The sequence below is a fragment of the Macrosteles quadrilineatus genome, unplaced genomic scaffold, assembly GCF_028750875.1.
Source record: "Macrosteles quadrilineatus isolate MER2022 unplaced genomic scaffold, UCM_ALF_1.0 Scaffold_9__3_contigs__length_116548681, whole genome shotgun sequence".
In the NCBI taxonomy this organism is placed as follows: Eukaryota; Metazoa; Arthropoda; class Insecta; order Hemiptera; family Cicadellidae; genus Macrosteles; species Macrosteles quadrilineatus.
The window spans coordinates 43544278-43790079 of NW_026542602.1; the positions used below are offsets into that span (position 1 = coordinate 43544278).

The 245802-nt window shown below is 35.0% G+C and overlaps 8 protein-coding genes and 1 long non-coding RNA gene across 21 annotated transcripts; 6 read left to right on the top strand and 3 right to left on the bottom strand.

Annotated features, from left to right (window-relative positions):
• The first annotated feature begins 31191 nt into the window (after positions 1 to 31191).
• Positions 31192 to 79706, top strand: LOC129004279 (chromodomain-helicase-DNA-binding protein Mi-2 homolog). 5 transcript variants are annotated; one of them, XM_054432797.1, is made up of 38 exons: positions 31192 to 31389; positions 34924 to 35006; positions 35880 to 36005; positions 37717 to 37849; positions 38604 to 38749; positions 40056 to 40196; positions 40799 to 40984; positions 43824 to 44075; positions 44769 to 44965; positions 45512 to 45635; positions 46419 to 46601; positions 47195 to 47355; positions 48556 to 48730; positions 49148 to 49260; positions 49793 to 49924; positions 50571 to 50694; positions 51456 to 51764; positions 52266 to 52505; positions 52998 to 53120; positions 54238 to 54425; positions 55117 to 55293; positions 55886 to 56009; positions 56747 to 56935; positions 57534 to 57686; positions 58352 to 58601; positions 59648 to 59689; positions 60098 to 60195; positions 60614 to 60705; positions 62130 to 62325; positions 67805 to 67999; positions 69653 to 69787; positions 70505 to 70750; positions 71489 to 71682; positions 72201 to 72366; positions 72611 to 72805; positions 73367 to 73547; positions 74299 to 74433; positions 79268 to 79706. In XM_054432797.1, exons 1-38 carry the CDS (start codon positions 31353 to 31355, stop codon positions 79273 to 79275), a joined length of 5949 nt encoding a protein of 1982 aa, XP_054288772.1. In that variant the 5' UTR covers positions 31192 to 31352; the 3' UTR covers positions 79276 to 79706. The 5 variants fall into 5 exon arrangements, with proteins under 5 accessions (XP_054288772.1, XP_054288774.1, XP_054288773.1 ...); XM_054432799.1 differs by having other exon boundaries at positions 62139 to 62325; XM_054432798.1 differs by having other exon boundaries at positions 43824 to 44072.
• Positions 79707 to 80721: 1015 nt separating this feature from the next.
• LOC129003137 (solute carrier family 25 member 35-like) lies at positions 80722 to 92564 on the bottom strand. Its single transcript, XM_054431379.1, has 4 exons — positions 91738 to 92564; positions 85325 to 85543; positions 83651 to 83768; positions 80722 to 81475 (listed from the first exon to the last, which is right to left on the bottom strand). Exons 1-4 carry the CDS (start codon positions 92110 to 92112, stop codon positions 81252 to 81254), a joined length of 936 nt encoding a protein of 311 aa, XP_054287354.1. The 5' UTR covers positions 92113 to 92564; the 3' UTR covers positions 80722 to 81251.
• Positions 92565 to 120331: 27767 nt separating this feature from the next.
• Positions 120332 to 125239, bottom strand: LOC129004462 (uncharacterized). 2 transcript variants are annotated; one of them, XR_008491719.1, is made up of 3 exons: positions 124877 to 125239; positions 121879 to 122023; positions 120332 to 120481 (listed from the first exon to the last, which is right to left on the bottom strand). It is a non-coding gene; the product is annotated as an uncharacterized LOC129004462 (long non-coding RNA). The 2 variants fall into 2 exon arrangements; XR_008491718.1 differs by having other exon boundaries at positions 124797 to 125238.
• A 434-nt stretch (positions 125240 to 125673) lies between these two features.
• LOC129004443 (gastrula zinc finger protein XlCGF58.1-like) lies at positions 125674 to 179728 on the top strand. Of its 8 annotated transcripts, XM_054433032.1 has the most exons (9): positions 125674 to 125997; positions 130468 to 130543; positions 135393 to 135464; positions 156551 to 156622; positions 171561 to 171739; positions 174829 to 174957; positions 175665 to 176437; positions 177568 to 177724; positions 179241 to 179728. In XM_054433032.1, the coding sequence occupies exons 5-9, from the start codon at positions 171597 to 171599 to the stop codon at positions 179401 to 179403; spliced, it is 1365 nt and encodes a 454-aa protein (XP_054289007.1). In that variant the 5' UTR covers positions 125674 to 125997; positions 130468 to 130543; positions 135393 to 135464; positions 156551 to 156622; positions 171561 to 171596; the 3' UTR covers positions 179404 to 179728. The 8 variants fall into 8 exon arrangements, with proteins under 8 accessions (XP_054289007.1, XP_054289008.1, XP_054289010.1 ...); XM_054433033.1 differs by lacking the exon at positions 156551 to 156622; XM_054433035.1 differs by lacking the exon at positions 135393 to 135464.
• Positions 132214 to 134032, top strand: LOC129004445 (gastrula zinc finger protein XlCGF8.2DB-like). Its single transcript, XM_054433038.1, has one exon. The coding sequence runs from the start codon at positions 132241 to 132243 to the stop codon at positions 133417 to 133419; it is 1179 nt and encodes a 392-aa protein (XP_054289013.1). The 5' UTR covers positions 132214 to 132240; the 3' UTR covers positions 133420 to 134032.
• On the top strand, positions 157743 to 165227 carry LOC129004341 (zinc finger protein 493-like). Its single transcript, XM_054432900.1, has 6 exons — positions 157743 to 160765; positions 161028 to 161040; positions 161247 to 161519; positions 161721 to 162018; positions 164516 to 164703; positions 165195 to 165227. The coding sequence occupies exons 1-6, from the start codon at positions 157839 to 157841 to the stop codon at positions 165225 to 165227; spliced, it is 3732 nt and encodes a 1243-aa protein (XP_054288875.1). The 5' UTR covers positions 157743 to 157838.
• Positions 179729 to 183337: 3609 nt separating the features above from the next.
• Positions 183338 to 191174, bottom strand: LOC129002671 (ATP synthase subunit d, mitochondrial-like). The gene is made up of 3 exons (XM_054430658.1): positions 190956 to 191174; positions 184679 to 184847; positions 183338 to 183695 (listed from the first exon to the last, which is right to left on the bottom strand). Exons 1-3 carry the CDS (start codon positions 191075 to 191077, stop codon positions 183462 to 183464), a joined length of 525 nt encoding a protein of 174 aa, XP_054286633.1. The 5' UTR covers positions 191078 to 191174; the 3' UTR covers positions 183338 to 183461.
• Positions 191175 to 196027: 4853 nt separating this feature from the next.
• LOC129002634 (uncharacterized) lies at positions 196028 to 226026 on the top strand. Its single transcript, XM_054430584.1, has 13 exons — positions 196028 to 196401; positions 200415 to 200611; positions 202085 to 202388; positions 203170 to 203386; positions 204249 to 204485; positions 211742 to 211973; positions 212622 to 212731; positions 213290 to 213388; positions 216854 to 217001; positions 217528 to 217616; positions 218246 to 218361; positions 219055 to 219245; positions 222283 to 226026. Exons 1-13 carry the CDS (start codon positions 196193 to 196195, stop codon positions 223335 to 223337), a joined length of 3204 nt encoding a protein of 1067 aa, XP_054286559.1. The 5' UTR covers positions 196028 to 196192; the 3' UTR covers positions 223338 to 226026.
• Positions 226027 to 228919: 2893 nt separating this feature from the next.
• On the top strand, positions 228920 to 230800 carry LOC129003360 (uncharacterized protein K02A2.6-like). Its single transcript, XM_054431652.1, has one exon. The coding sequence runs from the start codon at positions 228920 to 228922 to the stop codon at positions 230798 to 230800; it is 1881 nt and encodes a 626-aa protein (XP_054287627.1).
• The last annotated feature ends 15002 nt before the right edge of the window (positions 230801 to 245802 follow it).

A 245802-nucleotide genomic window follows, 5' to 3' on the forward strand; every position in this document is an offset into this window, starting at 1 on the left:
AATATATATTATTTTTAGAATAAACAGAAAAGAGTCTAGAAAAGAAATATACGAAGAAACACACAAGACTAATACAGACTATATCCTATTAAAAAGAAGAAAAAATAAATGGTATCAGCAATCTGACACATACTTTCTACCCTCCTCTAGGTGGGATTAACTATGATATTTTAGGGAAATTCCCAAAAGTTGCAATAGCTTTTGGACCGTAAATTTATTATTTTTATTTTATTTGCTTATTTATTTATTTATTTGACGGTAACAACCATTTACCAATGGTTGTTAAGCGCCCTTCAACCAATAATATGCTTATATGCTAAAAACTCTAACAAAACAATACATATAAAACATTTGATGGCTAACATTGGTATGGTGCGTTAACATCATGACATGGTAATGGTATGTAATGGTTACAGCAATGGGGGGGGGTTGCTTTATTTTGTTAAGAATTATTTGGACCATAGCACATTATTTCAATCAAAACCAGCGTTTTTCTTAAAATCCGATTTGTTGTTATTTTATGGTTTTTATGGGAAAATAACATTGGAACTGCAATTTTAACGGAAATGGAATTTTGTACCATTTTGATAAGAACTTAAAGGACCATAACATACTAAAATGCCATAAACCTCATTCGATCCATTTTTGAGAAAATCATATTTTCCATTACTGTATTTTATGGGTTTTTATGAGAAAATCACTACCTATCAAAAATTAAAATTAAAAAAAGGAAAAAACGCCTGGAAATAACATAGATTAGTACCTATTACAGTGAAATATACCACATTTCATCAAAATTTGACTACAGGTGTGGTCTGTAGCTCTGTACACACACAAATACAGTTATCACTTCGAAACCCACTTTTTGGGTTCAGGGGGGCCCAAAACTGATATATCCACTCAAAACTCAAACTCGAATTTTTTTACGAAACCAATATCGGGGGAGAAAGTATCAAAGAAAGCAAAAACAAGATTTATTATAACCAATTATTTTGTTATTCTTTAAATTAGAGTGGAATTATCTATGGTGTACGGTTAGGCCTAACTAAAGATATCACAGTTTCTGATAACGAACTATATAAAAAAATAGTTTCTAAAGGAAATATAAATTACATAAAATATTAGGCCGTAATACATATTTCATCCATACCGATGTTTAGAATTTTACGTTTTACAAAATATGTGAATTAAAACTAAGAGTTAAATAAAATATTCGTTTATGCCTTATAATGTGAAGTAAATGTGAAAATTTGTATGATAAGTCGTCAGGATCCTTCCTAACCGTATACTTTGGTACATCTTGGTATCACCTATTATTTTTTATTTTATTAATTTGAACACTATTTTAATTAAACTAGTGTACCTATTACTCAAATTCGAGCAATTGCTAAGTATTACAGGCGTTATTTTAAAACGAATAACAGTCATAATTTCTTATGACTTTAAAAGACTCGACTCAAAGATTATGGAAATACTCAAGATGTACGTAGCAAATCGATATAATTAACATTTATATGTACATATCTTATCATTTTTCAAAAGTTGATCTGGTTTTTAGCGTTTTCTGCAAATAGCATTACTCGTAGCCGCTAGGTTGTCCATAAAAACGATTATAAATTCTAAAAAAACTTTCTATTTTCTTCTCCTTGGTGGTGTTCTATGACTTTCCTATGTTTACATACTTTAAAAATCGACTCTTTCAATGATTACTAAGAAATACAGCACAGTGTAATTCAGTTTGATTTTTAGTACATATATCAAATTATCCAGGCTCTCTCGCTTTTTCCCATCGTAATATTTACGCCAACCCAAATTTAAATAGTAAATACTTCATTTCAACTAAGTCTAAATGTTTGTAGCAAACTTATTGACTGTTTACAATTAACATATGTTTTCTCACTTATAATTTTTGACAACAGCTGGAATTTCGTTACAATGTTTGTTTACTATGTTAATCTTATGGAGAAATACGAAACTTTAAACCCAGGGCATCACTCAATAATTATTTTTAAAAACCCCGTTACGTTACACTCTTTCCAATGACACCAAAAACATGTCAATCGGTTCAGTAGTTTCGTAATTGTCACAAAAAACCTGCTTGCGTATTAAATAAGTACTAGTGTGCATGTTGCTCGAAATCGAGCAATCGCAAAGAAGTAAAGGAGTTATTTAAAAACAAATAACTTATTTAAGAACAAATATAAGTCATGAATTCCAATGAGTTTAAAAGAGTCAACTTAAAGATTACGTGACAAATGATAATACTCACAATACATTGTACTTACTTAGGGCACAGAAAACATACTACTATAACCCTACTACTATAAGGTTATAGTAGTATGTTTTCTGTGCTTAGGGCCAACAATATAATCAACATTTCTTGTAAATATTTTACCATTTTTCAAAAGCTGATCTGGCTTTTAGTGTATTGTAGAAATGTTTCCCACTTATAGCCGCAATAAGTTGTCCATGTTGGTCTTTGTCAATGATAATGTAGTCTGCATGGTATCACCCATTATCGCCAGTACGTTTACCAATTTCAATCTTTATTTTAATAGCACCAAATAACCATTAACTACCTGATTTTCTGCATAACCTCTCTGTCACAATTTTTCAATTAACATATTTTCTTCTTCTCACTTTTAATTTCTGACAACAGCTGGAGTTTCATAACAATATTTGTTTCCCATGTTAATCTTATGAAGAAATACGAAACTTTAAAGGGCCCCAGGGCCTCACTCTCTAATTATTTCCGTAAAAAGAAAGTTTCCTGCACAACTTCACGTTACGCTCTTTCCAATGACACCAAAACATGTCAATCGGTTCAGTAGTTTCGGAGGAGTAATTGTCACAAAAAACCTGGTTGTGTATTAAATAAGTACGAGAGGTCGTCCAGTGGTCGAAACTCGACCAAAAATATGTAATGTACTCACTTATCTATTTTCACCCCACACTGTAAATAAAACATGTGATTGGAGTTTCCTCCATTTGTTTTGATTTTCTGTTTATATTTCGTTGTTATTTCGTAACCAGCATAGCAACGCATAAGATCCATGTTAATCTTTTCAAATTTTTAAACTCATTTTTTGTGCTTATCTTTGAGCCTATTTAAATTTATAAAGGGATTCTGCACACCTACAGGAAAATAGCTTTCCAACGGTATGCGTAGATTTTCCCTACGATTCACACGAGCTGAGAAAAAAGGTTTTAAAGAAACATGCTTGCCTATTAATATATAGATAGATAGATGTTCGATAATTAGGTATGTTAGTAAATGATTACTTGACGTTATAACACTTTAGTAAATCACAAACTTTAAATATGCCCTAAACCAACAAAAGATAAATATTTAGTTACAGTATCGCTCCAAAATGCAACCGGACATAAACAAGCATAATAATTGAAAATGGGACTTGAAGCCTGCTTATGTTAACAATGTAAATAGTTAATACGGGCTATTACATTTTTTCTTTTCAACTAGCACTTATAACTTTTTATCGCACGGTTTTGAGGACACATAAAAACTGACTGAAATAAATTATTAAGAATACCTATACAACTAATTATCAAAAAACATTAAATAATTTATTTTTGAAAAATACACGATTAATGTTTATGAATTAGACCTACTACAATACTTTTATCTACTGAAATAACTGTGTTACGGTTCAGCCCGATCCGTTCGATAGTTTGCGTGTTTACTATATTATATATATATATATATATATATATATATATATATATATATATATATATATCAATGAATGCTTATCAATCTATTGTAAAATTGATGCAATTGAGTGCATAGCCTATAATTTCAATATGAATGCAATGTGAGTTTAGAATGAAGTGAGACACGTGTTACTAACTAAAATCAGCTGATTTCTAGGTGAGTGGTGGCGCCTTCTTATGTCGGGTAGGTGATTTAGCTACACCCCTACTGAGCGGTTATTGCAAAAGTCGACCTTCATGAAACCTCTAAGAACTACACTCAATTTACGTGTGCAACCTTTATGTAATAAATCTTCATAGTAATACTAGTATCACCTAAAATATTAATATTATAAAGCTGAAAGTCTGTTTGTTTAGGGCTCAATCACGCATTAACCACTGGTGGGATGCACGATTAGTTTTTCAGGATTAATTTTGCCAACAGTGTCATTTGGAGGCTTCTGATTGACTATTGAAGGTTTACTAATAGAAAAATTAGTTCTGTTCATTAAATACAATTATAAATGCCTCAAATTCAATTTTATATTTTTTTAATCATGAAATTAAACTGTCATAACCTAACCAAACTAACCAGACTTGCTGATAATGAAAAATCGAATGAAGGTTTAATCGAAAAAATAGTTCTGTTCACAAAATAAAACTATAAATGGCTCAAATTCAATTTTATAATGTTTTAATTATAAAATTAGAAGGTCATAACCTAACCAAACCAACCAAACTTGCTGATATGAAAAAATCCTAGACAAAAAGAGCTCTTGGATGGACTCGAACCCCGCCCTCCCGTACAACGGCCCAGCTTTCAATCTACTACGAGGTCGACGATGGGGACTGTATCGTTCCGGTAATGGTGTTCCCTCAGCCAATCAGAAGCCTCCATATGACACTTCGCAAAATTAGTCCTGAAATAAAAATTCAGCTGGTCGCACTGGGGTGACATATGGCTTGATAGATTGTTTATATTCCCCAATAAGGCTTGTTGATATTGAGTTTCACATGTTTACCAAATGGGTAAATTGAATATGGTTTTATATAGATCTATATTTTGAGGATAGGCTTAATGCAGACAATATTAAGCAGAGGGTGTTGCCTTAAAGCTTATATGTTGGTTAGAAAATTCAGTAAGTAGATGCCTTGTCTTAGATAAATGATTCAAAGAATATTTTTTATTTTACTTCATCTTATGTTACTGTGCTTATTGCAAACACTTAATTATTGTTCAAAGGTTTATTACGGACATTTTCCATCACAATGGTAAAAAATAATACACAACGTTTCGGGATCTGGACCTGACTCCGTCCTCAGGTGAAAAAAAACTTAACTAACAAATTGCTACAGTGGAACCTCGATAACAAGTCACTCTTGATAACAAGTGTATTTTTCAAGTCCCCTAGAATTTATTTGACATAGTTTAAACACATGTACAAGTTTGCAGCCAGAATGTTATCCCCTCTGTAATGCTGTTACATCAATTTTGCTCAGAGGGATAAAATTCCACTACCCCAACGTCCCCAACCCCGCTATTTCTCAATACTCAAACACATACATATGATTTATTGAGCGGAGCGAGCGAAGCGAGCGAAGCTCTTATACTACACTCCTGCTTTTTTATTACAAATACTCCTCCTGAACGGCTGAAGCGATCTGCATTAAATTTAACACAGTCATAGTAACCAACCATGGGAAGGTATAAGTCTGAAACGGTACAAATCGGGCCATAGGACTTTTCCCTACATGAATGCAAACTTTTGGAAATTTAACATGGGCCTTATGGGTTAATTGGTGGCCATGTCATTATTTGCGAGTAAACACTAAAAAGTAAACAAGAGCCTCATAAGACATGGAGGTTCAAAATTAATGAAACTAAATCTGTCCACACTTCTTTTACTCTAAATCAAAATTCTTGTCCTCCTGTCACAATAAACAACACCCAACTTCCCGAAGTAACTGAGGTTAAATACTTAGGTATCCATTTAGATAGGAAGTTAACTTGGAAAACACACATTTGGAGAAAACGGCAACAACTAAATTTAAAATCTAATCAGTTAAATTGGCTCATCGGAAGAAAATCAAAACTTAGTCTAGAAAATAAATTGTTGCTATATAAAACTATATTGAAACCAATCTGGACATATGGAGTTCAACTATGGGGCTCAGCAAGTACTTCTAATATAGAAATTCTCCAAAGATACCAATCGACAATGCTGAGGAAGATAACAAATGCACCATGGTATGTCAGCAATAGAACACTACATCAAGACCTTAAGATGCCTACAGTTAAGGACGAAATCATGACCATGAGTGAACGATATATTACGAAATTGGAATCTCATCAAAATCATTTAGCTCTTAACTTATTAAACAACATGGATACAATTTACAGGCTTAAGAGGCCATCAATTCTGGACCTGCCCTACAGATTTTTGTAAAGTGTTTTTATTAAAAAAAATTGTTGTTGAGAGTGCTTAACAGCTATTTTTAATGTTCCAAAGTCAATTTTTCGTATTACATAGTAAAGGGTGTCCCAATAAGAATGCCGGATTTGAAATGTTAACAAACCATATATTTTCTCGCTAAATTTACAATATGAAACATGAATCTTAAAGCATAATATCTCCGATTAGTAATTGAGTATTATGTCTTGTAAGTGCCAACCTGCTGAATACTGACAAGCTCGACATCTCTTGACAAAGTTTTCCATCACTTTTTCACACACTTCCTGTTGAATTCCATTAATGGCACGAATCATTTCCTCCTTCAAGTCTTGGATTGTTTGAGGGTTATTGGCGAAAACAAGCGACTTTAAATATCCCCAGTATAGAACTGAGCCAATTTATTCGAACTTATAAACCAATCTTCGGACAGATGGATCATTTGGTGCATTGTCCCGGCCGTAAATAGTGCGCAGCTTCCGTACTTGTAGTGCACTTTAACTATGACCACGCGTTGTTACGTCGTGTAGCGATTCATGACTACAAATGGGACCTAATACGGGTAACATCGCTGATAATTTGGGAATTCCTATTGAAATACAGATAAGGATAAGACGCTCCTCAAATCCGGCGTTCTTACTGGGACACCCTTTATTTACTTATTGTTCCGTATATAATAGAACAGATTGTAAAGTAAATAAATAAATAAAAAAAAAAAAAAACATTAGTCAACAAATCTACCACATGATAAATACAGTACAAAAGAAAAAATTGGATAATACTAAAGAGCATATTATAGTATATTGTATGTAATACGAAATGATTAACAATCAGTTCTATATTGAGTGATTAAACTCCATGCCGTTTATATTTAATTGTAAAATGGTTCTGTTCTTTTTAACAACAATGAATAGTTAACTAATTAGGCCTAAGTTTATGTTGCTTGGAGAAGGAGAAGATAAAACGAGGTCATTAAAAAACACTACAACATAATTATACCAACAAAAATCACACCGCCCTTGATTTGCAAGAAACTTTGTAAAAAATGTTCTTGTAGCTAAAAATACAAAATCGTTTTACGAAATGAAATCACAACCACGTGGTTTACAGGTAAGGTTTAATACTAAATGGTGTAACTTAGACAATAAAATAGTTGTATTGATAAATTTTATTGCACAATAGGGAAATTTTGAAAGTGGTTGACGACAATTTCTTACTTTTAACTGCTAAAATAAAACTAGACCTAAGTTATAGGCCTATACTAAGTGAGGCTAACCCCAATCCCTCACAACAATAATACTGGTAAACAGTTATTGAGGTAATTGAATTGGTGAGTTTTATGAATGTTCAATGCAAATAAGTCTTCTGTACAAATAAATGATTCTTTTTTAATAATGAAGAAAGAAGACATTGAAAAAAAATAAAGAAAAGCACATTCTACATACAATGGGTAATAATAATATAATAATAATCGTTATTGCCTTTTAATAATACAGGTATTGCTTAGGCCTACCATGATTCATTTGCAGTATCGAAATTATTGAGCGGAGTGAAGCGAAGCTCTTATACTACACTCACTGCCTTTGTTTTACAAATACAGGTCAGGCTCCACCTGACAGGCTTAAGCGATCTGCAGGAAATTTGGCACAGTCATGTAACCAACCATATGGGAAGGTATAAATCTGAAATGGTAATATTCGGACCACAGGACTTAAACCAATAATAAGGGTTGCCGGAATTAGGCTGATGCACCATATTGCGTTTGGAATCTGTAAATAACTTACAGCATTTTTGTTGAAGATCAATTCTAATGTCCATGGAAATATTGTTCAAATGTATTTGAATTAGAACATATGGTATTATTTCATATGTTAAACATTATTAATAGTGTTTGTTCCAATGATGTAAATAGTTGTTGGTTTCAGTATCCCATTTTTGTAAGTATAAAACTAAACCTTTAATTCCAAGACTTAAAGTTTCCTACTAATAACAGGTTATGGGCTACTAAATTGAGGATAAGGTTGACTTGGAATGGCAATGGGAACTCCAATTTTGGTATTGAAACCTTTTGATGGACACAATTTTAGTAATTGGCTGTTCAGATTAGAGTTGGTATTGGAACAGTATAAAGTCCTAGATGTCTTGACTCAAGAAATTCCTGAAGAAGAAGGGCCAAGGTCTGCCTTCATGGAAAAAGATGTCAAAGCAAGAGGTCTGATAGTACAGCATATCACGGATGATATCATGTCGACCATCAAGGGCCAGAAGACAGCAAAAGGGATGATGAATCTCCTCAAGAGGACGTATGGAACGACTGGCATTGGAGAGCAAGTACGAATAAAACAGGAACTGGGTAACTTAAAGTTCAATGGTGAGAGCTCATTACTGTCTTATTTCACAAAATTTGAATCTTTGGTAAATGACCTTAAGTCTGCTGGTGGAACAATGGACAATCAGAAAATAATAACGACACTTTTGTCTTCTATGCCCTCAAATTATCAAACAGTAACTCGTACTGTAGATATTTTATTTCACCAAAATCCTGATGCAATTACTTTAGATTTTCTTAAAAATCAGTTGTTATCTGAAGAAGTACGCATGAAAGGTGAGTTTGGTTCAGTGGTACACGATACTGCTGTTTTTGTTGGACAAAAGAAACAAAAGTTCTTTAAGAAATCTAAATTTTCGGTTAAAGAAAGTGAAGAGCGAAACAAACCGTTTAAATTTAGATGTTATGAGTGCAATGAAAAAGGACACCGTAAAGCAGACTGTCCTAAGTTAAAAGGTAAACAGTTTAGATCTCATATAGCAGATAATGACGCATGTTTTGTAACTGAAGATGACGTAGCTCAGAGTAGTATCCATAGTAGGACTCTAGTGAATTTTGTAGTAGATTCTGGATCAACACATCATCTTGTTGATTGCAAGACTGGTGTAACAACCTTGCAAACAACCATGTGATGTGTGTCTCAGGGGAAAACAAACTCGAAATACGTTTTCTTCTTTACCTATTGCAAGAAAACCTAAACGAATTCTTGAAGTAGTTTCCAGTGATGTTTGCGGTCCCTTTGAAAGTCAAACACATAATGGTATGAGGTACTATGTATCATTCTTGGATCACTACTCTCATTTCACCCAGGTCTATTTAATGAAAACTAAAGACGAAGTTTTAGACAAGTTCAAGTTATATGAAGCAACAGTATCTGCTCATAGTGGGAGCAAAATTGATCGTCTTAGGTGTGATAACGGGGGAGAGTACATGTCGAATGGGTTTAAAGTTTTTTGTCAGAAAAAGGGAATAACTTTGGAATACACTGTACCGCGCAATCCACAACAGAATGGTTGCAGTGAACGCAAACAGAACCATCTCTGACTGCATGCGCTGCCTTTTATTTGATTCAAAGATGTCAACCGAATTTTGGGGTGAAGCAGTACTTTCTGCAGTTTATATTATTAATCGAAGACCAACTACAACATTGGCCAGAAATGTTACACCTGCAGAAATTTGGTACGGATATAAGCCTGATATCGCAAAAATCAAATTGTTTGGTTGTGTGGCATACTGTCATATCGATAAGGATCTTCGTAAGAAACTTGATGATCGAAGCTCTAAAATGATTATGATTGGCTATGCAAGCAATGGATATCGATTGTGGGATCCATTAAAAAGAAAGGTAGTCGTTGCTAAACATGTGAAGTTTTTCGAGAATGACTTGTATTTTTCTGAGAAAGATAAACAAATTACTCAGCCGTTTGAAAAAACTGAGCAAACTATCTTCATTGAAGAACAAGTAGAGGACACGTTGCCTGATAGTGATAACCAACAAAACTTGCATGCTGAGGAAGATCAAGTCATACAGGAGCCAGGTCCTAATTCTAATGAAGCTGAGCCGGACAATTATGGGAATGACCTGAGAAGATCGCAAAGACAGAAAAAGATTCCATCGTGGATGGATGATTATGATGCAAATTTTTCTACTGCTTTATTGGTGGATGAACTTCTACATGAAGGTCCGAACTCCTACGAGGAAGCGATTCAAGATAATGGATGGAGAGAAGCAATCAACGAAGAACTAAAAAGTCTTCATAAAAATGAAACTTGGGAACTGGTCGAAACTCCAAAAAGTGAACAGGTAATTGATTCTCGTTGGATTTTCAGGGAGAAATCAGTTAATGGTGTTACAATAAAGAAGGCAAGATTGGTTGCTCGTGGATTTCTTCAGGGGGAGAAATCTTATGAAGAAATTTTTGCACCTGTCGCAAGGATGGTAACTATAAGAACTTTATTGTCAATTTTGGTTGTACATAACTTATTATTTTGTCAGTTGGATGTTAAATGTGCTTTTTTGAACGGGGTATTAAGCAGTCCAGTATTTATGAAACCCCCTAAAGGAGTAGAAACTAGAAATGGACTTGTTTGTAAACTTAAGAAGTCTTTGTATGGTTTAAAAGAAGCTCCTAAATGTTGGTATTCTCGGTTGAACGAATTCCTAATTGGTATTGGTTTTGAACGATCTAAATCTGACCCATGTTTTTATTATTGTAATTTACGTTGATGATATGATAATTTTTGCTAAAGAGAAGAAAGATTTGTTAAGTGTTAAATCTAAGCTGATCTCCACTTTTGAAATGAAGGACTTAACTAATGAAAATCACCTAGAGTTCCTAGGTATTTCTATTGAGAAATGTCATGAGGATCTTAAGCTTCATCAATCGAAGTTGATTGAGAAAATAATCCATAAATTCGGGATGAAAAATGCAAAACCGGTATCTTTGCCAATAATACCAAAACTTCAGCTGGTAAAAAGTGACAAATGCTATACAAATTTGCCGTACAAACAACTTCTTGGAAGCTTAATATATCTAATGCTGGGAACTAGACCTGATCTGTGCTATTCAGTTACATACTTCAGCATTTTTCAAAATTGTTATGATTGCACACATTGGAAGCATCTAAAAAGTATTGTAAGATATTTGATTGGAACAAAGGATCTCTCTCTTATGTACACTAAAGAACACTCAACAGGAAGGGATATACAATGCTACTGCGACTCTGATTTTGCAAATGACGTTGAAGAGAGAAAAAGTATCAGTGGCTACGCATTTAAGGTGTTCGGTAACACAGTTGCATGGAAAACAAAGAAACAACCTGTTGTTGCTTTGTCTAGTTGTGAAGCTGAGTATATCGCTCTTGCAACTTGTGCTACTGAATGTGTTTTTATCTCCCGCTTGATGTCTGAAATGTTGTTTATAGAAATGTCACCAGTATTGGTTTATGAAGATAACCAATCATGCATCAAGATGGCCACAACTCTGGAAACAAAGAGGTCAAAACACATTGATGTACGATTTCACTATATCAAGGAACTCATAGCAAAGAAGATTATTGAAGTGAAATATATTGCAAGTGAAAATCAAGTTGGTGATTTTTTTACTAAAGGGCTATCACTTGCCAAGTTTAAAAAGTTCAGAAAAGAACTGGGACTTTTCTAAAAATTTGTTTAATCAGTTGTTCAATGGAAATATTGTTCAAATGTATTTGAATTAGAACATATGGTATTATTTCATATGTTAAACATTATTAATAGTGTTTGTTCCAATGATGTAAATAGTTGTTGGTTTCAGTATCCCATTTTTGTAAGTATAAAATTAAACCTTTAATTCCAAGACTTAAAGTTTCCTACTAATAACAATTTTATGTGAGCAAGACGTGCAATTAATGTAGACTTTGAATATCTATCTGATTGGAACATGTTCAATTCCTATTTGCAGTCTACAAATAGGAATTCCACTAATGTGAACCAAATATAACACAATTCGTTGACTTGAACCCGACGTATCATTGACTTTGAATACTGCACATAGACATCCCATATAAGTGAAGCAGAAGTAGGCCTAAGCCTACCATTGACTTCGGATACTGCAATTAGGCATTTTATTTATGTGAACAAGATAAATGGACCATTGATTTATTGAGGATACTGCAAGTAGACTATTCATTTACATGTACCATTGGGTTTGGATACTACAAGTAAACAATCCGTCTACGTGAACCATATGTACTATTGACTTTAGAATCTGTAAATAGGCATTCCATTTATGCGAACCAAATATATCATTGGCATTGGATACTGCAAGTAGACATTTAATTTATGAGAACCAGATGAAACATAGAATACGGTTCCTGCAAGTAGACGATTCATTCACTTAATCCTGACTTATGATTGACTTTGGATACCTCTGCAAATAGGCATTCTATTTAAAATGCAAAAAAATCAAATCATTGATATTGAATATGCTGGCTCCGCTCAATATTGCAAGCAGACAACTGCATTGTACACCTAGTAAAGTTATAAGCCAATCATCGACCTCAAAATAAGTTCGAGTTCGACTTTCGGCTTTTCAAATAATGGTTACTTTGTTGACCAGAAAGTGATAAAATTAAGTGAAAGGCCAAGGGGGTGTGATGTAAAAGCTACTCAAAAATCACTGCGAGAGTCGTAAACCAAAACAGCTGATTTACCGAAATTCCAGAGCTTTAAATGAAAACAGTTGAGGAATATCATTGATTAATAACATGATTATTTATTTAGTAAAGGTAAATTTGGTTTATTATGCTAAAGGCAATTAAAATTATGGATGAATGTCTAAACAACGGACAGTGGATTGAAAGTTGGATATCAGCGTTACCTAGCGGTGACGAGACGAACTGTGACCAACGTCGATGCTAGAGACACCTAGCGGTAACTGGGCGAACTAACATCAACGTACTAAATTAGCAATCTCAGACACTAAAACAAGCGGTAAACGAATAAAACTTTTATTTTCGTTTGAGGATTTATATTTTTGTGATTTTAAAGTTATCTAATACATCTAATAAAGTTATATTTCAATCCGAGCCAAGCTCGGTCTCCTGGCACTATTCTAATAAAATTTGTAGAATACAGTAAATAACAATATTGTTTTTTATGATTTTCTACCAGTCGCTATACCAGTGGGATCAGAACGTAAATGAGACAATGCTAGTTCTTTTAAAATGTCGTATTTGGTTTTACAAATTTAGAAACTAATTTCAACTATAAGTTATCTTAATAAAAGTCAGAGTTAATTAGCTCATGAGCACTTAGGCTACCTGGGAGTACACAAAAGTGGTACCGATTCAGCTATGAAAATAGTGTATGTTTAAACCTATATTTTATGTTTATAAGATACGCTCATTAATAACTGTACATTCACTTTTTTATATTAATATTGGAAGCAAATTGTGAAAAACCCGAATCCTACAACTAAGGGTTCTGTAGTGTATAAGAAATCATTGATTGTTATTAATTAATCTATACAGAGTGTTTGGTAGTCAGTGTCAAATATTTTAAGGCATTATTATGTACGCAAATTGCGATAAAAATACGCAATTTGGATAGTTATATCTCACTCCTACTTCCAGCAACAGCCATTTTTAGATTTTTCTAAATTGCTTGTCATTGCCTAATAAAATCTCATATTTCTCAACTTTTAACCTACATAATGATATTTTCAATTGTCATTACATTTTCTATCAAAACACGTATAATATGGTACAGCTTAACCCATTCAAAAGTTTTTAAATTTGACTTAAAAAACAAATTATGAAAAAATCAATAAAAAGGGCGCTACAACTCGCTTAAGAAAATTTTTTATCGAGTCGTGTTAAAAACTGTCAAATGGAAAAAAAATAATACCCAACGTTACAGGATCTGGAATCTGATCCCGTCCTCATGTGAAAAAAAAACTTAACTACCACATTACAACTGACAATAAGTACACAAAATCCCAACCTAAGTTGGAATACTTAATTATTTCTAATAACCTATAACAAAACTAGACCCACCAGTAGAAACATGTTATTACTGTACTGTAGACCTTCTATGAGATAACAAGAAATTTTAAAAATAATCTTAATACTGAATATTAGTACAATACAGTGTATTGAATGGTATTGTGAGTTACTATGTTAATAACTTGTTAAAAAATCTGGAAAATGCTCAATAATTGTTTTTTATAAGTGCGTAAAACTGTCATATATTGTACACGATATATATGCAGTTTATTTGGTTCAAACACTAAGTTATTAGGTTATTTTGCACAATATTATGCCCATATTTGCACTTACGTTTTTACCCCTAAATGAGTCTCAAAGATCGATGAACAATGGATTATTTTGTTATTTGAAATAGTGGTTTTCATCAATAGTAAAGGGTTAGGTTAGGTTAGGTATAGTTTCAAATCGCATTACCAAGCGATTGAATACCAAAAAGAGCCACATTCGTTCCGTGTTATAAACAACTATTGTCATTATACTGTGGAAATAACGTATAATCTTTACACAATTAAACCACGTAATTTGAGGTTATACAAAGTCGTCAACAATGTTTACATTTCTGTTGATAAACGTAAAATTCGTGTGATTATAAGCATTTTCATAATGCAATGTTGAGGTTAGCGAACAGAAAAAATACCATACTGTATTAAAATTGGTATTGTAAAGGTTCAATGACTTAGCTGCGGCGGGGTCAATATTTGTACCATTGGCAATGTTTCATAAAATAAACAACTTTTGATCGTAACGTACGTTTTAACCTCTAACAAGTAAGTAACACCTCTCTCTCAGGCTGCTATAACATGCACATGGTAGGTGGAATATACTAACAGTAACAACAACAAGCCAATCATCGCCCCAAGAATGAGGTCCGATTCTCGGCTTTTCAAATAATATTTTTCTTTGTATTTGTTACGGTACCATTAAATTATTATAAACTCCGACGCAAAATGGGGATGTGATGTAAACACTACTCAAAAACCACTACGAGAATCGAAAAGCAAAACTGCTGATTTAGCAAAATACCAGAGCTTTAAATGAAAACAATTGTAAAAAAGCAGTTATTAATAACATGATGATTTCTTTAGTTAAGGTATTTTTTGTTAATTTTACTAAAAGCAATTTAAATTATGCATAAATATCAAAGCGAAGGACAGCTGATTGAAAAATGATATCAGCGTCACCTAGCGGAGGTTGGACGAACTGTTGCCAACGTCGGCGCTACCTAGCGGTAACTGGTCGAACTATCAACAGTTGAATAATTTACAATATAGTAACCACAGACAATATAATACTTTAATGGTTTATTCCATTGTCTGTGTAGTAACATTCTTACTTGTGGAAGATTTGTTAAATAAAAATTTTTACTTTTCGTGTTGTCAGTATAATGTTCTTTATACACATTTAAAACCTTAAAAGGTCATAATCATTGTGTTAATGATGGTTAAGTGGGATGTTCTTGAAATTCATTTTGGTTAAATCAATCCAGTAATTGCTTGATGGTGTAAAAAAAACTAACTTACAATCGCATTTATACTATTTGTAAGGAATCGTTTTAATTCATGCCGTTGGATCATATGCCTTTTATTATAAACCAACACCATGTACTACATCAAACACCTTTTAATTATACATTATTACTTTGTTGTTAATATTTTTATCTTTTAGTCAATATTTTGTGTTTGTTAAGTTGTACATGTTTGGTACAGTATGATTTTGCTCATAACCGACTGGTTTCATCTTTATACTGTCTCCCCCTACATATAGTATAAGGCGAAACATTGTTTTTTTACTTCCACCCCCTATAAATAGAATAAAGATAAAGTATTGTTTTCGTCATTTTTTTTATTTTGAGTTTTCAGTAAATATAACCGTTTTGAGTAGCCTGAACCCAAAAAGTGGTTTTCGAAGTTATATCTGTCCGTGTGTGCGTGTGGATGTGTACAGAGCTACGGACCACACTTGTAGTCCGATTTTGACGAAATTTGGTATGTAGGAACCAATCCATGGTATCTCCAGGTGTGTTTTTCATTTTTCCATTTTCATTTTAATGATAATTTTCCCATTAATACTCATAAAATAGCGAAAAATAAATGTTCCTTGAAAATATCCCGAACTATTTTTTTATAAAAATGTATTATGTTATACAGGGTGAATTTTAAATGAGTTCCCCCCCTACTTTTTTCTACATTTCTTCAGATATCAACTCCGGACCACGTCAGATCATTGTAGAGTAGTAAGTACTTCATTTTGACTGGGTAAACATTTTTGGCCGCCATCTTGGATCCGCCATATTGGATACAAAGTTTTTTTTTCAAACGTAAAGGTAGGGTTGTGACCAATTATTCCAAACTAGGATTTTACGCTGATTACAATGCCGCAAATAGTTTTTTAAAATCTTTATCCGTTCTAAAGTTATAAGGACTTTTTATAGCTTTATTTTTAGCCCATTTTAACATTGCGCATTTACAAACTAAGACCATAATGTCGAAATAGTGCTAGATAGAGATAAGTATACACCACCATTCATTGTCGACCTATTTTCACTTGGTTATGACGAATGTATTTTTTCGGCCGCCATCTTGGATCCGCCATTTTGAAATGTGACAAATTAATTTAAATATGAAGGTGGTGTTGTGACCCATCATTTTCAACTACTTTTTTATGCTGAATTCAATGCTACAATCAGTCTTTCATTTGCATGTTTTGTTTTTGAATTATTAAAATTTTAAATAAGAAAATTTTAATATTTCATCAAGAAAGCTTGATAACCAAAAACGGATTGCGGCATTGAGTTCAGCATAAAAAAGTAGTTGAAAGTGATGGGTCACAACACCACCTTCATTTTAAATTAATTTGTCACATTTCAAAATGGCGGATCCAAGATGGCGGCCGAAAAAAGTACATCCGTCATAACCAAGTGAAAATAGGTCGACAATGAATGGTGGTGTATACTTATCTTTATCTAGGACTATTTTGACATTATGGTCTTAGTTTTTAAATGCACAATGTTAAAATGGGCTAAAAATAAAGCTATAAAAAGTCCTTATAACTTTAGAACGGATAAAGATTTTAAAAAACTATTTGCGGCATTGTAATCAGCGTAAAATTCTAGTTTGGAATGATGGGTCACAACCCTACCTTTACATTTGAAAAAAAACTTTGTATCCAATATGGCGGATACAAGATGGCGGCCAAAAATGTATACCCAGTCAAAATGAAGTACTTACTACTCTATAATGATCTGACGTGGTCCGGAGTTGATATCTTAAGAAATGTAGAAAAAAGTAGGGGGGGAACTCATTTAAAACTCACCCTGTATAGTCCATTAAATTCTGTTAACTCCTAAGCTGTAAAAACTATGGTTCAAAAGTTAGCTTATGTTATTTTTTCATTTGAGAAAAACATAAAGTAGGCCTAACGGAAAATAATTTTTTTTAATAACTGTTTAAATATATATTTGTATGTTATGGTTCTTATAATTTTAAACAAAATAATACAACACCCCATTGCTGCAAAAATTACGGTTTAAGTTAGTGCATCTTCTGTGATTTTCCCTATAAAATATCACACTCTCACCCCTTAAAAAGGTTGTTGACAACCTAATGAAAGAAAGAATACTCGTATGTGTCAGATTGATGATAACGTTTATTATAAAGTTTTATTAAATCTTCTATGCCCTTAAGAGTCCAGAATAGATTTTGCTTCAACTTCAATGGTTAACTTAAATGTATGCCCTGTGTTCAGATTCCACTACTCATCGCTGTATACATTTCTGACTATTTATAGGATTTATTGTTGATAAACTAAATGGTAAATAAAAACTATATACTGCCATTACTGTGCTGAACAACAAATAGTTATACACATTGCTTACTGGGGTCACAACATTCTGTTCAAAAACAACCGGTGTATACATGACTGTAATGAAAATTTGAGTTTTCGTTTTTCTTATGTCATGAGACTTAAGTACGCCCACAAAGTTTAGGTGGTTTTAGGAAATGTTTCCACGATACTTTTTGCTATATATTGCAATAATGATTGACGTTTTGGCGAACCTCAGCTGTTGAGCTTTTTTAAGTAGGATCAAGAGCAGGGGATAGGCTTCTTCCCCTAGAACAGCCTAAATTTTGTGAACGAAGTATGGTAGTATAATGTTTTGAACCGGCTTGGCCAGTGGATTATGTAAGAAACAACACGTCGTCTTTCTTAGATTTTAACATTTTTACTTCACACAATAAAGAGTAGATGTCTTGGTCATTTTGATGTCTTCTTTTGCTAATTTGTTATTTATTTACCTTCAATCAAGTTTCAACAATCAATACAAGTGGTCCATTTATTCATTTCCATAAGCTGTTTTGTTTCTTGTTTGCAATCTGACTAAACATTCAAAGAAAGGATCAGCTATTTATTGTAATTCACATGTAAACCCATAGAAAGTTGGTTAGCATCACCGAATCTTGGAAAGAAAATTCTACAAATAAATCTAACGCTAAAACATGGTGCTGCACCCTGTTGGTAAACCATATAACCTTTTAATGCTATTGAATATCATAGAAAAAATTGTCTAGTTGAAACAGCTGGCAAAACAATTCAATTTCTTTTAAATATGAATACTCATAAGGTTAACATGGGAAACTACAGAGCCACTGGGGCGGAGCCCGAAAGGATTTTTGAGGTAAGAATATGTCTATATGTTAATCGGTAATGTGAGCTATCATCATACCAAATGTCAACACAATCCGACCAGTAGTTAATGCGTGATTGAACTTCAAACAAACAAACAAACAAACAAACAAATAAACAAACAAACACACAGACTTTCACATTTATAATATTAGTATGAGTTATGGCTTGACAGGGGGTAAAATTCCTGTGGTAAAAATCCGAACTCATGAAGGGGGTAAAATTCTAACCAGAACACTAGTACACTCTAGGTTATATAACTTTATTTGTTGTGATTAAATTCACAATCGTGAAAAAATTCGTTCAATTCCACCTTTGATTTATTCACCTCCACAATATTGTGCAACTCAAAAGTTCGCGGTCAGAACTTTATCCCCTATGCTGATTCAAAGTTTTGCTCAGGGGGATAATATTCCACTCCGCTGACCGCTACCCAGCTTTTTCTCAATATTCAATCACATGCACAATACACAAACACATGATTGATTAATCACCAATCAATTGTCAATAGATCAATTGTTGTTATAAGCCAATCATCGACCCCAAGAAAGAAAGTTCGACTTTCGGCTTTTCAAAAAGTATTCGAATGCATACAGTAAAACCTTAATTAATGCTAAAGGCCAAGTGGGGTGTGATGTACAAGCTACTCAAAAAACACTGCGAGAGTCGTAAACCAAAACAGCTGATTTACCGAAATTCCAGAGCTTTAAATGAAAACAGTTAAGGAATATCATTCATTAATAACATGATTATTTATTTAGTAAAGGTAAATTTCGTTTATTATGCTAAAGGCAATTAAAATTATGGATAAATGTCTAAACAACGAACAGTGGATTGAAAGTAGGATATCAGCGTTACCTAGCGGTGACGAGACGAACTGTGACCACCGTCGATGCTAGAGACACCTAGCGGTAACTGGGCGAACTAACATCAACGTACTAAATTAGCAATCTCAGACACTAAAACAAGCGGTAAACGAAAAAAAACTTTTATTTTCGTTTGAGGATTTATATTTTTGTGATTTTACGTTAAACATCTAATAAATTTATATTTCAATCCGAGCCAAGCTCGGTCTCCTGGCACTATTCTAATAAAATTTGTAGAATACGGTAAATAACAATATTGTTTTTATGATTTTCTACCAGTCGCTATACCAGTGGGATCAGAACGTAAATGAGACAATGCTAGTTCTTTTAAAATGTCGTATTTGGTTTTACAAATTTAGAATATAATTTCAACTATAAGTTATCTTAGTAAAAGTCAGAGTTAATTAGCTCATGAGCACTTAGGCTACCTGGGAGTACACAAAAGTGGTACTTCTCACCTATGAAAATATTGTATGTGTAAACCTATATTTTATGTTTATGAGATACGCTCATTTATAACTGTACATTCACTTTTTTATTTATATTGGAAGCAAGTTGTGAAAAATCCGAATCCTACAAGTAAGGGTTCCTGAGTGTATAAGAAATCATTGATTGTTATTAATTAATCTATACAGAGTGTTTGGTAGTCAGTGTCAAATATTTAAAGCATTATTATGCACTTAAATTGCGATAAAAATATGCAATTTGGATAGTTATATCTCACTCCTACTTCCAGCAACAGCCATTTTTAGATTTTTCTAAATTGCTTGTCATTGCCTAATAAAATCTCATATTTCTCAACTTTTAACCTACATAATGATATTTTCAATTGCATTTTTTGAATTGTCATTACACTTTCTATCAGAACGCGTATAATATGGTACAGCTTAACCCATTCAAAAGTTTTTAAATTTGACTTAAAAAACAAATTATGAAAAATCAATAAAAAGGGCGCTACAACACGCTTAAGAAAATTTTTTATCGAGTCGTGTTAAAAACTGTCAAATGGAAAAAAAATAATACACAACGTTACATGATCTGGAATCTGATCCCGTCCTCATGTGACCACTACGAGAATCGAAAAGCAAAACTGCTGATTTAGCAAAACACCAGGGCTTTAAATTAAAACAATTGTAAAAAAGCATTTATTAATAACATGATGATTTCTTTAGTAAAGGTATTTTTTGTTTATTTTACTAAAAGCAATTTAAGTTATGCATAAATATCAAAGCGAAGGACAGCTGATTGAAAAATGATATCAGCGTCACCTAGCGGTGGTTGGACAAACTGTGGCCAACGTCGGCGCTACCTAGCGGTGACTGATTGAACTATCAACAGTTGAATAATTTACAATATAGTAACCACAGACAATATAATACTTTAATGGTTTATTCCATTGTCTGTGTAGTAACATTCTTACTTGTGGAAGATTTGTTGAATAACAATTTTACTTTTCGTGTTGTCAGTATAATGTTCTTTATACACATTTAAAACCTTAAGAGGTCATAATCATTATGTTAATGATGGTTACGTGGGATGTTCTTGTAATTCATTTTGGTTGAATCAATACAGTAATTGCTTGATGGTGTAAAAAACTAACTTACAATCGCATTTATACTATTTGTAAGGAATCTTGTTAATTGATCCCGTTGGATCGTATGCCTTTTTTATATTCCTCCACCATGTACTACATCAAACACCATGTATTTCTCCCCCTATACATATTAATAGCTGGCCCGACAGACGTCGTCCTGTCCTAATGTGGGTTTATGTCCAATGCTCGTTCATTTTCAAGATGAGCTCGTTCGCATGGCTCAATCACGTCCTGGTTGAAGTTCGTTTGCTACGCTTACTCACCTTTACGTTAGAGCTCGTTCGCTGCGCTCACTTGCTCACTTGTAGATTTAGCTGGTTTGCTACGCTAACTTGACTCCAGGTTGAAGTTTCTGAGTGCTTTCAAGTGTGTTCGCGGGCAGAATTTTACCCCGTGGATTTCGGAGTCTGAAAATAGACAGTGCATGATAAATTAGATTATAAATAAATCCGTATACCCCTAGGCCAGATATATAAATACTTACTTAAACTGCGATTTTTTCAACCTCTAAAACAAAAGTTTTTAAAATCCTAAAAACAATTACACGGAAAATCTGTTTAAGAATCACGTACAATTTTCTACTTGGTAATCAAATTTACGGTGCATGATTAATATGCTTCAACGTGAACGCACGTTTTCGCTGATCGGCGCTAGGACAACCACTGTTTAACCTGGCGGATCTGACGGATATGCTCCCAGCGAGCAGGAACTTCAGAGAAGTGGCGCGAGTCGCCACAGTCAACAGGACTTGGACTTGGGACTCAACAACAATGCAACACTATTGAATTAATTATTGTTTTAGATATATTTTTACGGAAACAGTAGGGAAACTTAAGTCTATACATATTTTTAATTATTTTGATATTTTGTATACAATTTTAATTTGCCTTTAATAAAAATCGGTAAATAATAGTTGACGTCTTTCTGTAAAAACACTTGAAATAGTTATTTGTGCAACTAGTGAGAAAAGTGAGAAATTGACTCACTCGAGAGAAAACTTTCTTACTCACGAGCCGTAGGCGAGTGAGGAATGGTTTCTCGAGTGAGGCAATTGTACTTTGAACTCGAGTTGCACATTATACTTTTCCTACGGTTACCATAAAACAAATAAATTGGTGAAGAAACATAACCTATTTTTACACAGAAGTGAACTTTTAATATAACATTTAATGTGAAGTGGCAAATACAACAGTACAACAGCTGACCAGCTGATTACAGCCAGTGCTGCCAACGTATTTCGCGCGCATACGACGTTGCCTGCATGTTACGCGCTCACTATTTCGTGCCTTCACGTTGCAAATCTGGAGTGAGACAATGTAATTAGAGTGAGACAATGTTAACATTGTCTCACTGATGAGCGAATTGGCAACTTTGCTTTCTCAAATCAGTGAGAGAACATGTACATTGTTAGGTAACTGTAGGAAAAAATATTTATCCTCACCAAATTTATTTATTTATATCTTGATTTTATATCTTATTTATATCTTGACAGGGGGTAAAATTCCGGGGGTAAAATCCGAGCCGTACATTTATAGCTTAACTCATGAAGGTGGTAAAATTCTAACCAGTACACTAGTACACTCTAGGTTATAAAATTAAATTGTTCTGATTAAATTCACAATCGTGAAAAAATCGGTTAATTCCACCTTTGACTTTATTCAACTCCACAACTCAGATTGTGCAATTCAAAAGTTCACTGTCAGAACTTTATCCCCTATGCTATTACATTAATTTTGCTCACCAGCTCAGGGGGATAAAATTCCGCTACCCCGCTTTTTCTCTATACACTCAAACACATACACATTACACATGATTGAAGTTGATATAAGCCAATCATCGACCTCAAAAGAAGTTCGAGTTCGACTGTCGGCTTTTCAAATAGTACAATAACATTTATATCAATGTATTTTGAGTAAAGTGAAAGGCCGAGGAGGTGTGATGTAAAAGCTACTCAAAAATCACTGCGAGAGTCGTAAACCAAAACAGCTGATTTACCGAATTACCAGAGCTTTAAATGAAAACAGTTGAGTAATATCATTAATAAATGACATGACAGTTTCTTTGGTAAAGGTAAATTTTGTTGATTGTGCTAAAAGCAACTAAAATTATGGATAAATGTCTAAACAACGGACAGTGGATTGTAAGTTGGATATCAGCGTTACCTAGCGGAGACTAGACGAACTGTGACCACCGTCGATGCTAGAGACACCTAGCGGTAACTGGGCAAACTATCATCAATGGATTAATGACAATCTCCTTTACACTAAAAGCGCGTTTACGGGAAATAGTACAGGTAAAATAATACAAAAACACTTGATATAAACAACAAAATTTGTACATTCATGAAATTTCACCGGTGAGTTACTAATAATATGAGAAATGAATATCCGATGAGTCCCCAAAATTTTGGGCGTCCTAAGGCCCTTTTTGGGGCCCTTTTTGTTCCGAAGGACCTTTGTTCCTGAATAATTTTGTTTTTACGTTTAAGGTCGAGTGAGGTGTGGTTTTCGATGGTTTTAGTTATTTTAAATCGATTGGGACTAGTTTTAAGTGTATTAAACCACTCCATACAGGGTGTTTCAAAATATTATTACTTTACATGATATTTAAACATTTATTCATAAAGTGATAAAATTAGTTACCTCCATGCTCTATATAAAAGGGGATTATTGAAAATAACTGCAATTCTTTACTATAAAAGAGGGAAGGATCACAAGGAGTTTAAGAGAAAATATTAAATACCCCCGTCACAGCAAACCTGCAGACTAAGCGAATTATCTTTTGCCCGATTTTCAATTAAATCTAAAATAGCATTGAGTTTAATGAATACTTGGGTTTGATGCTACAAGGAGGCTAATAAAGTCTGTTTATAGTAAAATATTAATAGCCTAGTATAAAACAAATAAATTTGACAAGTTTTATCAAGACATATCTATAAACAAACAAACAAAATCATTTTACACTATTCTCCTTAAGAATAACATGGAACTTTAAATTTTCAATTTTAGAATTTTATTCGTAACTAATACACTTGAAAAACACGCTAATATACTAAATTATTTGTTTTCTTTAAGCTCTTTAAAATGATCTAGAGAAAAATTGGGAAACTTTGTCTTTTGAGGGTCAAAGATTATAAATTTTTACCACATAAAACCCTGTTCCATGGACCGATTATGCCGGTTTCGTTAAAATTCAACCAAAGTTACTCGAGTTATCATGTTTACGGACACGTATATAACATGGATATATTATATTATATATATGTATATAAGCACATATACAATATTTTGAGTGGATGGTGCTTTAGGCTTCTGGGGGCATCGAAATGAAAACGTAAATCGGTTTCGGGTCTATGTTTTACCATAAGACCTTCGGTAATAGCTTATCTCCTATATGGCATGTTCGCTAAAGGGGATGGATTAAGTTTTTATTAATTACATTTATTAAAAATTACAACAATTGTATTTGTATAAAACCTTACATTACATATTAAAATGAAGTACTTAAACTAAAGCTATTTTTCTACAATTTCCGTAGTATCTCTCTTTACAATATCATCATCACAATAATTATTCTCAGACGACTCATTAACAATTTTATTATTCTTAGCAACTTGTCCATCTTTACTGATTTTGTCCAAGTTGGTGTTCAAGCAGGATTCCCCTTTACAAACCTTGCATGTTGCAGAACAGGCAACACCAATCTTAAATCACGAACAATGTAGTGCAAAAACACCTTTCATACATACTGACGTTTGCAACTTGTATCTTAAGTTCCTCAAACTTATTTTCAATCAATTAAAGTACGGTTATCTTTCTTGGTTATGACGACCAGGACAGCACTAAGACATCAGAACAGCATTTTCGGTACAAGCATTTTTGTCCTGAACAATGGGAACGAGGTTTAGGGGTTTTCTTATTTACTTTACCCTCAAAACACAAAGTTTCCCAATTTTTCTCTAGAACATTTTAAATAGCTTAAAAACAAATAATTTAGTATATTAACGTGTTTTTGTATGGTTTTTAGTTACGGATAAAAATACTAAAATTGTAAATTTAAAATTCCCATGTTACTCTTATGTAGAATAGTGTAAAATGATTTTGTTTGTTTGTCAATAGATATATTTTGATAAAACTTGTCAAATTTATTTGTTTTATTCTAGGCTAATATTTTACTATAAACACACTTTATTAGCCTCCTTGTAGCAGCAAACCTAGGTAATCGTTAAACGCAATGCTATTTTAGATTTAATTGAAAATCAAGTAAGTAAAACGGAAATTCGCTAGGTCTGCAGGTTTGCTTCGACGGGGGTATTTAATATTTTCTCTTACTCCTTGTGATCCTTTCCCCTTACGTAGTAAACAATTACAATTATTTTCAATAATCCCCTTTTATATAGAGCATGGACGTAACTAATTTTATTACTTTATGGATAAATGTTTAAATATCGTAAAAAGTAATAATATTTCGAAACACCCTGTATGGTGTGGTTTAAATACACTTAAAACTACTCCCAATCGATTTAAAATAACTAAAACCATCGAAAACCACACCTCACTCGACCTTAAACGTAAAAACAAAATGATTCAGGAACAAGGGGCCTTCGTAACAAAAAGGGTCCCAAAAAGGGCCTTAGGACGCCCACAATTTTGGGGACTCATCGGATCTTCATTTCTCATATTGTAAGTAACTCACAGGTGAAATTTCATGAATGTACAAATTTTGTTGTTTTTAAAACCCTATTTTACCTGTACTAAAAGGAAAAACTTTTATTTTCGTCCGAGTATTTATATTTTTGTTGTTGAATATAGGGTATTTTGTCACTAGAAATAGATTGGAGTTGGTCACGCGGCTGGGAAAAATTATGTTTTCGTTCAACAGCCCTTTTTTCCTTGAAAGTGTCCATGTTGTCGTCAATACCCTTTTGTAGCTACAGTTAAAAAACAGCTGATACAGATTATTTTTATTGTGATAATTTGATTTTACGAAACGTAGTAATAATATAGATCGATGTAAACATCTAATAAATGTATAATTCAATCCGAGCCAAGCTCGGTCTCCTGGCACTATTCTTTTAAATTTGTGGAATACAGTAAATAACAATATTGTTTTTAGGATTTTTACCAGTCTCTATACCAGTGCTTACAACGGGACCAGAATGTAAAGAAAACAATTCTGGTTCTTTAAATGCCGTATTTGGTTTTACAAATTTAGAAACGAAATTCAACAATAAGTTATCTTAATAAAACTCGGTGTTTGTTAACTCATGAGCACTTAGGCTACAAGGGAATACATAAAAGTGGTACCGATGCACCTATGAAAATATTCTATGTTTACACCTATATTTTATGTTTATAAGATACGCTCATTTATAACTGCACATTCACCTTTTTATATTAATATTGGAAGCAAATTGTGAAAACCCCGAATCCTACAACTAGGGTTATGTAGTGTATAAGAAATCATTGATTGTTTTTAATGTCACATAAAAACCACACATACAAAAATAATAAATACAAATAACACAAACGCTTCAATTTACTATGGCTTCCTTTAAATACCTTAATACTTTTGAATACTTTTCATTGAAATGGCGTCCATTCTAAGTAGGTATTTTAAGCCATGTTATGAATGGAGATGAGTGTAGGATGAGTGGCGCGATCTTGTGGTCTTGTTAGTGACTAAGGCCGAAAAATTCCTTAGAAACAGCTGTTATTAATAGCCCAAACAGCTAATAAAGGCAACTAAGGGACCTAGTAGTGGAATTCTAACCACATTCTTGACTTTGGTATTAACAAATTATCAGGACAGTACTGCGGATAGTCGGAAGTACTCACTAGTGCGGACGTTAATACATGACTAGTGTACATGTTGCTCGAAATCGAGCAATTGCAAAGAAGTACAGGAGTTACATATAAACAAATGACTTGTTAAAAAACTAATAACAGTCATAATTTCCGATGATTTTAAAAGAGTCAACTAAAAGATTATTAACTAATGGAAATACTCACAATTTACATAACAGTCCTATTCCAGTTTAAAGGGTTATTTTTTAACTATCAAACTGCCCATGGACGGGAAATGGTAAGCTTACAATTTAAGTCAAAATAAAAAGTCTGTCAGCTTTTATAATGTACTGTACCTAAGTTATTTAGCCAATTTGTAGACAATAAGGTGTAGGTCATATTTGGGTTAAAATACGCACATAGTGGCGTCCCCATCTTAAATAATTGATAATTGATAATTGATAATAGGCTACAAACTCTACAGAACTCTCATGCTTCCATGGGGAGCAACTAATTATTAATATTTAATTCCTGACAACAGCTGGAGTTTCAAAACAATGTTTGTTTCCCGTGTTAATCTTATGGAGAAATACGAAACTTTAAAGGGTCCCAGGGCCTCACTCTCTAATTATTTACCTAAAAAGAAAGTTTCCTGCACAACTTCACGTTACGCTCTTTCCAATGACACCAAAAACATGTCAATCGGTTCAGTAGTTTCGGAGGAATAATTGTCACAAAAATCCTGCTTGCGTATTAAATAAGTATAGATGATTGGTACTCAGTGTGACCAAACTTTTTTGGTGTAAGTACAAAGTAAATGAAGTGTGATGATGCATATAAAAGGTTCCAAGTCTAAAAATTAGCTTCCCAAAAAAATATTATATGTTTTTCAAAAATAACTATGTTCTTAAACTTAATACATCAATTTCTCAATTACCTGTGTATGGATTTGAGTAGATAATGTAATTTTCGTGTTCTACATTAAATTTTGAATAAGAATAATAGAAAATGACGTAGGATCAGTTGTAAAAACTCCATTATAAATAGATTCAAAGATAAAAATTAATATGTTTGATAAAAATCTCAAAAAACCTTGGTGTGTTGCATTTTTTCGCACCCTGTATACAAGAAAGTGTCCGGATATGTTAAAATCTGCGCCGTTTTATAAACTCTCCGGGCTTTACTAAATAAATAGTTTAAATTCTAGCAGGACCTGTAGCAAACAAATTCCAAACAAACACGAAAACATTCATGAGAAACGTATTAAATTGGATAAGACGAAATGTCACGGTAACTGATGAACTAAAATTGCAAACCACCTTATTACGGCCTAGTTTTGCTCAATATGTTTGAATAGGAACAAATTGTTCATTTGCTCAATTACGCAATCATGTCTATGTTGCTCAAATGGAGTCACTTATAAGAAATACTAGAAAATGTCTAAAATACGATAACTAACATTAGATTAGTTTGTTCCCAGTAACAACGGCAACCATTGTTGTTGTGTCAATCATAAAAATGCATCACGTTGTTTCTCTGTCATCTTTTCATATTTTTTTCAATGTCTTGATAGTTTATTTGAGCGCATTCATGAGGGATTATAATTTAACAACAATTTATTTTAGTACATTGTTGTGCGTGATTGCATGTTTAAGATTTTCTGGCATATTTTACAAATGTCCCATCACTCCTTAACATGGCAGCATGGTGGAAGAGGGATACTAACATGATTAATATTACAAGAGAATGAGAAGTCTTGGTTGTAGAGATATTCGAAGCCAACGGCTATAATATGTACAACAATAAGCAATGATGTAATGCGGCAATCTTCTATTTTACCTGTTTGTAAAAACAGCTGACGCAAGGTTGATGACCTCACTGCCTTCTCAATCACGCTGTTCTAGTCTTTCTCCTTTGTCCTCTATTCTGTAAGTTTCTAGCAATTTCTATGCGACGTTTCTAAGCCAATGGAAAATCAAATAAAAATTGGAATTGAGGCATTCGGAAAAGGAGTCTGCATTTTCATAAATTACTGAGTTCTTCATATTATACTATTTTCATAAGAAACGAAATGAAACAATTGGTCTACCTAAATAAGATTCGATACGGATGTTTAAAAAAGAATCATCCGATTTTGAAAAGTTTTAACTACTCAACTATGAATCCGATTTAATCGGACAATATACTGTTAGAAAGGGGAAGTTCTCGAGTTTCACGGAAAATACCAAAAAGTCCCATTTTCAAATTTTAATCACCCAAAAAATCCAAAATGGTGGACATCAGGATATGACAATCATGTGTTTTGTAAACTGCTATAACTAGAACGCGTTAAGAGCTAGCAAAGATTAGAAAGCATTTTTATGGTCAGGAATTAAATTTTTTACAAGACACTCTTCGGCGTTTATCGAAAATCGCACCCCTTCACCCCAAAAAATGCCCTACTTTCAAAAATTGGCATTTATTGTTTGCATTTATTTATTGTTTTCACAACTTTTTTCTACCTAAGTAAGTTTTTATTGCAAGTTGCACATGTGCTGTGCACCTTAAGGGGCCATATTGAGCGCCTGTATTGTAATCGGTACCTATGTAAATCGAGGATGGTTTTTGTGAAGTTTGGTGCAGATCCGTCAAAAGGGCTCCGCCCCAGTGGCTCTGTAGTTTCCCATGTTAACCACATGAGTACTCATAACCACAATCCGTTCAAATTCATATCATTTAAATTTCCCATGTTATTCTTATGGAGAATAATTAAAATGTTGTAGTTTGCTTGTTTATGAAAATATTTTGATCAAATTTGGAAAATACATTAATTTCTTCCTAAAATATTAATATTTTACAACAAAAAACACTTTTTTACCCTCACTGTTGCAGCAAACCTAAGTACTCGTTTAACTAATTCTATTTTAATATGGGTAATAAATGTTATTTTTTTAGGAGAAAGTCTCAAAGTAGGCCCTAAGTGTCTAAATAATAAAGACAAATTAATTAAATTAATTAATTAATTAAATTTTATGATACATATTTAAAAGGCGCACTTGGTTTGGAACTATGCATTATTTTATCTCATCAGCTTGCCGACAGGTGTCACACACAACGATCCTGATGACAGTATTGTTGTTTTGGTTTTGGTTTTACATACAGTAATACATTTTAACATAAATAATAAATTAAAACAGTGCGGTTCTAAATCTGTAGTTTTAAACTTCCAATTATTTACCGACGTAAACAATAAATTAATGCGCACTGTAAAACACAGAAAAATTGTGGCGCATTGTTAAAAGCTGATTCACTCATTCACTGCTTCAGTAAAATATGTTTACAAAATTACATTATAGGAATTAACAAACACAAGAATGTAGTTAAACTACAGTAATAGATATCAAGTTAACGCTTGAATACTATGTTTACACATGAATAACCAGCAATACTATGGTTAAATCCCTATCAAGTGGTATAATACGCTTCTTTTCTTACTTCTTGCATACATGTATAGCCTAATCTCATATAGTGCTAATGTTTTAATTTTTTAAGCCTATTCAAACTCTAAATTACCAACAACTAAAATATCAAAATTGTAAGGGCCAACAGCTTTCAAAATTTGTTGCAGTTAGGCTTATGGTTTAGTTTTCAATAATTAAATAACTTACATTGTTGATAAAAAAAAAAAAAAAACGCTTTCGTATTCACATTATCATTAGCAATACTGTTCTTGCAAAATATTTACAGCCTTCCTAAATTTATTCCTTAAAAAATGAACAAAGGAATGAGATCGTATTTGTCCATGTTCAAGGATAGAACATAATTTAGTTGTTATATTTAGAAAATATCAACAATGACGCATGTTTTTGAATCAGGATATAAATGGATAGAACAGCGAGTCTTATTTTGTTGTTATAATAATATTCCTTTGTCTTACTCCAGGTTCTCCGCCATCTTTATCATTGATCGATACTTGACCTGGATGTACATACACTTGTTTTAATAAGTAGGAAAATCTAAATTATTAAAATGCAACAAATAAATGACAACTTGTACAATATAAATACAAATTATATCGGATTATTTTATGGTTTTAAATATGGAAAACATTTACAGTCATATTAAACGTAAAATGTTCAAATATCAAAGACAATTAATAAGAAAAAACATTTATTTCCCAAGTTTCCAATCCCCCCTCGCTTTCCAGCATAGCGAATTATCCCGGGTCATCGGAAGCGACTCAATGCACATGCGCAGAACGCGAAACAGTCGCTCGTCTGTCGCTACTTCCTTGAAATCTGTTGTGATCATCTGTGTGTTGAGCAACTGTTTTGTGTACAAATACTGTCAGTTTGTGTTGGTAAATAATAAGTGTTACTTGTATGCTGAAATTAAGTTATAAGTGAAGTGATTTTTATTTAAATTATGGCTTCTGACGAAGAAATGGATGAATCTTATGCCGGTAAGTTGAAACGCCAACCATGCCTGTCTGTTTCAACCAAGCTCAAAGCGGAGTCAATTTCAAGTTCGTAACTTCTTCATAGTATTGCGGTTTTCACGCGAAATAACGTTTACACGGTAATTATAATCGTAATGTATGATTATTTTCCAAGAAATAGCTTGCTTATTTATTTTAAGAATGTTTTGTGTTCAGTAAAAGTGCAGGTTTTAATGATAGGGAGGAGGGGGGAATCTCATTATTTTTCCTTGTCAGTACGCGGGATTCCATGACCCTTCAACAAAATGGAGGACGTCTAACAAAGAAATCGGCATTTATTACTCAAAAATATTTTTTCCTGCATCTACTGTCACAGTCACTATTTTTCGAAATTAGGTTGGATTTGTGATGGTTGTACAACTTAACCTCTAAATTTGAACTTTGGCCTGTCCCATTTGGACGTTTAAAATCTTCCTTACTTATCAAAACATTACCTATGAAATAGGCCTCAGCTTGAATATTTTAACAATATTAGATATAGGTAAAGCCATACCGTTGTTACATGTAGTTATTAACAGGTAGATAGGGCCTTTAAGCCCTACATAAGTTACACTTTTTTGTTTCAATGATTGCCATAGCCATGGTGCCTAGCCTACATAAACTTTGTTTACTAGTAAGATAGCCTAGGTACCGCTAGGTAAGCTAACTTACTTTCATAAAAAAAAAACGTAAGTTAGACCTGGGCCTAAGTTTGGTCCAAGCAGGGTTGCCACCGGTCCCGATTCTACTGGGACAGTCTCCATTTCAGTTCCTTATGCCTGTATTTAAGCCAGCCGGTATGTTAATCCGGGGGGAGGAGAGCCATGTCCCGATATTTCCCTAACCTAAGTTGGCAACCCTGAGTCCAAGTAAGTTAATCACTGCAGATCGGCTAAGACTCAAGATAATAAACTCATTCTAATAAGTTAGGCTAAGTTAGGTAACTTAATAAACTTAAGTAGGCCTAGCCTATGTTTCATTCTAATGAAGTCATTTGTTTTAAAAATTCAAGTTTTAGGAAGCCATTGAATTTAATGGGCACTTAGGCTAGCAGAGGTTGTCTCCACACTTGCAAAGATTAAGCATACCGTAGATAAAACATACTCCCTTAGGTAATAACTTAATAGGCCTTACAGGCGTCATTTCAAAATAAATAACAGTAAAAATTTCCGATGACTCAATGATAAACTGAATGTACAGGTCACTCCACTCCATTTATGGAAACTGAAAATAAACTCATTCTGAAAACAAACGTTCTTGTATGTATCATGTGTTTACTAAGTATAAACAGCTGTAATTAGGCCTATAAGGTACAGTAATAAAAATTATTCGTCTGTTTAATAAACAAAATAATTTTTTTCATAAGAAATAGGCTACATTGGGATTTTGATGGTCTGTGGGGCAAAGCCCGAGGACTTTTATAACAGGAATTGGTGAAAGGGGGCGTCTACAAAAATAAAAATACTTAGGCCTAATTTTGACACATCGCTTGTAAAAATCTGTCCATTATTAACGGGAGCTCAGTAGTGTTTCGTAGAAATTGCCTTCACGTATTATATATAAGGATTTTTCATCCTTACGGAACAGCTGAGGCCAATTTTATTGTTAGTTTGTACGTCCAACTGTAGTGATCGTGTTTTGTTTACAATTTGTTTCTTGTTATTACAAGAACAGTAGGCCTAATTTAAAACCTCATTTAACCAAATAAAACTATATAACTTAATCATAAACAATAAGTGGTTTCCTAGTTATATAACGAAATAGTAAAGCACAAATCACCGAAATAACCCTAAAAAAAATAGGCTAATAGAAACAAAATTTTGTCTGCCCCAGCGATTAGGTGTGGACGTACGAACTAGACACAAAAAACATGCTTCAAAATTTACAATGGGATGAGAAGTCTAATTGTGTTGCTTAGTCTATGAATTAAGTAAAAATTTAGCCTATGTGAAAATATACATAAGTTAAAGCACCTTTTACCTTTTACCTAGGTCCTCTTCACTGTAGTCATTGAGACCAGGGTATTGTCATTCTTCTTTTGTTTGTGTATGTGTATGTGTGTATTAGTATAGGTTGAGAGCAGTTTGATGGTTTAGTCTATTTTAGATGCTTTGATCTACAAAAAATTCATTTAGGTCGTAGTATGGTTTGTTTAGCAAATATTGTTTTAGTTTTTTCAAGAAAGTTTTGTCATTGTGGATTAGTTTCAAATTCTCTGGTAACATATTAAATAGCTTTGATCCTTTTATTTGGGGTTTTTTACTAGTTTTGCTAAGTCTGTGTTGCTGCTAAATAAGTTTTGAGTTTCTTAAATTAAGTTTGTGGCAATCATTTCTGACTTTTGGGGGGTTGAGTTTCAGCATGCATTATAAGCATTCTGGTATTGAATGTATCCTTTGTGTATTATTTAAGATAGGCCTAACTTAACTTCCTTTCAATAAACTGCATGGTTCACATTTTATTTTCAGTTGGTAGGCTAACTTAGGGGACTTACGCTATGTTGATTTATGGGATATATAAGATACCCTGGTTCCACACAGAACCTGTGATATATTATTGATTTGAATATTGATATAAGCTAACTTATAGACTAGCGATTGTAGGGTAATCTTAAGTTAAGTCAGGTACCGTATCGCTTCAACATTTTTTTTCCGATTCAAACTTTTAGTTTAAATATGATCTGTTTTAAAATTTATCTTAAGCCTAAGCTTATTGTTTTTTTTTCAGTTTTGTTTATTTATTTAAGTTACTGGTATAACATATGCCTATATAATTAATTTAGGGCCTAATTTGAATTTGATGCAATAATAATATTGAACCGAATTATCAATAGGTAGGCCTACCTATATATTATCTCTGAAAATAAGTTATTCTGCAGGTTCTCTGCGGAACTGTATCCGATTTTTGTCAGAATGTAAGGGAGTTTTCACAAGTGGCCATCATCCACCCGATGAAGGGTTGAATTTTGAAAATAACCTATCAATTGTACAATCCTCAACTTTCCTCTGAAGTTTGATCTCACTGAATCAAGTTGTGGTTAAACTTAAGATTTTGGGCTAAATACTTTGAAGTAGGGGAAGGTAGAGTCTTCCGGTGTTCTCTACAAAGGGACAGATAATTTGATATAGGCCTAACATATTTTAATTGACTAACTGTCCAAATTTGACATGATTAAGCCTACAATTAGCGGCCTTGAAGTTCTGCCTCCCAGAAGGCAGTGATGTCAGCAAGGATTGGGTTAAATGCGTCGCCGCTCCTAGCTGCCACATGTAGTCCGCCAAGTATGTGTACAGCGCGTTTCTGCGGTTATATAAGGTTGGGTTATCAACTACCGGAGAATTGTTGTAAACACTGGCGAAATACAGGGCAGGGCCTACTTTGGTACCGTTATTAGGTCTATATAACAATTTATAATTGTAAGACTATTACTATTGTAATAATAGACGGTTCCAAATTCATTTCATGGTAGGCCGACTTCCGCCTAACTTAGCTTAACTTAAATAATTTTGTGATCTTTAGGAGATGAAGAAGTAGAAGAAACCCAAAGAAGGGATGGCACTGAAGAAAATTCTTTGGAGTCCGATGAAGAAAAACGAGTGGAGGTAAGTGGAGGTTTTAATAGCTACGCCATGCCAACAGAGGCTATCCAATCTCTGGCTCAAGCTTATGTAACTAATATTGTTATCCTTAGTACATAGGCCTACAAGTTTCTCTTCTAAACTACGACTCTCTCTACGTATTTCCTACGTTACTTGGAAAGTCTGGCCACTGTTTCTTACAAAATATTTTTCTTACAAAGTTGTCATTCACCTTCCGCTTCAAGTTTAAAACTCTATTTATTTATCAGGTCTGTGCGTTTGACATTACAATTTGTCTACCGTAACTAGTAACGGTTCCAAGGGTGGGCTATAGAGGCTAAAAGCCCCCATCGGCCCTGGAAATGTAAATGTAGGCCCCTAAACATTAATTTTGTCATAAAACTTAGGAGGTTTTCGGACACAGTTCTAGACCTTAAAATCACCAAACGGCTTTAAAAAGTAAACTTCCTGGTGGAGACTTTCCAGACCCAGCTCCTTGTGTTGAACACCCTCGGTAGCCCCCCTGTCAAGGTCGTGTAGAACCACCAATGACTGTTACACATAGCTTTTTATGAGTTTAGATTTTAATTTTTCTCGCTTTTACAGTTAGCAGTGTAACAAGTAATATTTAATGTCCCGTTCCTGCCTGAAAACACGTTGATTGACAATCCTAAGGAGATTCACATTGTAGGCCACCTTAATACTCCTAAGGAATCAAACGTGGAACAAAGTGCACTTAAGATGTAGTAAGATGCAGAAATAAAATTACCTAAGATACTTTATTTCTACTAGTAAACTTAAACAAGTAGGCCTAAGGTAAATTTATTTGTTCTATTAATTTGGTCAGATTAAACCACATCTTGTAGGTAGGCATTATGAGACAAACTTTTTTTCCAGGACGATGATGAAGATGCAGAAGTTGATGATGGTAGAAAGAAAAAGAAAGGCAAAAAGAGGAAAGCTCGGAGTGAGTCAAAGAAGGAAAAGAAGAGAAAGAAGAAGAAAAAAGCCGACAGTGCTGAGGTGAGTTATGAATGAAAACTATTGGATTAAACTTGATTGATAGTTTATTATCTTGGCTATTTTTATAGGTTTTTGTTGAATATATATTAAATTAGCATTACTAATTACTATAACTGTTCTTAAAAAATCTTGAAAAAATGCTTGAACAATAGAGGGGTTAAAATGGAAAGGTTATAATTTATACTGGACAATTTTACTTGAACACAGGTACTCTGGTAAATATAAGGAGATATCGTACCTCTAAGGCTTTTTAAAAATACCCCCGCACAGCAAACCAGCTGTCTAAGCGAATTTCCATTTGCCCGATTTGATTTTCAATTAAACCTATTTAAATAAAATTTGGTTTAACGACTACCTAGTTTTTCTGCTACAGGGAAACTAATAAAATGTGTTTTTTTGTAAAATATTTATAGCTTGGTACTATAAGATAAACTAATTTGCCAAGATTGGTAAAATATATCCATAAAACAAGCAAACTACAACATTTTACAATTTTCCCCATCAGAATAACATGGGAATTTTAAAATTTACTATTTAATTTTCTCTGTAACCAATCACTATACAAAAACACTTTTGATATACTAAATTATTTGTCTTATTAAAAGGTCTAGAGAGACGTTGGGAAATCTTGTGTTTCTCAGGGCCGCCCCGAGGGCGGGGCGAGCGGGGCGATCGCCCTGGGCGCCGTGGAAGGTTTAAAATTTAACAACGTTATCGGCCAAACGGCAAACAAATATTTTAGGGGAACTCGTAAACATGTAATCAATGACTATTCTAAAAAAAGGCAATCTATACCTTTACTTTTGTTTATAAAATAAATACCGTGTTATTTAATATAGCCTACAACTCGTACTATTACTACTTTTACGTCTGGCATGTGACTTGTTGGCAATACTGCGAGTCTGAGACAAACATACTGCGTATTCGCCCACACGCCCCACCTACACTTGCTTGTTTCTAACCTCAAAGCTCAAACTCTTACATACTTTTCTACTCTTTTCATTGACTGTATAACACTATGTCATAGTCTTTTCGTGATGTCCGTTGTGAGTCGTAAATTCAATGTTTTTAATAATTTAGTTCAGTATAGTTGTTACATTTATAAAAAAATACTTGCAAAGCGTTTGATATCGATATATTGGACGTTGGGTCTATTGACGCAAAATCCCCAAATACCTTAGTTAGGGGAGGGCCGGAGGGGGCGAAAATTTAAATCTCGCCCCGGGCGTCTATTACCCTCGGGGCGGCCCTGGTGTTTCTGAGGTTCAAAAATGAGAAAAACCAATTTTTACCTTATAATACCCTGTTCCCATGGTTCGATCATGCTGATTCGAGAACTCATCCAAGTTTATCCCGCCTTATTCCTTCAAAACAAATTTCATTATTGTTTTTTATTATTCATTATTATTATGTCGTGTTATGTTTGGTAATTACAGTATGGTCCAGGAGAGTGTGCAGTTGAGGGAGGAGCCTATTTACCATGTGACTTCAAATGAGCCAATGAGGACAGTGCGGTGTTGCCAAGTCTAATAATACCAGCTGATTTAGAGTCGAAAATTAGTGAACGATGTTGCAACGTTGCGCTAGTCCAGTCTTGCTATTGGCTGCCGCCAACTGCAGACTCTCGTGGCCCCTAGTGTAGATGTTTTATTGGTCCCATTAATGAGGAGTTATTGACATGCAACTCTCATTCTGACGTTGTTCGTTTCAGGAGAGTGACTATGGTGGAGGGGAAGAAGAGGGAGGGGACTCGGACTACGGCCGCAAGTCAAGGAAGCGAGGCAGAGACTCTGGAACTAAACACTCTCAGGCCTCCACTCCGCAGCCTGCTCAGGAAAACTCAGGTACATTGAAACATTTTATACATGCAATAACATTTCCAATAGATGCACTGTCAAACTTAAAATCAACCTGCAAAACTGTAAACATATTCTAAATGAAAGTGGCATAAAAAACTTCAAATAAAAAGTTTTATCAATGAGTTAGGCCTAAGTTATTGTTTCTTAAAATGGTTTTCCATTCAACGACTTTTAGCGAGGGAAGCACGTGGTACAATCTTTGCTCATTATACGAGGACAGTGTCTATGAGAGTTAGTCATGGTAATAATCCTTTGTAACCTGGATTTACCTAACGATTTTATACCAGTAGCATATCCCTTTAAAGTTTTGGCACCGGTACCTATATGTACATTTCACTTATAAACAACACAAATAAACAATTTTAAATGTCTTAATGGACACACAGTCTCTTAAACAAAAACAGATGATAAGGATCTAATTTTGTTTTGTAGGCTACTTAATTAAAATGTTTATCCCATTAATAAGTAACTATAAATTCCCAAGCGGAGTTTAAAACTGTTTAGATATGGTGTTAAAAATGTTTTGTCTTGAATGCCATGATCAAACACCTTTTGTCACTAACATAATTTGTCTGCAGTATCTTCGTTGAATACACAACAAAATTACGCATATAATTACGAATAGGCAACATGGAAAAAGTTGATTGTTGGCCTTTGAGTCGTGGAAGTCGACATACCATGGCCAGAAACGGATACAACCTAATCCAATACCATTCCATTAACCGGTGTATGTGTGTAGGTATGCCCACGGTGGAGGAGGTGTGTCAGACGTTTGGCCTGAACGACGTCCACATAGAGTACACAGACGCAGACTTCCAGAATCTCACAACCTACAAACTCTTCCAACAGCATGTCAGACCACTACTGGCTAAGGACAACCCCAAGGTTCGTCATTTAGCTCAGTCGCAGTAGGTCAAGCTAGTTCAAATCTTACACCGGAATCGTGTTCTGTACTTGTCCCACTATTATTCTAGTCGATCCCGACCCCTATGCCACAATTAGTTTTGTCGAAGTAAGCAAAAATCAACCTACCCGCTATGTATGTAGTTCTCATAATAATTGACTCCATTGTAGAAATCTATTATATTATTAAAGTGATACAATCAAATTTTATGTAAACGGTTAAGGTCATTTACCAAATAAAAACATAGACATATCTCACATCAAAATGAAGCTTAGAGTGTGTAGATTTGCCAAAAAGTATTGATATGGACAAATTTTCTGAGGGCTCTGCCCCACAGGCTGATTTCCAAAGAGCTTCGCCTGGCATATGCTTCTAAAGTTTACACTATTTTATTTTATTTAATTTAGTTAATGAAACAGCTGGTCAGTACAATGAACTGGTGTTTGTTTATTTACTCGAAAAAGATGTTTGTGAATGTGATGCTTTATATAGATTGAGGAGGGTTATGTTTGGTTGTATAAGTTTTGTATTTTACTTCAGTTGGTAATTTGTATAAATATTCTTTTTATACACATTTAATAAAGTTATTTCAACATCATAATATTTATCATCATTTGTGTAGGCATAGTTCAATTTTGTCAATGTTCAAGAAGCAGGTAATCTTATTTTGCAGTTTAAAGTTCTGCCTCACTGACTCAAGATAGCAATGACAACAACAATAGTGTTATTATTTTTACCAAGTTAATGAACAATAAAAAATTGTACTATGTTCGAAGCCTCATTAAGTGACAGATGTTTTGCATCTGCGCCGCTAGAGACGGTGCTATTGCCGCCATCTTAGCATCAGAGCGTTCCCACACTAAGTACCTACTCATACAGGCATGGGAACATGCATGTATAATACCACTTGTAGTTTGTAAGCAGTGGAGTGTTAAAATCAGCACTGTCATTTGCAAATCCCCCAGTCGTGAGGTTTCCTCTGTGATCAGTGTTTTTGTTGGTAAAAGATGAAAAGCAAACATTTTTTTAGTGAGTCCGTGAATCATTTGGTAGCATCATGGACATCGGGCCCAAGACAGCGATGTCGTGGGTTCGGATCCTGGTCACTGCCTAAAACATTTTATCAGTACAGACCACCTTTGTACTGGCCCACTCATTGCTTAGCTGTATACGATCCACTCACGGACAGTTAGTCACTGAGACCAGACAGGCCAATATTTTATGTACCTTTAATTTGTGGTTAACTTCATAAGTCAAATAAACTATTTTGTGTCACTCTGTGCGCAGGTGCCGACAGGCAAGATGATGATGTTGGTTGCTGCCAAGTGGAGGGACTTCTGCAACCTCAACCCGAACCAACAGGCAGAGTCAGACGGCGTCTCTGAGGAGCCAGACTATACTCCCAAACCTAGCCGGTCCCGCTCCAAAGTACGTCAGGCTACTAAATACTCAACAATGTGTGCTGTTTGTTACTAGTGAATAATTTTGTATGACATAATTATTATGAATGTAAAGGACTGTTAACACTTAAATATAAACATTTGTCTACACCAGTTGGATAAAAAGGTCGCAGTTACAGTAAAACCCCTTTTTAACCACACACTGTTAAACTAAAACTCAGGGTGATTGTAATCATAAAAGATTAAATTCAATTTGAAAATTAGATAAGCATCAAGTATTTTTAGCCCTTTTGTTGGCCCAGCTTGTAATGGAGCAGATGACAACGGGGATATGACATTGCCTGAGCAATAAAGTTTGGTGAAAGACCGTCGATTACCCTTTAGCTAGTATAAAAATCTGGACCGAAATAGCGTTAATTTCAACAATTGAACTGAAAAAAATAGATTATCCAAAACATCTGTTCCCCCCTTTTTTTCGGTTGGTCAGGGTTTTACTGTACCGTTTTTTTTTTCATTAACAGTTTTGCTCCTTGTTAAAATTTTCTTCATTCCACAAATTTTATTTAAACTAGTCACTCTTTTAGGGGCACATATAATTGAGTAGCTGTTAATTTTGAAATTGAATTACAGTCTTCCGTGGCAACAGAAGAAGCCCTAGAAGAGGATGAAGAAGATGTTGAAGAGAAGGAAGAGAAGAGGGGTCGCAAAGGACGACGAAGCAGCAAGAAAGGAAACAGCAAAAAGAACACGCCCGTCGCGACGACCAAAGTTCCAACACTGAAAATAAAATTGGGAAAACGCAAACAGGCTAGTTCAGTTAGTATCGGTGTCGTCTTGTGGTAAAACCTCTTCATTAGTGTTACTATCAAACTTGCAAGGAAATAGTTGTGGTGGGTCAAGGCACTGTAAATCAATTAATCGTAATCGTCAACAGAATTTAAACTGAAGAAACAACACAACTTTCAAATCACCGATTTTATGATAATCGTGAAATCACGAACAAACGTTAAAAGAATATAAAATAATTAGGGATGGACGGGATTGAATTTTTAGTTCGGGACGGGACGGGACGGGATTTTTATTTCCTTCCCGATTTTCGGGACGGGAAGGGACGGGATTTTTTTCTGTGCATAAAAAGAAAGTCTTGAGTATTGCAGTTACCAAAAAAGGCATACAAAATCAATCTTTACCGTTTGTGGCACTGATCTATAAAAACCAAAAAATGGGTAACAATTTTTCAGGTACCTATAGAAACTTGACACTCGCGGTCGAAAGGACTCGCGGTCACGGGGTGATCGTCGGTATGACTCGCGGTCACGGCATGATCGTCGGTATGACTCACGGTCACGGCGCGATCGTCGGTATGACTCGCGGTCACGGCATGATCGTCGGTATGACTCGCGGTCACGGCGCGATCGTCGGTATGACTCGCGGTCACGGCATGATCGTCGGTATGACTCACGGTCACGGCATGATCGTCGGTATGACTCACGGTCACGGCGCGATCGTCGGTATGACTCGCGGTCACGGCATGATCGTCGGTATGACTCACGGTCACGGCGCGATCGTCGGTATGACTCGCGGTCACGGCATGATCGTCGGTATGACTCACGGTCACGGCGCGATCGTCGGTATGACTCGCGGTCACGGCATGATCGTCGGTATGACTCACGGTCACGGCATGATCGTCGGTATGACTCACGGTCACGGTATGATCGTCGGTATGACTCACGGTCACGGCGCGATCGTCGGTATGACTCCGCGGTCACGGGGTGATCGTCGGTATGACTCCGCAGTCACGGCGTGATCGTCGGTATGACTCCGCGGTCACGACGTGATCGTCGGTATGACTCCGTGGTCACGGCGTGATCGTCAGTATGACTCCGCGGTCACGGCGTGATCGTCGGTATGGCTCCGCGGTCACGGCGCGATCGTCGGTATGACTCCGCGGTCACGGCGCAATCGTCGAAACGACTTCGTCTCCTGCGTTCGCGGACCTATCGCTCGCAATAGCGGCGTCATCGGCACTCGCGAAGCGGCAAAATCGCCGGCGATCGGACCAAATCCCGTCCCGAAAAATTCCCGAATCAAATGTAATCCCGTCCCGATAATCGGGAATATTTTTTTCCCGAAAAATTCCCGAAATTTCGGGACCCGTCCATCCCTAAAAATAATACCTAGCTAAACTCATCCATGGTTATATGTTCTTATAATTTTAAATACAAGAGGGAAAATGTTCAATATATTTCTTTGTTTTGTGAACCCTGATATAATTTAATCATCTAAGCTTTGTTTGCACTAGGGATTTTGTTTTGTTGTCATGTTAGATAGTTCATGACAGGTAGTTCATACAAAAGTATTTGAAATTTTCTCACTCTTCTTACATATCAGACAATACTGAGTTTTTGTGAAAGAACGTTATTTAGCTGACTCACCACAAATAGTTTTACTTTTGGTATAGCACATTTTTAGCAAAAAGCACTGATAATTTTAAAAAATGTGTGAAACCTTCAAAGTAAATCTCTTGAATGTTGCTTTGCACCAGTTTGGAATGTTGCACAAAACTGTTTGGTAATTCTGTGTTTAGTAGCTAGAAGCATGGTTTTTGTTTGCACATGTAGAGAAAAACAATTGAGTATCAAAACAGCTGTTGAGGTTGGGTAATCTCTGAGTTGCCTGAAAGTACGATCTAGTTTCCGAGCGGTATTTGTCCTATGCAATACATGAACTCTTCATGCCTAGGTCTCCATGAAATTATTAACTCTCTGTCGCTATATCAGTTCAAGACACATAAGTAAACACCGTAGATTGAGATTATAAACCTTAAACAGATGGTTTTTTCTCCAGACATTGCAAACATCAACTTCATCAACCTCATCAACACTTTCTCCAGTAAAAGTAAGGGCAAACAGCAGTTTTATCCGGATCTAAAATTAGTTTTTTTTTGGTTTTGTTAATATAGCTTCCAAGCCAAAATTTGTTGTAATTATTACTTTGATCGTAACAGTGGCCTCAATATTAGCAGAAACCCATAGCATAGCTAACTTCATGGAAAGGAGTCTACCTGGGCACAAGAAACACAATATTTGACTACTTAAACAGCATAAGATTTCACTCTTACATACAGCATTTTCAACCAAAGAAAGTTTGATTTGGAAGCTGGGCCTTCAGATCCAATCAATGTTTAACCATTTTATCTGAAGAGGTGTTTCTTACCAAACAAGTTGAGAACATTGTCAGTGGTCTCAGCTAAAATTTTAAACACCTTCCGAGGTCACGAAAAAATCAAGAACATTTTTGCGTCAAGGTAAAATCGTAAATGTTGCATGGTTACATCAAATTAGTGAACACAGCGACATCATCATTTTCTCCCACAATTGGAGCGAAACCGTAAACATCATAATATGCAATAAGGGTAACTGATAATTTTTTTTCACAACTCTGCAGACTCTTTTTGCAACCAGAAAAATAAAAAAAACAGCGCAACCTCTTGAGATTGGTCTGCAAATTATTTTCTGCCCAATTATACCTCTCGCCCTATTAACCCAACTCAACCCGAAAATATACAAGGACCCGTAGACTCCTACCTTAAACAACAGCTAGAAGCTAGTCTAGAGCAGTAGGTTGATGTGTTGTAACTATGGGATGTGTACAGGACGAGGAGGGAGACGAGAGCTTCGTTGGGTCAGACAGAGACTCTGACGCAGAGTTTGAGCAGATGCTGCAGGAAGCTGAAGAGGCCAGTGTGAAGGATCCGTCGGAGGACACGCCACCTGGAGAAGAGGTACAACCTGATGCACCCAAGAAGAAAGCCAAGACAAAGATTGGCAACAAGTCTAAGAAGAAGAAGAAGACCAAGACCACCTCTAAATTCCCCAGTGGGGAAGGCCAGGACGGTTACGAGGTAGGAGTGTTTATACCATTTTGTTATCAAGGACTGAATATTTGGTTCATTTGAAAGTGTTATGTGAGTATGTTTGAAAGTGAGTATGTGATGGTCAAGATTTCTTGACCAATGCTATAAATTTAGCTTAGCAGAGAGAGGGGCTTATACATGTTGTTCAAAGGTTTATTGCGGACATTTTCCATCACGATTGTAAAAAACAATACACTACGTTAATTTTTTTAGGGAATGTTTTATATTGAAAGATCAATTAAAGTAATGCGATATTGTGATTCATTCCTAGTATTTTTTTTTAAATCTGATGCCACATTTTTTGCAAGTTAATCAATGTGTACATATTTTTTACTCACAATGATATCAAATATGTAAACGTGATTAAAATGTGTAAACGTTTACCGATTTGTGTATAATTTTGTATCAAATTAACAGAAATTGTAAGAGAAATCACAATATTGCATAGTTTTAGTTGTGTCCAACTGTCCATGTAATATTAGGGAAAATTACTTGTTATTGGGCTGTCTAGTACCCCTCAGTTGAGCGGATGGCTTAGGACACAAACCCAACCCTTGATTCACCTAAAGCTGTTCAGAACTATGGCGCTCCCGCTGTACTCTAACTTTCTCAGGTTTAAGCCACTTGGCACTACGATTGTGATGTTGTACCCATTGTGACGTGCCGCTGAACTTTCCTTTACAGACTGACCACCAGGACTACTGCGAGGTCTGTCAACAAGGTGGTGAGATCATTCTGTGTGACACGTGTCCCAGGGCGTACCACTTGGTGTGCCTGGACCCCGAGCTGGAGGACACGCCTGAGGGCAAATGGAGCTGTCCTCACTGTGAGGCAGAGGGCACTCAGGAGCAGGATGACGATGAGCATCAGGAGTTCTGCAGGTAAACTTGATTAAGGTAGCTTGATCAAGAATGATCGATGAATTTTGTTCAAGAAAACTTCTGAATTGAATTTTGGGGTTGAATCTTGAAATAAAGATTCATTTCTTGTCGTATTTTTTTCTCCTCTGGAAGCATCCGGATGAGCTCTCCATCCGTGAACCCCTTCATTCCCCCCATATTTTGCATTTGTTTGCTTCCTTGTCTACTTGTAAGTGTAAAAATCACCAATCCTTAAAGACAGTGACTGTGGTAGTAGGATGGTTTGTTGATTTAGTCAGCTGTTTGATTTTATTCATTCAGTTCAGTTTATTTATTCATTAAAATTTTTACAGAGTAAACCGTGAGGAATATGATAGGCTGTATGAATACGAATGAATTAATTTCAAGATCTCTCAAAGCACTACAGTATTTTTTTTTTATTTTGCTAACCTATTCAGCTTGCTCAAACATATCCGAACCTTAAGTTAATCTTAAGCCGAGCCGATAAAGCTGTCGTTTGCACACCCCTAGTTTTGACCTTTACTACTAAACACCCTTTGTTTACAGGGTGTGTAAGGATGGAGGAGAGCTACTGTGTTGTGATTCTTGCCCTGCTGCGTATCACACTCACTGCCTCAGTCCCCCACTTACTGATATACCTGACGGCGACTGGAAGTGTCCCCGCTGCTCTGTAAGTGAACTATATCGCTACTCTTTCATAGTGAAGTAGCAGTTGTATCTTTTTACCTTGGCTGATAGTGATGATTTGGTTTTACTTCCTTAAATGTGTAAATAAATATATTATTTATTTATGAAAAGAAATGTATTAGTAATTTTTGTTGGTCTTTGATAAGTTACTTTATTTTATCATCAATTTAAATTTCCACCATTTGAAAATAACTTCTCCACTCAACCACTGCAGTTTGCTGATGTAACATAATGGTCTAAAAGAATTTCCTTTAACTGTCATACATCTTCATTTCCATTTACGTATTCTATGCTATTTTAATTTTTTAGGATTTTTTGAGAACATCTAGTAAAAATCTAGAATTCCTTTTTTTTAACAAACCATTGATTGATTGAATCATGTCGGACGTAGGCCCAGTTAACAGCAACTCAGATTTGACGGGCTCTAATGCACCAAGCTGGAGCACAAAAAGCCCATGCATTGGGACAAGGTTCGCCTCAAATCAGTCAATCAATGGTTTGTTCAAAAATATAGATATAACAAACTATTTATACCCCCCTTTATACTCAGCAGCCCGCCGAATGCCACTGGGGCCGCTGTTGCTTTTTCCAGTAATGACCAAAATAGTGTGTTTTGGTCTTTTCGGACCACATGTATCACATGTAGGGTTAAGCACTGTTAAAAAAAATATTATAAATTAAAATAAAAATGAATCATGAAAATATTAAGGGTGTATGCTCTACAGTACTAATTTATTTAATAACACAAGCTGCATATTTGTTGCAGGCGAAGCCACTAAAAGGTAAGGCACAGAAGATCCTAACATGGCGGTGGGTCACTCACCCGGAACCCAAGACTTCCGACGACCAAACAAGTACCAAGAAGAAGCGGCCGATACGTTCACGGGAGTACTTTGTGAAGTGGCATGAGAAGTCGTATTGGCATTGCGACTGGGTGTCGGAAATACAGGTGAGGCTAGCCAAAAAAAATTTCATAATAACAAAAAAAGTCTCATATGGATTATTGAATAATCAAATTTTGCAATAACGTATTGCATTTAATGCCAGAGGTAAAAATCTAGGGTGTTTGAAAATTACACTTGTTATCAAGGGCGACTTTTTATTGAGGTTCACTGTAGTTATGTACTTCTTCTCCACTTCCGTTTTCACCTTATCCAATTACTTCTAGGTCTTTCTTTTTCTCCTTCCCTCTACCGTTAATTAATTTCCTCTGAATTCTCTCTCCTAGCACTTGCTGAAAATGTCCTGTATGTTTATAAAAAAAAGCAAACAAATTTCTGTTGGAATTGTAAGAGAAAATGCATATGAAATAATTATTGGGTCTCATAGTTGGTAAGAATCGTAGAATTTTGTCCTTATAAGTTTGAAATTGAAACTTGAAACATTAAAAAAAAATTTGTATCCATCTGCACTTTGGCACTTTTTGTAAAGGAACGGTCTAAAATCTTGTCTTGTCTCCATATTACGCCAACTTTTTGTTAGATCATTAAAATGATGGTGCTTTTTAAATTTACTAGTGTTTAATTTTTGTTTTATTCGTAGATGGAGGTGTTCCACCCTCTGATGATCCGTAGTTACACTCGCAAGTACGACATGGACGAACCTCCCAAGCTAGAGGAGCCACTTGATGAAATGGACAACAGGATGAAGAGGATCAAGGAGTTCAGTGTCAATGAGACGGTTCTGGAAGAAAAGTTCTACAGGTGTGTGATGTTCATTTTTATAAGCGTAGGGTCCAAACCCTGGTTTTATACTGTCCAATTTAAACCTTTTATAACAGTTTATGCATCAATTGCGTAAAGATAGTGTTAACAATACTGTACAAGTAGAAATCTAAGGTACAAGCCTTGGCTTAAAACTTTTCGAGTGTCGTTAAGGTTATTTACGTGAGTTGTGTATACTACTTTTTCTACGACCGTTTTTTTATTATTAAGGATCACTACTCATAACTTCCTAGAGAGGTTGTGTTTTCATTTATAACCTCTCATTACCACTGAGGGTGATGCAACGAATCATTGTACTGACCACTAATTGAATTGATTGTTAAACTGTTAAACTGCATTAAATTAGTAAACAGCTGATTAGTTGAAGTTCGAATCATTACAATTTTAGGCTACATCTGTCCTCTCAAACCTTGAACCTCATTGGTCCGTAATCGTTTTGTTAGATAAAACATTTCTGTTTAGTATGTTAACAATGCTATTAGTATTAAGTGAATCTTTTAAATTCTAAAAACTGAACTGAACCGGCTAGTTTAAAAAACTGTCGTAGGTGAAGAATATTTTGTAGGATAGAAAGTTTACCTGAATGGGAATTAGTCAACACTAGCAAAAAGGAACTCTAAACTTAACTAATCCCTTACAAAAAAAAATTGAATGCAAAAATAAAAAAAAATGGTGCAAAAGTTCAAACCTGTTACTAGATCAACTCAACATTTTCAAATCGTTGAACATGTATTAACGTACCGATAAGTAGTTGTACTCGTTACAAAATACAAGTTCAAACATTATTTGGGGAGATTTAGAGTGAACTACTTGATGTAAGTTGACTAAAGGCCTCCCCGTACATGTACAAATTGTATCCGATAGTATTCTAAACCAGTCCATACATAAAAGTTTTATATCTTAGAAATATTTCAGGATAATGTTTTACAAGTAATCTACAGTAAAAATCGTACTTAGTAAAAATGGCTACATTTAGTGTTTTAGAATTTTAGTTGAAAGAAAAAAATTGCTTTTCATTGAATAGGCCTAAAGTTGTAATTTCAAAGAACGAAAGAACTTTTCTTTTTAGTCTCAGTTTGGAAAAAATCTTACTTCTGGACTAACTGAACTATAGCCTTACACCCTATGATGTGAATATGGGACGGTAAACAATTAAAATATCCTGTCTGTCCGTCACAGGTTCGGAGTGAAGCCAGAGTGGTTGATTGCCCACCGTATCATCAATCATCGCAACATGCGCGACGGTAGCATCTTGTACCTGGTGAAGTGGAGAGACCTTCCTTACGACCAGGCCACTTGGGAGGAGGAGAGTGAAGACATCCCTGGACTAAAGGCAGCTATAGAGTACTACCATGTAAGTTGTAGACTGGTGAATACAAAGTAGTAAAGAATATAAGTAGGGGAAAGATAATATCGGCAAAAGAAGATGAGTTATTAAGGGTAAATAATACAAAATTTTTGCGAAGAGTGAGAAATAATTTATTCGTAGAGAATATTTATGCATAAACAGTAAAGAATATAAACATTATTACGGTTATTAGACCTATTATATTATTACTTTTCAAGACAGACATAATGATAAAGGATCATTAATATAATTAATTTGTATAGGTAATGAATGGTTATTGTATGTGAAATATAAGTAGGCCTATTCACAGTATAATGAATCTATATGATTATGAAATAAAATACATAAGTTGGACTATCCACAGTCATATTTTGAAAATGTGTTTTTTGCCAAGTTTTGTAAACTCAATTTTTTATATTTCAGGATTTGAGGGCTGCAAATAGTGCAGATGGATCGAGAAAGAAGAAAGGAAAAGGAAAGAAAACGAAAGCAAAAGAAATTGCAGACGAAGAGTTGGACCGTGATCCTCGAATGCCGTGAGTTTTTTTTTATACTACCTATAGATGCACTTTAGATATAAAAACATGTTATATGTTACCATAGACTAAGCAACACAAGTAGACTCCTTATCCCATTGTTAATTTTGAAGCTGGTTTTTCATGTCTAGTTCATGTACGTCCACACTGATCGTTGGGGTAGACAATATTTTGTTTATATTATTTTAGGGTTATTTTCATGATTTGTGCCTTACTATTTGCTTATATAACTAGGAGACCAGTTATTGTTTATGACTAAATCATTTTATTTGGTTGAATGAGGTTTTAAATGACTGAAATAACAAGAAACAAATTGATAACAAAACAAAACATAACCTCTACAGTTGGACGTACATAACTAACAATAAAATTGGCTTCAGCTGTTCCATAAGGATGACAAATCTACTAAGGGAGTATGATTTATCTATGATTTTACTTACATTAAGTGTGTAACTTTACTTTTTGAATATATCCATGACATTTTATACTCTTCCGCCTTTTTATACCTTCAAATTTGTAACAAATGTTACAGACGAAGGTACACACCACCTCCTGACAAACCGATCTCAGATCTCAAGAAGAAGTATGACAAACAACCAGACTATATCGAACAGACGGGAATGATGCTTCATCCCTACCAACTGGAGGGGCTCAACTGGCTCAGGTGTGTATGATAGCGTACAAAGTTTTAGTGTTTATTGAAATAGATACATCATAAATATTCGTATTTAATCACTTCAGAACTAGTCGATATTTTGTATACTGAATCAAATTTTGTGAAAGATGTAGAAATTTAGTAGGTATAAGCTAGATTAATTTTACTTTCCCTGGGGCTCCAAAAATTGATTGTTCAAATTTTAAATGGAATCTGGGGAATCGTTTCTGAACTTGATGAATTTGGACTCAATTGTGTTTTGTCTGCAGAAACACATTCTAGATGTCTTCTGCAATCCTAATTCTGCACAATTTTAGCCCTAAAAATTACCTAAAACCATTCAGATCCTGGAAATAAATCAAGTCTTGAAATATTGATGAGAATTATTTAACCAACCTTCGGTTTTAATTTCGATCCAAATTGTGTTCACTGATTGTACATTTGAATTTTGCCTACGACCAACTTTGTATCTGAAATCTAAACAAGTGTTGGATTTGAAACAGAAAAATTAAGCCGTCACTTCATATTATCGCGGAAAACAATTCTTTCCTTTTCTAAATTCCTTTATGAAGTAGGGTATTACATAAACATAGCGTTTGCCAAGCTTTTAACATTGTAGCAAGTATATGAGTGTTAACACCACGTTTGTCCGCAGGTACTCCTGGGGTCAGGGCACCGACACTATCCTAGCTGATGAGATGGGTCTGGGAAAAACCATTCAGACCATCACGTTCTTATACTCCTTGTACAAGGAGGGTCACTGCAAAGGCCCGTTTTTGGTAAGTTTTAACTCTTTGTTAAAAAAAACATATTGTAAAAATAATGTTCATTAAAAATGCCAAAATAAAAAAAAAACAGTAGAACCTTAATAACAAGACCCTTGATAACAGGTGTAAATTTCAAATCCAATTGCATTTTTTTCAACCTTAATCAGATGTTTTTGCAAACCTTGATAAGAAATCAACCTTGATAACAAGTTTTGTTTAATAATCCCCATTAGAGTCTTTTTATCAAGTTTCTACTTAGTTTTTCTTATTCACATAATTCATAACCAAAGTAATATTAGATCATCGTGATTTTTAGAATTAAAAAAAAACTCTTGCGAACCTGTAGTAAAGTTTTGAAGATTACGAATTATTTTAAAATCAAACTCTCCCTCGGAAGCTGTCTTATCTGTGTCTCATCGGTTTTTATCCCACCTTGATTTGCTCTTTGTAGCTATTAAGAATCATAATTCTTCAGCTTCTATTTTGATCCATTCCCTCTCCTGGAGATTATATACTCCCCCCCGCCTCCCATGAGTAACTATTATCTCACATGTCTTTTACAGTGCTTTTTTTGCATTCACTGATATCTCCCTAATTCATAGTGCCTTACGCTGAGAAACACAACCGCTCATTTCCCCTATCTAACCTTAATCTCCTGCTTCATGTCTCAACACAATGATGTTACTTAAGCTGATGTAATGTTTAAATTTAATAACTTATCTGTCCAAAACTGAATCTCGATATACATAAATTCAAACTTTTTCACTTCCTAGGTGAGTGCTCCTCTCTCAACAATCATCAACTGGGAGCGAGAGTTCGAGACCTGGGCGCCAGACTTTTACTGCATCACGTACGTCGGCGACAAAGACTCTCGCGCAGTGATACGCGAGCACGAGCTTTCGTTTGACGAAGGCGCCAACCGTGGGGGCCGAGCCGGCCGCGTGAGGTCCAACAATCTCAAGTTCCACGTGCTGCTCACGTCCTACGAACTGATCAGCATCGACGTCACCTGCCTCGGCTCTGTGGAGTGGGCAGTGCTGGTGGTTGACGAGGCACATCGACTGAAGAGCAACCAGTCCAAGGTGGGTGTGGTGTAAGCTTAAGCTTGATGTTCATGATGATTATGAGCTCTTGTATTGGAATAAAAAAGTTGTATTCCCACAATTTGGAACTTTAAGATACACTGAATGGATTTTACTTTCATGGTAGTAAAATATGACGGTAAATAAAATCAATCAGAGACTTAAACTGAGCAGATAAGTATTATTTTATCAATTTTTTTTAGTTTCAGTAATGAATAAATAACAAAACATTGCTGCTGCCAGTTCAGGTTGCACTTTTGAGACCAGTAGAAATAACGTCAAAAACTAATTTCTCAAACCGTAATTTAGGCTACTTGTGAAAGATTGTGAAGAGTTTTAAAACCTTGACAGCATAATAAATATTCATTAATAGTCTGTACTGTGGGAATAAATTTTACCCTAACAAGCCCTCTTGCTCTTAAGATTCCCTTTTCGTAAATTAAAAAGGAAGGAATTGGTAATGTATCTGTTATGGATTGACCATCATGTGATTGTCCATAGTTCTTCCGTATCCTGGCGTCATATAACATCGCCTACAAGCTGCTGCTAACCGGAACCCCGCTGCAGAACAACTTGGAAGAACTGTTCCACTTGCTCAACTTCCTCACTCCGGAGAAGTTCAACGACCTCACCGTCTTCCAGAACGAGTTTGCGGACATTTCCAAGGAGGAGCAGGTCAAGAGGCTGCATGAGATGTTGGGACCTCACATGCTGCGGCGACTCAAAGCCGACGTACTCAAGGTACGAACTGTGTGTCTGCGTCTGCATTTAAAATACACAGTAGGCTATAAGCAAATTGACACATAATTTCTCCCATTTGTTTGACATACATTTGATTGAATATCCTACTTATGTGAACAAAAAAAATTATTACGATTATGCTAGTCAAGTGGAAGGGGTAACTGAGTTTTTACGGGAAAATCACACAACTGTTACTGTGTTGAGGGTTGTAAAATTTCAGGGTTAAAAAGACTGTAGTATACTATAATTAATTGAATGAAAATGTTTGAGCCGTTTTTGTGACAGTCAGATTTTCTGTTTTTCCATGGGGGTTTTTTATAGGAAAATCACAAATAAAAATGAAAATTTGAAAATAATTCCTGGAGATACCACAAGGTTTCTAAATGTTATAGTGTTAATCACTTTAAAATATACAGGAAATGTGATACACTTTACAGTTAGTAAGTATTATTCAGTACTCTATTAATGATTTATTGGCACACCATTTTTCAGAACATGCCGACAAAATCAGAATTCATCGTGAGGGTGGAGCTATCTCCACTGCAGAAGAAGTACTACAAGTACATCCTCACTCGTAACTTCGAGGCTCTCAACCCGAAAGGAGGTGGTCAACAGGTAATTAAATTAAATTAGTCTCTGAAAAGGTTAATCTGGTATAGTCAAATGTATCTTTAAGTTAATATTATGAGGCTATAAGTGATTGGCACTTCACAAAATTAGTAACACATTTTTTCTAAATACTTAGGATTGGGTTGAACCACAGAGAAGTAAGATATAGGGGAACACGCTTATGGAACAACAGTGCGCTTTTAGCTCTGGAATTGTGGGGAGGAAATATAGAAGTACCGAGCAAGGAAGAGTACAAACGGCTATTGTTTACAACATCAGTTAAAGCACACAGGCTGTTCCTATAGAGTGAGTGCTGTAGTATGTGATGGTGAGGGGGAGAGGAAAGCGGAAGGGTACGGCCAATAGAATTTGTACTAGACTCAAGCGACCGGTGCTAGAGACAACTTAAGTGTACCATTGAATGTTTCCTGAACTTATTGTTTGTGAGAAATATAATTAATGTTGAATTGACTAGACTGAAAATATTGTGTTCATCATCACTGAATGGAAACTGTTTTTATAAACTTGGTAGCACCACATTTACTTTTCAATTGTTAGCTTACCACCCTCGACTAAAAACACTTTTCTTTCTTACAAGATTTTTTTTAAAGTAAGTATGGTAACTACTTGGGCACAGATAATCTGGTACACTTAGCAAAATGGCTACTGATGGACCTGACTATAGATTATATTCTTTTTTTTATTAAAAAAAAAAACAATATTTTGTAGTAGACATCCAAACAAAAGTAAACTCTGTCGTTGGTTGTTGAACTTGGTATCCTAAAGGTAGCTTGCCATCGTAACTGAAACAGCAACAACCCACTAAGTATTTTTCTGTTTAGACTTTTGAGACCAAGTGATCTTTCACACCAAGCAAAATGGCTAGCCAATCACCTGATTAGCCTACAATTTACTAAAGCTGTAAGACACCAGGGTAATAACAATTTAGGTAAACTAATAAAGACTTCAATCAACTCATCAATGAACAAATAAGTAAAGCAAAACGTTTTACAAAGTAAAGTCTTTAAATTGAAACATTGAACTGTTGAGTTTCTAAGTTTCTTTTCAAGAATGGGAGGCCACAATTTTCAAAAGCATTCTCCTTAACATGGTTGTGTTTCAGGTATCTTTGCTGAACATTATGATGGACCTCAAGAAGTGCTGTAACCATCCGTACCTGTTCCCCGCTGCCAGCCAGGAGGCTCCTCTGGGCCTCAACGGGGCTTTTGAGCTGCAGAGTCTTATCAAGGCTTCGGGCAAGCTCATCTTGCTGTCCAAGATGTTGCGGAAACTTCATGACAGCGGCCACAGGTACAGTTTTGTCTATCAATTCTGAAGGATTCAATCTGGTTATTCCCAGGTGTGGGTTGATTAGGCTTCAACATTCTCTATCCTCCTACTGTTCCTTCCTCCATCCTCTCCCACTCTCTTTTTATCCACGTATAGCTTACTTAGTCTATCAATATATACATATCCAGTTAGTTCCATTCTGGTAACTCTGATGTGCTTCTTTCCTCCTATCCCTCCTCAGTCGCCATCTGCTATCACATTATTTTTCTTGACCTCATATTCATCTTTTAGGCCTTTTTATTAATTTTACTACATCAGGTCTATTGTACTTTGTTTCCAAGTTGTAGGAATCTACAGCCAGATTTTTTCACCTCGGGTCTGGTAAAATATGTTGACCTGCGGGTCTTGTAGCAAAATTAAGTTCCTTTAGAAAATATTTATCTAAAAATTAATTGCTATAGGTACTACAGCTGGTTTACATAATTTTGTTCTTTTATCTCCTATGGTCGTGGTGAAATTGTAAACCTCACCTGTATTTGTGGCAAAATCGTGCACACTGCACACCCCCAATATAAATTACCCGAACTAAGCTTGACCCATAATTTATTTCCGGTCGAGGCTTTTCAGGGCTTTAAAATATTGGACCAACACACCGCGCATGGGGTTTTCTGCAATAGTAGGTCTATTGTTGTAACTGATGCAATTTTTGCAGAGTTCTCATCTTCTCCCAGATGACCAAGATGTTGGACATCCTAGAGGACTATCTGGAAGGGGAAGGCTACAAGTATGAGAGGATTGATGGATCCATCACTGGTACACTCAGACAGGAAGCGATTGACAGGTTCAATGCCCCTGGAGCTCAGCAGTTCTGCTTCTTGCTGTCCACAAAGTAAGACTCTTGCTGAAGTAGTAAAAATAACGATATAAGTAAGGGTTCGGCAGTCACATCACTAACATGGTATCACATCCATGTTTTCGGCCACATTGCAGATGGCCAAAACGCAGTAACGTAGTTCCAGAATTCTAGCCTAAAGACCACACTCTTGTTAGAAAGTACTTTTTATCAAGAGTACTTGTAACAAAAAGATGTTTTAGTAATTATTGGTGGACTCTCTGGGATCAGTTTTTTTAAATTGCTTCTAAAATTATTTCATAATTACTTAACTAAGTTACAGTAAACAGAAATGTAATTGCAGAAATATCATCATAGTAATTAAAACTTCATATTTGATTTTCTGTGTTTCTAATTAAAAAAGTCAAATAGTTGTTCCTCTTTGCTCTGCTAATTAAGTAAAATTCCAGGTCCAGTATAGCACTAAGAATATTATGGGTTAAGAAATTTGCTGCTTTCAAAATTTAATAATGGAAGAAATGTTTGGAGATACATTCATTATCAAGCAACCATAATATTAAACTGATATCATATCTACTTTTTAGTGTTTTTTATTGGTTTTATAAAATGATTAAATATTGTTGTGTAGGGCTGGAGGTCTTGGTATCAACTTGGCCACAGCGGACACTGTCATCATTTACGACTCGGACTGGAACCCTCACAACGACATTCAGGCGTTCTCTCGTGCCCACAGAATAGGTCAAGCCAATAAGGTGAGTGATCGTCTTTAATCTTGCCTGACGTGGTTCACATGTTGGATCAAACATGTTTTAAATGTAAAATCAGTGGTTTGCCGTGTTACAAAATTAGGCAATCTTTGTTAAATTTGAATAATAAAAACAGCTAAAAATAGCAGTAGCATAAAAGAAAGTTAAGAAAGTTAAAAGAAGTACAGGTAGGTCATGAAGCATTTAGAAGACACATGAAAAAAAAACTTTGATGTCGTCGCAGACATCATGTCGTAAGACTTGTGTTGTATGTCATGAAATTTAAAGAGACATGCACGTATTTTGCATGTTAGAATGTTTGACCCATTCTTTGTTAACAAGCCAGTTTAAGACCCAACAACTTAAGCAACAACCTTACATGATATAAGAATATTTATTTCAGGATTGACACTATGATCAATTAACTACTCAAAACATCCTTTGTGGGCTACTGAATAACCTCATTGCATGGGGATGAGTGTCAGTGCGCATGCGTCAGACCTGTATGACATGTCACACCAATCACTGATCAATCGGTCTCTTGCGACAAATGACCGATATACAGATGATATCTCGGACATGGGTTGCAAGCAGTGTATAAGCTCTGATTTCATTACATTGCTTGGTTTTATGTGCGACATCCCTCGGGCAAAAATGATGTCGTAGATGACTGGGGAAAAATTGGTTTAACACCCTAAGGTTGCCTCAACTGAGAAGTATTTTAATTTCATGTTGTGTGACAGGTTATGATCTACCGCTTCGTAACTCGTAACTCAGTGGAGGAGCGAGTGACGCAGGTCGCCAAGCGCAAGATGATGTTGACACATCTGGTGGTGCGGCCGGGCATGGGCGGCAAACAGGCAAACTTTACCAAACAGGAGCTGGACGACATCTTGCGGTTCGGAACAGAGGAGCTGTTCAAAGAGGAGGAGGTTGGAGTTTTATTTAAGTTTTGGTCTTAAGCAATCAAATTTCATAAACAATTTTAATTAGTCCACCTACTAAAAGGTTGTGTTGCTTGCCTATTAAATTGGATAATGGAAGTGAGGAAGTTGTGTTAAATGTTTTTAATTTTTCTAAAATTAGTTTTTCTAATTTGTATCCTTAAAAGATTAAAGGCCTCATTTTAATTACAATTATCATGTAGAGCTCAAATTACATGATAAATGATTATTTACAGCATTCGGTAACTGAGATGAAGTGCTGAATTCACAGTATATCATGTCCCATGTTATCCTTATGGAGGATCATTCAATTGTTGTAGGCCTTATTTATTTATTTTATACGAAGATATTAAAATGTGATTAAAGAACACTTCATTAACTTCACTGTAACAGCAAACATAAGTACCTAATTGTAAAACCTAATGTTATTTAAATTGGGAATACATCTAACATGTTTAAGGAAACATTTTAGTAAACACCACTGCCTCAACAAACCTGCAAAGAAGCAAATTTCCATTTTCCTGATTGCCTGTTTTTAGCCTTATTATTTGGAAGAGTTGTGTGACAAAGTTATTTTTTGTTTCAGGGTAAGGAAGATGAGGCTATCCACTACGATGACAAGGCAGTAGAAGAGCTGCTTGACAGATCCAAGATGGGCATTGAACAGAAGGAGAACTGGTCCAATGAGTATCTGTCCTCCTTCAAAGTGGCCAGCTACGTCACCAAGGAAGAAGATGAGGTGAAAATATTATTTAAACTAATTGGGTCCAAATAAATCTCAGGGATCAGGTGATTTCTTGAAGCTAATTATGTTTAAGCGTTTGTCATCCTCCTTTAATCTTCAATTTGCCCTTTTGGGCCTTATGAATCTTGTGCCTGGACTCTACCAAGCAAAACAAGGGGTGAGCTGAATAGTAATAGGTATGAACTGCTCAGCTAATTCGTAAGTAACGGCCACTTTACAGTCCTGTATCCGTCATTCTACCGACTGACTCCTATAATAGGCCTACATTATTTACCTACCCTTTTTCAAGACCAAGTAATTTGCTAAGCCATGAAAATTCAGGAATCTTTTGGTAAATATTTGTTGCTATGTTGCTAGTCGTTTTTTAATAATTTAGGGAATTTTGATACAAAAATCTTGTAATTTTATTGAGATAGCAAGAGATAAGATCCTGGCATAAACAGTTTATAAGGTGAATTGAAATTTGTTAAAAGTCAACAATACTGTAGTAAACTTGTCTAATTAAAAATTTAGGATTGGATTTTTGTACGATGATTCCAAAATTGAAATTTTGGATTAGACTATCGCCATAGTCTAATCTGTTTGTCACTGTGAAATGCTCCAAGATTGTACTCTGACTTACAAAGCGTTGTCACAACGGATTCCTACTATTGTTTAAGGAGGAGGAGGTGGGCACAGAAGTGATCAAGCAAGAAGCAGAGAACACAGACCCTGCGTACTGGGTGAAGCTACTGAGACACCACTACGAGCAGCAGCAGGAGGACATCAGCCGTACGCTGGGTAAAGGCAAGCGAGTCCGCAAACAGGTCAACTACACGGACGGGGGCGTGGTCGAGAGAGAGAACGTGGACGCGTCTTGGCAGGAGAACCTCTCCGACTACAACAACTCTGACTTCTCTGCACCATCTGGTGAGTAAATTGGTTTGATAATGCAAGTATTTAAACTTTAATTACAGAATGGCCATTTTTTACCCAATGTAGAATTTGGCTGCACCAACAACAGCTCTCCATCTCTCTCTATCTTCTGCCTCTTCCACTGCTGCCCCGACTTCTCTTTATTGAGAGACTAACACCCCGTTAGTCTCTCAAAAGCTATGATAATGACTTTGGATACTTCATGTAAACTCCTCATCCTACAGTATGCATTGCATACAGAAGTTTTTACAAATACAGTGTGTTTTTCTTAATCACAATAATGTTATCGGTAGATTAATCCGCTGAGAAATGTATAATTGACAGCTACATTACATTGAAGTAATACTAAATATGGAGCTTAACATAAAATTTATAAATTCACTTTAAGTTAATGCCAATTTTTAGTGGCATAAAAGGAAAGTCTTTTTTTAATTTCCATTTTTTTGATAGATAAGGATTTTTAAAATGCCTACCAAATTACCCTTAGTATATAATACGTGAAAGCGATTCTACAAAACACTACTCCTCCCTTAATAATGGACGGATTTTTACAAACGATGTGTCAAAATTAAGCATTTTTTGTGTAGACGCCCCCTTTCACCAATTCCTGTAATAAAAGTCCTTGGGCTTTGCCCCACAGGCCATCGAACCCCAATGTATTTCATATGAAGAAAATTTACAAACCCAGATGTTATGCTTCGTTCTGCTATTTAATTAAATCTGTTTATTATGAAGATTTGTTTCTTCGTGTCATGTGCTCAATGAATTACACTTTTGCATATATTGCAATGCACTATATAAAGTGGTAAAACATTAAGAAATATGCATTTAAATAATTAATAAGTACGATTGAGCTTTGTCTATATGTTTCATTGCAAGTGTGTTGTTACTGTTTCTTATATTAGGTTAAAAACAGAATTATTCTTTTCTTTATTCTCACCCCGTAGCAAAGCACGGGCAGAGCAACTAGTTTTATTAATATTGTTGAATGGTGTTAGGTATTTAAATTGATTTTACCTTAACTATACATTTTGTTGCAGATGACGACAAAGAAGATGATGACTTTGATGAAAAAGCCGATGGTAAGTATATTAATACATTTGTTTTTACGGATGTTGAGGATGGTAAATCATCTGTTTAATTAACTTTTTATATTGGAATTCACTAGATTCATATACATAAATGTGTATCATCATCTCTCTGTGAAGGGTTTGTATGAACTTAGTAAAGAAAGGTGATTATTCAAACATCACTAGCCTAAACTGGCTCCTTTAGACACTAGTGTACAGTATGCTGATAATCACTATAAAAATGTGTTGAACATGTATATACTATGAGCAAAACAATAATGAACTATTTTACTTACACATTTAATAAAGTGTAAAGATGATTTCCATGAATTCAAAACTGCCATTTTTGCTGCAATGTAAAAACAATTGTTTTGTTGGTAATACTTCATGTTTTTACATATCTCCTCCAAATTTTCCCAGGAATTGAAGGTGGAAGGAAGAAGAGACGACCTGAGAGGAGAGAAGAGAAAGACAGACCTCTGCCGCCTCTGTTGGCTCGAGTTGGTGGTAATATTGAGGTAGGAAATTTGTATTAAACAAATTATAAACTATATGATGGTTTAGCTTGCATTCAATATTTATAGTTCAATAGAGAGTGTTTTCTTAGCACTATTGGGTAGTGCGTTTGTTGCCCGCTGGAAAGACCAAGTCTAAGATTAGTGTTTACAGGATTGTAATTATGAAATATAGTTGTGAAAAAAACACTAAAAAAAATTTAAACGTCCAAGTAACAACTTATCAAAAACAAGAGAAGATTTACTAGAGGATAATTTGACGTGGTGGAAGAAATTGGCTACTTTTTTGGGGCAAAAATTTGGATTGTATTTTTTTGGCCAAGGGGAGAGATAAGTGGAAAACAGAAATTTTGTGTGAGTTTGTTTAGGGTTATGTACCAAGTATACAATACGAGAATGTTAATTCATATATTTAATTCAGGTACTTGGATTCAACGCCAGACAGCGTAAGGCATTCCTCAATGCAATCATGCGCTACGGCATGCCTCCCCAGGACGCATTCAACTCTCAATGGTAAGTCTATTGTTGTAATACTTAGACTTAATATTCATTATTAAAATAACAAGGTTAACAACAACAAAAATTTTAGGGAAAATTTTTTCCAATCTTTAATTCTCAAGCAGACAATACTCCAGAACATATTTTAGTAGTCAATTGAAAATTGAGCGATAAGAAGTTACTACCAGGTCTTACAAGGCCCCTCACAAATAGGAGTTTGGCGAATGATAGGTAAATTGTTAAATACCTGTATTATTAGTAGGGATGGTCAAGTCTCGAAATTTCGGGAAATTTTCGGGAAATTTTAAATCTCGTTATACGAGACGAGATTTCTTTTTGGCCGAGATTTTTATCGAGACAAGAATAAAAAAAAAAAAAAATTAAAAACGCCTGCAGAAAGTCAATGCAATACCCGCAATACAGGAGCGTGTTGTAGTTGCGTTTCCTTTGCGAAGGCGTTCTTATTTAATTAATTCTTTAAATGTAAATATTACTTTAATTATTTTAATAATATTACTTTAATAACATTTGAGAAGTTTTGTTAAGTGTAAGCAGTGCGAGGAATGTTTTATTACTATAAAAAGTCAAAACAAGTAACTATTTTATAAAAATTAATATTGCTTTTATTTTATGATTTATTTTATTTTAGGATAAGTTGAACTCTATCCTAACTGATATCACTATGTTTCCTAATCGTAGGCATTTTTAATAAGTTAGGCGTGATTAATAAAAAAATTTTATGCTGATGTTTTTTAATAAAAGATTGTAAATATTCTTGCCTATTATCATTATTTTTGTATTTAAACAGTCATCTAACAATGTTACAAAATCAGGTAAAAATTTTGAACGTGCACTTCCCGTTGTGTATGAGAAGGGAAATCCCGTCTCGATCTCATCTCGAAATTTTATGAGAAATAAAAAATCTCGTCTCGTCTCGAACTAAAAATCCAATCTCGTCCATCCCTAATTATTAGTAATCATATATGGTTGCAATGACACCTAGATTCAGTTCACTAATCAACTAATAGTCTTCAATCGCAAGGACAGAAACATTGTTTCTCATAAAGATTGTAATTTTCTTACTCTGCAAACTCATAACACTTAACTAACAATTCACAAGGATGAAAAATAATATATTATTAATAATAAACCTGGTACTTAATAATATACCTGGCTTACCAATAATGCAGGTATTGAAACCACTTATTCTATATCTTAATAATTCAGAGGCTACCTACCTTAAAGATTTGGCAAAATTGTTTCCTGTTTGATAAATTTTATTATTAGCAATTTTAATATTTGTAACATTACTAAATTTAACTTATTTTTGTCTTCTGAGGGAAATAAATAATAATCAGTATAAAAATAGGCAAAATAAGCTAGACGTAAAGTATAGGGCCGTGTGTCTGTGTGTGGCGTGAGTGTGGGGTGACTGCTAGGTGTTCCAGGCTGGTCAGGGATCTCCGTGGGAAGAGTGAGAAGAACTTCAAGGCGTACGTGTCGCTGTTTATGCGTCACCTGTGTGAGCCAGGGGCAGACAATGCAGACACCTTCGCTGACGGAGTGCCTCGTGAAGGCCTCAGTCGCCAACATGTCCTGACACGCATTGGCGTCATGTCCCTCATCAGGAAAAAGGTGAGGATCTTTTCGTTTCCTTTTGTTTTGATTGTTAAGATTGTGTTGGATTACAAAAGGCTTATAGGTCAGTAAATAGAGGTTACAAACAATAATACAAGTCTACGATGGTAGGATTATTTTCTCAAATTAACTGAAACACTGAAGGTCTTCTAGTGACAAAGTTCTCCAGAAAAGTCTTAAGGTTTTCCCGTCCCTTTTATGTCTATTGATGTATATTCATATTTTTGTCCAACCTTCACATTGTAGGATGCCAGAGTCTAGCCCGGAACCGTTTTCACATTCCTTCAGGTTAGTTTCTAGAGTGTTTAAAGTAGGGGTGTGCGAATAGTGATTTTCAACCTTGAGCCGAGCCGAGCCGAGCTTTTTAAAATATTTTCGAGCTCGAGCTTTTTCGAGCCGAGCTTTTCCTAGCGTCACCTTATAATAATAATAATAATAATAAATCTTTATTGTCGTTTGGTAATATAAACATTACAATAGACAAGGTCAACATGTTTTGTTACATATGTTAAATAAAATATTAAATATTCTACAGAAAATGTTAAAATATAGTTAAAAGAATCTTAAAAGGATAAAGCATCAGTAATAATAAAAACTTTAAAATTAACAGGGAAAAGACCATAACAAGAACAAAGAATCATCAAGACTGCTTGGCCTCACATTTAAGCGTTAAAAAATCTTCATTCTGCAAAAACTCATCAACTGAATAAAAAGCACGACTTGTAAGCCAATCTGATAATTTTGACTAGGGGTGTGCGATGCATCGAAAATGCATCGAAATTTCGATTCGATTCGATTCGATGCATCGAATCGCGATTCGATTCAGTGGTGGTCAAAAAACGATTCGATTCACGAGGGAGTCAGTATCCATATACGAAAAACGCCTGCAGAAAGTCAATGCAATACCCGCAATACAGGAGCGCGTTGCTGTTGCGTTTCCTTTACGAAGGCGTTCTTATTTAATACATTCTTTGCATTAAATATAGCTTTAATTGTTTTATATTTTTTTGTTTTGACATTGCAAATGATTAGAGGTTTGTTTTTTGTCTTGATGTAAGCAGTGTGTGAAATATTTTACTACTGTGAACCTAGCCAAAACAAGGTAGGTTACTCCAAAATCATTTTAAAAATAAGTCTGAAAAATTGTTACTTAATACTTAACTAGTAAGATTAATGTTATAGACTGATTCATTTGGTATTTTTGTTAGGTGTCTGCCGGTCCCCGTCCCCGAATTTTTGTTGGGGCAAAAGAAAAAAAAAAGAATAATTTATTTCCAAAGAAACACTCTTATATTATTATATCTATTATTACAGAGGAATTAAAATGTTCAAATGAGAATTAAAAATTAAGTTGGCTCACGACCTTTAAGAATAAAGACACAACAGAGCAATTGCCGCACTGCCACTAGCCAGAGCCAGGTCTAGTCGTCTACTGATAAGAGTAACAAGACAAAAGCCGTGACGCAACACTAACAGTGCAAAGAAAACAAAGTCAAAAGAATAGAAAGACTATTTATCCAGACATACTAGTATAATCATTTATTGTTTATTCAATACCTAATTAAAAATATATTTTATTATTTTACATAATAAATTATAAACAAAAGAAATATCTGATATAGTGAACAGATCTGTATCTTGGTTAGATGGGGTTAAAAAAATATATTTCTAAGATCCAATACAATATTTACAACTCACAAATTACATTGAATTAATTTCTTTGAAAATCTCTAACAGTTTTGTGTTTTTGAATAAAGAAATATATTTCTTTGTCTCTACTTCCTTGTTTCATCACTTGCATTTTGTCAGCAATTGAAGCAACTGGGTAGCAACCGGGTGGTGTAAGAGGGGAAGGGGGAGGGTCTATGACCTTGAATTCACACATCGTTGCCCGGGCCTGGCTGGTGAGACTGATTCATTGTTTTTGTTGACATACTACTACCCTTCCTTAAGAGAAAAAGGCCCTGCTGTTCCAAAAACATTGAGGGTAGTTTAAAAACATTGACCTGTGTTGCCAAGGGCACTAGGCTAGAAGATAGCATTTAACTTTCTTGTCTCTTGATTTAATATTATTTTAATCTTCTATATATTATTTAAGAGTTACTTTTCGGGTACCTAATTAGTTGTGATATTGTTTGGCTTTATTTTATGGATTTTTAATTCTTTTCATTCATTAGCTATCAAAATCAGTTGTTTTAGGATTTTAATCTCTTGCAGTAGGTCTATACTACTGTATGACATGATATGCATTTTTTAGTCCTTATTAATTATACCATAAACAATGTTTGTATGTTATTTACTGTTTTTGAGTTTTATAGGAAATTAGTTTACACAATATCTTTTCTTCAATGAGTTCTCCACTTGACATGTTGCTTCTAGCCTATTACTATTTTAGGCCCTATAAAAATAATGCCTAGGTAAAGCTGTAGGCCTACTGATGCCAATAATAATTCTTTATTTATGATTATGTAACAAATAATGTAAGTGTGAGGTTATTATACTAAGGAGGTTAGGAGGCAGGGAATGAATGATACATATTGCATGGTGGAAACATATTATTTTTATTTTCTTCTTGCTTGCAGTCCTGAAGCCGGTCCACAGGCCCTAAACTTGTGATATGTAAATTTATTTCTTAATGGTCTTTTTATATTAAGTTCCATTCAAATTTGTTGTAATTTAGCTACCGGCACCTATTTAGTTATTTAAACAGTTATTAAAATGAGAATGAATGTCTTGATAAAAAAAATATTTTCTTCTTTCTTGCAGTTGAGCCAATTCAAGTAAAAATTATGAAATAGGCAAGTAAAGCAGCTCACTGGTATTTCCAGCAGTTATTCTAATACATATGATTGAAAATAAATATTTTTTCACCTAAAATTCATATGTTAAGTATGAAATAGGCCTAATACCACATCAACAAAAATTTGTATTACACAAATGTGATACATTTTAATTATTGTTAATCCACTCAATTGACAATTATGAATAGAAAAATACCGTATTGCTTCGAATCGAGTTGCATCGAATCGAATCGAAAATCTCTTGAATCGAATCGTTGCTTCGAATCAAAAATTTTTTGCTGCTTCGCACACCCCTAATTTTGACCTATACAAATTAATACTTTCCTGATTTCTAAAATGTATTGGAAGTTTATTAAATAGTTTTATTTGCAAATATTTATAACTTTTGATAAATTTTGATAGCCTGGCTTGAGGAATATATAAATCTTTTGATTGTCTGGTGATATACCCATGGATTGAGTTGCAAGGAACAAATTTATTCAGATTATCTTTAACGGAAACTAAATTGTAAAAAATTAAAATATTAGAGAGTGTCATGATTTTATTTTCAGCAAAAAATGTTTTGCAACTAACCCTATCTGGAATTTCAAACATAATTCTGAATTCTGAACATTATCAAAAAAATAAATTATTAAACATTTTTCTTCAAAAAGTGCATAATAATAATAATGTTCAGTCAATTTTTAAATAAACACAATATTATTTTAATATGTCTAAAAACATTGAGAATTGTCAAGACATCAAATAGTAGATAATCACGATAAGAACTGAACTGAACTAAATTAAGATGCAAGAAATAAAAGGATATGATTGAAGGCCTGATGAGATATGCAGTGCAGACTGAGCCAATCAGATTGTCTTTCATAACAGAACAGCGCTAACTTGAATGACAACAAAACAACTAGCAAGTCGATTAAATATGTATGTTGTAACTACTATGAATACTTTATTCCATTTTGTATAAATAAATAAATATAAAAACACGTGATTATTCTTGTTGTTTTCCATGCACAAAATATTTTTGTTTTATGAATCGTATTAATAAAAAAAAGAACATGATTGATTTGGATCCAAAAAGGTGAAGAGACAAAGTAAAAAGTAAAATTATATATTAAAAAATATATAATTGACATATAGAGGAAATAGACCAAAACACTAAAATTAATAGAATAACACACAAAGTAAACAAGAAATGAAATAATGAACACGATGATTTAACACTGTCACTAAATTCTGTTATCTAGAAGGGTCGGTGAACTAATCAATAAATAGCCAAAACCAGTTTCCTCCCCCATTTCTCTCTCAGTCTCACCACCACCCCTCCCCCCCTGAGCCGGGAGGCCCAGCACTTTGTCCTTGAAACACCCTAGCCTCTGAAACAATAAACCCTTACACCCGCGTTGCTGTTTTGACAACAGGGTTATGAATGCATTCACTATTTTTCATTTTCCAGGATTAACTATCAATTATTATTATTTGCAAGTTATAAATAGGAAACTACATCACATTATGGTATTCAATGACCCATGTATTATCAAAAATTAATAATCCATTACTTATTTTGATAATAAAAAGCATTCATTACAGCACGCACCACTTATTGATATTTAAATAATCATCAAAGTAACTGTTACTTTATACAAAATAAAATAGGTACAAAATTGTGTGGCCAGTCAAACTTTATAAACAAACATTTTATTCTATAAAATACAGATGGTAAATAGGGGTTGGTTTAAAGGAAATAAAATACAAAACAGATAATTAATTATTTTGATAAACATTAGAGAGGTTATGGGATTGATTGAACTAAAATAACCGCAGGGAAACTTATAAGTAGAAAAGTCGTCAACCACAATCTGTTCAATCAGTACATTGTTAGAGAGAGCAGAGAGAGATAGCAGATAGGGGCGTTTGATAAGGAATCTGAAAAAGTAAACAAACAAGGAACAACGACACGACACGACGATTGATACTTGTTTACAGCCTTATTGTGTCGCCCACTACATTTGCACACGTGACCACTTTTTGTTTCTTCCTTATCTTTCATCCGTCCCAAAATAGAATTCCTGAAATTGTTTGTTGGTATAATCTCCCCTCCCACACAAGGCGCAGTGCTCAGTGCGCACTGTAGGTTGTCACGGCAACCGTGTGTCGTCATAGCGACGAGCCAATCACGCACTCGCACTGCGTTGTATATTACGATACGAATAGCTGTGTTAGAAAGACATCGCGATAGGTGGTAGTTTGTCTCTTTACTATCTCCTCAAAATTACGATCGATAATCATTGCGTCTTGACTGAGCTGAGGTTCGTGCTTATCAAACCTTGAATGCTTGAACAACGTAGAATTGTGATAACATTGTTTCCAATTACGACCCAAATTAAGTGTTTTTTTTTAGTTTTGACTTAGTATTAAAAGCTCGGCTCGAACTTCGAGCTTTTTCAAAATGCCTCGAGCCGAGCCGAATAATGAAAAGCTCGACCAAAAAGCTCGAAGGTTCGAGTACTCGCACACCCCTAGTTTAAAGTATGCAGTTCTTCGGTCTGAGGCTTACGGTTTTCTCAAATGTTTGGGTTACTTATAAACGTTATATTGATTGGTAATTTTATACTGTAAAAGTGCTATCTATGTTCTCTGAGCTAAGCCTAAGTGTCATGTTAATGTCTGTTGCGTAGGTGCAAGAGTTTGAGCACATCAATGGCTACTACAGCATGCCTGAGGTAGTCCGCAAGCCAGTGGAGCCCGTGAAGGCAGCCGGGGAGGGAGGCAGTGCTACCCCCACTACTAGCACTAGCGCCACTCCTGCTACATCTGCTGCCCCCTCTCCTGCACCAGCCAGCGGGGCGGACGGCAAGGACAAGGAAAAGGAGGTTAGTAGATGTAATGTTAAGGATCATATGGTAAAACTCTATGTTTGTGTATAAGAGAAAGGGCTAATGAAATAATAATAATGAGCAAGTCTTTATTTGCTTTAGGGATGGACGAGATTGGATTTTTAGTTCGAGACGAGACGAGACGAGATTTTTTATTTCTCAAAAAATTTCGAGACGAGATCGAGACGGGAGTTTCCTTCTCATACACAACGGGAAATGCACGTTCGGAATTTTTACCTGATTTTGTAACATTGTTAGATGACTGTTTAAATACAAAAATAATGATAATAGGCAAGAATATTTACAATCTTTTATTAAAAAACATCAGCATAACATTTTTTTATTAATCACGCCTAACTTATTAAAAATGCCTACGATTAGGAAACATAGTGATATCAGTTAGGATAGAGTTCAACTTATCCTAAAATAAAATAAATCATAAAATAAAATATTAATTTTTATAAAATAGTTACTTGTTTTGACTTTTTATAGTAATAAAACATTCCTCACACTGCTAACACTTAGCAAAACTTCTCAAATGTTATTAAAATAATTAAAGTAATATTTACATTTGAAGAATTAATTAAATAAGAACGCCTTCGCAAAGGAAACGCAACTACAACACGCTCCTGTATTGCGGGTATTGCATTGACTTTCTGCAGGCGTTTTTAATATTTTTTTTTTATTTTTTTTTTATTCTCGTCTCGATAAAAATCTCAGCCAAAAAGAAATCTCGTCTCGTGTAACAAGATTTAAAATTTCCCGAAAATTTCCCGAAATTTCGAGACTTGACCATCCCTAATTTGCTTTATGCCTTTAAATCTTTGAAGGAAGATAGAAAGGAAATAAAGGTTGGAAAAAACAAAGAGTTAGTTGTATTGTTGGTTAAATTTTAAATTGCAACACGTAACTAAAATAACAGGCCAAAAAACAATAAAAATAATTTGTTACTACTAATACTACTAATAGTAAGGCACTTTTCCACTATGACTTTGAATTTGAAGGATTAGAAAAACCGTGTTGTTGTTTTATTTACTTAATAGTGTACCTGTTGCTCGAATTCGAGCAATTGCTAACTATAGTTTAAATATTTCATTTCAACCAAGTCAGTAAATGTTTGTAGCAAACTGTTAAATTAGCAAACTTATTGACTGTTTACAATTAACATATGTTCTTCTTCTCACTTTTAATTTCTGCCAACAGCTGGAGTTTCATAACAATGTTTATTTCCCATGTTAATCTTAGGGAGAAATACAAAACCTTAAAGAGGGCCCCAGGGCCTCGCTCTCTAATTATTTCCCCTATAAAGTAAGTTTCCTGCACAACTTCACGTTACGCTCTTTCCAATGACACCAAAAACATGTCAATCGATTCAGTAGTTTTGGAAGAGTAATTGTCACAAAAAACCTGCTTGCGTCTTAAATAAGTATAGACCCCCCCCCCCCCTAAGTATTATCTAAGTAGTTGGATAATATAGATTCTCTAGATTTGATTGTATGTAAACAAATCAATCATAATGACTACCAATCATAATTTTCAAATACAACTAAACAGAAACTAAAATGTCTGTCAAAAATTCCATTTCTAAATTAAATTTAAAATTACCAAACTTGTTTAAGTTGGCTAAGCAATTTTTATGTCCATTTACAGGGTGAAGAAACTGCAATTAAGACAGAGGAACCGAAAGAGGGAGCAGAAAAAGAACAACCCAAAGAGGAAGGAGAAAGCAAACCTGCCAAGTCAGAAGAAACAACAGAACCTACCACAGAAGTGAAGAAGGATGAGGTTTGTGCCAAGTTACACTTTTATTTGTTAACGTTATGTTTCAGTAAACTTTTGCAACATTTGAATTTTTAGAATTTAGTCAATCATGAGCAATCCTACTAATATTATAAATGAGAAAGTTTGGATGTATGGATGTATGTTTGTGACAAGTAAACGCGAAAAATACTGGTCGGATTTGGCTGAAATTTGGTATGATGATAGCTCACATTCCCGATTAACATATAGACGCATTCTTATCTCAAAAGTCCTTTCGGGCTCCGCCCCAGTGGCTCTGGAGTTTCCCATGAGTAACCTTATGAGTAATCATATTTAAAAGGAATAAAATAATTTTATCAGCTGTTTCAACTATCCAAGTTGGTTCTATGATATTGAATAGCATAAAAAAGTTACAAGGTTTACCAACAGGGTGCAGTACTATTATTTTTTTACATGTATGACAGCATCTACTATATCCTATAAAGGCCATAAAGGTTAAATTTTGTTTTAAAAGGCTTATGTGTAACTATTTTATCAACAGATGTAAAGATCAAAATGTTTCTATTTCGTGTTCTCTTCCCGTTGCAAAGCACGGGTACAACAGCTAGTAGATTTTTCATTTGTACATTTAAAAAAAACTAAATATTAAACCTTTAGATCACTCAAAAATAGGCTACATTGTTTAATTCCTTAACACTTGTCGATTGTCAACAAAGTATTAACTAACTTTGTTTTGCAAAGGCGAAGACTGAACCCGAAGCCCCTGTAGATAAACCTGAAGCACAAAAGCCAGAAACAGAAGAGCCGAAAGAGGAGAAGAAAGAAGAAGAAAAGAAGGAAGGCGAAAAAGAGGTTGTGAAAACAGATGAAAACATGGAAGTTGATGAATCTGCTAAAAAAGAGACTGAGAAGAAAGAGGATGGAGCAAGTGAAGTGAAGGAGGAAAAAGAAACTAAGGAAAAGGAGGGAGAAGAGGTTAAGAAAGAGGTGAATAAAATGAAAGTAGCTTTGTATATAATATGAGTTTGGGATAATATTCACACTCTAATGAATGTCCTTGTGCCTTAAAAATTGCATATTTTAATCACTTGCCTCGAGCAGAAGGGAATTGATTCAGTTCATATTGTGGAGGAGTGGTGATTATACGCTGGCTTCTAAAATTATGTAGTCATGTATTTTTGGGGAAATCCCGTGTGTTAGTGAGGCTGGTAGAGAGTTGTTTGAGAAAGGGATAGACTTCAGCCAGTTAACCTTAGAAATCTGAGCTTGCTAGAAATATTACCTTTCAAGAGGGAGATTCGCAAATAAGTCACAATCATAAATCTGATTATTCTTCATTATGTAAGTCCTCCCTAATTCAATTAAGTCAGTTACATATTTTTAGTGCATATTTTAATCTGAATAAGTGTAAAAATAGATTGAAGTGAGCTGATCTGTGCAGCTTTGTTACTGACTAAGACCAGCTGTTACTTGGCCAGGACCATTTTTGAAAGTCAACCTACTCAAACCAGCTTAGATAACACAAACTCTTCTTCTATATACTGGTGTCTATTATTTTTAAAGGTTATTTGGCAAAGAGGCAATAACAATTGATGGTACGAAAGATTCTTTTCCAGTAGTGATAGACTAAACCCAAGGTCTCAAATATTAGTAAATTATTTTTACATAATTTTGGAATTGTTTCTTAAATCTCCAATCCATCACTCTACTGGTTATTTTTTACAGAAGGCCGAGGGTGAAGAGGAAGTAGTAGAGAAGAAGAAGCCGGTAGGTCTGCCCGAAGATGAAGAAAAGGACAAGAGCAAGCGCAAGTTCATGTTCAACATCGCTGATGGAGGGTTCACCGAGCTACATACATTATGGATCAATGAGGAGAAGGCAGCAGTGCCCGGCCGGGAGTACGAGATCTGGCACAGGAGGTTTGTCTCCGTCTTATTACGAGTTTTCTGTATATTATGGTCTCCAACGAGATACTGTCACATAAATGTGAGTCGAGTACTTGTTGGTTATAATCAAACAGGTATGGAGTCGATTTTATGCATATCCTGTAGCACTTAAGTACTAAACTCAGTCAGTAGTTATGAATTTCTCGCTAAGTAATTCATTACGTTGCAGTTCCAAGTCCGATCTATGTGCTTTATTATACTCGCATGGTTTTCAGAATTACCACAACAAGTAAATTGTGCTGTATATCTGAATCCAAGTACGTGCAGAATTGAGTCGTAATAAGTTTCCAAGTTGTCACCCTGTGTCAATAGTCCCAAATGCCACTGTGTATGTGCAAACTCAAATCACTATAGTTCTCTGAGTAACACTACAAGTTACAGTGCTGGCATTGCCTAGAAGACTAGAGTATTCAAGTACTGGATGCAGAATCATGGACTTTAGTGTTTTCTCTTAATTAAATATTTATTTTATTTTATGTACTTCACCTCAGACACGACTACTGGCTGCTAGCTGGTATTGTCACTCACGGCTACGGCAGATGGCAAGACATCCAGAACGACATTCGCTTTGCCATCATAAATGAGCCATTCAAGATGGATGTCGGCAAAGGAAACTTCCTGGAAATAAAAAACAAGTTCCTAGCCAGGAGGTTTAAGGTGAGATATTTTTAAGTCTATTATATCACCATTATCATTTTAAGCTTCAGTCTCTTAGGTACGCTGATAAGCCTCTTCCATAATTTTCTTTCTAGGTTAAGCTCATCCCTTACTAATTTTTGGCTTCTTAGTTCTTAAACATTATTTCCTCTTTAATTCTGTGGTCTGTCAACTATTTTCTTTCCGTTTGTATGAGTTTCAACCAGATTTTTGCTCTTTTTTCATCCACTATTGTGTTGTGTAGTTGTTGGAGCAGGCGCTGGTCATTGAGGAGCAGTTGCGTAGAGCAGCCTACCTCAACCTGACACAAGATCCCAACCACCCTGCGATGTCACTCAACGCGAGGTTTGCTGAGGTCGAGTGTCTGGCTGAGAGTCACCAACACCTCAGCAAGGAGAGTTTGGCAGGCAACAAACCTGCCAACGCTGTGCTGCACAAGGTCAGTATAGTCTCTTTCCCCTTTTTTTCGATATAAAGCAATCAATCTCTATAAATTTTTATAATATTATGTACGGTAAAGGGTTTTCTTTTCACTCAATCCATAAATTTAAATGGTCAAAGGCCAGTTGAAAAAAGATTAACTCAGGACCGGGAGCGTGACAGTTAGCGAATAGACAGATATAAGAAATCCTGTTATAAACCTGTACAGTAAGTTGATTATAAAGTTTTGGAAGAAATTAACCCGTGTACAAGTGAATAATACATATTTATATTTACATTTCTTACCTATAGGAGTAATACAGTTAACTGTTATTTTGTATGTTGTACTTGTTTGAAATAATCTACCGTTGCGGGGTGATGGATGACAGTGACGCTTAATAGGGTGAAGGTTAATCGAGGTTCTGCTGTAGTCATGAGCGTGAAGGATTAATAGCCCTGCAATAATGGGAAATAAACTCAAGATCACATTTTCAGGGATGGCACAGCATAAAAAGCGCTGATAAAAATTTAGTTTTTTTACATAAATGCTACTCTTATTAACTTGCGACATGTTTCATAGGTGCTGAACCAACTGGAGGAGTTGTTGTCTGATATGAAGTCAGATGTGAGTCGTCTGCCCGCCACTCTAGCCCGCATCCCTCCTGTGGCTCAGAGGCTACAGATGAGCGAGAGGTCGATACTGAGCAGACTGGCAGCCACCAGCTCCTCGCCCAACACTCCTACCACCACGTCCCAATCAGGTACAGTCGACGGTCGCTAAGCCTAACAGAATGTCTTGTAAAAACAGCCATTATTGCAAGATTTTCAGCTGCATTCAAGAATTGAATTTCAAATCAATCTCATATTTAGTTTACCCATCAGGTTTATCTTGGGAATTAAATTTCTGGTTTTCAAACTGGATTGAAATATTCTAAAGGATTTGATCGCAGGAGATGATTACGGCGTCTGATTACTGGAAGGAGGAAGCAGGTCAAGGTCCTAACTGCTCCTCACAGTAATTTAAAGAATCCATTATTGATAATTTTCACTGAAGCGCCTTACACTTTTAAGCCCACTCTTTTCCCTAAAAGCGCTTTCTACGGGCATAAAATATGAATGTAAATTACTTGCTTTAAGCATACTAACCTTTCTGACTTTGTGTTTTTCTTTTTATAATGTAAAATTATGTTTTTACATAGCCTAAGTAACAAATTAAAGATATCATACCAGATATTTTCTTTCATTTTTATGAATTATCTAATTAATAATCTTCTTTCAAAAAATGTTTATTTGGTCAAAAACCTGATGATGAGCCCCATCAGTGCCTCAAGACTAATGCACCCCCAAGAGTTAACTTTAAAAAAAATGGATTCTATAATATTTTATATCTGTGTTTTGTGTAGTGTGTAGTTGTATTTGCTTCAGGCAATCGTAAGACAAATTCACCCATTGGTGTCTTAATACCGATGCACCCCCTAAGGGCAAACATAACATAATACAAATTTTTTGTAGGGATGATTAGCAGTCAGTTCCCCTCGGGATTCGCCGCAGGTCAACTGCCCGGCAGCTTTGGCAACGCTAACTTCGCCAACTTCAGGCCACAATACTCTGTTCCTGGACAAACCACAACTTCACAAGGATTCCCTGGTGAGTGCTACTAACTGCCAACACATGATTTTAGCCATGTTATCATCAGGTAAAAGGATCTATCAGAATTCTGAAATAATAAAATAAAAGAAGAAGAGAAGATGAAAGATCTTGTTTGCATTAGCAAAACTAAAAAAAAACCAGTTGGAAGTCGTTTTGAGAGGTATCTTTACATGAAAAGTATTTTTGTTTTTAACGTAGTTTGCTTTAAGTTCATCAAACAGGCTAATAAGTTTTAAAGTTTTTTAAACCTTAAATTTTCTGAGAAACTTGAGCTCTGGTCAAATAGAGTCACTTTACACCCTAGTGATAAAATATCCTTTTTTAACTTTTTCCTGCCTGTAACAAGTCTATTAAAATTGGACTAACTTTCAATCCTTCTGAACTAGGTGACATGAGAAGGTTTTGCCACAAGAATAAAAAAAAGGTATACAATTGATGAAAAGATGTCTATGATGAAAAGCAATTTAAATGTTTGTTGTAGCTAGCAAGATAATTTATAACATGTTCCATTTTGTATCAACCTTATTAACAAAACAATTTACCATATTAGTATCTTTGATTAAGCTTTGCTTTAGCCGAGCTTTCACCTTTTGTATACAGGGTGGAAAAAAGTCCCGAGACGGTTAAATAATCCAAAAAGTAATACAGATAGAGCTTCAAAACTCTGAACACAGTTACTGGGCTTTAGAATCATTTAACACATTATTCAGTGATGAGCTACCTCCTTGGGGGACGGCCCGCTAAGAAATCAGAAGAAAATCTTAAATGTAAGCATATGTTGATATGCACATCAAATAAAAGACCTTAACTAGTAGAATACAATGCCCAAAAATCAAGTTACGGACACACCTGTAATTGAAACATGCTTCTTGTGGGTCATAGAAAATGCCTACAATATGTGTTGCCATTTACTTGTAATATTACAGGTATACTTATCATTGTGTTGACATTTGAACCTGATGACCATCAAATCTGAGCTTGTTTAATGTTGGTAAATTGTTCTGTCCCAGATTAAAGTAAATTTAATAGTGAGAAGATTATTTTTTGTGTATAAACATAATGCAAACAAAACTTTACAAATTCATTTTAGCGAATTTCCCATATAGGGAATAAGCGAATAAGCTATTACCGTAAGTCTCATGGTAAAACCTGGACGCCGACCGATTTACTTTTTCGTTTTGAGGTCCCCAGAGGCCAAAAACACCATCCGTTCAAATTCATATATATATATATATATATATATATATATATATATATGTGTCTATTAGCACGATACTCGAAAAAAAGTTATCCAATTTTTATGAAATTTGGTGTAAACCTACATTTATTCGAACTTTCCAATTTTTGATCCTAAAAACATAAAATTTTGGAATTTCTTTCCCAACCATTTTATTGAGCTTAAAAAAAGAAATAATTTAGTATATTGAAGCATTGTTGTATGCCTAATGATTACAGAGAAAATTCATAAAACTGCAAATTTAAAATTCCCATGTTATTCTTATGGAGAAAATGAAAACTGTTGTAGTTTACTTGTTTATGGATATATGTTGATCAAATTTGGCAAATTTATTTATTTCATCCTATACTATTGACATTTGGTCAAAAAACACTGTTTACCTTCCCCGTAGCAGCAAACCTAAGCACTCGTTAAATATAATGTTATTTAAATTGAGAATATGTCTTATTTATGGAAATATTTGAGTAAATTTGTAATCAGACAAGTTGAAATTCGCTTAGTCTGAGGTTTGCTGCGGCCCGTATTCCTAATCGGTCTGGATCATCTTCAAATGGTCCAAAATCGTTTGGTCCAACAGTTAAAAACTCGTTCGTTTGGTCCAACAGTTAAAAACTCGTTTGTTTGGTCCAAAATTGTTTTATCCAACACTCTAATACGAGTTTGTTTGGTCCAACAGTATAAAGTATTGCGTCCCTCACATTGAAGGCGTTCAAATATCCGCCGTCGTATATAATAATAATATTAATCGTTTTGGAATTTTTGCTTTAAACATGCCGACTTTCTATGTTTTATTTATTCACTTATTAATCACTATTAATACACTGTTATAAAAATACATACCACCTCTATTATATATTTAGATAGAGTTAAGCCACAACAAATATAAACTATTTTCTTTTCAATAATTTATTCTTGGTTCTCATGGGGAGTAAACATGACATTTTGGGAAGTTTTACAAATAGGATATATCTTTACTGAGAAATTCACTTTATATTAGGGATGGACGGGTCCCGAAATTTCGGGAATTTTTCTGGAAAAAATATTCCCGATTATCGGGACGGGATTACATTTTATTCTGGAATTTTTCGGGACGGGATTTGCCGCTTCGCGAGTGCCGATGACGCCGCTATTGCGAGCGATGGGTCCGCGAATGCAGGAGACGAAGTCATTTCGACGATTGCGCCGTGACCGCGAGTCATAATGACGATCGTGCCGTGACCGCGAGTCATAACAACGATCGCGCCGTGACCGCGAGTCATAACGACGATCGCGCTGTTACCGCGGAGTCATGCCGACGATCGTGCCGTGATCGCGAGTCATACCGACGATCGCACCGTGACCGTGAGTCATAATGACGATCCCGCTGTTACCGCGGAGTCATACTGACGATCACGCCGTGACCGCGAGTCATACCAACGATCGCGCCGTGACCGCGGAGTCCTACCGACGATCGCGCTGTGACAACGAGTCATACCGACGATCACGCCGCAACCGCGAGTCATACCGACGATCGCGCCTTGACCGCGGAGTCATGCCGACGAATGCCGACGATCGTGCCGTGATCGCGAGTCATACCGACGATCGCACCGTGACCGCGAGTCATAATGACGATCGCGCTGTTACCGCGGAGTCATACCGACGATCATGCCGTGACCGCGGAGTCATACCGACGATCGCGCAATGACCGAGGAGTCATGCCGACGATCGTGCCGTGATCGCGAGTCATACCGACGATCACCCTGTGACCGCGGAGTCATACCGACGATCACCCTGTGACCGCGGAGTCATACCGACGATAACGCCTTGACCGTGGAGTTATTCCGATAATCACGCCGTGACCGTGAGTCATCCCGACAATCATGCCATGACCACGAGTCATACCGACGATCACCCCGTGACCACGGTCATTTTGACGATCGCACCGTGACCGCGAGTCATTTTGACTACGAGTCACAAGTTTCTACAGGTACAGTAGAGTCCCGCAAACTCGGCACTCAATAACCCGGCAGTCTGGATAACTCGGCCATCACCTGGCTCAGAAAATTAGTGATTTTTTGAGTCCGAGTTAAACTTGGGCTCAAGTTAAATCATTCGCAACTTGTACCAAGGATTTGTTGTACTATATCTAATGACTTCATACTGACTTGTAATATAAATATAAATTAATAAGGCAGCTAAAAGGAATAAAAATTGTCTTGTTCTTATTTTTAACCCTAGTTCCCGATAACCCGGCATTTCACAAACTCGGCACCCTTCCAGTCCACATTACGCTGAGTTTGCGGGACTCTACTGTACCTGTAAATTGTTACCCATTTTTTGGTTTTTATAGATCAGTGCCACAAACGGTAAAAATTGATTTGGTATGTCTTTTTTGGTAACTGCAATACTCAAGACTTTCTTTTAATGCATAGAAAAAAATCCCGTCCCGTCCCGAAAATTGGGAAGGAAATAAATATCCCGTCCCGTCCCGTCCCGAACCAAAAATTCTATCCCGTCCATCCCTACTTTATATATTTGTATTATTAACTACATGATTGTTACAAATACCATGACAAAACACACAACAAACATAGATTGAATTTAATATATAGATAAATTAAATAAACCATTCTGTTTAACATTAAATGCAAACTCAAAGCTAAGTCAATGTTTATCCACAAATCTAGGGAATTAAAACGCATTGTTTTAAGATTGACTGGGGATAAAAAGTAAACAGGACACAAGCACATTATATATAAATAAATATATGTATATGTACGTGTATATAAATGCAAACATATCAATTATTTAGAAACATAACATTGGGTTGACGACGTGACGGCGATTATTTGAACGCCTTCAATGTGAGGGACGCAGTAGTTCATACTGTTGGACCAAACGAACTCGTATTCGAGTGTTGGACCAAACGAACTGTTTTACAACTGTTGGACCAAACGATTTTGGACCAAATGAAATACTCCCCAACTGGATGATAAAACAATTTTGGACCAAACAAACTGTTTTACAAGTGTTGGACCAAACGATTTTGGACCAAATGAAATACTCCCATCGGTCTTCAACAGTTTCAAACTAAATGAAAACATTTATTTTTTATCAGCTGTTATTAATAAAGATGATTGTAGATAAGGAATTTTATTAGGGAATATTTAGGTTGTAACATGAGCACAACTGCCAATGTTTAAGGATTTAAGCAGGCTTATCTGAATAGGAAAGAGTCTAAACTGGCCCAAGAAACATGATATTTTACACTATATAGCAAAACATTATAATTGTTCACTCTCACAGACAAAATTTCAACTACGGATTATCTCTTCAACTCATACCTTTCCTAGTGGAAAATGATGTCAGTGACTGTGAAATATTCTAATGTTTTGTTTATTGTGTGAAGTTGTGTGTTTCTTGTGCCTTGTGCCAGTTTGGACTCTTTCCCATTCTGATATAGGTAAGCCTGCTATCCCCACAAAAAACTCCTAACCTTTAAGGTCCATCCTATTTAAACTCCTCAGTTTCATTTAAATGTAAGTAAGTTAGTAAGCAACCTTAGCCTTTTAACTATTTTTAATATTTTATTTTTCTATTTTGTTTGTGTTGCAGTGAACTGAATAACTCAAGAAGATCCATCAGAGCCGGTTTTTAACGAAGGACCACAGTTCTCGTTTGCTGTATAATTGCCAGGACTCATTAATCTTTAGTTAGTGTCGGATATATGTAGAGCGTGGGTTTAAGTGAAGGGATTTCGGTTTAAGGAGCCAAGTATTATATGAGTGTATTTTTAACGACTCGATATTTATGTAAAGTTAGTCCTACCTTCCCCCACTCCTAGCTGATCTCTTTTCTATTGTATATGTACTGTATTGTATTTGAGCGATATGTTTTATATGAAAAGTGATTTATTTTAATACGGCTTATTGTTTTAGCAAATGTTCGTTTACGAAGATTGGTGAAATTTTTGTAGTTTGGATTCTTACTCTTTCTTGCACTTGTATTTTGAGTAAAATTCCAGAAGTATTGCAATAAAGTGCTCAGAAACTGGTGTTGTCGTTTTCTTTACTATCCAAACTTGTGTTAACAAAATTTAAGACAGAAGTGTATTATGTGAACCTAAACTTCAACAGCGTGGTTTATAACACTTGGAAGACACTCAGTTGCTGAAAAAATCATTAACATACCATACAACTGAATACTGAAGCTTAAACATGAATGGCTGAAAACTGTTTGTTTGATATGAGCTGCAACCAAGAGACTTACAGTAACAAGGTTAGCTTGCATTGTAAGTGGTTGACCTTCAAGTAAAAATCAATAACTGAGAGGTTTTAAGATATTGTCTGTCTTTGTGTCTCTTTAGACAAAGGAGACAGCTTTGTGGTTGAGGGCTCAAATCCCGTCATTGTTGTGTGTTAGTGTGCAAAGCTCAACTCATGACAACTTTCATCTTGCTGTATTAGTTAGTGCCTGCCTAAGTGAAATATATAGCTGACTGGATCTGTGTATTCTTGAAACCTCCATTAAAAATTTTTTTTTACCAGCCTTATGGTGTAGATGTCATGGTGATAAACATTTATAACTTTATACAAAGACAGGTTAAAAACTTAAGAGAGGTCTGCAGGTTCTTAAAGTTTTTGGTTTTGCCAAGAAATCAGTTCAGACCAGGAGGGAAAAATTTTCTGGCTTAGCTCTGGTCGTGTAATTTATATTAAAAGGGCTACGAGTGGCTTGATTTTGGTAAGATTAATGATTAAGCTTACATTTTCATCATCGTAAAACTCACAATTTTGCCCCAATTGCACAGGATATGTTAAATTTTCACTGCAACTGCAGGAGACACTCGAGATTTCACAGTGACCATGGATGTTCAAGTTTTCATCATGAATGAAGGGGAATGACATCAGAGGAAATAATTTCTCTTAAATAAATACTTCCAAGGCAACTCAATTTCAGTCAAAAAACTGATGGACCAAAATTTTTATACAAACCAATCCAAGATAAAAAAAGTTCTGGCCCGCAGTCCTCTACTTTATGGGGTAACTGAAACTATATGATACAGTTGGTTGACTTACAAACATTTATTTTTAGCTAACAGTGTATAAAATATAACTTCATTCTAAATCTAATATAACAACTAACAACCAACAAATTACCAGTAAAGTTACAAGTATCGTCCCACCTAATGCAAGTCCCTTTATATTAAAAACATAACAGTATTAAATATACTACTTATGAAAATCAGTCAAAAAAACATAGCACTATGTTGTTGGTGCATTTTGGCATTATATAAATGATGCATGTAAGTACAGTCAACAGTAAAATATTATCATCTTCCAAAAGTGGAATAAATATTTGAAAATCATTTGATCATACGATTTTGCCCTTACAAAGTATCCAGTATCATATTTAACTACAATACTCAGGCAATTGGGTAAAAAATATAAAGTAACTTTTACCTTTGTAAACCAGCTGCAACCATAGGCAATAGATTGCATTTTACTGGCCTCTATTACATTTTAATCCCAATCTACTCTGGTAACAAAATTAGGTAACTTTCTAATTCTAGTCAATTGATTTCTAGCTGACTTAAGTTTTACACTGAATCTACTTCTAAGCTTTGGAATTTTTCCATGATAGCTTTTTGAGCATCTTTTAACAAATCCCAAAACACTAGGCAAAGCACTGTGTGAGGTCCAATCCTAGCAAAACATGGCACAAAACCTTTGTAAAGTCCTAGGAAACCTTCCTTGGCCAAAACCTTACGAACACAGTCCAAATAGCTGCTGTAGAGCAAGCCTCTTCCTTGGGCATCAACACCTGTAAAAGGTCAAACAAAAGATCAGCTTAAAACTGTTCATGCGGCCACAACTAAGGGGATTTTGGGAAAGGATACAGTGTAACAGGAAAAACGACTCAGGGTTTTTAAAAATAAAGTTCTAAGAAAAGTATTTGGACTAGCGCAACAGGGAGAAATGTGGAGGATTAGTAAAAACATAGAGCTAAGATTACTATATACAGTAGTCTACGATTTTTCCGGTTAAACCGACATCCCCAAAAACTTGTTATGTATCCTAAATATTTGACTTAAATTTAGGAGAGCATTGTATTTAGACACGTGATCACTGTGGTCTCAAATCTTTCCCACGAGAACCGTTTCAGTACGGTACCACCCACTTCCTGCCGATCTAGTCCGGTTAAACCGATGTGCTGATAAAAATTGTCCGGTTAAAGAGATGTCATTTCAACTTGTTGCACTGACTCAGCAGATACTTTGAGATTAGTATAGTCTGTATAAAAACAAAGATTATTCTGAGGTAAACATGAGAGTGCACCACCAGCATAATTTATATAACATAAAACCAACAGGGGACCAAGGATTGGCACCTGGGGTAGGCCCTACACCATATTTAACTTGTTCAGTTTAAGAAGAAAAGGTTAGGTTAGGCTAAAGTTGTGGGAAGGGAACCATTATATCTCTTTTATTTGTGTGTTCTGTTATCATTGTTTGTTTGAAGATCACCCTTATCTTACCTTAGATAGCATATCAACAATTATTTTTGTCAGTCATACCAAATAAGTAAATACCCCCGCCGCAGCAAACCTGCAGACTAAGCGAATTTCCATCTACACATCTGGAATTCCACTAAATTATTACCTTAACAATGCTTCAATAGAATAAATGATTTGTTTTGTTGAGCTCTACAAAATGGTTTAGAAAGAAATTGCAAAATTTTATGTTTTCAGGGTGAAAAATTAGAAAAACCTATTTTTACCCCATAAAACCCCCCATAATCCCCTGTTCCCATAGTCCGATCATGCTGGTTCGCAAACTCGTTCGAATAAATGTAGGTTTTCACGTTTATACCAAATTTAATCAAAATTGGATCATTTTTGCTCGAGTTATCGCGCTAACGGACACATATATATATATGAATTTGAACGGATGGTGTTTTTGGCCTCTGGGGACCTCAAAACGAAAAACTAAATCGGTCCCGGGTCCAGGTCTTACCATGAGACCTACGGTAATAGCTTATTCCCTATATGGGAAATTCGCTAAAAGCATTGTTGGATTAAACGGAATACTTTTTACACTGAGTGCTTACTGATGGGTAGATGTTTAAATTGTTTATCCTGGGTATCTGTCTTTGTCCAGAGAACTTTTAAAAGTACGCCAACCCTGTATGAAGAATGGGTACTCTGCTAGTTAACAATATTATGCCACTTTATTACGAAAGTTTTGCTTGACACTTGGATCAAAGTTGGCCATTAGGAGACCCCTTTCCCTTTCCCCCAAAGCAGAACGTTTTTACACTTTTCGCAACAAACTTGGAAACATCCAACAAATTTCTGCAGGCTGATAGTTTTAATGAATATTTGGAAATAAATAAGTTTTCAAATGCTCGTATTGGTTTAAAAACGCCTACGTTATTACATTGGATTGCTTTGGTAATTCTGTTATTGCGTTCTTCCTCACAATCATAGCACCGAATGTTGACTTCCCAGATTTTGTTTTTGTAATGCATGACGATTGGTTGCTTCAATGATTGTAGGACGGAGAATTTTTCTGCAGAAAATTAAGTTGTCAATTTTTTTACAGAAATATTTTCTGCAAAAAATTTTATCAACTTTTTATATAGAGCATTTTCTGTAGAAACTTATACATAAGTGTTAGAAATGGCCATGTAACTTTGCCTGTAAAAATTTAAAAAAAATATAAAAAAACAAATGATTTTAAAATAGGCCTATATAAAAAAAAAATACCGGTAAGGAAGGCTGGGCTTACTGCAACCCTCTTAGTCTTTCTGTGAATATGTCGCACTGTCACCCGTAATTCTGCCTTGGGTCCCCTTCTTCGTAGCAATTGATTAGGATTTTATTCTAGCCTCGTTGGTTAAAGTTAAGTAACAACTGACAAGACCAACAGAGCTCATCAAAATACATTGCAATATATCTTCACAACTGGAATGGTTGAGCAGCAAACCCGAAACTTACCTTGATTGTACAGCCTCGTGGAAATTACATCAAACGGAGTCATAAATATCCCTGCAGCTAGACCTCCCATAAAACTAGCCATGGTTGTATTCAGTAAGCTCTTCTCACTTGAAAGTAGCTACGGAAAGACAATACATCTATCAAACTAGACTCCACCAATGCATGGTACTTTATTTTCATATATTAAAAAGTTACGTCAAACAGTAATTTGGAACACTGCCCCTGTGAAACGAAGGGATTGATTTTAAATTAACAAATTACAGAGTCGTCAAAAGTCCGGGAGAAATTTTATTTTTTGAACTATTACAAATACAGTAGGCCTACTGCAACATAACTCAGAAAAATCAGAAATACTTTCTTGTTTCATATTGCCTTATATAGAGATTGCACAGAGTGAAAGATAACTTAGATTACGTATCTTACACATTACTTGTGAGTTATTTTACATGAAATAATTCACCCCTATGTCAAAGACCTGGTTTATGATTTTTTATTTTGTACAAATACAAGCCAACTCAAATATTAAATAAAAATATTGTAATATTAAACCCCACTTTTAACAAACAATGCCTTTAAAAACTTTAAATATAAATAAAAATTTTGAATGTACAAATAAATGTAATTTCTATAATTCAAGTATAACTGTACATGTACGGTATCACACCTAAAAACCTAACTTTCAAATCATAGGCCTATATTTTTCCTATCATACTGGAGAAGGTCCACAAGGAGTCTGAAGGAAATCTTAAATGAGAGCGCAAGTCAATAAGGGCTACTATAAATCAGAAGACTCAATTAGGAGAATACATTGCCACAAATTTAAACTCAAAAGGTTTGTCTGAGGCAAAACAGCAACAAGCACTTGCCATTTAGTTATTCATATCAACGCAGCTCTTACTGGAAGTGGTTTAGTTATAAGGTTTTCATGTTATGAATTAGTAAATCACAGCTCATCAAAAGCTGGCTTAGGGTGTTTACGGCGATGGGCACGATCAGCCTCAGGGTAAAACCCTTTCCTTTAAAATAGACAGTCACAGCGCTTCCCAATTCCTCAGCTAATTATATTCTTACTAATTTATTATATATTTCCATGTTTTAACCTTCATTTATTTACATAACTCTTTCATTACACAGACACACCCCACCCGTTAAAATTTACGGTTAATTGCAATCAATCACGAAAATATCTTAAATTCTTAATTCAAAAGTTGGATGCTTGTTACTACAAACAATCACCAAAGAAGATGTCGAGACTTTGATCAGACCTAACAATCCTTGACCCTTCGACCCCCTCGCGTCGGAATGTCTTCTGTCTTAGAATGCTCTAGCTTTGGTTGTCGTTGCCGACATTCTCTCATCGGCGGTAAAGGTTTTTCAAATTATTAACAGTAAAAAAAATCTCCCCAAATTCAATTTGTGTCCTTTAAAGACTGATAACATGTTGGCCTATCCCTTAAGCATGGCAAATTTGAACATACAAATGTTATACTGTAATGTTTCTATAACTCCTCTCTTTTTCAGTTCAAATTTAATGTAAATTGTTATGAATATACGTTTTTAATTTCATTTCATTCAAAAAGACCTCGTTTATTCCAGAGTATGTACTAGCATAATTTTAGTTATTAAATTTATCATCCAATTCTAAGCTAGTTCATAAAAATGTAATTAGCCTACCTGTGATTCCTCAAGGAACTCTTTACAAACATAGTACCCTCCGAGCTGGGAAGCGGACCCCACGGCTAGACGAGGTACGGACCCCCCCGCACCCCGCCACATGCCGATGACCCCACCTTGCTTGTAGATGGAACGGAGGGCATGTATTGTACCCTCATGTGTGTGCTGGTGTCCAACTGCAATGCTGGCATTGGACTTAGACTGTAAATGAACTTTAACCTGCAGACAAAAAATTTGTATTAACATTCTCAATTTCCCTACACAATTTTTAACAGGCTAAATAACTCTGGCTGGCAGAAGAATAGGCTAATTTTAGATATATTGTCATTTCAATTTTAGTAATCATTTGACTTATTTGAGCAACTTTAAGGTATTTTGGTGGTTCTAGAGTTAAACAATCCTTTGAAGTTAAGTAGTCAACCACTTATAACTTTAAAGTTGGCATTGATATCAAGTTATTGCACAGCCTGACATTTATGACTATATTGATACAAATAGACATCCCATTCCCATGTTAAAAATTTCACCAGTGTTTTAATCAAAATCAACGTAGTTTAATGTGAGCCACCGATAGATTGCGCTGATAAATTACTGATTTCTGTTGAATACATAAACATTTTTTCAAAGTCAAACTAATGGAATGACTTAGTGTGAGCTATATAGGGGTCTCAATCCCGAATTCCGGCCGATTTTTGATACCTAGAAATCCCGGGATTGGTGACTTTTAATCCCGGGATTAACGGGATTGCAAATCCTATGTTTATATTGATTTTTTTGTGAATTTGAGGACTTTTTACTTGAGGAAAAACTAATAAAAATAGTCCAATAACACTTGAAACACATATACTCTTTATTTTTAGGACGATTATACAAAATGGTATAAGTAGGCCTAATGATCTTTTTGATTGGAAAATTTAATTATAATTAAAATCAATAGGCGAACGAATGTAGACCTAAATATATGTTTAAGTTTTTAGACGATTTGGATTTACTTTCTGTAAATGTTATTACATTAGTTAGAACTTAATTACAGTAGGCCTACAAGTTATTTTTAGTTTAACTGATGACATCAAACGTAAACAACGCAATGCGTGTAGCAAACATAACATTGCAATCGGAAATTTAAGTATTATTTTCATTGATGCCATAAAATATAACTAACACACGATTATAATCTCATAACAGTATTAAGATTGCTTATATTTAGGGTCTATAGCTTTATCTTCGTATTTGGTTATAAGTGTGGTGATTAAATTTCTTACAATCTAAAATTACGTTTTTCATACACACGCTACTACATAAGCAGATGGTTTATTGTTTTACAGTATCTTATATTGTTTTATTGCTGTCAAAATAACATTTTAACGCTGCTATTCTTCCCATTTTATCTTTTTCTCTTAGCTATCTTTAATCTATCTATTAGCGTGACGTATCTAGGCTACGTGCAAGTGCGGTTGCTCGTGATTTTTTTTAAGGAATTTATTATATTCTAGAGTGACATATCAACATTTATACACTGTAAATAAGTTCAGCGTGGTTATATATAAAATAAAATCTCTTTTACTAATGATTTATTTACTTAGAAAACGGAAACATTGCGTAGTGTAACACTGGTAAGGCCAGTTTAAAACATTAAAGTACTCAACGAGGAGACTTCTCGCTCATTTAAAATGGCTAAAAAGTTAAAAGAATTTATATTATATAATCCCGGGATTGATCCCGGGATCGGCTGAGACGAATCCCGAAATCCCGGGATTGGATTGAAGGCCCGGGATTGAGACCCCTAGAGCTATAGCAACAACTGTTATGACCCATCTACTTGTCAGCAATCAAAAAAGGATAGAAAACAGAATTTTAGACACTAGCAAATTCTGTGACGCGCTACTCTATCTCTCTCTCTAAGCCGATTCTTTGTCTCACTCAGTCAGCTTACTTACTCAGACAGCACTACATATAAGTTAGCTACAGAGCTGCAAATTTTGTCATTCTGTTCGCAAATAATGCAAGTAAGAGGCGAGGAACCTCATTGCAGCTTACAAGCGAACTAAGGATTTATATCACTATCATTACCTATGCGAAAACAGTTAACTACTGTACCTAATAAAAAGTAGACTCCCTCTTATCCAGACTGCTTGGGACCGAGGCCAGTCTGGATAACGGTTTTTACGGTTAAACCAACGTCCCCAAAAACTTGTTAAAACGGAACGTTAAAATGCATACTGTATACAGTATGACTTAAATTTAGGAGAGCATTGTACTTAGACACGTAATCACTGGTCTCAAATCTTTCCCATGAGAACAGGCTTTTCAGTATCCCCCACTTCCTGCCGATCTATTTCAGTTAAACAGATGTGCTGATAAAATTTGTCCGGTTAAAGGGAGATGTCATTTCCGCCGAGTGTAGTCCGGTTAAACCGATGTACGGTTAACTCTTTGCTGCACGGAACCATCCCTAGTTCTGTGACCCCATGTTGCACGGAACTATGACAAATGCAAAAATGCTTGTTTTTAATTGTTTTGACCTATCACCTAGCAACGTATAACTTAAATAAATTATGGGAAAACAACTTTATATTGTATAACGAAACCATAAGTTCATTTTCCATTAAGAATAAGTATAATCAGTAATAAACTTACCTCAATAATCATGAAAGTATCAATGATAACAGTAAACACCAACACGATCACATGTGAACGTCTCTGAACACAATAAATAAATAGGTTTCCCTCAAATACCCACATACCCTATCTAGTGGTGATGTGTTGAACTACAGGGGAACAGTTCCGAAATAATAGCGCTGTGTGTCTGGTTGGAAAAAAATAAAACATGTGGTGTTACACAAAGTGTAACACTGTGAAACAATGGACAAACATTTGGTGTTACATTTACTGTAACACTATGCTGCAATGAGTTAAAAGGTGTCTGGATAAGAGGGAGACTGTAATGCCTTCATATAGGTAATTATTTCTATTGCTTTTTAATGTACCGTAATTTATTATTACCGGCACTGATTATTTAAAGACCTAGACCTGTGACCGATATAACTTAATTACAATTATTAACTTTTTAGATAATGGTTGTAAAGTGGCTGGGGTCTGTTTAGATCCGTCTAAAGCCTTTGACAGGGTCAACCATAGTCATAGTCATATAGTAATACCAGAAACAAAAGAACCCTGGGCCGTTTCGAGCCGCGCAGGTTTGAATGGTACGCCACACCTACCAGGCGAACCACGTCATCTTTTCGTTTCTGTGCAGGTTGTTTTGTTCGTGATGTCTATAGTCATATAAGTAATCTTTATTCAGGAGTAGGCCTACAACATGTTGCACCAGAATGGTGTTATACAATTAAATGATATTGTTAAAACTAGCCATAACTTATATAAAAAGGCTAAACAAAAATACAAAAACTTATAACTTACAAACTTACAACACAGTCAACCAAAAAATTCATCTAGGGAATAAATGGGCTTGGATAACATAAACGTTTTTAGCTGTTTTTAAAATTTATTTTTGTCTGTTATTTGTAAAATATTATCAGGTAGAAGGTTATAAAATTTAATCCCAACATGAAGGTTTATTTTCAAAGAATTTTAAGTTGTGATTTGAAAAATAGATTTTGTGTCTGTGCCTTGTCCCATAGCTGTGGCATGAACCCAAGGTCTCAAATTTTGGCAAATTATTCTTTACAAACAAGATCAAGTTCAAGGATATATTGGGCAAAAACAGTAAAAATACCAAGTTTTGAAAAATGTTCTTTAACTGAGGTACTCCAATCTTGAATGCTTAACATGATAGATACGAAGTGCTTCTTTTTGAAATAATAATATTTGTTCCAAATTTTCTTGAGAGGTTGCTCCATATAAAATTATGTCAAAGGAGATGTGGGAGTGACTAAAAGCAAAGTAAATTATTTTTAATGTTTCCAAAAGGACATAATTTGTAAAGTGGAAAGCGAAAAGGGACCTCTTGTTGGCGATGCAAAATCTTCAGTACGGCCGATATAAGTACGGTAATTAAGGTTAAAAATATCAAAATTCAGGTTTTTATCGATTGTTATTCCTCATTTATCATAGAACAGGACAGTATCGGTTAAAATATCAAATTGAAGACATAAAAGGTTGAAATAAATTATTTTGTTAGCTTCTGCACGGTCTGAGAAAAGGTACCTCTTGTCGTTCAATGTTATTTCACCATAACGACAAAAGGTCCCATTTCTAATATTCACTTTTTAAACAGATTTTTAGGCCAAAAAATGAATTGTCCTGCATTCTAGAGGAAATTTAGAGAACTATAACAAAGTTCAGTGTATGGAGAACAAAATATCTCACAAATTTTGCGGTCCCGACAAGAGGTACCTTTTCTTATCTTATGGAGAAAATCACAGACTTGCCGGATTGATATCCATGTTGTTCTTTATCTATCAAGTTGTAGGTTTCCAGAAATTCTGTTAGTTTTATACACATAGCTTTTTCATAGATCTTAGAAAAGGATGGTAGTAAAGATATAGGTCTATAGTTTGAAGGTATAGCGGGGTCTCCCTTTTTAAAGACTGGTTTAATCTTAGAAATCTTTAATTTGTTAGGAAAAATACCTGTAATAAAAGAAGAGTTTACAAGATGACATAATGAACCATGTGATCCTTGTCAATAGGTTAGTTGAGATTGGCCTCCTTTCATGGCTGACACTGCTGATAAACAGCTTTTAACCAATCATATTCGATATAGGGTGACCCGGGGCAATTCTGGCAGCCAGACGTGAACCTTAACTTTAACTGCTTGTACCGCGGTGAACATATTTTTCATTTTATTTTGACAATTACCATAGTAATTCTATGTTATTCCTCTAGTGTTTTCATATATTTAGACAACAATCTCAAACTCCCCTTAAGGGGGTTTGAGGTTTTTTTTTTTTGGAGTGTCAGATGCCAGAATTGCCCCAACCTTGGGGCAATTATAGCAATACCTTATATTTTCCTTATTGTTTAAATTGCTCTGACATTGGGGCAATCATGGCATAGGCCTAATTTAGCTGTTTAAGATGGTGTTTTAATTTTTGTTCTATCTCTATTTATAAGGAAGTTGTGAATAAACCGGTAAGACAGTACAAGCGTACAAGGGCCTTAACCTCAAAACTTCTAGCAACAATAAACAATAAAAATAATCAGGCTGCCATAGAGTAATCTAAGCAAAAGGTGTTTACAAAGCCATCCAAATGAACTGAAATGAAACATATTACACATAACACACGTTGTTATACAATTTATTCTTTAATTTATACATTATTTGTATAAAGATATATAGCTGCCATAATTGCCCCGGGTTCTTTGCCACAATTGCCCCATAGCATATGAAAATGGGGCAATTATAGCACCCATTTAAATTTAAATATCTTAAAGGGATAACTGCTATTACTATTTTTGTTCATGAAGTTTTAAGTCTGAACAATTATCTTTGAGTATAAAAAAAATAAAATATAAAATTCATAGGGGAAAAAAAATTAGCCGTGTGCGATGTTTCGATATCCTCGGGCTGTGGAAGAAAGTCCTTTTTTAATCGCTAATAAAAATTACTGCAAACATTTTATTTTTACAAAAATGCTTTCCTATATATAGGAGGTATATGCTGAAATAACAAATATTGCTTCACTGATCTGTAAAGCTGAAATTTAAAAAAAATATAGGCCATTGCTATAATTGCCCCGTGCCAGAATTGCCCCGGGTCACCCTACAGAGGTTATTTTTATGACAATTGCCTACTGTAAATTTCTTTGGGCATCGACTAGGCCTAAGTTACAGTATACAATAGGCCTACACCTCTAAGTTACATAGAGGTACTTATGTAGAGGTGTAGCCTCAACATAGTCAATTAGAATAGAATTAGGGAGGTAATTCTGAGCAATTACTTGGTCAACCCCAAACTTTTTCATATTTTACTACGGTCATAAGGATGTTCTCAGGAAATAAAAAACATATAGGCCTAATTCAAGCCCCGCAAGGCCATCGTACAGGTTGCCGAGCGATAAGAAGGTTCAAAGTCTACGCGATAACAGTGGCTTGAGGGAGACGTGCGGAGGGCCAGTTGTGACAGTACCGTTATGTTATGTTACGTTAGGTTAATTCATATTATTAACCTCCTAGGCTAATATAATTCACATACCGGTACCTCTAGGATCATTATGAATTAACCTAACCTAACCTTGCGGGGCTTGAATTATATGTTTCTTGTTTTCTGAGAACATCCTTATGACCGTAGTAAAATATGAAAAAGTTTGGGGTTTTTTAGCAGTTGAGTTTTAAAATGGTACGACTAAGTTATACAACCGTATTTACCTCAACAAATGATTTTATACCATCTTAAACTTACTTAAATCTTTATCTTAGGATGTGTAAAATTCTTATAGCCTATCAACTTACTAAATAAAGAGGACTTCCAGTGTATGCTCCAATTGCTCCAGCCGTAGAAGCGATAGCAATAGTGTTAGCCAATGAAACATCTCCATTGTCTTTCAGATGCCACTTCCTTTCTTCGGCAAACTGGTAAATACCAAGCCTTGTGCCATTCAAGAGTACTTGGTGAATCAAACTAGGTACTAAGCCTTTTTGTAGCGCTAATAAGCCATCTGTTTTTCCAATTATGTAAAATGCATGAAAGAAATTTCTGTAATGCACCGTGTAGTGTCCCTTAGCTCTAAGTTCCCCTTGCAATTGCAACCTTGTTTTAACAACTTCAAGGGGGTTGGTAAAACATGCAGCAGAAACAGCGGCTAAACCACCAATAACAAACTCCATAGTTAATTCATGAGTCAAACCAAAGTGACAATGACAATATAACTTAAGCTAGCCTAGACCAAAGGGATTTGGCTATTTCTAATAGGCTGTAAAGTTGGTTTAAGTCTGTACTATCACTGGTATAGAAAGAGTTACACTGTTACACTATTTTAAGATTCAAGTCATCATGCTATTTAGGAAGCACAAATTACGGTAGTTGTTCTTCACATGTCTAGGTTATGGATGGCATAAAAACATTCTAGGTTATAAACCTGAGCTATAAAAAAAACACAATTTTCACACTACGCGGTAATGTAGCCTATTCTTGTATAACTTAAAAAAAATTATTTTTAAAAGGCACAACGTAAGGTATGGTATGACCATTCAAAAGTCAAACTACACTTAAGTAACATTAACAACATTAATTAATGTGATTAATAGGCGTCTAGGCAGCCAGAGCCAGTCAGTGCGTGTGTGTGTGGTTGGTGTGCAGTGCAACGTGCACGAGACCTTGCCGTCAGACCGTCACCGCCTTTTTTTCGTCTGTCTAGAAACGGGACAGCGGAATTGAAATCCGAACTAAAGGTGCATTGTCCCTGAAGCGACTCTTGCGATAGTAGCTGAGCGACAGTAGCTCAGCGATAGTAGCTCGGCGATAGTAGCTAACCATGTCATTGTCCCTGAAGCGATTGTTCTAGAGCGATTTTGTTCATTTTGCTGACTTTTCGAGTGAATTGGTGCCATGAGTGCCATGACACCAGCTAATTTTAAAACGTTTTTATTAGCTCACTTTCTTGTCCGGTACAAACTTTGCAATCAATAACTAACTTCCCGACGAGCTTGAGAATTGAAACTTGAAACATAGCTCAAAAATGGATGATAATGCAATATTATATAATTTAATTTTCATATTTCCCTTGGGCTAAGCCCCATGGGCTTCCAAATTTTTCATGTTTACATTTTGGAAGAATGTAACCCTAAATATATCAATTGAAGTCAGCTGTAAATACTAAAATTATTTCTAAAATTAGTAGAAAATAATTACAAATAAAAATATTTTTTTAAATACCACGTTTTAAACACACTCAAAACTAAAAAGAATTAAAAAATATGTGGAGAGGATAAATACTTGTAAGATTTAAAACGAAAAACGTGGGGAGCATGCAATGGATAGTAATAGTTCAATAGGTGAAGATAATTCTAAATTAGCATGCGCCCCACGTTTTAAATCTTCAAGTATTTATTCAATACTTATTCTGTACTAACAGCTTTTCCTCTTATTCAGGGATAGAAAGCAGTTTTGTATTCTTTGAAGACATTACGACCAAAACAAGTCTACACAAAATACAAATCGCTCAGCGACTGCGACTCTGACTCCCCTCAGAGCAGACCCGCTACAGTCGCTGTGTTCAGCCGCTAGCCGCTCCAGTCGCAGTCGCGTCAAGGACAATGGTCCCATTTGAAACAACGCTAACCAGTACTCAGCTACTATCGCTGAGCTACTATCGCTCAGCTACTATCGCAAGAGTCGCTTCAGGGACAATGCACCTTAAACATCTGACCGCGGGTTTCTGCTTCTGTTATCACCGAGCTTGTTTTAAATTACGCGGGAACAAAGTACAGTAGCCGTTTAATGTTTATATAAGTCAATATGTTAATTGAAAATTATTTCTAGAATAATTATTAAAATTTAATTTAAAATAGCCATATAAGTCCAAATAAAGTAATAAAGATGAATTACATAAAAATCCTAACTATTATTACTTGATGTTTACACTGTTTAAATAACAAAAGTATAGAAAGAAAAAGTTTAATTCCATGTCGTTCTAAATTATAGCTTACAGGTAGGCCTATTTTCAGCTGTGAACATTTTAAAACTACCCAGACAGCACACTTTATCCCAGGGACATCCCATAGTAGTCCCATAGGTCCTGAGAATGTCTCGGGATATGTGCGCTATCCTCAGGATATCCCGCAAAATCCCGGGACGAGTACGAAATCCACAGGATATCCTACAATATACCGTAATGTCCCGGGATTTGTAAGTTAACCTCAGGATATCCTGTAAAGTCCCGGGATATGTACGAATGCCATAGGATATCCCAGAATGTCCCATGACATCCCGGGACATGTACAAAATCCACTGGATATCCTGTAATGTCCCGTAATGTCCCGGTAACAAACTGAAGGAAAAAAATACTACCACTGATGAAATGTACAGTATATCTAAATTTAAATGTTCAACAAGGCCAATATATAATAATTTGTTTTTTTCACTAGTGCTTTCAGAAACTTGGTTTCCATCTTCAGGCTGTGTTTACACTAGAACAAAAAGGAAATATTTACTCAATAAATTAATTTTAAACAAAGTTAAAACAGATGATTTAAAGGATATTGGAAAAATAAAAAATAATATTAGAAAAATTAATCTTTTGAATTTTGGATATGTTACAGTGTTGTTCTTGATGTAATTATTTTCAGTAATTCCTAATTTATAATTGGGCCGTCTTCATTATTTAACAAATAATTTTGGTCTGTTTTTTTTTCTAAAAATAAGATTCCCACGCATTAAGATGTTGAGGTTTTATAATTTATTTTAAAAGTTTAAGGTTTCCCAGATTGAAAATATGTCTTGTTAATACTATGGCTAGCAAGGGTTGACTTTACTTTACTGACATATTACTACCACGGAGTTCAGGAAAACTAGAGTTCTATCATAGTTGTGTGGAATGTGAATTTAATTCTAACTTTAAATTAATAAAACAACAAAAAACTAATTTTAATCATATAACAATCAATTATTACAGTGCTAATCTAATGGTGATTAAATAATCTATATTCAAATACCAGTATCCTCTCCAACTACCAGAAAAACAATTCAACTACTTTAGGCCTAAACAGATTAACAGAATCATATATAGCCTATACTGTAGTATCAAAAATATTTTAAGTACTGTATTGCGACCATTGCAACTGTCGGCTACTCTTTAACCACTTGAAAACACCCATAATCAACAAGCGCAGATAGCTCAGGAGGTAAGGTAAGAGGCTCACAAGGCGAAGGTACCAGGTTCGAAACCCGTCTGGGCCAAAAACTTTTTTCTCGTTTTTTTCTTCAAAATTTGTGTTTATTAACTATTTAATCAATTTACTAAACTTATAATTAAGCTTTTCATACTAAATCTATATTATTTTGTGTTTTTTATGTTCAGGCCCAGACCACACTTTATCCCAGGGACATCCCATAGTAGTCCCATATGTCCTGAGAATGTCCTGAGGACTACCCTGGGATGACCTCGGATGTCCCACGGATATGCGTGTGAGCTTATCCGTAGGACATCCCCGGGCGGGGACATTAGGCATTCCTGTGGATATCCTGTGATATCCCAAGTTGACCATAGGACCACTATGGGATATCTTGCATATCCTGTCGCAATATCCGTGGGATGTCCTGAGGAGAAAGTGTGCTGTCTGGGTAGTAACATACCTCGTGTTAAAATTCCTGATCTTAAAAAGCGACAATTTAACACATATTATATTACACAGTAACACACACAAATAATATTTACATTTATTTACAACATTTTCTTCATCTTGAAAACTGTAACAACAAAATTAACATAAAAATTAGGCTATTTTAAATGAGAAATATCTTATTGTGAATTTTCTATAGGCCTACTTGTTTATTTTGTTTGTTTGTCAGTGTCACAAGTTACTCAGCATGGGTCTACGTTTATGTTTGTAGGTACCATAGTATCTCTGTGAAAATATCTGGGATGTCAGTGTGTGTGTTCAAGTTCAAAAACTTTTATTTCAGTAAAAGATTTCACTAGCATACCACTGGGCCGAGTGAATACAAGTACAGCAAGTATTTACTTGCGAGTAAATACTTACAAGTATTCATCGTTCAAGTAATCTCTTGTGAATAAAAGCGACTCTTTACTTGCAAGTAAATACTTCCTAAATGAGATGGTATACTGATCTATCAGATATGAGGGTATACTTGCAAGTATGTACTCCATTTTAAAGTAAACATTATACAGTACAAGTATATATATATATATTATAGGCTATATATGATAAATATATATATTATTGAAGGTATAAGGCCTTCATTTAAACATGTAAAATGTGAAGGTTTTGCATTATTGAGACTTGTGGATGGATTTTCATTAACAAATAGCTTGAACATAACGAAGGAATACCACAAAGGTTCCATCTTCAACCCAAGCATTATTTTGCGGAAATCACTAGAGTCATACATAATTTAAATAAGTGTATTACACCATACTGAATGTGTTACATGCATTTATCAACAAGTTAACTTAAACAAGCATGGGTTACTGATAACTAGTTGAAAAACAAGTATTTACTCTTTAGGCAAGTATTTGCTGGTGGTTATTCTTATTCACACCAAATTTATAGGTTTCTGAGGGTATATACTTCCTTGGAAAGGCTTTTTAGAAGTACAAGTAAATACTCATGCTTATTCACTTCTGTTCAAGTAAATACTCAAATTATGAAAATTCAAGGCAAGTAAAAAAATGTGAAGTACAAGAACTTTAACTTAGAAAATAAGAATGTGTCAGCTGTTACTATTTCATTTAATTTATAATTGATGGTTGATTATTACCTAATGATTAAAAATTATTAAATATATTTTTTTTTACAAAGTTTTATTGGTTTTATTTACAATCTGTTTTAAATTAAATGATAAGTAAATATTATGACATTTATATAAATTAAATAAAAATTGGGGGAAAAATTATTAAAATGTATTATTAAAGAAAGATTGTATGGATTGTTGAAAGAAATTCACTCACAGCAGATTTATCTGTTCTGTTTGTGATAAAAAATGCACACGGAAATCCTTGTCTCATATTGTCAATTACCATAACGGTTACCACTTCAAAATCATAAGCGCCCAAACCGTGAGTACCGTCAATACAAATACAGTCTGAACCAAACTTTTTCAAAAGTTCTCCTTGTGCCTCAGTCATTATTGCAAGAGCGAAATCATTCTTGGCGAATGTGGCAGTTTCATCAACACCTTGTGGTTTATATAACAAAACACAGTCATTTTCACCCTTATGGCCTTGCACCCATGCTTCGACACTAATGGCATCGTTCGAATGACGCATAGTCTCATTAAGACCGAATTCTTTTTCAAATATTATACATATCTTGTTTCGTCAGTAAATGTATTCTTTTTAGCGAGTTTGGTTGCAAAGTTGACCGAACTTCTTCAAGTATTGTGCCAAAAGGAATTTTATTTGATATTTTTCCGGCGATATCTTGACGTTCATCAAAGGTCAATGGTTTGTGAGCTAGGTCAAAAGTGTGGCCTACATGAGTCTCACAGTACATTTACATCAACATTTACATTTTCAAAAAACGTTGCCTTTATTGAGGATGGACAGAAACCATTTATTTTGCAGGAACCCTGTATCTTTGTTTCCCTTTTTCTTTTGCCGGATATAGGCTTAGGTTCAAAGTTTCCCGATCTATTGCACTTAAAATAAATTCTCTTCTTACCAGATAGAATCCTCTGTCCTGTTTGTTTTGTGAACAACACATTTTCCTTTTCCTCCGTCTTGCTTTTCCAAGTGTGGAAATCTGACGCACTAGAAAAACTAAGAACTGACTTGACAAGTTGAATTTTGTGCAGATCTGCAAAATGTGTCTCTATTTCCGCTCTACTAAATGCACTGTTGCATACGCTGCAAATTGTATTTCTCGGTATATTCTTTTCCCCCTCAATGAATTCGTGAACTTCACGAAGGTGTCTAGACAAAACCCACCTATTAACAAAAGTCTTATCGCAAAACTGGCATACATTCATTGTTGACACCACGTGACCACGCGACAGACAGCATCGAATTTGACGTTTAAGTTCGGCACTGCTCGGTAAGATTCGGAAGCGTTCGGTACAGCGCAGTAGTGGGGGAAGCATCGTTCCGATTTCAAATTCCGCTGTCCCGTTTCTAGACAGACGAAAAAAAGAGCGGTGACGGTCTGACGGCAAGGTCTCCTCAACGAGCAACTCCGAATCCGTTCCGATCCGAGATCCGAGGAACGTCGTGTCGTGGGTGGATCAGCATCAGATCTCAGATCACGATCGTGATTCGTGAAGAAGAAGAAGACAGCTATCGATCGCCAGCGTCGGTATTTACTCAGGGGAGGTATAGAAGAGGCTACGATGACAGCTGTGGGCTTCGTATTAGCTGAGGGAACGCCATTACCGTAACAAAACGGTCGGTAGCCATCGGCATCGGCCTCGGTGGTCTATTGGTTAGCGTACCGGGCTGATATACTGTAGGTCCCGGGTTCGAATCTTGTTGGTTGCATTAACTTTTTGTCCAAGATTTTTTTATTATCAGCAAGTTTGGTTGGTTTGGTTCGGTTATTACAGTTTAATTTTATTATTAAGTTATTATAAAATTTTATTTGAGCAAATTCTAGTTTTATTTAATAAACAGAATTATTTTTCCGATTACTAAACTTTTGTTATATTATTTCTTTATCAGCAAGTTTGGTTAGTTTGGTTAGGTTATGATAGTTTAATTTTATAATTAAAAAATAATAAAATTGAATTTGAGACATTTATAATTTTATTTTATGAACAGAACTATTTTTGCGATTAGTAAACCTTCATTGCCAAAGTGCTCTCTACTACAGCGCTGTTCACGGAGGAATTTTGAACTAAATGCCTCATTCGTACCTCCCCTAAGTCAGACCCGCCAGCGTCGACCCCAGAGAGCACAGAATGGTCGACCCTACATTTTCCCCCCTCCCACAACGATTTCCCCTCTTCACCCTCTCGACCAATCAGATACCGCCTAGGTTTGAGCAGTACAGTCGATGCAAAAAAAATACCCCCGCCGCAGCAAACCTGCTGACTAAGCGAATTTCCATTTGTCTGAATTGATTTTCAGTTAAATATATTTTAATAACATTAGGTTTAACGAGTACCTAGGTTTGCTGCTACAAGGAAACTAATAAAGTGTGTTTTTGAGTAAAATATTGATATCTTAGTACAAAATAAATAAATTTGCCAAGTTTGATCAAAATATATCCATAAACAAGCAAACTACAACATTTGACAATATTCTCCATAAGAATAACATGGGAATTTTAAATTTACAATTTTTTTAATTTTCTCCGTTACTAATAATCGAACAAAAATACTTTTATATACTTAATTATTTGTTTTTTTTTTAAGCTCTTTAAAAAGGTCTGAAGAGAAATCGGGAAATTTTTTGTTTTGAGGGTCAAAAGTGAGAAAAACCAATTTTTACCCCATAAAACCAGGGGTAAAGCCCCGTTCCCATGGTCCAATCATGCTGGTTCGCGAACTCATTCAAGTTTATCCCGCTTTACACCTTCAAACCAAATTTCATCAAAATCGGACAAAAATTACTCAAGTTATCGTGTTCACGGACGTATATATATATAAAGGGTGTCCCAATAAGAACGCCGGATTTGAAATGTTAACAAACCATATATTTTCTCACTAAATTTACAATATGAAACATGAATCTTAAAGCATAGTATCTCCGATTAGTAATTGAGTATTATGTCTTGTAAGTGCCAACCTGCTGAATACTGACAAGCTCGACATCTCTTGACAAAGTTTTCCATCACTTTTTCACACACTTCCTGTTGAATTCCATTAATGGCACGAATCATTTCCTCCTTCAAGTCTTGGATTGTTTGAGGATTATTGGCGAAAACAAGCGACTTTAAATATCCCCAAAATAGAACTGAGCCAATTTATTCGAACTAATAAATCAATCTTCGGACAGATGGATCATTTGGTGCATTGTCCCGGCCGTAAATAGTGCGCAGCTTCCGTGCTTGTAGTGCACTTTATCTATGACCACGCGTTGATCCGTCGTGTAACGATTCATGACTACAAAAGGGACCTAATACTGATAACATCGCTGATAATTTGGGAATTCCTATTGAAATACAGATAAGGATAAGACGCTCCTCAAATCCGGCGTTCTTACTGGGACACCCTTTATATATAAGTCTATATTTTATTATTGTATACATCAATGAGGGCTACTTTAAATGTTACTAAGCAAATCAAAATACCACAGTACCCTAAAAACATTTTATTTTACATTACTTAGGTACATGTTTCGGACATTAATGCCATGATCACAGTACCTATAAGTAGATATAATATACGGGTTTAAAGTCACTTGGGGCACGTTTTCCCATAAGAAATAACATGGGATCATTTTTTGGCCACTAAAACCAAAAATCCTGATCTTTTGCCTAAATATCCCTATAAAATTGTCAAACCTTATTTCTTACTTATTCCCCATAAATATATTCGATATTAAGCTAAAAGCTATTTCTTATATTTATTGACCCTTACAAGTGTAAATGTAGAGTAGAGGCGAACTAGCAATATGACATCACTTTAGGCACGTTTTCCCCATAAGAATAACATGGTGAGCTTTTTTTGACCACTTTTTTAAAAATCCAGCTCTCGACCAATACAAGCCTATATAAATGATCAATACCATTGTATAACTTCATTACTATTTCAAATCCACATCCATTCACATGTATATTCTCAAAATCATCAACTTGACAGTGCGAGGTTTGTACGCGAACTCGGCTCATGGCGCGCTCCTGACCTATGGTCAGGCTTCTTGCTCCTGACTCATGGTCAGTCTTCTCGTCTCTAGTGGCAAATACTGATTAAGTCTTGAGTGGGTGACCTCCCGTTGAAGTAATTTCTAATTAAATTGTTTGAAAATTCTTAATTTCTAGCAAAAAATTTGAAAATTTCACAATTCCTGGTTAAAAATTTTTGAAAATTTCACAATTTCTGGTTAAAATTTTTGAAATTTTCGGAAAATCTATAAATAGAGGTGACATCAGCCCAAGTCCTCATTCCTAAACATGAAGCCGTCATGTCAACACTGCTCCGTGTCGCTCTCCACCAAAAGTAACCTGATTCGCCACTACAAGGTAATTCATCAAATGAATGTGAAACTGTGCAAGGTTTGTGATTTAATCTGTGATAATAATGTGGCTTTAAAATCACATATATTACAAAGTCACAAGACTTGTAATTTTTGTAAGAAAAATGTTGTTGGCCATTTTAGAAGACATATCAATTCTTGCAACAATTGTCCATACACAATGATAAAATTTGTTGGTGAATCAATTAGAGCTGAACTTGAAAATGCTCTCAAGTCTTGTCCTCTGCCAATAAAATGGACTTTAGTTAGGAGAATTAAATTTATAAAATATTCAATGGATAAAAATGGAAAATTAGTTAATGAAAAAGAATGTATAGCGGATTTTAGAAGTCTTACTACCTTAATTATTGAGAAAAGAGATTTAAAGCCTCAAATTAAAAATGCACTTTTAAAGATTGATGCATCCATTCACAAATATCAAGCCCAAGGCAGTGGTTGGATATATGACCATACTAAGTATTGGCAGCTGCATGTTTACAAGTATAAACCCCTAACTCCAAAGTCATATATCCCCACACCAGAGAGTATTCAATCAAAACATGCAGTTCTAAATATAAGAAATTTTGACAATAAATGTTTCCTTTGGTCGATATTAGCAGCTTTATATCCAAGGAATTGTATCAATGAAAATGCTAATAGAGTCTCTAATTATGTACCCTATGAAAGTCAGTTAAATATGACAAATATAAAATATCCCGTAAAAATATCTGATATTGATAAATTTGAAACACAAAATAATATAAGTGTTAATGTATTTGGAGTTGAAGACCAGAAATGTGTATATCCATTAAGAACAACCAAACTGAATAGTAATACCCATGTAGATTTATTATTATTACAAGAAGGTCGTAAATCACATTATTGTTTAATTCGTGATTTTGATAAGTTAATGTTCCATTGTACAAAAGATAACAATAAGAAGCATTTTTGCAAGCTGTGTTTGCAACATTTTTACACCAATGATAAATTAGAACGTCATATAACATATTGTAAGAATTTTGATGCGCAAAGAGTGGAAATGTCTAAACAAGATATATTACAATTTAAAAATTATAAATATCAAATTAAAGCTCCATATGTAATTTATGCTGATTTTGAATGCTTTATAAACTCCAATATACATATTCCATCGGGTTTTGCATTTGTCGTAGTAAAAGATTCAAAAATTATTTCTGAAGAGTTGTACAGTGGTATAAATGTTATGGATGTGTTTTTCGAAAGGCTATTTGAGACTTATGATTATATTAAAAATCAAATGGCAATATACATTCCCCTAGTAATGACTCCTGAGCAAGAGGTATCTTTCCAAAACTCAACACACTGTCACATTTGTGAAAAGCCCCTATATTTTGATAGGGTGAGAGATCATTGCCATTCCTCTGGGCAATACCGTGGAGCTGCCCACAATGATTGTAATTTAAACTATAAAGTAACAAAGAAAATCCCAATATTCTTCCATAACTTGAAAAATTACGATGGACATTTAATAATGCAACACTTGGGAAAGTTTAATAAACATAAATTAAATTGTATAGCTAAAGATATGGAAAAATATATATCATTCTCTGTTGATGATTTGATATTTTTAGATTCCTATAACTTTCTGTCCCTTCCATTATACAAATTAGCTTCCAATTTAAATACATTTAGATTCATAGACAATCCACTACTACAACGTAAAGGCGTATTTCCATATGAATATATGACGGGACCAGATAAGTTCGCAGAGTCTCTACCTCCAATTGAAAAATTTTACAGTACTTTAACTAAAGAACATATCTCTTCCAACGAATACGAACATGCTAAAAATGTCTGGACCCATTTTAATATAAATAATTTACAAGAATATCATGATTTATATCTTAAAACAGATGTATTGCTACTGGCTGATGTGTTTGAGACATTTAGAGACCTGTGTTTAAAGGATTACAAACTGGACCCCGTACATATGTATTCACTTCCTGGATTAACATGGGAGGCCTGTCTTAGAATGACTGGTATAAAATTACAACTATTTCAAGATATTGACATGCATTTGTTCATAGAAAGTGCGATTAGAGGAGGAGTCAGTATGATTTCCACACGTTACGCTAAAGCCAATAATAGATATATGGGTGAACACTATGACCCCAATCAAGAGAGTGTGTATTTAATATATTTAGACTGTAACTCACTATACTCTACAGCAATGTGCGAGCCACTGCCTGTGGATGGATTCCGTTGGACTAATGAGATAGACTACAAATACAATCAAAATGATGAGTTTGGATACATTTTAGAAGTTGATTTAAAATATGATAAAAGCTTACATGATTTACATAATGACTATCCATTAGCACCTGAGAAAATGAATGGCAAATTAATACCAAATTTAAATGACAAAACTAAATATATTTTACATTATAAAGCATTACAAAAATATGAGGAATTGGGTTTGATTGTTACAAAATACCATAGAATTTTAAAATTTAGACAGTCTAAATGGCTTGCGCCCTATATTAATTTTAATATTGAAAAACGCAAATGTGCTAAAACTGATTTCGAAAAAGACTTTTACAAATTGTTAAATAATAGTCTCTTTGGTCGAACAATTATGAATCAACGAAAGTTTCGTGATATATATCTCAAGGATGAGTCACTATTAACAAAATATGTCACTAATCCAAGGTTTGACTGTAGCAAAAAGTTTGATAACAATTTACATGCTATACATTTAAATAAATTAGTTGTAAAGTTTAATAAACCAATATATTTGGGAATGACCATTTTGGATATTAGTAAAGTAATAATGTATGATTTCCATTATAATTATATGTCAAAATTTAAGAACAAAAGATTTCTTATGACAGATACAGATTCTTTAATGTATTCTATAGTTACAGAGGACTTTTATAAGGAAATAGAATGTGACTTGCACTATTTTGATACCTCTGGATATAGTAAAGACCATTTATTATACTCTGATAAAAATAAAAAAGTCACAGGCAAGTTTAAAGACGAATTAGATGGTCATATTATGTATGAATATTGTGGTTTAAGACCAAAGTTATATTCTTATATTCCTCTAAAATGGTTATATGAAGAAGACAAGCAAGTTTTAGAGGTGAAGAAAGCTAAAGGAGCCGATGGTGCTACAGTTAAACATCTCCTCAGACATCAACATTATTTGAACTGTCTTGCAACTGAGCAAGATTACTATGAGAATGTGACAAGAATTAAATCTACAAATCATCATCTTCAAACTTTTACCATGAATAAGAAAGTACTATCCTTTGACGATGACAAGAGGTTCATTCTGGAAGATGGCATCAATACTCTTGCGCTTGGTCATTATAAAATTGATCAAACATAAATAGTATGTGTAGATATATAATAAATACAAATGTTAAAAAACTCCAGTCTTTCATTTATTTACCCTTACCATCCTCTTGATAGAATTGGTCAAACATAAATCTATATTTGCCATTATTCTTTGACCTTTCCTTGTCTATCACGAAAAAGCCATATTTAGTTTTATCCCAACATTGATGACAGAGATTTTTAAATTGGTCAAATGAAAAGTCATTACCAACATGATTGTGATATACATGTTTTAAATTTAAATCATCTTGTTTGAATAATATTAGAAAATTTACATTATCACGTAAATGTTTGTGTACTTTGCTGTAAGATTGACACAAGTAAAAACAGTTAATATTTTTATGTCGACCCATTGAGAAAAATTGTGTAATATTTGGACTATTTATGTCATCAAATACAACAACTGACTGTGATTTTACATCATTTGGTGTGATTTCACAGTCAGTAAACGTGTGTAATTTCACTTCATCACACAAACTAAATATTTCAATTATTTTTTTATATTTTTCTTGTTCTAAAGATTTAGATATTAAATATAAGTTTGTAAATTTTAATCCTTCCTTTCTTACAATTAAGTTATAAATTACAACCGTCTTCCCACTTCCACTTGGACCACAAATAACACATCGAATATTGGTAGGAAATAGACCCAACTTCTTTGGTATATTTTCCTTAGTATGTACTATTTTAAATTTGTGTTTTTGTTGAATAAAAGACATTTTTTATATAATAAAAATGGTAAAAAATGTTAATAAGAAAACATGTAAAAAGGGCAAAGGTTTATTCCTAAAGCCTTACAGGGGTCGAGGGTTATTGAATACTCTTATAAATAACCTTCCATTCCCACTTCACATACCATCATATCGGTACTGTGGACCTGGAACGAATATACGTGAGAATATAGCTAAAAATGTACCTCCAAAAAATAAACTAGACTCTTATTGTAAAGAGCATGACATATTCTACATGAATAATCCAGATACCGCTGCTCGGAACAAAGCAGACATGAGATTAGCAGACTTAGCTTGGACTAGAGTAACGGCCAAGGACGCAAGTCTTGCCGAAAGAGCTGCTGCTTATGCCGTGACAAATTTGATGAAGGCAAAAGCAAAGATGGGAATGGGATTAAAATTTAATAAAAAAGATGGACAACTACCAGCTGTTAGAGGCCGCAAAAGACGTGCCTCACTTCAGGGGGGTGTACCTAAAAAACGAGCTAAAAAATCTAAAACCAAGAGTAAAAGAGTGCGGAATAGTTAATTTAGACAGTTCATCTGGCACACATTGGACAGCTTATCGTAAAAATAAAGATATTGTAATTTATTTTGACCCATTTGGAATCCAACCTCCAAAAGAAGTAATTAAATATTTTGAGGGATATAAAATCTACTATACAACCGATCAAATACAAGATTTAAATAGTTCTATTTGTGGAATTTTATGTTTATCATTCATAAAAAAATATTTCTTTATAAAAATGGATTCATTTACTATAACATTTTCGGGTACAGAGCCAGAGCTAAAGTCAGTATTCTTTCCTCCCATAGAATTAAATGATGATTATGTAATTGGATTGGTAGATTTTCAAAGTTATAATTCCATATTTAATGTTAAAAAACCCCTAAATACTTTAACATATTACAAAGTAGAGAAAATTACATTACCAAAAGGAGAGATCTCAGTTGATGATTTAAACCAGTTATTAAATGGAAAACTTAAAGTTATAGTAGATAAAAATGGAGAAGCATTAATTAATACTAAATCCAAACTTTTATTCAAAGGGCTTATTCCAAAATTAAATCAACTTAAAGGCAACAAATTAACCATTAGAGAAGGTGATGATGTTTTCTATTATGACCACAATGCTCCAGTTACAATAGAAATTTCTGAAGGAACATATGAGGTGGTTGAGCTTGCAAAGGAAATTCAAAAGCAAATTCCAGACTTTTTCCTTACAGCTAATAATAAAACTATGAAAGCGACATTACTTTCTAGCCACGTGTTTGATTTTACAAAACCATGTTTAGGGTCTATTTTATTAGGATTTAAAGGTGTTTCTACTCCTGGTGTTCAGTTTGAATCTACAAATAAAATAAACATTAATAATGTAAATGTGATTAGAGTAAAATGTAATATTGCAAACGGGTCCTATTTAAATGGAAACAAATCACACACCATACATAGCTTTTATCCAGAAGCTCCTCCTGGCTACAAAATTATTGAAGTTCCAAGAAATATTATATATTTTCCTGTAAATAAGAGAAGTTTAGATGTTGTCAGTATTACATTTGCCGATCAACATGACAAGGCAATTGACTTTAACGGAGAAGAAACTACAATTACTTGTCATATAAAAAAGATATGAGAATTTATAAAAATTTATCTATAAGTGTACAAAATGCTAGGTTCCTAAAATCAATAGGACTAAAGTTAAAATTTTCTATTAATAAAAATGGAAGATTTTCTAGACGTTACAGGGAAATCCCAATTCGACGATAGTGTGGTTAAAATTACAAATCACTCCTATGTTCCCCACAACACTTTAGCAATAAATAATTCTGATGAAATTCGAATATGTATTAATAATCAAGATTTGCTAACTCTCCCATGTAGGAGTTATCTGTATATTAAGGGAGAAATTGAAAATCATGATAAAGGTCATTTTATAAATAATGCATTTGCATTCTTATTTGATGAAATTAGATACGAAGTTGCAGGTAAAGAAATAGACATTGTAAGAAACCCAGGAATTTCTAGTCTAATGAAAATATTGAGCTCTTACAATAAAACAACTAAATTGACAAATGTAGCATTTGATTCTGACACGAATTTAAAAGAGTTCCATAAAGGTGGCAAGTTTAGTACATGTTTGCCATTAGAGCTGTTAATGGGTGTATTCGAGGATTTTAATAAGGTATTAGTAAATGTCAAACAAGAATTGGTGTTGAAAAGATCCAAAAATGATTTGAATTGTATATTAACAACCGCTAGTGCTCCAGCCAGTGGCACTGCTGATTTGATTCCTAAAATTACACTTAACTCAATTCAATGGGTGATGCCACATGTGATACCATCAGATGGAGAGAAGTTACAATTACAAAAGATGTTATTGCAAAATAAAAATTTGCAAATTGCATTTAGAAGCTTAGAGCTGCATGAACTTCCATCATATCCCAATACCACAAGACATACATGGTCAGTAAAGACATCTTCAAGTTTGGAGAAGCCTAGATATATTATATTTGGTTTCCAAACAGCTAGGGATAATAGTGCACGAAAAAGAACTGATGAATTTGATCACTGTAAATTAAAAAATCTCAAAGTATTTTTAAACTCTGAATATTATCCTTATAGTGATTTAAATCTCGACTTTGAAAATGGAGATGTCTCTAAAGCTTATGAGATGTTTATGAGGTTTAGAGAGACTTACTATAATACTATCCCAGATCCTATGATTAGTAGGGCTGAGTTTATGAAGAAATATCCACTAATTGTAATAGACTGTTCTAGACAGAACGAAACCGTGAAGGAAGGAATTGTTGATATTAAATTAGAGATTGAAACTGCAGAAAATGTGCCAGCAAATACATCTGCATATTGTTTGATAATACATGATAAAGTGTTTGAGTACAATCCTTTGTCAAATGAGATAAATAAAATGTAAATAAAAGATGAAAAACATTCAACAAGAATTGGTTGACTCTGCAAATCAAATACGAGAGAAATATAGAGCTTTAAAACGTGGCAAGTTTCTAGAGGCTGAAGAGAGGTTCCAAACATTCCAACCTTTAATAGAGCCATTACAAGAATTAAAGAAAATCACATCTATTGGCAAAACAGAGAGTCCTCGAATGGAGATACTCCCAATGACTCCATCTAGAATATCAATGATACCAAGATTACAACCATTACAGCAATCCACTCCACAGAAATTAGATTTTGGTCTTTTAGCATCAGACTATTTAGGAAATTACCTCAGTAAAAGTAGTATGACAGACACTACATATGGTATTAGACGAGAAGCAAATAAATTTTTTATTGGAAATAAGGATGTTGATATTGCCAATGATGATGTTACAGTTGCAAATAAAACCTACAAGGGGACAAAAGGTTTGTGGCAGTTGTTAACTTTAAAAGAACCTGAGGATTATACTCAGGCTGATTTGCAAAATTATAAAGAGATTTTGGAAGCTACAAATGGACATTTAAAGAGTTACAAAGATGGTGCACCAATTTCAAGCAATAGACATACTAAATATCTTAATATAATTAAACCTCTTTTTAAATCTGTTGGTCAAGGTTTGAGACAAGTAACTGGTAATAAAATAGACTATATTTATTGGGATGATCCTAATGAGCTTATAGATAGGTTAAGACTTCTTTGGCTAAGTCGCCAAGCCGGTAACTCAGGAGTGGATAATGAAATAGATTCCATTATTGAGGAATTGAGAGAAAGTGGAATTATTTATTAAATAAAAATATGTTTATAGATAAATTTTATCGTTTATATAATCCATATAATAAACCTGCAGAACCCAGGGTTAGTAATGAACCTACTTTAAATTTACAAGACGATAGTTGGAATTGTTTAAACCGTAAAATTGGTAATGTTAAAGATGGGGAGTTTGTAGATGATGTATCAACTTTGGGTCAGACATTAACTAGAAAAGGTGATGTATTTTTACAAGGTAAAACTAAATATGAGTTTTTAGAATCTAAGAATAAAAATTGGAATGCTAAAAAACAGAAAATTACTAATGTGGAAAAGGGTGAAAGTTTAGATGATGTGCCCACTTTACAACAGACTTTAATACGTAAAGATGGCAAATTTGTACAAGACAATAATAATTTTGAATTTTTAGAATCAGAAAATGGTGTTTGGAATGCTAAGAAACGGAAAATTACTAATGTGGAAAAGGGTGAAAGTTTAGATGATGTGCCCACTTTACAACAGACTTTAATACGAAAAGAAAATGGTAAATTTGTACAAGACGATAATAATTATGAATTTTTAGAATCAGAGAATGGTGTTTGGAATGCTAAGAAACAGAAACTTAGCAATTTGATAGAAGGTACAGATAGTAAGGATGCTGTGAATGTTTCACAAGTTCCAAAAATGGAAGCAGGCTATTGGGATTTTAATAATAAAAGGTTAGTACGTGTTAAACCTGCCGTTGATGACACTGATTGTGTTACAAAAGAACAGACTATAACTTTTGATAAAAAAGAAAAATGTTGGGATGCCAAAAAACAATATATAAGAAATCTGCCAATGGGGGAATATTTAGATGATATTTGTTTAATGTCACAAGCTATGTATTATGATGGATCAAAATTTGTATATGGAGGAAGAAAATTTAATTTGATGGAATACAATCCTGATTTATTAGTTGCCGACCCTACATCTTTGAGTGGATTTAAGTATATAGATAATAGACCATATATACCAGAAAACTATGTATTTAAAAGAATGGAAGATAATCTATTGATTGGGGCTAATGGTAATATATTTACAGTACAAGGAAAGAGTGATGTTATAAAAAATGAATGAAATTGCATACGAACTTCATAAGCCTGCAAGAAAGAATTTCATTAGAAGGTCTTTTAAAGTATTAGGTATAAACGAAACTGTACAAATAGATTTAATTGATATGCAAAACTATGCTAGAGAGAATTCTGGCAATAAATATATTTTAACTTTAATAGATACATTTTCTAAAAAAGCTTATGCTGCTCCACTAAAGAATAAGACAGGGCTGGTGGTCACAGAAGCCATTAAAACCATTCTACCAAAGGGGGTTAAAAACATTCAATCTGACAATGGAAAAGAATTTTTTAATCAATATTTTAGCAAACTAATGAAACAATTAAATATTAATCACTATCACACATTTTCTACAACTAAGGCTGCAATTGTGGAGAGGTTTCAGAGAACTTTAAAGAATTGGTTATATAGGGAATTTAGTGCTCAGGGGAGTTATAAATGGTTGGATTTACTTCCAAAGTTAATTCGAAAATATAATAATAAGGTGCATAGATCTATAGGAATGAAGCCTAACCAAGTGAATATTAAGAACAGTAAATATGTGCATGAGAGGTTGACTTCTAAAGTAGTGCAAGTTAAAAAGCCAAGATATAAGGTAGGTGATAGTGTGAGAATTTCTAAGTATAAACATGTTTTTAGTAAAGGATATACCCCGAATTGGACAGGGGAGCTATTTACAATAGCAGAAGTAAAGAATACAAAGCCTGTGACTTATATCTTGAAAGATGAAAATGGTAATATAATCAGGGGAGGCTTCTATACAGAGGAATTGTTAAAGACCAAATATAAAGACATGTATTTGATAGAAAAGGTTATTAGAAGAAAAGGTGATTTATTATATGTCAAATGGCTTGGGTTCCCAAGTAGCCAGAATTCATGGATTTCCACTAAGGATGTCCAAGGGAGCACGCCATGAGCTGGGAGCACGCACGAGTTCACGTACAAACCTCGCACTGTCAAGTTGATGATTTTGAGAATGGATGTGGATTTGAAATAGTAATGAAGTTATACAATGGTATTGATCATTTATATAGGCTTGTATTGGTCGAGAGCTGGATTTTTAAAAAAGTGGTCAAAAAAAGCTCACCATGTTATTCTTATGGGGAAAACGTGCCTAAAGTGATGTCATATTGCTAGTTCGCCTCTACTCTACATTTACACTTGTAAGGGTCAATAAATATAAGAAATAGCTTTTAGCTTAATATCGAATATATTTATGGGGAATAAGTAAGAAATAAGGTTTGACAATTTTATAGGGATATTTAGGCAAAAGATCAGGATTTTTGGTTTTAGTGGCCAAAAAATGATCCCATGTTATTTCTTATGGGAAAACGTGCCCCAAGTGACTTTAAACCCGTATATTATATCTACTCCTATAGTATATAACCTATTAGTTTCTTTTATTTACAAGCATTATTAGATATTTCTTATTAAAGAACAGGTGATAATTTTTATGTTAAGGGAAGGAGGTGTTTTCTTTAAGATGTCCTGTAATCCAGCTACTAGGAGGTCACGAATTGTGGATATTTATAGGGATGCACTGTGGATGCGATGCTCACTGGTGTGGATTAACGTCCGCACTAGTGAGTACTACGACTATCCGCAGTACTATCCTGATAATTAGACCAATTCGTAAATTACAAGGAAAAATGTGGTTCGGATTCCACTATAAACTGTAGGTCCCTTAGTTGCCATTAGCTGTATGGGCTATTAATTAACAGCTGTGTCTAAGGAACATGTCGGCCTTAGTCACTAACAAGACTACAAGATCGCGCCACTCATCCTACACTCATCCTTCACTCATATTTGGGTTAAAATACGCACATAGTGGCGTCCCCATCTTAAATAATTGATAATTGATTGATAATTGATAATTGATGTATAATTTCATTGAATATTACGTTGTGAATATCCACCAAATGTATATAAGAAATCAGGAATTTACAAATTATCATGTAACAACTGTGAAAAATACTATATTGGTCAAACAGGTCGAACATTCGAAGTCAGATACAAAGAGCATACAGGCAATCAGATCAAACAAAATGACAACACAAAAATCCTCATACGCCGAACATATACTTCAGACCGACCATACATACTCAGAAATTAATAAAAATATGCACATTCTGGATGTTGAAAATAAAGGTGAAAAAAATGAATACAAAAGAAGACTTTTATATTTATACTCATCATATTAATGACAAAGACAATTTACTAAGCTTGACACAAATTCAAAATCAAAACGTAATATTCAATGAAATTATACATCTTAAAGAAAACACCTCCTTCCCTTAACATAAAAATTATCACCTGTTCTTTAATAAGAAATATCTAATAATGTTTGTAAATAAAAGAAACTAATAGGTTATTACTATACTGTGATCATGGCATTAATGTCCGAAACATGTAAGTAATGTAAAATAAAATGTTTTTAGGGTACTGTGGTATTTTGATTTGCTTAGTAATAAGTCTATATATATATATATATATATATATATATATATATATATACGTATATAAAAATTTGAACGAATGGTGTTTTTAGCCTCTGGGGACATCAAAATGAAAAAGTAAATCGGTCCCGGGTCTAGGTCTTACCGTGCCACCTACGGTAATAGCTACTTCCCTATAGGGAAATTCGCTAAAACCTCGCATTTGAATTTACCTTCTACCGATAATCAATAGTTTTCCGAACTAAAACTAATTCGCTATATTTTTTTAATTACATAGGAAATATTCTTAACATATTAAAGAATTATTAAAATCCAAACATATATATTTAAGCTAATTTGAACCTGAAGTCCAGCTAACGAATTTGTTCTCAGCGTACTAAGACTGTTCGGACAAACCTTAAACTATGTTGTAACTATATTGCACCAAATATTATCGTTACTTAGTTATTAAAATCTAAACATATACATTTAAGTTAATTTGAGCCTGAAGTCCAGCTAACGAATTTGCGCTCAGCCTGTTCGGACATAAATCTTATTAAGTTTTAAAGATATTCCACCAAATGTTATTGTTTTAAATTAAAGTACATTATTACGAAATTATTAAAATCCAAACATAATATGTTTAAGTTAATTTGAGCTTAAAGTCCAGCAAACGAAATTGCGCTCAGCGTAGGCCTACTAATCAAGAATCAAGAAGAAATGTTTGGACCTTCATAACACTATGTTGTAACAATATTCCACCAAATATTATCGTTTTAAATTAAAGTACATACATGGATGTATAACATATTAAAAACTTAATAAAATCTAAACATATATATTTAAGTTAATTTGATCTTGAAGTCTAGCTATTAGCTACCGAATTGGCGCTCTGCGTACTAAGAATGTCCGGACAACCATCTAACTATGTTGAGACAATATTCCACAAAATTGTATCGTTTTAAATTAAAGTCTACACTTGAATGTATAACATAATAAAAAATTATTAAAATCTAAACATATATATTTTTAGGAATTAATTTTAGCCTATAAGTTAGTCCATCTAACGAATTGGCGCTCAGCGTACCATACTACACTATACTACTATAACATGTACTATGTTATAGTACCTGCAGTATGTTTTCTGTGCTATATGACATAATACGTCATTTCATAAGTTTGACTTGGTAAAAACCGATGTAATTGGCAGAAATCAGTAGTTTGGATCAGCGCAATCTGTAGGTGGCTCACATAAACTAAGACATATTTTATTAAAAACCTGGCTACAACCTTAACATAGGGATGGAATGTCTAGTTGTTGTATTAATAGTCAAAGGTTTTATCTATGGTAGAACGTAGAACGTAATGAAGCCCCATTTGCTTAAGATGGCGGCAAACAAGCCGTTTTCTGGACTAAATTCTTGTGTGGGAAGCTCGTTAAAACTGTATAAGATAGTGTGGGTTAAAATATTTTTATTTAACTAATTTCATTGACTTTTGGTTACTGAAGCTAAAAATTCCATCCAAGGTCCAGCTTTTGCCAATTTTTATTCAAAAGAGTGCTATTGAATGAGACATTAACAGATTGCAAGTTAGTTTTGAAATACAAAATGCGAAGTTTAGTTTTAAATTCATTTTTTAAATGAAAGTCGTAACCTGAGTTGGAAGTATAAAGGAATTTAGTTTAATGTTTAAAGGGGGGGGGAATCTGAGTGAATCGATGCTTTAAATTATGTAAATGTAACTTAAGTTAATATGAAATATTTAATAAATTAAAAATTTTTAAAATTTAATAAACATCATAGGCTATGCAAAATCACATCTTTTAAGGCTAAGTTAAAAAGATTTAGTATGGATGGAGCATCTTGTAACCACAAAAGGGGAGATATATATATTTCACCGTACCGTCTCAAGAACTGCAAGCTTTAATACACTATACCATGTCAAGTCGAAATAATAAACATTTACATTTTAAATAAACAACCAATTTTAGCGATTTCACAATTTGGCAGACGACTACTACAACAGCCTTGGAAAGCAGTAATATATGAGAGTGCCATCAGTCATAGTATGACGTCAGTCATGGAACGTCCTTTCAGCGGGATCCCTTCAAGTAGGTAACCTTTCAAACTGGTGAAGGGACCTACCTGCCCGATATTGAAATCGGTCAGGTTGGTTACTTTTCAATTTGGTGAGGTAATGAACGCCCTCTTGCTCTTGTGGTGGGGGCATCGACTGCTCTCATTGGCTGCAAGGTTTCTGGGGGAGGGAGTAGTTGTTATGGGGTGAACAGTGCTGCCAACCCAAAAGTCTGGAGCAATAAACATTCCCATACAAGGGTAATGTGGGTAATTCCAATATTTACGGCTACAAAGTAGGCAGTATAAATGCCGAAGGAAATATATGTATAAAATATCTAGTTAGAACTTTTCATAGGTGAAATACTGTAAATAACAAAATACGATATTAAGTCCATCATCTTGCGAACCTGTTTCTCTCCATGCCCCTGGGTCACTGCTAGGCTACTTTCTCTTGTAACTAAATCTACAGTATTAACGGGTCAGATTTTAACTAGCTGTTGCCGTTGGCATCACCCGACATACTTTTTCGTCTTTTATTCTTTACTATAAGCCTGCTGAAGTTGTCACTGACTTCGCTACGGAACGGAACTACCCTCTCTGGAACAACCTAATGATGTTTTTACCAAAAATACTAAAGTATTCATATCTTCTTTCATTCATAATCATACTACAAGCCAAATTTTCCAATGGTACAGTTAGCTTTCTCTAACTTTATTGAAAAGTATTTCAGATAGTCTAAAGTAGGATTAAAAGTAACACAAAAACATTGTTTTATTTAGTGATATACTGTATATATGATGTTCCCCGTTACTGTCTCGGCATGCTCTTGATTTGATATTATTCTTGAATTTTGTTGTCCCTTCTGTACATTTAATAATTACTAGAGGGCCCATGCTACTCTACAACGTTGAAATGAAAATCATATTCGAGCAATAATCAAATTTATACATTTTTATTATTGAGTATCTTGGTCTTAACTGATTCAAACGATAAATAGCTCAAATTAAAACCTTTAATTAACTTACTATTTTGCGTCAAAATCATGAAAAAAAACATAAACAATAGTGGACCTATTGATTTTTAATCATAGAAAACCCTTATAAAAAAATAATTTATATGTTGGTTGTTCACATTGCAATTATTGCTTGTAGTCCGTCCGATTTGGATAACTAATTAATAGCTTAAATGAAAGCCGGCATTTCACTGAAGGTTCTTAGACCAAAGTATGTAGGATTATAACTGGTGAAATGCATCTTAAATTGAAGTAAGAATTCGAAAAAGTTTAATATATGTTTTTTGGACGAGTAATACAGTAGATCAATGTATATGCCGATGCGTAGAGTGAAATCTGTGCACACCTTCAATTTGAGACCTCAATCATGAAAATCGGTTAAATTTATTTTTGAATATAAGAAGATTGACTCTATTAACGTTTAACGAAAACTATCACCGTTTTACAACAAATTGTGTAGCAGTTCCGGTTAATGACAACCAATACTGAAAGCTTTTTAGAATAGAAGATTTCAAATGTTTACGGGAGCAAGCTCCTAAAATGTAATAATGTCGGTAGCTATACTTGCGATAGTACACTTGATAGGTTTTTAACAGCTTTTATTGATTTATGCATTATTATTATATAATAAATAATGCTATTTAATAAAATAAAAGATTTGGTAATCATATGGTTAAACGTACGGACACTGACTAGTTTTTAGGTGGCGGAACAAGCAAATTTTCACAGTTTATTTGAATGTAAACCTATTTTACTCGAAATATGTTTGAGATAGAAAAACACTCTTGAAATACAAAAGTTGTGGATAATTTAGTTCTACACTACCGATCTTCCATAAGATTTAAGATCCAAGCATTGTAGCTTATAAGTTACAGACCAAAATATAATACCTTGCATACTCGAATTTATTCTTAAAATAGATTTAATCCCCTAAACCACCCTTGAATTTAGAACTTTGCAAAACCCCCAACTTTGTACATCTACACCATATACATGGATTGTCGTCCCAATGCAAAATTGTATTATTCTAGGTCTTATATATGTTTTGAGATACATTATAGTGATCATTTGTCATCAGTGATATGCCAATCAATGTAAAAAGGTAGGTCAATGGAAAGCATTTATCTACGTGGTGATCGGATGCATAGCAGCTTCAAAACGGATACGTCACAAAATTCGTGTTTGCCTATTATATATATTGGGTATCTATATTTAATATATAGATACCCAATATGCCTATAAACATTCAAACTTATGGGTCAATTTGCTGCACACAAAATCCAACAAAGTCTTTTAATAATATAGATACTTATAAGGTTAAGGAAACTCCAGAACCACTTGGGTGGAACCCAAAAGTCAGATCAGGATAAAAACTACTTAGTTTTCCTATTTAATGCCTGAAGAATCAGTACACCAAATTTCAACGTTCTAGCTAGTCTGGAAGTTGGATTAATAATGAATCATTGAGTGAGGGCTTTTACTTTTATATGTTAAGATTATTAGCTAAATATAACACATATGAAAGGTACAAAATAAAATCCATAAGTTAAATACAGTAGTAGAATATATAAAAATGGAGCTCCAGACAAAGCTGTCTTTAAAATTTGAAATAGGTGTTGCTGCAGACTTTTAATTTTATTCAGCGAGATTACGCCCCTGAATTTAGTGTTACTCCCTCAATATGACAACACTGTTGGATAAATCTAGCTCAGTGGGATAAATGCAGGGATGCAGCAGGCACTTGTAGAGCGAAATTTCCCACAATTTCCATGTAACCGTTTGACTGGTTTTCAGGTTATGTGACAAAATCCAAAACACAATTGAACATAGGATGCACAATAAATCGGATGTGTTTACTTTTGGGCTATTGACTTAATTATTACATCAAACAATTAAATGTATTCTAACTTGTGTACCCGTTGCGAAAGCGTACTATAGCTAGCCGACATACCCGTGCTTCGCTAAAGGAGCGCTAAAGAGAATAATTTATTGTTATGTTCCATAGATCTGTTGTATGAAAAGTTAAATAACTCATAAAATAAATGCCTAACATTTGCATTTAAAGCATCAATCGAATTATTTTCAAAAACGTGTTTTATATCAACTAGACAGCTAGCTGTTATCCACGGGCTTCACCCCGTTCCGTTTGACTTCATAAGTATTAATAACACTATTGGATAAAATAAGTTAACTGATAATCATTTAGCGTTGAACTTACTAAACAACATCACAGATGCAATTTACGGACTTGAGAGGCCATCAATTCTGGACCTGCCCTTCAGATTTTTGTAAAGATCGAAAAATTTGTTGTTAACAGCTATTTTTAATGTTCAAAAGTTTAATGTTAAAAGTTTTAAAGTTCAAAATGGTACTTTGTTGTATTGCATTGCATATTTATCATGAAAACATCAAAAGAAATTTACAGATATTTTTAGTTGTACATATTCTTTAAAGACATCAAGAGAGTTATCAAGATCCCTTAGTTCGCTGACGATATAAATCTGTTTGTGGAAAGTTGCTTCCCTCTATGATTATGAGTAATTTTGCCTTAGGCTTAATACTTTAATTTGAAATGGCAACCATACAAAGTAGGTATTTTAAGCCAAGTACCAGTATGCATGGAGATGAGTGTAGGATGGATGAGTGGCACGATTTTGTATCCTTGTTAGTGACTAAGGCTGACATATTCCTTAGACACAGCTGTCAATTAATAGCCCATACTTTGGGCTAATGGAAACTATAGGGACCTACAGTTTATAGTAGAATCCGAACCACATTTTTCCTAAGTATAAAAAAATTGGTCTAATTATCAGGATAGTACTGCGGATAGTCGTAGTAAGGGCGTTAATTCAAACCACGAAGTATCACATCCACAGTACATGCCTATAAATATCCACAACTCGTGACCTCCTAGTAGCTGAATTACAGGATGACACCACCGTCTCAGTCTCTTAATGATATCTTAGCTAAGACTTGACCAAAGATAATGGTTGATTCCACCAAGAATAAGTTAAAAATTGTTGGCATTAACAAAATTCTCTGGATATTGACTATTTCCCAGATTCTTATTGACTTGCCATATGCGTTTGGGCTTTGTGCCAGACATTCAGCACATCTGCGCCAAGACCTCTGGCATTCTCAAAATGATCTGCTGTGCAAGACACTGTTTGAGCATCCATGATTTTTGTATCCATACCTGCTATATATCCAGTATAATTTTTATGTGCGGCAACAACTAGGGTCTTCGGTCTTACTGTGTATTCTGGTCGCTTTTACCAGCACAGCCTTTTTCAATGTCTTAGGCCCCCAATACGGGAAGAATGAGCGTACGCCTAGTATAAATTGTCCTTAAAGTAGTTCTCGTATGTCAAGAAGTTTACAACATAGATTTACATTGTAAGAAAGGGGATTAACCCCGTACCCACGGTGCTCATCTAAGCAGATACTCTGTTTACATTATACTTATAGTCCTCGCCACCCTAAGTTGAGGCAGCCCAAGGCCGCACGGCGTATATCTAGTGCGGCCTTTGGCTGCCTCAACTTAGGGTGGCGAGGACTATAGTCGACCAGTTGGTGTGAAGAGAGTTGAACAGTAGCATGAGTATCGATTTACAAATTCCTTTCCCAGCTGACGTGAGCTAGGCGATGACCGGTAGGGCTGACTTCCAAGAAACATCGTTAACCTATAAGTCAAACACCCAATCAGCCAATGAGAAGGGCTAATGAAGAAAATGGAGGGGTGAGGAGTCTCTCAGCTGGAGCTGGAGGACCTGAAGAAACAAATCGAGGAGTTCACCACGGGCCACTGGACCAAGAAGATCGAGAGTTTCGGAGTGTGTGTATCGGTGCGTGTGCTTCTGGGACAATAAACAGTATGTAAAAAGAATAAAATATATAACTAAAGTTTTGTAAAACAAACAAGTCATATAGTTTGTCAGTAACTCATTCTTTTAAATTTTTAATTGATTTTCTTTTCTTGTAAATTATAACGTTGTACATTTATTTATCTTATTATTTTTGATCTTTGCCTTTTCAAAGTTTTCTTTTGCTTTACTTTTGTTGTTTTTCTTAATTTAATTTTGTTCATTACACGTTGAGCAACACCCTTAAGCAGTCTTATGTCTCATTAACCTAACACCTCTAGACTATCAAGTTCAAACATTTATTCAGAGGAAAATTCTTGAGTGATTTTATTGGGTTGGCTAAATAGAGTTTTTGTTTCAACTTTTGAATTACTTATTTCATTTAAACATCTTTGCCACCAAGACTGATAATTGAATATAATATAATAGGTTACGTACCTTATTCCGTCTTCAGTCTTAACTTAGTCAATGCTGGATGACTAGTTTCGGGAACAAAGTCCCCGAGTAAAGTAAAGTTTAAATAAGGATTTGATAATGGGACTTTGTTCCCGAAACTAGTCATCCAGCATTGACTAAGTTAAGACTGAAGACGGAATAAGGTACGTAACCTATTATATTATACTTATTTCATTTTTACAGTACACTCATTAGTCATTAAACACCAACATTATTTTATTTTACTAGCTATATATTAACTTTGCTTCTTAAGATTGGCACTCGCATATATAATATAAATATAAATATCATTTTATCTTTATGTATAGTTATCTGAGACATGTACGAACAAGAACAATAAAAAAATATATCTAAAAAAAGAATATTTTATCTATAAAACTGTCAAAATAGTTAGAAGATCAAAATAAAATATATAATCATTTTTACATGTTTTCTTTACAAATTACAGAGAAGTTTACTGGTAAGAATTTTAACAAAATTAACTGCTATAGATAAATATAAGGTTTATTGGTGAAGTATAAAAACAGTACATAACAATAAAAGGCAACATATAATGATAACTATAGCTGCCCTCTACAGCGGCCAACCTTCTCCATAATATTTTTGTCCAGAGCTGGGGCTACATCTTTCTTCCTGAAACAAACATTTTAATCTTGGTAAAGAAAGTCACAATTTTAAAATACTCAGGGGTGCCAAATTATGCGGGTTGGTGTAGTTGGTAGTTTCAAATAAAAAGGTCTTATTTTACAATAAATTACCATAGGTACCCTTAACTAAAAGTTTTTAACTGGTTTATTCCGCCTACAAACGTGCGACACAAACTCGATCTTTGAGGGGCTTTCATTGCTTGTTAAAGACACATGTTAACCTCTTGCCACATTACCAAGAGTTATTCTTCTTGCTAGAAGAATAACTCTTGTTAATGTGGCAAGAGGTAGATATCTTCCTGAGGAGGATCTAATTGGGAAGCTACAGGCTTTTATCGGACGCCTGAACTTGTAACTTCAAGACAACAACTGTATGGGGTGCGCAATAATTTTATTTTTGGATGAAGTGCTTTATGGTCTTGGCCTGCCCCTGTTAACAGTTTTAACAGGATCAGCAACAGGTAAATTAAACATTTATATTTTGTCTAGGCCTATATTTCCCTGATCAAGTTAGTGCAGAGAAGTTTTTGTTGAATAATAGTTGTAAAGGCTTTAATTTCCTGAATTGAAATAAGTACCTGGGGACCGAGCCATGGCATAGTTTATTTTGATTGTAAAAGCAATATACAGGAATGGATGCTTTAGAAGAATTTGAAATTTATAAAACAATCAAAATTCAAGCTAACACATTATTAAACGACAAAATCATTTACAGTCTAACGCTCTGTATGATACTCTAATAAAAAAACAAGAACAGCTGATGAACAAAGAGCCGAGCTATACAAAGTCCACTGCCCAACCATCTTCCGCATCGCAGTCGTGACCCTCATCTGCAACTGTGCGCACAAGGTTGGGGTTGGACATTGTAAGTTTTTGTCAGTAAGCCTAGTCGTTTTGTTCATAAAACGTCTATGACTGTAAATAGTATATATGTCCGTGTTTCGCATTTAAACTCTTGATGACCCTTTCGAAGTTACAGTGTTAAATGTTCTTGTACAAGATCTCATGATGAGGACTTAAGTCCTTAAACCCCGTAATCTATAAGGACTAAACAGGATCAATCTGGCAGTACTGAGGTAATTTTATACCTTTAATAGTTGGTTCATTGATCTTGAGACAAAACAACTCAAATATGAAAATGAATATTATGTTATTGATATATTTTAACGTAAACAGTAGGGCAATTACAATGTTGGTCATAATTGTTTTTATACAGTAGGCCAACATTTGGTGGCTTTTGTTCATAAATTCGGACTACTTAACAACTGTTTGGATTAGGCGGTATAGTTCATCTTCCCGTTGCGAAGCACAGGCACAGAAGCTAATAAATTATTAAGTGATTTAATAAATAACTCTATATATAATATTTACAATAAACTATACCTTCAAAAACCTGGCTGTTTAACGGATGAAATGGCAGACATACACTTATCTCACTAGGTGCTCTTCCTTAAGTTCTTTTACGGAGTACAGCGGCCTATAATTAGTATTCCTTTCAGCGCCTTCTGAAGGAGGGTGCATCCATCTCCTGCAAATGAGTAGGCAGTTATGAGTTGTAGTTAATAGTAGTAGTAGAACGAGGATAGCTATTCTAGGTACGTTTGAGACGACAGCAGGAAAAGTCTATATTTTGTGCTCTTCTGGTATAGTACTCCTGCACCCCAGTGGCGGATCCAGAGGGGGGGGCTGTCGCAGTTTGGAAATATATGTCATATATTTTTGACTGCACGTAATACAGTAGTGCGTACAAATTGCGTACAATAATTTGTCACACTAACTTAGGACAAAGAAATGGTATAAAACTGCCATTTTTGAAGACTTAGTTTAAACAAATTTTTGGGGAGGGAGGGGGTACCCCCGAACCTCTCAGACACCCTGGTCCCCCCCCCCTTGTGACTGTTCTAGATCCACCACTGACTGCACGTCATCTTTTCTATGGTCAGGATATAAAGCACTACACCGTGAGTACCCTTAAGCTTCATTTCCATTCCTACAAGTCGCAGGCACAAGTCGAGGCACATGTCGAGACCATGACGAGGCATATGTCGCACGTAGTTTGTCATGCCGTTTCCATTCCAGGCACAAGTCCCGCGACTACAACTGGCAGACAAGGCAGTGTTCTCTTTTATTGTGATGTGGTGAGGTTCGGTGGCTGATTTTGATTATATTGTGTTATACAAATCACCATGGATGACATAACAGCCTCTGCTTTTTTATTTATGGCTGGTGCATACAATGAACTTAGAAGAAAACTACCTAGATAGTGGATAAGAAGTTTTTTTGGCTAAAAGAGCATTGGAAGGTGCATTTAATCAATTGATGAGAGATTTGCGCGTACAAAGTGGCTTTGAAAATTTCCTCCAACGGACTCAACGAAATTTGAGGTTATGATTACCTCTCATTTATGAGCATGCGGTAGTTTGGAGGACCTGCGCATGCGCGAGTTGCAGGCACATGTGCCCGCGGCTTGGGCACATGTTTTGTCGCGCAGTCGGCGGGCACAAATTTGTGCCGCGACTTGAGCCAGGATGTTTCCATTCCTACAAATTTGGAGATTTGTGCCGGCACAAATTTGCAGGAATGGAAACGTAGCTTAAGATCCTTTAAGATTGGCCGGCAATGATCCAAATGCCACACAACTGTAATAATCCTAAAGGTTCTGGACAGCATCGTTGTATCATCTGCAAATAATAATGTTTTCCCATTCAGATTAAGGCAGGATTTTGTATAGGTTAGGCCTAATACCCTTAACCTCATTGACGGGTAGGGCAGTCAAAATCGAAGCAAAAATTAAAGCCGAGTAGGCTAAGTTTATGGGAAGATTTCATTAGCTTAGTGTAGCCTAATGTTTTTAATATCATAAAATAAAAATGTCTTAAAATATTATTAGACTAGCCTAGGCTATTCATGGGGTTACAGCTCTTTTGCTTGATGCATTGAAATGGATTTGATGAAGTAGAACTACATATTACAACAAGTACTATTACCCCTGATCTATTTAACTGCACAACTATACTTATTATTTATTTTAATGTCTGTGATATATATTTGTTAGGCTATGCATAAAAAATGTGACTGTGATAATAGGCCTATATCGCTATTGATCAAGTAGCCTATATACCGTGAGTTAATGTGTCTCAGACGAAGTCTATAGTAATCAGTGATTATTCAACGACCAATAAAATGGGCCTACTTAATTACTTGATGTCTTTAAGATGGCTAAGTTATTTTGTTAGTAGTATCAACTAAATTTAGACTAACCTACAAGGTTTATTATCACACATAAAAATGTTTTGATGGCCGTTGCCCTGGCGGTAGGTTAGTTGCGCATTTGCTACCTACAAAATCCGGGCCCTGTAGGGTGGGTTATAATGCGGTAGAATGGCGATAAACTTAGGTTAGTTGCCCATTGACGCCTTGAACAATAGATCTCTTGAAATTGTAAAGAGCAATGAAGCGTCTGCGTAGTCCTAAGAAAAAGCCAGTCTACCAAAATAGGCAAATCATTATGAATTTAATGTGTACCATGTAACCTTGTAAGTTATAGCCATCCACCTCCACCTGTCACGTAAAGCCACAATAATCAAAGAAAAAATCTAGAGTGTAGTCTGTATTTACCAAATATAGTCTGTTTTCACCAATAGATCGCAGAATGTTTTTACCAACAGAGTGTAGTCTGTTTTCACCAAAATCACACTACTCCAGCTGCTGAGAGTATCAAATACGTATAGGCTATGCTATAAAATGCTAAAAACTCAATTGGTAAACTAAAACTGTCATACGAAAAACTTTATACTTTGTCAGCATCTTATAAAAAATAAAAATATAAAAAAAACTAGTGCACTTGTTGCTCGAAATCGATCAATAGTCTAGTACCGGAAGTTATATTAAAACTAATAGTCATAATTTTCTATGAGTTTAAAAATCCAACTAAAAGCGCAGTATGCAACTAATGGATAGACTAGGCCTATTTGATGTATCGATTCATTCGGTTAGCTAAGTTAGGTTAGGAACTTTACTAACCAAACTTCATATATTGAATGAAATAATCGATTTATTGATCGATATATTTATTCGAAAAATTATAGTGTAGGACGTAAGGCATAAAGTGCAGTTTAATTTTAAAATAGATATATTTTAAATATCGATTATTAATCAATATTTTCAATTTGATAGTTTCAATCGATATTAGCGAAGCCCAGGAAACTGTACCCCCAATTTATTTTATAGGCTACCAGAAACTAATTTGAATTTGCTTAAACGTTAATATTCTAATGACCATGTCCATGTCAATAAGTTACCTTTCAATTTTGTGATGACAAAAATGGTTCTTTTAACTGTAGTAGTTGTTGTAACTTAGGCCTAAATTGAAAATACACACCTAAAATACAAATTTGTATGACAATTTGACAATTGAAATTGACAAACAATAAATTCTCCAAAATCCAACCTCAAACTTAACTAGACAGAGCTAGCTAAGAAGAGCAGCAGCAGATCTAAGAAGAGAAGAAGAAGAAGAAACGCAGAACAGAACACGAAACGAGACGAAGGAAGGCTGAAATTTGGGTGGAGTAGAGGTAATTCAAAGAAGTCGCGGGAATTTTCAGAAGTGTAGAGGGTAAGCGACCGCACCGCGAAACACGTGACCACGGCGAAGCCACGCCCTTCCCCCAGAAGGGAGGGGCCGGGACCTAGCTGACCGATTTGAGTTGTCGGTACCAACTTGATATGTGATTTAAGTGAAATGGTACCTAGATGAAAGGTTACCTAAAAGAAGGCCTCCCCTTTCAGCCTTGCGGGAACTCGACCCAGAATTTAGTGGTGGTATGGAGGAAAATTGGGGACTTTCCATAGATTTTTATTACTTGGCTATATTGGAGGATTTTTCCGTTAGCTGGAATTAAGTGGCGATTTTTCTTAGTCGGGTGGGGAATTCTCATAGGTCCAGGGGCCCATTTCATAATAAAATAAAACTTGTAACTTGTTATTTCCATTAGATTTGCATTGGGCAATCAGCTGATTTAATAATAATATTAGTTTGTACTTTATTATGAAATGGGCCCCAGGGCTCAAGGCTGGCAACACTGCTTCAAATTCCGCCGAATTCCGATCCGATCTCCGACTCCGATCTGACTTCGACGACTTACGACTTCGTTCTTCGTTCGACTTAGTAGAAGACTACACTACATTGACTACTTCGACTTTCGATTTGGCTTTTTTACTACTAATAGCATAGAAAAGAAATAAATAGTGTTTTAGTTTTAGTTTTGATTTTGTTAGTAGAGTCAGTGTTATTAGAGTGAGAGCATTGTCAGAGTCGTCAAATTCAAATTAACTTAATTATTAACGTTAGCTTATCACATTTCGCAAATCTTCGGAAAATAAACAGGCCTACCATTATTTTAACCAACACTGTCCAGCCAGAACTAAAACTTTAGCCTAGGCCTACACCAAGGTACATAAATAGCATTAAAGGCCTAACATCTAGAGGAGTTGAGTGGTGTAAGTTCTATAATAAGTTAATATAATAATCTGTAAGTTCTTTATGATAAGTTCTATTCATTGACTTGGCCTAGGCCTATTCTTGGTTGGTATTTACTTACATTACAGATAGGCTGCATGGGATTTTTAAGTATAATTTCCATACAAAATAAATGAGGGGCAAGAAACTGTTGTGTTTATTAAAGAATAAATTCTATTAACTTAATGAAATAATTTGATTAAAGATGTTAACAGAAAACTAGGCTAGGCTAAACAGTAAAATCTCAACATAAACAATCACTAGAAAATAATTAGGTACCAGCTGGTATAGCAGTCCTCCCTCTTTAGTTTTCTTCAACCCTCCGAGCGTCACTTGTCGAAAAATTGACGCGCGACACACTTTGTGTAGTGTCACGCGTCGATTTTTTGACGCACGAACATCGTTTTTACGGCGAAGGCTCTATGACTGACTGAATCGGATTGAACTGGATCGAGTTAGGTATCGTTCTTTTCGTTATATTCTACGCTTTCTCCAGAGGTCTGTCTCTAAGCGCTTTATGTTCTCCGAGCCGATCGTAATTGTAGCAGACAGCTGACGTGCGTATTTGTAAGCAGCTAGGTTACCCTTGGACCGATGACTGATGTGTTTTATTACGTTTATCATTGTTTTAGTGTTAAAAATCAAAAGTAGTGATATACATGGTGCATTATAAGAAGATTTAGGCCTAAGTGATTTTGAAGGGCTGGTTGATGATCCTGAAGAAGTAGGTAGTGATATTGATGTAAATTATCAGCCAGATTCCTAGCTATGGTTAGGCTAAACTTATGCATTCTTAGCTAAACAAACGCTATGTAGGCTACTGAAATCTGTTTTTTGCCCATAACTTATTTATTTGCAAATCTACTTCCTTATATTATTATATATTTGTAATCCTCATAAAATTTAGAACAAAGTGGCTATTTTCAAATATTTATAGGCCTATGATTTATACAATTTCATTGAGCGCAAACTTATTTTTTTTTTGAAAATTTTCCAAAATATTTTTTTTTTACCTAAAAAATTTTTTTGAAACAAATGTTCCTTATGTTTTATGTATAATATTGAAGCCCATGATTTTCCAAACAAAATGGTATATAGAACAGTAGAATTAACATTGTTTTAAGCTTCTCAGATCCGTTTTAATAAAACCTTGCAAATGCGCCAAAAATAGGCGGACGTTAAGGCCTAAACTATGGACACTCGGAGGGTTAATTTACAATCTTCTAATATGGTCTAAGTTACATCTTTTCCATAGGTACATCTTCCGTTCGAACAAGGTAGATAACATTTCTCATTTCTTGCTCAATTTGATCAATTGTCCATTTGTTATTTGAGGTAAGAGAGTAGGCTTAGTCCCTCACCAGGACTCCTTTCCCTATAGTAGCCTAGTGATGGGATAAACCGAATGGTTTTCATGACCTAACCTAATACTTAATCAATCAGTTAGGCCTACCTATTTCTTGCGCCAATCGGTTATTTTTAGTTAAATGAATCACCAAATCAATTTTTAGTCATTAGCCTATTCACTTTCCCAAACCACAACTAATTTTTTTCTCATAGAAAACTAAATAGCATTTAGCCTAGTCATTAAGCGTCAATCGGGGATTTTAATTCAAACGAATCTCCGATTAAAATTTAGTTACCGATGATGTGACAAATTAAATAGGCCTATAACTAAATCCCCGAATCGCTCGGTAAGATTAATTTGACTGAATCAGGATAAAATAACCGAATTAGTCCAGTATAAGTTCAGTGTCAATTACTGATTGGTTCGGTTATTTTTATTCGGTGATTCCCACCACTACCCTATGGTAAAGAGTCTCTTTGTCACTTTACCTCTGTCTCTTTCAAAATCAGATTTTCAAATATCAATCATTGAGATGCGGACGCCACCAAAAGGTTTAATTGAAAATCAATTCAGACAAATGGAAATTCGCCACTCAGACACAACTCGCACGAGCAACCTGAACCGCCTCCGCACCGCGGCTCGAACTCCGAAAAATGCAGAGAAATGTCTTTGGTCAGACTAGTAGGTAGCAGAATAGGACAATAGACAATAGACAATCTTTATTCCGTTAAACAATATATACATTGCAATAGGAAAGGTCAGTACATTTAACACATTAAACTATATAATACAGTCATCGTTATGAAAACATTAAACAAAAGTTTTACAATTCAAATAATCTTTGGTGGAGAAAACGATCCACGCACGGGCGCTTAGTCTATGTGGACGGGCAAATGCAAGGTTAAAAGAGGCCGCCAACCTCTTTTTTTTTTTAAAAAAAAAGAAAGGCATTTGCTTTAAGGACGACGACGTCAACATCCCCTCCCGCGCTCGATTTCGCCGCGGCCGTTTGTCTCGATGATGATGTCCCCGTGATTGCAGCCCGTGGAAGATGTTGTAGAATTCGCAGCGGTCGCAAAGGTCGATGATGATGTCCGTGATTGCGGCCCGCATGAAATTTTCCCGATTTCACTGGGGCTGGGGGTATCAATGATGGTGTCCCAGCGAACCGCACATGCCCGAGAGAGCGTATCTGCTTTTACATTCTCCCTACCAGGTCGGTAAACTATTTCATATTGATAAGGTGTTAGCTCTAGTCACCATCTCATAACTTTGTCGTTTTTGATTCTGTCATGGTTAGAAAATCTTCGAATGTTTGTAACCAGTGCGTCCATTCCTCTGAGGCAGTTGGAGATTCCGGGTCAATGTTCCATTTGTTTGGTCTAAGGAATTTCTCCATTGTAATGTAGCACTAACTGAGTTTATCAATGAATGAATAAAATTGTTGTGAGAAAGACTTAGTAAACCAAAAGTATGGCTTTTATTCATTCAAAATTACAACCATGTTTTGGTTATGAACAAATACAATATTTACAAACAAATCAAATAATAAATATTATCAGGTGATAATGTTCACATTGTAAATAAATTCAAAAAGTAGCCAAATACAAAAACTAACCTAATCTAATGCGAACCACATGACTAAATACTGCAGTTATTAATTAAGGTACAGTATGTAAACATGCGTATTATAATTCATTACAGAAAAAGATATGATTACTAAAAGTCCAATTGTAATTACCTCTATGATTCTTTGATATGGAAAAGTCTAATTCGTTAGTACCTAAAACAATCATTCTGCCGGTGGAGTTGCAAATCAAAGTTGTTCTGCTAGTAACAGTTTGGACAGCAACCAGTTAGGTACCACTAAAGCCTCAGAGAAATAAGGAACAGAGGATGTAGCAGAGGACATTCAGTGGTACACTAAGTTGGTGTCTTGCATCAGTGCTGGTGTCTAGGATAACAATGCTCCCCACGCCATTATGTACCTACTACAACGCTCACGGTGGAGGAACTCTGAGCCCTGTACAATAGGAATTTCCACACAGTGATTGTCGTTCAGTCTCTTCCTTGCTCTTCACTTGTACATTTCTGCCCTAACATACCAGAGCTAAAAGAGCATGGTTGTCAAGGGCGGTCCTAGGGAGAGATTAACAATTATACCAGGGAAACTTTAATAATTTGTATTGCAAATCATTCTACCAAATTTGTTGTAGTTTTTACACTTGTGGCGAACGAAAGGACCATCTATACAGTCCAACAATTTTTTGTACGTTATGAAAAGTAGTGAAGATCGGCAGACGACGGACGCTTTCAGCCACATACGGCAACAGCAGTGTCCGATGCTGGCGTTTGACGTTCGGCCGCATTCTTCTTCTTATTTTAATTTTTCGGCATTTCAATGTTATCAATGTTGTATTTCAATGTTCATTTTAAACTAAATTATTGAAAACTTGAATTGGGTATTGGATAAAGAAAAGAAGTTGTATCAATAGTCAAAGCTTGCAGTATTCCTTCGTTACTAAAACCACAAGTCTCAATAATTAAAAAACATTACATTATACTTATTTATTTTTTTAAATTTCTTTGACCTTTAAATAAACTGGGAAGCTTGAATAAATAAACTGGGAAGCTTAAACACATTAAAATAGGACCTCAAAATAGCTTAAAACCCCTTTATTTTAGCACGTTATTTCCTAATTATTCCCGGGAGGGTACCCCCAGACCCCCCCGGTGGCTCCCCCGCCACAAAGTATATGTCTAGGACCGCCCTTGATCGTTGTCCCATAAGCTTGTATAACCTAAGCTATACAACACACAAGCTATACAGTATTGTAAGTACCTTACAGTACTTCTGTGGGGAAAGCTTAGCCTTTGTAATACTTTTTTAAAACATAGACAGATCTTCAATCACTAATAGTTAAAACGTAGACTTTAAATTACATAGCGTATTTTTCAGTTTACAGGCAATACTGTTAGTCTCATTGATATAAATCTTATAAAAATAAGCCAATAATAAATCCTACAAAAATGTTATAAAATCTACAATAAATCATTTGCTTACCCATACTCTTATCACTTGTTAACAAACTCATCTTTACAGGTCACAACGTGCATGGACTGTTTAATCGGAGTTCTTAATGCTGACTACATCTTATGTCTGACTAGGCAGATAACAGGTAATATTATTGTATGCTATTTTTAGCTGAGATTTACAACACATTTAACATTTATGTTTACATCAATCTGTGTTTAAGTTAATTTACCTAACTATTTGTTGGTGCTTTATTTGATGTATCAGGTTTTTAAATTTTAATTGGTTTATTTGTAATCCTTTTACAGTAAAATTAACTAAGTTCTTTACTTGCTAGCTGAGTTATTAAATCCAGGCTTCCTCCTCCTTTTCAACCCCAGTAAACTTTCTTTGGACGAACAAAGTGGGGTCATCGACTTGGGCAGTATGGAGACCTACTTGATACAGCCCCCTGCCTAAGTAGGTTCCTGTTTTCTCTACTACCATACTAATCCTTATTTTTTTCCTTCTCATCCCTCATTAAAATTCTCATGACCATTTTGACCTATCAACATGATGGGTTCAATTTTCCCCTCTGCGATTTGTCATCGCCACTGGTCAGCAATTGGTCGCCACTTGTTGTGGTTAATAAGTATTTTGTTTAAATTTTGTATGAGGTGGTCATCCATGCTGATTTAACAGCCATTTCTGGCCACTTGATATGCGAGGGCATTATACTTAGTGGACTCTTTAATTGTCTGTCTCAGGTCTCAGCCCCCCCCCTCACGGTATCCCTCACGGTATTATTTCATTTCACATTTTGGAGGTCTGATTATCAGACCGACCATTCTGAGAAACATATGTACGGTTTCTTTCCTCACTAAGGTCAATGCTGGAATGGTTCCCTCAAGGGTTGTACCCAACATGACAGAGTGTAAGACTAACTTGGTCTACTAATTCTGTATAATTTATCAAGTCTTGTAGGTAACATTAAAAAAATAAGCATTTTATTTAAAGGAAAAATCCACTAACCACTTCCTAACTCCTAAAAATGTACGAGTTTGATCATACGTGGTACCCAGTAAACTGTGAAAACCTATAAACGTGAATATTATAAGGATACAGAACTTTTTGTTTAAACAATATGTATATAATAGGTACATTACCATGTTTTTGGTGCTACATTGATTGTAATAGTAACAAATAATTGTTTAAGGTGTAGCCTAAGATAGAATCAGAGGCGGATTATGACCTCAGCCGCCCCTAGGCACATGTAAACTTAGCCCCCCCCCCATGGGCATCATTTCAGACTTTTAACTGGGATGGCAAGATCTACCGGGTGGTCTAGGCGTCTACCAAGCATCTGGAGGCCCTCCCCCAGGAAATGTTTAGAAACTGGCTTTAAATTTGTTAGATTTTTAAGCTTTATCAAACTATTTTTACAAGAATTTTATTTTTATTTTTCTGTCTGCAGCCCTTTGAGACCTGCAGCCCCTAGGCAGTTGCCTATAGTGCCTAAAGGGTGGTAATCCGCCACTGGACAGAATTAGTGATTAAATTTTAACCTTAGACGTCTTGCTACAAAAAAAAAGAAGTAGGCCTATTTGAAAATCTATAAATATTGTACTTATTCAGGTTAGGATACTTAATACAATTTTGTGCACAAAAATGAACTAAAAGATAACAATGAAAATAAAGTGTGATCTTTTTCAGTGACAAAAGAGGAACCCAGAATCCACAAAACTGCTTAACATTTAAAGAGTCTTACAAAAAAAATAAAAAATAATAAAATAAATTTACAAATAGAGATAAGCTTACAAGGCTTATTGACCCTTCTGATTTGTTATGGGATAAGTTTATCTCATGCCTTTCACAAAGATGGAGAGTGGAAGATTACAAATGTTAAAAAACATTAAAAAGCTTCCTCTTAAGTGTCCAATATGTGGAAAAATGTTTACAATTCGAAAAAGAATGAAGGAGCATGTATTAAATCACACGGGAGAGCGTCCCTTTAAATGTTTGACATGTGACAAAACCTACATTAATTTACATTATGTAAAGAGTCATGTGTTGACACACACAGGGAAGTCTCCTTATAAGTGCACTCTATGTGGAAAATCTGTTACATCAACAGGCAATTTAAGGTCACATACATTGAGTGTCCATACAGAAGAGAAACCTTATAAGTGCACTGAATGTGGAAAATCATTTGCATCCAAAAGCAATTTGAAGACACATACATTGAGTATTCACACAGAAGAGAAACCTTATAAGTGCACTGAATGTAGAAAATCATTTGCCTTCAAATCCATTTTGAAGTCACATAGATTGAGTGCTCATACAGAAGAGAAACCTCACAAGTGCACTGAATGTGGAAAATCATTTGCCTTCAAAAAGAGTTTGAAGTCACATACATTGAGTGTTCATACAGAAGAGAAACCTTATAAGTGCACTGAATGTGGAAAATCATTTGCCTTCAAATCCATTTTGATGTCACATAGATTGAGTGTTCATACAGAAGAGAAACCTCACAAGTGCACTAAATGTGGAAAATCATTTGCCTACAAATCCAGTTTGAAGTCACATATATTGAGTGCTCATACAGAAGAGGAACCTCACCAGTGCACTACATGTGGAAAATTCTTTTCATCCAAAGTAAATTTGAAGTCACATATATTGAGTGTTCATACAGAAGAGAAACCTTATCATTGCACTGAATGTGGAAAATCATTTGCCTTGAAATCCCGTTTGAAGTCACATACATTGAGTGTTCATACAGAAGATAACCCTTATAAGTGCACTGAATGTGACAAATCCTTTGCATGCAAAGGCAATTTGAAGTCACATACATTGAGTGTTCATACAGAAGAGAAACATCACAAGTGCACTACATGTGGAAAATCCTTTTCATTGAAAAATAATTTGAAGTCACATATATTGAGTGTTCATACAGAAGAGAAACCTTATCATTGCACTTCATGTGGAAAATCCTTTGCATCTAAAGGCAATTTGAAGTCACATACATTGAGTGTTCATAGATAAGAGAAACCTTATAAGTGCATCTCGTGTGGAAAATCCTTTGCATCCGTATACTTTTTGAAAAGGCATGTGAAAAATCCTATGGATTCGAAGAATTGTAAAAGACATGTATTAATTTTTGGTAATAAGCATCCTCTTAAGTTAACAACATGAAGAAAATCTTTTGCATCATAAAGCCATATAAAGGAACATACATTGTCTCATGACGGAGGGAATCCTTATATTCACTTTACAAGTAGAAAATCTTTAAATAACTGCAGTTACATGATGTCATTGATATTATTATTATATCCATTAATTCTAGTTAGGCTATAAATGTTGTTATTTATTGCTTTATAAAAAACTATGAAACCTGATCGCTTTACTCAACTGGCTTTCACTGTAATGAAAGCAAACCTAGTAAGTGTCTTTGTACTAAAACAGAATATCTGAGACTTATTATTTATATAAATATATAACCTTATATAATTGTTTTTGTCATAAAGAACAGTAAATGTACAAACCTTAGATAGTAATTTATCAGTCCAAAATCAAAATAAATACCACTAGTAATTTTGTTGAACTCCTTTAGACTAAGTATCACAGATTTACCACGACATCTATATAGGTAAATAAAATTAAGAGTTTTTACTGTACATTGCTCATAATTATATATATATATATATTTTTACATTTTATACATTAAAGAAGCCGAAACAAATCTTATCTTAATTTCTGTTTGTCCTCCATGACCTAGCTAGAGTACCGATCGTGATTATAATATGTAGTTTAATTGTATTCACAGGATTAGCGAGAGTGTCTTTAGCCATTAAAATATGGCCTCGCCATTTTGGAAATAAAATAAAGTAAGATCAAAAATACAGAAGAGTGTTGTGCGATTTTTGTCAAGTTTTCTCTCTATGTTTACTACATATTCATCTATGAAATACTACTCATCTGTTACACGGTGAACGTCATCTATGAAATTACAAACAGCTGTTTGGATAAAGATTTTTTTTCCTAGCTGTGACTGATATGTTTACACTAGGCGTACGCTCATTAAGGCATAACGATGGGTTAAAATCATGAGGTTTATTGAGCAATAACATTTACTCATGTTTTTATGTTGAAATCTATAATCTATATTTTTTTTTAAGAGGAAGTTTGTATAAATATATATATATATTTGAACGTTATGAGCTCGGCACCGTTGGACCAATTGCCACGAAACTTTGGTACATACGTGTAGAATTTCATGGAATAGGTATATACACCATCAATTTTGTGATCCGTCCAATCGCCCCAGTGGCTCTGAAGTTTCCCCATGTTAAACCTTATGAGTACTTGATTTAAATGAAGAATCTTAACAGCTGTTTCAACTAAACAATTTGATTCTGTGATGTTTAATAGCATTAAAAAGTTAATAGGTTTACCAACAGGGTGCAGCACTATTATTTTTTTAAATTTATGACAACCGCTAATTTGTACCAAGCAGAAAAAAAAGCTGTGGTACGATGCGTAGGCCTACCCCTTGGGCGCTCGTCAAAGTCAAGATCCCTACAGCCTACTCCCGTATAACCAATGTTAACCAATTTTGTAACGAAATTGATGTGTAATTTTGACAAATACTTTAAATTTCCTAACAATTATTTCTTCTTATAAACTTCAGAATCATAATGCTTTGGAGTTTTTTTTATCAACTATGACTATTTATTTTTATTTTTAGATAGCCTTGGTAGGTATAAAAAATTAACTCTCGGCCGTGCGCCCTCTGGTACCTTGCGCCCATTGGCCCGGGCCTAACGGGCCTATTGGGAAATCCGGCCCTGCAACCGTCAGTATATATTTTTTACTTGTCACAGATGGTATTGGCCCCTTAAAATCAATGTTAAGTCTCTCGAAAGGAGCAATTGCATGGATGAGGGTTGATGGGGTTTTTTGGTAGAACCGAGGTTTCACTTCTGCACAAACAGATTTGTAATCTTAAATCATTACAGGTCACAGGGTGCAAGGCATGATGAGAAGGAGCTCTTAATACTACGTCTTATGTCTGACTATGCCCATAACAGGTAATAACTACTATTATTGTATTGTATTATTAATTATTACCATGGAAGAGTATTGGGTTTATAAGTATTTTTTGTGTAGCAGACCTTTACATCTCATCAAAAGGCATAGTTCTAAAGAGGTTTAGGGTGTTTGGCCAGGAGACAGCACCTTAGATTAACTCTCTTTATCAGGTCTCAGGTGCTTTTTTAGGTTTCAAGATTTAATGGTGATTCAGTTTAAAATTTTGATCCCATTTTTAAAATTTTTTTTTAGTTAAAACAAAGGTTTAGCGCGAATATGTCTATTTGATCTTTATTACTTGTATACTATAAATTTAGATATTCTTTACCCCCTGAACATCAGTCCCTGGTACTGCTAAAGTGATACATGGGTTCTTGCAGTTTGGAATATAAACCAGTATCTTGTCTTAGGGGTCGGAAAATACCTTAACCTGTGAACCTTTTAAATATAAAACAATTAAAATCATATTTTGCACTGTGTAAAACCCAGTATTCTCTTTCATAAACGTAAATATTATAAGGCTACAGAAATTTTTTATTAAACAATATGTATAGTTTTCGCAAAACGTAGAGAGACACCTCCTCAGGTAGAACAGGCCGTCCTAATCCTCTGTTTACATACCCGTAGCCTTCAATAATGGCGTCCACCCCTGACTACCGGCATTCCAAGAAAATCTGATTACGGGTTTTCCATTAGCGCTCGGCAATATTTATAGTAAGTTAGGTGACAACTGCGTTATTATGGCAATGGTACATCGTAGAACTGTGATTAAAATTATTGCTTTTTATCGTCTAAGTAAGTCAAAAAAATGAGCCGTCATTCGTTTATGTAGGTCTAATGTATCATATGATTGAAAATTATACTGTGACACAGATTTTCTTGGAATGCCGGCAGTCAGGGGTGGTTGCCACTAATGAAGGCTACGAATATGTAAACAGAGGATTAGGACAGCCCGTTCTACCTGAGGAGGTGTCTCTCTACGTTTTGTGAAAACTTAATACAGGGTGATCAACTCAAAAAGGCAACCATTGGGATATCGGAATCGGTAAGAATTAGAGAAAACTTTAAACCGGGGTCATTCCTTTATTTTTGTGGCAATATGATGCAAAATGTACACCAGAAGTCATTTTTTTATAGGCTGTAACCCTAGTAGCACAAATGTGTATTTTATAAATATTATATATATTTAAAGTTTTATTTGATAGAACCTCGAATAAAATATATAAATAATATATCTTTAATAACAGTTTGATATATTTAATTATATATTTAAAATATTACCAAAAAGCCATGCAAAATATCAATTAAATATAAGTTTTGAATATATAAAATAGATCCATAACATATTGATAAAATAAGTATAGAATCTATAATATACATATTTTATATGTATATTTTTCCTATTAAATATTTAAAAATGTTATGTGTTGAGAATATTTTAAATATATATATATACTAGCAGAATACCCGTCCTTCGTACAGGGTTTGGGTTTGCGTATAAGTATAAAATGTGTATTGCAGTTATACTCATGTTTTGTGTTTGCAATGGAAGAAAACACGGTTTGAGAAAATTATGTTCTTTTAATTTGCGGAAGCTATAGTATAACACATATACCATAGCCATAATGTTCTACCACTACACCTAAACAGAAAAAAAAGGTAAATTATCAAATATTCGCCCAATATCAAAACATTATTTATAAATTAAAAACATAAACTTAACTGTAAACAATCCTACTTTAACAGTTCTCATTTGTGTATCACAGCTTTTTGTTAAATTAATAGTGCTACACCCTATTGGTGAACCTTATAACTTTTAATAATATTTAATATCATAGAACAACTTGTGTAATTGAAATAGCTGACAAAATGCTTTAATCTCTTTTAAATATGAATACTCATAAGGTTAACATGGGAAATTCCAGAGCCACTGGGGCGGAGCCCGAAAGGATTTTAGAGATAAGAATATGCCTTTATGTAAATCGGGAATGTGAGGTATCGTCATACCAAATTTCAGCCCAATCCGACCAGTAGTTAAAGCGTGATTGAACTTGAAACAAACAAACAAACACACAAACTTTCACATTTATAATATTAGTAAGATAAGATATAATATTTTTGATACTATATTATATATTTAAAGTATTTATAAATATATTTTAGATATATATTTTGAAACACGTCAGATATTTTTATAAATAATATATTTGTAGAATATATATAATCTTATCCATTATAATTGGCAAATAAATAATTAGCATCTTTTCTTGTTTTTATACTGTCTATTTTTGTATGAATATTGCGATTGTGAAAGCGTTAAAATTAAGTAAATAATAATAATATTATGTATGGTGTCACTCTATCATGCACGTAAAGAAAAAAATACGCATATAGTTAAGAGGCAGTATACATGGTCGACAGCTACAGGTGGGTCAAACGAAAAAGGTGTTGATGGGTTTTATTTTTTTAATTGCAATATGCGACAATGAATGTAACTGGACAATGAATGAATCCCTCTATACTCCTTAGAAGAATATATGTTAAATTAGTGTTTTTTTATTTCTATTAGACTTGATTTCTATATGTTAAGTTTTAGACATAGTTTTTGACGCCATTCCATGTACTGATTTATGTACAATATGATGTAAACTCACCTTAAAATATTCATTTTAGGCTAGGCCTATTCTATAAATGTTTAAAGTTAATAAGTTAACAAAGATAAGGATTACAAAAGGTGTTTTATTTAAACAAATGAACAATTAACATGCAATGAGAAAAGGCTTGACGTTACAATGAAAGGATTGACAATGGTGTATGGGGTTAAAATTAAATTGAAATAAAAGATAAATTTGAATAATAACTTGAAGGTTCAAATAATTTAGATGTGATCTATCTCAGGGTAGGGTGTCGTGCTGGCTTGAATGCTAATAATTAATAAATGTAATAGTGTCCAAATAGGCCTAATTAAGGTGTTGAACTTATAAATCCCAACAATGAAAAATCTAATTTTGGTGTTGTCCAAAAGGTAAGTCCAATTAGCACAAAATTTAAAAGAGTTTAAAGAAAAGGTTATACTTAATTTTGAAGATAATGATTGAGTTGAGTCCTCTTGAGGTTTAGGCTACTATATGATATAACTTGAAACTTGAAATGAACTTGATTCTTGATAAATGAATTTGATTTAACTTAGGTAAAAATGTTGAGTCCTTCTTCTAATAATTTCAACTTCTCAATGGCTTCCTTCTCTCTCAAATCCAATGTTCACATCACTGATTGTTGAACACATGGGATCACTTTCACTGCTTCTTAAATTTTGATTCCTTATGGACTAATTTTGAAATTATATTATAAGAAATTTTGATGTATTGCAATTCTCTTACATATTTAATAAATAATTAGGTTGTGGGTGTTAAAAAAAAAAAAAAATATAGGCTATGGAATGAATATTATTAATGATTAATTGAACATATTAATGAAATGATATAAATTAGGAAAATGAATATTAGGGCAGCCTTTCTGAGGAGTGATTATTAGGTGTATGAATAAAAGTTAACATTTAAAAAAAATTTAATACTAAATAATGAATGAAATGAAATGAAATATTACAATGAAATAAAGACGATTTGATTTGATTTGATTTGAATGTGATCATGGAAATCTCGAATGATTGGCTACAAAAAAGGGTGCTAGTGACTGTTGATCTTTTAAGAAACTGGTTGTATATGACGTTCTAAAAATAATTATTTGATTTACTTATGTCATAAAGTACATAACATTTGTTATAGTATTTAAATTAATTTGTGTAATTTACTGTATTTGTATTCGTGGACACTTCTCACTATTCACTACAGCACTATTCAACTCAACTACTTGATGCATAAACAGATTAACAGAATCATATTATACTGTAGTATGTAAGAAATATTGATTCTATTATTTTAAAAATGGCGGCCATTTTACAAAATGGCAGCAAACCTTAAAAGTGGAAAACTGTGTATTTTAAGGTATTTTATTGTCTTTTTGGAATGTAGATGCAATTTTAAGACTTATTTACTCTTCGCATTTTCGCTATAAACCTACTCGTTTAGGTGCTACTTGATGCAAACTGTACACCGGAAGTAATTTTTTCATAGGCTGTAACTCCTAAACGAGTTAGGTTTATGAAAAAATGTCAAGAATAAAAAATTTTTAAATTCCATTTTCTATCTGAAAATATTAGAAAATATAGGGTGTCCTATAACAAATTTCAAAGCCATATTGGAAAATGGCGGCTGAAATTCCAAAAAATAAATTCATATTTAAAGGAATGTCTCCTATTTAAAGTTTTCTCTAATTCTTACCGTTTCCGATATCCCAATGGTGGCCTCCTTGAGTTGATCACCCTGTATAATAGGTACATTACCATGTTTTTGGTGCTACATTGATTGTAATAATAACAAAGAATTGTTTAAGGTGTAGGATATAATCAGTGGCGGATTATGACCTCAGCGGCCCCTAGGCACATGTAAACTTAGCCCCCCCATGGGCGTCATTTCAGACTTTTAACTGGGGTGGTAAGATCTACCGGTTGGTCTAGGGGGTATGGAAATACCCTCCAAGGGTCTGGAGGCCCTCCCCCGGGAAATTTTTAGAATTGTTGTAATAATAATAATCCATGACTGCCTTTTTCTTTATTTAGATCGAACTAACATATGTTTTATTTTATTCATTATCTTTTTTTTGTAAATAATATCCAATTTTGTTGAATACATGTCTTTTATCAAGTCTATTAATTTTTTTTATTTTTAAAGTCTTGTCTACCTTTAATAATTTTAACATTGGTGCCGAAACCCGACTTATAAATTATGTCAAGAAATATGTCAATACGAAAGTCAGGGAGAGAGAAACATCCTCCAAATAGATATTCCCCTGAAATTGTAAATGATAAGAATGATGAAAGAGATAGTCAACTTCCAAAACCCCCTTCTAAGACAAAAACCACATCTTCAACCTCCAGCAAGCGGCGGTTACTTCAATTACAGCTAGAAGAAATTGAAGAAATGAACAAACTAGAAAAAATGCAGGCAGAAAAAGAATTGCAACGCCAAAGAGAACTTGAGGAAAGAGAACTAGAACGACAGAGGCAAAGAGAGGAGAGGGAAATGGAACGACTACGTCAAGCTGAAGCAAGAGAATTAGAACGACAGAAGCGTCTGCTGAGAGTAAGGACCGAACTTGAGTCTGCTTCGGTCTTGGGAAGTAATCAGTCCGCCTCAGTCGTCATTTGGAAGATAATGAAGACCCTGACAAGGTAAGCTTCAATGTTGCTACAGTTGAGGAGGACTCTAATGTCAAAGTCGAGAGGTGGCTAAATGAGGAACCGTCAGTTCCTTTGACATCGTCAGCCATCGTGTCCACGGCTATTGATAAACTAGCTGACTCCTTTTCAAAAGCTATCAATTCATCTAACCCCAACCAACCTGTCTCTTGCCGACAGCGTCTTCCGTCCTTCAGCGGGAAACCAGACGAATGGCCCATGTTCTATTCATGTCACAATTAGACTAAACACCTTTTTAATGACGATTAAAATCTTGACAGAATAAGAAATTGTCTGGAGGGAGATGCCTTTAAAATGGTAAAACCTCTATTTATATCAGGTAAAAATTTGAGTACAGTAATGAAAACTTTACAAATGCGTTTTGGACGTCCAGAGTTTATACTTGAGTCGATGTTGAAGAAGGTGCGCATGCTCCAACCAGTCAAGGAGGTTGACGCTGTCAGCCTTATTGAGTTTCCAACAACTCTTTTAAACCTGACCTCTATCGCAGAGTCGTTGGATTTGGAAATATACTTAATAAATCCTCTCGTGTTAAATGAACTTTTAAGTAGGCCTAAACTCCCCTATACACTGAAGTACAGGTGGGCTGAACATGTAAATAGCATGCATTTAGATAAACCTACTGACCTGAAAGTATTCTGTAACTGGCTTGATAACCAGTGTTCCATTATGAGTATTTATTTTTGTCCACCTGAGGAGACACCGTGGAAGAGAAGTGACCCTAAACCATTTTGACTAGTTTAACCAATGAAAACGTTTGCATGTTTTGCTTGGAGAGTCATGAAACCGATAAATGTAAGCTTTTCAAAAAAAGCAGAAGTCGCGCAGCGATGGAAGATGATAATTGAGAAAAAACTGTGTTTCTTTTGCTTCCGTCGTCACCACATCAAATTTTGTAAGTTAAGGAAACCTTGTGGAATCAATGGGTGTAAACTATCCCACCATCGCCTTCTGCATACTGACAGTGCCTCAAAAAATGCCCAAGAGATCAGCCAGGACAGAGTATAGAACACTTTTAGGCAGGAAGGTAAATCAAAAGAAGAAGTTATAAGCAATCACTCAGTAAATAACTGTGTTTTACTAAGAGTATGTCCAGTGACGTTATATGGTCCAAGCTGTCAGATCGACACATATGCACTTTTAGATGACGGTTCAACCATATCTCTGCTAGATTCGACTACAGCCAATAAATTAGGCGTCAGTGGTAGCATTGAACCCCTTACCACTTGTTGGTCAAATACAACTAAACATTAACGTCCAGATGAGTTGAACTTAAAATAAAAGGACTCTACGAAGAAGTTTTCACATTAAATAATGTAAGAACTCAATCACCTCTAGATTTACCCCCAACAGTCGATTGAACCAGTAAAGCTTCGTGAGAGATGGCCTCATTTAAAGTCAATCGATCAACTCGTCATAGTTTATATCATAGTTTATTTACTTATGTTGTTAACAGAGGCCGACGATGGGTTTCGACGTAAACTCGAAATATACCTACACATTTTTTTGTAAATTGTGTATAAATTTATTTATATGATGAGTAGCCAACAAATCAAGATTAACATAAATAATACCATCAAGAAAAAAACATACCGGAATGAATCAATCGATCAACCTCTACCAGCATCTCATGCCAATCCTACCATTTTGATAGGTCAAGATAATTATGACTTGTTATTGACCAGAATAGTTATCGAAGGTCCGCCAAATGCTCCCGTACTGTCATGGAGCGGCTACCTAGGGTGGTCAATGCATGGCTAGTGTCCGGAATTTGCTGGACGTGTTGACGATTTCACCTTATTGTCCTTTGATCACAACAGATTACATGATTTGGTGAAAGGTTCCTTTGAAATTGACAACTACGGTGCATCTCCAGTAGAAAACAAATCAATAAAACCGGTAGAAGATGAATGTGCAATGTCAATCTTAGAAAAAACAACGAGGAAAATTGGAGAAAGTTATGAATCTGGCTTGTTGTGGAAATCAGATGATTTTAAATATCCCTCATGTTACGATAAAGCTCTTAAAAGACTAAAACACATTGAAGGGAAGATGGCAAAGGATCCTTCCTTTAAAGATGAATACACAAATAAGATTGCTGACTACAATGAAAAAGGGTACATTCGAAAACTAAGTGAAGATGAGGCAAGTATTTTAAATGATCATACTTATTATCTAACTCATTTCAGAGTTGTAAACCACAATAAGCCCAACAAATTAAGATTGGTCTTTGACGCAGCTGCAAAGTCGAACGGTGTATCATTTAATGACGCTCTTCTTAGTGGACCTGACCTTTTGAATCCATTACCAGCTGTTCTCGTAAAATGTCGTCTGGGAAAATTTGCCGTTGCTGGTGATATTAAGGAAATGTTCCATCAGGTACGCATAAGGAAAGAAGATGTAGATTCACAGAGATTTTTGTGACTCTGTCAATTCTGAGGAAGAAGCAAAGACTCAAGTAAAAGAAATAATGGAAATTCACAAATCAGGTGGATTTCAAATTTGCAATTGGCTATCAAATTCCAAAGATGTTTTCTCTGGAATTTCTGAAGAACTAAAATCAAATTCAACTAAGCAATTAAAACATGTAGCAATCTTCCCACCGAACGAGTTCTCGGAATGTGGTGGGATTCAGAAAGCGACAATTTCGTATTCCATTGCAATGCAGAAAAGTTGCAAAAAATGGAATCAAGTTATCCAAATAAACGTGAGGTTTTGAAGGCCGCGATGTCTATTTTTAATCCTTTGGGACTAGTCACCCCTACTACAATCAAAGGTCGAATATTAGTGCAAGAGATTTGGAGAACAAAAACAACATGGGATGAAGTACTAACAACAGGACTAACTAAAAAATGGCAAGAATGGTTGGAAGATGTTAAAAAACTACAATATTTACTATTCCGCGATCAAACCCCTTATGATAAATGAGGTTGAGCTTCATGTCTTTGTCGATGCAAGTGAAGAAGCGTACTCTGCTGTTGGATATCTAAGACATAAGAATGCTAACGAGAATACTGGATACAACACTATGTTGGTTATGTCGAGGGCAAAGGTAGTACCTCTAAAACCAACCACCATACCAAGTTGCGTTATGGTAATTCAGAGGTTTACAAGCCGGAAACCTTGCCCTTCTGAGATGTTTTCTGACAATGGAACAAATTTTGTAGGAACAGACAATGAACTTCGAAATGCTGTTAAATCTTTAAATAACGCCCAGTTTCAACGGACAGTCGTCAAGAGTGGGATTAAATGGAATTTCATTCCTCCCCGTGCGCCACACATGGGGGGATGTTGGGAGAGACTGATAAGGTCAGTAAAAACAGCATTGAAAAGTGTCATGAGATCCCAGTACCCTAAAGATGAAGAACTGCAGACGTTTTTGACTCGTGTGGAGTTTATTATTAACTCACGTCCACTCACACACGTATCAATTGACCCGTTTGACCCTGAGCCGATCACACCAAACCACTTTCTACGCGAAGCCTACAAAGTAAATATTGATACATGTAGATAAAATAAAGTAAATATTGAAAGTAATATTAAAAACTGAAACTGAAAGTAAGTGATATTTAAAATAGATATTGAATAGGCTATGTAAGAAACAACTAGCCCGTGTAAGATCACTTTTGGCAGGGCCGGTTTAACCCATACGCGAACTACGCGGCCGCATATGGCGCCACTAAAAAGTGGCGCCGTGGCGCCAACGGAACATTTTTTTTTTATGTGAACAACGTAATTTTGTTTATTTTTGCTCAGAGTTCAAGTATTCATAGCACCACAATATAGGCATTTATTCTGTTTGTACCAACAGCACTTGAAAATTTTGTATATTTGTACAGCACTACAACTCAAGGACTCAATGCCATTTGCAGTTTCGATTTGAACTGAGCTGACAGCTGACGCTCGGCAGTCGGCAGCGTCAGCACCAGCGCGGCACCTATGATGGGTTTCATTTCATGACTCATGCTCGAGATAAGCAAGCGCGCAGCGCCACTTGTCACAACAAGAAACTTCCCCTTTCTTTCACTCCTTTCTGCCTCTGATCCTAGAGCAGAGCACTACGTTGTATTGCACGTAGGCCTATACCGTATCGGTATCGTATTGGCATTGTTTTGATGATTCATGATTGTTGATAAGCGAATTATTACGAGTGTTTTAAGTTTAATTTATAATTAGCGCATTAAATAAAAAGAAAGTATAAACTGAATGAATGAGTAAAACATATTATTGCGAGTCGAAACTATGAAAACAATGGCAGACAAAAAGAAACCGTCTGGCACTTATAAGGCGAATTTGGAAGAGGAAGAAAAAAAAAACCAAATCAATGAGTAGACTTTTGTAGAAATCATTTGGTGGCGAGTCCAGTCAGCCCAAAGAAGTCACGATAGAAGACGGCAATGACGTAGGTATTTATTTATTTATTTTCCAAGGAAAGATTAGAACAAGCAGCTGATCACAAACGGCAAACATTCCGTCATTGCCGTCTTCTATCGTGACGTCATGCTTGACGAGCATACATTACGGCCTGTTTTTTTAGTGTGTCCTTGGTTTTGCTATAGTTTATATGATGAGTAAAAGTGTATAAATGTCACATTTCTGCGAATAAATAAACAGCCTTTTATTGCAAGTTAGTACTCTTCTACCTAAACTTATAAAAAAAAAAAAATTCTTCCCAAAATTATTGGGAAAAAATTCACAAATACGGTTAAGTTATGTTCATGGGTTTGGGGGGGGGGGAATTCTAAGTGGCGCTGATTCGGGTGTTCGCTTAACTCTAAAAAATTCCTAGAACCGGCCCTGACTTTTGGATAGTTTTTGGAAGCGTTGGGTCCACGAATACCTGCACTGTTTATCAAGACGTTGCAAGTGGCACAAAATAATAGAACCACCTCAAGTAGGGGACTTGGCTATATTAGTAGAAGAAGATAATCAAAGAAATTCATGGCCTCTTTGACAAATATCAGCCATTTACCCAAGTAAGGATGGCGTTATAAGAGTTGTGGACATAAAAACAACCAAAGGTACATTCCGGCGCCCACTTACCAAGGTCGCAGTTCTTGGGGGGGAGAAAATGTAATAATAATAATCCATGCCTGCCTTTTTCTTTATTTAAATTGAACTAACATATGTTTTATTTTATTCATTAATTTTTTTGTAAATAATGTCCAATTTTGTTGAATACATGTCTTTTATGAAGTCTATTAATTTTTGTCTTTTTTAAAGTCTTGTCTGCCTTTAATAATTTTAACAATTGGCTTTAAATTTGTTAGATTTTTAAGCTTTTTAAAACTAATTTTACGACAATTTATTTTTATGTCTGCAGCCCCCTGAGACCTGCGGCCCCTAGGCAGTTGCCTATAGTGCCTAATGGGTGGTAATCCGCCACTGGCCGAATTAGTGATTAAATTTTAACCACGGACGTCTTGCTACAAAAAAATAAGTAGGCCTATTTGAAAATCCATGAATATTGTACTTATTCAGGCTAGGATACTTAATACAATTTTGTGCACAAAAATTTATTAAAAGATAACAATGAAAATAAAGTGTGATCTTTTTCAGTGACAATAGAGGAGCCCAGCATCAACGAAACTGCTTAACATTTAAAGAGTCTTACAAAAAAAAAGTTTACAAATAGAGATAAGCATACAAGGCTTATTGACCCTTCTGATTAATTATGGGATAAGTTTATCTCATGCCTTTCACAAAGATAGAAAGTGGAAGAGTACAAATGTTGAAAAACATTAAAAAGCTTCCTCTTAAGTGTCCAATATGTGGAAAATTGTTTACAATTCGAGAAGAAATGAAGAATCATTTATTCAATCACACGGGCGAGCGACCCTTTAAATGTTTGACATGTGACAAAACCTTTATTCATTTAAAATATGTAAAGAGACATGTGTTGACACACACAGGGAAGTCTCCTTATAAGTGCACTCTGTGTGGAAAATCCTTTCCATTAAAAAAATATTTAAAGTCACATAAATTATGGGTTCATACAGAAGATAAACCTCATAAGTACACTTCATGTGGAAAATCCTTTGCCTTCAAATGCAATTTAAAGTCACATACATTGAGTTTTCATACAGAAGAAAAACCTTATAAGTGCACTGCATGTGGAAAATCTTTTACCTTCAAAAACAAATTGAAGTCACATACATTGAGTGTTCATACAGAAGAGAAACCTTATAAGTGCACTGAATGTGGAAAATCCTTTGCATTCCAATACATTTTGAAGTCACATACGTTGAATGTTCATACAGAAGAGACATCTTATAAGTGCACTCTATGTGGAAAATCTTTTGCATCTAAAGGCAATTTGAAGTCACATATATTGAGTGCTCATACAGAAGAGAAACCTTATAAGTGCACTGAATGTGGAAAACCATTTGCCTTCAAATCCAGTTTGAAGTCACATACATTGAGTATTCATACAGAAGAGAAACCTTACAAGTGCACTACATGTGGAAAATTATTTTCATTCAAAGGAAATTTGAAGTCACATACATTGAGTGTTCATAGAGAAAAGAAACCTTATAAGTGCACTGAATGTGAAAAATCCTTTGCATCCAAAGGCAATTTAAGGTCACATACATTGAGTGTTCATAGAGAAGAGAAACCTTATAAGTGCACTCTATGTGGAAAATCTTTTACCTTCAAAAACAAATTGAAGTCACATACATTGAGTGTTCATACAGAAGATAAACCTTATAAGTGCACTGAATGTGGAAAATCCTTTGCATTCCAATACATTTTGAAGTCACATACGTTGAGTGTTCATACAGAAGAGAAATCTTATAAGTGCACTCTATGTGGAAAATCTTTTGCATCTAAAGGCAATTTGAAGTCACATATATTGAGTGCTCATACAGAAGAGAAACCTTATAAGTGCACTGAATGTGGAAAACCATTTGCCTTCAAATCCAGTTTAAAGTCACATATATTGAGTGTTCATAATGAAGAGAAACCTTATCATCATTGCACTTTATGTGGAAAATCCTTTGCATCCAAAGGCAATTTGAAGTCACATACATTGAGTGTTCATAGAGAAGAGAAACCTTATAAGTGCACTGAATGTGAAAAATCCTTTGCATCCAAAGGCAATTTAAAGTCACACACATTGAGTGTTCATAGAGAAGAGAAACCTTATAAGTGCACTCTATGTGGAAAATCCTTTGCATTCAAAGGCAATTTGAAGTCACACACATTGAGTATTCATACAGAAGAGAAAGCTCACATGTGCACTACATGTGGAAAATTCTTTTCATTCAAAAATAAATTGAAGTCACATATATTGAGTGTTCATACAGAAGAGAAAACTTTTCATTGCACTTCATGTGGAAAATCCTTTGCATCCAAAGGCAATCTGAAGTCACATACATTGAGTGTTCATAGAGAAGAGAACCCTTATAAGTGCACTGAATGTGGAAAATCATTTGCCTTCAAATCCATTTTGAAGTCACATATATTGAGTGCTCATACAGAAGAGAAACCTCACAAGTGCACTGAATGTGGAAAATCATTTGCCTTCAAATCCAGTTTGAAGTCACACACATTGAGTGTTCATACAGAAGAGAAACCTCACAAGTGCACTGAATGTGGAAAATTCTTTTCATTCAAAAGTAATTTGAAGTCACATATATTGAGTGTTCATACAGAAGAGAAAACTTTTCATTGCACTTCATGTGGAAAATCCTTTGCATCCAAAGGCAATCTGAAGTCTCATATATTGAGTGTTCATAGAGAAGAGAAACCTTATAAGTGCATCTCATGTGGAAAATCCTTTGCATCTGTTTACTTTTTGAAAAGGCATGTGAAAAATCATATGGACCCAAAGAATTGTAAAAGACATGTATTAATTGTTGGTAATAAGCATCCTCTTAAGTGCACTACATATCTTTTGCACCATAAAGCCATATAAAGGAACATACAATGTCTCATGAAGGAGGGAAACCTTATATTCACACTACAAGTAGAAAATCTTTAAAAACTGCAGTTACATGTCATTGATATTATTATTATATCCCTTAATTTTAGTTAGGCTATAAATGTTGTTTTTATTTATTGCTGTATAAAAAAACTATGAAACCTGATCGCTCCACTAAACTGGCTTTCACTGTAATGAAAGCAAACCTAGTAACTGTTTTTGTACTGTAACAGAATATCTGAGACTTATTATTTATGTAAATATATAGCCTTATTACATAATTGTTTTTGTAATAAAGAACAATAAAGGTACAAACCTTAGATAGTAATTTATCAGTCCAAAATCAAAATAAATACCACTAGTAATTTTGTTAAACTCCTTTAGACTAAGTATGACAGATTTACCACAACATCTATTCAGGTAAATAAAATTAGAGTTCTTACTGTACATTGCTCAGAATTATATATATATTTTTTTCATTTTATACATTAAAGAAGCTGAAACAAATCTTAACTTAATTTTCTGTCTGCCTGTTTGTCTGTCCCTCATGACCCAGCTAGAGTACTGATCGTGATTATAATATGTAGCTTAATTGTATTCACAGGATTAGCGAGAGTGTCTTTAGTCATTAAAATATGGCCTCACCATTTTGGAAATAAAATAACTCACCATCAAAAACCTAATTTTGTGCGATTTTTTTTAAGTTTTCTCTCTATTTTTACTATATACATCATCTATGAAATACTATTCATCTGTTCTATGAAATTACGAACAGCTGTTTGGATAATGATTTATTTTCCTAGCTGTTATTTATATGTTTACATTAAATGTTTTTTACGAATACTGCGTAATCACTTCCAATCACGTTTGTAAGCAAATCCAAAACGATGTGAGATTATAAACCTTGTGGCTTACATAACGGGTTTGATTGATCGCAAGTACAATAATATGTAGCTGTAAATAAAATTAAACAACTAGCCATCAACCAGGTCTGGAGCGGGAATCAGTGTTGTATAGTAATAATAATGTCCTATAATAGGTTTGCAAGCATATCTGGAAAAATGCACATCTTTTAAAATATGCAATCCATCTGTTGATCTGAATATAATAAGGTTTGAACTGACTAAAAAATGATCCCTCTACGTAGAACGGGCACACAGCTAGTAGATTATAAATACCAAATCAAAATGTATGATGTCCTTTGATTAACACATAAATCAATAATATTGAAAAATGTGGGGTTACAGCAAAGAACCTGTTTTTTATTATAGGATGAAATTTTAATTCAATTATATCTTACTCCATATAAATTTTGATGTTTGTCATGGGTCTTTCCAAGAAGAAGGCCACCCGCCACCCCACCATTCATTCACAGTGTGCTGCAGCTATTACTCATGAAAAAAGAGGGCATAAAATGTCACAATTACAAATTGATGTAGTTTGTCTCTTCAACAATCGTAAATAAATTTAGTCCAGTCAATCCGTTGTAAACATCGCCCTCTTGTGCTGAATGCAGGGACGTAACTAGGGGGGGGCACGCGGGGCATGAGCCCCGGGCGCCAGTTGTTGGGGGCGCCAACACGGGCTCAGATTTTTTCAAACAAAAATTGAAAATATTTTTAATCCATCTTGTGTTGCAAAAGAAAATCATAATTTTTGTTATTCTTATATAAGTCTAAGAAAGTACAAAGTGAAATTATTAATGCTATCTGACTGCTATTATACTGTTTACGAATCATGTTTACGGTCCGTGTGAACTTGTACGGAGAGAGTATGAGGATGAGCATACTGCGTTGTCTGTCTGTCGTCGAAGTGTCACTACACTAGGACGGCGCCGGCGCAGCGTCAGAACACTTCCACCCCCCTCCTGGCAAACACCTACCCCTCCACTCATCATCCCTCACACCAGTCACCACACTATGACCTTAACTAACTGCGTATGTTGTGCACTAGTGTAGTTGACAACAGTTCATACTCAATGTCAGTTGACAATCAATGTCAACTAAACTCTCTTGTAAAATGGCGTTTGCCGTGCATGTAATAAATAAATAAATATAAATACTTCATTCTACTCGTAATCAGTGGTTAAGGACACGAAATGTGGTTGCGGTGCTGTTTCTTTGCGTGTTACTAGCAATATTATTTTCGTGAATGATTTCGTTTTCAAATAAAATAATAAAATACGTACCAGTACCGTACAAAAATCAAAATCAATATTCTTTCGCTAACCTATTCAATATTAAAAAACAATTTTCCAAAATATTTTGTAGATGATTTTAGGTTTGTAGCTGAAGAAAGTGTTAGATACTCACTCCATGCATCATTAACTTTGCGTATGCCTCACCATAGGACCGCAGTTACGACAGGGCGTTTGTTGTAACTGTTTGTCGTCTTTGGAACGATCTCCCTTTATCTATTAAAACCCTTGATAGTCGTTCCTGGTTTGTGGCAGCACTAAAAAATCTCTATTTTGAACGCATGGCCATGGTAGATTTGTCCTAGGGGCTTGTGCGCATCGGCGATCATCGACACGTATGTGTGTGTGTGTATAAGTATTTGTAAAATAATATAAAATTTACTGATTTTTGTTTACAGTTTCTGTATCTATGATTTCTGTTTTGTTTAATTGTATAAACCGATTATGTTAAAATATTTTAAAGTACAGGTTAAGTGTACAGTAAGAAAGGGCCATGTGGCCCTAACTTTGCCTGTGTAGATAAATGATTTTTCATTTCATTTTCATTTTTTACCGTGCTGTATTCAATATTTTACCACATATATCTAGGCCTTAGTACTTTGAACTTGAGGTTAAGCATTTTAAGATCTAAATAGTATTAATGTATTGTAACGATGGACACACCACACATTTTTAAAGAAGATTTGTAAGGAATTAGTTTCAGTCCAATTGAGGGGGGGGGGGGCGCCAAAATAGTTGTTTGCCCCGGGTGCTGAATAGCCTAGTTACGTCCCTGGCTGAATGTAATAAATAATATTAGAGAGGTAGATTTCCATGGTCATGATTAACATTTTATTCATACAAGTTTATATTAACTATATCTAAATTTAAGTTCTTGATCAGCATCGTATGTGTTACTGTATTTAATTACCTGAAAGCACAAAAAATATGTTAAATAACACTTAACAATATATTTACACATATACTGTTTACTCACGAGACGGTAAATACATATAAAAGATGGTAAGTGGTGATCGATTTTGATTGGTCACTCCAATCATCATCAGACCCAATAGGCAAATCTTAGTATGCTTTATTATCTTAGTAACTCTGCCATTCACATATTGAGTCTGATGATGATTGGAGTGTCCAATTGAAATCGATCACCACTTACCATTTTTTATATGTATTTACAGTCTTGTGAGTAAAAAGTAAAAGTGTAAATATATTATTAAGTGTTATTTGATGTATTTTTGGACTTTCAGGTAGGCCTTATTATATCTACATAATTTACATAATTTACAAATTGTACACACAATCAAGTACTCAAACTCATGTATAAAAATTTGAACGAATGGTGTTTTTGGCCTCTGGGGACATCAAAATGAAAAAGTAAATCAGTCCTGGGCCTAGGTCTTACCGTGCCACCTACGGTAATAGCTACTTCCCTATAGGGAAATTCGCTAAAAGTTGTCAGACCATACACATTCCTGTTTTAATTAGATTTCTTATTCTTATTCTTACAGTGCGACCATGCCCGTCACACTATGTAACATTGAACTCAAGGTTTTCTGTGTTGGGTAAAAAAAGTGTTATTTATTTCTATACTAGCAGAGTACCCGTCCTTCATATGGGGTTGGCATATAAGTATAAAATGTTTATTGCAGTAATACTCAAGCTTTGCGTTTGTGTTATGAAAAGAAAAAGACAAATACACAAATTCTTTATTGAAATATTCCTAGAGAACATGCATGCATCAGGTACAACTATTACAATCATTTGCAATTACAATTTAGCATTTTTTTATAGTAGCTTATTGTTTAGAAATTCATCCTCTGAGTAGAACGGCCGGTCCATAAGCCATGTTGTCAGGTGCTATTTGAACAGATTGGGTTGTTCTCTCTTAAGGTGGTGTGTGTTCGAAATGTTTAGAAACCAGATTTATATAGTTTTGTTCAATTAATACATTGCCACATGAAATTCAAATATATGGTAACTTTCTACCTTGGAACCCTGATGACCAGGCCATAAAATATCTTGGAGTATGGCTGGACAAAAAACTTAATTGGAACTACCACGTTAATCAAAAACTGTCCCAAGGTTATGCACGCCTTGCAAAGCTTTTCCCTTTAATCAATAGGAAATCTACTCTGAAGCCAGCTTGTACAGTTCTAATCTATAAATCAATAATTCGGCCCTTGATTACATATGCATCTCCTATCTGGGGATTAGCTATATCAAAAAACAAACTCTTCAAAATTCAAGTGATTCAAAACAAAATTCTAAGAATAGCGGTGAATGCTCCCTGGTTTGTTAGAAACAGGCATATACATGAAGAACTAGGAGTGGAGTCTATCTCGGCCTTTATTGAAAAAACCACCTCAAAATTTCTAAAATCTTTAAACGATGTTCCTGGTGCATTAACTTTTCATCTTGGTGAAGCAACTGAGAACAGGAGGCTACGTCGAAGGCTCCCTCAAGATCTATTGGAGGAATGAAGCCTAAAGAAGATTAAATTATTCTCTAAATTTAAAAAGTAGGGATTTGAAAGGAAGTAGGCTTACACTTTTAAATCAGTTTATATTTTCAAACTAAATCATAGAGTTGCCGTATTTTAAAAGACACATCAGAATTACTTTAAGAGCTCTTTAGGTCACATTTTCTTCCCGTTGCAAAGCACGGGTATAGCAGCTTGTTTCTTATTAATTTTGTTAACACTTCTGTGTATAATGTCTACATTGAACCAGAAATAAATGATGCTGTAAAAAAAAAAAATCTGCTACATTTAAATGAGAGAATTAAGACAAACAGTCTTAAATAAAACAGCTGATGAAATATTTGACAGTAGAATAGAAATCATATAACATAACATTCACCCCTTTTTTTTATAATGTAATCTCTTAGATAGGTGGGAGGTCTTCGGACTCTAGTGGAACGATGCGGGTTTGTTTCTTTGTTATTCCTCACAGTCTCATGCAGAGGGGATGTTTTGATTTTAGATTGAATAAAGTTCCGAATTCCAGGTTGAAACAGGTTATATTCACGTCTCATGTCTTGAAGAACAGGATCTAGTTCTTGACTGGGATTTTCCGAAGTCCCCTCATGCTCATGCTCATCCTCTTGTTGGATAGCTTCAGGAGGTACAGCGAGATGTCACACCGATACCAGAGCCTCTCTACCATCTCTATACTTGATGCGAGCATAGCCTGGATTAGCCTCTATCAGCTGAGCTTGTTCCACTAAAGGTTCATATTTGTTATTTCTTACATGACTTCTCACTAATACTGGTCCTGGATTCATGAGACATTGAGGTTAAGAGGTGCCATAAAATGACCGTCTCTGGTGTTTTAAAAGATGTTCATGCGGGGTCTCATTCAAAGCTATACATAGTAAGTGTAACGAGCGTATACAATGAAACTCTTCTGGCAAAACATACTCCCACTGTTCTGTCTTCAGTCCCTTGTTTTTCAGAAGAAGAGATACAGTCTTCCAAATCGTTCCATTATATCGCTGAGCTTAAGAACTACCTCGAGGGTTATAAGGTGAAGATCGGCTAGTGGCGATTCCTTTTAAGTGTAAGAAATCACTCAGTTCTTGTGACATGAAAGCAGAACCTTGGTCGGAGTGGACAAAAGCAGGCATGGCCCCCACATTTAATTGTGGGCCCTGTTACCAGGATCTGGCTCGGGCCCCCCTACCAACCGGGGGGTCGGGGGGGTATGGAATACCCCCCAGCATAGAGGGGGGGGGTCCGGGGGTCCCCCCCGGGAAAATTTTGAAAATGTCATGTATTTTAGTGAGTTTTTAAGGCAATCTAGGTATTAAATTTGTGAGTGGTAAATGGCACTTTTGCAGCCTTTTTTAAGGAAGAAAAGAGTTCTTCAATGAGTTTTATAAGACTTAAAATTACAGGAATTCAGCAATTAAAACTATTATATCAATACACAAAAGCTCCATGCCTATTAATATTTTGTCCTTTTTATTTCCCTGTAAGAGGGTTTGGCTATCTTAACTGCTATAATTGTACTTTGTAATATGGAGTAGGAAAAAACTTACGTAAATTGAGTTTAACAGCTTACACCAATGAAATCATATTTTATTCAGTGACAATTTTCATCAAGAATTTTAACAATACTACATTTTTTGGGAGTGGATGCCTGAGCTGCCGAACTTGCGCCGAGTAGTCACGGAGAAAAACAAATGTGCACGAGTAATGCCGAGAATGACCGATGCTATCCAATCCATGCTTTAGTACAGTATTATACCGAGCAAATTGGGAAGAAAACTTAGGTCAAAATTATTAGGCCTACAATCTTTCATATTTTTAAAACTCCAAAAGTAAAGAATTTTTAAGTTTGTGTCAAATAACCTAGATTGCAATAATTATTAATTGAAATATTCCATACATAAAAGTGCAACCGGGACCAAATGTTGATAAAACAGGACAAATAAGCGTCCCGAGAGGATTTGTCGGGACGGACCAGTCCCCCTAAAACGGGACGTCTGGTCACCTTAGCTATGGTACATAGTACATGTCAATTTTTCAATGCTTTACAAATTTTATTTTAACTTATAACTATAAGGATTCATTCTTGAAACTATCAGTTCAATTATAAAACCAAACTTTGTTTATTATGGGGGGAATGAGGTAGGAGTGGCTAGGCGCCTGGCGGGAGGAAGGGGTAGAGGGAGTTTGTGGAGCCGGCCACTGGGGCCCGAGCTGGCTGTTCTGCTGTTGTATAGTACATACGCACCTACGCACCTATAGAATTTAAATATAAACTTCCTTAGAATCAAGAATTAATACATTTTAAATTATTTAACTTTGTTTTTTGTAAAATATTTAAATATTATTTTTTTATCTTCAATTTATGAGCTGTAAAGTGATCTTCAATGGGGAAAAAAATAAAAAACAAATGGGTAGGCCCGGGCCCCCTGAGGGCCCGGGCCCTGTGACTAGAGTTGCGCCAGCCCCACCCTTGTGGGGGCCATGAAGCAGGCATACCAAAGATGGTGAAGATTGATGTAAGTGCTTTGATGACAGAAGATGCTGATGTGTCTGACCAAGGAATAGCAATCCGATATCTTGAAAACTCATCAACATCCGTCAGTATATATTTACTCCTTGTCACATGACAAGGATGGTATTGGCCCCTTAAAATCAATGTTAAGTCTCTCGAAAGGAGCAATTGCATGGATGAGGGTTGATGGGGTTTTTTGGTAGAACCGAGGTTTCACTTCTGCACAAACAGATCATGAAGCGGTCATTCGTCTGACATCTTCGATAGAGTAAGGGAGATTTTTAATTTTTTCTGAGTATAGATCAGTCTGGCTTAGTCTGCAGTTTTGCTGAGGCGGGGGTATTAAATGAGAAGCTCATGGCTAATTCCCACGACATCATATCACACCACCTTTTGCAACGCTAAATAAATCCCCTATCTTCTAACCAGTCCATACGATGTCTTAGCCTGGTCCTCCTAACACCTATGCTCCTGTGCGGCCTTCTAAGCCGTGGTATTGTAGTGTGTTGTTATTTACAATAACCTACTGTAATTCCTGAGAATAGATCAATCCCGCTTAGTCTGTAGGTTTGCTGTGGCCGTTTGTTGTATTTTTACATTATACTAGCTTACGCTAAAGAATTATTTACAATCTTAAATCATTACAGGTCACAGGGTGCAAGGCATGATGAGTAGAAGCTCTTAATACTACGTCTTATGTCTGACTAGGCCCATAACAGGTAATAACTACTATTATTGTATTATTAGTTATTACCATGGAAGACTATTGGGTTTATAAGTATTTTTTGTATAGCAGACCTTTAAATCTCATCAAAAGGCATAGTTTTAAAGAGGTTTAGGGTCTTTGGCCAGGAGACAGCACCTTAGATTAACTCTCTTTATCAGGTCTAAGGTGCATTTTTATGTTTTAAGATTTAATTGTGATTCAGTTTACAATTTTGATCCCATTTGTTTTTTTTGTTTTTTTAGTTAAAACAAAGGTTTACTGAGAATATGTCTATTTGATCTTTATTACTTGTATACTATAAATTTAGATATTCTTTACCCTTAGTGTTACTGAAAGGACAGTTCTCATGGGAAAGATTTGAGACCAATGATCATGTGTCTAAATAAAATGATCTCCTGAATTTAAATCGAATATCACAGTAAATGGTCTGTTTTAACAAGTTTTTGGAGACGTCGGTTAACCGAAAAAACCGTTATCCGGACTGGCCTCGGTCCCGAGGAGTCCCAATAAGAGGGAGTCAACTGTTGGTACAATACCATGTTTTTGGTGCTATGTGATTGTAATAATAACAAAGAATTGTTTAAGGTGTAAAATAGAATCAGAGGCGGATTATGACCTCAGCCGCCCCTAGGCACATGTAAACTTGGGTCGCTCCATGGGTGTCATTTTAGACTTTTAACTAGGGTGGCAAGATCTACCGGGTGGTCTAGGGGGTATTACCCCTTGGGGGTCTGGAAACCCTCCCACAGTATATTTTTAGAAACTGGCTTTAGATTTGTTAGATTTTTAAGCTTTTTAAAACTATTTTTACGACTATTTTATTTTTATTTTTCTGTCTGCGGCCCCCTGAGACCTGCGGCCCCTAGGCATTTGCCTATAGTGCCTAATGGGTAATCCGCCACTGGACAGAATTAGTGATTCAATTTTAACCACGGACATTTTGCAACAAAAAAAAAGAAGTATTTGAAAATTCATGAATATTGTACTTATTCAGGTCAGGATACATAACTCAATCTTGTGCACCGATATTAATGAATAAATAACTGTGAAAATAAAGTTTGATCTTTTTCAGTGACAATAGAGGAGCCCAGCATCCACAAAACTGCTTATCATTTAAAGAGTCTTACAAAAAAAAAGAAATTTACCAATAGAGATAAGCATACAAGGCTTATTGACCCTTCTGATTTGTTATGGGATAAGTTTATCTCATGCCTTTCACAAAGATGGAGAGTGGAAGATTACTTATGTTGAAAAACATTAAAAAGCTTCCTCTTAAGTGTCCAATATGTGGAAAAATGTTTAAGATTCGAAAAGAAATGAAGGAGCATGTATTAAATCACACGGGAGAGCGTCCCTTTAAATGTTTGACATGTGACAAAACCTACATTAATTTACATTATGTAAAGAGTCATGTGTTGACACACACAGGGAAGTCTCCTTATAAGTGCACTCTATGTGGAAAATCTGTTACATCAACAGGCAATTTAAGGTCACATACATTGTGTGTTCATACAGAAGAGAAACCTTATAAGTGCACTGAATGTGGAAAATCCTTTTCATTCAAAACAAATTTGGACTCTCATACATTGAATGTTCATACAGAAGAAAAACCTTATAAGTGCACTGAATGTGGAAAATCCTTTACATTAAAAACAAATTTGGACACTCATACATTGAGTGTCCATACAGAAGAGAAACCTTATAAGTGCACTGAATGTGGAAAATCATTTGCATCCAAAAGCAATTTGAAGACACATACATTGAGTATTCACACAGAAGAGAAACCTTATAAGTGCACTGAATGTAGAAAATCATTTGCCTTCAAATCCATTTTGATGTCACATAGATTGAGTGCTCATACAGAAGAGAAACCTTATAAGTGCACTTCATGTGGAAAATCATTTGCCTTGAAATCCAGTTTGAAGTCACATACGAGTGTTCATACAGAAGAGAAAACTCACAAGTGCACTACATGTGGAAAATCATTTTCATTCAAAGGAAATTTGAAGTCACATACATTGAGTGTTCATACAGAAGATAGACCTTATAAGTGCACTGAATGTGGAAAATCCTTTCTATTCCAATACCTTTTGAAGTCACATAAATTGAGGGTTCATACAGAAGAGAATCCTTATAAGTGCACTGAATGTGGAAAATCCTTTTCATCCAAAAGTAACTTGAAGTCACATACATTGAGTGTTCATACAGAAGAGAAACCTTATAAGTGCGGTGAATGTGGAAAATCATTTGCCTTGAAATCCCGTTTAAAGTCACATACATTGAGTGTTCATACAGAAGAGAACCCTTATAAGTGCACTGAATGTGGTAAATCCTTTTCATTCAAAAATAATTTGAAGTCACATATATTGAGTGTTCATACAGAAGAGAAACCTCACAAGTGCACTACATGTGGAAAATCCTTTTCATTCAAAAATAATTTGAAGTCACATATATTGAGTGTTCATACAGAAGATAGACCTCATAAGTGCACCCTATGTGGAAAATCATTTGCCTTGAAATCCCGTTTGAAGTCACATACATTGAGTGTTCATTCAGAAGAGAACCCTTATAAGTGCACTGAATGTGGTAAATCCTTTGCATTCCAATACATTTTGAAGTCACATACATTGAGTGTTCATACAGAAGATAGACCTCATAAGTGCACTGAATGTGGAAAATCCTTTCTATTCCAATACCTTTTGAAGTCACATAAATTAAGAGTTCATACAGAAGAGAAACCTTATAAGTGCACTTCATGTGGAAAATCATTTGCCTTGAAATCCAGTTTGAAGTTACATACGAGTGTTCATACAGAAGAGAAAACTCACAAGTGCACTACATGTGGAAAATCATTTTCATTCAAAGGAAATTTGAAGTCACATACATTGAGTGTTCATACAAAAGATAGACCTTATAAGTGCACTGAATGTGGACAATCCTTTCTATTCCAATACCTTTTGAAGTCACATAAATTGAGTGTTCATACAGAAGAGAACCCTTATAAGTGCGCTGAATGTGGAAAATCATTTGCCTTGAAATCCCGTTTGAAGTCACATACATTGAGTGTTCATACAGAAGAGAACCCTTATAAGTGCACTGAATGTGGTAAATCCTTTGCATGCAAAGGCAATTTGAAGTCACATACATTGAGTGTTCATACAGAAGAGAAACCTTATAAGTGCACTGAATGTGGTAAATCCTTTGCATGCAAAGGCAATTTGAAGTCACATACATTGAGTGTTCATACAGAAGAGAACCCTTATAAGTGCACTGAATGTGGTAAATCCTTTTCATCCAAAGGCAATTTGAAGTCACATACATTGAGTGTTCATACAGAAGAGAAACCTTATAAGTGCACTGAATGTGGTAAATCCTTTGCATGCAAAGGCAATTTGAAGTCACATACATTGAGTGTTCATACAGAAGAGAACCCTTATAAGTGCACTGAATGTGGTAAATCCTTTGCATGCAAAGGCAATTTGAAGTCACATACATTGAGTGTTCATACAGAAGAGAAACCTTATAAGTGCACTGAATGTGGTAAATCCTTTGCATGCAAAGGCAATTTGAAGTCACATACATTGAGTGTTCATACAGAAGAGAACCCTTATAAGTGCACTGAATGTGGTAAATCCTTTTCATCCAAAGGCAATTTGAAGTCACATACATTGAGTGTTCATACAGAAGAGAACCCTTATAAGTGCACTGAATGTGGTAAATCCTTTTCATCCAAAGGCAATTTGAAGTCACATACATTGAGTGTTCATACAGAAGAGAACCCTTATAAGTGCACTGAATGTGGTAAATCCTTTGCATGCAAAGGCAATTTGAAGTCACATACATTGAGTGTTCATACAGAAGAGAAACCTTATAAGTGCACTGAATGTGGTAAATCCTTTGCATGCAAAGGCAATTTGAAGTCACATACATTGAGTGTTCATACAGAAGAGAACCCTTATAAGTGCACTGAATGTGGTAAATCCTTTGCATGCAAAGGCAATTTGAAGTCACATACATTGAGTGTTCATACAGAAGAGAAACCTTATAAGTGCGCTGAATGTGGAAAATCATTTGCCTTGAAATCCCGTTTGAAGTCACACACATTGAGTGTTCATACAGAAGAGAAACCTCACTAGTGCACTACATGTGGAAAATCCTTTTCATTCAAAAATAATTTGAAGTCACATATATTGAGTGTTCATACAGAAGATAGACCTCACTAGTGCACTACATGTGGAAAATCCTTTTCATTCAAAAATAATTTGAAGTCACATACATTGAGTGTTCATACAGAAGAGAAACCTTATAAGTGCACTGAATGTGGTAAATCCTTTGCATGCAAAGGCAATTTGAAGTCACATACATTGAGTGTTCATACAGAAGAGAACCCTTATAAGTGCACTGAATGTGGTAAATCCTTTGCATGCAAAGGCAATTTGAAGTCACATACATTGAGTGTTCATACAGAAGAGAAACCTTATAAGTGCGCTGAATGTGGAAAATCATTTGCCTTGAGATCCCGTTTGAAGTTACATACATTGAGTGTTCATACAGAAGAGAACCCTTATAAGTGCACTGAATGTGGAAAATCCTTTGCATTCCAATACATTTTGAAGTCACATACATTGAGTGTTCATACAGAAGATAGACCTCATAAGTGCACTGAATGTGGATCCTTTTCATTGAAAAATAATTTGAAGTCACATATATTGAGTGTTCATACAGAAGAGAAACCTTATCATTGCACTTCATGTGGAAAATCCTTTGCATGCAAAGGCAATTTGAAGTCACATACATTGAGTGTTCATACAGAAGAGAACCCTTATAAGTGCACTGAATGTGGTAAATCCTTTGCATGCAAAGGCAATTTGAAGTCACATACATTGAGTGTTCATACAGAAGAGAAACCTTATAAGTGCGCTGAATGTGGAAAATCATTTGCCTTGAAATCCCGTTTGAAGTCACACACATTGAGTGTTCATACAGAAGAGAAACCTCACTAGTGCACTACATGTGGAAAATCCTTTTCATTCAAAAATAATTTGAAGTCACATATATTGAGTGTTCATACAGAAGATAGACCTCACTAGTGCACTACATGTGGAAAATCCTTTTCATTCAAAAATAATTTGAAGTCACATACATTGAGTGTTCATACAGAAGAGAAACCTTATAAGTGCACTGAATGTGGTAAATCCTTTGCATGCAAAGGCAATTTGAAGTCACATACATTGAGTGTTCATACAGAAGAGAACCCTTATAAGTGCACTGAATGTGGTAAATCCTTTGCATGCAAAGGCAATTTGAAGTCACATACATTGAGTGTTCATACAGAAGAGAAACCTTATAAGTGCGCTGAATGTGGAAAATCATTTGCCTTGAGATCCCGTTTGAAGTTACATACATTGAGTGTTCATACAGAAGAGAACCCTTATAAGTGCACTGAATGTGGAAAATCCTTTGCATTCCAATACATTTTGAAGTCACATACATTGAGTGTTCATACAGAAGATAGACCTCATAAGTGCACTGAATGTGGATCCTTTTCATTGAAAAATAATTTGAAGTCACATATATTGAGTGTTCATACAGAAGAGAAACCTTATCATTGCACTTCATGTGGAAAATCCTTTGCATCTAAAGGCAATTTGAAGTCACATACATTGAGTGTTCATAGATAAGAGAAACCTTATAAGTGCATCTCGTGTGGAAAATGCTTTGCATCTGTTTACTTTTTGAAAAGGCATGTGAAAAATCATATGGATCCAAAGAATTGTAAAAGACATGTATTAATTTTTGGCAATGAGCATCCTCTTAAGTTGACAACATGAAGAAAATCTTTTGCATCATAAAGCCATATAAAGGAACATACTTTGTCTCATGAAGGAGGGAAACCTTATATTCACACTACAAGTAGAAAATCTAAAAAGAAAACTGCAACGTTACTTGTCATTGATATTATTATATTATATCCATTCATTCTAGTTAGGCTATAAACGTTGTTTTTATTTATTGCTTTATAAAAAACTATGAAACCTGATCGCTCCACTCAACTGGCTTTCACTGTAATGAAAGCAAACCTAGTAAGTGTCTTTGTACTAAAACAGAATATCTGAGACTCATTATTTATATAAATAATCAGCCTTATACCTTATACCTTATATAATTGTTTTTGTCATAAAGAACAGTAAAGGTACAAACCTTAGATAGTAATTTATCAGTCCAAAATCAAAATAAATACCACTAGTAATTTTGTTGAACTCCTTTAGACTAAGTATCACAGATTTACCACGACATCTATATAGGTAAATAAAATTAAGAGTTTTTACTGTATATTGCTCATAATTATATACTGTATATATATTTTTTTACATTTTATACATTAAAGAAGCCGAAACAAATTATCTTAATTTCTGTCTGTCTGTCTGACCTTCATGATCCAGCTAGAGTACCAATCGTGATTATAATATGTAGTTTAATTGTATTCACAGGATTAACGAGAGTGTCTAACCATAAAATATGGCCTCACCATTTTGGAAATAAAATAACGTACGATAAAAAATCCAATTTTGTGCGATTTTTGTCAAGTTTTCTCCTTATGTTTACTACATACGTCATCTATGAAATACTAATCATCTGTTACACGGTAAACGTCATCTATGAAATTTCAAACACCTGTTTGGATAAAGATTTTTTCCTAGCTGTGATTGATACGTTTACACTAGGCGTATGCTCATTAAGGCATAACGATGGGTTAAAATCATGAGGTTTATTGAGCAATAACATTTACTCATGTTTTTGTGTTGAAATCTATAATCTTCTATATTTATAAAAGAGGAAGTTTGTATGTATATGTATATTTGAACGTTAAGAGTTCGGACACCGTTGGACCGATTGCCACGAAACTTGGTACATACATGTAGAATTTCATGGAATAGGTCACCATCAATTTTGTGATCTATCCAATCGGTCTGCCCCAGTGGCTCTAAAGTTTCCCCATGTTAACCTTATGAGTACTTGATTTAAATGGAATTAGTTTCAACTAAACAATTTGATTCTGTGATGTTTAATAGCATTAAAAAGTTAATAGGTTTACCAACAGGGTGCAGCGCCATTATTTTTTTTTAATTTATGACAACAGCTAATTTGTACCATGCAGAAACAAAAAACTGTGATACATGGAATGGATGGATTTTTTACAGTAAATGTTTATGTAGCCAGTTAATACTAATAGTAAATTAATAAAAGTCTATCTACATACAGAAGATCTAGGGAACATAATATTTGTTCTATTTAGCGTTCTCAAGCTGCTTGCAATTATTTTAAAGGAACCAAAATTGTCTCTTCCGCATCTTGACCCCGTTGCAAGGCATGGGTATAGCGGCTAGTATTTTTTATAAAAATATGTATTTGTAAATAAGGTTATTTGTTTACATTGAAGCTCACTCCGCTCAATTGTCAGACATGAGGCATACCTAGTTATTTTTGGACCACCGATACAATGATACTTTTATGAATGGTTATAATTAACTCATAACTTACACTTTAACTTAGTCAACCAAAAAGTGTTGACTAAAGGCCCTGTACACATGAGGGCGGCAGCCGCCGCGGTGGCCGCAGCGGCGGCCGCCTAGGACCGTACACATGGCAGCGGTTGGAGCCGCGGTTACGCTGCGGTTGCGGTGTGAATTGACCGTCGCTCGACAGCCAGTACTGTATTCAGCCAATTATTTTTCTTTTAAACGCGTAACGCTTGACAATTCTTTTCAGCAAAAAACTCAACTAACTCTCGCTTCGCAATCTTTTTTAGTTTATGTCCTAAACGTATCTTCTTTCTGTACTTCTTTACTGAACAGTTCAGTGTCAAAGTTTTCTGGTTCCACAGCACCACGCATGGCCATTTTAAACTTACACAACGAGCACTACATCAACTCCAGCCACAGCTACACACTTCACCAACACAGAGAGCGATGTCCACAGGGCAAACGCGCAGATGTCTGTGATCCTATAGTAGCAACTGCAGTCAACCGCGGCGACTACCGCCCTCATGTGTACGCTCTCATGCCAACTCTAGTAACTTCAACCGCACGAGAGCCGCGGCGGTCGAAGGGAAATCTACGACCGCCGCGGTTTGTTGCGGTTGATTGGAAGTGGGCGGTTGCATGTGAACGGTCCCATTTGCTCCTTTGTACTTTCAACCGCCGCGGTTCCCGCGCAATGGCAACCGCGGCGGCTGCCGCCCTCATGTGTACAGGGCCTAATGTAAATGCTTAAAAGATTGACATACTTTTATCATACACTAAAATGGTGTATTGCATTTTTTTTTATTTTATCTTTGTATGGATTTTAAGCATTCACCTTACAAACATGAGTATTGATTAATAACTGTGAGGTAAAATAAGATGGGCCAACAAACAAAGGCAATAGAGTAGCAATATATTGTAATTAACTAAATACAATTAATATTAGGACAAAACTAAAATAAAAAATAATACAATATTAAAAATCCAGTCAATGTTCATGGCTCCAGGTACCGGTAACTTAATGTTTCAAAATGTGTGCAGACATTAGCAGTGTACGAAAGCACAGAGAAGTAAAATATTTCTCTGTGATGAAAGCAAGATTTCATAATAATCAATGACGTTCAATTTGTTCTTTAGTTCCTTATCACTGAATAGGCCTAACAAAATTAAACGATTAAAACATATTATTAGTAACATTTATGTTATTGAAATGAAATGAAATGAAATGTTTATTCGTCACATAAGTTTACAAGATTGTGATTTTCACATATAAACATATGACATGTCAATACCACTTTACTATCTAATAATACCTTATGCTAAATTCTTTGTTTTTATCAATCCATAAAACCTAAAGCTAAGTTTTTATAAAATCATCTAGGGAATAAGGACACAAGAGAATGAGATAAGATTTTAGTTTTCTTTTAAAGGATGACATATTTTCATCAGTTTTAATTTGATCTGGGAGGTTATTGTAAATTTTCCTACCCATGTACCATGGCGATCCTTCATACAGAGCTGTTCTATGCACAGGATATTGAAGATCATTCCTGTGTCGGGTGTTATATTGATGAGTGTAATTTTTCAACATAAATTCCTTATAATTTCTTTTTACAAAGATGCACAGTTGAAAAATATAAACTGCATAAATTGTCAAGAGTTTCATCTCAATAAAAAGGGGGCGGCAAGAGGAACGTGGTCTGGTATCAGCTAAAATTCTAATGGCAATTTTTTGTAAGATAAAAATATTCTTGGTAATGGGGGAGCTGCCCCATGAGATAATACCATAGGAAGACCTAGACATAAAATAAGAATGATACACAGCAAGAGCTGCATGCAAACCCGAAGACTTATAAACCACCCTTAGACCAAACAGTGCTTTTGCTAGAGACAAGCTAATTTGTATTTGATGATCAGACCATTTTAGATTTTCATTTATGTTTACACCCAGGAATTTAGTATTTGCAGAAGACTTTATGGAATCACCTGATTTTAGATTGATTGTTATCTCACCTGCCTTCAGTTGTGGATTATGGAAATGAAGAAGATGAGTTTTGGAACAGTTTAGATGTAGTCCGTTTTGTGCAAACCAAGTTATCATGGAATCTAAATCTCGGGATGCAATGTTAGTTGCAGAAAAAATAGAAGGTGCTCTTACTAGCATTGTTGTGTCATCAGCGAATTGAATAATATTGGAAGAAATTGAAAAAGACAAGTCATTGATGTAGAGGATGAACAGAAGAGGCCCCAATTTAGATCCCTGCGGAACACCATGGGTTACTGAGCTCCATTCAGAAAAATGTTTGACACCGGATTTATCTTTGATGACAACCTGCTGATATCTGTTAGTGATGTAACTAGAAAACCATGAAAAAGATGATCCAGATATCCCATACAATCTCAATTTCTCCAAGAGAATGTCATGCCTGACACAATCAAAGGCCTTAGACAAATCACAGAAAACACCAAAGGTTCTCTGTGATCCGTCCAAGGCCTCCACTGCCTCAGAAACTAGATCGACTATTGCATCAGACGTGCTTCTCTCCCTCCGAAAACCAAATTGATTCTTGTTCAATAAATTGTTTGATTCAAGAAATGGAACAATTTGTGAGAGAACAACCTCTTCAAATATTTTTGAAAACACAGGTAAGAGAGCCACTGGTCGGTAGTTTGAAATTTCTTCCGAGTCCCCCTTTTTAAATATAGGTATAATTTGAGCATACTTCAATTTGTCGGGGAAGACTCCTGTCAGCAGTGAAATGTTGATAGAATGAGTGAGTGGTTTTATAATTGAAGAATTACTACTACTTAATTACTAATTATTACTTGTTCAATACAATTATTGAATGATTAATAATACATTTTAATAAGTATGAACTCAAATTTTTCGGCCCCACTTGTCTCACGGGCCTCTTAGCTCGCCGTTTCCACTCACCAGTTCGTGAACCCCCATCGGCTCCTGCGCCCCCCCCCCCCCCGGATTGCTGGCCCTTTAGTTACGCCACTTTAATGGTATCAACTTTGATGCTTGAGCTCATGTAATGAGGACCTGAAGAACAATTCTCGCGCCCAAGACCTCCTTTCTCCACTCCGATTTTTTAATCTACTGCCGATGTCGTCGGGAGAACGCCTACCCTCCAATCATCAGTGAAATATGTTCAATCAACATCCCCATTGGCTCCCCTCTTCTAATCAGCCTCGAGAGGGCGTGGTTATTACCTGATGGTAAGCAGTTTTTGTTTTCTGCATGTTAACAACTCTCAGTAAAGCTGGGAACAATATTGTTTCTTTTGTATTTTTCCCATCGGTTCTGATTTTTTTAACTTTGCAGATTGAAATTCAATATTTGTCTGACTTGTTCTCAGCCAGGTTAGGTTAGGTTAGGCTTGGAACGTATGATCTTGCAATTTAAATCCATGTGTGTAGCCCCTGAGCTGTTGGACATAATGAAGACTAAATTATGATCTTGCATTTATTTAAAAAAATCCTTTACCGAAGTCAGTGTATGCTGGCTTCCATTGTTCTAAAGACTGTTAAGCGTAAAATTGTATAATCAAAATTTCCACATGTTTATTATACTATTATGATAAATTTAGTTTAGTATCTTCTATATATTATCATAGATAAAACATACTCCCTTAGTAGATTTCTCATCCTAATAGAACAGCTGAAGACAATTTTATTGTTAGTTCTGTACGGTTTATGTAGAGGTTGTGTTTTGTTTACAATTTGTTTCCCATTAATACAGTCATTTAAAACCTCGTTTAACCAAATAATACGATCTAATCATAAACAATAAATTGTCCCCTAGTTATTTAACCAAACAGTAAAGCACAAATCAATAAATTAACCCTAAAATAATAGAAAAAAAATTTCGTCGGCACTAGCGCCCAGTGTGGCGTACATGAACTAGACATGAAAAACGAGCTTCAAAATTTACAATGGGATGAGAAGTCTACTTGTGTTGGTTAGTCTATGATATTATTTAACAGGCCAACATGAATTTCGTGATAATAGTTTTAAAGCTGCCACGCATCCGATGACCATGTTTAAGGTGTCTTTAGATAGCTCGTAGTACGTAAATTTGCCATCAAACTAAACATTTTTGAAATTTCCACCAGGGCTCTGCCCCAGTGGCCTCCAAAGTTCCCACCATGTTATTCTTAGGGAGAAAATGTTCGTTTACATTTGAACAGATGAATACTTTGAAATTTACTCTAATATTAACACCTGGTTGTACTAAAATTTAAATTAATTAAGGATTATGTACAGTAGAACCCCGGTTAACCGAAATAAAGGGGGGAGAGCCGTTTCAGATAACCAATTTTTCGGTTAACCCATCATATGCTCAAATAGCCAATGTATCACCACAGTGTGTAGGAAAAATGAATTTAAGAGAATGTCTAATAATTCAGTATTTTATTTCAGCTACAAACATTTTACAATGGGATAGGAAATACTTTAAACCAGACAACTGAAGTTATTTAATACTACAAAACAGATGTTATGTGCAATAAAGAATTTTCATTTGTCATTTTAAGCATTTTACAGCCCTATATTATTTTTAGAGCCATTTCGGTTAACCAGAATTCGGTTAACAGGGGTTCTACTGTATTGGATTTGTTGAAAAGATAAAAAGTTACTCTATTTTTGTGGTTTAAAAATTTGTTTTTCACTGCAAAACACGTTTTAAAGGTTCAATGAATTTAAATCCAACTTACAACACAGCAGTTACACTATTTATGTACTGAAACCAAATAACAGGATCTATAAGGCAAGCATATTTCTTTAAAACCTTTTTTTCTCAGCTTGTGTGCATTGCAGGTAAAATCTACGCATACTGTTAGAAAGATATTTTTCTGTAGATCTGCAGAATCCATTTATAAATTAAAATTGGCTCAAAAATAAGCACAAAAAATGTATTTGAAAACTTAAAAAAATCATTAACATGGACCTTATGAGTTGCCATGATGGTGACAAAGTAACAACGAAATATAAACAGAAAATCAAAACAAATTCCAATCACGTGTTTTGTTTCCAGCAAGAGGTGAAAATAGAGTAGTCTGTACATTTGATATTTTTTGTTGAGTTTTCGACCACTGAACGACCTCTAGTATTATTTGATGGATATCAATATCAAAGGAACAATATTTTTTCCCAGTTTCATCCATTGTAAGGGTTGGCACCTGCACTCTTCTGTTTGATTATTTATGATAGGTGCTCGAGAATAATGATCAGAAGTTATTGATATTAGTTTTAAAATTAATTCCCAAAAAGAATATTTGATTATATCGGAAGGTAGGATGGGGGGGTCCCAACATTTCTGGAATGCACTTAAACAGTAAACAGACAAATATTGAACCACAGTAATGCACTTAAAGTATTAACAGGCTACTCCATTTCCCAGAGATTATTTTGGGTGAAAACAAACATACAAACACAAAACACAATACATTTTGTTTTGTTATACACATTTTCATTGCAATAAAAAGTCATTAAGTTGATAAATGATGCACTTAAAACAAAAACACCCTAATTGCCAATGATCAAATATTGTTTATTCATGGTGGTCCATAATAACCGCTAACATTTTGATTTGTGACAGCTCAGCTAATTCATGGGTTAGAGAGATTATTTTTGCGTTGAATGGTTCCTTAATTAATAGCATTTTTTGTAATTATAAGTTGTTCCAAACTGTTCCACTTTTCTAATGGAGGTGGCATAAAAAATAAATAGTGTGTATAATCTATGCAATGTTTGTTTTGCGGGTGTTAAGTAATAAATTAAACAACGTTGTGAAACATAGTTTATTAAATAAAAAAAAATCATGAATCTAAGTTTTATTCATATTTTTGAATTAATATTTGAGTTTTAATAAACTGTACTTGTTATTTTACACAGCGTTGTTTTATTTATTACTTTACCCCCGTAAAACAATCATGGTATAAATTTCACTCGTTATTTATTTTTCAAGCCACCTCCATTAGCGAAGTTAAACCGTTTGAACAACTTATAATTACAAAAAATTCTATTAATTAAGGAACCATTCAACGCAAAAATCATCTCTCTAGCCCATGAAATAGCTGAGCTGTCACACAACTAAATTTTAGCGGTTATTATGGACCACTTGTTAAAATTAAAAACATAACTTAAAAAATCCTATTTTGACTGTTCTCATTGTGTATCACAGCTTTTTGTTGCTGCTTGGTTTAAATTTACTGTCATAAACTCACCAAAACAATTAATAGTGCTGCACCCTGTTTCGATATCACGCCGATGCCCTTTGAGAGTTGAAACCAGCAGTCTAGACAGACTACAAGAATCACTCACTATTGTTTACTGTTCAGTCGTAAAAGAAACGTTAAGATCAATTTATTTGGAAAAATAAATACCAGTACATCTAACCTGTGAAGTAAAATATCAAAGCTCTGCCACATATTTTAGTAATATTTATTCAATACTCTACCACTTACAAGCAGCATTGACTTGTCCTCTCTTTTAGCGAATTTCCCTATAGGGAAGTAGCTATTACCGTAGGTCTCATGGTAAGACCTAAGCCCGGGACCGATTTACTTTTTCATTTTGATGTCCCCAGAGGCCAAAAATACCATTCGTTAAAATTTTTATATATCTATATATAGATATATATATATATATATATATATATGTCCATCCGCACGATAACTTGAGTAATTTTTGTCCGATTTTGATAAAATTTGGTTTGAAGGTGCAAGGCGGGATAAACTTGAATGAGTTCGCGAACCAGCATGATCGGACTATGGGAACGGGGGTTTATGGGGGGTTTTATGGGGTAAAAATCGGTTTTTCCCATTTTTGACCCTAAAAACACGAAATTTCTCAATTTCTTTTTACACCATTTTGTAGAGCTTAAAAAAACAAATAATTTAGTATATTGAAGCGTTATTATGCGCCTAATTGTTACGGAGAAAATTCAAAAAAATTGTAATTTTAAAATTCCCATGTTATTCTTATGGAGAATAAGTCAACTGTTGTAGTTTGCATGTTTATGAACATATTTTGATAAAATTTGGAAAATACATTAATTTCTTACTAAACCACAATACCTTTTACATGAAAAAAAACTTTTTTACCCTCCCTGTTGCAGCAAACCTAAATATTCATTAAACTAATTCTGTTTAAATAGGGAATAAATGTGATATTTAAGGAGACATTTTAGTTTAAATCCAATCAGACAAATGGAAATTCGCTAAGTCTGCAGGTTTGCTGCGGCGGGGGTATTATAAATTTATAGTCCTTTTATAAAGGAAATCTGTTATTATTAGCATTTTGAATACACTTTTAAAAATTAGTTACATGCATGGTGTTTGGCAGTTTAATTTTACTTTTCCTGTAAAAACTCATAATGATAAATATGGGGTTTTCTAGATGAAGTTTGATGCTTGAAAGTCATACGAAGCAAAAATGATTCAAGACACATTGCTGATTCGTCACTTGCCATCTGCATTAAGCCATCAAGAGAAGTCAGAGTTATTAAAACATTTCGGAGCCGTTGATGTTAAGATCGTAGGTCCTGAGACAAAGAAGTCTAATCTAGTGTTTGCACGGTAAGGGAAAACTAACCAAACTTAGATTATTATCTCAATAAAACATAATGTATCAATGGCCCCCACATTTAATTGTGGGCCCTGTTACCAGGATCTGGCTCGGGCCCCCCTACCAACCGGGGGATCGGGGGGGTATGGAATACCCCCCAGCCCAGACGGGGGGTCTGGGGGTTCTCCCCCGGGAAAATGTTGAAAATGTCATGTATATTAGTGAGTTTTTAAGGCAATCTAGGTATTAAATTTGTGAGTGGTAAATGACACTTTTGCAGCCTTTTTTAAGGAAGAAAAGAATTCTTCAATGAGTTTTATAAGACTTAAAATTACACAAAATCAGCAATTAAAACTATTATATCAATACACAAAAGCTCCATGCCTATTAATATTTTGTCTTTTTTATTTCCCTGTAAAAGGGTTTGGCTATCTTAACTGCTATAATTGTACTTTGTAATATGGAGTAGGAAAAAAACTTACGTAAATCGAGTTTAACAGCTTACACCAATGAAATCATATTTTATTCAGTGACAATTTTCATCAAGAATTTTAACAATACTACATTTTTTGGGAGTGGATGCCTGAGCTGCCGAACTTGCTCGAGTAGTCACGGAGAAAAACGAAGTGCACTAGTAACGCCGAGAATGACCGATGCTGTCGATGCCGATGCTATCCAATCCATGCTTTAGTACAGTATTATGTACCGTGCGAATTGGGAAGAAAACTTAGGTCAAAATTATTACAATCTTTCATATTTTTAAAACTACATAAAAGTGCAACCGGGACCATATGTTGATAAAACGGGACGAATAAGCGTCCCGAGAGGATTTGTCGGGATGGACCAGTCCCCCTAAAACGGGACGTCTGGTCACCTTAGCTATGGTACATAGTACATGTCAATTTTTAAATGCTTTACAAATTTTATTTTAACTCATAACTATAAGGATTCATTCTTGAAACTATCAGTTCAATTATAAAACCAAACTTTGTTTATTATGGGGGGAGTGAGGTAGGAGTGGCTAGGCGCCTGGCGGGAGGAAGTGGTAGAGGAAGTTTGTGGGGCCGGCCACTGGGGCCCGAGCTGGCTGTTCTGCTGTTGTATAGTACATACGCACCTACGCATCCATAGTATTTAAATATAAACTAGCCTAGAATCTAGAATTAATACATTTTAAATTATTTAACTTTTGTTTTTTGTAAAATTTATATATTATTTTTTATCTTCAATTTATGATCTGCTGTAAAGTGATCTTCAATGGGGAAAAAAAAGAAAAAGAAAAAAAATCGGACCCTGTGACCAGAGTTGCGCCAGTCCCACCCTTGTGGGGGCCATGTGTATCATACTACATTAGCTTTAGTACCTAACATTATATGTATAATATTGGGTTCATCATAGAAGTTTCAACATATTTTTAAGGATTTGTAACTATAATATGCATCAGATGCAAAGATTAAATTGTTTCTATTTTTGTCTTCTTCCCGTTGCAAAGCACGGGTACAACAGCTAGTATAGCATAAAGGTGTCACTTGGTGGGGCTTTCAATTTACAAATTTTTAGCTGCCCCTAGAATAACTCAATTTGGAGTTCCGTACGAAATTGAGATTACCAACAAAAAAAGTGTAGATATAGAGGTGTGCAGAGTATGTTTATCGTGGTGTAACCCATTAAAAAGTAAATAGTGAGTCCATACTTTTGCCCAACACTGTAGATATATTGTAGGCCTATAGTGATGTAATCTTTTATGGCTAACCATCTAGAGATTATTGCAGTTGTAAAAAAATCTTCACTTTTACGTACAGTACTAATCATAACGCAAGGTTGCAATGTTTAATGGCTGTATTAATTTTTTAAGTGCCCACCTTGTGTGCAGTAGTTTAACCACATATTTACCAGTAACTATTGGATTACTAATTATTGGATTAGTAATTATTGGATTTGGATTAATTGGAAGTATATTGTAATGCAAGGGTGAAATAATTTAATTACTATATGTTAATAATTTTAATTTAGTTTACTAAAATATTGTCTCCCATTCGCTTGTCAAAACCCCTCATAATGGGTAAGCAGTGAAGTTAAGTTAACTGTGATAATTTTATGATAAAAAAACAACAACATTGTAATAACTTTTGAACCTAAATTCTTCAGCATTGGAGTTGTGCAATTTTGTTCAGTGTCAAACGGACTGAAAAATACTAAATTTTTATTATTCAAGCTGTTTTAATGAAAATTGGATTTTTCCGTTAGTTTATGGGTTGTTATGGGAAAGTCGCCATTAAAAACACACGCGGACCTCCATTCCGAAAAGTCGTAGATGTTAATTATATGCTAAATTATAAATTATTTATGTTCTAATTCTTTCAGAAAAGGGGGGGGGGCTAAGAGGTTGGGGATCTGTCATTAATTAGACTATTATAATATGAATTTTGAGATATCAAACACCATTCTTGCCCTTATGGTGCGAGTGTAAAATGTTACCTTGTTCTTATTTTATATCTTGGTTATATGTGTTAAGTTACTTAGATCATCAAAATGGCTGTTATATAGATGTGGCTTGGTACACAAGGAGTCTATTATATAACTGAGCCTCAAATCAATCCTCATGGGCACAGTAACGCTACAAGTGTTAATTCATAATGCCCAAGAGGATAAACCATAGAAATAATGTTCAATTCAAGTAGACCTAATTATTTTGATGCAATATCACATCGTAGGATGCTTAGCTCTAGCCTGGAACTGTTTTACAAACTACATCAGGCTTTGTGTCAAGTGTCAGCATTATTGTTATACCGTACCAATTAGTGATTGTCTGGATTTGAACCCGCGGTCTGAGGGACCGAAGCCTCCGATTACATTAAACCCAGTGCTCTTACCATTAGACCAGCTTCCCATCCCGACATTTAAACAGACTGAAACAGTGCCCAAAACTAAATTAGCAAGGTTTTAAGTGCAATACCATCCAAAGAAAAATGGTGACCTATTTGACAAAGGATAACAATTCGCTTAGTCTGCAGGTTTTTTGCATCGGGGGTATTCATATTTTAGATTATGTTAAGGTATATGGGTGTTTGCGATTACAAATGTATGTATGTTGTCACAGGTTTGAAAACAACAGAGCTGCAGAGATCGCTGTAGGAAAGTTACATCTCCTCAATGTGTTAGGAGAGAGAATATCAGCAGAGTTTGCTCGAGGTCCTAACCCAGCGGCAGTAGAACCCGTTGAAGAAACGTTAGTATTATCTACCTTACAAGTCTAATATTTATCTCAAAGTTTTAACTAGAGAGTTTAATGTCTTGTTTTTACAGTAATAAAGTTTAACTCCTGTGAAGAATTTGACTAATGTAAGCTATTTCATTTTAAGATTTGTTAGTTGTAACTTGTAACCATAATTGTGTTTTTCTACACATTATGAAATTAAGTATAAAAGTTATACAGTTTCAAAACATGTAAAAAAGTAATGCAGGCTTCTCACAAATTTTGGTAATTTTCCATCTTATTTTGTTTAAGTCTTGAAATTGAATAAACTAAATGACAATTTAATGTGAAGACATTTTTGTATTGGTTAACTTTTATTCTAAAACTGACTTATTGTGTAAACATATCTTGCTAATTAATTTCCCTATCAATCCACTTACAATTAATTTAATTAAATACTCCACCTGACCAGAACTTAACTTGCACTTAACTTGGAATAGCATCAAGTTGGTACCAGTATTTAGAGATGTTAGGATTACTGTTGCTTCTTGCTAAGATTTAAACGTCAACCTAAAAGTGGTCTGAAAGTAATTGAAGTGCTGTCATTATTTTTTGGGCTAGTATTATGTTTTATTGCTCATATGGTGTTGATGTTCATCTAGGTAACCTCATTTATTGTGTTGGTATTCATCTTGAAAAATTCGAAATGCTAGTTTTGATTGTACATTTTACCTTTACAGACCACTAAATGTTAATGTTGAGAAGCAAGACCGTATAGTGAAGGCAAGAGAAGCATTTTTGAAAAAGTTAGGTCTTTCAATAAAAAACTATGACTTCAGCCAGCCCCCGCCCCTCAACATATACTACCAGTACCCTCCTCCAACAAGAGATGTGTTGGAGAATATCTGCAAGGCGATGGCAAATGTTCCGAAACTCTATAACCAAGTGTTACATCTAATGAACAAGATGAATCTACCTTGCCCGTTTACTGACAAATACCCTTTAGAATCAGACTTGTTCAAGAAGGAATTTGAAACACCAGCAGAAGAAAAGGTGAAAGATCTGTCGGCAGAGAACGTCAAAGAAATCTCAACGACAGAGGATGAATCTGAGGTAGGAAGTGAAGATGACCAACAGACAACTGAAATAATTCCGATGAAGAGAAAAAGAACAAAAGAGAAAAAAGTAATTAAAAGGCCAAAATTTACCAAGCCCCAAATCACCGTACAAACGAGTAAATCGGGATTGAAAGCTGACGATGTGTTTGAAAACGCCCCAAAAGATCAGGTCTCTAAAAAGATTGAACTTAAAATTACATCCAATTTGACATCCATTCAAGAATCTATTGAAAAGCAGACTTTTGAACAAACACAGGGCTTTCAAGTAGTTAAAGTTGCTCCTCAAAAACCAGAGAAACAAATTGAGTCAGAAAGTATGGAAGAGAGTACATCGGAAGTTTCAGTTGAATTTATCTCAGCTGATCAGTTAGCTGCCAATAGAGTTTCTTCCAAAGGTAAACTAAACTACACTTAGCTTATTTCCTGTTATAATTATCAATGTGTTGAACAAAAACCTTCATATTATCTAAATTTTTAAATGCTTGTACATGGAAATTCATCGATCAAATGGGTCATACAGCTGAACCAAATTGAAGGGTGTCTTAAACATGGCTTGTAAAAACATCTTGTTGTTTTACTTATTACACTATGCAAACATCTGCTGAGCTTCACAAGGCTCTTTTATAAAGCTAAAAATTCAGTTATGAAGCTGCTCTTTTGGGCTTTATGTTTGAAACCAGCTGTTATTTAATAAGAATCATCATTAATACAGTTTAATCAGCTGTTCAATTTGCATTTCTTTCACATTTACAGATACTAAATAAGCAGCCTTTGCTAACAGTTAGTTTGCTTCTATTAGATCCCTGTTGTATAACAAGTTACTTTACTTGTTGTATTAAGTAGTCACCAAAACTTGAACTATTCCACCAGCAATCATAACCAGCCTTTAGAGCCATAAAACCTTCATCCTATTTTTTTAAAAGTTTAATAATGTACTTGTATTAGGCCATATTGGAAAATGACTAGTTACTTGCTTAGTTGCATTCAATTGTCTGAACTGTGAACATCAGAGGTAATTTTAAGATTAATTTGGTATTATAATTCTTTTTTTAGTTCAAATTTCTGTCTGGGCTTTGAAATTGCACTTAAAATTTTATTTATGAACCATCCATTATCCATTTAGTATTACCTTTGGCTATTGATACAACAAGACATGCCATCCCCATGTTAAAGATGTCGCCAGTTTTTTAATCAAAATCGTCGTAGTTGATGGGAGTCACAGACAGATTGCGCTGATCTAGATCTAAATACTAAATCCTGTTAAATACACAAATGTTTTTCAAACAAATGGAATGACTTATGGTGACCTATAGCAACTGTTATGACCCAAGTCAGCAACAAAAGATAACGTATAAAATATAATTTTAGACACTCTAGCACATTCTGCGATTGGCTCACACAACAATGTTCATTTTTAATAAAAAATTTGTAACAGCTGGTCCATATAGATAGGATGTCTACTTCAGTATCCAATAGTCAATGGTATTAGCTTGCTATGAGAATGAACCCCCTTTTTCTGTTATAGATCAAAAAGTTTTGCCAGTGTTCAAAAACTATCAACCGGGTGCTCCGTCTTGTAGACTTTATATCAAGAATTTAGGAAAACAAGTTCAGAGCAAAGATCTCCATTTTATATACAGAAGGTACTACCGGCCCGAACTAGATCAGGTGCAGGGATCAATGTGAGTATTATTGAATTAATTAAAATAGCTTCTTCGTGTTTTGGTTCCAAAACTTGAGTTTTTATTATTGAGCGGAGCTCTTATACGTCGACTCTTATGCATTTCGAAATACGCAAACTCCTCCTAGACGGCTGAAGAAATTGTTTTCAAATTTTGCATGGTGATAAAGACCATATCAGTGAGTGCTAACATCTATATGGCGTTAAAAAAATCTCTTGAGAATCCGCCCCACGGGCCCTCAAAGTTTCAATGCAACCCTTATGGAAGCAGTATTTAAACAAAGGCATAAGATCAGCTGGTGACTTTTGAGTGAAGTAGATCAAGAAATAGCTGGTAGCATTATTCCACGGATATTAGAACAGAAACGGTATGGATCATAAATAATATAATCAAATGACGACACTAGCCTGAATCATTTACTAATAGCCTTAACATCTTGTTTGGACTTTTATTGATGGTTCCATTTTCATTAATAAAACAAACATGTTTGCTTTGAGTCCATCCAACTAAATTAACAGTTGAAGGCTTGTTCTAGGCTTACTTGGGGAAACCTTATGTAATATTTTTGGTAGCCCTTATACTATTGATGAATTGGTTTGTGAATTAGTATATGAATCTTGTGGGGTTTTAAGAACAGAACCACGTGTTTTATTGCGAACTAAGTTTTATGTGTTTACATGGTAATACATACAGCTATGCAAATAATAGTGTCTTACTTAGTTGATATTTTTAAATGTGATTGGCTTACTTGAGAAAAACTAAATTTTTAATGTTAGCTTTTGTAAAAAAAATATGAATTAGTTTGAATGAAAACCATACGCAAAGTTTACATATCATCCATACGCTGGTTTCCTTGAATAGTTGTGGATTTTATGATGTGTTTAAAAGCCGCTACGTAGCAAATAGTTCGATCTCGTCAAGATCAACAAGGACGGCTAGGAAGCACAACAATTTTAGCCAAAACTCGACGGCTCTATCTTCGTCTTCGATCACCTTCCGATTGATTATAAAAATTATTAACATGTTAATTTGGGTTATCGTTTAAACGCTTGAATCAATGCAAATGCGAATGTTAGTATAACTTTTGTAACGACTAGCTGTGTGCCCATTCTACGGACGGGATCGTAGTCAGTTGAAACATTCTTATAATCAGAACAGCAGTTGGTTTGCATGTTAAGTGTGCATGTTTCCAGATAGATATGCAAGCAAAACTCGGTATACAGTACTGTTTCAGGATCTGTTTCCCGGCTATCAAAACTCAAGTACTGTACAATTTGACACAACTCACCTGAATTGGTCCCGGTTATGATGACCCATATGGGAAACGTTGACATAGGGAAATGAATTTGATAGTGGTAGAAAAGAGAACAAGAAGATGCATGTACGAGTTGAAAATAGATAAGAAAGAGGAGTTACATGGCAAATAGAGAGCCTAGTCGACGTCGAAAAGTATTATGATTGTAACACACCTCAAATTTTACAAATAACTGTTCTAAGAGTCGTTATTGTTTTTCAGGTTTGACATCAGGCTTATGCAAGAGGGAAGGATGAAAGGTCAAGCTTTCATTACTCTGCAGAGTGTGAACCAAGCTCAGCTGGCTCTCAAAGAGACCAACGGATACATACTGAAGGACAAACCTATGGTGGTGCAGTTTGCTAGGTCTGCTCTCGCCAAATAAACTGTGTGATGACTAAATAAATGTAAAAACTCAGATGGCTTTTGGAAACATAGACCAAGGTCCTTGTTTGTTTTTGTAAAATATGTGTAAATAACTTGTTTAACGTTGTACATACAAATAAATAGTTTTATAATTCATATTCAGTAATCTAACCCCGTCGTCTACTTGTCGTCAACAGTAGATGTACTGAATCTACAAATATGTGTAAGCGGACGAATTTATTTGTTCAGTACTGACATCAACAGTTTAATTGTTACTTTGTAATGAATCATTTCAGCAATTAGAGTGCACTTTCAATAAAGTTTCATTCTTGAATGAATAAGAATATTATGTGCAAGAGTTATTTCCTTTTACTCGTGCCTCTTGTGATTTTTTATTCACACAATTGCACAATATTCACACACACACACATAGGTGGATCTAAGCCCCAAAATGTGGGGGGGCTAAGCCAGGCTGCTGGGGAGGTCTGGGGGTATGGAATATCCCTAAGTGGGGAGGGGTGGCCGGGGGTCTCCCCCCGAAAATTTTTGAAAAAATATAAGCTCCAAAGACGTATTTTAGGCTATATGGAAATTAACATAAAAGGAATTACGGATTCAGTGAACACGGTGAACATACTTGAAGGACCTTGTAATCGGCTAATTTACGAATTCCATGTAAGAACTTAACCCTTACACATTATGGAAAATAGCTGACATAAGGTAAAAGAAAGGAACAGACCTATCCAAACCCTAAATGTGTGTGTACTGTGTACCTAGGATCCTAATCCTAAATGAATTGCTGGTTTGTAGCATATAATTCAGGTCTTCTCACAGACAAAGTCAAGTTATTGACTTTGTCTATTGAGAGCTCCAACACCTTTTTAGTAATGGTAAGACGTTATTTTTCACCACAAATTTAGGGTGTCTAGTTTATTACCATTTAAAAATTCAAAACTAATTCCAGACTTTTTTAAGACTAATGCCAAATTTTTCAAGACTGGATTTTTCAACAATTAGTGATGTATTGATACCAAAATGTAGCGATTCTCAATTCTTGATACTAATGCCAATGTTTATAATTTAACCAAATTTTTGAATTGTACAATAAACCCTGCCTTTATGTCATAAAGTATTTATATGTAATGGTGTGTTTTTAAGTAAAGAAAAAAATGTAGCAATAAAAAACTCTAGCCAATTTGAATTTTTTGGATGATTAAAATCTTCCACGACCAAGTAGACATCATCATTAACTGCCTCGGACGTCATCGTCGCCGTTCGCGATCGCGGCAAAATTATGATCATTTCCCGCGGCCGTGTAGACATAATCATTGCCTACACAGCCACGGAAACGTCATCGGCATCGTCTGCGATGATCACGGAAAAATCATGGAAATTCCCGACTTTCATACCAAAATAAAGACTAAATCCGGACTTTTCAAGACCGATTTGAAATTCAATACTGATTCCCGACTACTAGACACCCTATAAAAATAATAAATTTTGTTTACAAAAAATCATACTTTGAGGTTCCTATTAATTTTTCCAACTTAACCAAAAATAATGTGAATCATATCTGGGGGGGCTAAGCCCCCCCCCCCTTTAGCTGCCACTGCACACACATCAACATAATACTGTTAGATTTATTTGTCTCAAGGGTCTTCTACTGAATTTTGAATGTTTGTACTGTTTGTAGATCTAGTCTACAGCCCAAATCAGACCATCAGCGTCCCGCTGGCTTTGCTGTCAGGTAATTAACACCTAACTGAACATTGTTCAAATCAATGGTAAATTTGAAGGCCAGTGGAGCCTTTGGTCAAAATTTGAAGAAAATAGATTTTTTTTTTCGTGGTCATCAGGTTTTTTTTACATTTCTTGATAATAATTTATATAACTTAGATGGATTCATTTCCTCTTCAGGGATGTACATGGCCTAGACATATATTTCATCAACTTTGTAGTAGGCCGCTTGACTTAAGAATGTTTTTAGAAGGTTCTTGAATTTGTTGATAGATTACTTCCTCTTCTCAAACCTCCTGAATATACATAAAAAATTTCATAAGAATTGGTGAAGCTGTGTTGGAGGAGTTCTTCAACAAACAATGGGACATGAAAATTTCATATATTAGAAGATAAGTCCATCTTTCTCGCAAACAAGTTTCAAGTGGTAATCCAATGTTTATGCTTAGCTAAATACTGGGAATTCAACAGGGATTGTTACTGTTTATTTATAGATTTTAAGAAAGCCTATTATTGCCTATTCAGAGCAAAGATATGGGAGAAAATGGAAAAATTTGGGATACCGGATAAGCTTATAAAATTAATAACCATGTGTGTTTTAAACTCATGTTTTAAAGTAAAGATAGATGGAGAAACAACATCTGAGTTTTATGGGGTGAGACAGGGGGTTGGACTATCCCCCTCTTGTTCAATATTGCTCTAGAGGAAGCCCTACAAGCAGTAAGAAATTCACCCTTAGGACTAAAACTAGGGACAAATATTGGCTTTTGCAGATGACATAGTACTGATGACAGAAAAGGAAGATGATCTAAGGGTTTTGTCAGAGATGTTAAATAATGAAACTGAATATGTAGGACTTGAAATAAACGAAAACAACATTTATGAGAGTAGCAAAGGAAGAATATGGAAATAATGCTAATTTTCCCAAATAAACAACCACGAATTAATAATTTCAGATATCTAGGCTAGGCATTGTACTATCTGATAGAAATACAGAAGAAATAGACATTCAGAATCTATACTTATTTAATACGCAAGCAGGAATTTTGTGACAATTACTCCTCCGAAACTACTGAACCGATTGACGTTTTTGGTGTCATTGGAAAGAGCGTAACGTGAAGTTGTGCAGGAAACTTTCTTTTTAGGGAAACAATTAGAGAGTGAGGCCCTGGGGTCCTTTAAAGTTTCGTATTTCTCCATAAGATTAACATGGGAAACAAAAACTGTTTTGAAACTCCAGCTGTTGTCAGAAATTAAATATTAATATTTTTGGTCTCCATGGTAGCATGAAAAAATTCACAATGTTTACATTTGCTTTGACATTTAAATGTAAACAACCAGAACTGTCAAATGCCTATTTCACAATTTTAGACAGCTGATAGAAAAAATAAAAGAACTATGTGGTAGGTTTATTTAATCTTAAACTGTATGATAGATTATTATAAATCTATTTCAATAATTATGAAACAAATCGTTCCCGTTGCAAAGCAAAAATTAATAGTGAGAAGAAAAAGATATGTTGTAAACAGTCAATGTGTAAATTATCGAAGTTGTATTAAAAATGTGTATAGTTTTGGATGTTGGTTTGTGTTTAATGATATAAGTTAGTTATTAAATTTTTATTTTAAGGATTTGGTATATGACTAAGCCTATGATAAATAACAGCATTTCAGATTTCTGCCAGTTTTTGCCTAACTCTGTCCTGTAGAGTAGCATACACCTTATTGTCTACAAATTGGCTAAATAACTTAGGTACGGTACTTAATAAAAGCTGACAGCCTTTTTACGTTGACCTTAAATTGTAAGCTTACCTTTTCACGTCCATGGGTAGTTTGATTGTTAAAAATTCACCCTTTAAAATGGAAAAGGACTGTTATGTAAATTGTAATTATTTCCGTTGGTTGATAATCTTTTAGTTGGCTATTTTGCTCTTTTAAAATCATTGGAAATTATGACTGTTATAAGTGTTTAACCAAGTAATTTGTTTGTAAATAACTCCTGTACTTCTTTGCAATTGCTCGATTTCGAGCAACATGTACACTAGTAGGATAAATGCAGCAAATAATAATTGGTTTATATGAAGTATTTTTGTTCAGCTTTCAACACAGCAAATTGTAAGAATGTGAAATTAATCTTAAGCTTCAGAAATTCACTTGGTGAGATAAAAAAGGCATTGTGATATTGTTACAAGAATTTCAAGAAAACAACAAAAGGGCTCCAACAAATAAGAATTTATTCAAGAACAATAATACAAAGCAGATAGATGAGGTGTGTTTGGTAAATGGATAATCTTTTGTCTACAATTTGGAGATGACTCTTTTTCCTACATTTATCCACTTTTTAGTGATGGCCTCCCTTATCATTTTCAGCAGCCAACCGGGCGTCCAGTTCAGGGTCGTGGGGCCAGAAAGTAGGTTTGTTTGTCGTGTCAATAGCCTGATCAGGATAGTAGTAAGCAACCTCTTCCATTGTCATCTCGATGAACGGAATTTGGTTTTCATATTTCTTCAATTCAGTCTCCAGTTGAGTAAAACGTTTTTGCGATTCAGCTTTGAAGTTCTTCACGTTTTCAGCCTGAAAATTCAAACCTGTACAAGATTTGGTAATGGGAAAATTACACTAGGTAGCGATTTTTAAATTTATATTCAATAGGATTAACAATTGATCCTTGCAGTCAGCAGTAGGCTCTAATCATAGATTTAACACACTAAGTAGATTTCTCATCCTAATTGATCAGCTGAAGACAATTTTATTGTTATTTCCGTCTGGTGCACTGTAGAGGTTGTGTTGTTTTGTTATTTCAGTAATTTAAAACCTCATTTGACCAAATAAAATGTTCTAATCACAGACAATAACTCATCCCCTATTTTTATAACCAAACAGCAAAGCACAAATAATTCAATTAGTCCTAAAATAATGGAAACAAAATTTTGTAGACACTAGCGATCAGTGTCACCAACAGAAAAACGAGCTTCAACATTTTCGATAGGATAAGAAGTCTACTTGTGTTTATTAGCCTATCCCTTGGATCTAATGTTATAAATATTCCATTACCTGTAGACAAAATTCAAACAAATACTCAAATGTATTTGGCTATTCTAATACTAATGTAATAGGTTATAGGCATATTTATAGAAATAAAAAACCATATTACCCTTTTTTAAATATTTGTATTGACTATACAAATATTCAGTAAAAAATGTACTATGGTTAGTTATTTCTATAATCAAATCAAATAAATAAATATTAATGAAACAGTAGCCCTAAAAGAGAGCATTGCCCAATAACTCAATATACCTAGTTAACAATGCATTTATGCTAATATGCATATCTGGGACTTGACCAGTGCTTAGATTCTCGGATACAGATTAGTTCAACTATCAAATCTTTTGTAAATTGTTTATGTTTTATCAACATAAAAAAAGAAAGTGTATGATATTCAGCACACAATTTCACATCTTAACCACCCAAATGGTTGGTGTTAGGTTCCTGGGTTCTTCTCGCAGAGTAATTTCTAAGGTAATATTAAAATAATTCTCATGCTAAATTAAACTTACAGCAGCTTTTTCTTCAGTGGCGATTGTAGCAGTGATATTGTCCTCAGGAAGAGGGATCTTGAATGATTCGTATTTTTTCTGAAACTCATCAACCATCGCAGGAACTGGAATCTTGCTCTTGTAGTAGGCCCAGTCAATCTTGGGAGGGTTTTCAGGCAGCGCTACCACTCTGTGAATTATGGAAATTGAATTTAATACTATAATCAGAGTGAGCTGGTTTAAATTAATCCCGTCGCAGCAAACCTGCAAACTAAGCGAATTTCCATTTGTCTGAATTGATTTACAATAAATCTATTTAAATAAAATTAGGTTTAACCTAGGTTTGCTGCTACAAGGAAACTAATAAAGTGTATTTTTAGTAAAATATTAAAAGCTTAGTATAAAATAAATAAATTTACCAAGTTTGATCAAAATATATCCATAAACAAGCAAACTACAACATTTTACAACATTCTCTAAAATAACATGGGATTTTTTAAATTACAATTTTTTGAATTTTCTTCATTATCAATAACCGTACAAAAACACTTTGATATAGGTAGCCTACTAAATTATTACTGTAGTTTTTTAAGCTCTTTAAAAAGGTCTAGAGAGAAATTAGGAAATTTTGTGTTTTGAGGGTCAAAAATGAGAAAAACCAATTTTCACCCCATAAGACCTATAACCCCCCGTTCCCATAGTCCAATCATGCTGGTTCGCGAACTCATTCAAGTTTATCCAGCCCTAGACCTTCAAGCCAAATTCCATTGAAATTGGAAAAAAATTACTCTAGTTATCACATTCACGGCATGTGTACATATATATAAACAATTGAAAACATTAGTACCCTTCCTTTTAAATTTAGTTTAATTATCAAACGACTAGTTTCAACACTTATGTCATTGTCATGTTTACTATACAAATACAATAACAAAAATAATGAAAGGAATAAATATAGTCACATGTTAAGCTAACTTAGAATTTAGAGGATCTTGATTTATTCTTTGTTTAATTTTGCGTATATTATATTATATGTCTTTTTATTGCAACTGTAGGATTATTTTCAAATATCAGATTTGTTTGGTTGATGTTCATCACTTATGCCTGAATGAAAGTTTGTTTTTCTATTCAGTTTAGTAAACCCAACAGGCCAAGCCTAAGTGTTACCCAAGTCAAAGCTACAGAAAAATACCCCCCCCCCCTGCAAACCTGCAGACTAAGCGAACCTTCATTTTGCCTGTATGTTCACAAAAATATCTCTTTAACAATGCCAGATTTATTCCCTTTTTGAATAACAATATTTTAAAAAGTAAATAGGTTTGCTGCTACAAGGATGGTGATACAGTAGAGTGTTTTTTGACAAAATTGTTATCAATATGAAATATATAACTAAAATTTTCAAAAAGTTTTAAGTTTACTGAATTATTTGTTTATTAAAGCTTTTTAGTTTTCAAACATGGTTTGGAAAGAAAATGAAAAATTTTTATGTTTTTAGGTTCAAAAATAGACAAACACAATTTAACCCCATAAAACCCCGTTTCCATCATCCAATCATGCTGGTTCGGGAACTCGCTCAAACAAAATGAAGGTTTACACATATGTACCAAGTTTCGCTCAAGTTATCGATCCATTGGACACATAGGCCTACTATACGCATATAATTAGGCCTAAAGAAAATAATAATACCATGTAGTACTTTAAAAATCTATTTTATGTACAGTAATCATTTCTTTTAATTATTGAAAAAGGTGACCCTAAATTAGTGTACAGAACTTAAAAATATATAGGTAGGCTAGGCCTATTATATAAACTTGAACGGATGGTGTTTTTTGCCTCTGCGGACCTCAAAACGTGAAAGTAAATTGTTCCCTGGGGTACTTTTCTGTCAAAGGTAACATTCATTATTATCTATGACTTTTATTGAGATATCTATAATTTTGTTTTCCTTTACGATCCATTCCTTATGTTTTAATATCTTCAAACGCATTTAAATTACAAATTGACAACGGATCTTATAAAATTATAAATAGGCCTACAGGTTAAGAAATGAAACTTTTCATAACTAACGTAACTTGCTGTTTCAACTTACTATTTCAAAATTCCATCCGATAACAGAAAAGGCATGTGGGGAATATCAAACGGAATTTTAAAAAAAGAACTTCAAACAGCAAGTTTAGTTAGTTATGTTTGGTTAGTTTAGAACAGTTTCATTTCAATATAATATTTGTTGTGATTTTGTTTGATACCGTAGGTACTGAACAATACTTATAGGTACCGTATCGTAGTTGTCAGCTCATATGATTCAATTTGTTAATATCAATAGGCTATATCTGATTGAAAAATAAAACATAGATGTGTCACAGAAATCATCAATAATAATGAATGATCCCTTTAACAGGAAAGTAAAGTACCATCCTAGGTCTTAACATGGGACCTACGGCAATAGCTTATTTCCTATAGCCTATGAGAAATTCACTTAATTCCCTATATCGGAAATTTGCTAAAATAAAAACAAAATATAGGTTAAATAAATGTCTTGAAACTATGAAATCATAAGGGAAACCGGGGGTCTCAAAACTACGGCCAAAGGGCCGCGAGAGGTTTTTATGTACAGTCCATGTTGGCATGAGTGATGTGTGATATGATCGTCTCCGTATTTTCGGGTCCTGTTTTCCAATATCTGTCAATGTTTTAACAATATTGTATTGCCAATCATTTGAAAAATTAAAATGTTTGTTTGATGGTAGGTAGTTGTTGTGGTAGAAATTCTATTTGATAAAATTAATTATTTGCATATTTTATTTTAGGGATACCTAATGGATATCTCTCTACAGGAAATATATTTTAAGAATAATCTGTTAACTTAGGTATTTTCTGAATTATTTTACTAAGCTTTCAGATTTTTTTATCAACTAGGTTTAACAGGAAAATTACACAAACCCGAAAAGGGAGTTTTGCACTTAAGTTAAACCCTCCTTTTCAAATTGCCATCCAATTGGGGTTTTCTGGATAGTGCCACCCAGGATTCTGATGGTTTGAAGCCCTTGTACAATAAGTCAAACTATAAATAATATAAAGCAGTAACACAACACATATTATTTGAAAGTTAAGACATAAAACCACAGCCTTGTGTTCCTACACTAAATGCAATATTGGGTACAGTTCTGCAGAGAACCTGCAATATATTATTGGTTCGGATATTGATATATTGTTATAATTCGGTTCGCTAAGTACTTATCACTTCTAAAACTTTTTTCTTGACGTAAACGTCAGATTGAGCGACTTAATAATAATCTGTTTAGGGGCACATTTTTAACTTGTTGTTTAGTAAATGTTAAAATCGAATTGAGAAAGTTTATGGTCTGTTTACGTTGATGTTTAGTAGCCTAAGTTAAATGAAACTGAACTTTCAATCAGATTTATATTCAATCAAAAGTAAATACCCCCGCCGCAGCAAACCTGCAGACTAAGCGAATTTCCATTAGCCTGATAGGATTTAAACTAAAATGCCTCCTTAAAAATATCATATTTATTCCCTGATATAAATATAATTAGTTTAACGAGTACTTAGGTTTGCTGCAACAGGGAGGGTAAAAGGGTGGTTTTTTATGTTAATAGTTTAGTAAGAAATTAATGTATTTTCCAAATTCGATCAAAATATGTTCATAAACAAGCAAACTACAACAGTTTACTTATTCTCCATAAGAATAACATGGGGATTTTAAATTTATAGTTTTTTGGAATTTTCTCCGTAATCATTAGGCGCACAATAACGCTTCCATATACTAAATTATTTGTTTTTTTATGCTCCACGAAATGGTGTGAAAAGAAATTGTAAAATTTTTTGTTTTTTAAGGTCAAAAATGGGAAAAACCGATTTTTACCCCATAAAACCCCCTATAAACCCCGGTTCCCATAATCCGATCATGCTGGTTTGCGAACTCGTTCGAATAAATGTAGGTTTACACGTTTGTACCAAATTTCATCAAAATCGGATCATTTTTGCTCGAGTTATTGTGCTAACGGACACATATATATATAAATATATAGGCTATATATAAATATATATATATATATATATATATATATATATGAATTTGAACGAATGGTGTTTTTGGCCTCTAGGGACCTCAAAACAAAAAAATAAATCGGTCCCGGGTCCAGGCCTTACCATGAGTAGCCTACTACGGTAATAGCTTATTCCCTATATGGGAAATTCGCTAAAATATATTTTATGAACGTTAACTAAACAAACAATAACCAAAACTTATTGATAAGTTAGGCCTATGATTACCGCATATCAAAAATAGGCTGCACTTTAGTTTACGTCCTACATTTAGGCTACTCACATATTGTAGTTTGGTTTTGATTTTGATTTGAAGGTTTAGAACAGTTTCATTTTATAATCAGCTGGTAGTAACTGTATATGTATAATAGTAAATGTAGGACATACCTTAAACTAAAGTGCAGCCCAAAAATATATCACTTAACTTAGTTTCTTCCATTTTAAGTCAAATAAATTTAGGTACCTAGCCTAGGATAAAAAGAGAAACAACATTATTAATGTTTTGCTATCGTCTTTATCTGATACATATCATAAACTAACGGACAATTTAAATGCAATGCAATAATAAATATCCATTCAAATTATAATCTATATAACTTAGGCTAAGTTAGGCTATTGATCTGATGTGGTTTGAGCTAATCTAAGTTAACTTAATTTGTCATAAGTTAAACCGAGAGTTTTACTGTTTTGAGAGCCTTTTTTCGGACATCAAACATTAGTGTGACTGATCTTCATGACGTAGTGACTGACTCAACAACAAATCGTAACCTTACAAACTACCCTATTGGAGCCCTAATAAGTTAGAACTGGAAACCAAGTAACAAGATGATAGGCCTATAGCGATGTTTACACTGTCGTGTGGCCACGTTCATAACAGGCGTGGTTGCCACGCCAATGGACAGCCGTACGCAAATGACGTGGCGCCACCCACGGTACCGTCCCACGGCCACAAGCAGCTGTGTAGTTTAACAGTTTTCTGGTAGAAGCGTATTCATTCATTAAATGTGTGTTCATATGGATTGTGCCAACAGATTAATTATTGAAGGTTGTGCTGCAGTGACTTATTGAAGAAATGGCTTTGCTCGCATGTCTCGATTTTTGTAGCTTTCAATATTTATACTGTATCAAATAAACAAGGTTCATTTTGAAACAGTTCAAGTATTTGAATTGTTTGACCTTCCGTTAATTTTAAAGATTGATTTGTTTTCGTTTCAATTCATTCGACTTGTGTCAATGTTATAAATTGATTAAAAACTAACATGACAACCACTGACTTTAAAAAACAATAGTTAAACTCGTAGTTCACACAACGACGAGACGGATGACTCCTCACCACGGCTAGCCAAGCCTGCAACAGGCGTAGCAACCAAACACGTTTTGGTTAGTTCTAAAGGGCGTGGGGAACAGGCGTATTGAGTTGCCACGTCTGTTGCTCCCACGTCTTCACTGTTTACACGAGTCGTGGCCACGCCTCTCAAGAAAGTGAGAAAATTTCTCACCTACACGCCTGATTTTAGCCGTGGCCCCACAACAGTGTTAACACCGCTAAAGTTATGTCTAGCAGTCAAGTTAACAAATTTCAATGAACAACTCAACCAAGTTTGGATAAAAATAACGTTAACCTATCGGTAGGTATAATCTTGGAAAAGTAACCTATTTCGGCCTTGATAGGCTAGTAAGTATTACCATAGATAAAACATACTCCCTTAGTAGATTTCTCATCCTTATGGAACAGCTGAAGACAATTTTATCGTTAGTTCTGTACGGTTTTCTGTAGAGGTCGTGTTTTGTTTACAATTTGTTTCCCGTTATTACAGCCATTTAAAACCTCGTTTAACCAAATAATACGATCTAATCATAGACAATAACCTGTCCCCTAGTTATATAACCAAACAGTAAAGCACAAATCAAGAAATTAACCCTAAAATAATAGAAACAAAGTTTCGTCGACACTAGCGCCCATGTGTCACGTACATGAACTAGACACAAAAAACGTGCTTCAAAATTTACAATGGGATGAGAAGTCTACTTGTGTTGGTTAGTCTATGGTATTACTAGCCTAGGCCTCGGCCAACTTGCAAAAATGATTTTGTATTAATGCCTTTATATTACATAATTAATATATAAATTCGTATGTTTTATACTTTATTCTTTGAAGCACGTATTTTTTACTTGTGAATTATTGGTGAAAGCTATGCCTAGGAATGCATTGGAAAAATTAGGCATACTCACTTGCGAACAATGTTGTCAGATTTACTTTTGAAAGCAAGAAACTGGGCTTTTTGTTCAGCAGGAACACGTTCAGCGATTGCGGCCCAATTGATTGACGACGAAGCAATTCTTTTGGCAGCCATAATGTTTATTAAATTAAAATTCTTAACAAATTATTAGACCTAAAATTTAGATGGTCGACCTCTGCAGGTTAGGGAAGGACGCAGACGATTGAAGTTCGAAGTTGGAAAAAACGAAAAAACACAATAATCAGTCGATCAGTAACGGAGACCAGACGAAAAGAGCAGAAATGTTGAAACACCAAGGCTCTGGCTACAGTATTGGAGTGCATTCGAGTTAGCTTTTTCTAGTTCATCGATTATTAGCATTGACTATATAACACTATTTAGTCTATATATATAGTCAATGTTATTAGCCTACTACTGGAGAATTACTATCACGGCCACCTTTAACTCCTGGTGCCCGTTTCATAATAACTACAAACTAATATTATTAGTAAATCAGCTGATTGTCCAATGCAAATCCAATGGAAATTACAAGTTATAACTTGAAACTTGTAGTTTATTATAAAACGGGCCCCAGGCCGCGGCCTTCGAAGTGGCAAAGTCACAAGTAGGGTCGTAACAGCTGTTTTGTTTGGAAGCAGCTTAATGGTATTTGTGTATTTACGAAAGCTTGGTTACTAAGCTATAAAAATATTGACTCCACTTTAAATTTACAGATATAGATTTTCAATTCACATTGTTTTGGTTTTCAACTCCGCATGTTTTATTTTCAAAATTTAAACAAAATTATGTTCATAAATTTAAAATTATGAATGAATAAATTCGAATTAATGAGCTGATGTCACCTGTCTGCCATGTTATCTTATGGGACGCCTGGCACTAAACACCACCGCGATGTTGCCAAATCTACCAGGCCGCGGCCTGGAGTTTTAAAGGTGGCCGTGATTACTGGAGGGTAGTGGAAAACAATGAGTGACAGTTCTTAATCAATTAAAACCATAATTATTTACCTATCTAAATGACATATAATTTATAGTAGCTGTGAGGTCAAGTTCTGTTCTTGTTTATTATATATGCCATACTCCATAAATTCATCATCAACTAGGTAAACCTTGATTGACTGTGTTAAGTTGCAGGCTTTTTACAGTGTTGCCATTTTGCGCGTAATTACGCTTTTTGCGCGGATTTGGGGGACTTGCACGGATTTTTATGCGGATTAGGATTGTGAGCGGATTTTGCTTGGATTTCACACAATTGTAGATTTAAAAATATTTGGTACAGTAATTTCAAGGGTAAATCGGGACACTTATTCGTATTTTGAGACTCAAAAGGAGCGCTTTATCTTTATGAGTAGGGCTAATGATTATAATATAGTACATTCATAAATTATCGATGGTGTTTTTTGATTACCATTATTTTTATTGTTCTCTTCACTCCCTTTACTTCTACGCCTACGACCAGTTTTGTCACTTCTAGAGATTTAATTGTTTTCTAGGAGGGATATTTTACTACCCGTTCCCCTGTTCCAGTGATTTTCGACTAGACGTTGGTTGGTGGCAACACTGCTAACCCAACTAAAAACAAAACAGAAATACCCCCACCGCAGCAAACCTGCAGACTAAGCAAATTTCCATTTACCTGGCTGGATTTCTACTAAAATATTCCCTGAAAATTGTGGGGTAACGGATTTTTATCCCCCTGTAATTTTACCCCCTGGGCATACGTGACGTCACAAACCAGGGGGTAAAATTCCGGGCGCGAACTTTTGAGTTTCGCGACATCAGCTCGATGGATTAAACGCGGAATTAAACATATATTTTCACGGTTGTGAATTTAACCAGAACACATCAAATTATAAAAACCTAGAGTGTACGGCCCGGATTTTTACCCCCCGGAATTTTACCCCCGGAATTTTACCCCCTGGCTAGATATAAAAATTAGTGAGAATGATTAATTATCTTCATTCTGTTGTAATTTAATAGTTAACATTTTATTATTAAGTAGCCTATCTTAATTTATTTGTGACATTAACTAATCGAACATGTTTTTAATTTTAATTTTGAGATTCAAGTATTAGGATTCGATCTTTGAAGCCAACTTTTGGTTAATATGACGTATATACAATCAACTGAATGAGATTACAAAATAAATAAATAAAGATAGGCCACTAAATAATGAAATGTTTACAATTAATTAAAAACAGAAATAAGAAAACCAATCATTCAATTTCTAAAATCGGCCAGGGAGTAAAATTCCGGGGGGGGGTAAAAATCCGGGGGTAAAATTCCGGGGGTAAAATTCCGGGGGGTAAAAATCCGGCCCGTACATTTCAGTTGTCTAAACACTAGTTATATGGACAGGGGGTAAAATTCCGGTTTTTATCGCTAATTGAATTAATCACGCTCTGACTTTTTTCATTAGACTTCGAAATCCGTGGGGGTAAAATTCCGGCCGCGAACAAACTTTTGGCCACTCAGGTTACTACGTCATAGTGACGTCAGCTTTGCCCAGGGGGTAAAATTCCAGGGGGATAAAATTCTGGCGACCCAAAATTGTCAGCTTTATTTCCCATTTAAATCAAATTAGTTTTAATGAGTACCTAGGTTTGCTGCTACAAGGAAGGTATTGAGGTGAGTTTTTACTGAGATGTTCATAGCTTAGTATGAAATAAACAAAATTGCCAAATTTGATTATATCCATAAACAAGCAAACAACAACAGTTTATTTATTCTCCATAAGAAGAACATTGGAATTTAAATTTAAAGTTTTTTTTTAAATTATCTCCGTAACCGTTTGGCATACAACAACGGCTCAATATACAAAATGATCTGGAAAGAAATTGTGAAATTGTATGTTTTTAGAGTCAAATATGGGAAAAACCTATTTTTACCCCCATTAACCCCGTTCCCATGTCCGATCATGCTGGTTTGCGAACTCGTTCAAAATAAACGTATGTTCACATGTTGGCGGGGATCGAACCCCGGACCTCAGGGACTGAAGTCCCGTGCTCTAACCACTACGCCAGCTCGCTCCCCAGCATAATATTATTAAGACTCAGGTTAATTTACAGAGGAGAGTGGACGGATTGTGCACGTATTTTATAAACGTATTGTGCACGGATTGGTGAGGGAAAGCGGGATTTTTATGCTTGTGAGGAGGGATTTCTTCTGGAGTTGTGTGGCAACACTTGCTAGGGTAGTGGCTGTGGTGGTGGCTACTGGCTAGGTTTGTGAGTGGTAACTGAGTAGTGGTAGTACTGGTTAGTGTAGTTGTCTGTCACAGTCACTTTCTTCTGCTTCTGACTCTGCTGACTCTGTCTGACGAGCGTCTAGGGACAGCTCCGGCTGTAAGTTATGACGTCATCCGTGACCTCAGAGCTTTCAGTCAGTTCACTCCTATAACCTAAGCCATAAACGCATGGGGGCGAAATTTTATACTGAGACTGAGCATTGAGCAGAGCAGGATATGACGTCATGGAATGGTATCATACGATCGGTTCGAAGAATGAAGAAATCTAGGGCCTTCAACTTCAACGCCAACAAAAGACCTTTTTAGAGTTAGATTCTACCTAAATTGTAGTCAAATATCGGTTACGGCCGTGACTTAAACTTAAGAGAAAATGGAAAATATCACCGATAACCAGGAAGATATAATAACATCTTTTACAATAATCTTGCCAAAATTAGACTCAGGCTATCATACTTACATGAAATTGTACTCAAAGTATGGAATAGAAATGTATAGCTGAAAATTATAAACATTTTCAGGCTAACCAGTCAAGAAAAACCTCCAATATAATGTATTCTCCTTTTAATTTGTATTAACCTTTAAATGTAATCTCTAACAAACTGTCAAAGTGGTGCAAAATCAATCCAATGTACGATATAAATGATTTTTAAAATATTAAATTCATATAAAATGATATAGATTTTAAAAATTAGCCTTTATTTTATATATTCTGTTTGACGAAATCCATTGCAATTGTGTAGCCTAAGTAGGTACTGAACGATGAATAAATTGTCCATTGTCTATAACTAGGCCTATCATAGCCTACACTGTACTCCATAACCCCCAAAATGTTCTGAACAGGTAATAGGGATAAATAATGAATATATTTCATGCCTAAACAATATTTATTTAGACCTATATGTACAAGAAAAAATATATTTAACTTATTCATATATTATTTACAAGGAAAACAGTAGCCTAAGTTATTTAATTAATTTATTTTTCTTGTCCCTTGGGTCTTCAAATGGCGAAGACCTTTGCCCCGAGACTTAAAATGGCCTGATCGGCAACAGCTAAAAATGATAGTTTCCGAGTCCTTGCATTTTCTAATGCCTCTTGTTTTTACATAGCGGGATGTTGTTTGTTCTTCAACCTGTTCTTTCCATAAAAGAAAAGTTTCATAATCTTGAAAGTCATACGACTGCCTCTCAACATCAATTGCGTGTATACTGGTTATATGCAAGAGTAACTCTTCATGTTTCAAAAATCTCGACTCACATAGACACAAAGGACAAGATATACAATTTGTGATTGAAATACCTTCAGGTTTCTTTGATGTGGGTAGAGGACTGTTAGGATATTTCTTTCTGCAATGGGTCCTCAAATTTTTAATTAATGTAAACTTCCGCTGGCACAAATGGCAAACGACTGTGTCACCCATTTTACTAATTTCCTAATAGGCGTAATAACTGAGGAACGAACACAACATTAACACATAAAGCCTCACCATCCTTAAAAACTTAACCTCTACACAGTAACTTAGTGGTAAGGTGGTAAAGGTAAAGGCTTGTAGCTTTACTTGAGACTTGAGGAAAATGAGGAGATTGAGAACGAGAACAACTAGACTGAAACAACATACACTACACCCAAGACCCAAGTCTCGCTTCATTAAATCGTTTCATTCGTTTATGCCTGAGGCTATAGGAGTGAACTGACTGAAAACTCTGACGTCACGGATGACGTCACATCACGCAGCCGGAGCTGTCCCTAGACGCTCGTCTCTGTCTGTTGTGTTGTATGACTGTCAGACCGACTAGTGTTAGTGTTAGCGAAGTCTCAATGTTGATAATTTTGACAAACAATGCTAAACTAGGCCAAACTATTATTTCTCCCATGGATTTTAATATAATTTAATATTGAAATATGTTTCTTGTGTGCAGCCAAATTTTGTATGAAAAACGTCCAGTTGTAGTGTAAATTGTTATTATAGTGGTCTAGATAGAAATGTCTAAGAAAGGTAGAAAAACTAAAATTGAGTGCACTAGGTCTAACAACAAGAAGAGTTTGAGACCGGTTAAAAGCATAAACGATGATTATATATTCATCGGCAAAGAAAATATGAAAAAATGGAATGAAATGAAATACAGATTCAATTGTATTTCAGATAAGAAATTCATATCTTGTCTTCTAAACTTGATTTCAAACGAAAACAGGTTAGTACTGTTTGTTTAAGGCTTTATGAATACTAGGTGGCGTTTGCAGAGGCATCCACAAAATTGAGCGGAGTCATCAGGGGTTCATACTATATTGTTTTTGTCATACTGCAGTAAAAACAGTCGTTTTTAATGCATGCGTTGCGGGTCTAAAGTAGCATTTTTACTCTTTAGGGAGTAAAGATCGTTTTTAGCCTCTATGGAGTAAAAATCAGTTGTTGACAACTCAGTTGTAAATTTCTATTGTAAACGATTGCATGTATCGAAATATGTATCGATTTGTGCTTCGTAATCATTTTAACCTACAGTCTACAGTCTCTTCCCATAGCATTTTAGCATTGCAGATACATTAATCCATTCCCACACTCAACACTGCTCACCTTTACTACTTCCTTCATCACCCCCTACGTCGTGGACCTGTTTCCCTCTCTTCCCATAGCATTTTAGGATTGCAGATACATTAATGTAATTGCCAAAGGCAGTTCCCACACTCTGCACTGCAAGCCTTACTACTTCCTTCACCATTTCCTACGCCATAGACCTGTTTCCTTCCCTTCTCGTAGCATTTAAAAATTAGAATTGACTATATATTGGTATATTGACTATATAATGGTATTAGATACATTTATCTAACTGCCCAAACGGTTCCCCCACTCTCCACTGCCAGCCTTTAAAACTTCCTTCACCACTTCCTACGTCGTAGGGCCTGTTTCCTTCTCTTCTCTTAGCATTTTAGGATTGAAGATACATTAATCTAACTGCCACAGACGGTTCTCACATTGTGCTCATACTTTACTACTTCCTAAGCTACTTCCTACATCGTGGACCTGTTTTCATCACTTTCCATAGCATTTTAGTATTTTAGATACGTTAATATAATTGCCACAAACATTGCCCACACTTCACACCGCTAGCCTTTACTACTTCTTTCACCATTTTATATGTCGTGGGCATGCTTCCATCCCTTCTCATAGCATTTCAGCATTGAAGATAAGTTAATATAACTGCTACAAAGGGTTCCCAGTTCCCACACTCCACACTGCTCACCTTACTACTTCCTCCACCTCTTCTTACGTCGCGGGCCTGTTTCTCTCTATTCCCATAAAATTTTAAGATTGTAGATACCTTAATCTAATCGTCATAAACAGTTCCCACACTCCGAAAAGCTCACATTGACTACTTCCTTCACCACTTCCTACGTCTCGGACCTGTTTCCCTCCCTACCCTTAGCATTATTGGATTGCAAATACCTTAATCTATTGGTCATAAACATATCCCACACTCTGAACAACATTTCCTTTACTACTTCCTTCGCAACTTCCTACCTCACCGACCTGATTCCCTCCCTTACCATAGCATTTTAGGATTGCATATACCTTAATCTAATCGGCATAAACAGTTCCCTCACTCCGGACAGCTCACATTTACTGCTTCCTTCACCACCTCCTACGTCACGGACCTGTTTCCCTCCCTTTCCATAGCATTTTAGGATTGCAGATACCTTAATCTAATCGTCATAAACAGTTCCCAAACTCCGGACAACTCGCCTTCACTACTTCCTTCACCACTTCCTACGTCACGACCCGTTTCCCTCCCTTTCCATAACATTTTAGGATTACAGATACCTTAAACTAATCGTCATAAACAGTTGCCACACTCCGAAAAACTCGCCTTGACTACTTCCTCCGCCACTTCATACGTCGCGGACCTGTTTTCCTCCCTTCCCATAGCATTTTAGGTTTGTAGATACCTTAATCTATTGGTCATAAACAGATCCAACCCTCCAGACAACTCGCCTTTACTACTTCATTCACCACTTCCTTCGTCACGGACCTGTTTTCCTCCCTTCCCATAGCATTTTAGGTTTGTAGATACCTTAATCTAATCGTCATAAACACTTTCCACACTCCGGACAGCTTGCCTTGACTACTTTCTTCACCACTTCCTACGTCGCAGACCCCTTTTCCTCCCTTCCCATAGCATTTTAGGTTTGCAAATACCTTAACCTAATGGTCATAAACAGATTCCATACCCCGAACAGCTCGCCTTTACTACTTCCTTCACCAATTCCTACGTCTCGGACCCCTTTTCCTCCATTCCATAGAATTTTAGGAATGCCTTTAATATTACCTTTATCTAATTGTCATAAACAGTTTCCACACTCCGGACAGCTTGCCTTGACTACTTCCTTCACCACTTCCTACGTCGCAGACCCCTTTTCCTCCCTTCCCATAGCATTTTAGGACTCCGGACAGCTCGCATTGACTACTTCCTTCACCACTTCATACGTCGCGGACCTGTTTTCCTCCCTTCCCATAGCATTTTAGGTTTGTAGATACCTTAAGCTATTGGTCATAAACAGATCCAACACTCCAGACAACTCGCCTTTACTACTTCCTTCACCACTTCCTACGTCACGGACCTGTTTTCTCCCTTCTCATAGCATTTTAAGTTTGTAGATACCTTAATCTAATCGTCATAAACAGTTTCCACACTCCGGACAGCTCGCCTTGACTACTTCCTTCACCACTTCCTACGTCACGGACCTGTTTTCTCCCTTCTCATAGCATTTTAAGTTTGTAGATACCTTAATCTAATCGTCATAAACAGTTTTCACACTCCGGACAGCTCGCCCTGACTACTTCATTCATCACTTCCTACGTCGCGGACCTGTTTTCCACCCTTCCCATAGCATTTTAGGATTGCAGATACCTTAATATAATCGTCATAAACAGTCCACACTCCCTACAGCTCGCCTTGACTATTTCCTTCACCAATTCCTACGTCGCGGACCCCTTTTCCTCCCTTCCAATAGAATTTTAGGAATGCCTTTAATATTACCTTTATCTAATCGTTATAAACAGTCCCCACACTCTGGACAGCTCGCCTTGACTACTTCCTTTACCACTTCCTACGTCGCGTACCAGTTTTCCTCCCTTCCTATAAAATTTTAGGAATGCAGATACCTAAATCTAATCGTCATAAACAGTTTCCACACTCCAGACTGCTCTCCTTTACTACTTCCTTCACCACTTCCTACGTCACGGACCTCAAGCTAGTGTCGTCATTTGATTATATTTATGATCCATACCGTTTCTGTTCTAATATCTGTGGATTAATGCTATCAGCTATTTCTTTTCTACTGCATTCAAAAGTCAACAGCTGATCATATGTTTTTGTTTATGTGTCAAATACTGCTTCCATAAGGATTACATTGAAACTTTGAGACCCAGCCTAGTAGTTTAACTGGTTTGTTTAGTTTAGGGGCTCCAGACGAATTTTGAAAATTATTATTAGGCTTAGGCCTATTTTAAACACTTTTTGGCATTAGTCTTCAATTTGAACAAAAACACCGCAGGGATGACTAAGGTAGTTGCCAAGCTGTATGCAAAGACCTTACGAGTCTACCACATGGCTGGGATTCAGCTCTAAACTAGAATTGTATCAAGTTAAGGGGTTGTTGAAAGTTACTTACGGTACTTACTTGCATACTCTACTTGTGTTGATCCCACTAGTAGCTTTCCAGCCGTGGTCATCAAGTTGGGGTACTGTAAGTTACTTTGGTATTCTATGGAGGCAACCCTTACAGTGCGCTGCTGGGCTGCACTTTACTTTACTACACTCATTCGAATTAAAATATCGATCGATATATCGATTGTTCCATTACCATTACCAAAACCATTAAATGCAGTAAAGAGAGAAATCGAGAAATGAGATAAAAACAAAGGTATACAGAACATCAACCCCTATACAAACTGGGGCCTGATGTTCTAGTTGCCTTAGTATTCCTAGTAATAAAGGCCTAATCTTATTGTATTCTAAGTCCCTATCCACCTTGATACGGAATTAGTTTATAGATGTAAATAAAATGTAAAACTTGTGTTTTTACAAATCGGTGACTTGAACGTAGATGTAGCCTACACAATAATCCTTCAAATAACATAAAAATTTGTATTGCAAGAGTTTATTAAAAGCCTAGACTATAAGTTAAGCCATGACTATTTTGTTTGCAGTCATGCTGCTATTATGAAATGTTTTGAAAAAGAAATTGAAAACCAACCTCCAAATAGTCTAGTGTCAGTGGAAGATAATGTTTTCGACCATGACAAGTCTGTTCTTATCAAACCTCAATCTGAAGAAACTAAGCCAACTGACAACAGCTCGTCTGTGATTGTTATCAATAAGGCAGTCGTAGATGGCAATAATGAAGGTAAGTTAAATATGAAATAGGCATAAATAAACTGTTACCGTAGTGTGTTCCAGGTAAGTTCGGAATGTAAATTATATAAAAAAATTAATGGTATCAGCATTCTGACACATACTTTCTCCCATAAGCTCGTCAACAACCTTAATCATGAGTAAGCGATGAGAGTTAAATAACTTATGCTATTTTATCTTCAAGAAGAACTGGTAATATGGGAATGAATATAAATTTGAAATAAAAATTTCACCGATATTTTAAGAATTTTTAATTTTATGAGGCCTTTTGCCAGCTATTTTAAAAAAAAAAATCTTAAAATATTGGTGAAGTTTTTATTTCAAATTTATATGATATTTTACAGTAAAAAATCACAAAAGTTGCAATAACTATTGAACCGTAATTGTTACCGCAATGGTGTGTTGTAGGCTACTATTTCTTTAGAATTATAAGGACCATAAAATATTAATTTTTATCAGAAACAGGTTTTCTCCAAAAATCAGTTTTTTTGTTAGGTATTTTAGGGTTTTTATGGGAAAATGACATAAATTGATAAGTTACAATAGCTTTTGAACTTTAATTTTTACGGAAATGGGATTTGTACCATTTTGTTCAGAATTTAAAGGACTATAATATGCTAATTTTTTAGAAAATCGTTCGGGCCATTTTCAAGAGGTTTATTTGTTGTTTTACCAAATTTTTCTTGTAGGTCTAAATTGTTGCCCAAAACCCTGTGCAAATATCTCCGTGGACTCATTTCGCTAACTGCCTGAACAAAAAAATCATTAACGACAGTTCATTGAGCCTTGCGCCCACGCCTTTCTTTGAACTGTTAAACACATCTTCTCACCGTTAAATCACTCCTAAAAAATCTCTCAGATTTGTAAATAAATGTCAACTGGTTTAACTTTTTGAAAATTAAAAATTAAAAAAACATTAAAAATAAATCCCCCACCTAATTTTACAATGGTTGGGATTTCTTACCAACACAGCCATTATAAACAAGTCCTACACACACAACAGCAAGCTCAAAATGATGTAATTTTGCCTGTCTTTCTCTTATCTCACAGTTGCTGCCTAAGCATCCATGAGACTGCAATCTTAGCTTTACCGCAGAGATTAATGAAAACAGAACTTACTTTCCGAATGTACCTCATGTTTGTCGTGTTGAAGATTATATCTGTAATACAATACAAATAATATCTGTATGTAGTATGCTATACAATTTTTTTTGCTAATGCAATAAGAAATGTATTAGAGAGGGTTAAATTATTTAGTGATTAAAATGAAAATAAATTGGGAATTTTATGCTTGAAGATTAGTTTTAGGCTAAATATAATATCTGCCTATATATGTATATGTTGGCCAACTTTATAGGCCTATGGCCTAAATTTCAAACCCAATTATTATCCCCAGTAGGCCTAGGCTTACATTTTATCTTGACTGGCCTTCTTGTTGATTCTCATTTCAACCTCTTTGTTTCAGATACATTATTAATACCCTATGGTCCAAAACCAGCAAGTAAGGAAAAGAATGAGCGTTCTTTGGAAGATTCAGCTCACAATCAGAATTTAATTCACCGAGTTGACACAAAACCCCCTTTAGAAAATGATATAATTGATGAAAGCTCTACTAAAATTAAATGCCACAAAGGGGAAGATAATAATAATAGTAGGAATATCAAACAAAAGAAAAAGAAATCCGATCACGAATCAAAAGATAAGTTAGTGCACAATGAGGAAAGATTAGTCAAACTAAGGAAAAGAAAAATCAAATCGTTTGAGTTAAGGTGATTTCATTGTAATTAATTAGAAAAAATTGTTGTATATAATTTTATTTTCTTCATTTGGAATTTTTTTGCTTCAGTGTGTTTATTCTGTGTTTGAGGGGTTCATTTATCTTTTCTCAGCCCAAAATATTTCTTAATTTTTTGTTTAGTAATAATTGTTCTTCCTCAATTGTAATTACGCCCCATTGAATCCACCCCTTGACCTTCAAGACCTTAATAATGATCTGCCTATCCCTAAGTGTTTAAACTCTGTATGTTTTGCTTTCCAAATCTTCAGTATTGTGCAACCCTCTTGAATTTTTTATTGTTTTAGTTCTTATTTCTATTTTATGACTGCGAAGCTACTCAACAATGTTTCTTTTGATTCACTCCTCAGGAGCTTTGGTTATGTGATTAAATAACTAGATTATTTTTTATTAATAGTGTTTTGACAGACTATACTTCTTCAGAGTGTTTTGTTGAAAGCCGATCTCCATTGACTGCTATCTTTAACATTTGTAAATTATAGAATTTGATAGGCCTAATCCTTCCTCCGGTATTAAATTGTTATTTTATTCTATTAGTCTTATAGTTCTTTTATATCACTTTGGAGGGTAATAAAATCATGTAGCAAGTGGTGAATTCCTTAACTTAATTGTTAAATAATTGTAGAATAACTTAATTGTATTGAATACAGTTAATACATTTTACATGGCCAGTCACTTTATAAAACGTTTGTTAAAGCTATAATATTGTAACAAAAAGTATTGTTCAAAAACAGTAATTTTTTATCTACTTTCAGTCATGAGGAGGTTATGAAAAACAGCGATGATCACCAACCGACACCAAATACCAAAACAGAAATTGTTGAGCCTGCTGCGGTTCCTACAGCTGCTGCGGTGAACTGTGCTCTGCAGATTTCTGCGGAGGAACGAGTCGCCATAACTATCAGACTCTGTAGTGTTTGCGAACAACATCATCTGCAGGAAGCATGTCCTGTGAGACAACCAACAAGAATGGTATTTGATATAATGTCAATTGGCTACTTTACTCACATGGCCATTTGTACCCTAAGTGGTACTTGGCCTCACCAACACACTGCCTCCACGTCGCCCTGTCTCTTGTCCGGTATCTTCATTGACTTCCATCCTGGCCACATCTTTCTTTACTTTATCCGTCCAGCGTTTCCTCCGTCTCCTCTCTCTAATGAAAGAGACTATGGTAAAAAATAAACTGTCTCTGTACAACAGGCTTAAAAGTTAGCTTGGAGTATTCAAAGGCAACAATAATTGATGGTTATAAATGTGAATAAAAGTAATATTTTGCTATGTCTTTGTTATGTTATTGTACCGCTAAAGCCAAGCAGTCTCAGTAAAAACAAAACATCCATATTTAGTCATTATTGTTCATAAATTACACACGAAATAGGAAATCCAACCAAAATCACTTTTTTTAGGGTATTTAAAGTAAATAAAAACATTGATAAGTTGTCGAGCTTGTTAAAAAGATTTTGGAAGATAATATTATTCTGGTATTTATTGTAGGCCTACACGTTCCTTAGAAAGAACCCTAACAATTGTAGGCTACACATACAACAAGAACACTATTCCTTATTCATTAAACTAACCCTTAAAAGAACTATTCCTTAAAATAACCATGTTTATCTGTAAATGAGAGAATTATCTAAATACGAGGCATGTTTTTTAAGTAAGTACCATTTTCAAATTTCTCCGTTCCAGCGCTGTGATTTTCATTTTCACTTAGCACAAATGTAAAAAATGCCAATCGAAGCGCTGGAACGGAGAAATTTGAAAACGGTACTTACTTAAAAAACGTGCCTCGTACTAACGTTATTTAAAAAATGCATTTTGATTTTTCTAGGTTTTAGATGCTGTTTCGCTAAGTGAGTGGACCAAAGCAGAGACGACTAAAGGACCGAGTTTTGCTGAGGCCTCGCTGCCATCTTGTTTGGAACTAAGAGTGAACGATAGCCAGCCCGGACTTAGTGTAGTGGCAAGACAGGCTATACAGCCCTTTGTGCAGTTTGGACCTTTGGTGGGCCGTTGCATCAAAGAGAAGGATATACCTGACGACTCAACAATGGAACATATCTGGGAGGTTAGTCTACTGGGTCACCCAGTTCGATCCTAAAAAGTAGCTTTTCTATAGTTTGAAACTCAAGCTGTCCTTGATTATCAGGCGTTTGGAAAAAAATGAACTTTTAATTCTGGGCTATAGTGCTAATAATTAATATTGTAAATACTAAATAAAATCAAAGCTCTTACCCTCCCGCCTGATTTTTGGCTAGGGGCAATACATAAATCATACCCTCTTCCCGCCTCTCTCAATTTTATTTGTGGAATTGTGTTAAGAGCCTTAAAGCCCTTTCTTGGTAAACGCTCTTTTCTACAGTGTTGGTTTATTTGAAAGGCTTTTAGAATCAGTGATCTTCATAATGTGTTAACACTTGAGAACGACATTTAAACTTTGTGTTAAAATTTAAATTAACATTTATGAAATGGTTGGGCTATGGTGTTGCAGTAAATTCTCTCTGTTTGTGGCTTCTGGGACTAAAGAACTGTCCAAACAAAAAAAAAAATCAAACTATCTTCGGGTTTAGAAACCAGAGAGTGTGTGCATAGTGTACTTCACTTCCAAATTAGACCATACAATGAAGGAAAGCAACAACAAAATAAAATCATATAGGCTTACCTTGTTGCTATATATTCTTGAAGTGTCATAAGGTCTGATGTATACTTTACAATTTGTGCAGGATCATCAGGAGCAATGTTGTACGTACATATTACTCTAACACTACCGGTACCCCTAGGCCTATATATTTACGATACAATTGTTATGGTACAATGTAGGGAGGGGGTGACAGGCAACTTTTTTTACCACACAAAATAATATCCATACCCCTCCATACCTGGTTCTCGGTTCCGTTTCTTTTGCCAAGAACCAGCGGAACCAACATTTGATGTGAAGTACCGACCCATTACTAATTTATACCATATGTTATGTGAGTATGGAATAGTGCTAAACCTTTACCTTTACCTTTACCGGTTCTTCATCGTTGCCCAGCCATAGCTGGATAGATTGCGTTAAATGGAAAAATTAAAATTTTAAAACTCTGTCTATATACACTATATACACTATATACAAGGCGGTGGATCATGATGTCCAAACTGAGTCAGGGGTTTCAAAAAATTCCCTGATGGAGTAAAGGGGCCTAGTCTTCAACTCCTTAGACATGTGCGCTACGAACGCTTTCACTGGCAGGCCTCTGATCTCAACACTGAGGCTATTATACAGCTTTATGGCCATAGTGGGGAAACTGTTTGCAGTCTTACTGAGTCGATGGGATGGAAGGTCAAGTTGGCCACGGTTGCGAGTATTGCAACTATGAAGGTCACCCCTTGAGCTAAAATCATTCAAGTTTTTCTTTATGTATACAACACTGTTTAAGACGTACTGGCTGAACAATGTCATAACTCCCAGACGCATGAAAAGAGGTCTACAGTGGGCGTCAGCTTTGCTAGAAGTAAGAATTCTGATTGCCTTCTTCTGGAGTTTGAAGGATCTCCTAGAACCAGGTGCATGACCCCACAACTGCAAACCGTAGTTCAGATGACTATGGAATAGGTCATAATACACTGTCAGTAAATACTGCTCAGATATCTCCAGCTTGATTTTACGCAGCAGAAAGATTGTTTTGGATGGCTTGTCGTTAAGGTGGGATATATGGTCTTCCCATGAGAGCTGGCTATCCATCCAGAAACCTAACAATTTGACACACTGTGAGTCTTCGATGGGAACTATGTTTCTTTTTAGGGTACAGATTAGGTTTTGGGTCTTAGAACCATTCAACTTAAGCTTATTCTGCACAAACCAATTCTTGGCAGTTGCCATGAGAGTCTCGGAGTCACTTTGGAGCAGGTCCAGTCGAGAATTTCTGGATATCAGGGTCGTGTCATCAGCGTAGAGGAGGGACTTCCCATCGCATCTCAGGTCATTGATGTAGATGACAAAAAGCAGAGGGCCTAGGACAGAGCCCAGTGGGACGCCATGCTCAATATACAGTTCTCTTGAGAAGGCACCTTTAACAGAGACAGTTTGACGTCGATTCTTGAGATAGCTTTCAAGCGATTGATAGGCCATACCTCCCACGCCATATGCTTTTAGCTTGTCCAGCAAGATTTTGTGGCTTATGACGTCAAACGCCTTACTAAGGTCACAAAGCGTTAGCTGCACGTATTCCCTTTCCTCAAAAGCTGCAGTAATCTTGGAGACAAGTTCAGTCACTGCTGTCACAGTTGATTTGGAGGGGCGAAAACCATGTTGGGACTGAGAAAAAAGGGAATTTGATTCAAAAAAGTCCATCAATTGGTTTTTCATAACTGTTTCAAATATTTTCCCTAGTATAGGGATGACTGATATAGGCCTGTAACTGGAAGGACTTGAGTGTTCACCTTTTTTGAAGACAGGCACAGTTTTAGCCCTCTTTAGCGCATCAGGAAAAATCCCATTCTGTAGGCAGTAGTTGATTAAGAATGTCAATGGTTCAACTAGGGTAGTAATCACAGATTTGAGTATTATGGTAGAAACTCCATGGATGTCCTGGCTGACCGAGTTGGAAAAGCTGCTAACTATCTTGAGAATGCTATGGGTGGTAGTTGGTTGCCATTTATTAAAACTAGTGTACATGTTGCTCGAAATCGAGCAATTGCAAAGAAGTACATGAGTTATTTATAAACAAGTAACTTGTTTAAAAACTAATAACAGTCATAATTTCTAATGATTTTAAAAGAGTCAACTAAAAGATTATTAACTAAAAGAAATACTCACAATTTACATGACAGTTCTATTCCAGTTTAAAGGGTTAATTTTTAACAATCAATCTGCCCATGTACGGGAAAAGGTAAGCTTACAATTTAAGTCAACGTAAAAAGGCTGTCAGCTTTTATAAAGTACCGTACCTAAGTTGTTTAGCCAATATGTAGACAATAAGGTGTAGGCTACTTTAAACTCTACAGGATAGAGTTAGGCAAAAACTGGCAGAACTCTGAAATGGTGTTATTTATCATAGGCTTACTCATATGCCAAATCCTTAGAATAAAAATGCAATAACTAATAACCGATATCATTTAACACAAACCAACATCCAAAACTAAACACATTTTTAATTAATTTTTTTTAACAACATAGATAATTTACACATTGACTGTTTTACATATGTTCTTCTTCTCACTATTAATTTTTGCTTCGCAACGTGAAAAATCTGTTTCATAATCATTGAAATAGATTTATAGTAAATAATCTATCATAAAGTTTAAGAATAAATAAACCTACCACATAGTTGTTATACATGGTGGAAGGAAAATACATTTTTTGGATCAGCTGTCGGAATTTGTGAAATAGACATTTGACAGTTCTGGTTGTTTACAATAAAATGTCAAAGCAAATGTAAACATTGTGAATTTTCTCATGCTTCCATGGAGACCAATTATTTAATATTTAATTTATGACGACAGCTGGAGTTTCAAAACAATGTTTGTTTCCCATGTTAATCTTATGGAGAAATACGAAACTTTAAAGGGCCCCAGGGCCTCACTCTCGAATTATTTACCTAAATAGAAAGTTTCCTGCACAACTTCACGTTACGCTCTTTCCAATGACACCAAAAACAAGTTAATCGGTTCAGTAGTTTCGAAGGAGTAATTGTCACAAGAATCGTGCTTGCGTATTAAATAAGTATAGATGTGAATTACTGGCATTTGTTACCATGTCAGCTGGATTGACATTCATATCGGGTATTTCCTTATGACTCTTTGAAAAATGAGTTAAAGTCATCTGGAGATATACTGGAAAAAGGAGAATCCTTCCTACCCTTCCTAGAGGAGTTGACCAGATCCCAAGCAGCCTTGCAAGGGTTATGAGATTCAGATATTAGTTTTTCATTACATATTTTCTTAGCAACAGTAACCTCTTTCCTATACAACCTCTTAGCAGCTAGATACTTGTCATAAAACTTAACCTTTAGCTCAACATTTGGAGCTGTCTTATAAAGATCAAAAAGAAAACAGATACGCTTTTTTAATTCAGCTAATTCATGTGTATACCAGACTGTGGGTTTTGAATGTTTTTTAGGCTTAGAGATGGTTGTGACCTTTTGGCCTCTTTTCACCACAACTGGAAAGGCTATGTCAAACTTATTTATAAATGTCTGGAAAAATAATGTAAAAGCCTCCTCAGGGCACAAAGTAGGGAAGTCAAAGTTCCTCCAGTTTACATGATTTAACATTGCTGAGAACAGTGCCAGGCTAGCATCATTTATGTTACGCTTGTTAAAACTATAGTCCTTATACCAAGAAGGAGTCTGAGGTTGATGACTTACCATTTCAGTAGACACATTCATTAGGACAGCACAGTGGTCGGCAACAAGGGGGTCCACAACACTTACTGTGTACGATTCGGATGGTAGATCGGTCACAACGGTATCGACACGGTTGTTTCCACGTGTTGGTTCTCGGTTTCCTAGGAATAAACCATAACTGTGGATTAGATTTAGAAATTCAAGCTCATGGGCATTTCTGTAATTTAGGTGAATATTAATGTCACCTAAAAGGAGGATTCTAGCTTTTAGCCTGCTAAGATACCTTAAGCAGTCGTCCAAACGTGAAAAGAAGCCATCGAGATTCCCAGAGGGGGAACGATAGATTGAGACAATGATCCAGTCCATATCAACAAGGTGCACCGCAGCCAATTCCAGGTCCATCTCTACACAAAACTCAGATAGATCCACATTTCTACATTTAAAATCTTTATTTACACTATTTACATAAATAAGCGTGCCTCCATGAATGTGCAGCTGTCGACACCATACGCTTTGAAGACTCAAGAATTCAAGTTTCTTATACAAATCATGCTCAGAAGAGTTTAGCCAGTGCTCACAGATACAAAGAATGTCAGGTTTATGCTGAAGTACAAATAAGGATAGTAGGTCAAATTTAGTCCTTAGGCATTGAACGTTTACGCTAGCAACTTTAATTTTGACAGAAAGTGTGCCAGGCTTAGTCTTATGTAGAATATTTACATTAGGCCTACTTGAAATTCTTACCTCAGTGGGACTAGGGTTAGGGGTTAGTTCTTCTGTTAACCTGTTTGAGGGGCTTTCCTCCTGTAAAATAAAAAACGTTTTACAGCAACATTCTTAGGCCAAAAGGCTGTTTCAAGCAGATTGTCTCTAAGTTCAAAGTCTGCACCAATTTTGAAACTGCTGTTGATGCCTTTTGAGTCCAGCTTCTCTACCACAAAATCCCTTTGAGGAAACTTTTTCTTAAGAAAGTCTTCAACATTAGAGGAGGTTGTGTCTTTATTTACTTTACTAAGGTGAAACCATGCTCTTTTAACACCACAAAGCTCATCCCCCCCTGTACCAACAACAACTTGAATGTCCCTGGCTCTAGATCCAACTTTTGCCCTAGTTTCTTTCCTATTTTTATCATAGACGTTATGCTTAGGTTCAGATAGAGTAGGCCTACCTGCAGGTTGTTTTTGCACTTGGCTGAGAGAGGCTAGGTTCTCATTGTCAGATGAGGTTAAGTTGGGTTCTTGTCCAGATTTCTTCTTTTCATAAAGGCCTACAGCAGATTGCGCCGGCTTACTAACCTTGTGTTTTTTCGATTTCTTCACAACTTCATTCCAGGGTATTTTTTGTTGTTCAACAACTGTATCCACAATCACAATGTCACAATCCTTTTTATCCACAGGAGGTGACAGTTGGGTCACAGATTGTTTTGGACCAGATGACAGATCGAGATCCGAGCTGTTACGTAGGTTGTCAGATGTTTCCACCATTCCAAGATTGTCAGCTGTAGACTGATGATTTTTTGTTGTTGTGTCGTCCGCAGCTTCCGGTTGATTGACAGACAATTTTTGCATGCTGTGATCTAACCTCAAAGTTGACTCAAAAATTGTATCGAGTTTTAAATTTATGGCTACATTGTCATTTGAGAGTCCTTTGACGATGGAAAATAATTTTCCTACCATATCATGCATGTTGAAATAGTCCTCAGCAGAGAACTCGTAGTCCCGGGCTTTTTCAATGCGGCCGGTACAGTCCTTACACAACCACTTGATAGCTTCATGAAATTTGTTTATAGCGTTATAATTTTCTTTGCTAATGTTCACACAGTTTATATGGAACCATCCACTACAGAAACCGTCACAACATACTGCATCTTCATCCTCTAAAGTCACTTTTCCACACACCTTACATTCGGAATCATTATCCACCGCCATCTTGCAGACGATCTTGCAGACGTTCTAACCAACTAATAAAACTAATGTGGCTATGGAAAAACTAACATGTGTGGGTATGTATCATGCACAGATACATGATACACTAGCCTTACCATCCAAAATACAAAAATATCCAAATGATAGGGAGTCGCCTGTATTATCCTGTTTAGTTTTGTATTAATTACACAAACATGGGACATTTAAACCTTTCATAATGACTCCAAAGCAGAACTACGGCGACAGTGCGACATTGTCACAGAAAGATGGCGAGGGCTGCAGAAAGCCCAGCCTACAAAAAAAAAAAAAAAAAAAAAATAAATTATTTTCACAAGCAAAATTGGGGCCACATGGTCCTTTCTTACACCTAACTAGTATTAGTTTCTGCAGAAAATATTATATAGTGGTAGGGATGGACGGGTTCCGATACTTGTATCCTTTCTACGATCCTGCTATAACCGCGAGCCGTACCGACGATTACCCCGTGAGTGCAGAGTCTTACCAACAATCACGACATGACCGCGGAGTCATTTTGACGATCCCGCGGCGACCGCGAGTCATTTTGACGATCGCACCGTGACCACGAGTCATAAGTTTCTATACTTGTACATTTTTATCAATTTTTTGGTTATTTTAGATCAGTGCCACAAATGGTAAAACTCGATTTGTATGTCTTTTTTGGTAGCTGCAATACTCAAGACTTTTTATACACAGGAAAAGATCCCGGCCCGTCCCGTCCTGAATATCGGGAAGGAAATAAAAAACCTGTCCATCCCTAATATTCGAATCATAGATTGTGAGTAAGAATGCATAGAATAACCAAATTACTAAAAAGCGATTCAATGTAATAACAGTAGGCGTATTCAAATGGATACTAGCGTTTGAAAACTTATTTCTTCCTTTTATTTTTTTAAAGAAAACTTGTTTTTACGAAACTTATCTTTGTGCAAAGTTTCAGCTGTTTTGATCCAGTGAGTTTTGTGGGATAAAAGACATTACACTTCACATTTTATAATGGTTTATGATTTTATTTGTCAAATTTTGTCCCTAAAACCCACTCACGATGTTTATAGCTGAACGATGCAAATGGTAGCCAATACTTGACCACAAGTGATCCGAACGAGTCTAATTGGCTGCGGTACGTTCATCCCGCTGCTACGAGATCCAAGCGTAATTTGGAAGTGGTTCTGAGCAACCACCAATTAGTTTTTGTCACAACATCGGCCATCTCGGAGGGAGAGGAGTTGTTTTTCTGGGCGGAAAACACGAACAATGCCTGGTCACATAAAAAACTCAATAAAACAAGTGAGTACCTATCTGTTATTATTTTTGACATGTTTTTTGTATGGGATAAATGTTTAAACATTCACAATCTAAGTGTGGATGGCTAACACTAGGTTTAAAATAGTAGGCTAACTAGTTTAAGCAAAAACAATACAACTTTTAGGTGATGTTAAATTATTTGTATTGTAAAAGTGTTAGGCTGAATAAAATAAGGAAAATAATGAAATTGTGAAAACACTCATAATACAACTGCTGTCTATATAATGTTAAAAAAAGCCAAGCTAAAAACTACATTTTATAACAAATTTTAAAGTCATAATAAATAATGAAGTTTTTTTTTTTTAAAACATACTTAACTGGTAAGATGTATTTTATAGGAAATGTAGCTCCCACTTCATTACCTCACTGCAGATCAAGTACAAAAGTTACGTATGATGGTCTTTGTGCAAATAATAAAAGCCCATCATTAGTGCAGGGCGCATGCATTAACAAAGCAACCAAATATCAATAGTAAATATACATATGTACGGTCGTTCAATAAATTAATGCCTCGTTCCTAGATGACAGCTCTAGTCCCGTAAACTGTTAGGCTCGGCCCAAATGTCTGTTACTTTCTTCACAGCCCTTGTACCAACTATTTTCACAGTTACTTGCAATGTATGTTCACAGAGTGTGGAGGATGCAATCTAAGTTTCTCGCACACCCTGTATTATCGGCTCCACTGTACAGTGTTCCACGACCCCTCATTCAGCCTTACGGTCCGCAAGTACCATTGCAAGGTAAATAGTTGTATAATGCCACTGGCATTTTTAATGTTTTGTAAGGGAACATTCCAAAACCAGGCCTTATCTTGCTATTACCTAATGTCACATTTTTTCTAGATAGTACCATTAATTGATAACCCAGTCACAATTGGCATGTGGGTTTAATCAATCTCATTTGGAATCAAACCAGAACTGTATAGATTTTATGGCAAGCCCTATAACCACTCGCCAACCAAAAAAATGAATGACTACCATTATAATTAAGTTACATTTATCCATCTTTCTTTAAAACTTTTGGTGGTATTCGAAAGCCATGAGTCCCACTTATTAAGCATATTATGTTGTATCTTTGTGTGTTACATAATGTTTATGTGTGTACTAATGTTGTATAATGGTAGCGAGCTGGTCTAGTGGTAAAGCGGGGGACTTCTGTTCCTGAGGTCTCGGGTTCACAGCCTACTAAATCACCAATGGATTTGATCTAAGTGATAATGCCTCACCCCCTTCTAGCCTGAAGTAATATGAAAAACAATCCTGGTCTCGTGCCTATTACAATTTGAGCTTACTGTTTAGGTGTGTGGTTGTTCAGTTCTTGGAAAGGAAAACATCGTCAAGCATGCAGCAGAGAAACACAATGGAAAAGGTGCCTACCAATGCCAGTTTTGTAATAAGGTAAATATTTTGAAAGCTAATGACATAGACTAAGCAACACAAGTAGACTCCTCATCCCATTGTAAATTTTGAAGCTTGTTTTTCATGTACGTCCACTCTGATCGCTGGGATAGACCACATTTTGTTTCTATTATTTTAGGGTTATTTTCATTATTTGTACTTTACTATTTGGTTATATAACTAAGGGACCAGTTATTCTTTATGATTAAATCGTTTTATACGATTAAATGAGGTTTTAAATGACTGAAATAACAAGAAACAAATTATAAACAAAACATAACCTCTACAGTTGGACGTACAGAACAAACAATAAAATTGGCTTCAGCTGTTCCATAAGGATGACAAATCTACTAAGGAGTATGATTTATCTATGCTAATGATTAACCTTTTTTTATTTTTGTTCCATATAAACATATAAAATAAAAGCTTTGAGAAACGTAATAGGCCTACTTTTTTACTTAAACTTTTTTTGCTTGCTTTTTATATCCAGACTTCAATTAAACCCTTGGAATCCATAATTTAAGGTGATTAAACAATTTTCATTTAAACATATTTTTAATTATCAAAACTGAATCATAATGTATTATTGCCCCCATATGGCTAAAAATGCATCTTTTACTGTTATTATCCACCAACATCCAGTGGCACAACCACAGAGCATAGAATAAATATAGAGGCGGCACTAGCCGTCTGGAGTGAAGCAGGCTTCTCGTACCAAGATGGCGGCCAACCCGGTCTGCAGTTACATTTAAACCATTATATTGTTACCATGGAAACCACTAATCAATATTTACTTTTAAAACTCTCACCTCAGAACTTTGAAAGCCCGCGTTGCAGAGTCCTAGGTCAATATCGAAGGGGGGGTAGTTCTATATGTATCCTCGGAGCGGTAGCTTCATCTAATTCATAAAGTAGCATAGAAAAACACAGTGGTAATGACGCCGTGTATTCAAAGTTCCGAGCCCGACTCTCTCACCAAGATGGCGGAAATCGGCTTCACTATTGGTATAGCTGTAGGTATAGGAGTGGCGACTGAATATTTATTCTATGCTCTGTGGGCACAACAAATTTAATTGGACACTACAGGAAAATTTTATCCTGAGTCCTCTTTTGAAAGAGTATCATAGTCCATAAATTTTACCTTTAAACTAAATAAACCTTTAACCCATTGGTGAAGGAATTAATGCTCTGCCTGCAGCACCCTCTGTCGGCAATTAATTTTACCGAATTTGTAGACTTTTACTCTAATTGTTATAGAAAGAAAACCTTAGGTAATAAATTAATAATTATTTCACCATTCACAGTAAAATTTTCTACAAAATAGTGGTAATAGGTTAGTCAAAGTGTAAAAAAACAAAAAAATATACAAGTTATAAAAATAAAAAATTTAAAACAATTTTTTGAAAGTAAAATTGATTTACAAATTCCAAGATTTATCCAGACACCGAATGACACTACCTACTATTATAAAGTTCAATTGATTCCTTACGTAGAAAAATCTTAAGTTGTGTACTTTTTAAGTAACTAGTGGTCGTCCAGTGGTCAAAAACTTGACCGGAAATTTGTAGGCCTAATATGCTTCTCTATTTTCCCCCCACGCTGTAAATAGAACATGTGATTGCAATATTAGAACCCTCAATGACACGACAACCTCTATTACAAGTGCGCTTTTCAAATCCCCATGAAAAACCCCAAACACTCAATGTTAAATTAACCTCTATAACACAACAATTTTTTTTTAACAACTCAATACGACACATTTTCTCCAAATCACAAGGCAACTCAGAACCTCTATGACAAGTCGTTTTGAGAAGTCAACCATGGTAACACGACTCTACATAACCGTTTGGAACAGTTCCCACGGGAATTCGCCAGAACAGATTTTTTTGGAGGAACTTTTTTTTGGGGGGGTATTTTTAGGGGATTTAGCCTAGAACAAGTGAAACCCCTACTCTACGCGCACCTACCCCACTACCATTTTTCAGAATCTGGTTTATTGTCGATAGATTAGTAGCGTGTTTATTAATTCCATTGTGGTCTAAGTCTTTGGCTGTTTTTATGCACCGCGACAGTCGCGAGTCGCGAGTAGCGCCACGTCTTGCGGCTGACCAAAATGTCACGCGACAGCGACACTTTTTTGTCGCGTAAACTCACATCCGGTGGTGGTGGAATTAGAGAAATCAGTCTGTTCTCAATACAATGTTGTGTGTTGTGTTTGTGATGTAGAAGTGATTATTAAGTTGTTTAAATATAGACCCTGTAGTGTTGTACACGTTAATGACAAAATCCCAGTTATTTAAACAATGCATACAATTTCCAGTTGGAATTGGGTCAACCCTCTTAAAAATGTCATTACATAATAAAATGATGTAATTTGTATTACAAATAAAGGGTATAGAACTCATTTATATATTACTTATTAACATTAATCAATAGAAATATATGGAGAATATACCACGTGGAGTATGAAAAATACTACTGTCGCGCCGCGACTGTCACGGTGCATAAACGTGCCCATTTGATCCAATAGAACTTGAACCGCGCGCAACACATTTTTTGAAGCTGCGATTCTAAAACCTGTCGCGGGTATTTAGAGATCGCAGATTCACTCACGCGACAGTTTGTCGCTGTCGCGGTGCATAAATGCTCTCATTTAACTCAATAGAACTTAAGTCGCGCCGCGACACGCGACACGCGACTGTCGCGGTGCATAAAACCGGCCTTTACTGTGTTCCTTATTATTTGTTGTTTTATCTCAAGTAGGTAGTATTTTTGTTCTTGGGACGATAACTATCCTTGATAGTGCCTTGGACTACAGCCAAACAACCCAGTGTTGTTACTAAGTCCAAACAAACAAAAATCAAAGACTTTTTGTTTAGTTATGTATGTACTGTTAATGTATTAATGAACCTTCAAATGGTTCTTCAAATGGTTTTTTGTTTAATGAACAAAAAAATTAAACTCCTGTGTTTTTGATTATACTAACATTTTATTTAATAACCCATTTCAACTTGTTACACAATATTAACTGCCTACTGCACTATATATTACAATTTGAAAGAAAATATGTGTTTGCATAAATTCTGAAATGCTCTCATTATAATGATGGTTGGTGTTTTTATTTAACCTTGATGAACATCAAGGCAAACAACTGGCCGAAATGACCTTATTAAACACGACCTATGACAAGAAGAGTGCCTTGATAGGACTTTTTTCCAAATCCCCTTGAGACACTTCTTATCAAGGTTCTATTGTATGTTTACAGAGAAATATATCAAAGGATTTTAGAAATTTGGGAAATAACCTTGACTATTTATCACAGTTAACAGTTCTGTAAAATATGTAATCTCAACTGTCTAATATAAGTTATTGGTTGGGACCACATCAACGTAATTTTTTCACCATAATCTTTATCATAAGGTTTTATTATTTTGTTCTTAACATAAAAATGTTTATTGTTGTCAGTTTTTCCTTCGTCTCAATTATCTGGAGATGCATCGCACGTACGGCTGCTCGGCCAATCCTAACAGAAGTCGTCCCTTGTGTGACTACTGTGGCCGTAAATTCTGCCAACCCCAGAAATTGAAAGTGCATATCAAGCGAATGCATAGCGGTGAGTATAAAATGTTACTAACCTAACTCTCCTATTATCCTAATTGTTTTAGTTATTCAACAAAACAAAATAATTACCTATCAATGGATGCATCAGAAGCATTGTGAAGAAAACATCCAGTTACTCTTTAGTTATATTACGATTGCTGCTTAATTTGAAACCCTCCCAATTTGTTAATTCTTTCCCAAATCCCTTGTTTAGATTCAATTGGGAATTTAGAGTATCAATACTTCAATACTCTAGTGTAAGTGTACTGATTTAATGGTTTCTAAATCTTTTCTAGTTATCTATGAGAAGTTGATCGATCCTTTGAACTTTTTATAACTTTTTGATGGTTCGATACTGGACCCAGCTGTCATCAATCATTGGGCTTTCAATAAATCGTCCTGCCTGATGAAACAGCTGGTCTTGGGTTCAAATACGCACCTAGGTGGTGTCCCCATCTCAATGATTGATAATAATTGAAATTGAACCCAAGGGTTATATTTTATTTTATTTAGTTAAACATATTTTTGACATGTTGCAGAAATGTTAGACGTGCTGAGGGATTTCCAGTGCAAACATTGTCTGAAAATCTTGGGTTCTAGACCAGCTCTACAGAGGCACTTCAAAGAGGTATGTCTCAAATGTGTTACTTTTGTGTGGTAAAAAATATTTAACATAAGAAGATCTCATCTTCCTGACAAATCGACCAAGCACAAAAATTTGGAAATTTGTATTGACTTTGAAATTGAAATCAAAATCGTGATAGTGGGACACCAGCAACAGATTTGAATTATTATAATATTGTAGCTGGGTGTATGTAGCGATCTGCTCACATACAGTTAAATGCAATAAAATTTTGACTCAATATGCTAAAATATTTACAACACGTCTATGACTCCCAGTGCAGCGTTTGAAAGTAAAGTAAATTAAAACTAATAATATTGTTTTGTAGGCCTGATCAATGGTGAAGTATCTTTGGGGTACTTAAATAATCCAAAAATGATTTCTCATTCACCTTGCCATTCACCAATTGCTTTTAAGCTGTGACTCAATGGTTCAAAAATCCACCACAATCTGTTTATCTAACTAGGTCTATCCCAAAAAGATTGTTGTTCTAGAGTTAAACTGTTCTCTGTATCAGAGAGCTCAATTTACTAAAAGTGAAAATATTATAATAAATAAATGCTACGATAATCCAACAACACAAATCAATTTTGTAATAGTAAAGTACCAGTAAAAAAAATGAAATGAATGTTCAGGTTCACCAGAAGGATGTTGTTGGAGCCTTTACGTGTGATCGTTGTGGCAAGATGTTTCAAAACAAATCCAACTTGAAGATACACATGTTGACCCATTCTGGGATCAAGCCTTTCAAGTAAGTCACTTCTATCGCACTTTTCTTTCATTCTAAGTATACTGTCTACTGTTGTTCAATGCTTAACCATGGATTAAACATACCGTACATTATGGAGTTTAAACATTTTTGTGAGGATAGCAGGCTTGCCCAATGGGAAATAGAGCTTAACAATATACACAAAAACAATAATACCTCACTATTTATTTTTTAAGCGTAAAACTTAGCATCACAAAAAATTGCTTGGAAAGGACGCCCAGAAAATCAGTATAGGTGCTGTTGACTTGTAATAAGCATCTTCTATTCATGCCCCTCCAAATAAAGCTCCTCCTTTTCCACTTTCTGTATAAAAAACTTAATTATTTTAATATAATTAATTATTCTATTCGTGACGTAAATTCCATTGAAGAATAAGACTGTATTCACAAAGCTAGACGGAAAGCCTACCCCTAGAACCAGCCAAACTCAAATTTCTTCCCCTGAGTGCTCATAAGGAGCCGATCAAATCTAGGGGTCAATACAAAAGCTGTTCTACACTTTTAACTAAATAAGTCTTGAAATTTAATTCGAGGTTCAGAGCTTTAGAAGCGCTCAGGAAATCCTGCAGGAGCTCAAGTGGATCTATATCATCTTTACCCTCAAAAAAGTTTTTTTAGAATTTTGTATGACTTTTATGATGACTCTTAATGATTGATGGATTGTTCCTTGTCGTAGATGTAGAGAGGCGGAGTGCCCAGCTGCATTCACCACCAAGCAGTGTCTTCAGTTTCATTACCGCAAGGTGCACGGGCTGGCCGAGGACAGTATCCCTCCGATACAGCGGTCGGTGGAGTACACGTTTGACGCGTACGCAGGCGGACGACGACCTGGCAGCGTCAATAGTGACTCTCAGTGTAGCAGTGATGGTACGACACTAAATTTAATATTATAATAGCTGAAAAACAAATTATGATTAGTGTTGTAAAGAACATAAGGGTGTTTTCGAATTTAGTATGTCACATATTCAGTGTTTAAGTTGAAACAATATCATAATTGATTGAGGCCCCCTTCACACAGGGCCACCATGGTGGTGACACCGGTGGCGACACCATGGTGGCTACGTTACATTAGCATTGATTTAAATGGGACATCTTCACACTGAGCCTTGGTGGCGCGTCTGGCCGCGCGACCAGAAATACGGTGGCTCGGGGTTGCGATTTTCAAAGACACCAGTCTGGTGGCGCCACCACGTCGCACCATGGTTTCTTATCGGACTGTTCACATTGGAGCGACTGGCAGCGCCACCAGTCACTACCAGCGGGCATTACTCAGTATACTAGTTTACTGATCTTTTGTTGTTAAGGTAATAAATATAGGAGAAACGATTTTAATGACATAACAAAATGTATACTCTATTTCATTAACATCTTTTCGTCATTGCAATGTAATTAAATGAAAAATCATTTATTTACACAGGCAAAGTTAGGGCCACATGGCCCTTTCTTACACTTAACCTGTACTTTAAAACATAATATAAATATTTTAACATAATCAGCTTATACAATAAAACAAAACAGAAATCATAGATACAGAAAATTTTATAAAAAATCAGTGTATACATCAAAAATCAATGTATACATTGAGTCAAGGTATTATAGTGTTATTAATAAAAGGTATATTAACTATGTTTTTATTTAATTTTCCACAACGTTAGTAATAGTTTCTCTTCTGGAGATATGCTGCCCCGCATTCTCGTAGATTGTCCTGATATTTTATCTTTCAGACGTCCCAGAAGCTCATCAAAACTTAAAACACTCATTCTTGAGTAAGTGTAAAACGTGTCAGGGTTATTTCTTGGTAGTGAATGAAAAAAGTCCCTCTGGTACTTATATCTCATACAAACGGACGAACCAAAAACTACGTTTTTTTCTTATGATTTCGCAATTTAAAAAATATATATACCATTACCATTACCATTACCAACTGGCGATCGTTGACCAGATGTCTGGATTGATCTTGTCAAATAAAATTTACTTTTAAGAATTAATAAACTAATATTTACAGTATTTACACTACATGGCGGCCGGATTCATACTCAAAAGTCCATTGCAGTAGTAAAGTATTCCTCAATGGAATAAAAACACTTCCTACTCAGCCATTGTTTTAGTTGGACTTTAAAAGGTTCAAGAAGGAGTTCTTTAATGTGAAGGGGCAGTCTATTGTAGAGCTTGTGTGCTAACACTGGAAAGCAGTCCTTGGTCTTTGATAGCCTACACCTCGGGACATCCACATTCCTTGCAGAGCGCAGGTTGTAATTGTGGAGTTGGTCTCGTGTAATATGAGGGAGCCTAGGGTCAGTTTTCAAGAGAAGGAGGCAGTCTAGAATGTATTGGCTATGTATCGTGAGAATGCCGAGCTGTTCAAAAAGTGGTCTGGCATGATCTCGTCTACCACTCGAAGATAAAATTCTAACAGCAGTCTTCTGCATAATCAGAGCTCTAGTAGTGTTCGGAGCATGGCCCCATAAGACCAAGCCATAGCTTAAATGGCAATGAAACAAACCAAAATAGGCTAGTTTAAGATAGTCAGACGTCACCTGGGATTTTAGTTTCCTTAAAAGACAATTAACTCGAGATAACTTTTTGCAAATTACATCAATATGCTGGTTCCAGGTAAGTTTCTCATCAATGGTAACACCTAACAGTTTGACTGCAGTCACACTAGGCCCATCCAACCTGGCTTCAGGGCGGGTCCACAAGCTGCAGAGCAGCTGCTGAGTTTTCCCCTCATTCAACTGCAGTCCGTTTAGCCTAAACCACTCCTTAGCCTCCCCTAGGCAGAAATTCGACCCCGTTGTTAAATTGGCCATGTTACTACCACTATTAATAATGGCAGTGTCATCTGCATATAATAGGGCATCATAGCTCTCTAGGTTGAAATCATTAATTAAGATGATAAAGAGGCTAGGTCCAAGTGTTGAGCCTTGCGGAACTCCGCTCGTAATCGCAGCCACCCCAGATTTTGCACCTTGAATTGATACCACCTGCTGGCGGCCACTGAAGTAGGACGTAAACATCCGTTGAACAGCCCCCCCAGACCCGTACAAGGAGAGTTTCCTTAGAAGCAATTCATGCGATACACAGTCGAATGCTTTAGATAAGTCCAATCAATAGTGTTAATACGCTAATCACCTACCTCTTCGACGTCCAACTGTGAGCTTTGTGGCTGCAGCTGCACTGGTGGCTGAGCTGGTGGTCCATGCGCATTTTGACCGGCCACCAGTGTCACCACGGTGTCGCCACCATGGTGGCTCAGTGTGAATAGGCCCTGACAGCTCATGTGTTCCATTTTTTGCCATTTCCATCATCATCTCTCTCTAAATAACGTTCTTCCTCTCAAACGTGTACATAATTTCATCTACCGATTTATTCATATTTTTGTCTTGCCATTCTTTTTGTAGATTTCCAATTCTTCAATTTCCAACAAATTTCTCAAATTTCTACAAAATTCTTGTCACTTTTCCTTGTGTTTTTTTTTTTTAGTGACCTAACCACTGGTAAAATTAACGCTAAATTAATAGAGAAGCATTTAGTCAATGTTAACATGCTCAACTTTTACCCAACATAACTCGCAGAACAGGCTTCAGATTTTACTAAAGAATGAGAATATTATTTTGGCCTAGTTTAAGTAGCTTAAATATAGAGATTATACATAATAGGTGTAAAAATCATTCAGTGGAACCTTGGTAAGAAGACCCTAGATAACGAGTCGCCCTTGATAACAAGTGTCATTTTCAAATCCCCTTAAAGTATTTTACCCCTAATCACATGTTATTACAAACCTCGATAAGAAGACAACCTTGATAACAAGTCTTATTTTATCCCCATGATCCCCATGAGAGTCTTGTTATCAAGGTTCTACTGTATTTTGACTTGTACGTAATCAATTATTATTATGTTTCAGGTGAAGACAATTCAGAAAAATACGCCAACGAACCACCTCTGTCGCCTCCCATATCAGTGACAGGAGATCAGTCCAGCCAACCCGCCATGGATACCCTCATAGTAGCGAGCAAAGGCAGCAAGAAGTGGATTGAGACTAACGATGCTGCAAAATCAAATGTATTCGACTTTGACGAAGACGATAAAGACCAAGATATCAATGTTTCTCACATCGACGAGGAACCGATCCCTATGCTGTTCCACAACTGTAAGCAGGACTCCGCAAACGCCAGCTTGCTCGTGGAAGCCGCCTTGGACGCAGCAGAGAGAGATATTGACATGCCTTCAAAAGTACCGTCACCGATGTCCTTAGTGACAAATAAAGAGTCTTATCCGTTGTTGCGATCTCACATTCCTCACTCACCTTTGGGTCTGAGCCGACCAGTGTCTCCAGTGGAATATCCAATTCAGGACCAAAGCCAAAGTCCACATTTGGCGATGGAGTCGTGTTACACAACGATGAGTCCAAGACACCCTTACAGTCTCATGTTTCCCGAGAGAACTCCGCATTACGACTTCCGTTTATCTCCACCTCCCGGACAAATCGATTCTTTCCATTTGGAAGATTTACGATACGATCATCACAGAAGAGAGGACTCGAACGACGGTGTCAACATGGTACAAAACTTGAGTTTGTTGAAGAAACCAATGCTAGATATTCCATACAAGTATGATAACATGGAGGAGAGGAGTTTTGAGAGTGTCGAAGGATTGGATATGTCGCGAACTGGGTATCACCACTCATTCGTCTCCGTGACACCGAGGTATCCGTTGTATGAACCAAGGAGTTACTCTCACACCGATGTTTTACGAGTCGTAAATTTTTCGCACAGTGTAGACTTGTCTCTGCCGAGGAGCCATCATCAGTTGACTCCACCGATGAATCAAAGTCTGATAGAACCCATTAGGATTATATCACCTCCTCCCTATCAGACCTATCCCCTCACTGCGTCACCTCCCTCGTACACTCGACCCTCACATTCGCCCACTTATCATCACTACAACACATCATATTAGTGAGATAAATACTTAAGACTTTTCTAGTCATTAGAATTTAGTAGTAGTATTAAACAAACCTTGGATTTTTGTACACATTCATTGAATTTTAGATACTGAAGTAGACATCCCGCCTATATTTAATCAGCTACTGCAAAAATTATTCTATTTCCTCCCTTAGTTTGATTCTACAATAAGTTTAGTGGCATAAATAAAAGATGAGTGTAGACAATAAGTTGACTTTTAGTTAAGCGTGGATCAAAAGTTGGCGTATTTCACTGAAATCAGTAATTGACAGCAAGCAACAGACACAGTCAAGGGTTAAATTTAACTACTCTAATTAAAAAAAAATAAATTGGCTACAACTTTTACAAGGGAAAAGGATGTCTACTTCAACAAATAGTCACAGATTCTATTTAATACTTGTAATTTGATTTTGTTATGATTATTACAAAGAATCTTGGGCATTTAAAATTAATTGTTGTAAATAATAAAAAAGACAATTTGCACAATTGCTTTACTCAAAGGCTTAAAGTCATACATCAAAGTTTTCACTTTCATCAGTACTATTTTTTCACTAAATGGTACTATAGTCAGTATTTGTTTACATTTACATTCTATACATAAAATTATTTATGTTAGTTTTTTTGCATGTATTTTTGACTAGTATAAATTTAAACACTGAATGTAAGGAATGCATCACAGAAAAATTACACCAAATCTATTATAAGGAACAAATTAAATGTATTAAAACAAAATAAGACCTAATACAAAAATTTAATAAATATAGGTGGATGTTTGAATTTGTAAGGAAATTCATTAGTTTTTATAGACAATTTTAAATAAATTAATGCACTAGATTTTAAAATATTTTCTTTTAATTTAAGTTTTGTAACTAATGCTTCCGCAAATTTTAAAATCTTGAATTGCTGAGGAAATAAGATTGATAATAAAATAATTTTGAAGTATCACAGCTAAATAAATAATTGAAGATAATTTGAAGAGTACAGTAGACTCTCAGTAATCCAACAGATATAGGACCATGATACTGCTGGATTACTGGAATGTTGTCAATAAAAACACTTAAAAATGCAATTAAAACACGTCCCCGAAGATCGCGCGATCGGAAACCTCTATTGCTGCGATCGGGCATGACGACGATGACGTTTCCGTAATCGTGGGAGACAATGATAACGTCTACACGGCTGCGGGAGATAATCATAATTTTGCCACGATCGTGCATGAAGACGATGACGTTTCCGTGACCGCAGGAGGCGATGATAACGTCTATCTTTCTTTTCTTTTTCATTCTTTTTTTAAAAAAAAGAGGTTGGTGGCCTCTTTTAACCTTGCATTTGCCTGTCCACATAGACTAAGTGCCCGTGCGAGGATCGTTTACAACAAAGCAAGAAGTGAGCCGGTACAGTACAAAGGTGAACTGTACTGATAAAATGTTATCGGCAGTGATCAGGATCTGAACCCACGACATCGCTGCCATGGGCCCGAAATCCGCGACGCTATCGACTGAGCCACCGACTCACTAACTACCACTCCGACTCACTAACTCTATATATGTCTGCGGGAGGTTGTTCATGATTTTGCCGCAATTGCATGACGACGACGACCTTTCTATGACCGCGGGAGATGTTCATGATTTTGCCGCGATCGCGCAAGATGACGATGACGTTTTTGTGACTGTGGGAGTGGATAATAATGTCTACACGGACGCAGGAGATAATCCGAATTTTGCCGCGATCGGGGAAGACCTCACCCGTCTAAAGACGCCGGATTACTGGAGTACTGGAGTGATGCAGTGCCGGATTAGAGAGGGTCTATTGTACTATTTATTAGGTTTATGGTCTTGTGTAGGTTTACTTAAATTATTTTTTGTACTCATTACTTGAGTAATTTTATAACCTATTTTAAGGCAGCAGTCAAACTCCTTTTCCATTACAATGACACAAAAGGTTAGGAGTAAAATACAAAGTGTAAACAAATTTAATTATTTTAGTGTGAATATTAAGTTGTGAAATATGCTGTGAGTTACCAAAGATAGTTTTAAGCTTTATTTATTAGTTATTTATTAATTTTTACACGTTTGAATGTTTTTATATATATAATGGTAGGGGTCTATTATTAAATGTTTTGTTTATTGTTTTTTTATAGGACCCACATTTAAGCTACGCTAATGTTTGAAATTCAAATAAAAAAATATAAAAAAAATTATGTGATACCTTGTATTTTAATGAAGTCTTGATCTATGTTCAGATAGAATTAATTAAAATATTTATATACTACAATTTTTATTTATTTAACTATAACTAAAGGAAAACAAAACTATTAATTATATTTAAATTTAATGAACTAATTAACTTAAATTACAAAATTATTCAACTGAGTTCAAATCATTGTTAGTTTTTTTGTACATTCATAGTGGCATTAGTAAAATGTACATAAATAACTATGCAACATGTATACCTATAGTAAATGGGATTTTTTTACTTAAGTAGACATCCCATTTATATAAGTAGCTGTACTTTTTCTTTATTTTCAAAAGAGAACATAGATGAATTTAAGCTTGTCTAGAGTGTTTTACTATCTCCGTTATATCAATTAGGATTCAATGGATGAAAGTGGTTGATGTGACGTTGATGAGCCTTTTCACTAAGTTAATCTTTTAGTTTGGCCTGTTATAAAGGTGGTGGAAACATTTTTTTCTATGCAACACACTCTTTTGTAAGGTTTTACTGCTCTATGTTTTTCTTAAACTTCTATAACTTAAACATGATGGTGGGATGTCTACTTCATATTAATGCATTCATCACTAATGTATTAAAGTCTAAAAAAAACCTTACAAAATGCTAATTTCTATCTTCAAATGTAAAAAGTATTGGTTTTATAGTTAATTTAATAAAGACACAATTCCCTTGATGCTATTCATTTTTACTTCCTTTCATGTTAAAATGTGATTTTTCCTAAAATATTACAATTTACCACCAATGTGGTGGGCTAACTCCGTAGCTTATTTTTAGTAGAGTTGTTCAGTAGTTTGTGCACCGATTCGTTCAAACAAAAGTCGCTGGTTCGATCCGGGTTAAAAGTTGAAGCTTTTTTAAAACGTTGGCTCGCTTACTTCTACGGTACCTACAAATTTTGCAATTGATATTAAACTAACTTCCCGATGAGCTAGAGACTTGAAACTTGGAACATAGCTCACAAATGGATGACAATGTAAATCATTTTATTTTCATATTTCCCGTGGGATACGCACCATGGACTTCCAAAGTTTCAATGTTTACATTTTGGAAGAATGTAAGTATAATTATTGAAGTCAGCTGTAAATACTTAAATATGACAGTTTGAAGAGCAGAGGTTAAGAGGTACAGATTCTGAACCGGAGAGATTCTTAATATGAAACAAACATAAGTAAAGATAAATCATCTGATTACAGATAATAAGGTTTTGGTTGTGTATTAACAGGCCATATAAAATAGATTTAAAGATTTAACATATTCACACATTAAAGACTAAAAAGTAGAAAATAATTCATAACTAAAAATATTTTTAAAAATACAACATTTTTAAACGCACTAAAAAGTAGAAAATAATTTATAAATATGCGGAGAGAATAAATACTTGTAAGATTTAAAACGAAAAACGTGCGGTGCTTGCAATAGATAATAATAGTTCAATAGATGAAGGTAATTGTAAATGAGCTATTGCAAGCGCCCCACTTCAATCGTACAACTACTTATTCTCTTAACATATTTAAAAACTATTTTATACTTTTTAGTGTGTTTAACAACGTGGCAATTTAAATAGTATTTTTATTCATATTTTTTTTACTCAGTTGCAATACAATGCAAGTACCTGCTTGCAAATAAAACAAAAATGTCTCTGTACCTAAAAATAAATAAAAACAGAATGTACTCAGTTGAAAAGAAGAGCATAACGACAAAAGTGCAACAGAAAGAGGATATTTATGTGCATGTTGTTGCCAACTGGATCACACAACGGGGCCATGCAACTGTTTCGACCATTTGTTTGATACTTCAAAGCACTTAGCTGAGAAGTTACTTTGGACCAGACATGTTTTATGGGTTTTGCTTTTTTACTTGTTCATACACAATTTTTTAATCAGACTCTCAGTGTATGACCAATATAAAAATAACTCTTGCTTAAAAAATGTTTTTCTACTTACTGTATACGTAAATAATGGTAAATGTACAGGGTCCTCAAAAAGTTCGGGATTTTTTTAACATATATGCCGATAATGCACCAAAGTTTTCCCGATAACATATAAGTACTATAACTAAAAGTTGACTTTTTAGAGGAAATATAAATACTGGGGCGATCCACCGAGTTAGAAGAAAATTGTACATTAATAGTCAATGGTACTACCCAAAAAGGGCGGTCATTTAAAATTATGAATTTGAAGAAAATATTTTTCTGTCGTCCTGTGGATGGACAGTACAAAATTAAATTTTAATTTTATTTACAATTAGTCAGAAGAAAATTTTGAATAAGAGCATAGGTTGGGTATTACAATAAATTAAATATCTCTATTCGGAGAACAGCAAAATATTAATACACACAGTTTGTTCACTAATAACTTATATTGCAGTAAATAATTAATGTGAACAAATGTTAAGCTCTAGCTTAAGTTACAAAACTTAGTAAAAACACAAATTAACACTTTTGTCCCAGTTTTATTGGCTAGGTTGATAAAAATGATAAAAGTAACAGAATTTCGTAATAGAATTCTTGGCAAAGGCAGACTCATAAATATCTTCCTTTATAATGTTTTCCAAATGTATGATTGAAATCTAACTTGTTTTTATATAAAATGTGTCTTGTTAAGGAGAAAATAAAAAAAATTCAAATTTAAAATTCCTATGTTATTTTTATGGAAATACGTGAATAAGTGAACTGTTGTAGTTTGTTGTTTATGAATATACAGAGTTTCCATAAGGTGAGGTTTTAACTGTCTGTAAAACACCTCGAGTACAAGATATTAACATGATTACAAAGACAAATTAAATATTTCATATTGATACCCCTGCATCCGGTAGCTCAAACAGTTTTGTTTACATTAATTGAAACAGCTGTGTTGATTTTTGTGCTAATCGACAACCTACTTATTCTGTTAAATAAACTTCAAGTTGTATTTTCTTATAAACATGTTTTCCGTCAAGAAAAGGCTAAAAGTGAACTAAAGGCAGTGACTCTAGTATAACGGCCATTTAGGATGTCAAAAACATAGTTTATTCTAAAAAAAAACTCAAAATTTAGCCCATTTACTAGATAAACCAGAAATGCAGTCTCTATTGTCTCCGTTGCACTTGTGGGCTGAAATAGATCATCGTCTGGTCGTTTGTAGAGCAAGAAATGGTTGTAATGTTGAAGCCTATTAGCTGTGTATACGATCTTTTTGATGTAAGTAATTGTTATGTATGCTGAAATACTGTTCTTTAATTTAATTCAATCAGATGTTTTCATAAAAACAATATTTGTTTACTTGTTACTTTTGTTAAAAAATGTTTGACAATAAAAGATTCTTCATTCATATATTTTATTCTATTTAAATGTAATAACGTTACATAATGGCGCTGCACGGACATGAGGAATATGACAATGACGACACATCATCTACATTAACAGTGGAACAACCTACTACACATAGTTTAACTCATTTCAAGTTCGAGAAGTTTGATGCTACCAAAGAAACATGGAAGTACTACTACCAAAGGTTTGAGTTGGAAATAATTATTTGTGGGTTACAACACAATCAAGAAGCTAAGAGAATTTTACTTCTGAAATGGATTGGTTCTGAACATTATAGAATTGTGGTTGATAACTTTTATCCAACACCTATTTTAACAGTAGATTACGAGGAAATTGTTGAGTTTATTTCAAATTTCTATAAACCAAAAACATCCTATTTGGCCGAAAGACTAAAATTTGGAAAAATCATGAAGAACAAAGATCAATCAATACGCATATTTGTAAACAATTTGAGAGCTGGTGCGACGGAATGTGAGTTTAAAGATACACTTGACGAAAGACTGCGAGACCAGTTCTTATTGGGTTTAAATGATCCTAAAATGCAAGAAGAGCTCATCAGAAAACATCCTGAGGAAAAAGCAAAACTTGTCGACATCGTTAAAGACGCCTACCTAATGGAAATGGCACATTCTCAACAACAACAAATAGAAACACTTGGGACATTTTCATGTGATGCACAGGTAAATAAGGTAGGGGCTACACGAACTACTAAACCGTTACACAAAAGGGACAGTACTAGAATCAGCTTGAATCCTGAGTCACAGTGTTTGAGGTGTGGTTTTGCAAAACATAAAACAGGTGAGTATTGCAAGGCAATGAATATTCAATGTAGAGCTTGTGGGAAAATGGGGCATTTTGAACGAGTTTGTCTGAAATCCAATAATGTGGTAATCGAGAAAAATCTTTCAAGACGTTATGTCAAACAGATTGGTAAGTTTGCTGGTATGAGTGATTATAGTGACAGTGACAATGTAAACTTTTCCCGTCATTTTAATGACGGATGTCCTGACATATCTGATGAACTAGGAGCTGAGCCTCCCGACTTGGTTAAAAACATAAGTCAAATTAATAATGTAGAGAAATTTTGTTACGTTGTTAATTTAACAATAAATAGGGTTCCAATAACGATGGAATATGACACTGCTGCTGCAAGAACTATAATAAGTAAATCTACGTGGAAACAAATTGGTGAACCGGCACTGACTCATACGGAGGAGCTGGGTGCTTATCCGTCATTTAGAATACCTATGCTCGGCGAGGCTAAGGTCGCTGTTTTGTTAGGATCAACTACTTTGCAATTAAGTGTTGCTGTCACTGACAGTGTTTCAGGGACACCTTTGCTTGGTAAAGATTGGATTGTAGCATTTAATCTAGATCCTAACTGTGAACATGTATGTAAGCAAAATTCTTATAGCGTCAATCATATTAACACGGACATTATAGACAAAGAGGGGGAGAAACGTAAGATATATAAAGAGTTCAAAGACATAATTACCAATAACCTAGGAACAGTGAAAAATTTCAAAGCTAAGGTTAGAGTAGCTAATGATGTACAATTGCCAATACACAAACCGAGACCTGTTCCGTTCGCATTACACAGTGCAACTAGCAAGGAACTAGATCGTTTAGTGTCCTCAGGGTTCTTAGAACCTGTGGATCCGGCTACTACTCAGATCCTTTGTGCTTCTCCTTTAGTTGTTGTACCAAAGTCTAATGGTGAGGTACGATTATGTGCAGATTTCAAGGTATCAATCAACCCTCATTTAATCGATGACGAATACTGCATCCCTACGTTTGAAGAAACAGTACTTAAGTTGAATGGTTCAAAATTCTTTTCAGTTATTGATTTGAAGGATGCGTATCTACAGATTCCAGTGGACGAAGAATCAAAAAAAATATCTAGTGGTAGCGACACATAAAGGATATTTTACCTTCAATAGATTACCTTTTGGTATTAAGACCGCACCTAAGATTTTTCAAAAGCTGATGGACCAATTATTAGTTGGTACCGATGATTGTGCGTGGTATTTTGACGACATATGTGTGGGTGGTAGAAGTGGACCAGAACACATTGATAGGCTCAAAACAGTTTTAAATATATTGAGGAGAGCAGGACTATGCACGCGTGAAGATAAACTACAGCTTTTCAAACAAAGTGTGACCTATCTTGGGCACAAAATTAGTGCTCTTGGTATTCAACCTGTTCAAGATCGTGTAGAAGCTATCAAGAAACAACCCCCACCAAAGAACGTTTCTGAGCTTAGATCATTTCTTGGATCTGTGAATTACTATTCAAGATTTATTCCAAATTTGCAATCTCTTTGTTTTCCTTTACATAGACTTTTGCACAAGAACTCAACTTGGGACTGGAATAGTGACTGTGAGGACGCATTCAACCATATTAAGAGCAACATCTCAAACAATATGGTGCTTGTACATTATGATCCTAAACTTCCACTTATCCTTGCAACAGATGCTTGCAATATTGGATTAGGAGCAGTTCTCCTTCATCGATGTCCTGATGGCAGTCAGAAACCAATTGCAGCCGCTTCAAGGACATTAAATTCAGCAGAACAGAACTATTCTTCTATAGATAAGGAGGCATTGGCCATTATCTTTGGTGTTGAAAAATTCTACAAATATCTCTATGGTAGGCATTTCACTCTTTTGTGTGATCATAAACCACTCGAACGAATCTTTGGGGCAAAGCAGCCTATACCTAAACATGCCGCTTCCAGACTTGCAAGATGGGCTATTATACTCAGTGGATACGACTACGATATAAACTACAGGGCTGGAAAAGATAATGTTCTGGCAGATTGTCTAAGTAGATTACCTTTAGAAGGAGGAACAAACATTGATACGTATCAGACGCTTGGTGAAGTAAACCAAGTTAGATCTATGAGAATTGAAGATTTGCCACTTACCAAACGAACGCTTCAAGATAACACTCACAGAGATGATGAACTGAAACACATTATATCCTATTGTGTCAGGGGATGGCCCGATCGAAGTTCAATTCCGGACAATTTGAAGATATTCTATGACAAGAGACATGAACTATCTTATGAAGAGGGGATTTTATTGTGGCAAGAAAGAATAGTAATTCCTAAGTCACTTAGGGGAGACATTCTTAGTTACCTCCACGTTTCACACCCAGGAATAGTTGCCATGCGCTCTTTGGCGAAGTTGTTTGTTTACTGGCCAAAAATAGACGATGACATTGAAAACTTAGTGAAAACTTGTACAAGATGCCAAACATTCAGGAAGAATGATATCGAAACGCCACTCAATTCATGGAATATACCGGAAAATGCTTGGGAAAGATTACATATTGATTTCAAAGGACCTTTTGATGGATACATGTGGTTAGTGGTAATAGACGCATATTCTCGATGGTTGGAAATATTTCCAATGAAAAACGCTACAAGCAACACTGTGATAAGAAGACTTCGTGAACTTTTCTGTAGATATGGACTTGTGAAACAAATTGTTACTGACAATGGAAATCAGTTTGTCTCAGAAGAATTTAGAGAGTTTTGCCGCAAGAATAACGTGATTCACATCAGAACCACTCCCTACCACAGTCGTTCCAATGGTTGTGTTGAACGAGTAATTCAGACATTTCAAAACAAGTATCTCATGACTGACATAAATGATCACGAACAAAGACTCCATACACTCTTATTCTCATACAGAACAACTCCACATTCATCGACTGGACGGACACCAGCTGAACTTTTCCTGAAAAGAAACCCAAGAACTTTGATTGACACCCTAAGACCGGACGTGAAGGAAAATATGAAACAGTCGTCAGAACGCCAAAAGTTTTATCATGATATCCACTCTAAACGTAAAGACTTTAGTGCAGGTGATACAGTTTGGGTGAAACGGAATCCAAATGAAAATTGGAGAGAAGGGGTAGTGCTAAGGAAAACAGCACCATTGTCATACAGAGTGAACATTGATGACAAAGAATACAGGCAGCATGCCGACCATTTAAGAACACGTCAACAAATACAGCCTGCACAGCAATCTATTCAACAACAAACTTCACAAAAACTAACTTCACCTTCATCTGGTACTACAAACCAGAGAAAATCAAGTAGGAATATGAGACGGCCAATGTATTACCATGATGAATATTAGTCCTCCAGGCTTTTAAAGAAGGAAGGGGGAAATGTTATGTATGCTGAAATACTGTTCTTTAATTTAATTCAATCAGATGTTTTCATAAAAACAATATTTGTTTACTTGTTACTTTTGTTAAAAACTGTTTGACAATAAAAGATTCTTCATTCATATATTTTATTCTATTTAAATGTAATAACGTTACAGTAATTCAACAAAATAGATAGTTTTTTTTAATCATTTCTCGTTTTCTTTTTACTTCATAACTAAACCCCACCATTATTTTATGAAAGCCCTGTATATGTTGATCAAATTTGTCGAATTTATTTATTTTACCATATACTATTAATATTTGGCCGAAAAACACATATTTTACCTTCCTTATAGCAGCAAACCTAAGTACTCGTTAAATTTAATGTTATATAAATGGGGAGTAAGCTGGTGTAGTGGTTTAGAGCGCAGGACTTCGGTTTCTGGTTCAAATCCCGCAAAATCACCAATGGATTTTATCTAAGTGATAATGCCGCAACCCCTAGGTCTAGCCTGAAGTAATGTGAAAAAATCCCGGGCTCGTTCCTAGCGTCCAAGGACAAAAAATGTTGCATAAATGCGAAATAAATATGTCCAATTAGGCAAACTGAAATTCGTCTGCAGGTTTGCTGTGGCGAGGTTAGACCTATTTATTTTGTATTGTGTTTTAGCAATATTTTTATATTGTACATCATTGTAAAGGCAGTAACTACCAGTGTTCAGTTGATTCTTTCCGGTGTAGGTGTACCCATTTGGAGGATTCGCTTTAATAAACTATTTAACCTTGCGATTCATGCACTAAAATATCTTTTCCCTACCACTGCATTGAAATGATCACATTGCCACACCTATAAACAGTACGCAAAATAGCTCATTTTACTGTACGCTAATCAGCTGATTTCGATTTCACTGTTGGCGTTTCTCCACCAACCACAGCCGCGGATCAGGTACGTTACCAACCGGTAAGCAAATAACTTAGCCATAAAAAGCAAACATAACCTAAATGACATTTTGTATACAACTAAGACTTAATCTGTTTGTGATCCTTACTTAATTATGGGGGTTGGAAAAACCTTGTGTTATTACGAGCACAAACAGTCATTGCCACTCTCGAAATGTAGGGCCATCTAGTTTTTGTTTTTTTTGTTTAAGAGGTTGGCGGCCTCTTCTAGAGCGCAATGACGTACTTTGCGCTCATAATACACAAATAGCCATTTTAGGAACCTTAATACATTACCTGAAGCGTGAGGCTCATTTTTCAGACAAAGAAAATCATTAAAATACCCCCGCCGGCATCCACAGCAAACCTGCAGACTACGCGAGTTGCCATTAACCTTATTGGATTTTAACTTCAATATCCTCAATTATGTCAGATACATTCCCTACCTAAATAACATTAGGCAAAACGAGCACCTAGGGGGCGATGTCTACTTGTACCGGCGTCTAGTTGTACCTGCTGCATTTTGGTGACAGGCGTCTAGTTGTACCCCGTCCAAAGCTGTAGAGACAACTTGACGATGGTGCGGACGTCTAGTTGTCTCTACGTCTAGTTGTCTCTACGTCTAGTTGTACCTCTTAAAAATCTACAGGTACAACTAGTCGGGAACGTCACCGTCTACTTGTACCTCATACGTCTGCGTCTACTTGTACCTACGACTACTTGTACCTACGACTACTTGTACCTACGACTACTTGTACCTACGACTACTTGTACCTACGACTAGTTGTACCTACGCCTACTTGTACCTACGTATAGTTGTACCTGCGGCTAGTTGTATCTCCCCTTCAACTTGTCACCGGTTTAAGAGATTAATTTTATTTCTTTAAAAATCATACAATCTTACAACAATTTATTATAAACAACTTGCTACAAAAGCCAGGAAAATTTGGCTTGTCTGCAGCTCATTGAGAAACCCCTGTTCTTGACAACAACGTACTTGTGTCCCTTGGTCAGTCCTTTTCCATATTACACTTTGGTTTTCCTTATTTCTTGTCAAGATCTGCTATCATTGTTTTTTCCACTTAAACTCTACTTCTTAGGTTTATACACAACACTTTTATCATCTGACCACCAAACCCCACCAAATTTCGATTTAAAAGACACAGCAGACGGGAGGGCTGGAACTGCACTCACGGTCAGTCCCTGGTCCTAATCCAACTACGGAACTGCACTCACGGTCACTTTGAGCCTTTCTGGAGGTACTGGAACTGCACTCACGGTCAGTTTTTAATTAGCCTATATCACATTGTGCAACACCATGATTGAATTGATTAAAACTTATTAAATTAGTTGAAATATATTGAAAAGTTTTGATTAAATTAATCTAAACGTCAAAAAATAAACTTACTACTGACATTGTAAAAAATACACATATATATGTGCACAGAAAATTCTAGCATAGTATTTACGATAACATGATAGGCTATATTCTTATTATAACGAAGCTTCTTTTGTAAAGGTTAGGTTAGGTTAGGTTAGGTTAGTTATTGTTGTATTTATTGGGACAGACACTAAAACGTGTATTAAATATAAGTATTGGATAAAGTAAGACAGAGGACGGAATAAACAGATGACTAAGGGGCTAGCGAAGCGTTCAGCCGTGAAAGACCGATTTTTGACCGTGAGTGCAGTTCCAAATGGCTTTAGGCGGGCTACCCTTCCAACCCTTGTAAATTCCTTTGACCGTGAGTGCAGTTAGTTGTCAGCCAAATTACATATCCTTAACAAACAAAGTGTTTCATTTAAATAATATTACTAAGGGCCTGGTTATAGTTAGTAACTGGTGTTGAAATATTAAAACATTGTGCATACTCCTAAGTCAAGCCGAGATCAAACATCACTATGAATTCTAGGTCTAAACATTGACAACACATATAAAAATAAGTCACATAATAAGGAAAAGTAATGTAAAGATAAAAATAAATTAGATTAAAAAAATAAATATAGCGTATTCCAAATACACATTAGTATATAGTATACACATTCACAATTCAACAAAGCTGGTTTGAAAACTAAATAGGCATATAATATTGCGCATAACCGAACCAGTCCCTAAAAAGTCCCTAAAAAGCTAAAATACAAAACAAATTATTATAATATTTAAACAAACTCAGAATCAAATTATCTATGTCAGGTTAGAAATCCCAGTACAATATATATTTTGTACAAAAACAGTTTGTTATTAGTCTTTCTTTGCTTTTGTTGACGTTATTTTTAATAAATAATTTATATTACTCCAGAGGTTTAACTCTACTACTAAAGGCAGCAAACATGTTTGTGAATAAATATTGGTTTACTAAGGTAGCTTTGGTCTTGTGTTTGATGATAATGATGATAAAAAGGCTTCCCTGATTGAAAGATTGTAAATCGTCTTCGTCAAAAATGAAAAGGCAAATAAAGGTGTGTTGAGATAAGCTTAGTTCTTGGTCAAAACCGCTAAATTAGCATCCCTACGAAGTTATTATTTCTACGTTTATGCTCCTTTTGGAAAGGTTTAACAAAATTGGTGTAAAGTAAAAGCATCCCATTGACCAAACGTATCGCTAGATTTGTTTCTGATCAACATAAAAACTACTATTAGCCTAGTGTAAGATTATGTGGTGGTATTCCTCCTAAAGGTGCGATTGATTTTAAATATTCTATCAAAAAGGGGTCTATTCAACGGCTGATTCCTAACTATTTTGCGACTGGTTAGGTTTCCATTACCCAGTTAAAAAACAATTAATTACTTTTCATCAGAATCTTCGACATGCATATTTTTGGTTGGTTTTAAGAAACGGAAACTACCTCTAGGTTTTACTGTTATATATGGATGCTTCCTTTACCACCGTACATGCTGGGCTATATTATTTGAACCTTTTTTGCAGTACCTGGTTAAAATCTCCTCTAAAAAATTATGTGTTTCCGCCCATTGGAACTTGTCATAGTACTTACTTGATGATTAATGAACAAATATTGCCTGTCCTGAACGAACCTATTTCATCTTTATTCCCAGGTTGATTTCCAAGAGTGGCCGTTGAGGTTTATCCCTTTATACAATAATTGATTAAACACCACAATAAATTAATCTAAAATTAAAATTGGTAAAATAAAATATAAAAAATTGAATAAATCTTGAACATATGTTTTGAAATTAAAACAAAGCAAAAGTTTTCCATTAAATCCTGAATCATTTATTTTTTAGTCAATGTGGTTATTTCATGTTAAACATTCCTTCAACACAAAAATAACCTTCAAGTTATAAGAAAAAACTTCATTATTTTTTCAGCTATTCTAAGTTAAATTCCTTTGATTTGAGCCATCTCCGATGATTCTACTACTTATCACGTGTTTAACTAATTTACAAAAAATACACAAGTTTGTAAATTGCACAGTTAAATAATGATTTCATCATTGTAAGACTAACTAAAAAGTCTGAATTATTATAAGTAAGGTTATTCGTGGTTTTATATTGTGTACAGTAGGCTACATTGCAGAATTGGCTGGCAAATAAGTAGTCCAAAGGTAATATATTTAATTATTACTAGAGGTTAAAATACCTTATAATCCGTCAGTGTGATCAAAAAGTCACACTGACGTATTATAAGGTATTTTAACCTCTAGTAATAATTTAGATATTGTGGGAGGAAAAAACAACAAAAATGAAGTAACATATTGCTTACTGGCTGGATGATAAATCACAATCAGCTGTATTGAAGTAAACAAAAATCAGCAGCAAATGACTTCCAATGCTATTCTTATGGAGAATATTTTACGTTATATCTAATTTTGTGTTAACATTTCACTATTTTTCCCGCCGTCACGGGGTCAAGACCTTTAATTTGAGCCCTCTCCCGTCGTTCTACGATTTCCCAGTCTCTCACCACAATTTTGACGCAAAGAATCGGCTTACGTAATTAATATATAGATAGAATAGATAGAGTGTAGATGTAACAGTCGCTCATACATTACTAGACAAATTTTACTTAAGCCAAATTCAAGTCTGGAAATGTATGAAGCGGCCTTTTGGTCTTTTCAGTTGTATTCCTATATGCTGTTCTTACCATGTACATTCTTAGCGGCCACTATTTACATCAACGTTATTAGTATTGTACAATATTTACAGTTTCTTAATTACAATTAATTATTTATCGCTCAATTCTGTTAGGTTTGAAGGTTTAACTAACCTGTTTTACATAGCTAAATGTAGTAACCAGCCAACGCGGAATACAACGTCGCAATCCCTTGTTAAATATCTTTAACTGTAAAAGTTATAGTAACATATAAATACTATTTTTAACATACACAAATCTGGGTTTCAATCAATGTTGCTTCAGATAATAACGTTGAGCTACCATTAAACATTATTAGTTTTAGGAGACACTTTATTTTGGCTACGATATGATTTCTGGTCGCTATCTTATGCTGGACCAAAGGATCGAAAGAATACGCAAACAATACCGGTATCATTACAATAGAGACATAGCTCCGTGTTTAAAGCGATATTATACCTCCACAAACTTGGGTAGTAACTATATTTAACTAAGTTTGTTAAGACCAAAAGAACTGACTAATGTAAATAGTTTTAATTTAGAAACTGTACTATTGTAGATTACTAATAACGTTAATTGTAATAGTAGCCGCTAAGTATTTACATAATCAGAACTGTAAATATGAATAAAACCGTCAAGGCCGAAAGACCGCTTATACATTTTAGTACAGGTAAAACTCACCTAAGAAAACATAAAAATTTGTCCATTCATGAAACTTGCAGGAAACGTAGTAATTACCATTAGGTTTTGAAATCTGAAGAGTCCCTAGTGATTGTGGGGGTGGAAGTACCATTTTAGGGGGGTTAAAGTTTATGGGGGTAGTGATTTTGAGAAAACTTTTATTTATGGGATCCAAGCAAGTGAGGTATCGTTTTCTATGTTTCTTAGGATGCAGAATCGAAAAAGAACATAATAAAAGCAATACAACCAACAGTTTATTAGAAAAAGACTAATTTTTTAGTGAAAAACTAAATATGACAAATTAATTAAGGTAAAATAATCCAGTTAATATCAATTATTACAAAACTGACCACGAGTCTGTGTCGCATGTTAAAGTTGCGAGGAAAATTAACCAAGAAACTGGTAGTTTCGCCTCTTTAACCACCACGTGTCATATTGTTCATCAGCTACTGATGCATCATCACCATCCATGGAATGGTGAGGGTCTCTCTCTAACTCGTTCTTCTCCATCGTCGTCTTGACTTGACACTGACAGCTAAGTGAGTATGGGTAGCAGATCCTGCGACTTAGGGTGAAGATAATATATAAGACCAAGAATGTAAAACCGCTCGGACCCCAATTTTTAAGGACCTTGGTCACCCGTAATGACGTCATCAATATGGCGCTCGTAAGAGGGTGCTGGGTCGCTATGAATTGGTTATACTGTAATACCAAAACGCCTAAACCGATTTTAATTAAATTTGGCTTACAAGTGCTTGAATACGATATATAATCCCAGTTTGTCAATGGTCGAGTTTGATTAGGTCATTTCAAAATGGCAGCCGTTAATCACTAAAATAATTAAAAACTGTTTATTACGGTATTTTGTTTTATCAACTCTCTCCAGAAATCTGCAGCAATCTTTCATTTTTCTTGCAATCATAGGTCGTGATGCCGTCTCTGTATTTCCTGGAATAGGCAAAATGCCCCCACTGCAGCAAACCTGCAGATTAAGTGAGTGTCCATTTGCCTGATTTGATTTTCAATTAAATATATTTTAATTGAGTTTAATTAGTACCGGTACCTAAGTTTGCTGCTACGGAGACCATAATAAAGTGTGTTTTTTTTATTAAAATAATAATAGCGAAGGTCAAAATAAATAAATTTACCAATTTTTATCAAAATATATCCTTAAACGAGCAAACTACAACAGTTTACTTATTCTCCATAAGAATAAAATGAGAATGATAATTTTTACAATTTTTTAATTTTCTCGGTAGGTAACCAATATTTGTACAAAAACACTTCAATAAACAAAATTATTGGGTTTTAAGGTATTCAAAATCATCATGGTATCCAAAATTGTTTAGAGAGAAGTTGGAAAATCTTATGTGTAGAGGGTTAATCATGACAAAACCCAATTTTGACCTCATAAATCCCCCCAAAAACCCCGTTCCCATGGTCGTCTGATCTTGCTGGATTGCGAACTCGTTAAAATCAATCTAAAGATTTTTTGTACTTTTCTATATGACATAACATCAAACTTTAACAGCGTTAATGACTGTAGACGTGTACGTTTTAAAGAACGTTAGCACGATAACTCAAGCAAAAATTACCCAATGTTGACGAAATTTGGTAAAAACGTGTAAACCTACGTTTACTCGAACGAGTTTGCGAACCAGCATGATCGAACCATGAGAACAGGGTTTACTGGGGGATTTATGGGGTAAAAATTGGGTTTTCTCATGTTTGCCCCTCTAAACGTAAAATTTTCTAATTTCTCTCTATGACATTTTGAATACCATGATTGGATATTTTCCTAGTTCATCGTTATATTTTAATAAAACTTGGACAATTTATTCATTTTAACCTATTCATATTTTAATTTAAAACCACACTTTATTACCCTCCACGTAGCAGACAACCTAGTTAACACTAATTAAACTTTAGGTTATTGAAATAGATTTAATTGAAAATCAAATCAGGCAAATGGAAACTCACTTAATCTGCAGGTTTGCTGCGGTGGGGGTATTTTGCCTATTCCATGAAATGCAGAAACGGCATCACAACCTGTCATTGCAAGGAAAATGAAGATTGCTGCAGATTTCTGGAGAGAGTTGATAAAACAAAACACTAAAAGATTTTTAACTATTTTAGTGATTAACGGCCGCATTTTGAAATGGCCTAATCAAACTCGACTATTGCCAAACTGGGATTAGATATCGTATTCAAGCACTTGTAAGCCAAATTTCATTAAAATCGGTTCAGGCATTTATTAATTCATAGCGACCCAGCATCCTCTTACGAGCGCCATATTGATGACGTCATTACGGGCGACCAAGGTCCTTAAAAATTGGGGTCCGAGCGGTTTTACATTCTTGGTCTTATATATTATCTTCACCCTAAGTTGCAGGATCACCGCCAGAACTTAAATATTTTTGCTACCCATACTTAGCTGTCAGTGTTCAGTCAAGACGACGATGGAGAAGAACGAGTTAGAGACCCTGACCATTCCATGGATGGTGATGATGCATCAGTAGCTGATGAACAATATGACACGTGGTGGTTAAAGAGGCGAAACTACCAGTTTCTTGGTTAATTTTCCTCACAACTTTAACATTTGACACAGACTCATAGTCAATTTTGTAATACAGTAATTGATATTAACTGAATTATTTTACCTTAATTAATTTGTCATATTTAGTTTTTCATTAATAAATTAGTCTTTTTCTAATAAACCGTCAGTTGTATTGCTTTTATTTTGTTCTTTTTCGATTCTGCATCCTAAGAAACATAAAAAACGACACCTCACTTGCTTGGATCCCATAAATAAAAATTTTCTCAAAATCACTACCCCCATAAACTTTAACCCCCATAAAATGGTACTTCCACCCCCACAATCACTAGGGACTCTTCAGATTTCAAAACCTAATGGTAATTACTACGTTTCCTGCAAGTTTCATGAATGGACTAATTTTTATGTTTTCTACTGGTTTTTTAGTATAATTTTACCTGTACTATTTCCATACGTGACAATTCTGTCTAGTGTATGAGCGGCTGTTACATCCAACAATCACATAAGACCAAGTTACATATACATTTATTTATCTAGATAGTAATTTAAAAGCGGTATATTTTTATTACTACTTAATATAGTTAGTAAGTTTTATTTAATCAGTGAGAACTGATTGGTTGCTTTAGTCAAATGTTAGTCAAATAGTCAACACCTAGCCGTGGTTCTTGTTGGTGTACGCAAACTTCGCTTGTCAAATTCCACTGACACAAGGGTCAGGCCTTGTCTCACCCTCGTCAAACATCAACCTGGCGGGTCGTACGCAGTCTTCGCTAAATTCCAGCTGTACGCAAATTTCGCTGTACGCAAACTTCGCGACACCACTTGGTAGAGGTGTCCAAAGAAAGGTATGTATTGGTCTGTAGATGAGTTATAAAAAGAAAAACTAAGCAAAATCCCTTAGGACTCTGCCCTAGAAGCCTTTAAAGATCCCTCCACAGAAATGTTTACATTTTGGCCATGTGAATCATACTTTTTAATGAAACAGCTGTTTATTTTTAAATTGTATTTCAAACAACGGAGTTAATGTTATTTTCTTATTTTAAAATTGTTTTTCTTATTTTTCAGCCATGTTTTGCAATGCAACATTCCATTACGAAATCAGTGCAAAATCCTTTTATCACAGCAATTCATAAATTATTTCTTATTGAACTATCTTATATCTATTGTACTGGATGGTGTCCGCCTTTTTCACCACTTTTGCCTACATTTTATCATATTATTCTACACATATCGAATATTTATGTACAAATATCTGCTCTTATCATGTCCAATAAAATCCAAACATAGAAACATTGCCTAAAATGGTACCTATCTTGACAAATTATTTGCACCTGCCTATATTACGAACTTTGGCGCACTGGGTTGGTAACATTATTGAAAATAACACGACATGTTGGCTGTAAGATATGGTACAGAGAGAAAATACTATTTATGCAGCTACTGTCATGACAGAAAGGTCATATTCCATTTAAACTAGATCACATAATTCTTTATAAAATACGTTGATAAACAATATTTAAACGTCAATGTATACGTAACAGCCAATCTACAGTATTTTTTGTTTTTGGAAATGTCCCATTGCTATGTCATTTGCATTATTTGCTGCCAATAAAGTCAAAAGGCCGTATGAAATAGGAGGCCCCTAACAGTTCAAAAATAAAATCCAACTTCACTTCAAGTATTACACTACACCTAACATTCCGTAGAGAGATTATATTGACAACTTTATGTTATTGATAAGGCTGAGACAACTAACTGACATCCTCCATGTCAAGAAATTCCAGCTTCAACAGTAACCTCAAAATAAATTTCTCAAAAGTAAGCTAGAGGGTGCATTCGTTGGCACAGAAGTAAGATATGAACTGACGCGACGTGACGAAGGAAAAATCAAACTTACACTGTAACGGATATACCTCCCTTTGAATATGTCTTCCCAAAAAAAGTTTTCTTTTCAAATAAAATCATATTACACTGATGAAATCACGGAAGTGTTTAACTACAAAAGATCCACCAATACGATTTTAATACTATTTAAAGGTTCTTCAAAAGGAAGAGATACCAGATGACATACTAATAATAACTCCGATGACGTACGGTAAGGGGAATATTTTATTCATTGAATGATCAACCGAGTTTGGCGACTAACGCAATTAATATCAATATTGTTTTTACACTTATTATTCTTTAAACAATGCTAAATGCTCAAAATATGTAGCCTATATTTTATCCAATTTAACGCAGTTAGGTGAATTAACGTAATCCTTGAAAGTAACCGTCGATTTCGACCAGTTTCACCTAGTTACTATTAAATAGTATTAGTTAATATATCGATGTTCACATGACCGGATGAGTTATCAGCTCTATCCCTAGTCCGTCGGTCATTATCCCTCGAGGCACCGGCCGATGGACCAGGGAACAGCTATGATTTACACTATCACCCTCTACTACGACATTTTTTTTAGGTAAACATTCCAACGCTCATGATGACATCGAACACTCATGCATATTTGTATATAGGCCTAGCCAGTCCAAAACCTGAATACACTGTAGGTATGAATCAGACCGCTTATATCATAAACAACTAAATATTAAGGCTAGTTTCCTAACCAGAGAACACACAAGAATGGCACTTTACAAGACTTTTTATACCAAGCCTTCATAAACTAAGAGTATTTCATAAGTTACGTTGCCTGTGTAGATTTAGACTTAAAATCAGTATAAAATCAGTAATGGATTGAAAATCTAAGTGTTATTTACGTTTTGTTTGCACTATAATGTAGTGTACCTGTTTCTCGAAATCGACTAATTTTTAAGCTATGTGTATTACCAGGAATTATTTCAAAACTAATAAATAAATAACGTCTTTGTTGGGCAGCGTACATCAGATTATAGATCTGTTTTACATTAAAACTTTTGTCATTCAAGGAGTTTAAAATACTCAACTAAAAGCTTATGTTATTAATAAAAAAATCACACTGTTCATAACAGTTTGATATAATCAACATTTTTTTGAAAATGTTTAATACTGTGAGTGAAAGAGTTTTTTTTTAGCAACTACAACAGTACTACGTAAAATCAAAACAATATTTAGGTTGATTGGAGGCCAATCACTTTCTCGCAACTACGCGATAGAGGGCTGACCCGGGTCGCCGGAATGGTCGCCCCCGGAAACATCACCCCCCAGGCTAAACGTGACGTCACGAAACCAGACAACCAGCCGGTATAAAATCTATGTCCACGACCGGAATCGTCCCCCCCCCAAGGGCTTGACAAGTAATTTATCAAAATCTAGTTGATATGAACTAATTATGTTATTAATTTTAATTCAAACAAGTAGAAACGGAAAGGTCTTCCCCGGCAAGGCATCCCCTATGTACACCCCGGAATCGTCCCCCCCTGAAACGCTACCCCTAGTAGGGCTGGGCTGCTCGGCAGCCTACCTGCTGCCCGTCCTCCTCAGTCCATTTTTCTGAGGGTCGGCCGCTCGTTTATTATTATTGTCGCTTGGACAACAGCTTTTCCACAGAAGAAAATTGCAGACGCTGTGGTGGAATATCAATCAGTAGATTTAGATGTGTATGAACTTCTAAGACAACTAAATAATGCGAGCAAAGATTGACTTTAAAAAATGATTCTTTTATACTTAATTCATAACCAACGATAATCCGTAAAGTATACATTTTTTCTGTTGCATTAAATGGTAGTTATACTTATCAACATCAGTAAACTTACCTTACACCCTATGGTAATTGTTAAGCAACACATTTGTTAAAAATAGAATAATTTCTAAATGTATTAAAAATGAATCGCATTGCTTTAGGTTTGGCCCCGATTTAATTAATAATTTGAAAATTAGAAACAGATTATTAAATAAGAATAAACATAATAATATCTTTTAGGGGATTAATTCCTTAAACTTATCGAAATAACTAACTGTTAGTAATTACAAATATGTAAATGTTACTATTCTAAAGGTTATGCCAAAAAGTGCCTTAATTCAGAAACAGCCTAGGCTAGTTTCATATCACTGGAATAGAGTCAAAATATAATGAAAGTATAATAAAATATCAAAATCACTTTAAATCGAGAAGAGGACTTGCAATCAGTGTTGATATACCAATAAATTAGTTTTGTTATAAGATGTATATGTTTAGAAAACCTTTTTGCTACTGAAGTTTGCAAAATTATGTTTCATAATTACTAAGGGGAAAATATACGTGAGTTCAATTTTTTAATATGTAATCAAAATTTGAAATGTTGAGCTGTAAACTTGTATTACATCGCTTAAACGATAGTAACATTCGTATATACTCCAATTAATGTATCACAAAGTGCCAATTATAATTAAAAATACCCCCGACACAGCAAACCTGCAGACTAAGCGAATTTCCACTTGCCTGATTGGATTTACGCTAAAATGTCTCTGTAAAAATATCACATTTATTCCCTATTTAAATAACATTAGTTCAATATATATCAATATCAATATCAATT

Excerpts from the sequence above, each read along its gene's own strand:
- LOC129004279 (XM_054432797.1), top strand. The coding sequence starts at position 31,353 with ATGGCTTCTGACGAAGAAATGGATGAATCTTATGCCG. Across the intron at positions 44,076-44,768 it reads GCCAGGACGGTTACGAGGTA|ACTGACCACCAGGACTACTG; the intron begins GGAGTGTTTATA and ends TTTCCTTTACAG. Across the intron at positions 54,426-55,116 it reads CTTCATGACAGCGGCCACAG|AGTTCTCATCTTCTCCCAGA; the intron begins GTACAGTTTTGT and ends CAATTTTTGCAG.
- LOC129003137 (XM_054431379.1), bottom strand. The coding sequence starts at position 92,112 with ATGGAGTTTGTTATTGGTGGTTTAGCCGCTGTTTCTGCTGCATGTTTT. Across the intron at positions 85,544-91,737 it reads CTGGAAGTCCTCTTTATTTA|GTTAAAGTTCATTTACAGTC; the intron begins GTAAGTTGATAG and ends TTTTGTCTGCAG. Across the intron at positions 81,476-83,650 it reads CACGAGGCTGTACAATCAAG|GTGTTGATGCCCAAGGAAGA; the intron begins GTAAGTTTCGGG and ends GACCTTTTACAG.
- LOC129004445 (XM_054433038.1), top strand. The coding sequence starts at position 132,241 with ATGCCTTTCACAAAGATGGAGAGTGGAAGATTACAAATGTTAAAAAAC.
- LOC129004443 (XM_054433029.1), top strand. The coding sequence starts at position 146,475 with ATGCCTTTCACAAAGATAGAAAGTGGAAGAGTACAAATGTTGAAAAAC.
- LOC129004341 (XM_054432900.1), top strand. The coding sequence starts at position 157,839 with ATGCCTTTCACAAAGATGGAGAGTGGAAGATTACTTATGTTGAAAAAC. Across the intron at positions 162,019-164,515 it reads ATCATTTGCCTTGAGATCCC|CACCACGCATGGCCATTTTA; the intron begins GTTTGAAGTTAC and ends CTGGTTCCACAG. Across the intron at positions 164,704-165,194 it reads ACGCTCTCATGCCAACTCTA|ACATTAGCAGTGTACGAAAG; the intron begins GTAACTTCAACC and ends AAATGTGTGCAG.
- LOC129002671 (XM_054430658.1), bottom strand. The coding sequence starts at position 191,077 with ATGGCTGCCAAAAGAATTGCTTCGTCGTCAATCAATTGGGCCGCAATC. Across the intron at positions 184,848-190,955 it reads TCTGACAACATTGTTCGCAA|AGTGGTAGCGCTGCCTGAAA; the intron begins GTGAGTATGCCT and ends CATAATTCACAG. Across the intron at positions 183,696-184,678 it reads CCACTGAAGAAAAAGCTGCT|GCTGAAAACGTGAAGAACTT; the intron begins GTAAGTTTAATT and ends TTGAATTTTCAG.
- LOC129002634 (XM_054430584.1), top strand. The coding sequence starts at position 196,193 with ATGTCTAAGAAAGGTAGAAAAACTAAAATTGAGTGCACTAGGTCTAAC. Across the intron at positions 196,402-200,414 it reads TTGATTTCAAACGAAAACAG|TCATGCTGCTATTATGAAAT; the intron begins GTTAGTACTGTT and ends TTTTGTTTGCAG. Across the intron at positions 200,612-202,084 it reads CGTAGATGGCAATAATGAAG|ATACATTATTAATACCCTAT; the intron begins GTAAGTTAAATA and ends TCTTTGTTTCAG.
- LOC129003360 (XM_054431652.1), top strand. The coding sequence starts at position 228,920 with ATGGCGCTGCACGGACATGAGGAATATGACAATGACGACACATCATCT.